The 286,914-nt window shown below is 42.2% G+C and overlaps 9 protein-coding genes across 51 annotated transcripts in view; 3 read left to right on the top strand and 6 right to left on the bottom strand.

Moving 5' to 3' along the window:
• Positions 1-4,966: 4,966 nt before the first annotated feature.
• Positions 4,967-23,928, bottom strand: ARL11 (ARF like GTPase 11). Of its 4 annotated transcripts, none has more exons than XR_013925956.1 (2): positions 11,728-23,928; positions 4,967-6,042 (listed from the first exon to the last, which is right to left on the bottom strand). XR_013925956.1 is itself a non-coding variant. In XM_080375134.1 (2 exons), the coding sequence occupies exon 2, from the start codon at positions 13,251-13,253 to the stop codon at positions 12,648-12,650; it is 606 nt and encodes a 201-aa protein (XP_080231260.1). In that variant the 5' UTR covers positions 13,254-23,475; positions 23,588-23,928; the 3' UTR covers positions 7,303-12,647. The 4 variants fall into 4 exon arrangements, 2 of the variants coding, with proteins under 2 accessions (XP_080231260.1, XP_080231261.1); XR_013925957.1 differs by lacking the exon at positions 4,967-6,042 and adding an exon at positions 7,303-8,832; XM_080375134.1 differs by lacking the exon at positions 4,967-6,042 and having other exon boundaries at positions 7,303-23,475; positions 23,588-23,928.
• Positions 23,929-24,281: 353 nt separating this feature from the next.
• RCBTB1 (RCC1 and BTB domain containing protein 1) lies at positions 24,282-49,982 on the top strand. Of its 7 annotated transcripts, none has more exons than XM_080375069.1 (13): positions 24,282-24,561; positions 30,704-30,874; positions 31,730-31,880; positions 32,360-32,526; positions 35,705-35,863; positions 36,957-37,064; positions 38,006-38,148; positions 41,153-41,343; positions 44,403-44,529; positions 45,020-45,171; positions 45,851-45,981; positions 49,023-49,172; positions 49,265-49,982. In XM_080375069.1, exons 2-12 carry the CDS (start codon positions 30,731-30,733, stop codon positions 49,161-49,163), a joined length of 1,614 nt encoding a protein of 537 aa, XP_080231195.1. In that variant the 5' UTR covers positions 24,282-24,561; positions 30,704-30,730; the 3' UTR covers positions 49,164-49,172; positions 49,265-49,982. The 7 variants fall into 7 exon arrangements, 6 of the variants coding, with proteins under 6 accessions (XP_080231195.1, XP_080231196.1, XP_080231194.1 ...); XM_080375070.1 differs by having other exon boundaries at positions 30,724-30,874; XM_080375068.1 differs by lacking the exon at positions 24,282-24,561 and adding an exon at positions 28,135-28,857 and having other exon boundaries at positions 30,724-30,874.
• Positions 49,983-51,253: 1,271 nt separating this feature from the next.
• Positions 51,254-76,951, bottom strand: PHF11 (PHD finger protein 11). 12 transcript variants are annotated; one of them, XM_080375114.1, is made up of 13 exons: positions 75,156-75,272; positions 71,460-71,596; positions 70,453-70,588; positions 68,786-68,893; positions 67,877-68,010; positions 64,709-64,755; positions 63,580-63,636; positions 61,354-61,412; positions 59,206-59,272; positions 57,574-57,696; positions 56,170-56,241; positions 53,104-53,158; positions 51,254-52,144 (listed from the first exon to the last, which is right to left on the bottom strand). In XM_080375114.1, exons 3-13 carry the CDS (start codon positions 70,558-70,560, stop codon positions 52,093-52,095), a joined length of 882 nt encoding a protein of 293 aa, XP_080231240.1. In that variant the 5' UTR covers positions 70,561-70,588; positions 71,460-71,596; positions 75,156-75,272; the 3' UTR covers positions 51,254-52,092. The 12 variants fall into 12 exon arrangements, 7 of the variants coding, with proteins under 7 accessions (XP_080231240.1, XP_080231239.1, XP_080231245.1 ...); XM_080375113.1 differs by lacking the exon at positions 53,104-53,158 and having other exon boundaries at positions 70,453-70,563; positions 71,478-71,596; positions 75,156-75,270; XM_080375119.1 differs by lacking the exon at positions 53,104-53,158 and having other exon boundaries at positions 71,478-71,596; positions 75,156-75,270.
• Positions 76,952-81,436: 4,485 nt separating this feature from the next.
• SETDB2 (SET domain bifurcated histone lysine methyltransferase 2) lies at positions 81,437-100,726 on the bottom strand. Of its 8 annotated transcripts, none has more exons than XM_080375045.1 (14): positions 100,538-100,726; positions 99,891-100,196; positions 96,554-96,676; positions 95,102-95,167; positions 94,190-94,292; positions 92,897-93,463; positions 91,250-91,360; positions 89,846-90,015; positions 89,205-89,433; positions 87,069-87,153; positions 85,998-86,100; positions 84,865-85,208; positions 83,582-83,665; positions 81,437-81,681 (listed from the first exon to the last, which is right to left on the bottom strand). In XM_080375045.1, the coding sequence occupies exons 2-14, from the start codon at positions 99,904-99,906 to the stop codon at positions 81,637-81,639; spliced, it is 2,046 nt and encodes a 681-aa protein (XP_080231171.1). In that variant the 5' UTR covers positions 99,907-100,196; positions 100,538-100,726; the 3' UTR covers positions 81,437-81,636. The 8 variants fall into 8 exon arrangements, with proteins under 8 accessions (XP_080231171.1, XP_080231169.1, XP_080231166.1 ...); XM_080375043.1 differs by having other exon boundaries at positions 83,582-83,670; positions 89,846-89,988; positions 100,538-100,724; XM_080375040.1 differs by having other exon boundaries at positions 83,582-83,670; positions 100,538-100,724.
• Positions 100,727-100,926: 200 nt separating this feature from the next.
• On the top strand, positions 100,927-168,959 carry CAB39L (calcium binding protein 39 like). 10 transcript variants are annotated; one of them, XM_080375105.1, is made up of 10 exons: positions 103,463-103,589; positions 121,538-121,760; positions 130,490-130,638; positions 142,344-142,508; positions 147,109-147,227; positions 153,298-153,466; positions 156,998-157,057; positions 158,619-158,684; positions 159,363-159,506; positions 167,064-168,959. In XM_080375105.1, exons 3-10 carry the CDS (start codon positions 130,537-130,539, stop codon positions 167,241-167,243), a joined length of 1,005 nt encoding a protein of 334 aa, XP_080231231.1. In that variant the 5' UTR covers positions 103,463-103,589; positions 121,538-121,760; positions 130,490-130,536; the 3' UTR covers positions 167,244-168,959. The 10 variants fall into 10 exon arrangements, with proteins under 10 accessions (XP_080231236.1, XP_080231231.1, XP_080231235.1 ...); XM_080375106.1 differs by lacking the exon at positions 103,463-103,589 and adding an exon at positions 129,360-129,398 and having other exon boundaries at positions 121,123-121,760; XM_080375107.1 differs by lacking the exon at positions 103,463-103,589 and adding an exon at positions 129,360-129,398 and having other exon boundaries at positions 121,123-121,760; positions 130,494-130,638.
• Positions 168,960-175,147: 6,188 nt separating this feature from the next.
• Positions 175,148-180,942, top strand: LOC308058763 (uncharacterized protein). Its single transcript, XM_080375100.1, has 2 exons — positions 175,148-175,860; positions 176,147-180,942. Exon 2 carries the CDS (start codon positions 176,148-176,150, stop codon positions 177,198-177,200), a length of 1,053 nt encoding a protein of 350 aa, XP_080231226.1. The 5' UTR covers positions 175,148-175,860; position 176,147; the 3' UTR covers positions 177,201-180,942.
• A 146-nt stretch (positions 180,943-181,088) lies between these two features.
• On the bottom strand, positions 181,089-194,443 carry CDADC1 (cytidine and dCMP deaminase domain containing 1; the record flags this gene model as incomplete). Of its 2 annotated transcripts, XM_080375077.1 has the most annotated exons (9): positions 181,089-181,469; positions 182,711-182,771; positions 183,426-183,615; positions 184,142-184,311; positions 185,382-185,431; positions 187,502-188,080; positions 188,895-189,072; positions 190,598-190,692; positions 194,148-194,443. In XM_080375077.1, the coding sequence occupies 9 exons, from the start codon at positions 194,344-194,346 to the stop codon at positions 181,396-181,398; spliced, it is 1,596 nt and encodes a 531-aa protein (XP_080231203.1). In that variant the 3' UTR covers positions 181,089-181,395. The 2 variants fall into 2 exon arrangements, with proteins under 2 accessions (XP_080231203.1, XP_080231204.1); XM_080375078.1 differs by lacking the exon at positions 194,148-194,443 and having other exon boundaries at positions 190,598-190,699.
• A 14,182-nt stretch (positions 194,444-208,625) lies between these two features.
• MLNR (motilin receptor) lies at positions 208,626-209,479 on the bottom strand (the record flags this gene model as incomplete). Its single annotated transcript, XM_080375133.1, is given in 5 exon segments — positions 208,626-208,774; positions 208,777-209,030; positions 209,032-209,220; positions 209,222-209,273; positions 209,323-209,479. Coding segments are annotated over 5 exon segments (672 nt in total). The 5' UTR covers positions 209,351-209,479.
• A 138-nt stretch (positions 209,480-209,617) lies between these two features.
• Positions 209,618-286,914, bottom strand: part of FNDC3A (fibronectin type III domain containing 3A) — a 126,787-nt gene continuing 49,490 nt past the window's right edge. For 5 of the 6 annotated variants that reach the window (XM_080375024.1, XM_080375023.1, XM_080375022.1 and 2 more), the window contains 23 exons: positions 266,063-266,139; positions 261,204-261,441; positions 258,388-258,660; positions 256,260-256,318; positions 245,308-245,465; positions 244,074-244,133; positions 241,869-242,007; positions 241,200-241,253; positions 240,461-240,585; positions 236,145-236,319; positions 235,448-235,534; positions 229,648-229,786; positions 228,070-228,138; positions 226,621-226,739; positions 224,568-224,673; positions 224,289-224,464; positions 223,092-223,205; positions 220,109-220,258; positions 219,742-220,025; positions 217,616-217,825; positions 216,053-216,219; positions 215,281-215,408; positions 209,618-212,102 (listed from right to left, as the gene is read on the bottom strand). In XM_080375024.1, the coding sequence (XP_080231150.1) occupies positions 211,788-212,102; positions 215,281-215,408; positions 216,053-216,219; positions 217,616-217,825; positions 219,742-220,025; positions 220,109-220,258; positions 223,092-223,205; positions 224,289-224,464; positions 224,568-224,673; positions 226,621-226,739; positions 228,070-228,138; positions 229,648-229,786; positions 235,448-235,534; positions 236,145-236,319; positions 240,461-240,585; positions 241,200-241,253; positions 241,869-242,007; positions 244,074-244,133; positions 245,308-245,465; positions 256,260-256,318; positions 258,388-258,660; positions 261,204-261,441; positions 266,063-266,139 (3,422 nt within the window). In that variant the 3' untranslated portion in view covers positions 209,618-211,787. Of the gene's footprint in view, positions 212,103-215,280; positions 215,409-216,052; positions 216,220-217,615; positions 217,826-219,741; positions 220,026-220,108; positions 220,259-223,091; positions 223,206-224,288; positions 224,465-224,567; positions 224,674-226,620; positions 226,740-228,069; positions 228,139-229,647; positions 229,787-235,447; positions 235,535-236,144; positions 236,320-240,460; positions 240,586-241,199; positions 241,254-241,868; positions 242,008-244,073; positions 244,134-245,307; positions 245,466-256,259; positions 256,319-258,387; positions 258,661-261,203; positions 261,442-266,062; positions 266,140-270,994; positions 271,072-286,914 lie in introns of those variants that run through there. The other variant, XM_080375026.1, reaches the window with a different exon arrangement.

Genomic DNA, 286,914 nt, shown 5'->3' on the forward strand with positions numbered 1-286,914 from the left:
GGATTTAGATACCCCACAGGAATTCAGTTTGCTCAATGTGCATTAAGTAGGGCCCAGGGATGCACAAAGATGTGAAAGATGAATTAACCTTTCTCTTTACTAAATGTGGAAAACTCTGGTGGTTGGATTTTTCTAATGTGCTGTAAATGAAGCATAAGGGAGCTCATTCATGTCTGCATCTTGGTTATTTGCAAGCTGTTAATTTTAGTGGCTCTTTTTTTTTTTTTTTAACCCTGCCTCATGGAGCCAGATGATCCCCCGTATAAATTCTCTGTCCATGCAAAAGGAGGATGAAATGGAAATATTTTGCCAGTGGCTTCAGCAAGTTCAGTGCTTGGTTTGTGCAGGGAGATCCTTCTTGCCCTGGGATTACACCCATCACTGTTTCTTTCTGTTTGATGCAGTTAACAGCTGGTTTCCCCCGCATTTTATACTTCTGCATCCTGGTAGGGCTCCCTGAAATCTAGATGCAGCCTGTATTTTGTAACATTGAAAATAAGGGATAAAGTCCGTCTGTTCCCCTTGCTGTGGTGCCCCCAGCTTAAAGGAGAAATGACACCAGTGAGGTCTGGCCCTACTGTAACAGAATATTTGACATTAGTTCTCCGGGAACGGTTTCTGTGGTCTTGGGTTTTGTCATTTTAAGCACAGCATCAGCACATAGGACATCTCAGGGGATGAAATGTGTGTAGGGGGAGTCTTTGGACTTGTCAAATTCTCATGTTTAAATCTAATACATACAAAATTTCAAAAAGTGTAGCTTTGTCAAAAAAGGCAGTCTTCCAGTTTTTGCATCCCTCAATCTCTTGTCAACGTTTCACATCTCTGAGCCGTTGCCTTTACTAGTTTTGAACAAATATTAAAATTTTTAAAAATAAGTACTTAAACCCCCCTCTCTTCGTGTTTGGAAGGAAAAAAAAAAGAATTGCTGCTAAAACGCTTGCTGATGCTTGCATCTCACATGGAAAAATTTCCATCCAAAGGGCTTGTTTGTGAACTCACAGAAGGAGCTGGATGTTCCAACGCTGTGTCAGACACTTATCGATAACACTCACTTCCAGCTCTGTAATCTCAGCATTTCGGGGTTCTGTGCTGAAATGTTTAACCCTTTTGTGAGAAAAGGGCGCAGTCCAAGGGGAGTGTTTGGCAAGGTGGCATCTTGCTTCTGCAGTGGGAGCATGTTCCTACTTCCCCTGTTATCAAAGCGCTGGGGTTTTAAACCTGACCTCAGGTCAGCAGCACAGCGCCAGGTGTCTGCACTGAGCTTTGCCTGGCTGTCCAGAGCCAGGGAGGTGTTTCTGGGGAGCTGAGCCAGAGGTCTGTGCTTGAAATACTGTAAACTGATGGAAAGGGAGGAAATCGCTGCTTGTAGTGGTCACAATTTTCTCTGTATTTGGTACTTTAGTCAACATTTGAGCTCTTAAAACACTCCAGGAGTTTTATTGGCCTAAGGAGTTGCCTATTACCCTAAATTTAATAGAAGAAAGATTTGGCCCTTAACGATGGGAGAGAGAATTTGAAAATGTGAATCCTACAGGTTTAGATAATGGAAGTTCATTAAACTCAGTGTTTCTTCTTGATGTAACCTGGGGACAGCTTCTCGTGTACCAGTTGCAGGAATACTGCTGTAAGTATTCCTCAGGGCCCCTGAGCGCATCGGGTTTTTTCTTCTACCCCAACTCCCATTGCCTACTCAAAAAGAAACACCGCAAGCATTAAAGTGTTGATACTGAGAACTTGGGGGCTCTTTTCTTCTCCCCTCTCGGAGACCATGAGAAGGTTGCTGAACTGCATCAGTATTTCTCCCAAGCTAAGTTCGTGTGAGAGCTAGAAGCGTCAGAGAGGTAAAAGCTCCTCGCTGGGCAGGTTTTGCTGCCAGCTTCAGGCTCCGTGCCCAGGGACTGACCTCCCAACTCGGGCTGCTCCTCTCTGTTACACCTGAGAAACTCACTGTGTGAATAACTCACTCCTGACCGACTTGGTTTGGAGTTGCTCGGGGTTGCGCGGTGGGTGGCTGCCTCGAGGCAGGCTCGTCCCTGGGAACCAAACAACGGATTTGAGGTGGTTTGCTGCTTAAGAGGCCGTTGGTGGTATTTGCACTTTGGAGAAGGTGACTGATAATTTATAAGTGGTTAAAAACTGTCCCTTTGTGACATCTTATGTGGGTGTATCACTGCATTAGGCACTTAGGTTACTGTCACCAGATTTAGTCTGGTGATAAAAGTGGAGCTGGGAGTTTAGCTGGCCTCAGCTCATGCAGGACTGCTACAGTTAGAGCTCCCGTGTGCACTTCTGCTTCATTTCACAGATGAAAAACCACCTGGGAGAAGTAGCTCAGTGACCAGCTGTGTGCTATTGGGACAGGAGCTCTGGCTGGCAGCTGCCTTCCTCCTCCGTGACCTGGCTCCTTGGTTTCTGCTAAAAACCCAGGAATAAACTATTTGACCTATTTTGCCTTTGCCAGGGGTAAAGGTGGCTACTTGGCAGCAGTGGACTGTAAGTTGAAATCTAGCTTCCCTTTTTGTAACCTGCTGCCTGCTTGTTGGCAGGTATTGGGGCAGGACACCTCACCCCCAATGTGTCCTGGAAATCGTCGTCTCCATGTGGCAGCCTGAGCAGGTCAGGGAAAATCTGCTCCTTGGTGTACTTTCAGTAGGTTTCATTTTGTTTCTCGTGTTCCCGGCAGAAGGGAGGTGAAGAAAGCATTTTGCGAAGCTTTGTACAGTTGCTTCGTACAGTTGAGCTTTGGGTTTGAGGGTCACAGGTGAGGTCTGGAGCTTCTCATGGGGCTCCTCACCAGGGGAAGCCTCCTAGTGGCATCTCCATACATGTTTGAGACACTGCCTGTTCTGTTAGCTTGCGGCTTCGTAATAGGCACTTCCCTGCGGGACAACAGCATCTTGGGACACTTACCAATGAAGTCCTTGGCCTCGAACGCTGTACGGTGCAGTGCATCGCCCCAGCACCAAAGACCTGCCACCTTCTAAAGAGTCCAGAGGTCTACCTCAGGGTGCAACAGCTTCCCTCCAGCTCTGTAGGGATCACTGTGATTATCAATGCTGCTTCTGGAGTGTATCTCCAGCTTTCCAGCACCACCAGCTCTGCTGGAAAACATTTTTCCCATCAGCTGGGTGAAGAGGTTGGAGCAAACTCCAACAAGAACCATGTCCTAGCCTATACCTCACGTTCTACATAAACTCAGAGTTTAAAGCCTTTGTAATGCATATGGATATGAATGTATAATATCTATGTGTGTATAATGTGTATATGTATGTAATAAGTGTGCATAATATGTAAATATTTATCTATATGTAATGTATAATGTCAGAAGAAAATGCTGAGTGTAGGCTTAACATTTTAAACATACGAAAGGCAGCTGCAAAGCTGAAAAGAATAGATCGGTCCCCATGCCCACCAGGAATGAGACAAGAAATGCTGTCAGCAAAGGAGTCTAGATGGGATGCTAGAAAATCTGCTATGGATAGGGTGAGAGTCACCAGAGAAATACACCACCTTTGTCTTCCCCCGTTTAAGGACAAGTTGGTGAAGTCCCAGGGGAGGGAGCAGGGGAGCGACTAGCAGACCTGGGCATGGCCATAGCTTCTTGGTGTCCCCTCTTGCCTGGTGGGTACCAGGAGTTGTGTTTCCTTGGTGTGATGGGAGAGGAGGCCAGTGACTCCTCCAGTCTGTGGCCTGACTGTACGAGCTGGGCAGAGAACCGGCAGTTGTGGCCTGGCTGCAGTACAGAAAGATGGTGTAATTTGGGAGGGATCTCTCCCCTGTTTATCATTGACCTGTCACACGTATTACAGTCATGCCTTTGGCCCACAGAGCAATGCCCGAATTTGCTAAAATGGCTTGGAGTGCTCAGGGGAACGTCAGGCTGCAGGCTGAAACCCACCTCCCAGGCAGGAGCTTTGCACGGTTGCAGCAGAGCCCAGCCCCTGCTTCCCCCTACCTCCCGGCCACCCTGGCGGGCATAATCCCAGCCGCTCATTCCCCAGCCCTCAGTGGAGGGCAGTTTTGTGCGGCCTTGTAGGAAGCAGGGGGACATGGGACGGACACGTCTGGCCTGTAGCACAGCAGCCAGGCAGGCCAGCTGCTTCAGAGGCTTGCAGGGTGGTTGCCTGGAGGCTCGACCCCTCCAAACACGCAGGGCATGTTGGATGGAGAGGTCCCCTTTTTTCGGCTCCTGCATTTCATATCTCTCCTGCAAAAGCAGCTTGAATTTTTCCCCTCTTGAAGCAGGTGCTTCCCAGTGCTGCTCCTCTCTTGCAGGCTCCCACAAGTCCCACTCAGGTGTGGTGTCAGTGCAGGCGGTGGCACAGCAAGGTAGCAGGAGGGGGGTCTGCGCCCACCAGGGCAGCTGTTAGGGCAGGAAGGGTTTGCCAACTGCTGCAGCACCCACCCGCACCCCTCCCTGCCACCCGCGATCAGGACACCCCTGTGCTGCCCACTTGCTTTTTTCATTCCTTTCATCTGACTCCCTCTGCCAGGCTTCACGAGATCTCCTTTAGCTCCGTCGCAGATTAAATGCATTGCATCCTGAGCAGCAGCAGTTGTTGGGCACGGTGTTTTGGCTAGGGCTGTGGACAGGCCAACGCACGCTTCTGCAACAATTGCTGCAGTGTGGGAGTCTCGGTGTCATCAAGGTTTTCTGGAAGTTTGCTCCTCAAAGGGGTCCCTTGGCTCAAGAGCACCTTGTACCCAGTCCCTCCTGTTTGCTGAGGGCATTTGCCCAGCTGAGAGCAGGTGTTGGGCAGGATGCTGCCACTGAGCAGCTTGGACAGGACAGCAGGGGAAAACCACGTTCTTTTGCTTTCCAGCTCATACAGAACAAAAAAGGGGTTCTCCTTACACAGAGCCGGCCGGGGCTGTACTCCACCAAGTGCTAAACCAGCGTGAAGGCATGGCGAGATTCCCACCAGCCATTCCTGCAACTGACTCAGGTGAGCATCACCCTGCACATCACCAAAGCTAGAATGACAAAGTCTCCTAGAAAAATTGCTGTAGCTTTTAAAAATTAGTTTTATTTCGCCGCTTCTAAACAGTTAAAAATTAAAATGAAATTTTTTATGGAGCACTGATAGTTTCTGCTTCTGGGAGGATCTTTGTCCTGAAGCCACAGTGCGGAGTGTGTACTGAGGTATCGGCTGCGGCTTATTCCCTGGGACTGAACGTGCTGGGTTCAGTCACTGAATACAGAGATGCGCAGTGCTGGGAATACACAATGCTGTGGCCCAATCTAGGTATAAATAAGCCAAAATCCAGGCAGGGCATGACAAAAACAGTCTGACTCCAATTTCTTAATTTTTTTGATTCTATAGTTGATAACTTTAATGAGGCAGCCTGGTTTGGATGTAGCTTTTGTTTTGCAGCTGAGATTTCCTGCACTGTCCCTGTTTTTCAGGGTTTGGGGGTTTATTTTGAATTTTTTTTTTTTTTTTTAACAGATGTGTTATTTACATTGCTACTTTATCTTTCTTCCTTTTTAAAAGGTTGACGTGACTTTTAGTGCAGTACTTGTACTAGCATCAGGGGTATAACATGCAGCCTCAAAATTCACTGCATGTTCTCAAAAGCTCTTTCCTTGTGCCTATTTTCTTTCGTGGGGCACCTCACCTTCAAGAAAATGGCATGAAGCTCGGTTAAGTTCCAGCATCAAGATGAGACTAAAATAATTTAATTAGGATGCATCTCCCATGGGAAGGATGGCAGAGACCGTGAGATGCTCCTGCGTGGATGGCGCGTCAGTGGCCACGAACCGGGCAGCTGGGGCACCGCTGCTGCCTGCTGGTGACAAGATCAAAGTGACAGGCAAAAGCAGGGTGAGCCAGGGCCAGCCCTAAGGACACAGTAAGGCACAGCCTTCCCCAAGCCAGTCTGTGGCATTTTCAGCTTCTCCCTCTGGCTGAGGCCCTGATCTTTCCCGTAAGTTAACACTCTACGGAACCGTTCTCCTGCGGTTTTCTTGCGTTAGTGCTGTCAGCAGTGGCAGGCGCGCTCCCATGCAGCGGTGGAGGTGGCTAATGGGGTCTTCAGCTGTGCAAAGGGGAAGGAACAACACGGTTATTTGTTACCTGTGCTGGTGGTGCTGGGGGGACAGATAGCAACGTGAGCAATTTTCTTATATGGGATGAAGACAGGGTGCAGAAAAGAACAACAGGAATATTGAGGCCGTTTTCCTTATTGACGACAGAGTGGCATCTGATTGAAGTAAGTCACAAGTGCTTCTTCCCAGGGAGAAAAGAGGGGAGAATAAAGGTCTCTCTAAGGGAGAAAGCCCAGGGGAAACCAAGGGGCTGAACCAATGCCTTCCTGCCAGGCCACGGTGCCCACATCATCTGAAGCCCTGGGGCTGCCTGCAGCCACCTCCACCAGAACATGTCACCCACCCTCCTGATCGTTCCTGCCCACTGCCTTTGAAGAGCTGCTTTTTCTCAGGGGCACAGTAGATTTTGTCCTTATCCCTCCCAGGACAGCTCTGGAGGCTTGGGACCACTTTCCCGTGATTGCAGCCCAAAATCTGCTCCTCCTTGCTGAGCTTGCCTTGCTTTGCTGGTGACAGGTCCATCCCATCTTGCAGAAATGGGTCATCCTCAGGAATGGTCTCTTATATTTTGCCTCCGTATTGACCTTCCCCCCAGGAACAGGGGGAAGCTACTTCTCCATCCTTGTGGAAGCTCAACCCTGAGGCATGCTGAGCAGGTACCTTACAGCTGGTGTGGTGCCGGCCTCCTGCTCCAGCTCTGACCCAAACCTCATGTCTTTGGAAATACTGCCTGCGTTGGGGGATGGACTTTTAGCATTGGTCTTCATTTATGCTATTATCAAAGAAAATGGCTACTGTTAAGTGCTGTCAAAAGCCAGAAAATAATGAGGCCTAATTGTGTGTCTTTATGAGCAGAACAAGCCCTGGCCTGAATGTATGCCCCTGGGAAATGACAGCCCCACATCTGCTCTCAGCTGGCAGTTTTCTTCCCAAGGAAATCTTCTGTTTGGTTTTTCCAAAGTCCTTCCCCTCCATTATCAAACTTCACGTGGGCCCGTGCTGAGTTTGTCCTTGCACTGAAGAAACCAGCGGCTTCCCAGCCACGCCGTGGTGTGGTTAAAAAGCAAATACTGCTCCTACACCCCAGGCAAAGCCGAGCATCACTGCAGAGCCGCCCATCGCCAAGCAGGTTTTTTGTTTGTGTGAGTGGTTGTGGTCTGTTGAAAAAACCCAAAAACCTCATTGCCACATCCGAATGTGGTTAGCCAGCACAGGCCAAAAAAAAATTAATAAAAATCTGAGACCTAAGGGAGAATTTAAGAACACTTTATTAGCTTCAGGGAGATTGTTTCTCATGGCACTTAGCAGACAAGATGTTGATGGTGCCGGATTGATGTAAAGCACTAGAGCTTTGGAGGTGACGGGTGTCGGACTGGGTTGGAGCAGAGGTTTATGCTTCTGGTCCGGCCGCAGAGAGGCAGGCAGGGGCGTGGGCAGAGGGGGACGTGCTTGCCGCGTCCAGGTTGGTATTGCCTTTCATAGCAGTTGGCTAATTTATCGTTGGTTTTATTTTTCCCCCCCTCTCTGCATGAATTTTATACAAATCCCATTCTGTGCAGTATGAGGTGGGGGGGTGTGACATGTTCCCGGCCATGGGTGCATCACTGAGATCCTAACCCGAACACCAGCCTTCACCTGGTATTTTTAATGATACCCAGATGGCAAGCTCAGGGCTGTGGCTCAAGCAAATGCATCACGAAACAGTCAAGTATTGGAACGTTTAGATGAAGGCCAGTTAATTAACCCTTTGAAGGCTGCAACGCCTTGAACTGTAGTTTATCATTTGTCTCAGTCATAATTGCATGCCTGGTGTTTAATACAATTTGGCAACAGTATTAGTTTTTTTGAGAGGCGGTGTCACACGTGGTTTTGCTCCTTGTTTTTTTCTTGGCGAGTTACATGTGATGAATCTTTATAGGTGGTATTTCAGAGTTTCTTTAAGAGGAGGAAAGTAATTTACAGCTGTTAGGTGTATTAAAGCACCGATTAAGACATTCCACTGCATTATACAGCCCGTTTCCTAACAAAAGGGTTTTTTTGCAACTTTTTCTTTTTCATGTTGTATTTAAAAAGAAAGCTCTTCTTGGATTTTAAAAAATTCTTATTGACCTTTCTTCCTCCAGGTGTTTCCCAGGTCTCTGGCTACTGCCCTAACACTCCTCTCCCTGTGCCACAGCCGGTCTCACAGCTCCCTCTCATGCACCCCGTGGTTGCCCGTTCCCTCTTTAAATAGTTCATTGGCAACCGTTCCTGCCCTCGCCTGCAGCCCTGGGACCATGTGGTTCCCCTCTGATCTCCGGCCCTTCAGCAAGACCATGGTGAAATTCGTCAGAGAAGCCCCATCAGTAACTGCAGCATGTAGGTCCATCTGAAAACAAAGAAATGGTGCCTAGAGCAGAAATCAGCTAATGCACGAGTAGAAACCATTTTGTGTCGTGGACTGAGCTATGGAAGTTGTGAAGAGACTGGTGGAAAGGTGAATCATCCTTCCTGCAATGGTTTTACCATTGCTTGTGTTTTCTACCAGCTCGCTGCTTTCTTTCTCTCTGCAGGTGGGTGAAACCCTTCTTTTCAGGAATTAAAAAATAAATCTGTGCTGCGTTCATAGTAATGAAAAGGGTTTGTTGAAGCTGCTTTAAAAATCATTCCCACAGAAAGGTTAATAAATCAATGAGTAATTAGCTATGTTCTCTCATAAATGGTGTGAAAGATAACTGAAGTGTCTTGGTGCCCTCGAAAGAGTCAGCAGGACCTGGAGGCAGCTCCCACTGCAGTGATCCCTGCCAAGGAGAGAAGGGATGGGAGGTCACAGGGCTGGAGGAGTTGATGGCCCTGGCCAAGAAGGCTGCTCTGACAGCTCCAAGCAAGGGCAGATTCTTACCAGTATGGCTCTTCTCAGTGGAGTGGTGACTGGGAAGAATAATGCACAATTATGGATTCCAGTTACATTGCTGTAAATGTTAGTATATACCAGAGTGCCTCTAAAGGCGTTGGGCTGTTGAACCTCCATCCTTGGAAACATTCAAAACTACTGCACAAGGCTTTGAGCAACCTGATTTCAGCAGGGTTTTGGACTAGATGTCCTTTCCAAACCTTGCTGTCCTCTGAGTCGGCCACTTTTGCCAATACATTTAGCTCACAGATTCAGATGCAAGACCATGGAAAAGCAGACCACAACTAAATACTGACCAGGCCAGTTAAAAAGAGCTGATAAAGCTGTAGGAAGCTACTAGCAGAGTCTAGAGGTAGGACTCAAGCTGTAAGAAGAAGGGTGGCAGTGGGGAAAAACAGCAGCAAAACTATTCCCAAGCAATCCTTTTCCTTTCTAAAGAGAGCCAAGTAAATGCTTCTTACTGGGTGTGTGTGTGTGGGGGTGGGGGGGGGTGGGGGGGGGGGGGTGGGGGGACACGGGACACAAAACCAAAAAGGAAATAAAAGAGAAACATCCTGCTGTTCCAAACTTCTCCTTTTGGATTTGAGACAGCCAGCACCAGGGATAGCAAGTGGATGGGCTCAGCATGCAGAAAAGCTGCTAAAAAGGGATCTTGAGCAACCAGCGTGGGCTCTGAGGCCAATAACTCAAAGGCTACTTTAAATTTCTGAGGAACCTGAAACAAGGAAGTGTCCTAAGGATTTTTCTTTTGCCTGCAACTAAGAGAGAAGCAGTGTTATTTTAGAAATCAGCACAGAGGCTGTGACATCTATCACACACCCAGGAAGATGGAAACTGCTAAGTTTGAGGGTGCCGTCCTGGCTGGAGTCCATAAGCACAGATGTTTAAGGCCTCAATACCACTCTGTGTGGCCGAGGCTTTTCTGCAGAATTACCAAGAAAAAGAGGTAACAAACTTCCCCGCCTTGAGCTGGCTTCTTCCTGCAACCCTCCATGTTGCTCCCTCTGAACCAGGCAGGAGTTTTGACACTGGAGCATTTAAGTGCTGTTGGGTGAGCATCCTGCAGGCATTAGATAAGAGCAGTGCAGGGCTCATTAGATTGACTTGTTTATCACCCTTTCCAATGCAGGAGAGAAGAGAAAATAATTAGAAGTAAACTCTCTGTTGCTGTTTCAAATTTTATGACCCATCATTGTTTTGACAGTCTCTAACAATGGCATAAATGAGCTGAGCAATGTGACCAAGTGTCTAGCAAAGCCTTGTTCCAGAAAACAAGGATGGTAAATCACATGATGCCCTGGGAGACTGGGGTATTTTGCCAAATTACTGCTTCAAGGGAAGTGAGAACACTTGCAGCAACTGGGATGTTGCTTCATCAGTTTCAGGAATCCAGGGTTCCCGCTGCCACAAACGACCCTTTCTTCCCGCCCTCTTACCTTGCTATTTTAATTTTTAATTGGTGGTATCTACCGAAGTCTGGCAGTTGCCTCTATTTGCTGCCAGAGGAGCCTATTTTTTTCTCTTTAAAGGGCTTAAAAACTACTCACAGGGGAATGGGAAGGCTTCAGTGCCTTTTTTAACCACCAGCAGACAACCATGTAGAGCCAAATGCATGCATCAAGAGCCAATTATGAGTAAAACATCATCAGGACAACCCTTCAGTCTGTGTTGAGTTTAAACTATTCCTGATCCCCCACCTTAATGTACAATACTCTGCTTCGTACCATGTGAGACACAAGACTGAAACACCAGAAGACTCAATAAGGAGAGTTTTTTTGGCCTGGCAACGCAACACAGAGCCTTTTGCATTGTGCCTCTAGGACAGCTGTTCAAAATGGCCAGATGGGTCCCTGAGAGGTGCCTCTTTCATGTACTGGCGACTGGGTTGTACAGATGACCCGAGTTCGTTCCTGTCTGTCTAGGCATTAGCACTTGTGTTGTCTCACAAGAAATGCTTGGCCCAGCTCTGGCAGTCAGATACCTGAAACATGCATCACAGACTTGTGTGTTGTAAGCAAATGATGACCACTCACAACAAGTCAAAGGCAGATCAGTCTGCTTATGTTAACTGCAAAGATTTAAAGACAGGATTTTTGTCCTCCTTACCATGCACATAAATTTGTCGTGCCATTAATTATATGATTCAGCGCTGTTTAAGTATACTCATAACCATGATCACTTAGACTGGATCAACACTGGAGCACTATTTTATAGCAGTAATAGTTCTTCCACATTAACACAGCTAAAAAAAAATGTGACTTTTTCCATGGGGAAGGATTTCTTTTATTAAGACCTTCCTCAAATGTCAGATTCTGTTTCTTCATGATCATTTAAGCTCTCTATTCCAGCTGCTGCCTTCTATGAAATGAGTCTAATAACAGCACCAGTAACAGCTGGATGATTTATTCCTTAACAACTGTAAAATGCTCTGGTATGAACAGAAAAGGATTTTGCCATGTATTTCTCCTTGGTGTTTCTTCTTCCTTGAAAGCAACTGACTTCTGCTGCCTGAAAAACTTGTGTCCTTTCTCTCCTGTTAGCCCACCACTTTCATTCATTTCATAATAAAGTAGAAACCACTATGAAATGTCTTAATTTTAACCCTGAATAACAGAATTTTGGGTTCAGGGAGCCCTCATGCAAACACAGGTCTAATGGTAGGTTGAGCAGGATTGGGCAAAGACCGTCAGTGCCACAAGGGACACGGCCCCGTTGTGAGCTGCCAGGGGCATTTCAGCTGCTCCAGATGCAGCTGAGCATGGAAAGCCCTTTGATTACCAACCTGCCTGTGCCCATAGGCGCCCATAGGTACCAAACATTGCCTGTAGAGTCGTCTCATCCAGTTTCAAAAAGTCTGAGAGTCGGGGCTTTGTCTTGGCTGTTCAGGCCAACATGAGGATATTCAGAGGTTGACTGGCCATGCAGATGCATTTCCAAGCTTCCTGGAAATTAGGTTTGTTTTCTTTATATTTAAATATATTCCAAGGAAAATGAGGTACCATTTTCATGAAATCAGTATTTGATAAAAATAACAAATGGAAAGGAAAGACCCAAAACCAGAAATGTGGGAATTAATACATACACATCCTCAAACCGCATTATGCCATCGAATCCTGGCTTGTTTCCATGACTTGAAGTTTATACCCATAGATGCTGCAATAAAACCAATTAGCTGTTGGCCATTTCGAGCCCTGCGCTTACGCTGCTCCTGTTCAGCCATTCCTTTTAGCGGCTGCCTGCTTTTCCAGTGGATGAATGTATGATTCGAGCTGAGAGAAAAGCGGCAGGAGGCACATTCAAACATCCCCCTGGGGACCACGCCATCAGGAAAGCTGCATCTGGGCTGGGAGCTGCAGAAAGAAAACCTCTTCTGTCCCTTGGGCACATCTCTCTTATAATTTATATTGCCCTGGCAAAAAGCATCCCTGCTGAAGCACTGAACATGCACAAAATGGATGAGCAGAGCTGGTGACAGCAGGACAAGCTGCAGCTGGTGATGAGAGTCCAAGAGATGGGGCCAAAAAACGCTCCACGATGGGAGTTTTGCTTGGAGGTCTTTGTGGTGGGTTTCAGTGGTGAGCAGCTGAGTGTTTCGCAGCACATGCCAGCTGCAGGTCTGCTCATTTTAGGGGGAACCTGGAGGCTGGGATCCTCTGTGACAAACCTGTTGGCAGCGATGAGTGGGAAGGGTCCACTTGAGGTTCAGGTTTGCTCTGGACCTTGCCTCCTCCCTGCCGGCCCTGCAAGGGGCTGCTCTTGGGATGGGGAGCTCTGCTTCAGACCGCGTAGCAGCTCTCCCAAGATGGCCAGGGCTTCCTGCAGGCCTTGGCCAGTGTAGGCGCTGCAGCCCTGGAGCACCCAGCGGCGCCCTGCCAGCCGCCCCTGCCGCAGCCTCTCCCCCAGCTCGGCAGGAGCCAGCGCTCCTGGCACCTCCTGCTTGTTGGCCAGGAGGAGGACGGGGATGCCAGCCATGCTGGGGTGGCTCAGGGCTTCCTCCAGTGCTGCCATTGCTTCGGGCAGCCGGGCTGTGTCTGTGCTGTCGAGCACGAAGATGAGGGTACTGGTGTCCTCCAGGTAGTGAGGCCAGCTTGCCCGCAGGCTGCCTTGTCCACCAACGTCCCAGAGCGTGAAGGATACATGACAGGGTGTTTGCAGGGACTCCACGTTGAAGCCCACCGTCGGGCAGGTCTCCACAGCCCGGCCACTCTTGAGTTTGTACAGAAGGGTTGATTTGCCAGCAAAGTCAAGCCCCAGCATGACAACTCGAGCATCTCTTTTGCGCTGGCCTTTGGAGATCAGCTTCCCCATTCAAGACGCTGCTGCAACTGTGGCAAAAAAATCGCAGCCCAAAGGAAAGAAAACGTATCGCCTCAATAAAGTCAGCTAATAACATTCCAGTCCTGCTTCTCCGAGAGAGAATCTTAGGTTTGGTGAAGAAAGACACAGGCAGCTGGCTTTTGCTTCACTTCGTAGCTAAAATGAGGTGAGAGCTATTATTTATGAGATGTGGAGCAGAGCCAGGGAGCGCCGTTCAAAACAATTTCTATACTCCATCTCTGCTGCTGCTGCTCAGTTCTGTTTTCATTTGTGACCCGAAGTGATCAGTGCAAAAGAGAGCACAATGTTTCACAGGAAGAGGTGGGGAGATGGTGGACCAAGTTTCCTTCTCACCATGTACAGAAATAAATGAGCTTTTGTTCATTGGCTTCTCTAGGGGAAATCCACCCCCGGCAGGGCAGGACAAGGAGGAACCCGGGTTTCAGACCAGGGTTTACTCTGGGAATTTGCTGAATCACAGCTCAAGGGTGTGGATTTAAACATGAGCAACAAGACAACTGACATTTTTTCTGCCAGTCTTATGTTAAAAAGCTCAAACCCAATCTCTGTAGCATCAGCTTTTGCTACCTGTTGCACAGACGGTAATGACAGCAATTTAAAAAATGCACACGAGCATGCTTTCTTAATTTCTCTGAAATATGACTAGTTGTATTTCACCTTCCCTGGGGGTGAAAATCTACAAAATTCTTTACATCAAGGTGTTTGCTACATTTTTACTTTCATAAGTAAGCAAAGCCAGTCATCTGTGGCTGAGGGGGTAAAAAAGTCCCTTGAAAGAAGGGAAAAATGTTTAACAGGACAGCACCGCTTGAACTTTACATGCCGGAGGCAAAAATGTGCTGTTGAAACAGCTCCCAGAGTCACTTGTGCAAGAGCAGATGATGGCAGCCAGGCAGAGCTCCAGCAAAGCCGGTATGTACCTTTTTGTTTGGTTGGGTTTCACTCCTAAAAGGCTGCTCAGAGGTGTGCAGAACTGAAAGTGGCTGTAGATCTCACATCGTGGCATTAACACAGAGCTGCTCTCCAGCCACATTTATTTGAGAAGGAAATGTGATTCATCTGCGCTTCCCTGGGATCGCAGGGGACTTCCACACATCTGCGGGAGATGTGTTTTTTCCAGCAATGATCTCCACATGACAGCTCTGTGTCACAAGCCACCATTGTTGGGAAAGGAGTTCAGCACAGCACATGGAATGGACTGTCTGATTGGCAACCAGGTCGCTGGTGGCCGACAAGAGGCATATTTCTTTCTCTGGGGGCAAGATGTGTCAGTTTTCCATCTTTTAAAGAAAGATGAATGAGAAACAAAACAAAACAAAACAAAACAAGTAGTCCAGCCCAGACAGGTGGCATGGAATTGCAAAGTGTCCTACCAACCATGTTTTGCAAGATATTTCTGTGATACATGTCTCTCTTATAGTGAACTCAGAGAGCTGGTTGCCATCAAAAGCCTCCATGAGCTTTGTGCAGCTTGTGGATGTGTAAGACATGTTCACAGAATCACAGAACACCAGGTTGCAAGGGACCTGAAAGATCATCTGCTCCAACCTTTCCTGGCAAAAGCACAGACTAGACAATATGGCCCAGCACCCTGTGCGGCTGAATCTTAAGTGTTCAGTGTTGAGGAATCCACCGCTTCCCTGGGGAGATTATTCCAATGGCTGATTGTCCTCATTGTGAAAAAATTTCCTCTTGTGCCCAATCGGAATCTCCCCTGGAGTAACTTGTACCCATTACCCCTCGTCTTTTCCATGTGACTCCGTGTAAAAAGGGAGCCTCCATCTTCTGTGTAGCCACCCTTCAAATACTGGAACACGGTGATAAACCTTCTTTTCTCAAGGCTGAACAAACCCAGTCCTCTCAGCCTTTCTTCATATGGCAGGCTTCCCAGTCCTTTGATCATCCTTGTGGCCCTTCTCTGGACCCTCCTCAGCCTGTCCACAACTTTTTTGTATAGTGGGGACCAAAACTGAAACGCAGTATTCCAGGTTTGGCCTGACAAGCGCCGAGTAGAGTGGGATAATGACTTTTTTTATCTCTGCTGGTGATGCCCTTGTTGATGAAACCCAGCATCCTCTTGGCTTTCTTTGGTGCAGCAGCACACCGTTCACACATATTAAGCTCGTCCACCAGGATCCGCAGGTTCCTTTCTACAGAGCTGCTCCACAGCCAGGTAGATCCCAGCCTGTGCTGCACTCCTGGGTTGTTTTCCCAGAAGCAAGACCTAACATTTGACTTTGTTGAACTTCGTAATGTTCTTTTCATCCCATTCTTTCTGCCTATCCAGGTCTTCCTGCAGGGTGGCTCTCCCTTCCAAAGTGTCCACTTCCCCACTCAGTTTGGTATCATTGGTAAGCTTGATAGGTGGTTGTGGTACATATCTGTTTTATCTGACCAGACATTCATAGAACTGTAATTTATTTTAAGTAAACTAAAATATAGATACAGGAAGCAGGGGTGGAGATTCTACAATCTGATGAATAATTGAGTATTTGAAATATGATGTGATGGAGTCTTTATCGCATTGATCTCTAACATGCTACAGAAGTAGGCTGCTTCTGTAAAAACAGAAAAGAAAAAGAAAAAGAAGAAATAATGCCAAAATAAAGAATATAACTAGGGTACAGTTTTATTGAAGATTGCTTTCAGGTTTTCTATGGCACAGAACAGAGTAATTCATGGGCAAACAGAGGCAACTCTGTATTTTCTTCTTTGTACATTCTCATACTCATAGCTGCAGCCTATTTTCTTTCTTTCTGCCAATTATTCCAAATATGGGGTGCAAACTGCCTACATAGAGTCTGTTCCGCTCACAGCTGTGTTATAAAAGAATAGTATTTCCAATAAATAATACATAGGAGCAATTGCAAGTCTGTTTAAGAAAGAATGAAAGAAAAGAAAGTAAAAGCAGATGAGATGAGCTCTGAGTGAGTCTATTGCTGGAACAGAAAGGCCAATACACTAAATAATTCATAAATCATGTTCAGAGACCAGGACAGCTCCTACCCCAGCTACATCTTACATGGGCAGAACAAATTTTCTTGCCTTGTGCTTCATGTCTCTGAATTCACAGGAGCAAAGCCAATGGTCACAAATTCTGTTTATAATTTCATAAATTTCAGTCAATTTATTTGTCTGCTGTTTGTTAGGCATGCATTTCCCTATTTCTTAGATATTCATCACAAAAAGCAATATCAAGACCAGTACTATAGGAGAGAACCCTCCCTCCTCCCCATGCCCTAAAAATTCCAGTAACTGGAATTTTGTCCCAGTAACTATATCCACTGTCAAAGCGCTCTGCCCTCACTTCATGGGGTGCAGACAGGAGGGGTAAAGAGACTTTAAAACTGTAAGAAGTTTGTATTGGGCATAAGGAAGGCATTTTTTATGATGAGAGTGGTGAGACCCTGGCACAGGTTGCCCAGAGTAGTTGTGGATGCCCCATCATTGGAAATGTTCAGGGTCAGGTTAGACAGGGCTTTGAGCAGCCTGATCTAGTGAAAAATGTCCTTGTACATGGCAGGGGGGTTGAACTAGATGATCTTGAAAGGTCTCTTCCAACCCAAATCATTCTATGATCCTGTGATTCTATGACCTGCAGTATGACATGAGACACAGGCTTTGGAGAACAAGCCAATAGTTGATAGTTCCCTAAGGAGACCACCTCATTTCAGGGTTAGACCACAATGCTCTTAGCATGGCTGTCAAGGTAGTCTTCATGCCTGTGATGCCATATGGCAAAAGAGGGTGAGCTCTGAAGTAGGTAGGTCTAATTCTAACCAATTCACTGGAAATCGGTGTTAATTATGCAGCAAAGGTGGAGCTGAGTCCATCAGAAGCGCTTCTCAAGAAGGCAATGCCCCTTATCACACAGTACCAAACCACCAGAAGTAACTCTAATGCAAGGCAGAAACTTCCAAGAAAACTGTGCACTGATCTTTCCCTTTTGTAAGTGCAAAATTCCCATCAGTGGCCTCACAGGCACTGCGCGGCCACTGCTGCTCTGTCTCTTCCATTAGACATGCAGTAACCTTTGCAATCAAAGAGGTACTTAGAGGCATGTGAAAGCTTAGCTCCCCTTGTCACAGAAACCAAAGGATTATCTTCATGAAGACTATAAGCAATGTTTCATCCTATATAGTTTTCATCTAAAACTGAATTTCTTTGTAAATAGTAAGAGTATAATAAGGGTCATTTCTAAATGACCTCACAAATATCACCCCAAAAATATTCACAATATCTGCATGAATGTCAAGGCACTAAAGGGCCTCACCGGCTCTAACCAGCCTCCCTGGGGGGTTCTTACTGCGTCCTCAGGCAGTGTCCTCAGAAGTGATGCTGTGGAGCTCAGGAGATAGGTGCTTTCCCCCCAGCACACTCCTCCAACAGGCATGCCCCATGCCCCAGAGGGCACAGCCCTGTCCAGTGGTGGGAAGAGCTGAGGTGGGGGTCTGATCCAGCCCATGTCACCTTTTTGGAAGGCAGCTCCAGGGAAGACAACCCTCAGCAGAGCCAGGAAATAACAGGAGTAGATCTTAGTCCTTACCACGTGTGTTTGTCCTAATCGCATTTGCTTGGAGCAACAAGCAGATCTCAGTCCAGCAAAGGCAGAGCAGGCCTCACCACTCAGACTTGCTTGTGTCTCTGAGGAAAGACACCAAAGCCACCGCTCACCCAGCCCTGCCATTGTTTCCTGCAGGATCTCCTCACTATATCACACACTATATCCACACACGTGGAAGGACCACTGACAGAGGGGATGTGCAGACTAGCAGCTGGTGAGAAAGCTTGCTGGGAGAAGGAGGCCCTGGACACAGGTGGATGTTGACCTGGAGAGCCTACCTGTCTACCTGCTGCCAGTCATCTTGCAGGGGACTTCTTCCAAGTCTGAACTGTGAGAGCTTCTTGTACACCTGCAGAGGACCACTGGATCTGACCTAGCCAGGATCCCAAACTAAAGCCACAACTAAGCCAAATGCGATGGTTCAGGCTTAGAGAAATTTGGCCTTTCCCTTTTCTGCATCCTGGCCCATTCCTCTTGTTCTGCCCTGCACTGATTCCCATGCCCACAGAAAACTCACCCAGTGCTCTCCTGCTAACGGACCAATGCTGGTTTGCTTGGCACATGCCTGGGGAGCTACCTGTCCCATCAGGGTCAATGGGTAGCTGTGAAAGCCTGCAGCTGAAGGCAAGCTGCTTCCTTCTGAGACAAAGCCCTGGAGGCTTGAAAGCTGGCTTAGCCTACTCTGAAAGCTACACAAGAACAGCCACAGCCTTTGACACGCCTTAGAAAAGCCTGCCTGTGGTGACATCTCTTGGCAACATATGATTGCTCAAAGTTGTTGACCAACTCCCAGAAGTTCAGCGTGACAAAATTCACACAACAAAACGCACAGCAGATGCTGCCCTTCAGGTGCCCAGCAAGCACTCTGGTGCCTGCAGGGCATTCCTGGTGGGGTTGGAAATAGGACATTGTTGCCACAGTTCAGCTCAACCTGTGGTCTCCATTTTGCCCCTGCTTCTTGGGGCAAACATTTGACGAAGGAAAATGCTTTTTGGTAGCATAACTGGCAGTGGATTTGCTATTATGCTATTGGCTTTGTGCTTGCCTTATCACAGCTAACTCTGCCCAGGAGTGTGTTACTCTAGTTGGACAGCCCAAAAAGTCACCTGCTATGCCCTCACTGATGCCATGTCACAGTTTTCAAAGGTGAAAGCTTGGTCCTCGTTTCTGCTTAGTCCCCGCCTGCCTGGCCTGCTACGACCCCTGTGTTGAAGGCTGACAACCACTAGGTCCCTGCTCAACACGTTTGGATACCATGAAAGGGGCTGGGTGTTTGCTTTCCATTTCAGAGCACCCTGTTGTCAGCGAGGCAGACTAGCTGTTGCCTACCTGTTGCCCAAAGGTGTTTGGCCAGGAGCACTGAACTGGCCGTGGCTAAGGTCTGAGCTTGCTTCTGAGCTCTGCCTTGTAGAACAAACACGTTTCCCCCCATGTCACAGGTTTGGATTTGAAGAATACAGAATGGGAAATCTCAGTCAAACTTTCCCTACATGTGGCTATGGTCTCCAACAGCCTCCTGCTGGTGTTAAATTCAGTGGCACAACAGCTCAGCTTCTTCTGTGGTTGTGCTCCATGTTCACAGCAGGTTGAATGGATACAATAAGCTGGTCCTCATACCTGAAAATGTCAGAGTGCCCGGAACAGGTCCAAACAGAGTCTCCATTTGAACTTCTGTGAGCAGTGTTCTCCTCATCGTGACCCACCAGCACTGCCTGAAAGTCAACCATGGCATAGTGTTGATTGTCCTCAGCCCTCCTGAAAAGACATGGTATACACTCCAGGGTATCTGGAAAAGGTTTGATGCTTTTTTTTTTTTGTGGTGTTTAGTGAACGTTTCCCTGTTGTTCAATTCCTGTATGCCTCATACAGCTGAAACAGAAAGTTGTTGAGAAGATGTCAGAACCCTGAGGGTCTCAGCCTGTCCCCTTTCTCAGGGAGGTGCCTGATGCCCAGGGCTGGGGCTGTCCCTGCATGCCCCCCATCCTGCTTGCTCCCTGGCTGGGGACAGTGGAACAGGTCCTGGCTGCTAGACCCTACACTGACGCCCTGTTGGGAGCCCTCGTTGCACCCTGACAATGAGGTAGATGTGGAGAAATATGGCACAGAGCAAAGACTTTTCTTTTATGTTCTCAGCTATTACCTGGCAGGTGTTGCAAGAGCTGATGAGGAAAGGAAAAGTACTTACCTTGCTTTGATTTCTATTTGAACTACCATGTATTTTTGTATACAATTATGGAATATTTCTTATAAATATTGTTACTCCAATCTCTGCATTCATAATTTCCAAAGCTGTTTAGAATTTTACCAGGATGCAGGTCCTCTCTGTAGACTCCTTTATTCAAGTGCCCCCCAAATTGTTTTAGTTTTTCCCACATCAGTTGGCAATGCTCTTTACTCTTCCATCTATACCACTGAAATTCTCATTCCAGGATCTTCTTATGTCTTAAATGCACAGATCTTTTCCTCCTCGACTCCTAACATGTCAGCTTTGTCTCCTCAGAGCAATTCAAAACCGAGCTTCTTTGGTTTCCCTATCTATCCCAACACCATTGCTCCCTTTTCTGAGATTATTCATTAGTTCTTCCTCTTACAGTTGGTCTCTAGCCCAGTTTAGGTCATATATTCATCTACCCTACATATTGCATACATTCTATTTTCACCTTAGAAACTAGTTAAAATACAGCTCTGACTATCTTGAAATGCTTTAATCTCAGTTCTTGTTATTCTTAGTGTTTCCAGTTGAAAAGAAAAAAAAGAGGAAAAAATGGGTACACTTACAAAAATATCCGTGCTACCTGTGCCAAAAAAGGCTTTTACTCATCCTCTCATGTATCCTAGTATTTGTTCCTCCATCTGTTGAATGTAAAAGGTATGAAGCAAGGAGTGGTTTGGATTTATTTTTTATACTGTTCCTTCAGTTGCTCAAAAAGAAGCCCTACAGAGGCTAATGCTGTTTAACCATACTGCCTACCTGCACTATATGTAATATAAGTAATATATATAATTATATATATATACATAATATAGGAAATACCCGTTACTTCTATGGGAAGCAAAAATCACAGCTTGGAAGTATGCTGACAAAGCTCAACCCTCCATATCAGTCTGGAGGAAATCCTGCTTTGCAATATACCAATCCAGTCCCCCTTAAGGGGACTCATTCCCTCATTCCAGACCCACAGGAAGAAACGTGATTAAAATGACAGTGTAAGCACAGACCTGAAAATGCATTTTGTACTACTTGCCAAGTTCCAGAGCAACAGTGGAGCCTCGTTCTCAGTGTTCCTCAGATTCAGGGGTTTTGGATGCAAGGTTTTATTATTTGTTTTTAGTTTTTGCCTTAGCTTACATGTTTAGGACATTTTTATGATAATAAAGGAAATGTATTGAAAAGATACTGGAGATTATTAACAAGAATGAAAGCTACAAACTGGTCTTTACTACCTTTCTGTCTGGTAAAACAGATGAAAGCAAAGAAAATCTGTGCAAATTCAGAAGTTGCATTTTATCTGGCTGGCCACAGAGTGTCAATGTTACCCTACACATTTCTCAACGCAGAGGCTATCTCCAGCAGAAACTGAAGATGTCGGAACTCCTGTTTTGACTTCGGGAGGACTCAGGGCCCTCAGGCCTTTGGCACACTTTCGAAGCAGGATCACTTTGAAACGGGTTTTGCTGAACAACAGCTGTACGTATATTTTGTGTACCTGTTCTTTCACATCCATAGAAAGCTGATTGTGAGGACTCCAGAAGAGCTGGAATAAGATGCCAGCTCCAAGCAGGTGACATTTAGCTCCAGATTGTTTTCATATCAGATTTAGCTGGCATCGTACCCTACAGCTCTGCAGTTTCAATGAAAACAGTTAACCAACTGATGGAAAAAAATAATGCTGCATGAGGAGGAGAGAAACACTTTGAAGAATACCCTTCAACAAGTCACTGACAGTTGCCATCAGGATTCTTCACTGTTCGTGGTCACTTACAGAGCTATAGACACTGAACACACTTTTCAATCTACAACTGACAGAATTACAAATTCTCCTAAAATTGGATTTATTTATGACTACACGCACCTTTGTGATCTCTAGTTTCAACAATGTATACCTAGGAATGAAACTGCTGATTCAGGTTGCATTAGAGTTGGGGGTGTAATTCCATGCCAAGCTATTGTCCTTTTCAAATCTCAAATGTTCCCAGTTTGATCATTTGAGAAAAGCACTTCATAGTCACCTGCTACTGTTATTGAAAGAGATGTAAACTGAAACTATGAGTGTAAGAGAGAGGAATTAGCATCTAAGCTAATCCACCAAAGTCAGCAACGTTACACACATTACCTATACTGTCTTAAGTAATAATTCCTTTTTTTCTATAAAACTTGTCTCTGAATATCATTGTTTTGCCTCGTTGGCCTTTGTAATGCTTTCATAACATTTTCAGTCTGTCATAACTTTTAAGATGGATATAAGGTTTCATATCCCTTTTCCTTCTAGAAAAAATAATGGGGGAAAGTTGTTTTTCTGTTATTGTTGGCTTTTACAAAAAGCCAAACTGAAAGCAAAAGAACTGAAACTAGTTATTTTCAAGATTATAAAATTACTTCTCCTCCATACAGAGCACTTTTAGCTGTTTCAGCTAATTGTAAAGCTCAGACACAGTACAAACTGCCTGCAAATACTATGTAAGGACTTACTGCATACAGTAAAAACTACCTGGTGAAACTAACAACAAGAAACTTAAGTCTATGTGAATAAAAATCCTGACTGGGGGCTTGTGTTCCAGTACTTGTTAAAACAACTGCGTTTCTGTATATTGTAACTAAAGCAGCTCAGTTCTACAGCACTCAATAGGATCAAAGTTCTGTTTACACAGCTCCACCTTTGCACCATTTTCTAGCAACGTCAGGAAAGGCAGTTGCTCTTGACAATTCCTCTGCAGAGCCATAAACACGAGCTGAAAATAAGTGTTGTATATGTTCCCTTTCTGGCTCTTTTAAGGCTTTCCATGGAGGCTCTGATTGACACTTTTCCACCTATCTTCTTATTTATGCTTCTCTTTTGGTTGCTCCAGAATTTGCACAACCTATTCAGCAGTGTCTTCCTTATGCCAGCTAAAGTCACTCAACAGTGCAGTAAGCAGGAACTTGGCAGGGGAACAAAAAAAAAAGTATCTTTTTATCCTGGACCTACTGCTGTGCTTTCCTTGCCACATATTCCAGGGCAGAACTACTTCAGCATTACTGATTCCCTCCCAGAGCAACCAATCCACACTTGATTCCTGGGTACTGACAATTAATTGTTTTTTTCCCTTTAATTATAATTTCTTCTTTAAACAGCTTTCCCCTAAACTGACCACCCCCAAAACAGATGGATGCTTCTAGTGGGCTCTACGCTACTTGTTTTATGTTTCAGCTCCATCGGCTCCCTACTCACTGCAGACTCCAGCTGCTTTCTGACCCCCTGCACAGTCAGGAAAATAAATAAATGTTAAGAAAAGCAGATGCCATTTCCTGGTAATAACGTCGTGTAACAAAAGAGCTCTCTTGGGAGGGCTGGTCTCCAATCTTCCTTTTCCTGGATCCTCCCCCACAGGTCTGTCTCCTACTTGATCTGAAGGTACAGACACGGGCAACTGTAAAGAGACAAGATTGTGTCAATGCTAAATTCTAACAGGTACTTACATACTGGCTAAAAACCTTTAAATGGAGATAAGTCTTCTGACACAAGAAGACCGTTAACACTACCCCTAGGATCCAACCGGTTGCAGATGTTACAGGCGCTAGCCTGAAGCATAACAAGCACAGATCTTGCCGCAGCCCAGCGAGATCCTGCTTGATCGCGCCCAGGACAAGACGGGAAGCCCGGGCTGGCCGCAGCCCCACCTCATTCTCCCCTCGCCTTCACGCTCATGAAGATACGGGAGCAGAAAGGCGCCATCCGGCGGTGCCGCCGCGGGGAGCGCTGCCCGTGCCCTGCGGCCCGGCCCTGCTGCGATCCCACCGAGCAGAAGCAGCCCGCGGGGCCGCCGGCCGGGCCCAACCAGCCACGGAGCACCGCCCCGAGGCCTCACACGGACCCGCGGCGCGATGGGACGGGGCAGCCCGCCGGGCACCACCGAGCGCACCCAAGGCGATGCCTGCGGGGGGGCCAGCCGGGGCTGCGCCGCAAAAGCAGCCGCAGCTGAAGGGCCAGGAGGTGCGGGCGAGCCCTGCGGACAGGCCCCCGGCACCACCCGCTCCCCCCTCACGGCGGTGTCAAAGGCCACCCCGGTGGCGGCTCCACGCGTGAGGAGAGAAGCCCGGCGGGCGGGGTGTCACGTGCCCACGTACCCCCCAATCGACGGGGAGGAAAGGCTGGCAGGCCCGCCTACCGCCGGCCACGTGACGCCCGGGCGCGAACGGTCAAGCGGGCGGGGGCCTTCCCGCCGCTCGGCGTCACGTGACGCCCGGCTTTGCCCTCCCCCTCCCCGCCGCCGTCACGTGCGCGGCTGCCGGCGCGCGCTGCGCACCCCTTCGGCGCCCTTGAGGTGCGGCGCGCACCGGCGGGGCTAGGTGCCCGGCGGCCGTAACGGTCCTAACGGCCATAACGGCTGTAACGGCAGCGGGCGTGCCGGCGGTCGCTCGCCCCGGCGCGGGGGCACCTCGGAGGCGGCGGGCGCGGCCGACCCGCCGGGCGGAGGGGCGGCGGGGAGCCAGCCGGGGCATGGCGCAGGGGCCGGGTGAGCAGCGCTCGGCGCGGCACGGGCTGGGCGGCCCCGGCGTGCGGCTGCGGGCTGCTCCCGCCCCGCGCGGCCCCGTCAGGGCGCCCTGAGGGCTGCGGTGTGGCGGGGGTGGGGGGCGGCGGCGACGGCGACGGCGGCGGGGCGAAGGCCGCCGCGAGGACCCCGGTCAGGGTCTGTGGCGCTGGTGGCCTCGTCCGGGGGAGGAGGGGGGCGGTCTGACAGAAAGGGCGCTTGGCTGGGGGTCCTCGTCCGAGCGGCTTGGCGAGGCTTTCGCTTGGTCTGAATGTCTCCCACACAGCTCCCTCAAAGTCTCTTCCTGCCTGGCGCAGCTCGCAGTATGTTCTTACAGTTTTTGTTGTTTTTTCTTCTGATTCACGGTGTTACAGTTCATCCTTCCCTTTGTTGTCTGCTTCCTGAAGGCTGAGATCTAGCTTACCGAAAAAGCAGGGCTCTCAACAGTTTTTTGGGTTTTGTTTTTTTCTCATTGAGCTTTATTTGAATAACTAGACTAGCGTTTCTTTAGGTTTTAATACAGTTCTTCTACATTAAATGTTAAAGGAATATCTACTTTTTAAAAACAACTTTCAGAGTTCTAATTTAGACAGCTTAAGTGATCCCTTTCGGAAAGCATGTCACCTTCTGAGGAGAGGTAACATGGACTTTAATCACTTAAACCAGGAGTGGAATTATGAGGAAAAGATACTAAGCATTATAAGTGCAAGTGTGTTTACAGCACAAAGATTTTTAGGAGAAACTGTTTGGAAGATGTAGTAATTCTTTAGAGCCTTAATATGAATGTTTTCCTTTGAATGCTTATCTCTGTATGCATCAGACTGAAATATAGGTATTGCTTTAGAATATGTCCTGTGTGCATGGCTTCTTCAATAAGCTGCAGTAGTGCTCAGCTTAAAAAAAAAAAAAAGCATATTGTAATTATAGTTTTGTTATGGTGGTTGGATGACTGTCATGCTATTAAGGGATTTTTCCTATGGCTGAAACAGTCTTATGTTCAATAGTATTCATGTGCATGGCATTTTTTGCTTGCTTGTATCTCTTTCAGCTGGTTACTCAAAGCAAATAGGAGGCCTGGTTGTCAGTTCTTAGATCAGCAGGTTTTTCTTTCTCTGTATTGCTCATAAAAGGCATCCAGAAATAAATCATGCAGACGTTTGAGCACACAGATTTTGTCACAGAAATCTTGCCTTATGTAAGGTCTAAGGAAAGTAAGTTAAGGCATGTGATTTCAGGGAGTGCAATATCTTTTTGCTGCCAGGAAGAAAGCCACAATAACCTCACTTGATTCACACATCTGATTAACGTTAATAGTATGTATTATTTCCACGTTCTTTCTCAATACTGAAATATGAGATTAAAAAACCAAACATAAACTAGAAAAAACATGGGCAAGATTAGCGTTACATCTAGGATTTCACTCTTTCTTGGTTGAAGTGTATGTAAAATTAAAAAAGGATCAAGTATGCCAGTCGGTTCATGTTGTTCTAAAGCCAGATATCCCAGCTTTTGTGTTCTCACTGCTGTTTATAATTCCTGTAGACAATTAGGATAAATGAAGCCCTGAGCCTGCAGTTTCTTTCTGTGCAGACTAAGTCTGCCCAGCTAGAATAAACGGCAACATTGGAGCCTGAGGAAGGAGTGAAACACACGCAATTTCGTTCAAATAGCCTTTATAAATAAGGGGATAATATTTGAGGAGTTAACTATAGCTTTTTTGTTGAGATGACAATTGGTACTGTTTTCCTGGTAGGATGTTGTGTTAGGCTATTGTTCTCTCCAGCATGGATTTGTTTAGCTGAACTATAAACTCTGTAAAACTTTTATCTAAAATCATTTAACAAAACATTTTGTAAACACTGTTGTGTTTGTTTTTGTTTGTTTTTTTTAAGGCATGGATTCATGTTTCCCTACATGTATCACTGAGAATCAATCTGCACACCTTTTCTTTAGAAAGCAAACTAGTGAGAAGTTGAACTCATAGGCAACAGTCTAGCACAGAATTTTTGAAGGACTTGTGTCTCTGAAAGCATGTGACATTTTTTAATTGTGAGCAGATCTAGATTTTTTTCCCCCTAATGTTGATGACTGCTCAGAGTTCAATTTCTTCTTATCACAATATGTGGCTGGTTCAGTTTCCTTCTTTACAAGTCATCCTTTCTTGCTTATTTTTAGCCTCACTGAAATTCAAACAATCATCTTTGTTTCTGTTCCTGTTAGTATTGTATACTGAGATTGTCGGACGATTTCAAAGATGTCAAAGCAGTTAGAAGAGGTATTGTTGATATAAGCTCCCTCTGCTGGTTAGTTCTGCAGTAGAAATAAAGCTGTACGGTGTATAGTTGTTTATCACTGAATCACGCAGCAGAAATGAAGACAGTTAAAAGTAGTGACATACAGTGTTTCTAAAAGCAAGTATCTACTGGAGCACCAAGTTTAAGTTTATGGCTTTTAATTGCAATTTACCTAAAATCTAGATGTTGATATGTAAGTGACAGATCCTCCTTCAAACCGTTGCTTGCCATGTTGCATGCAGAATCTAAATAGCTTGAGAGCTAATATACTGAGACAGCTATTTGCAAACAGATTAAAGTAACTTCATTACTTTGGACTCCGTCTGCTGCTATGTTATGCTTACAAACTTTCAGTTAAGGTGCACTCATAGCATGTCATGTAGTGGAGTCCAGGCCTGTAGGTGAGTATCAGAAGTAAGCAATAGCCTTAGATAACTTATTGATACAGTACAGGAAGGGTGAGTGAAGGACACTGTTTCTTTGTGCCACTGTTGGCAATGACATGACTGAAGTCTTCTAGGTCAGCCTTCTGTAGCAAGGATTTGCCCATAAGAAACTCTGCACACACCTTCCCCGCTCCATGTTCTGACAAATGTGCAAAGATGAAGTTTGAGTGATTGGTGTGAGAGATCAATCACTATATTGCAGTGGCTACCCTTTCAGAAAGTGTGCAGTGTGTCTTAGAGGATGCTAAAATTAATTGGATTTCTGTTTTGATAACACTGAGTTACTTTACTGACATCTCCATTTACAGTACTATATATAAATAAATACTCCTCAAATACTTCTTCCCCAATGTAGACCTCCCCCCTCTTCCCCCCCTTCTTGTGGCAAATAGAACTTTATTGGAAAACTAGGAAATTGGTTAAGGTTGTTAACGAATCCATCTTTAGAGATGAAAAAGGTGGTGCTTATGCCTAGGTTGGGCATTTCTTTTCTGTGGGAAATGGAGAATAAGTAATCAGAACAACTTTCTATGCACAGTTAAAGCTAAGAAACAGGAATCCATGTATAAGCCCCAGAACTTTCAAGTTTGTATGTTATTTCACTCATTTAGACATAAGTATAAACAAAAATAGCTGTTGCTACTGTAAAAATGTTGCCACTGAATGATGATAGGTACTCCAGCGAATGGCAGCATCTAAGGACAATAGTTAATATTTGTAAAGGGGAGGGGAAAAGGACTTGTATTTGGGGGGAAACAGTATGTATTATATAAAACAAAAAAAACTCAAACAAGGAACCAAGAGGAAACATCTCCTGCCTTTTAAGGATTTTTGTGAACCTTCATTGGCTGCTAAACCTGGAGAGGGTTTAGGATTGAGATTTATTAAAGAAACCTGCCAGTGGCAGATGAGTTGTCATTAAAAACCTTTTAGGGAAAACTCTTGAAATAATTTGTAGGATTGTGGTAACAGTTGAAATTGGAAATATACTGAATTGTTTTAGATAAAGCAGTGTTAGACCCGTCAAAAATTGTAAGAATCTGCATCTGTGGGTGGAGTTCATTGCTTATGCCTTCAGCGTGGAAAGTCTTGTGTGCTTGAAAGCTTTTCTTTTACCTACTGCTATTAGTTTGTCTGACAAGAGACCCAGTTGAGCTTTGAGGTATGGAAATGCAGTGTAACTCACATAGATTTTGGAAGTACTTGGAAAGGTTTTGTCGAAGTGGAGTGGAGTGGTCATACAGTAATGGAAAATAAGCCAAGTGGATTAAAGACATAGTGCAAAGATCAGAAAGGGAGAGAGAAAGTAGCGTATTTAAAACTGATTACCTTTAGAGTAGAATAGGTTGTCGGGGTGTGGTAAGAATTGTTAATGTTAATTTCCTAGGACATTCTCCATCAAAATAACATTTTTCTTCATGTTTTAAATTGACAGGATGCATTGGAAAGAACTTCAGTAAAGAAAATATTTTTCTTGATGTCTGGTTTATGACACATTTGTTGTGTGGCCAATTTTATGTTATATGAAGCATGTTAAATAGGTAAAGGCAGAAGCGACGGTTACTTGGTCTGCTCAAAAGAACAAGTCATTGCTGTCTTCTTTTAATTGATAGTGTCATATGTTAAAAGATTTGCCAAAGTGAAGTAATAAATCTTAGCAGCTAACTAGTTGGAGTTTGTAACTGGACTAGAAATTAAGAAATGCATTCACATCTGTTTAGCTGTGTAGAATGTGCTGTGGTCTTGGCATCAGGTAGACTTTCAAAAATTATTCTACAAATAAATTTATTATGAATGTGCCATCTGGAGACTTCAGGTGTTTTCAAGACCTGCTTCAGATGTGAAATGTAGAGTGAAGTCAGGCTTGTAGTGAGAGAGGTACTTGTAGAGCAGACCTGGGTTTGTTGGAGCAAAGTTACAAAATTTGATAAGGAGACAAGTCTGGGTTTTGTTTGTTGGCTTTTTTTGTATACCTACTTCCTGTGTGACCTCAGTGTTTCTCAAACTTTTAAAAAATAATAAACCCCCTCCTTCCAAAACACATGTGCACTGAACAACCTGTATTTTAGGATTGATTGTGGGTCTTAAATAGCTTTCTGAAGCTGTGGCTTGGTTGTCAGCACATTTTTCAGAAGCCAGCATCAGAAGCAAAGGAAAGAGGCTCTCTTGTGTTCTCACTGTCATCCATATCAGATACCCAGGCATCAAGAAGAAGCCTGACTTGAAAACAACAGCACAAAGAATAGTGGAATGGGATAGGACTGCAGCAAACAAATTAAAAGGAAAGAATTAAATGTTGGTGAGAGTGTGGTGTCTGCATTTCTTACCCATTGAATGATACCTTAGCCTGCTTTTTTAAAATCCTTTATTGTCATTTATATCATGTCACTGACACTCCGTGGAATTCTCCATCTAGTGCTTTTCACATCTCACAAAACTTGCTGATATCCTTGAGAATGGGTCATCAGTTGTCAGTGGCAGACTCCCTTCAGGGTATAAGTGATGTTACAATTTTTATGTGCAGGACTGAAGGCCTTGATAAGCTCTGTATGTTTGTGTTGACTGTCAGCTTTTTTCCTGAGCTGATGCAATCATCCTGAGGAAACTGGGAAGAAGGAGCATTGTGGAAGGATGTATACATCTGGGTTCGTTGATAGATAATATCTATACCCAGTCATGTTTCCAGCTTTTAATGTGGTCCAGCTTGTTTCTAAGTAATGGATTATGACAATTTTACTTAGTCGCTTTTCTCTGATGTGTTTCACTGCTTAATTGTATGAACTCACGCTTTTGTGCTCTCACAAATAGCTTTTGACTATAATAGCAGCTTTTGATTACACAAGAGGTGGCAGATTTGTGTCATGTGCTTAACAGCCCCAGCTTTGTTTTTATGTGCACGTTTTACATATGCACCAACAGCTTGCTTACATGGCATATATAAGTTGTAAGACTACAATAAAATTCTCACTTGTGAAATTTTTTAAATAGGAATTCCAACTGAAATTCCCTCAGGAATCCACTCTGCCACCAGTGGATATTTGCTAGATCAAAAGCTTTTAGTAAGTTTGCTGGTAGAACTTTTTTGTTAAAAGTTCTGAACATTACTGAACATATGAAGCAGATGTTCAGTTGTACTGAAGTCGAACCAAATATGGTTTACTTAAATATCCTGCTAAGAATAGGTCTGCTTTTCCGTTGTCTTACCAGTGACTTGCTATTTGTTCACCTTAAAACACAGAAACAATGATTACATATTGCATATAAAATAGAATGCTATGCTTTCAAGCCACAACACATGCCTTTTCTGTCATTTAAAGGAAATTACCTTATTGCCTGTTGATGAAAGTGCAAAATACACTTTTTAATAAGCTTTTGGTTTTATTACAGCAATGTCTTCTTACTTGTAGAAACATCATGACACACAGCAGCATCATGGTGGATGTAGGCAAGTGGCCAATATTTACCTTACTGTCACCTCAAGAAATAGCGTCTATTCGGAAAGCGTGTGTGTTCGGTACATCAGCTAATGAAGCTATATACATAACACACAATGATGAGGTAAGGCTGTAATAAAGTGGAACGTTACAATTGGTTGTTTTCAGAGTCCACTGAATAGCTGTAAATTAATAGCTTCTCAGAAGCATTGTGTGAAATTTGTCAATTTCAAAATGTGTTGGATATAACTTGTAATATTTTTTTTTTTTTTTAGTCTTGTATGGGGAAAATATAGATGGAGTATGTAGAAAACTTGCAAATGGCAAAGGCCAGGATGGATTACATGCACTTTTGAAGGCAGTCAGAATTCAAAAGAAGTTGTAGTAGCTTGAAATTAAGTGCAAGCGCTCCAGGTATGAAGATATAAAATGAGGTTATGGCTTGCTAAGTGACAATACAGTAGAAGATTATCTGTGGATTTTAATGATTCAGTAACTCAACACGAGTTAGCATTGTGCTGCTAAAAGAAAACAAGCCATGTGTTCTGGGATGTATTAATGGGAGTGTTTCTGGTAAGACTGGGTAGAGTAGGATTATCTTTTTTTTTTTTGCCCCCTAAGACCTATGAAAGCTGCCTGTAGGATGAACCTCTCACAGTACAGCTGTGGCTGCTCTTTACAAAGGCCTTTTAAAAGAAGGTGGTGTCTTTCACTTTGACAGTTTAATAGTTTTTATCATACTTTTTCTGCAAATAACAAGTCTAGCTTTCAGGCCTGCACAGATGTGGAGAATTCTGAATCATCAGTTAACACAGTGTCTCTGTGCTGACTCTTGAGCTTGTTAAACTCCATGAGGGAAGTCTCTGGCTGTTGAGAGCCCATGGCAAAACTGTCCTGGATTTACGAAGACCTGAATATTACCACAACTGTGCATACCTGAGTATACATCACTTGAAATGAGTATGCCTTTGTTTTTCAGGTATTTGTTTTTGGACTGAATTGCAGTAATTGCTTGGGAACTGGAGATAATCAGAGCACAATAGTACCAAAGAAATTAGAAGCCTTATGTGGAAAGAAGATTTCCAGCCTCAGTTATGGAAGTGGACCCCATGTTGTACTTTGCACTGAAGGTAGAAGATCAACATTTAGTATAGAAACATAAGTCACAGATTTTAAGTTCTGCTTGCATTTAACAAGAATGGATTAAAGTGTAATTTTATTAACTTGTTAATTAGGTAATATACACTAAAGGGTTCTCATTGCTTTTAAGTGGAACTAAATGCATTTGTAATAGGTACGGTGAGTTTCCATTTCCTGTGTTGCAACTGTAGGGTTTTACTCTGTCATTTTTGACCTGCTCAGTCTTATCTGTGCACTTTCATGTATTTCCACAATTAATCTAGAGGTTATATTGTGATATATGTATATAAAATAGTTTGTATACAAAGTATATAATTTTTTAATATACAGATGATTCTTGTAATAGATTTGTTGTTTGTTAATGTCCTTCTACTTTCATGCTGGCATTTGCTAATTTCTTAGAATTCTGCCTGTCTAACTTCCTTGGAATTTTTGGTGGGCTTTATCACAAACTTAAATATTTTTGCAGATGGTGAAGTATATGCCTGGGGTCATAATGGTTACAGCCAACTTGGGAATGGCACAACCAATCAGGGCATTACTCCTGTTCAAGTTTGCACAAACCTGTTAATAAAGAAGGTGGTGGAAGTAGCCTGTGGCTCTCATCATTCCATGGCACTGTCTTTTGATGGGGATGTAAGTTCAAACCTATTCAAATCTCTTAATCTCCTTCTTGAAGTGAATAGTGCAAGTGGTCTTGCAGTCTGAAGTTCTCTCTTTCTCTACAGTTTAGTTATGATATGACTTTTCTCCTGTTGCCTCAAACTAGGATGTCCTTTTCTTCAGAGCAGATTTGAAAACAACTAAATAAATCCCCTACCCACAGACCCCATCAAAAAAGCCACCCCAACCCAACCACAAAAACAAGGGAATAAAAGCTTAGTAAACTTTTATCTTTCACGTGTTGTATGTCTCGCAGGGATGACACCGGAAGACTTTGCCACTTAACAGGTGAAAGAATGGTTTGTAAGGTGCACAATGCAACATTGTTATTTGCTTGAAATTCTGTTATTTAAGAGGTAGATAGTTATTTGTATTCACTGGTTCACGTTTGATTCATTTCTCTTGGTCTTCATGATTGCCACACTGGTACTGTGAAAGAATGTTGCTCTGCACACCTCTGCATACCTTGTGTGTAGCTAATGAAAGAGCACTTGGTTTATAGCCAGGTCTGCTTTATTCTATTTGTTTATATGGCTTAAGGCTATGTATTATGGGAAACACATACAATTAGTTTCCAGTTAGTCAGATTTGACCAATGTGTGTGTATCTGATTTGAGTTGCATGTTACTGCATGGAGGAAGGCCTGGTTTCAGCTCTACTTTAACAAAAGAAGAGTTCTAATTTTAAAACCTTCCTAACAATGAAAATGGAAACTACAATTCTTTCCATCCTGGTAATTGGAGCGTGTCAGTGTTAGGGTTCACTATAGAGTCATAGTGCAGATGTAATACAAAGTAGCAAATTGGTATTTTGAGGGTAGGAAGGAGACCTTGGGTAAGTTTAAGTGGTTTGTGTTGTATCTAAAAGGAGAGCCTGCACTTAGGAAAGTTCTTCATGCTGTCACATTTGACTTGGTTAAACTATAAAATGTAGTGTGCTGGCAGGAAGTAGTGGATGTTCATGTGTTAAACTAGTGGTGCCAGCTGCTGTGTAGTAGCTGCCTGTGATGGCCGTGCTGTCTCTTGTAATAAATGTCACACGCTTGAAATCTCAATGGAAGTGGGGAAGTTTCTTTGTATTTACCGTGGAGTTGATATTTGCAGCTTGCTTGCCATTGTGGCTAGTTAATGTACTATAAATCTATCCCTAGCGTACCTTGCAGGAGCTTAGCCTATTTGTATCCTGAGATTTTATCTGTACCAGAGCAGATTATACTGAAAGCAGCTAAATGTGTTCAGTAGAGTTTTATTTGCAGAAAGATTTGGCTGCAAAAACCCTTGTAACTTGATATAGCTGGAGTTTAAGAGAGGCATTGAAGTTGGAAGTATTTGTGGAAATACTTGGCATAATTGATTTGTACAGTTGGTTCAGTCCAATTTTAATGCAGAGCGAATTAGGAAAAAAAAATAGGACCTTAATGATAGACTTAAAGGACAGCAGATGTCTGTACTTCTCTGAGAGAGGAAACTGATCAGCTCTTCGGCATTTTGATCTACTTCCTGAGATTCTCTACCTCGGTTGTTTGTGTGTGTGTTATTGAAATGAAGATATTTTATAAAGCATCTTCAAATATTCGGTAGGAATCAAATATCCAGTGAATGCAAGTAACAAAAGCAAAGGACTGCTTTCTTTTATTTGTTTTGTTTAATGTAAACATGGCAAATGAGTTGTTTTGGTGGGAGGGTTGTTTGTTCTTTTGTGGGATTTTTATTTGGGTTGTTTTTCTTTTCTTTTGGTGGCAGTGGAGGTGTTAGTTTCTAATAACTGACTTTTGGTTTGGTGTTGCAGTAAACAGGTGGCCTCTGGCACCAAAGGATGTGCAGACTTCATGTTAGGGTATCTGTCAGTGTGCTTTTATTGGCCAATGACTGGATATTTTCAAGAGGACAAACTTTTTAATTGGGTGACAGAAAATGAACTGTCAGAACTAGTTTTATGCCAAACTATGCATATGTGTGTGTCACGGTTTAGCCCCAGCTGGCAACTAAGCACCACAAAGCCACTCCCTCCCTCCCTGCTGTCACCCCCCAATGGGATAGGGATGAGAATCAGGAAAAGGTAAACCTTGTGGGTTGAGGTAGGAACAGTTTAATAATTGAAATAAAGTAAAATATAATAGTGACATCAAATGTAATGAAAAGGAGAGAATGAAGGATAAACCCCAAGGAAAAACATGTGATGCACAATGTAATTGCTCACCACCCACTGACTGGTGCCCAGCTAGTCCCTGAGCAGTGATCAGCAACTCCCAGCCGACTCCCCCCCAGTTTATACACTGAGCATGATATTTTATGGTATAGAATATCCCTTTGGCTAGTTTGAGTTCTAAATATATATAATATAGGAATAATATTCTAATATTCTGTAATATTCTAAATATTACACTAAATCCAAAGCATGGCACTGTACCAGCTACTAGGAAGAAAATTACCTCTGTCCCAAGCATGCATATAATAAAAATTGAAGGAACTGAAAATACAGAGATATAAATTTTTTTTATACCAAACTACTTCCCCGTCTTCTGGAATTTTAGATAAAAGGAAGCAATATTTTTTGGTTTCATTATCGTTAGTTTGCTACTGACAAACTTTGAACTGTCAGAGATGGTACTTTTTTGCTAATGCTGTTGTGTAAGACAGTTTTGCTACTGTGAAACGTGGGCTGATCTCCTTTCACAGCTTTTGAAAGATACAGAAGAGGTATGAGTGTCCAGCAGCAACCTGGTTTAGAGTTCTGTGAAGAAAACTAAATAGCTGTAAATTGGGGGGTTCAGCTTGTCTGGGAAACAAATTACATTCTGTTTTGCATTCCTTTTTCCAGTGTCGTGAAAGTATAAAGATAGTCCACTTACTAGGCTCTTATAGTCTGACATATTTAATACGGAAATATGTTCCTTTTGTTTCCTGTTATAGTCAGATGCTCTGATTCTGTAGCAAGACACTGAAAAAAGTACCATGTTCGTATTTGCTAGATCAGTCCTCTTGCTGTTTATAATTTTTAGCTGTTGAAAATGAATTTTAAGTATTTTAGCTTGTTAAATGGAATAGTTTACCCAATCTGATGCTGACGACACTGAGATAAATTTGTTATTATCGTTACTATTATTAAGGCTTAAACTGGAGGTTTTTTGTTTGTCTGTTTTTATGGACAGCTGTATGCTTGGGGCTATAATAACTGTGGTCAAGTGGGATCTGGATCTACAGCAAACCAGCCGACTCCTCGTAGGGTTTCGAACTGTTTACAGGGTAAAATGGTAGTTGGCATTGCTTGTGGTCAGACCTCCTCCATGGCTGTAGTGAACAATGGTGAGGTAAGCATTGCTACATTCTCATGTTTTCTCTCTGTTACCCAGACTTGAAAGGTTAATGTCTGAACATGGGGAAATGCTGATAAGGAGTCCTCAAATTACGGAGTTGTATTGATAGAGTTATATTACTGTTATATTGATAACTTCTGTGAGACCACTTCAAGGAAAATTCTGCAATTAACTGGAGATGCTGTCTTTACACTGAACATTCCTTCTTGTGGCAAAGACTGTATTGTAACATAATTCTTATTCATGCCTGCAACTGCAAGAATTTGAACAGTTGTATTAAGCATGTCTGTCTTCATATTTCAATAGGTTGTTTAACATATGTCTTCATTACATTTTTTTGAAAGCGTGCACAATTAAATAGTTAGTCTTTCTGCAAGAATACACTGACTGATCCTGGTTCTTAAACACGCTGCTTAATTGCCAGCAACAAAACCAAACCGATCTTTTGAACATTGCACTAGTATTGTGCAACTGTTTGTTTCACGTACATTTATGGTGCTATCTTGCTTCTAGGTGTGAACTGTAACCTCAATTTTACTACATTTCACCAAACTTGGAGTGTAGGATTTCTTTGAGACTGGAAGGACTGTAAAAGTCACTGAGGTTGAGATGAGCTTTCATTGTGCATACTTTTGTCTTAATGTGCCCACTGTAACAAAACTAAAGTAAAAATTAGAGCTAAACTGGGGACTTCAGTTTAAACTAATCCAATAGCTAATCAGCTGATCAGAATAATTCATTGTCTTTAATGAAAGAAAAAATAATAAACAGAAAGGAAGGTGTAGAGGTCAACTAAATGTTGACACGATGGGAGAGATTTTGCTGTATTGTTTATTGCAAAATTCCTACTGCTTCAAAGACAAATGTATTTTAACCTTCTTTAAAAGGTAAATGCAGGATTGGAAAGTTGAATACAGTTAGTCATTACAGTATATTTAATATTTTTCACCCTTCCCTGTATTGCTCTTGAAATAGCATACAGTTTTTTAATAAGATGTACTTTTCTGACTTGTGCTGGATACTAAGACTTAAATGTTCTGTACCTCTACAGAGGAGTGGCTTAATTTTGTTTTCCTTTTACAATCAGGTTTATGGCTGGGGTTACAATGGTAATGGTCAGCTAGGTCTTGGAAACAATGGCAATCAACTAACACCATGCAGAGTGGGAGCGTTACATGGTGTGTGTATACTCCAGGTATGTCTAACGTGGAGATGAAAGTGTGGCTAGCATCTGTTTAAACTTTATCTTTGGAGTCTTATACCTGCTTCTGGATTTCACAGTTCAAATACTGATTTTTGTCAGTTCCTATAAATTACATTAGGCTTATAAAAAGTGCAAGTAAGCTGTAAAATACTTGCTTTTGTAAATGTTCTGAGTGATTTAAAGTTAGCTACTGTAAGTATAAGTAAATTATACTACTGATGCAAATTGCATCTTTGTTACAAAGCTGAATGAATGAAATGCACTAGGCAAAGACAAGAAATGAAGGGGAACAAGATGTTCAAACTAGATTCTACATCAATATTCCTGTTAGCCCTTCAGAAGTGAGGGGAGAGGGAAAATGAGTCATGGGTGTGGATTTGGTTGTTTGGTGGTGGGGGTTTGTTTGGGGGGTTTGGGAGGGCTTTTTTGCTGCTTTTTTTTTTTTTTCCTGCTAAAGAATAAAACTAAAATTTAGGATTTCCTGGGGTTTTAGTAAGGTTCTGTGGAGTTTCATGTGATAACTTGGGTTGAATGATTGTTGGTTGTTAAACTGCAGCTCTTGTAGTTTGTATAGTATTCAAAATAGCTAATTCTGAAAGTATTTCAGAGTTGCAAGATGTGATCAAGTTCACTGTTCTTTGTGTGAAGAATCTGCAACTGAAAGCAAGTAAAAGCTAAGGGAGAGTTCACAAAAGTGCAGTAAATATTTAGGAGTAATGAATGAACACTAAATTAATGAAATTGGAACTTTTCCAGTACCTACAGTTAATGTATTTTGTGATAGCTTTAGGTACTGAGAAACAACACATTTGTAGTGCTAAATGAAGAATACCTGAGATATTTAACATCAGCTAGACAAAGGTAATGTGTGCGATAATTTTGTTTCTCATCTCTGTTTTGTTTAGTAGTAATGCTTGTACATTTACTTACAGATTGCCTGTGGCTATGCGCACACACTAGCACTAACAGATGAGGGTTTGCTCTATGCCTGGGGAGCTAACACTTATGGGCAGCTGGGAACTGGCAATAAAAGTAACCAGCTAAGCCCGATGCAGATCATGATGGAAAAAGAAAGGTAATCTTGCTGAAGCTGTTTCTGGATTGATAAGTCTGAGCATGTGTTATGCAGTTTCTAGCACTGGAAGCATGCGTGTGTAGGGCTTGGTGGATTGTTTTTGTATTGCTAATGTTAAAAGCATAGGAAAGGATGATAACTTACAGTTTACTGTAGGCTTGAGTGCTTTCTGCTATCTGTAATGATTATTGAAAGTAAACATTCTTTGTTTTTACCTTATACTGAAAGGTAACGAATGACTAAGTGTTAGGTTATTCTAAATATGGTTCCTTTGGTTAAAAATTTGGAGCTATGAAATTGATAAGCCAAGCTTTTAAGCTGCACTGAGGCCTACATTTTGGGCGGGAGGGGAGGGAGAAGGGGAAGGAAGCACCACCTTTATAAGGAGTGGCATGTGAGGAAAAACAGATTTTCTGAAAGGCTGACAATAGCCAACCGCATAAACAGAACTTGATTTGCAAGGTTGCTAGAGCTAAGGGCAGATAATACCACTTTTATTAGTGGTACCAGTTAGTAGTTTCTTAGTTTCCTAGACTCATAAAAGAATAACCCTAACCCTTCTCCACCCTTTTTCAGCACCCTTGTCATCCTCATATTTGGGATGGCTCTTCTGATATTTACCTACAAACTTGGACCTCAGTCTCATTCTCTGGGCCCATGTGTATGATTAACATACCTCAGTTTGGAAACCTCTTAGTCTATAAATCCCTTAACCTGTAAATCTCTTAACTTGTAATCTCCTCTTAACTAGGAAACAGTTTTGGTTGGTTTTTCTCCTCCATTTCTGAAATTTCTTTTTGGGAAGTCGTTCCTATTTTTTTCCTGTTTCTCACACTAAACAATAAATTAAAAGCTGCACAGTGCTGAGATTATTTAAGAGCTTAAAAAATGAGTGGAGGGAAAGAAGAAAGGAACCACCACAACAGAAACCACTGAGGTGAGGCTGGCTTGTCTGTGAAGGAAGTGACATTAGCAAAGCAAAAGAAAATATTCTTTAAAAAAGCACTGGAAGAGAAATGTGCGTGTTTGCAAATAAATCAACTTTGTTTTCTTAGTGTTCTATTTCTTGAGTAAACTAAGGGGAGCTGTTGCATTTAGAACTGTATGTGAACTCAAGCATGGGATTATAATAAAACTGGCATTTGTTCAGTGGCTAAAGGAGGGAGATGTTGTAGAACTTCTGCTTGGAATCTAAGGGAGAGAGAAGTCACTTGAACTTATTAATATTGCTTCACTTGGCTCCCTTGGAAACAGTGCTGTAAGTGGGTGAACTGTCATTTCCCGTGAGGCATATTACTGCTGCTTCTTCTGGTCTTTTAATTTATATAACTCTTTTGTCATTTATATGTAATGCTGGTGACAGTTCCTTAGGAGGTGGCGTTTGATGCTATCTTGGAGAATATTGTACATATAGCTTGTAAGGAACTTCTAGACATGTGTTAGTTTGGAGGAACAGCTACGAAGGCCAGCTTCCTGAATTTTAGTGTTAAGTGTCTGCTTAACACGTTACTCTGTATGTGTACTGTAAGTATACTGTACATATACATGTATTATAGTACATGTTCTTAAGTATACACTTCTATAGTATAGTTACTCTAAAAATAGGAATCTGTTCTGCTAAGGAAAGGAAGTTTGGGGAAGGAAGTAGTTTAGGTGCATAGCTATGATGGAAAGCAAGTTGTCTCTAAAATAATTACTTTATGATGTCTCTTGCAGAGATGCTGAAAAATCTCAATGTTGCATAGAGGTTCATAAATTGATCATGGTGTAAACCAACTCATTAGTTTTTTATCTGCCAGAAATTACTGATACATACTGAAAGTGATTGTAGGTTCTTTCTGTGTTTGATCTTGAAAACAATTTTTGCACTTAAAATGTAGGCTTTATGTAAAAAAAACTTTTTTCCTAAAAAGCTAACTCTTCATGGATATTGTTGGGTAAAGGAACAAACATTTTTACATGTATATTTTTAGACTGCTTGGAAAGACATTTATCCCAGCTGATCTGTTTCTGGCACAAAGGTATGAAATCCTCTGATGTATATTTTTAGTGTGGAGAAAAAACAGGAAAGCGTAGCTTTTGTTTTGAACTGACACTGGCACTTCCCCTGGTTTTTGCTTATCATGTGAACAGAGACACTGGAAATGTCCTTGCGGTCCTTTTAATGGAAGTGTGATTCTTCTCAGTTATTGTAATGTTTCAGATAGCAAGATAGGGATTGTCTGAGCAATGGGAAAACAGAAGAGATTGTCTATCAGCAGCTCTAATATTTTAAGGAACTATGTGAGGTGGGTGAAAATAATATATAGACTTTATTTAAAGAACAACCATAACTTTCCAAGAACGTGGAGTTAAGTGTGTGTATTCACCTCTTCTTAAATGAAGCACTGTCCATGTACTGTCCTGAATTTCAGTGTTGAGGCTTTCAACAGCAAAAGAAAGAGTTTCCTACAGGTAGTAGGTCAGATCTCTGTCTACATACAAAAAAAACACATTAAAAGAGGGGTAGAAAGGAGGGTATATTGAAAAATACATAGGAACTTAATCTCAAAATGAGATAATTTTTGTAATATCCATTTGAAAGAAGTTCTGAAAAATGCTTTGCAAAACCCTTAGTAGTATAACTTTCTTGCCTGTTCCCTAACTGGAGGTTTCATAAGCTCCATAAGCATTTTTTCTTGAGAGTAAGTCTCATGTGCATTGGTTTTAAAGGGGAAAAACAAAACTTTGTTTTTCTTCATTCCTTTCCCATGGTTATGGAAGAAAAAGAAGGAATGTCAACTGATGAGAATGACAGAATGCAGTATCTGATTACAATAAAATCTACAAGCAATCTGAAAATGCCATTTCAGTTTTTAAATACCAACTCAAACAGTATCTCATTTGCGCAGGACAAAGAAAGAAGTACAGGAGTGTAGATGCATAGTTTGGTTGGCTGTTACTTTGGTGAGACATTTGGAAAGTCACTTGGTTCTGTACCTTACAAGGTTTCTTCTGTTTGCAGGGTTGTGGAGATTGCAGCCTGCCACTCTGCTCACACGTCAGCTGCCAAGACCCAGAGCGGCCAGGTGTACATGTGGGGCCAATGCCGTGGGCAGTCAGTGATCCTTCCCCACCTCACTCACTTTGCCTGCACCGACGACGTGTTTGCTTGCTTTGCTACTCCTGCCGTTATGTGGCGTCTGCTGTCAGTAGGTAAGAACAAGCTCCGGTATGGCAGCCAATGCTATAACCTCTGTGTACATATGTAGTAATTAGTACAGGATACCACTTCTGTGTCAGGATGGTTCCTGCTTTAAGCAGAAGCAGTAATTAAAACTAGCTCTTTCAGCTAAGTTTTTTTGCTTCTGAAGAAAACAGTCTACTTCAGCAGCTAAGGGTTCAGCATAGGGTTAACAAGATTGTTTGTTTGCCAGTATACATCTGGAGAGAATCCTTGTTTACCATCGCACTGTGAATATTGTCTGTTTCCAACCTTTGTATTGTTTGAGCTCCAGCTGAGGACTGGGAAGGACTTTTGGATCATTAAACATAACTTTTTTTTCTCTTGATACTATTCCTACTTGGAAGAGTGCTCCTGATGCCTGTTACTTTGCTATCTAGCAACTTTGAATTGTAAGGGTTATTGCTAGCTTTTCCTCCTTAGTATTTACCCTTCCAATATGAATATGAAGGAGAAAATCTCACTCATATGCTTCTAGGAAAGTAAAGAATTCCAAGTTTTCATTTTTGAGGTTATTTCTCTCATCTCAGTTTAGTTTGACTTTCCCCAAAGACAGGCAGGCTTGTCAATAGTAGTCCCTGTAAAACAAGACTCTAATAGAATTGTTTTCTATGTTGGAACTCTCTTCTTATATTGCCTTGGATTACATTTTGGGATGCTGTCTCTGTGACCACCAACTTAAGCCCAAGCTTTTCTTCTTGATTATCTTTGATTCACATGCTGCTAATTCTTATTTAACCCCAAATATAAACAAATATTAATACAGCTATAAAATGCTTAGCTTGCACTAAGCAAACACTAAGGTGTTTTCATGTTCAAAACATGAAGATGTTTTCATCTTACATCTGTTGCTTCAGTTCTTGAGATCATTTAGGAGATCTAACCTGTTTTCACACTGACAACAGATCCTAATTTTGTTAGTCCCCGTACAAAACTGGTTTCATGGAGGCATCACATCCTAAGTAACCTTTCTGCAGACTCGGACTTCATCTTTGTATGTGGCTTGTCCTAACCCAGCTTCTCCATCTTAACCTGTTATTTAGCGTGTTGTCACATTTCTAGAGGGCCTCTCATCTATAGAGGAAAACTGGATAGTTTTACTAAAGACAGAGAAGACTAGCTTGGAGTGATCTGCTTCTGGGTAAAATCCATCGTGTTTTATCCCACCTCACTTTCTTCATTCTCTAATCCTCTGCGATATGTGTTAGTCTTGCCCTCTGTAGAGGTCTGACGGTTGTCCAGTCTGTTGCCTTTTGCTAATAGTGAAAGTGTTTTAAATGACATCTCCCCAGTTCAGTACCTTTCAAGTTCTTGATTTTTATGAGGTATTCCCAGACTGAGTATAACAAGGTATTTGACCTTTGTACTTGCATTTTAATTCCTCTTAGCCTTTGGGGTTTTTTTCCTCTTCTTATTTTGATAATCCTACTTACTGAATATTTAAATCAAAAGCATTAATTCTGGGGACACTTTTAATCTTCATTTTCCATATAATTTTTTTCCTTCACTTTTTTTATTCATATAGGTTAAAAACTTTTTTTTCTTAGTGAGAGCTAACTCTGCATAAAAGTTATTGTTCTAATTCCAATTTTGATGGCTTTGCCAAAAAAATTAATCAGTCACTCAGGATTGGCTGTGGTGAAGTACAAATATTCAGCTGTTTTTAAGGAATGAACCTAAGGTATTTGGAGTGAAAGTTGATCTACTGCATAGCTTAAGCTAAGCTGATGACCTAGAAAAAAAATCACATGAGCAAATGGGGGGGGATTGGAACGTGGTTTAGTCAGCCCTGATGAGATGCAGGTTCTGTGGATGATCCGTGTAAATTGGAGGAGTGTACGGTCTTTTGTGGCACAAACATGATTTGTCTGTTACAGAAGTATTTCATTTTAAATACCAGCTAATTTAGCTGTCCCTAATGGTGAAGAGGGATTTGTGGTTTGTATATGGATGAACAATATGCAGTTCTGTGGGACACAAGAGACAGACCACATCCTGTTACAGTAAAATTCTACTTATTTATCCTTTCCATGCTGTACTTCTGAGAAACCATGTGTTTTGAAACACACTTTTAAGATGTATGAACAGAAGCCTCAAGTAGTGGGGTTAAATTAGACTTTTCTAAAACTTCAGATTTCTCAACTTACCGCAAACCTTGGCCAACTTGTGCTGCAACTCTTGTATGATTTCTAGAGGTACATAATGGGACCTCTGTGGGACCAGTGCCATAGACCTTAATATACAGAACTGTCAAAAAGCTGTAATATCTCAGATCTAAGCCACTTCCAAAATTGCTGAAGTCCTGTGTCCTTGGTTATACCAAGGACACGGTGTCTACTGTCTCTCTTCTTCAACAACACTGCTGTTGGGTTTTGTGTTGTCATAACTGACTAATAAACTGAGTGTAATGGTGTCAGTGATAGTTCTTGTTAGCGAGACCTGGCAAAGACCTTAACAGACAACCTGCAGGCTATCTCTAATCCGCCAGCACAAAAAAGTGGCCAGCTGGTGACATGTTTTCTTGCCCTTCAGTCTCAGTTCACACCCTGTCAGTGGGGCTGAAGTACTGTACACCATGTTTCAAGTGAGTTGCAGGTGATGCTGCAGGCTCCCGTTACCAGTAGCCTGCAGGTTATCCACAGGTTCTAGTTTGCAGGTTGCAGAGCTGAGCTGACCCAGCACTAGCACTGAGCTGCCAGCAGGCTGGCAATTTCCCGGGTGGTGCCCAGGTAGAGAATGACAAAGTTCTCCAGGTACCTTCCTTGGTGCTGTGCTACCTCTGTGCCATGAGCTGGAATGGGAAATGCCGACCACTGCTGCCTGTAGCTGTTGCGGAGCAGCCCTTGCCAACAGGAAATGGTATTGGATTAATTCATTGTTACCATTTCACCGCTTAAGCCAATGGAGCCCTGATAACTGACCTATTTTCCTTGGTATGCTCTTAGTTGAGCTGCTGGCTTTACCTAGTGGTGTTGTGTTCTATTTAAGATGTTTAATGGTTTTTTTGTTTGTTTTAAAAATGTTTCTCTAGAGCATGAAGACTTTTTAACAGTAGCAGAGTCTCTGAAGAAAGAATTTGACAGCCCAGAAACCTCAGACCTTAAGTTCCGTGTGGATGGAAAGTACATCCATGTCCATAAAGCTGTTCTGAAAATCAGGTAGTGGTCATGTTTCACAGCTGCTGTTCATGCAGAATAACCTCTCAGTATTGCACCTAAAGGGGGAAAAAATGTAAGGGGTAGGGAGGGACCCCTAAACCTGTAATATATAGCATCTATGTATCCATAATCACTTTAAATGAAGCGATTGTGAAAAAAAGTTGAATCAGAACTCTGTCTTAAAATGGTCCGTATTAAATTTTCACTAAGCCTGTTTGTTGTTCCCAGGTTAATAAATTCTGTTAAGTTGGCCTGAATGCAATGGACACACAGGTTGTTTCTGTAGCATAGATCAAATAAGAGTTTTATCTTGATGCATAACAATGCCCACAGCATTAGGAACCAAAATGTGGACCACTGGCTGTGATGGAGTATGGTAAAATATTAGTGAATATTGCAGACTGCCCCAAATACGTATTTCAGGGGGACTGTAATGTAACATTCCATGTGTTCATAAAATAGTGTTCCAGATGATGTCTTTGTCTCTTAGGTGTGAACACTTCAGAACCATGTTCCAGTCGTACTGGAATGAGGATATGAAGGAAGTGATAGAAATAGACCAGTTTTCTTATCCTGTGTATCGTGCCTTTCTTGAGTACTTGTATACAGACAGTGTTGACCTTCCGCCTGAAGATGCAATAGGTATTGCTTACGGTCCAGTTATATTAGAAAGCAGCATCCAGAAAAACTGACACGGGATACAGAATAAATGTATTAATATTGGCTTCTGGTCTAGCCTATAATGCATTTTACTGCTGATTAATTAAGCTGTCTTTAAAATACTGTTGCAGCAAACTTACATATTTAGAAATAAACTATGAGCTGTTTTTTTCAAGCTTGGGTGAGAGACTATTTATCTGGGTTAAAATACTTGCATGTTTTACTAAATTGAGTCGATGTTTGTTTAGGATAAGGTCAAAGAATCTCAGCAGATCTAATAGGGAAACTTGGACAGCAGAGCAAAGAGCAAGCTGTAATTCAGGCATAGATTTTTATAATGGTAGGGGTTTTTTTCTCATGTTGCAGTGCCTGTTTTGTGATAGTTCCACTCTCGCAAGCAGTTAGGTATGCAAATCAGTGGAACAGCTTGCGTATTTACAGAGATTAATAGGATTTGCGTCATGAGGTAGTAAAAGGCCTTTCTTCCTGTCTAATGGTAAAATGCATTTTTCTGAGAAGTAACCTACTTGGAAAAAGCATGTTATAGAGCTATAGAACACTGCATACAGAATACAGGTGCAGTCTATACACCAGGAGCATAAACTCTTGTTGAAAGAAGAGATCATTACAGCTGACTAATACGGTGGCATTTTCATTGCAGGGCTTTTGGATTTGGCTACTTCGTACTGTGAAAATAGACTGAAAAAACTGTGTCAACACATTATCAAGAGAGGAATTACTGTGGAAAATGCATTTTCATTGCTCTCTGCTGCTGTCAGATACGATGCAGAGGTAAACTTCTAAACTTCAATCTTTTAAATAGGTGGCTGCTTTCTGACAAACTATGGAGAAAAACAGCCAGTTATATTTTTATATAAGCTCTCTCTTGCTATCAGATAATACTACTTGCCATTTTCAGAATTTAAGAATGCTGGACTTACAAAAACTGTATTTGCTGTAAGAGATGTATCTTATTTTTTTTTCTATAAACCAGTACTGGGAAGGTGAACTAGTACAGATATCTAAAGATGCCTTAAGTCCCAGGCTGAGACTCAGTGTCTGTAAATGTTTGCATTGCCTTATTTAATGGTAAAAGGTTAGGATGCTGTGCCAAGCTTCATGAATTACTGTTTCTGGGGTGAAAAACAACACTAAGAAAAATCTCTGAGGAGGAAAACACTAGCTCTGAAACAAGGGAAGGGTTTAAACACAAAGGAAAACTGTAACAATAGGAAGAGCAGTCTTGTAAGCTTTAAGTTACTTATTTGTTGTGTGATGTCATATGGTAGTAGGTTTGGGGATTGAGTGCATTGGAGATTTTTTTTGGTTGGCAGGGTGTTTTTTGTTGGTTTTTGTTTGGCTTGTTTAGCTACAGTCAAATACACTTTCGTCTTCACAGTATGCTAACTAATGACATAGCAGGATAAGAACTGTTCTATGGACCTAATAAATGTTGAAGACAGAGAAAGAGTGTGTGAAAGGTGGGAGGAAGGCTAGCAAAGCTTCCCTGTTGCATAATGGCTGACTTCACTACTAGATCACTAACACGCTGCTTCATGAACTAATTAGGAAGTATTCCTGGGCTTGCCTCGGCTATTTATGTTCAGCATAGTATCTGTGCATAATGTTTGCAACTTTGCAATTGGCTAGTTTTTAACTTGCTACTTATGCTCTTAAAGCAGTTTTGGTACTTGGTAAATCAGCTCATTGCTTTGCCTTTTACATAATATTCAGCAATTAGCATGCAGGTGCCCTAACTTATTTCGGAGCCTCGTGGTGCATTGCTTGTTTGGTATACCTTACCCAAAGGGTTGTGCTAGTGTCTGAATTGTGGCTTCAGCTCTACTGTGAATAATGATTTCTTTAGTGGGAGTTCATGGAAAATAGGAAGATTTCCATATTTTAGCCTCAAAAGACTGTTAGCAGGATGTGTCTTCAGTGTGTGATTGATTCCACTTGTAAAGGGTAGAAAAAATCTAGTTACTATGCCTTGGGTTTACCTCACTAGCTAAATGAAGTTAGAAATGACAATAGAACTGTAGGCTGAAAGGCTACATCAAGGAGATAGAATGGGTGACACAGAGGGGTGGCTTTTTTACTAAAAATTTTAGTAAAAATTGGTTTTTACAGGCTGTAATGCTAGATGGGGGCTTGAAATTGTTTGGGTGATGTTCATTCAAAGGACTGTGCATCTGGAAGACAACAGTTAAAGGAAGCTGCTTTCCTAATTTAAAATAACTCTGTGACTTGAAACTTTCCTATGCTTGCTTTGGGGGACTGACAGACATGGCTAGAATTAGGTCAGGTCTGGCTTCTTATTGCAGCTTTTAATTATCATTGGATATATCTTGTGCTTTTATTCACTTCAGTCTGTATTAAGTAGTTAGCTGGGAGTGCATCCATCTGCAAATGAAATTCAGTCTTTTTTTTTATGCAGAACTTTAATTTTTCCGAAGTTACTTACTAATAGTACAGTATTTCTGTTTATTGTATGCTTTTGTTGGATTGACTTGGAATATGAATTTTTTAATAAAGCAGTGCAAAATATTGTAATGTGTATGATGTAATTTTGTTTAAAATGCTAGCTCATGCTGTTACTTAGAAAAGAAAACCATCAGTGTTCAGTTCTAATAAGCTTGTCTTTTTTTGTTGCACAGATGCCACCCAAGTCAAGATCTGCAGCTTCAGAATGCCTGGTTTTAGGCCAGGATATATTTTTATATTATTGTTTTGTCAAGAACTCTCACTGGCACACAGTTGCTCTAGCTTCCTTAAGTGAAAACATGAATATTAATCAGTCTTTCGTACCTCATGGCTTAAAGAGCTCTGCAAATTTGTTATGCCTTACTGCAGCACCCAGTCTGCTGAGCAACTAAGGAAGGGTGTGTTCTCACATATGAAGTATTAGTTCTACAAACTTAAAAATTAGAACAGGGTGGGCAGTTGCTATTTTGCAAGGGCTGCAGCCTCCTCCTTATAGCAGCTTAGATCTGCAATGCAAAGAGTAGACTTTCTCCTCAAAAGAGGAGTTGGAAACAATCTGAGTGGGAAGTGTTCTGTGATCAACTTTACATTGACAACAACTGTGTCTTGTTTTTTTTTTTTTTAGACATCCTTTCTCTCTGACATCATGCGGGTGCAATGATGGTTGTGAGGCTTTTCTAATCGTTAAATGGAAGGCACTTCCAAGTAGACTCAAATATCCAGAGCCTACTTTCTGCAAGAATTGCTATGCTGTATTGTACTACAGTACTTCCTTTGAATAATTTTTGGGACATCTGTGAAATACTTTGTAATGTGGGTCTGTTTCTAATGCACAGAAAGGCTGCCTGCCTAAACCTTGCTTTAAAACTCTCCAGTCAGTATATGCTTGGACCGAGCCTGACATGCAACTTTAAGGTTTCAGTGAAGCCCTTAATTAAGCAGGAAGTCAATCAACCTTATGTATAGATTTGAGTTTATATTATGGAACAAAAGAGCTGAATTTTCTTAATCCACAGTCTCAGTTATGTATCATTACCCCAAGTTCTCCTGTTTATATTGGGGTTTAATAGCTGTTAGTGAATGCAGGTGAAACTCTTAAAGCGGGAAAACTTTTAACAAATTATGGTTACTTTTCCCCTTGTAACCATGTTACGTGGGCAGAATTATCGTTTTCTGTTGCATTTACAAAGTGACTGTGTGTGGGAAAACCATTGAGAGCCACTGGTTAGCCATGTATTTGTCTAATTCTCTGCTAAAATAAAGCATATACAGGCGTTTGTACCTGAATGTAATTTAAAGATATAAAGATAATAAGTTTGTTTGTTTTTTGTGTTTTTTTCTCTGTTTAGGACTTAGAGGAATTCTGCTTTAAGTTTTGTGTCAATCATTTGACAGAAGTGACACAAACCACAGCGTTTTGGCAAATGGACGGTCGCCTGCTAAAGGAATTCATTGCTAAAGCCAGTAAATGCGGAGCCTTTAAGAACTGAAATGAGGCTGTAAGTTATGGGTGTTTGTAGGGGTCTTTTGCAGTTACAACAGTATGTCATAACTGTATGGGTAAAAGTGAGTCTTACCTGGTTCCTTGCAGGAGAAGATGTGAAGGGCCAGAGTGAAAACATGTTTTCTGTGCTCGAGTGAACTGTTGCAAAAATGTCAAGTCAAGTGAAATATTCACTTGCATTTAGCAAGCCTGGATGGTGGAACTTGCTCAAGATTTCAGACAGAGTGAGTAACTGCTGCAGTGTGCAAAGGACACCAGCTGTGTTAAGGACTCACCTTTTTAGCCTAGGAGAGCTCCATTCTAGCACCACCTGTTCGTATTTTCAATTTACTTTTTGGTGTTGGAGAATAGTCTGACCTGAGCCACTGAATGATGTCACTTAAATCATTAACTCCCCGGGGTTATAGAGAAACAAATGGCATGGATATCTCTTACTGCATTTGCATGATCATGGATGAATTTGCCATTTGTTGTGTGTAATTAACCAACTGTATCTGGTGCTTAGAAAAGTGTGCAAAACTATCATATGCTCAAAGCCTATGCAAGTGACTTTGAAGAAAGGCATAACTAGCAAATTTAATTGGAAGTAAATCTCTTATATTTGAGTATACCTTAATATAAGTTGTAATGTGTACTTTGTGTAATCTGTTCAAGCAATATTTATAATGGTTAATGGAAAAAAAATCCCTCTTCAGTGATTACATTGGTTCCCTTGGAGAGGAAGAGATACACTGTTCTGAAAGCGGTGGTTTTGCATTTGTGTTGTCTAAATCTAAACTATGTGTAATAAAATCCACTTTTTTTTTTACCTGTTCACTAGCAAACTTCTTTGGACTATGGAGAAAATGGCAAGCTTTTTGTGTTACATACCATATATATGCTGCTTGATTTTAAAAAACAAAAAAGCAAAGAAAAAAGCACCAAAAATACCACCCCCCCCCGCCCCGTATTCCTGCACCTTACCGATCTCACTGCTTGACAAACACCTGTGATCTGTTTCAGAAACAGGGAATTTATTTGTAGGCGCTAATTCAAACCTCAATGACTACAATCAATGGATCTGATTTTTTTTTCCACTAAGTTGATATGTGACTGTAACCGTATAGCAGGTATGTACAGACATACACACCTACTAATGCTATTGTGTGCTTTTAAGTTGTTACATCCACATCAAATGTGAGGTAGAGCAGAGAACTTGGGAATTTTAGATTTGTAGTTTGTTAACTACAGGTCTAATTTTGGGGTTCTGACTCAGCAGAGTTTTGCAAAGCTGAGGATGTTGTGTTGTTTGTAGAGGCCAGGGAGCTTCTGCAGCACGTTGGGCATTCAGTCCAGGGTAGTCTGAGATGAAATGCTTCCAGCTGTGTCGTAACTGTTTCTACACCTTGTTTTGGATTGTGAACTCCAGCCTGAAGATCTCAGCTTGGCAGGGGGTGGAACAGAAGAGTACAGGACTTGTCCTTTAAGCTGTTCTGAAGCTTGTCAGTAATTTGAATTGCTGCTATAGGAAAAAAGGGCCCACATGAGCTTTTATGTCTTTGTGATGACAGTGGATTTGCATCTTCCTTTGTTCCCTAAGAACAGAGAAATCCCCACTTCATGTTAATACACTGTCAGTTTAAGTGGGGGTTTTCTAGGCAGAATAGCGGTGAGTGGTGCTCGGGTCCTTGGCTTAGGCAGGAAATCGGTTTTATTTCTAGTCCTGGACACCCAGCAGGCCTGAACTGTATCAGCAAGTAAACCACTCTAGTTTTGTTCTATGGGGCACAGCTAATAGTTCTACCCTAAAAGCTTATGTTTTGGAACTTGTTACTTTGTGCTTATTTATTTCCACCTCCATGCAGAACAAGCTCAAGTTACAAACTTTTACTAGTCAGGGAGAGAGTAATGGCTCTTTCAACAGGATGGTGCTGCAGCCTCGCATGACAAGTGGTGTTTGATATCATCATTAGAGCACTGGATCACTCGTGTCCTGCTCTACTTGCTACTGTAGTTAAACTAGCCCCTGGTTTAGCATAGCTCCTCCTCAGCCATGTCCCACGCCCAGTGGGGCAAGTGAGCATGACAAGACACAGCTTTCTTAAAAACATTTTATTTCATTAACTTACCCTTTTGTAGCTAAACAAAGCTTTTCTGTATTCATACAAATTTGTAAGACTAAGCACATGGAAGCCATATCCTTTCTTAATGGAGAAAGGAAAACAGGCCATTGTTTGATCACATTGTTGAAACACATTGTTTAGAGTATGATGCCCAACTATCTCTGTTCTGCCTGCAAACACTGTTTCACCACTGCCATTACAGCAGAACTAGTTACACATTAAGCAATCAGGAACCACTTAATTAAAAAACCCACAAAATCCTGTTTATAATTCAGAAGGCTTCATTGAGTGCAAGTTCTGCTAATTCATCTTCTTTGGAAAGCCAAAGCAGCAATGTGATCCTTAAAACATCACTGTCTGCGTGTGGCTACCGCACACAGTCAGAAGAAGGCTCCCACAGTTAAAGTGACTTTAACAAGTGTTCTGTGGCAGATGATGCTCCTTTGTCTTTGAGGAAAAAAAAGTCTTCATCAGAGGGTTTTGTTGAGCTTTAAAAAAAGCTAAATTTGGTGTATAACACTTACTGATCCATAGTAAAATTTAAAGAAAGGGACAACTTAAAATTATTGCAACAGTGAGGTATAAAAATGAGTAAAACACTCACTTCTTGCTTGTGTCCCTGTCTTGGGGGGGGGGGATTACTTAGACACTGACCAGACGTACTCTATGGTTTCTATCATTAGAAAATCCTAAGTACTGACACCATTAACAGACAGACTTGGGGGTTATTCAGACATCGTACTAGATGTACTAGCGGTGTTCTCTGGGGTAGGAAGGACAACTTCTTTTAAGTCCTGCAGTAGCTCAATCTTGTTATCCAGTCTTTTTCTGCTTTCCAGAAGTTCCTGGATTTTCTCCTCTGTTCCTATTATGAAAAGGAAAGGGATAAAAGCTTTTATTCATATGTAACTGTTATTAATTCATGTGCAATTATATTAATATGTGCATATATATATTAATGTTGTATGTGCATTAACACTGCAGGGGCTACCAGTGCTTAGTTTCACCTACAGTGAAACCTCTGCCTTTCCAAAGCAAAGCCTTTAGCCTAACAGCCTGCACGCTTGGTCTCTTCATAAAGAGCCAGACTGTGTGTTGCATGAAATGAGACCAGCGGAAGCATCAAAAGAAAACACTTGGCTGTCCATATGCTGTCCTCTCAAGACTAGCCACATTATACGTTTAATTTAAACTGTCACAGCAAATATAAAAATTAGTACTTTAGTTACTAATCGAATGTTGCTTGGCCTGTGAGCTTTAACAGTTCCATTTTCAGAATCCATTTGTATAGGGGCTCTTCCAATAAAGGTGCATTTTAAATAAAGATAACATCTCTGAATTAAACACTTGGAGCAAATTTACAAGCCTAATGGATTCTAGCCAACAACAAGATTAAACATAAAAAGAGATGGTTTGGACAACTATATTCAACAGCTAGAGTCTCAAAAACACAACTCAAGAGCATTTAATGTTACTGCTTCTAGCAAAATAGTTACTGCCAGTGTGCTGATGGGATTTAATCAAGTTGTTGACCCTCTTTGCAAAACCTTGCCCGACTGTGTTTCTGCTCCTCCCTACCACTTCCATTTTTCTAATGTTAAAGACTGGTGAAATTAGCGAGAGCTCAGTACACAACTTGCTGGAATTCAGAAGCGTTACCATCACCTTACATTGTTAATTGCAAGTTTTAAATGAAGTGCTTGCTTAGTTCAGTAGCAAAACACACAGAAGCATCAGTGACCTCTGAGCAGCATTGTTAGCCAGTGACCAACAAAAAATCAGAATTAAAATTTTAGTAAGAAGCACAAGGTGTTTTGTACAAACCTGAAGAAAATTCTCTCTTTTTGTGGGGGGAAGACATTGAAGAAGGTCTCCAAAGCTGTAATAGGCAGGGTGGGGAAAGTAGCTCCAGACATTTACCTCCGTTTATTCTGAGTTACAGAGCCTGAACCATCCTCAATGGTTATACCTTTTTTTTTTTTCAAAAGCACCTTTGACCTTCTGCCTCCCTCTGCTTCTTCCCGTTTGTTCAGAAAGCCCATCACTGCTGCTCTTTGTGTGCGTCCTTGGATGATTATGTACATGCGCACTCTTTTGTAACACATTTAATACATTACCCAATGAGCTTCAGTGTGGATGTAGAAAAGGGGCAGCCAGAACAACGGTGGTGTCCGCTGCCTGTTGAAAATTTTGGGTAGCACTTCATTAAAAGAGGGGCTTGCTGCCTCACCCTAGCTCTGACAGAAAGCAGATGACCCCTCTGCTCTCTGCTTTCCTCTGCAGTCAGGCAGTGCATATATCTGACAGCACATCCCATCCCTGTCCCACCACGGTCTGTGCCCACTGTTTCACTGTCAGCGCAGCTGTTGACAAGACAACTGCAACGGAAACCGCTGTCTTCATTGCCTGCCCCAGGCAGCCTTCCTGGCGTTCCCATTTGGTATCAAATCTCTGTGGTTCAAAGAACTAGTACGCACATATTTCAAGAAAAAGCTGGACACATACAAGTGGGAGCCGAAGAAAGACCACTCTGAGGATATTTGGATACGAATCAATAAATAATCAGAAATAAACAGAACAAAGAGCAAACATGACAGCTGCGTTCGTGTATTCAGCACATGGGTGCCCTACAGGTGGAGGACATACGGCTCCATTCCCCCTCTGCTGAAAGGACATGGCAGAAATTGGAACAGCCCAGAGAAAGGTATCAGTGATCCCAGAGAAAGGTGTCAGTGATGGGAATGACTGGCCTGTGGGATCGATGCCACAGGAAGGCAGATAACAGATCAGGAACCTTCCACCTCATGCAGATGACCTAAAGGGACACAATAGGTATTTCTGTAAAACCAGGAATGGCCTCAGGAACGAGGACCTGGAATGATCACACGACAGTTTTAAAATGAAGCATCGCCGCCTTTGTCTGCACAACCGAATTGCAGAATTCACTGCTACAGACTCCCTGAAAAAAATGCTACCAAGGAGCTAAAAAGCTACTGCACAGGCTGCTGCCCAGCAAAGAGGAGATTAAAGGTGACTGAGGTATCGCTCCAAGTGGGACACACCACAACAGAACAGAAGACAAAACTAAAGGAAGTCACTTTTCTGTGAAGGAAAGAAATCTGAAACTGCTGTTGAGGCGACAGCAGGTCCAATACGAAAGTTTTAAATGCAGTCAAGTTTGCAGTAAAGCTGCATGCTGCTGCCAGATAACTGTTTATCCCTATATATAAAGGGGATTTCAAAAAGCCCTCTCAGCAATTACAGCTCAGAGTAACCTTGCTGTGCTGATGCCTGAGGCTTTAGAACACGTTTTGCGTGATGATCCAAGTAAAAAAAAAGATAAAATGAAAGAATGGATTTTATGTAAAGCAGGTCAGATGACCCAAAATCATTAGTTCCAGGAGAAAGATCAAAACCAACACAGTATTTATACTAGTTCTACTTTATCTAGTCCGAGATTTTATATGTCATCACAGAGACTTGCTACCTAGAGCATGGAAGACAGATTAGGACAAAAAAAAACCCCAACCAACCAACCAACCAAAAAGAACAAAAAAACCCACCACAAAACAAGAAAAAGCTGGTGATTTCCTTCCCTCCCTACAGTTTCACTCCAAACTAACATGGTTTTCACCCCTTTCTCACTGGTTCACTTCAAGAGCTCCTCTTGGCTCTGTTTTGGAACCAAGCTTGATGGATGTTTTTGGTATTGACCTTGAAATTAAAAGTAAGCTGATGGTATCAGAAAAAAAGAATGTGTGATACCAGAAGAACTGAGCTGCTCAAGTAGTGGGGAATTGGAGAGGGGACAACTTTTACACATGAGAATCACATGGTTGTGTGCCTGTAGGTGCAAATACCAAGAATTTCTCCTGTAAGCTGAGAACAGGATGAAGTAATTGATGCCGCTGTGAAGAAATGTGTGTGATCCAAGGCTGGCTGTGCCACACGAGGAGTTTTGAGCAGAGATGTTTTAATGCCCTCAGATGAGGCACTGGTGGAACCTTATGCCAGATAACTGCAACACCAGTCGCTCTCATTTCCAAAGGAGGAATTTAAATGTGAGAACAGGAGACTGAAGAGAGGAACCTGGCTTTTTCAAGTGAAGGGAAAACACCAAACATTAGCAAACATCACCTTCACATGCTGAACCTCAGTGTTACCTAATTAAAACCCATTTCCATTTTCACAGGGACAAATCTAAAGCAGAAATTAGAACAAGGCCACTAACTGTTAGAGGGAAATAGAAGCAAGAGACTTGCCTATCTGAAAAAGAATTTTAACCTTGTTGCTTCCAGCAGCTGAGGCTGGAGTCCAAGCCCCAGAGTTTCCTTCTGTACCGGTGGACCCAAGCAACTGCTCCTGCCCTTGTTTTCATTTCACTTGGAGCATTTGCAGCTTGTTTTTCAAAGCACACTACAGTTGCCATCAGGTCCAGGAAGTTCTGCTCATGGCACTGAATGCACCTAACTGAAACACAACAGCCAGTCTAGACAGAAGCAGAGCTGTAACGCAGGCAAGCTGCTAATGGGAGGCGCTGAGAGGGAAGGGAAATAAATAACCTGCAGAAACAGGATGGGAGCACACCCTGCGGGAGAGGGAAGTTCCTTGGGGGCAGAGACCCTCTGGTCTTCTAAAGCAGTGGAACTGTGACTCGCCTCCCCCTTCAGGTCAGCCAGCCAGATCTAAGGTACTGTCATACTGACATACTATAGAAATATCTAAAGATTCAGGTAGCAATGCCTTTTACTCAATTGCTTATGTAATATTGAGAAAACAGTTCCTTGGAATTTTTATTTTAAATGGTCATTGTATCAAAATGCTCAAAAGAATAACCTCAATGCGAAAACCACACCAACTGCTAGTGTTCTAACAGCTTTTTTCACGTACCTGAATGAATATTTGTCAGTATATTTTCAAACAGTCCACAGTCAAAGAGTGACATTACTGTCTCTTCATACTCTATGGAAAGAGATAATCTGATGTAATATAACTGAGTAAAAGTTTACAGAACCCTCACACTAATGCAGAGCCCCACATTAGAAGTAGCGCAAAACAGTAATTATTTTATATCACACTGATTGCTTGAAGTTTTAAGATGCCTTCCTTCCCATAATTTATACTGAGAAAGAAGGACCGATTTTTCAGTTCTGCCTTGGTTTTAGTTTCATACAGAAAATAGGAAAGGGGACCTGCCTGTAATTCCCTTTTTGGGTCTGCACCACATGAACAGTCCATTTTAAAAAATGAGCAATATACTTAAGTCATATTTCATTCCACCATGTCAGGACTGTTGATGGCAGGGCTGACCGTACCAATTCCTCTTGACAGATCATGTGACATGTGGAACAGAGCTATCCCTGTTTGATGTTAAAAACCAGCCCAGAATTACGCCTCAATTTCATAACTGAGGCTTCCATTAAAACAAAATACAAAACACCTACAGAGAGTTTGCACGACTGTTAAGAGGTATGCTTAATGGTGAAGCCTTTGAACCTCCAACATATCCCCGACTTGGTTACTGCCTCCAGCAGCTGCTGTCATGTCACACACAAGCTGCTCGTGAGGAAGATTTAGCTAGGTAGGACATTTCACCTTGCATGCATCTGCTTCAGTTACTTTGCATAAATTAGCAGTCTTTATCCAAAGGTATTGTAAAGGCTTTTTAAAGCCGGGAGGACAACAGGAGAGGAATGCTTGAAATTTTCTTTAACTGTGTTGTGGGCAAAACAACAATGGTCTTGGAGGATTCTAATCCAAAGTGCTTCATACAAGCTGATACTTAAACCAATAAAACCCCCAAATACACACTAACAGTTGACAATGAAGGTCTAACTCATCATCCAAAGACCTAACATGTTCATACTCAGGGATTTTTCCCTCAAAAGAGAGTGCTGATATTAACGGATAGTTGGTCCCTCTTGTGAAGCTGTAAGAACAGCACAGACCAAATAAAACCTTCTGTTTCTCTTCAGGAACTCTCTCTTCTTTAGTGCCCAGGAGAAGAGGCCTGGCCAAACCTACCTATGTTTATGCCAACAGGTAAAAGGTGGCTTCAGAAATTCAAGTTAGAAGGCCTTACTAGAGCATGCTGAGTTGGCAGCTCTTCCCCTCTACTGACACAGGTATACCAAAAAGTACTCACTCTCCACCTGCTGTGCAGCTGCAGACATAAGACAGGACCCAGTCATTTAGCATGACAGAAGTATCCTCAGGAAGGTGACCCAGGCCCGAGCGCCTGGCACTCAGATCAGTGTTTCTGCTGAGAGCAGAGTCCTCCGTGGGTCTCCATACCTGTTTCTGAAGTGTTGTCATCCATCAGTTTTTCCTGTGCCAGGTGAAGCGTGTCCAGCATTTCTTCAAATATGTCATCCAGAAGCCCCGCTTGCTTGCATTTCCTAAGGAAGTCTATTCGGACTGTTAAAACACAAAACCACACTCTTACATAGAGGTAATCTGCAAAGTGGGCTTTACTTGCTCACTTCAGAAACTAAAACTTTGGATGAAGTCCTCTTTGCAGTAACAAATACGTATGCAAATCTCTGGCTGCTCCAGCTACCCACTCAGTCCTTTCCAGTGGGAATAAAAACGTGGTCAGGCAAACATAAGCATTTACTGGGCGTAAAATTACCTAAGCTCTAAATTTGGCTTTAGTCATCAAAAGCAAATAAAATACAACCCTAAACGCACCACTCCTAAATCCTCCTTATGCCCCCTAGTATAGGAAAGCGTTTCTTATTGGTAAGAAAATTAAGGCTCCAAGTGATTTCACTCCAAGTGATCCAGGCATTAAACTTGTTTATTACAGCCCATTTCATATGCCTACTTTGTCAGATTTGGATTGCTAGAGAAGTAACTACCTATTTTTTCCTCATCTCGGAGCAGCAGGTCAGTGACAGGGTTCAGTTCAATGGGCTGTTCAAAAGGAAAGCTATCAGACAGCTCACAAAAGTCCGCCGGTCTCCATTAAAAACAATGCTACTTTTTACTGGAGACACTGTGAGAAAAGAAATGCCATTTCACTTTCGCTCAACACCCTACAAGTATTGCAGAATTCCATATAGGTTCCCTGTTCTTTAGAGTGGTAGTAAAAAATCAGAAAAAACCCATCAGGCAGCTACCTACTGTTACACCACCATGCCCATATACTACGCATAGCCATGGGAAGGTGAATAATCACACCTTCCAAACTTCCAAGCAACAGCGTAATCCGGACAAACATTTGCAGCAGGACTCTTGGGGCAACATGAAAACTGCAGAGCTGAAGGATGGGTCCAGCGGCTGATCTCGCTGTTGTAATAGCATCTTTATGCAGTAAAATACTATATTGTGTCAAGCGCCCAATTCAAAAGGTAAGATAAGCATGCGGTGGCCGCAGTAACAGTAGCAGCAGCGTTTAGCCAGCCCCATTCCTACCCAGCAAGCTACAGAGCTCCTCTCTCAGTGCTGGGCTATCCTTTGGCCCCCTCTCCTCACAGCACCCCCTCCGCTGAGCCATCCAGGGCGCTGCCTGGCAGAAATGCACCTCTGCCCTTCAAGAGGGGCTCAGTGCAAGGAGACCGAGGTGAAGGAGGACCGATTCCCTTTTAAATTCCACTGTACTGACATAGAGGAGGTGGGGGGCAGGCAGAGGCACCCACTGGCACCACCAGAGAGCAGGGGCAGGCCCAGGTGAATTCACCGGCTCGCATCACACAGCAAGTCTCAGCCACAGCACAGATTTGTTTGCTGCACAGTTGTTAAAACCTGCACAGTCATTCCGCAGATCAGACTTCTGCTCCCTTGCCAGAGCTTGGAGAGTCAGTCACTCGTCTCAGGAGAGTAATACACGTTTGCAGCATTGCTGCTATCAACCAGCTCCAAGCTCTGAACTTCAACGTAACAGACCACAGTTATCTCCTAGCTGTTCTATAAAGTGAGGCGCACCTTTATGCCTGTTGTTTTTCCTTTTTAGTATTTGTAAACTGTTTTCTTCTGCTGTCTCTTCTGTGCTCTGTAAGAAAATCAAAACAATGTATTTTTACACCATACTGACATTCACAGCTTTGTTTTCATTATCTTACCCCTGTATTAGCAGAAAGTTAAAAAGCAGCCCATATTTCTGTGAATACAGTCAGCTTCTCTGCACAGCTCACGATATTCTTTTCCAGACATTTCATTTTTAAAAAGGGAAGCAAAAACTGCTTCAAAGCAAAAACTCTTTAGGAAAAGCCCAACACCTGGGACACCACCCTCCTTAATTACTGCATTTGCAAACAGCACAGATGTTAACAAATGCCTGCTGCTAACTCCCAGTGTAAAATACGTTTAGTTCCCTAGACCTGATGATGTCATACTAGAAAGGATTTGAGAAGAGAGGGGGAATATTTTTCTTTTCCTTTGGACAGGACACAGTTATTTGCTGCTGTTCCATGTCATACCAGAGTACTGCAATTCTTAAGCTCTGTCACAAAACTCCAGCAGTGTAAAAATGCATTGCTTACACAACTGTAAACAATTTATGCTGCATCGAAAAACACTGGAGTCCTCTCAGCTTCTTATTTGCAGTGTCTGCATTGATTTCCAAGATAGGGACCACTGGAGAGCAGCTGAAACAGCACATCAATAGCATGGGTAACAGATCAAATGAATCTCGGTTACAATACCAGGAACGTAAGTGGATTTACTGCTGAGAAACTCTTGGAGACAAATAACCTACCCTTATGAGAGTACGCCATGGTTTAACCCTGGCCAGCAACTAAGCACTACATAGCTGCTCGCTCATTGCCCCGCAGCGGGATTGGGGAGAGAATCAGAAGGGAAAAGTGAGAAAACTCATGGGTTGAGATAAAGACAGTTTAATAGGTAAAGCAAAAGCCGTGCATGCAAGCAAAGCAAAGCAAGGAACTCATTCACCACTTCCCATGGGCAGGCAGGTGTTCAGCCAGCCCCAGGAAAGCTGGGCTCCAGCATGTGTAACGGTTACTTGGGAAAAGAAACCATCACTCTGAACGTCCCCCCCTTTCCTCCTCCTTCCCTTCAATTTCTACACTAAGCATGACTTTCTGTGGTATGGAATATCCCTTTGGCTAGTTCGGGTCAGCTGTCCTGGCTGTGTCCCCTCACAGTTTCTTGTGCCGCTCCAGAACGCTCGGCAGGGCCCAAGAAACTGAAAAGTCCTTGACTTAGTACAAGCATTACTTAGCAACAAGTAAGAACATCAGTGTGCTATCAGCATTTTTCTCACACCAAATCCAAAACACAGCACTGCACACTAAGAAGCTAAAACTAAACAGCTAAAACTGTTTCAGCTGAAACCAGGACACAGTACTACACAAAAGCTGCAAAAGATCATCCACGTCCCCTCACATGACCTGTGAAGGACTAAGTTTTCCCCAAGGAAAGCTGTATGCTAATTCCTCTAGAAAGGGGAAATCCTGACCCCCCCAAGAGTCAATGGGAGTTCCCATGCATACTTCTGTGGAGCCAAGAGAATCGCCTCAAAACTTAAAATAAGCTGTATTTACAGGCTAACAGCCTCTAAACCAACACCCCCTGCAACCAGAGGGATGCTCTGCTTGATAGCTCCTGAACCCTTGGTAAGGCCGCTTTCACCAGCAGAACTGAGAACTGCCTGACCTGCCAATGAAAATCTGCCACGTTTCCCACAAGCACAGGCTCACAAAACAAGTAAGTGCCCGTTTAAAAGGCCAAGTGACTCATCAAAAGCTGTTTTTCATGGAAACCGTGTCAAGCCCTAAGCAAATCTGAGAGAAGTAGCACTTCCAAAGAAAAGGAGCCCCCAAAGGGAAGCTCTTGCTGATCATGTCAAGATCACAGCCACCGAGTCAGTCTGGTTCAGAGGTTCCTATCATATTTGTGTCACATTACCCAAGGGCAGCATTGCTCTGCCCTAAGCAGCTCCAAACCCAAACAGTTCTGTTTTGACAGAATGACAAGATCAAAACAAGGCAGCTGTAAAGGAAAAGTTATGCTTCTGTGAGGAAGTCTCTTGCTGAATACACTGCCAAAATACTTCACTTTATTGTAGCAGATGCAGGTTTCTGTTTTGGAACTACTTAAATTCAGAATTACCATTTGTTCCGTGATGGTGGAAGATTTCGATAGGTGTCTTCTCCTCTTAGTAGCTGCATCTAGGAATCAAGAAACAACAAAGTAACCAATGCTTCAATCTCAGACTGATGATTTCACATCATTCAACTTATCTTTTTTTCCCCAAAGAGCTATAAAAGTGAGGCACTTTGGGTGGCAAAGTAAGAGTATGTTTTGGCTTTCCCAAACACCTGACATTTCAGTGGAATTCACATTATTTCCATGTAAGAAAAATTACAAGCTTGAACCATTAGGAAGAATCACTGTGGTATTAGAACTTTGCCTTTAAACCAAGTATAAAGTGACCCTAGTTTTTAACGTAAGATTTTTGATTGTGGCAGAGAGAATCAGAAAGGAAAAGTGAGAAAACTCATATATTATCAACAGATAATACAATCAAACAGATTGATTATTCTCCCCAGCAGTAGCAGTACCTCTAGGTGGTAAAAACTTCAGGCAAATTTATGAAAGATGACCACTTTTTCCCCCAGTAAATTCTTGTTTGTGTTAGTACACCCTCAAAACTAAGCCTACATAAAGAATTATTTTAAGTGTCCCAAAAGACATACAAATTGCATTCGGTTTTTCATCAATATAATGACCCTCCTAGAAAGCCTCCAGAAACAATTTGACTTGTAAGTTGGCCATCATATTATGCTACAAAGTGGTTTTAGTGACGTGGTATGAGATCTCCACAAAACCATCTGCTTTCACTCTGTCCTCTCTAGCAGCCATGCACCAGCCTCTCTCCAACACCCTAACTGGCAGCTGCTGAAAACAGCTACATCACAAGCAGAGAACAATAACTCTGGCGAGGAAGACATGGCAGGAGCAGAGAAAGCTAGTGAAGAGCACATCCTCCCACCCAAACCTGAGGGTTTTAAATGCAGTGGGGTTATATGCCCCCTTCCCGTTTAACTCTACATCCTTTGGGCAGCACTGAGGTTCTTCCTGTTAGAAATCACCCTATTAAGAGGAACAAGGAGTTACTGTTGGTACAGGAAGGCTGTTGAAAGAAGTTGGGGTTTTGTGTACCGGTGCTGTACATTTGCATTTTTCATGGCCTGAAAGGAAATCATAACCTCTCACTTCGTGTGTTATAAAGCTGGATGGCCTAATTTGGGGCAGCCTAGGAGATGCTGCTGTAGGCACAGTGCTCCTTGCTGTCTAGCATGACATCTTTGACCTGTGGTAGGATTTTCTCAGCTCTTCCTGGTATTTGCTGTAGGTATGCCTTACAAAACATGAGGAACAGTCCAAAGGCCAGCTCAGCTCTTACTGCTCCCCACAGTGTTCCCCACTCTCTTGCATTTGTCAGCCTTCACTCTGGGCACATCCAACATTTCCAGTTAAGTGGAGGTTAGAGCCTGTTTCCAAGTCCAAACTGCCCTTCCGTTTGTGCTGCACAGAGCTGCAAGGAGAGCTTCTTGCCCCTTAAGGCACCCTATCTCCTTCCAATCACACAGCAAAGCCCTGACATTTCAGCACAGGAATGTTGTCTGGACCAAGAACAAGGGAATGTTCCTTAACCCCATTTTCTCCAAGCTACTGGGGAAAACAAGCCTGGAGAGGCAGCCCTTTTGTGTCAGCTCCTGCTCCCACACAGCCCAGCACTGGCTCAGACTGCCCCAGAGAAACAGCTGAGCTACTTCACCCGAGTTGGATCCTGAAAGCCAAAACTCTACCATGGAGCCACAGCGCTCCCATCCCAGCCTCTCTCGCCCCCCACCCTGTGCAGACCCGCAAACACACTGGGCACAGGTGTCCCCTGCCTGCCCAGGTGGGCCAGGAGTGGGCCTGACAGAGTGCCTGCTGCTTCAGCCAACTCACCAGCAGATACCCACGGCTATTCTGAGCGTCACGCATACATCTGAGAGCTGCTCTCATGGGGCACGGGTAACCAAGTGTCATTGACCCAACTCAACCAAGTGTCATTGACCCGACTCTCACAGCTACTCTCTCAGAGGCGGGAGAAGCTCGTTCAGGAAGCGGGGCAGACACTGCCAGCAGAATCCATTTACCACTCATAAACAGAGTGTCTCCAAATGAAGTGCCTCTGGAAGATCTCCTCTAGGAAAGGACTCTCTTCTCAGCAAATGGACCATACATTGTATATGCAGCACTTGTTCAACCTCGTAAGATTTAAGCCATCCTCATGAAGGAGGTGGTCTATAGGGCTGGACCTAATACCTTAATCTCATCTCATACCGGGAATGAAGCAATCCTGGTCCGGTCTAGTACTTGGGCAGCAGACCACCTGGGACCCTGGATGAACCAAACAGACTGACAACTATTAGACCACAGAAATAAAATTAATTAATTTTCAAAAGGGAGGGGACGTCAGGTCTCAGAACTACAGATAAATAGAAAGCAAAACTACTACGTGAAATAAGAAGCTGCATTTGGTTAGTGAACCGCAGCAATATCAGATGTTAAACGGACCGTATGTCTGGCTAAGACAGACCCTATGACTGCAAGTTTAAATGATAATCACCTAACCCACCCCTTGAGGGGCATCAGGGTGGAGCCACACTTTGCCAAGAAGATTGGCCAAAGTTTGCTAGACTTCAGTGGGAGCACACCACTCTTGGCATTAGTGCTCACCATTCAACTGAGCTTAACTTCAAAGAAAAGGGCAGTGGAGGACCCACTCTGTTTTGAGCAGGACCGTATACATTAGGTTAATGAAGTCAAAGCTTTGGTTAACTCAGTGAGATTCCTGACTACCTCTGAACCAGCAAGGATCAGGACTGCCAAATTAAGCTGCACTTCTGTAGCAAAGGAAGCAATCCTTAAATGAGGGTTGTATAACCCTTCTGTTACACTTAAAAAGCTCTTTGGGATCCTTCAGAATGAAAGGCCCTATTTAAAAAACTACTGCAGTCAATACAGAAAATGCAAATGTGAATGTTTTAACATTAGGTAAAAATCCCAAGATGACCTCTCCTGTAACAGCCCTCTTTTCCTAATCAAGTGCAAGCTTGTGCATCAAGCCACCTTTAGCGTGGCTCTCCCCTCTCACATGGATCTTACAAGCTGTTTGGGCTTACCTGCCCACACTGAGTCAGAATAATTCCATGAAGGATCAGGTCCACAGTGTTTACATCAGTTTTGAGGGAGATTTGGGGAAGATTAAATAGAAACATTTCCTATTTCAAAAAACCTTCTCAATTTTTGTGCATATGCATGGATCTCAACCAAACCACTCCTGCAAGATTAGAAATCCACCGCTCAATATAAAGGCGGAGTAACATTTATTTTGTTCAAATGAGTTATTGACTATAGGATGCAAACTTTTAAAACAAACGAAATCAATGAAGCCATTAAAGAAACTCACCATAGTGATTGGTCCTATTGCCTGGGTCATGTTTTGGGCAGAACACTCTAAAATTTAAGTTCAATTTTAAGAAAAAGAGAAAAAGTATTAATAAATATATAAACAGAGTTATGCTGACTGATTTTAACAGATATTTTCCCATCTTTTCATTGAACGTAAACTGAAAAACGCTTAAAAAAATTATCAGGATTTTTGTTCAGCATTACCCACCTATGAAAGCGCCTGCTGTAAAGTCACATACATGCACAAGCTTGTATTTGTACTTTCAGAGCCTCAGTGAACTCTGAACACCAAAGCTCTGAATTATCAGTTCCATTACCCCACTCTGTTTCGACCTGCTCACTGTTCAAATCCTGAGTCAGACACATTTTATCTGATGTTGCAGTCACTGTGGCAGAGGTACTTTTATTGAAACTCCTTATTAGAATGAGATTAATGCCGTCAAGGTGAAATACCAGAGTACTAATACTGCTTGATCATAGCTACTGCAGTTCTGCCCCGTTGCCCTGTACCACTCAGGCCAGGTCCAGAACCTTTTCAGACGTATCTGCTTACCAGTCAGCTTGAATTTATAAGCCCTGCACGATGTGCTGGCCTAGCCACACAGCACTGCACCAGTTACTTGCTTGGAGATCTCTGTGCCCCTTCCTTTCCACTGCCCAGTGCTGATGAGGTGGTCCCCAAATCCTGAGGAAGCAGGGCACCTTGTTTGAGATCCAGTAGCTTAAAGATGCTCAATCCATTTGTTCCTTAAAGACTTTATTAGTATGTGAGATGGGAATATTCTCTCTGGTTCCAGAAGAGCAATGTGAATTCCATGGAAGAGGCAAAAGGTAACAAATACAGCTGGAAACATTCCTTATCTTCTGAATACAATAATGTGTAGAGAATGTGAACCAGCTTCTATAATATGCCTTTCTTACAGAAGGATCCCAAATCACTTTTTAAGCAAAATTGCCCTGTCAAGAGTGTGGTTTAGCTGATCTCTTCATTACAAACCTATTTGCCAAGACTAATGCTCAAGTGTTTGGAAGCAAATTTTAAAGGGAACTGCATTTATTAGGACATATTCTAATTATTGTCATTCTTTTATTTTAACAAAATAGAAGTACTGACCTTAGAAACACAGTCTGTTCCCTTGACGAGCCAGCTTTTTTTCAGGAAACTTCATTGTGATGCACAAAACCCCAGATTTACACATGCCTAAGAATCCAATCAGAAGGCTACATACTGGAGACACCTTATTTACATTCCTCGCTTTTTAATATTGCCCTTCGGAGGTTTGTTTTTTCCTCCTCTCCCTTTAAGTCTACTGTTTCCCAGTTAAACATAACCTTCCTAAGTACAAGAACATCATACGAAGAACAGATAATACTTTTTACTACTCAGGCCACTTTATTTGGAAGCACCTCTCTACTATCATTTTTTGCAAGATGGCAGTACAAATTACACTTATTTCCTCACCTCTGCTCTTATCAGCCACCTTCATAGCAATGTATACCTTCTCTTTTTGATCTGCTCTGCTTGTTTGGATAATCACTGCTCATCATCACAACGATGGCAACTCAGATTTTAAAAATGCCAGCTCTTTCTCTCTCGAAGGAATCCTCTCTTTTTGATATGCCTTTCAGTATATTGTATTTCACCACAAAAAAGTGCAGTGGGCCATCAATCCACGTCCGCTGTTTTTCAAATCTTGTTTGTCTTCTCTCTAATAATTTCAGGCTTGTTACAAATTTTGTGCTTTATTTATGCCACTGATACTGTGCATAAGTCTTTGGGTTCAAATCCCTGAAACCTGCGTCTCACCACCTTTCTCTAATCCGGTCCTTTTTCACCTCCTCCATGCAGGTTACTATAGCCTGGTTTCCTGCATTTCTATATATGATAAGCAACTAGTCTCACAACTAGTCTTCAAACAGTGACTCAATACGAGGCATTTTTAAGGCTCCCACTTCTAAACCTCCAAAGTTACCAGCTCAGAAAAACACCAAACCAAACTATATATTCAACCACTTCTTTACCACTTTGTATCTGGACTGTTATCGTTCCCGTTCATCTTTCAACATCTTGAGAGGCTGGTCTTCTTCAGCCTGAGGTATCCTTTCTAAAGCTATATAATGAGAGCCATTTATTCTGCCATCATAGAAAGTTTCCATCTTCCCAGTTACACTCTTTCATGAGCTTTGCAGACTCCCGAAGATTTTATAAGCATGAACTAAACGTATCATCTTTGCTATAAAGCTGGGCTTACAGCCTTGCAGGAAGACATACTTATTTTGGACCGAGAGCCCTAGTGAAGCAGCCAGGAGTGCCAGTGTTTTGACACAAAAGGACCCATCTTGCACTGCTACCAAGGACTGCACTAGCCCACTACTCCCTGGAGCAAGTAGCGATTGGTCCAACAGATTAATCTAAGACTAACATGGCCTGTGATCTCTTTGGCCTTGCGCAGAAACAGACATCAAGGGGTTTTTGCACCCCAGACTTTACTATAACTTCAGCACTTCAGTCCCTAAAGTCCCAGTTTCTCAACCCCTTCATCTGCATCCTCCAAACAACTCGTTTCATCTACTTACTAACAGCAACGCAGGCAGCCCGACGGCAGTGGACAGCAGGACTAGCATGACTGGGACAGAAAATTTTCTTCAAGTCTGTTTAATCATGTTAATGCTAGCAACGTACTTGAAACATAAGAAGGTCTTTGGTGACAAGGTTCTCTGCTAGCATATGGTGGAAAATTACCAGAATTTGCCTAATGTGAACAGATTTACAAGTGCTATAGCCTGCTCTGTGCTCAGACCACATTTACTGAAGCTTCTGAGCCAAGAGAAATGGAGAATTTGAGCGACATTAATAAAAATCTTGGTCCTTGAAGACTAGCTACATAGCCAGTAAGGACTGACTTCCACAGTTTTGGCCTAGTGATCTTTCAGGTGTGTTGCAGGCTGAAACACTTAATAGATTCTTTCCCACTACTGTGATGCTTTCCTGTGAAAGGAAAACATTTCCGCTATTGCTTGTAAACAGAGGATCAAGCATCACTTTAACAGAGAACATATCTCTTTTTAAAAGAAACCTTTTAAAACCACACAATTTTTAAGTCTCTCTTCGTGACAACACCACAAAAAACCTGACAACAATGTTAGAAAATATTAGGTTCAATACCGGTAGACTCCATTTACTTCATCCGTTTCTATGGCTGCGTCATCACAGAGTGCGCAGAAGTAGTGGTAACTTCTGCGGCAGGCTCTTTCCTCACATCCCACAGTGGCTCCTTTCTTGCGACAGAAGTTGCACACCTAGAACAGGATGAGGTTTAGCAGGTAAGCATTACAGACAGCTACTGAAAATCTTGCCATACAAGGCAAATACTATCCCCTGTGGGAAAACCAAATCTTTCATTGCAGGTCACCTCTGTATAACTCATCAGACAAATTCACTCCTGCAAACTCCTACCCTGCTCATTATTTCAGCCACCTTTTTGCTGTCTTACCTCTATTTCATACTGATGAACTTGTAAAATTATAGAAAGAGCCATGTGAGGGCACTGGGTGATGCTGCCCCAGCCCACCCCCTAAAATCTTGCCCAAGGTATTTCAATACCTATTGGTATTAGTGCTTGTATTTCTGTTTTCTAGGCTAACTTGGTAATGAACAGAGCTCCAACCCAGGATGTAAGGGAGGAGTGCAGCTGAAGACAAAACCAGTAAGAAAGTCTCACATAAATAACCTACCTTTTGCTAAAACCAGAAGGTGTTTCCCTCTACACTTATGGATTGCATAATTTTGTTTCAGGTACTAGCTTTACAAAGTCCTTTACCAAAGCCTCTTAGGAAACTTAAGGCCTTAAAAGGCCAGAAAAGCCAACACATTTTAATACAAAATGTACTAAATTTCACCAGATATAATGTCAAATCAATGTTTCCAACTCTAAATCTGTAAGTTACCTAATCTTAGTAGATCAGAAGGACCAAGCACTTTTCTCCACACTTTTTTTCCAAGCATAAAACAGGCCAGACAACCTTCAGTACTATGAAATAGGACTAAAAGCAGATTCAGAAACAAAATCCTTACCAGCCGCTTTCCTCTCTTGAGTTCTTTCAACACTGATGCCACATCAAACCTTATATCCAGGTTATCCGGGTTATACTCTTCAGATTCCACAAACCCTGAGGAAAACAACTGAAGACAAAAGAGATGATATTAAGAATTAATACAGAGACTGAGTCACCAGTGCAGAAAAAAGAAGGGTTCTTCTTGCGCTTGCCCTATCAAAGAAGGTTAATTTTTCTGTGTTTTTTTAAGAGGTTTCACCTACATTGAACAAGGAGCTGTGCTTAAGCCTTTTTCCAGTCAAAAGAAGTTCCTCTGTCTATATAGGAGATTTCACATGACCTGACGGTGAACTAAGAAAAGATAAAAAGGTGAGAAAGTGAACTTAGTAAGAAGTGTGAATGATGAAAGTCTGGAAGTCCAGGCTGCCCAAAGCAAGGAGGAAAAGCTCTTCAGCTGACACACTTCCCTTGTTATCTGCACAGTTATTCAGCCTTATAGCTGGATGCAATATTTCTCTGTAAGATGCTGACACCAGTTGACTGCATGATAAACCTTGTACAAAGCCTGGGAGAAACCCACAAAAAAAATGTATACATGCACATTCAGGCCACCTTAATTCCCACAGAAGTGCGGAGCCATCACAGTAAGCGAGGCAAGGGAAAGTTCTTAGTAACTTTTTTCGAATCATTATATATAAATTCAGCTGGCAGACACAGTCTGTGTGCTCAGAATGTCATAACAAACTGTGAAAAAACCCAAACAGCACAGAGAAGCTTAAGGCAGAGAAATTAGTAAAGTTGTTGCGGGGGGGTGGGGTGGGGGGGCAGGGCTCGGGAGCCGGGGAGGAGAGAAAGGAGAGTTTCCACATTGGAGCAGCATTGCAGCCCTAACAAAACCTGTTTCAAACAAAACATCCAAGTAACACTGTAAAAGAGATATCAGAGGTTTCTGAAACTGTCTGCTAAAAAAAAAATAATAAATAAAGATGTAAACCTAAAACCTACAAGAATAAGAAGGCTGAACAGCGAAAGCCAAAATACTGTTCCAGCAGTAGATGCATCTCCTGCACTAAGCAACCCTCACTGAAGGGAGAATATTGCATCTGTAATTGATTCTGCCACAGAGATCCCAGAATAAAGGGGAAGCATTCTGACAGCAAGAAGAGTAAATACATTCTACCATCACAGCATGCTTAAGGGCTTCACAGATATTTTTATATAATCAACTTCTGGTATTTTTATTCCTTATTTTATATAAGGCATAGACCGGGAAGTTTTTTACCTTGATATGTCAAGTGATGTGAATATTTTCCTGCAAAGGTTTAAGTAAGTACACAACTTTCTATAGTCTCAGAAACCTCATCCAATTTAGCATCGCAAGAACACCTATTCCTACTGCTAGACCCTATGTGTGTCTAGAACCACGGATCTGGAATATGAAACACATGAAAGCACCACAAATGAACATGTCCAGCTCTGCAGCCGTGTACTCCCCCTCTCCAAAATTCCGGCCAAGTCCTGCTGCCTTTTCATAGCTTTTCAATCTAATACAAGCTTGCTGGTTTGGTAACCAGCCTTTTAATTCAGACATCATTGTGCAGTCAAAAATAGACAAGCAGTGGAAACTTCCCCTTTAGCCCTTCTTCTTTATTCCTTTTAGGTACTGACCAACCAAAAGCCACTCACCAGACAATCCTGATGAGCTGCAACATTTTGCTCTTTGGCAATATACATTACAGAACCAGCCTCCCCTTCTGAACAAAATGCACACGTTCTTCTCACCATCTTCGCCATTATCTGGAAAACACCTAGAGTAGGAAAACTGGGACAAAACATAAAGCAATTGCTGCAACTATCATACACCAAGCAGGAAGAACAGGGGAAAGCAAAGCTTACTAGCACTTGTCCTCCAGCTGCTCCTTCACCTACATTCCCTGAACCTTGGAGCTTTGCTCCTCCCACAACAACTACTAGTTGACCGGGCAAAGCCTGCTCTTGGGACAGCAGTGGGATGGAAACCAGCTTGCAGGAGCTCCAGCAGTTAGAGCAGGAGGAAAACTGCTTTATTTCCTCTTGTAAAGTCAATAACAAGTCATAAGGGACAGGTAATACAAGAATTTTCAAGCTTGCTCGGCAATATCTGCTCCAATAGGCCCAAGGGCAGACCAGCAAGTCACGCCCTAGATATGAAACCCCTTTTATTTGGAGGAGGTCAATTATTCATAGCAGTGCTTTCCTAAAGCTAGTTCTGCCACATGTGGGTCTGCAAGTCAACAGAGGAATGAAAAATAGCTGTCCTCAAACCTCTCAGTGCCTTCCAGGAATTCACAGAAAAGAAGGAAGAAACGCTAATTCCATACTGTAAAAATGATGTAGCAAAGAAGCGTGGAGAGGTCTGCAAGTAAAAGGTGGCAGAAGCCAGAAACAGAAACAAGAGATTTGAATGTTCTCTTTTAACGAGGTGAAGGGCTAACATGCTACAAAATTTTCTCTGTACCCTGGGATTTACCCCATGGACAGCTCTTCTATTTTTCTGGCCATATCCACTCAAGTTCTTACTCACGCAGCCTCTCTTTCCCCCTCAGAAGCTGCAAAATTTTAAGGACTGCTACTTATCTCACAGAACAGTCTAAATGCTTCTGGAGAAGCCTTTACCCACATCCCCCACCAGTACAGAGCATCACACCACATACTAGTAGCAGAAGTTTTACTTTGCTTGTAGTTTCTGTGCAAATCCACTGCAGAAATCTTCAACAACTTCCTGCTTCTACTAGGTGTGGTACTCCAAACTGCCCTTTGCTGGAGACGTCACCTCTGACAGCACAAACTCCTGTAGGAAAAGGGTAAGAAAGGACTGCTTTTACTTTCAAAAAATAAGAAGATTTGAAGTTAAATTATTATAGTGAGAGAGAGGCAGTAAGGTCCAAGTACAAAACAGGCAGGAAATCTCACCATCCAGCAAATCTCACAACCTTTCTGTGGCTTTCAACAGCCAAACTCTGTTTTCATTAGTTCCCATCTCCTTCCCATAAAAGGGAGGGGGTAGTCTCAAGTGAGAACACCACCAGAATGGAAGGGGATTATTTTTTTTTCCCTCCTCCTCTGGCCCTGCCACTGAGAATTTACTTATTCACAGCAAGTCACTGTGCCTCCACACACATCTATTTTTTTTTTTTACCCCTATCCTTCTATCTCTTGTAAAGAAGGAAGGGTAGGGACTGATTTTCAATATCTATCTATGCAGTGGCCATCACATCAGTCTCATAACTTAAGCATTAAATAAATATAAAAGTATAGAAATAGAAAACAAAGACGGAAAGAAATTAAAAAGCAGATCAAGCTAGACTTTGAATGGTCTAGAACTCAGGAAAAGTTCTCTGCAGCAAGCTAATACCTGGAATCCATGCAAGATACATAGGCCCTGCCCAGGCCCAGTCAGAGGATTCAGCTCCAGGGGCTCTGGGAATTTTGGAGTAAGAGGCTAAAGGTGGAGTCTACAGTCCCTGGTGTTCTTGCAGGCTAAGGAGAAATCCTGGTGCTACAGGAGAACGGAGGACACTCAGTCAGTCAGCCTTGGGGTTACTCCAGCACCTTTGCAGGAACCTTGAAGCGGTGGAAGGACAGCTCTTGACTTAATTCTCACAGCAGAAGCAGCCAGCCTGCACCCACTGCCCCATTTAGCTCGGTATCCTGTCCCACACAGGAGCACTGCTTCGGCCCTGTGCTCTCCCCCAGCCTTCTGCTACAGATGACTGCCAGGTAGAAGATACTGAGCTAAACAGGGCAACGGATCTGGCGGGCTGCTCTCAAGCAAAAAGGGAGAGGCTAAGGGCATGGTTCCAGTTCCAGTTTAATTACATTTTGTCTAAACAATCCCTTAAGCTTGCTGCTCACGGATTCCATGTGACACCCCAGGATCTATCTGAAAAGGGAAGAAATCATTGCTCCTTACTCAGTTCCTTCAGTAACACTCATGACAGCATATTCTTTCTCCTACTGTCTCTTTTTAAAGTTGAAGAATCTGAAACTATTCAGTTGTTCCTTGTACAGAAGCTGCTCCACATCTTTGATCATCCCTGTCACCTCTCAATCCCTTCTCTACTCCTGCTATGTTTCAAGAGGAGCAAACGACATTCAAAAGGGCGGGCTATAACTTATAATATAAAGTCACAGTGGCACGCTGTATTTTTCTCTTATTTTCTTAATAATTCTTTATATTTCAATCACATTGAAGACCACTTCTGAGCATGGAGCTGACACCTTCATAGAACTACACATTACAGTCCCCCAGATCTCTTTCCTAAGTGGTATGGAGGGCATCAGCATTAGGATTATTGCTCAGACACATGCATAATTTTCCACTTATCTATGCTGGATTTTCCCCCACTATTTCATAGTCCAGTCACTTGCTGTCACAATGTCCTTCTGCAACTCTTCACAGTCAGCTTTCACTTTCACTGCCACAGAAGCAGACTATGGGAACCTAAGATGCCTAATTAGTCTATAAGAGTTGGAGGCCCTTACACTGTGGTGTTTTTTGGTTTTTTTGCAACAGTGACAAAACGGAAGAAGACAGGAAACGAAACAGAAAGTAAAAAGGGACAAAACAAAAAGTAAAAAAGGACAAACAGTTTTGGCAAGTGCACAAGGATTTCACCATTTCCAAAGAAATCTTGCTGAAATATTACCAGTTGTCTAATTCTTTCCTCTCCAGAATCAATTCTGAAAGCACCCTTGCACGTAAATACATGCATTTTACACGGGAAGAAACGTAAGGCACAGAATATCACTTGGCATATCTGTAGGAGAGTAAGGAAAAGAACCCAAGTCTCCTGACTTCCCAGTGTGCTACCACAACCCACTGCCCTAGCTCCTGCCCCACTCTCCTTTTCACCCCAGTACAGTGAAGGATTTGATCTATTAAAGTAGGGGGAAAGAATGAAATTACATGCCTGTTACCCCACGCTTACTGTGTCCTTTATTTACACTTTGTGGGGAAAGAAACACTGCCTGTCATACATTAGCTGGGTATGACCTACGCAAGCCCCCTCCCCACTCTCCCCCAAGTCATTAGCAGCATAAACACACCCAGCCTTTGCAAGGCTTTCACAACAAAAACAAAAATACCTGTATTTCTGATTACCTTTCACTTGCTACAGGGTAAATACTTTTGAGGATATATAAAAAATTTTTTTCTTCAGAAAGATATACTTTGACATACGAGAACCAAGTAATGGGGGTGACTGAAGTGTTCCTCATTAGATCTAAACATTGACCTGTTCAAAGGCTCACAGAATGACAGACCGGTTTGGGTTGGAAGGGATCTTTGAAGATCATCTAGTCCAAACCCCCTGCCATGGGCAGGGACACCTTCCACCACACCAGGTTGCTCAAAGCCCCATCCAGCCTGGCCTAGAACACTGCCAGGGATGGGGCATCCACAGCTTCTCTGGGCAACCTGTGCCAGTGCCTCACCACCCTCAATGTAAAAAATGTCTTCGTTGCGTCCAATCCTCTTTCAGTTTAAAACTGTTAGCCCTTGTCACAACAGGAGCTGAGAAAAACTCTCAGTCTTTTTTACAAGGCCCTTTTATATTGAAAGGGCATAATAAGGTCTCCTGGGAGCCTTCTCTTCTCCAGGCTGAACAACCCCAACTCTCTCTGCCTGTCTTCATAGGAGGGTGCTCTGACCATTCTCACAGCCCTCCCCTGGACCCACTCTAACATGTCCATGCCTGTCTTGTACTGGGGAGCCCAGAGATGGAGGCGGTATTCCAGGTGGGAGATGTTTGGACTTGTGTCCTTAGAAGTTCTCAATCACTCCCTGATGCACTTCACAGAGTAACACCTTACCCTCTACTAACACACTGCTTCCAGCATCCTAAACACAGCAGTGCCATGTTTTAAGGCTAATAGTTATTACCTTGCTACAACCCCACTATGTGCCACACGGCAGAACTTGAGGAAGAAGGATGCGGATGTACTCTCCACTGATCTGGACACCTGAGCGCTGAGGCGGGGCTGGGATTTGGCCTGCTGAGGTGATGTCTTCCCTCACGTCCCTGCGCTTTGAGGCCTAGCAGGGCGAGCTCTCACCTGCCTAGGCCTACCTAGACTCTGAGCCTCCCCGGGCGGCAGCCGCCCCGGGAGGCTCAGGGCCGAGGCAGGCCCAGTCATGGTGGGGAACCTTCAGGACAACGGCCTCCGGCACTGAGGGAAAATCGGGGTCGCCCTCACAGCCCCTCCCCCAGCCCCACTCTCCAGCAGGGACCATTTATCGTGACTTGGGGGGGGGGGGGGGGGGGGGAGGAGGGAGATGGCTCTGAGGGGGCGCTGAACACCGGGTGGCCCTTGTTTCCCCCCCGCCCCGTTCCCGCAGTGAGACTTACCGCGGGGCGGCGGGAACCATCCACTCCCGTTCCGCCCTCACCGCCCGGCCCGCACGGACACCGCAGCCACTTCCGCACTCGCTCGGGCCCACCCCCCCCCCCCGCGGCAAGTCTCCCGCGCGGAAGTGGGCGTGCCCAGCCGCCGCACAGCGCATGCTCAGTGCGCGCCTGCTGACCCCCGTGCGGAGCGCGTAAGGGAGCGGGGCGCCGCGTGATGCATTTCCCGGGCGTTGATTGGCTGCGGCTCCGGCGTGGAGGGCGGAGGGGTGGGTGCCGGTCACGTGGCGAGGGAGCGGCGCTCGGCCCATGCCCCGTGCCTTTGGGCGTGGCGATAGCGAGGACCCGGGTTCGATACCCGCGCCAGGCAATCCCAGCGGCAGCCGTCGGGCAGCCCTTTCTCGCGGGATTTCCCTACGAGGAAGGGAACATCCTCCATCCTCCCATTCGTTGTTGCAAGTCCCTTAACCACGGGACAGGACGCCAGGTGAGGGGCCTAGTAGGGGCTGGGGTGGTGATTAGCGCCCAGTGCTGGCAGGGTGATACCTTATCAAGCATCTGATCCAAGAGATAGGCAGGAAAGGCCAGGAAGTCGTGGTGGGCCTCCTGGTGCCTCTGTTCAGTCGGTCCCTCCGTGGGGAAGGAGGTGGTGGCTGCAGCGTGCTGGCTGCATGCCCAGCCACGGTGGTGCTCACCCAGAGCACAAAGGACAGGACGGTCCTGTCCCTGTGTCGCTGGGCAGCGCTTCCCCTGGTCAGGAGGGCGATGCCAGCCTTGGCCTCAGGCTGTTGGGGATACAAGACCTCCAACTGCTGAGTGGTTCTTCCTTGCTTGTAGGCCTCACTGTTCACATAGGTGATCCCCTCCAGCTGCCCCTGTAAAGAGATGGCCGGTGTGCACCAGCTATGCACTGGGCAGATGTGGTACAGGGAGAAGCTTGCTGCTTTGCAGCTCTTAACACGCACCATCGAGAGGTTTCCACACCCTGCTCCACAATGCTTCTGAAAGCTCTTTGAACAGCAGTGACCCAAGGCTTGAGGCAAAACCGTATCAGCAAGACCAAGCTTTAGGCCTACATGAAGTTCCTCTGCCATTGTGTGGGGTAATTAAATAAACCCGGATTTCCACCCCCATACAGCTCACCAGCCACAACAGGCGTGTTCTGGCCCGGCAGCAGGGTGCACCAAACACAACATGGAGGTTTTTAAGATTAGCTCCCCTTACCAGCTAGAGCAAGCTTTGGCTTTTCAGCACTGCTGGTGTTATTCCAGCTGGTTTCCCAAATCCCTTTGTGCCTGCCCAGATGTAGCATTTCAGAGCTAAGATCAGCCCCTGTGTGGAGGCTTGCGATTAGATTGTATCTATTAGCCAGATACTGCTATGCAACACCAATCCCACATCTGTTATATAGATGGCACTCAAACAAGTCAACTGAATTCAAGCACCCTTAAAGGTGCCAAAGTCTTAAACTATGGAAATTTTCCTAACACAAGTATGTTCTTCAACACAGGAAAATAATTCTCTGTGGAGAAAAAACCAACTGCAGATCCCTTGTGATCTCTTCTTCCAAGCCCTGCTCTACAGAGCTGTAGAGTTCTGCTGAAATAGGTGGAGCTGGAAGTTAGTGCTCAGTAATTTTCTGGCAAAACAAAAAAAATCACCACCACCACCACAAAAAAGTTATCAGTGTAACATGCTCCAGTCCAGTTTCTTTTATACCTATGCCATAGGTGATCTTCAGCTGTCTTTGCATTTGTATGTTCACCTCTGGCACTAATGTTTATTTCCCTGTAGGTCATGGAGACCTTACAAGTCCTCACATCCCTACTGTCCTTCTGTTGGTACTGTCCTGCTCACCACAAGAAAGTCAAAAACTTCCACACTGTGTGGCTGGATGACACCATTTCACAGGCACAAGGTACGACCCTGAAAAAGCCTAAATTGGTTTCAGAATTCCCCTCTGCTGATCATCCTTCAATGTTGTAAAACCTACACTCACGTCAATAGAAACTGATTTCAGGCACCTCCCAAGTTCTGCTTCATGTCTCAATGTCACTAATTCCTCATCAGGTACTCCTCTTTTGATACCCCTGGCAGGCTGACAAGAAGTCCCAAATGTGTCCTTCCCACAGGTGCTTTTGAGTGTTTCACTTGGCACATTTCCACCTATTCTTCCATCAGTGGTTGTGCTCGGTGCTTTCACATGATACTCGTTGTAGCATGGGTGGCACAAGGGATTATGATTAGAAATAACACCCATCTCTGAGCTATGTAAGCACAGGCAGAGGAACTGACAGCTGAGCAGAGAGTAAGTTCACATGAGCACCTTTGCAATGTCTGTTGAACTGGCACAGCCATTATCTGCAAAGGATACTCGCCAGGCACCTTCAGCAGAATCCCTTCTAATAATTACAAAACCAGACAGAAAACATACCTTGTAAGGCAAGTTTGCAAGAGGGTTGTTTATGATCTCTGGTCTGGTACATCAGATTCACAAACAGTGAAAGCATCAGACTATAAGGGGACTAGAAGCTGGGTCGCAACCACTCTATCTAGTGTATCCTCACATGGAAAAGGAGAATGAAGAAGCACCAGCCTGAAGACAGACCTGATAAACACAGCTAGCCAAAAAGCCCCCGTCTCATACACATACCTATTGTAAAATCCAAGTTGACAGCAGGCTCTTGATAGTTGCAGACCACACAAAGCAAGTAAGTGCTTTATCTTTTGAAACATCAAGTCTGTTTTCTGCAGGAAGAGAGAGCTTTTTCTTGTACCATAGATCCCAGTACCATAATTCCCATCACTGATCTGGGAAGTATAACCAACAGCAGTAAAATGTCCTTCCCTCCCCCCTGCCGCCTCCCTCCTTGATGCTTTAATGACATTCCCATCTGCTTTTCCACAATCAAATTGAGCTTAGACAGGTATTTTCTGCAACCTCACTTGTTTAAAAGGCTTACAGCAGTGCTGGGTTACCAGTGGGCTTGCCATGCGGTTCGGCATCTCTGGAGGTTTTTACACTGCACAATATTATCCTAAGGTGTAGTCCCTCTGAGTACAGATCTTCAATGAAGCAACAAGCAACTGAGCTGAATGCCGACTGCTGCTAACATGATGGTACTGCACTGACACTGGCAGTAACCCCACCCTTCCACATTTAGGCCCGAAGATGCATGATGAAACCACACGCAAACCCATAGTGCAACGACCGGGACAAAAGCCGAGGATGGCTTTGCTTGATGGGTATTGTCAAGCCCTCAAACAGGGCTGTGGGAAAGAAGAGCTGAGGTTTTGTTGTGAGCAGAATGGTTCACAGGCCTGTTATTCCATTAATGGTCCATTTGTAACAGGCTTAAACTCCTCACGCATCCTGAGACTGCCAAGAAATTAGACAGCATTGTGTGTTGCAGCACAAACCTGTGTTTTTTAAGCTTGAACCATCCAAAGCAAACTCAAAAAACAGCTCAGGGCCAGAGGTACCACGTTTGTCCACAGTTACACAGCACAGATGCCACCCAATTAAAAGAGGGGTAACCCCAAGCCGTGTGGACATAAATCATCCATTGCCCCTCGGCCTCAGGGCAGAGAACAGGTTCCTGCTTGTCTTTCATTTTGCAGTATAGCTGTAGGCTTGAAATCTTTACTCCCGTGGCCACGGCAGTCTCTCACAAGCATGTTTCATTCCCATATAAAATTGCCTAAATCATCACTAAATATTGCAAATACTACCTTCTCTCTGCTCTGTAAAACAGGAAAACTAGTGACAAAACCTACTAATGGCTGAGCAAATACCAACAGACAATCCTGCATGATCTGCCATGCACAGCTCCCCACAAATTCAGTAAGTAAAGATAAGGAGAACTGCAGGGCCAGCTTTCAATCTACCTGTGACAGATGCACCCTTGACCAAACTTGCAGTAGTTTGGTTCAGTCTCGAAAAGAAGCAATGGCCTTGGCCATAACTGGATCAAAACCTTCTCTAGTTCCAACCTGTTCTTTGAAAACCCGTACAGGAACAGGGTGACATGGTGAACATCAATGCATATGGGCTTGGAAACTGGAACATTGACCATGTGATTAACACATGAATAGCAGGTGATTCTTCCAAGACTCATTTATCAAGGAACAAAGAAAGCTGTGAGTACAAGGAGTCTCATATTTACCTTTTCCACCTCATGCAATTTGACTACAAGCCAAGCACTTTATTCCACAAACATGACAGCCTGAGGGAGCCACCTTTAAGCTGTTCCTGTTAAGCAGCTGACTGCACAGCAATGATCTCCCCTTGAGCACAGACACCTCTCAAGGTTATGATGTGAATAAGCTGTAAATAATATGGTCAAGTTTGTATTCATAAACCAATATTCATTTTAATGCATAAATAAGCTTGTAATTGTATAGCGACAAAGGGGTTATAATGTCTGAAAGATTATATAGACTGTTCTGACAAGGAAGTTGCAAATCTCTTCAAGGAGAGCTGTCCTCCTTATCTGCAAAGCAAGCTGCCCTACCAAGGAGATAATGGGACAGCTGGATGTCCCTGAGTAAAACTACAAGGGGTATTGTAAAAACCCTGGGAAAGGTTTCTACAAGTCTGCCAACTCATCACTTTTGAAACACAGCAAAGCATATGCTTCAAAGTGATGTAGTGTGAATGAACTTTAGAATAGAATTAAAGAATAAACATTATGTTTGTTAGCCACTGTAACAATTGTAGATATCATGTACCGCCACATGTTACTCATCTACCTGTGGTGTCTGTTCTGTTATCCTTTGTTAGATATCCGCCTATCTGCTGACCTTCTGTGTTAAAACTTTAGCGAAACACTTCAGCAGGAGAGGACAGATAAGGGTAAAAGAAATAATTAAGCAAGAAAAGCAGAGGGCCAGCAAGGGCATAAATTACCTCAGACTGATAAGGTGCAAGACCATCACATAATGGGCAAAAGGTGAAAAGTACACCATGAGGAAGACCTACAGCCTTCCTCCCATAGACCACTGCCCACATTCTAAAGACCCCGGCCCACAATTTTTGGAAGAATCTGCGCAAGCGTGAAAGACTGATAAGCTAATTAGCATACAAAGCGAGGGTAGGCGGGTTCAGGTAATGAATATGTATAGGCGTTAATGAAATATTCATTGTTTCATTATATAAATATAAGATAGTCTGCCCCTCTGAGTGTGTACGATTGGTGGAAAGATCCCCCGTACGCCCGGCGCCGACAATAAAGAATACTTAATCACTAAGAAATTCTGAAGACGTTCTTTGAAACAGTTACTCCTCAAGGCTGAGGCACCCCTTACCAACTGCAGATCATTGGTAAGTGACTGATACTGAACATAACTTTGTATTATAGTGTGCTAAGTTTTGTACTGGTAACTTTGAATCATTGCTATATCCTCTGCAGTAATACAGTGAACCTTCCCTTTGAACTTGTAAGTCTCCATAAGTCTCACTTTTACAACATCTTACTTCAATAAACCCACATTTGCCGATACCTTTGGCAGCAGTTCTTCAAGCAGTCTAAACTACCCATCTGCGACATCTTCTTTGCACAAGACTCCGACACATTCAAAAGCCACAAACCTGCACACTCGTCCCTTGCTCCATTTCAGAGCTGCCTCCTGCATCCGCACTCAGTGTCACCTAATATAGCTTGTTTCTCTTACCAACAAACCACATGGCAAGGACTTCTGCAGCCCTCCTGTCCCACACACACAATATGGCACTGGAATGAAGGGCACCAGATTTCTCAAGGATTTCTCTGTGTGTCACAAACATGGGAGAGGGATGCAACCCAGCAAAACCCAGTCATTTCTCTCCTGCAGCAGCAGGACTTGCCTAGCTAAATTTGTAGCACAAACACAGTTCTGCAAAACTGTTTTGATTAATCTCATCTCTGTTCAAGACTGTCTGTCCCACTGCATCCATTATGCTTAGGTATATTCTAATAATTCTTAGCCTCCAAACAGGCAAACTTGTATTCATAACGAGTTTCAGAAAACAGAGTTTTGCGAACTCAGCATTGTGGAAGGGCACAGAAAACATCAACTAAGCAATGCTCTGCATCAGTCATGTCTCTGCTGGAGATGGCACAGAAGCTTGAGTTCTTCCAGTGCACTGTGAACTTTGCTTGCAAATGAAAAGGGGTGGGGGAGGAGACTAGGAGCACAGATATTATCTAGGAGAAGTTTGTTGCCTGTTCTTATTGACAAACCTTTCTAATTCTGTAAACTACAAAAGTGACATTTAAATGTAAATTTACAAAAAAACAATCAGGTGAAAGGCATTTTAGTTGAATTTAATTAGACCACAGATGTAAGTGTGCTGTTTGTTCACTGTGTAGTAGTCCCTTCCAGCATATACATCCCCAGGTACATCATGTGTTGACAATAGGAAAGCCTTGGCTATAAGGTTTTTTTCCTGCACTTCTGAACTCCACACTGACAGGAAATCTCTACCTCTGGCATGCTTCCAGCTTCATAACCGTAATCCCATGTAAGTTCGGCTCCAGCTTTCACATGCCTAAGAAATAAAACACTCAGTCAATTTGTTTGAACTAAGTGAAACAGTACTGTGCTTACAATTTGTCATCAACGACTCAGAGGCAAACCCTGAAATTGTAGGGGGCAGGGAGCATCAAACATGCAGCTTGTTGAGAGAGAGCCAAGAGATAAAGGAGTTTCTGGCATGTGCATGCTGCTTTGCCTGCCAGAGCTATAGTGCACAAACACCCACAGCTGAGAGAAAATAATTTCTCAAGCAGTGTGATAAGGTTCGAAGTCTAAACAACCTGCTTTAACTTTGAGGCAAATTCTGGGAAACAAAAATCAAAGCAAAAAAAAGGAAAAAAAACACCTAAGTGAACACATTAAATTATAACACACACTTGTTATTTTTACTACATACAGTGCATCACTGAGGTTTGAACAGATCATCTTTGGTCTGACAAGTGATGTTCTAATGCAATTGCACTACCTGTATGCACAAAAAATTAAACATATGCTCCTCGTGAACCAGCCACTCTGACAGTACATGAAAGAGAAGAAATTTCTAAAGTAGGAAATTCATTGCCCAAAATAAATGCCAAATTAAATACCTGAGCTAAGACACTGAGGGGTAACTGAGGGAAAATACAATAAAATGTGAGTGTTACAAGCAAGAGACTGATTCTCTCGTATTTCTCACTGGATATGATATAAAGGACAACCAGTGAATTACCAGGCAGCAGGCTGAGAAGAAACAAGGAGGACTTTTCAAATAGCACATAATTGCAACCTGGGACTTGCTGCCTTATGATGTTCTGGAGGCCAGAAATGTAAAACAAATAAAAAGATGACTGGGCAAGTTCATGGAAGATACACAGTTGATCTTGATGATCTAGATGCAACTCTTAATGCAGAAATGTTGTAAAAGGGTGATTGCCAGAAAGCAGGAGGGGCAGCCAGGGAGACTTCCCTTCAACAGTCTTCTTCCCTAAGTGTTTTCTACTCATCACTATTACCTCTCTCCACTGGCCTCAGTCCCCACTACACACTTCTTTACCAAGTCCCTGAGCAATAAAGACTCTAGCGAAAACAAAATCTTTTTTCTGACACACTTTAAAATATTGTCTTCGCAGTTCTCGGAAGCCCTCCTTCACAGCACAGTCCACAGCATCTGTGTCAGTATGAACCAGGGTTGCAGGGCTCTGCAGAGGATCAGTGTTCCCTGAGGCCAGTTTGGAATGAATTCTCTATTGTAAGTTCTCACCTAGTACTCCCGCCGTCACTAGCTTCATTCATACAATTAATTTTTTTCCCTCCCAGCTTTAGTGGCTACCTTCTTGTGTCTCACTGGCACCAGCTCTCTGTACCTCCCTTTCTGTCATCCACTAAGGGAAGACACACATCTCTTGCTTTCACCTCTGTGTATCCTAGTGCTACCTCCCCAGGACATGCTGGGCTACACAGGCTCCTGCTTCTCTCGGTAGCTGCAAGGAGAAGGCCTGCAACCAGCTTGTTTGGCCCACAAAGTGTCTCAGCCTTAAGACCCTATAGAGTCCAATCTTGGTCTATGGGACCCAAATCTGCTGGCCATTCCTTGAGACAACAGTAGGATCAGTGAATCTTGGCTTTCAAAATGACCACAATGAGTTAAACTTATTTTTCCACTGAAGAAGATTATCACTGAAATGGACGCATCAAAATCAAGCTTCCCCACTTTACATTTCAGTGAAAAACTGAATAAAAACTCATTAGTGATAACCAACAGCTGTATTTCATCAGTCTTTAGTGCACAATAAGAAGTCAACAATAAGAAGGTACTTTTATGGTTTCATGATCTAAGCATCTGCCTCACTTAGCACAATTATTTCCTAATAACAAAGCACTGCTTTTTTCCCCTAGTGCGTTAAATGAACAACATTAAATTTGAAAAAATTCACCTGTTTGTGAAGAACGCCACCCATGGGAAATTTCTGTTGTGAGTCTCTACAAACACGCTCTGTGCAAAGAGATTTGGGCAGCAGCTGTGCTGTGAAACAGAATATTTTAATTAGAAACAGGGAAACACCTTATTGTTGGCCGAAGAACCTATTTTGTGTCAGGTATCTGTCACTAGTAAAGATAGCTTCTTCCTTCCATTCTCCAGCCCATACAGAATCTGTATTACTCAATGCCACTGCCACTTATTTTTTGCAGTAACTATGTCTCTTTAAAGTATTATTTCCATCATATTATGAAAGTAATTTTGCCTAAGCAAACCAAGTTCTTTTATCAAACTCCTCCAGAAATTTATGGTGAGAATTCATCTTAGATTCAGGATGCACCACAAATAATCAGTATGTGACAGATGTATCTCGCTGTCAGCCAGGGCAGCAGTGCCAGGGAGCAAGCAATAGAGTAAATGATTGTGTATGTTGGCAAAGAGATACGAGATGTGAAAGGTCATTCAGGTACATGTAGGAACATGTGTTCATGAGTTCATGCTCATGGATGCAGAAGAAAAGTTTCAGCAAGATGCAGTACTAGCCTTAACACCGTATTACCTCTGCAACAAAGAACAGCTTAAACATATGCATGGATTTGCTGTAAAACACATATGCCAATGTAAAGCAATGTTACTTGCAGAGCACACGCAGACGCGTCTGTGAACTATTTGTCTTAGTTGGAGGCACTTGGTAATTCATTACCCTTTCTTGGCAAGTCAGAATTGAGAGACTTATTTAGCAGATATGTACACAGTATGACAGACCACTTTCTGAACCTATAATTGAACAGTAAGAGAAACTTCCTACAGTATCACAACATTTATCCTAAATCAGCATGAGCTAGATTTTACAATGGTTGGGGAACAAAAAACAAGGCTGGGAGAAAGCTTGTGGTTCAACAAAATATGCCATTTGCTCTCTGGACCCCCAGAAAAGGCTGTTCAAAAGTTCAGGAGAAAGATGTCATTTATTACTGGGGAATATTTCGCTCAGTAACCTAGTGGTGCCAAAACCTGCAGCTAGTACATAGTGTGCATCATCTTATGGAGGCGCTGACAGCCAGTGTGACCCAACCTGGGGTTCTGTTGCTTCAGAGTGCAGGGAGCACCACGTAGCCTGCCTTGTCATGCACCTACCAATATATGGTTTATGCAAAAAAGCTTTCTAATTTACGTGAATATGTAATTTATTTATTTAAGCTAAGACAACTAAGAGAAGACATGAAACTTTTTACTTACATTAAGAAAACGACCCACATTTCCTTCTTTGCTGGCATCCAGTATATAAATATTTTCTTCATTAGCATTCTTCAGAAGCATCCTGTCGTCATCATCAGCCTTCTGACAAAATGTGTCGTGTTTTGACTGCCTGTGTTTTTCCTCTTTGCAGTGGTACGTTCCTCCTTTTAGGGGTACGCTTTTGGATGGCCTCGTAACAGATGTGTCATCCAGCACATCTGCCCTGTCACAATCAACACCCTGCAGAGACAGTCTCTTTCTTTTGCATTCTGCACTGTCCATGTCAGCAGACTCTGTCTGTCCAATTTCCATTGGATGTTCTTCCTTCTGCCGCTGAGTGGATTCTGTCAATGGACACGTAAGTTATTTTTCGATGCCAGTTTAAGGCCAAAGCCTTTCCCTTGTTTGGCCCAGAACTCTTATCCACCCACCCTTTGTTCTCCAAAATCTAAGCAGCTTCCTTGCTATTTACAAGTCTATAATACAACCACCCTTTTCCATCCCCCTCATCAGTCCTTCCACAAATGACTGTTTCCTGCTGTGGTGCCTAAAGCACTTGCTCAAGTCTCCTGTGAGTGACCTAGTCTCTTGTTCTTCTAAAATCCCACTCCAGACTGATTTCTTCCACATAGCATTTTATCATCATTCTCCACCTTAATTCCTGAATCACAAACTTCTGTAATTAAGACAGGAACAAGATGCACATGCAAATGGCATCACTTTCCCACTGCTTCTCCAGCTTGAGGTCCCCCCACCCCTGCATTAGATCCTGTTCAATTTTTGTTGACTGGAACATGTATTGGATGTGATACAATAAGATTTATAACAATGACTTTCACACAAGTGCACTGTATTTGAGAAGCTGCTGTCAGGACCATTCAACATGTCCCAAGATTAACTTATCAGGCAAAAGATTGCTTTGTACCAGTTAATGCACTGTCTTAATACAAGACAGCAATAATTTCTGTACTGCTCAGCTCTCTTAAGACAGCCTAAGCATTATGTGGACAACAGCATTCTACTCTGAGAACAGGCCTTCCCACATCCAAGGATCACTTTCTGCATTTTATGTCTGTCACCTGATGGGACACAATTGTACTAACAGTGCAGTATTTATAGCTCTCAAAACCTACTTTCTTTTCCTTTCTTCGTTCCACTGGTTAGTTTGCTTGACTGATGAGTCTGAGAACTATTATCTTCATCTGAGCTCACAATGTGCGCCAGTGTATCATTTTCCTTTAAACAGAATAAAAGATAATGAAAAGGCTGTGATGTATTGTTGCTGTATGCAAACCTGGGTCAACACAAGATAGCAAGTGGCTTTTAGGACTCTAGGACTGAAGTTTCAAACCTACTGTAATGCACAGCTATGGCTGAGTTTCAAAAGTTCATACATTTACTGCAATGCAAATTCTTCCTAATTTCAAATTATCCTTAAGAATAACCTGAAAGAAGCTCCCCACTCAATAAAACATTTAAGTGTGGAAGTCCCAACAGTTTCACCAGAACTGAAACATATTTGTGTAACTGGCTCAAACATGCCTTTTACACAGTTTCAATAAAATGAATAAATGTGGCAGGATTTCTTCGACTACAAAAAGGCAATTAGTTATGGGAGCTCCAGAACAGACAGCACTGCCAAATGTTAGCATGAAAATACCATGTGCATTTCTTAAGTGCAATGAAACCAACAAAACCTACAGAGTACATTTACCCCAGTGCCTCTCCTTTGCATCTATTTGCAGGCAAAACCTCACACCCAGATCAGATTAAATTATCCCGTGTCACTACATGAGAAGACTGTGTCCAACTCCTGCGTTTTCCTTCTGTCCCTGCTATTTCAATTCTCTGAGAAGACATCACAAAAATACCACTACGATCCCCTAACCCTGCAGTTAGCTACAACACTGTGTGGAGCGGGAGAATGTTTTCTTAAAGCTCTCAAGACTGGAGTGTAAGTGAAGGGTGGAGAAGGGAAGGCTGTGAGAGTAGTTAGTGCTGGTCTCAGGGAACATGTTGAAGGACCGATAATGGAAAAGGGATGGGGCACAGCTTCCAGCATGCCAGATTGTTTCACACTGTGAGCTAATCTCATGAAGAAAGATCATCAGAACTATTTAAATGTATAAGATGAAAGGTCAAAATTAACATACGTATTCAGCACAGTGAAAAATGAATCTATTAAGGCCACTTATTATTATTACCATTTTTAGCGGGTGATTATGAAAAACAACCCTTCTAGTTCCAGGCATTCTTGCGGTTGCATTACTTAAATTCCTGGGATGAACCCTGTACAGAAAGGTCAAAAGGAAATTATAAAATACAAAAACACCCATAAGTAACTCTCACAACACACATTTCTCTAACCAAGTCAGTAGTTCATAAGAACAGACTACACCAGAGCCTGTAGTAGTCTGGCCTTGCCTCAAGTTCTGTGACTATTTTGCCTTTAAGAACTGAGAACCAAGGTTCGGTTCTCAATAGTATTTGTAAAAAACCTGGTTGTTCATACTTTTTTTTGAGAGATCAGCAACTGCTTTCACATCCTTTCCCAGTTCTGCCAAGAACCAAAAAAAAAGTTGTTTTACTATTATTATATCTGATCATCTCAAAATAGAGGACCTATAGACAGAGGTTGGCCTTTTTCCTGCTACCAATTTCAATAGTTTTGACAGTGCAGCTTTCAAACACGATAGCAAAGATGCTGCAGGGACAAGGGATAGAAAGACAGGCAATATATGGCAGTACAGAAAATACTCTCCAACAAAAGAACATCACTCCATATCAAGAAAAGGCAGGGGAAGGATGGGAAGCAGTATCAGGCATATACATTTAAAACATCTAAATGATATTAATTTGGATTACATTTGAAGTGCAGTAAAAAACACCAGTTTCAAAACTACCCTTAACATCTGTACAATATCTAGCATTAAGTAACAGCTCTTATTCAAGAAAACTTTCAACATCAAATGTTTATATAACAGCAACAAAAGCTACTCTTCAAGGCTTTCTTAAGATTTAAATCCCTTTGTAAATTCAAAAGGTGAATTTACAACAAAAGAAGTTGTGACGTTATTACATGACTACTACATTGTTTGTCCTGTTAAAAGCAATCTGGGTGAATGACATGTCAAGCTTAGCACACCAGTTTCCTCTCAAAGGTTTCTCAGTTCAGCTGGATTGCAATTTCTTAAGAAGCAGAATAACAAAGAAGAGGCAGAACAACAGAGTCTTTTTGTCTGTGGTGGGTTTTTTTTTGTGTTTTCTTTTTGTTTTTGGGGGGGAGATTTTTTTGGGGGTCTTTTTGTTTGTTTTTTGTTGGGTTTTTTTTGGTTTTGTTTTTTTTTATTTTTTATTTTTTTTTTTTTTAAACACAGCCCATGCATGAAACATGTTTATTCTCAGGAAATGAAATTTATGAGATTTGAGGTAGCAGTGCAGTGAACACAACTTTAAAACTGTGCTTCCCTGCAATTTTTAGCAACAGCACTTAGTAGAAGTAAAATCTAGCTGATTGCTGATAATTATGTAATTTACAAAATCATGAATTCATTAGGCTTCCAAGACACTGAAATGAAAGTGAGAATATATGGCAGGTATTAGAGTTTCCATTTGTAATTTCATAGTGCTTCTCAAAGATCCACAATCATCTTCTACTAAGAAATGAGCAAGAATTTGCAATCACTTGTGACTAGTGCAAAGAAAGAGTTTACAGAGTAGTATGGCAGAGCAAGAATAGTTTAGGAAAACAATCTCCCAACTTCCTTCTGAAAAGACTACAGCATAAAGCCACATGGTTATTTTGCAGTAATTTTATTTTAGGAATACCGATAGGCTACAAGACCTTGACTGTAGAAAGAAAACAGGACCAGAACTTTTGCATATTTCACTGCAAAAGCGAGGTGTTGTCAGACTCCTAATGGGAAATGTTAAGAATCCTAGCAGGGAAGGTTATGTTACAAAGAACAAGACCAGGAGCAAAGGACAGGACAGTTAGTGGCTAATTTATTAAACCCTTCGGTGTCATCAATATATTTAAATCATTTATCTCAAGTACTTTATATTAATTATTTCACGTTAGCATAATGATTAATACTCTGAACAGATCACATACACCCAGGAAATTAATTGGATTTCTAGAAAATGCCAATTAGTACAGACAATAAATAAAATTAATATAGAGAAAAAACTCTGTCCTACGAGAAGAAATAATGAGGAATTAACAAAAAAGTTGAGAAAGGAAAAACACACCCTCAGCTGAGGACATTCTTAAGTTAAGGAATTTCTATAATAGCAGAATATTAGTTTTGTCATGCTTAAGTTTGCTTTAGTAAACTTACAGGGTTGATTTATTTTCATTATCTACAGTCTGAGACAAAGATTCCTCCTTCTCAAGAATGTGACTTCTGCCAGTCTGCACTTGTCCAATCACAGTCTCTGAACAATCAGTGTGAAGTTTTCTTTTTTTGGAAAAAAAGCCACAGACTCTGTCACTCACAGCACTCTCCTCTCTCAGCTCCTGATCATCATCTCCCAGTACTTGAACTTTAGCTCTGCTCATCAATCTGCCTGGAGGAAGAAGAAAAGTTGGGGTTTTTAAATTGTTTGCTAAGATGGGTCACACTCAGTACCACAGTTCAAACTTTTATTAAAAAAAAATACAAGAACATTATTTGGGAAAGAAAAATATGAATGCATTTATACTGAAGGAAAATTAGCCCTGGCACAGGATACACAGGCCTGTGAGGGAAAAATCAACAGTCTGAGACAGGCTTTGCTCCAGAATGTTTTGTTTGTTTGGCATCATTGCATTGCAGTTCTTCAAGGTTCTTCTGTCCATCTGATCATCTTGCAAGTTAAGATTATATTGACTCACTTTTCTTCCAACCCTGTATTTCCCTGTTTGGTTCTCCAAAAATTTCCAGGGCCACAGGCCAGGGAGAATTACGCTATAGATCTTCCACAGGTCATCTTCTGTTACCTGAGTAAGTACAAACAAATGTCCCCTTGTCGATATCATCTAGGCAGCGGACACCCCAGCCTTTCCTCTCCGTGTTGAACACTTGCAACCTGACTTGAATGCCATGCTGTACAACTCTGTTTTGACACATCATCTTGTCACACCTGCACAACACACTACACTCATAAATTCTGTCAAGAGGAAGCAAAACAAAACACAATATAAAAGAATGCATTGCCAAAACAAAGTTGCTATTATTCATTTCCCTCCTGCACATTAATAAGGCCATTGACTGAAAAGATAAAGACTCTGGCTAAAACTGATTGTGCAGCAGTACTCTGAAGCCCATGACTTTCTTGATTGCTGATTCATCAATTTTAAGAGCCTGTCAGCCAGATTTTGGTATAAGTAGACAATAAAAATAAATGAAATCTTTTTTATTTTACACAGAAGCAGAAATCCCTATATGAAGCACATCATTCTATGCTGGAACAGATTTTACAAAGACAACCTGTCTGCCTGGACCACGCTGTAGCTGTCATGAGTTTTAGGATTTAACAAAACATTTCTAGAAGAATTCACCATTGTGCTTTTTTTGTTCTGCATTTGTTTCTGGGTTCACTGGCAGCTTTAATTTTCCAGGCCAGCCATAAATTAACATCACACAGCAACAATGGACTGAAAGGAGCAACTTCAGCCTGTGGGTGCAGCCCTTGGCTATCGCAGAAAGCTACCTTGCACAATTCCTCTCCTACACACCTGAGGTTACTGGCACCTTCCCCAGGCCACATATTAATCCACAGGCCACAGGAGCTGAATAAGAGAAAGGGAAAGGGTGAACACTTGCAGCACTGGGACTGCTTTGGAGACTTGGAAGAGTCACACATAACCAAATCTGGCAATAGCAGCTGGCTGATACTTCTTTAGGACTCTGGTCCTACAGAGCAAACGGGTGGACAAGACAGAGGGCAAAACCCACGGGTGGCAACTGCTTCCCACTTCTTTGGCTGATACATGGTGTGATGTTCTTGTGATAGACCTCCTTCCCTTGTGGCAGGTTTCTTTCCCATCTCCCTTCTCTCCTTGGCATGCCTGAATGAACCAGCGCATGGGCCAGATATGGCCTGAGCTCCTGGACTGTGACTCTTAAGTGTTAACTGGACTGTTACTCTTAACACTCTTCTTGGACCTTGAACTAAGCTGTGAAAATTGTAGTATCTGCAGTACAAAAGTTGTTTTTCCTCCTATTACTCAAGTCACATTAATTATTTTTTAACATCCTGATCAGTCAGTAAAAATGTGACAAAAACTGAAGGTTTCAGCATCCAGAAACTGCAGTTATTTTAGTTCTGTAGCACTTACACTACAGGATAAAAATAAAGAGTATACAAATAAAATAACAAGCTCATGTTCAGTCTTTCTTACCCACTAGGAACAGGTCCCTCTAGTCTTTTGTAACTGTATCCATGGGATGTTGCACTACTAGAAGTTTTACTACAGCCTCTTGCAGTTAGCTGTAGACATGCACACTTTGACCTAAAAAATATCAGTAGAACATCTCAGAATGTATTTGGGGCAGCATAAATAAAACATACATCTAGACAATTTAAAAATGTACTTGACTATACACACCCCACCACCACCACCCCGCCTTTTTACTTCACAGGGCCATTTCAGGCACCCTGCCCTTCTCTGTCTCTTGGCTGGTTATGTGCGTTTCATAATAATCATGTTCTCTCCACCCCAACCCCATTCTTCTGCCAAGCTCCATAAAGGCACATGCAAACAGCTGAAGTACAACAGAAATTTATTATAAACAGAACACTGTCAAATGGATTGAATGTACGAATGCAAATCATCTGCTCTGGCATCCCAGCCTGTTAGACACTACTTCATTACCTTCCTCCCAACTCCAGCCCCTAGGAAGCAAAGAATTTCACATGTGGAGCAAAGGACTCAAGCAATAATGCTGGTCTTCACCATCTTATGTCACAATAACTCCAAAGACCCACAGCATATAGTCCAAAGACAAACAGCAATAGACCAAATCTTGAACCCCAAAACTGCACAGCAAAAGCATCTCAACCCTTGCGGGAACTCAGTGCAAAAGAAACAGCATGCTATGTGCTTGCTGTTCCCCACCACTCAGCTGAAACTAAGTAACTTTAATTAATGAAGCTTCATTAGATTGGGCTGTGATTTCAAGCTTCTGTTGGGTCATGGGCAATTATACTGCACACCAGCACATGCAACTGCCCTAGCTATTAATAATACAAAATGGATTCAATACCAAGTAACACCTACAGGCACAGATCAGGTCAAAGACAAAACACCCTTGAAGAAAGTGGACAAAATTATCACCAAAGTCACCTGTGTTAACTGTGACAGGTTCCCACAGAATAATATACAGCTCAGAGTTACTGTGTTTTAGAAAGACAGCAGTGAGCAACATCATTTGAACTGGTCAGAAAATAAATGTGTTCTGTGACCACAGGGTTTCATAGTTTCTGTTTAGAGAAGGGGAAGGATGGGATGTAGATGTTGTGAAGGGGGATGTTTCTTCCTCTGCCCTCTGTAACCTTCTAAGTTCCAAATGATCTGATCTCTCCATGCTGTCCCATGCCATCTCCAGGATAGCATCCCAACAGAAGAGCTGCAGCAGTTGTCATGCAGGATCCTTCCCTGCCTGCCAGGAAAACGAGCCTGCCTTTGCTGGCACAAGCCTCTCCCTTCCCCACTCCTTTTCCAAAGCCCAGAGATCTGCTTGCCAGCTCCACCTGGAGGAGAAGCACTGCCAATTCGGGAAGAAAGGAAAAGGAACACAACAATCCACCTGTTGATTGCTTCCTTCCCTACAACACAGGCTGGATGGGCAGAAGCACCCAAGTTCTGGGGAAGACAAAGACACAATGGTGTCAGTCAACACCACAGAGCATGGCACAAGACAACTCCAGTTGTGCTGGTCCTTCATTATCTGGTACTGTTTGGTACTGCACATCTTCACACTTCCACCACCACCCTGCTATTGAGGCATCATGCGCCACTTGTCTGGGATTAGGTTTTTCTACCTACCTATCAATGCAGCCATCTGTGCAGTCACATGAATCAACAAATACGCTAGAGAAATTGTTGAGATAATATCCATGCGGCCACGATGTCCTCCGATATTTGAAATAAGGTAATCTTGCGTGGTCAAGATCATTACAGAAGGAAATGGGCACAGACTCTGCTCCATTGCTGATATCAAAATCAAATACGAGGGGTTCAGGATTTACAGCACTCCTGCCTAACAGTACGTATGTGTTGAAGGAGAAGTAATCAACAAATAAGAAATTGCACTCCGTTTGAAACAAATAATTTTGCACATCTTGAAAGCTTCTCAGACTTCGACCACAAGGAGCTTTATAATTCACATCCAGGGATTTTGAAAGGCAGTCTGCTTTTGCATGGCATCTTTGAAAGTGAAACAAGATTGGTATCTTAAGAGGATTTTCACCCTTGTAGAAGCCTGCCACTCTGTTGGGAAGACATGCACTAGAGCACTTGTGGTTCTGATACTGAAGGTTTAAAGGTAAATCTTGAATTTTAAGAGATGCTTCTTTACTCCCTGAACCCGTTTTTGCCATCTCCTCCTTTTGGCTATTTGAAACAAAAAGAAAAAAAAAATAAGAAAAAAGAGCAGCATCTTAGATGAACCAGTAAGAAACGGAGCGTTTCACTGGTTCAATATTATTAGCACAGGAAAGAAACAGCCAATTGCTAGAAGACCAAGGGTTTCACTGAATCACTGTTTGCATTGTGTTACTGACCTAACATCATATGAAGACATACTCAGTGGCATTAAAAAAAAAAAAAAAAAAGCAAGCAACAGCTTCTTCCCAGGAAGCACTTACACTAAAACACAGAAAGGACATAAAAAAAAAAAACCACAAAGAAAGAGAGAGAGAAGAAAGGAACAACATCTTTACCCACATCTTCCAAATCAGTACCTGAGGCTAAATACAGAAAGACTAAATCATGTGCCTGACAATCTGCACAGTCTGTGAGAGCCTGAGAACTGAACTCAAAAATCGTTAAGCCCTAACCCTGATAATGCTGGTGATACTCCGGGAACTTTATTCATAACCTAATGCCCTATTTTATTCTGCGATGTTCTCGCATGGTAAATTAGACAAGGTTACTCAAAACCTCAGGTCTTCCATGTAGGTCAGGTTCAAAATATTTTCACTTTGAATACTGGCAGGATTCAAAACTGGGTTTAAAATGGTAAATTTAGAAATACAAAAAGAGATATTAAAATCTCTCTCAGATGCACTAAAGAGTATGCCAAATGAGAAACTGAAATAAACTATTAAATACCCTGACCTGTGAGAACCTTCTACAGAGTTTGCAGTGTTGTCATCTGTAAGAAGACGTTGCCATTTAGGTTTGGTTTCCTGTATGCCATCTCCATCAAATACAGCACCTGCTGAAAAAAATTTGAATGCAAGCAAAAACTCCAGCAATCCACATTTCAACCTACAATCAAACTTCAGTTGCTAACGAGGTAATTGCCAAAATACATTAAAAACAATGCATTGCTATGAGCTACAGCTAACAAAGAGCATGCTAGCAAGCACCCTACTAGAAAAGGAAGCTGCTTTTTGGAACTTAAACAAAAATCACATGCTTGCATATAGGTGTGCAAGTAAGCAACCAGCTGGCACACGCTCTCACACTTTCTCTCCTGCTCCTCCTCTCCCTCCCTCTCTCTCCCCTTCCCTTTCCCCAAGGGTGAAAAACTTTGGTGTGCATTGACAAACTTGAGGCAGAAACGCATCGTGAAGATTTACCCTTTTCACAGACCACCAGATGATTTGCACATTACAACTTCCACGTAGCTTTCAAAGTGTATGGAGACAACATGCATATGAAACACATATACAGATTTCTCTTAATTATTTGAGGTAAAAGGAAGCCAGGGTATCACAGCTAGTGAAGCCACACACAAAATGACTCTGCTTGCAGCCAGCTCAGGTTCATCAGGGCTTACTAGTTAAACTCTCTTCACCTGGTAAAGGCCATATACACATACATTCAAACCACAAATGTACAAACGCAGGTGAGAGTCCACACTCCAGTACCTAAGGAAACTAATAACTATGGCTTTTCCCTTGTAATGCTAAGAGGCTTCTCAGATCTATTTTATTGATTTTAATGAAGGGAAATAAGCTCCTAGTGAGTAAACCAAGACAAATTAAATCCACATGCCAATAAATACAATAGAGATGCACATACCATTTGTCAAGGTTAAGAGATCACCTAGATTAGCTTCATTCACCAGTACCGAAGCCTGACAGTATTCTAGGCAAAAAAACCAAAACAAAATGGATACGATGTCTAATTTAAGTAATGATAATAGGGAAAACAACTCCTCCAGAGACACCAGTTTCCTCACTATACTAATCTAGAGCATTGCAAGACTGATAATATTAGAAACCTTTTGCACCACAGACCTTAATAGACACATCTGCAAATTACAATAAAATTACAGCTCATATTAGTAGTTGTGAATCAGCACTGAATATCCTCCAGCTTTTGGAAAGCTGCTGGGATGGTTCCAAACACACAAAACCAGTAGCCTCCAGTGGCAGTAGTGCACATAAACACAATTTAGTTAAGTTTCTCTCTGTACTTTCTCATCAGACTAGTCATCTTCCGGCTAAGAAGGGCTGGATCTTGGCAGACCAAATTAATGCTACTCCTAAATTGGTGGAAATGGCCTTCAACTAGTAAGAACACAAAGAAGAGACCAGTTCTATCTCAACCTTTTACTCCACGCAATAAATATTACAGGTAGAGAAAAATATTAGGAAAATCCATGTTAATATTTTAGTTTGAAATCTTTACAGAACAAAGCATAGAAAAAAATCAAACTTAACTATGTCACAGATTCATTGTGTCATTTGGGGATTCAAGTTCAACATTTATTTACACACTGCTGTAATGTTTTGTCATAAAAATCAAGATGTGGGAGCTCAAGTATATAAAAAAATTGCACTACTAATTCTGAGCAAGCAGTAAAATGCAGAGTGTGTGGCTATACCTGTTTAAAAGCATCTGACACTACTGTACATTGTTTTGCACAAAAAAGCAGTAAGATCCACAGATTACATTTACATGCATGACAATTAAAAAAAAGTAGTTTTCCTGAACAAATTAATAAAAAGAAACCTGTGCACTGCTCCAGGCTTATCGGATTTCTGATTTTTATGTAGATAAAGGACACTGTTCCTGATTTTCATGGAAACAAAGCTTAAATGCATTGCTGTCACATTTTTCTACTCATGTTTTAAGTTATAATGGTGTCTCTGACATGAAATAATACTTACAAAATTATAATCCCACCCAAACCCATTCAGTTCACCAAGATCAGCTTGAAAGGCTAAAACTTCTGTCAATAAACAAAACACAAGGCACAGGAGGTATTTCATTACTTCTCAAGAATAAACATTTCAGTTCCACGTACTTAAGAGCCACACATTGTTTGAAAAAGTATACAGGCAAAGTGAGAAAATGGCAAAATGCACCTGAAACAGTTACTCTTTTTTTAAAAAGTGCTTAAAAACACCAACTACAAAGTAATTTAAACTCAGAGATATCTGATTTGTGGCAGATACCACATAGCCCTACACAAAGCAGACCACAGCTCCCCTGCAGTCCCACTTAACTGTAACAAGGATTTCAAACCTTGGTTTGTCGCAGTTCCATTCTTGATCTTTTGCTTCAGCAACAGCAGTACATTTTGCATCTGTTCAAATATGATGTCCACTCTTCTACCTCCCAATTGTGCCCAAATGGTCTTCAAATCAGCTGAAATGCAAATCTCAATTTACAAGTCTGTACAACTCCCAGGAAGTCTAAAATATCCAAGTAGTCTAAAATATCCAAGTAGTTCCTAGTGGAATTTTCAAAGGCTCCCACTCATTTCATTGTGAGGCACTTCTGAAAAAAGCCAGAACTGCTGTCTTCTTTTGCAAGCTTAAACCTTCAGAAATCTATTCCTAAACTTGATTATGAAAGTGAAACAGAAGCCAAGTGACAAACTGGAGTAGCTTTTGATGGCTCATGATGGGCCTTCAATTAACTTTTCATGCATGTCTACAAAGAGTGCTGTGGAATCCTTTCTCAAAACACCAGCAATTAGTCCCACTATAAATTAATCACCACTGAAACTCATAGAAGTGACACAGGAGAATACTTTCAACTGAATGAACTGAACATATTACTAAACAAAAGAACTTAAAAAAAATTTTTATAGCTGTAACCTCCCTTAGCTACCCAAGCTGACTATGCCAACTCATCGATATTTTTGTACATTTTCTAGGGAAAAGTGTTCAAAATATTCTCAGATAAAAGCATTTTGATAAATTTTGTTCACCAAATTTTATCAGTTGTAGTAATTAATACACTCCTTGTATCGTGTTTGAATAAATGTTTTTTAAACTGCAGGTTCAGAACTTCTCTTCCAAGAGTATGTACCTTTGAGGTACTAAGCCCATTCATGAAAGCTCTTGTTAAAACACTAGCAGTGCATCTCTGGCATGGACTCTGAAAAAGAACTATGGTTTAGTGTGTCAAGAGGCAATGCCAGAAAAAAGAACAGGCTCTCTCTCATGGTTAACGTTTTTCTTCAATGACCATGCACAAAAGAACAAGTAAATCTGTTTTCCTACTCTATTTCTAGAGGTAGAGTCCACTGTCACCATACTAGCTTTACATTTCACTTTCAGACAGCAAACCTGGGTTGGCAAACGAGCTGGAGTGATACCTCCTTGGCAGTCAATACAGCGTTCTTTTAAGGCTAGTAAAAAAATATTTACTTAATTTCTGACTTAGCAGAGAATGACTTCTGTTGCCCAAGACACCAGAAGCTAAGTGATGCTATGGCAGTACAGAGTCTATGGTTACTCTCAAAAGCATCACATCATGACAGCAGTGAAGAAAGTAATAATCTTTTGCCACCACAACTCCACTGCTTATGCCACCAGCAGCTAAGAGCATAACACTTAGTATCAACAGGCAATGCTGAAAGTACTTTATCTTGTAAAATGACTGATATAGCACTAGCTCTCATCATTTCATGAGCTTTTATACTCACAGAAATGTTTAAAAAAATGTGGAAAGGTCAAAGTCCTGTTACAAAAAATGCCCACAACACTTTCTGGAAACCTACACTACTGCTCTGAGAGACAACATGTGCCCTGTGCCTTTTCCATCCTTTGCTCTGTGTGACAGTATCACAAATTTAAAATATGGAGAAATAAGTGTATTTAACAACTGTGTTTAAAAATACACATTCAGAAATTCTAATAAGAAATTCCACCGCTGCAGATTAAAACTGCTGTGCTTATTTCTTATCCTATTTCAGGTATTTCAATATATTTACTGAGCCTGGATAGATTACTTCACAGAATGGGTGACAGAACACAGTTTTTCATTTCTGGGTCATCAGTTATAATCTCGTGCAGGCCAAAAGGCAGTAAAACATATAACACTCTTGTGCAGCGCTCAGACCACTCACTTGACTTGCAAATGCTTCCCCAATTCTCACGCTGCAGTGCCCCAAATATTCTAGCAGTAAAAACTTGGTTTTGCGTGGAGAAGCAAAGACTGCATATGAAAGTTCATATCCAATTTTCATTTCAAAAGAGACAGATGTCCACATCACTAATCCCTCCAGTGTTAATACTGTTATCATCAACCCTAGCCAGGAGAACAGGGAATGCATCTACCTTGTCAGCATTCATGTCAGCTGATGGACTGGCATTTTGCAGCAATAGCTTTAAACCTGGCCAAAGCCATTACCTCTGGAGGGATTTTCTTCTCCCTCTATAGAATCCTTGTGGCCATGTATCTCTTTTCTTTCAGCACTGCACAGGAGAATGATGCTAGAGCAAGAAACAGCAAGCAGCCAAGGCCAGGGCTACTTAGGCCAGCTGCTGGAAAAAAACCTTGGGTGCATGTTTCTTATAAAGGACCTGTAGAGCTGCTGACTAATATCTTACATATGTGCCATAAAAGGCAAAACTATTGTCTTCTGGTTATCATTTTGAGACCAGAAGTAGTGTCAAATATATACTACCTTCCCATTTCCCTCCATAAATCCGAACTATACTACCCTCAGTCCTCTCCTCCCTCAAACTGGCAAGGTTCTCCACTTCAAAGCAGTTGCACAGCACTGCAAGAGGTGCAGAATGGACAAGCAAGAGATGAGGTGAGAAATTAAAATGGTTGTAGCTACTTAGTTTTTTAAAAATTATACAAATAAACACTATAGCAGGTATTAGCAGGAGCACTGTAAGAAACCATTGCAGTGAAATAGTCATGCCACTTTCAAATAGTCAGCCCATGTCTTATCAAGACCTAACTGAAGAACACTCAAATGAAACAAGCTGTGTGAGGAAATTTTTTTACACAAGTAATTTCTTACTATTCCTCAAGCATGAAGCTGTCATGAGATGGCCCAGAATTTCCAGCATATTCAGCGGAGCCTACATAATCCCCACTTCCTATTAGCTCACATTTCTCTCTTATTTTTTAAATTAATGCCGTCACTACAGCAGTACTGCAGCTAAACTAATTTGTTTAGGAAAAAACCGAAGGCTTTTTTAGGTAAAAAAATGACTGATTCTGTTTCTCAACAGATGCAAGATAGCTCTACTTTAATAACACTAAGGAGAAGTAAGGCAGCAGCATTCTTTGACCACATTGAAGATACCAGCACTAACGACCCAGAGAACATAAAACATACCCGATTTGCAAGTCAGCTACTTAGCCTTTTCATGCTGTAACTGAAATTTTGAAACATTCCAGAACGGAAACTCCTTTTTACGTCGTGAGAATACATCAAGCTGTAGCCCTATATACAGTACCAAATTTACAAAACCCCAGAAATTTTTATTTGGTTGACTGGGAAAAGAGCTTAAGGGAAGACTGCTGAATCTTGGAAAAGTTTCTCACAAGATCGGACTAATTGCTGCTCGAAGCATATTTACTTACTTATTTAATTATTTTAAAGGCTTACTTCTATTCTCTTCCATCTTCCCGGGCGGCTGCGTGGAGGGCTGGTAGGCTGGTTGGGTCCGGCCAGCGCCAAGCTCAGCTCAGGTAGGGGAGCGGCGCGTCGGTCTCGCTGCCCTGTGACACGGCCGCGTTCAGCGCCCGGGGCCTGCGGGCAGGGGGCGAACCGGCGGTGGGGGCCACCCTGTGGCGGGGGAGACCCTCCCGCGGGGGGGGGGGGGGGGGCAGTCCCTGGTGGACCGGCCCTGCGACCCCGGGTGGCCTCGCTTCAGCACCCTTCACCCCCTCTGGCCAACGGCTCACAGCTCATCTGAGTACCGAGAGAAAAGGGTTAAGGCCGTGCGGCGCCGGCAGCGGGACGCGCCGCCGGGCTGAGGCGAGGCGCGGGGTGACCCGCACCCCTCCCGCCCTTCAGCCACGCGTTCCGCGCGGCGTGGCGAGCAGCGGGACTGCGGCCCAGGGAGGCCGGGCCCACCCCCGCGCCGGGTGACGGGTGCTCCTACGCGTTCCCGCCTGCAGCACCCGGCGCTATCTACCGCCGCAGGCTGGGGCTTTGCTGAGGGACGGCGCGACCCCTACCGAGCCACGACCCCGGCCTCGGTCCCGGGCAGCCGCCCTCACCTTCCTCCTCCTCCCCTGCTTAACTGTTACCTGCAGGCGGCGCTCGACGGCTGACGGCCGGGCGCAGCCGCCTTCCCCCGCACGCGGGTATGCCCTGCCCCTAGGAGCACGCGCGACCCCAGCGCCGCCCCCCGCCAGGAGGCACCGCCCCGCTAGGGAAGCCCGACAACCGCTTGACGGCGGCCGGAGGCGGGGACGCACCAGCCGGGCCTACGGCACCGCCCCCTCCCCTTCGGCGCAGAGCGGGGGGGGGGTGGGGTGTAAGTGTGTGGTGATTGGGCGTCGGCTTTTCCGGGTTATAGCTTTGCGGCGGCGTCTTCTCGCTCATACGCATGCGCGAGGCGGGGCCAGGTCCCAGGAGCGAATCGCCGTGCGCGGGAGGTGGGCCGCTCCCCTGGGGACGAGCGTCTTCCTTTGGCGCGATTGGCTGCGGCGGGGGCGTCCGTGCGCGCGGCGCTTTGGTGGGGGGGTGGGGGTGTGCGGAGCCGAGAGGCCTGCGCTGCGTCCGCCATCTTGGGCCGGGGCTGGCTCTAAACTCGTGGTGGTGGAGCGGGCTGGGTGCGGTGGGAGCGTCGCCATTTTGGCACAGTAGCGCTCGGGCGGCGAGGGCGAGGGGTAAAGGGCTGAGCCAGGCAACTGATCCGCTTGAATGAGCGGTAGGCTGCGGGGATGGCTCCGGCTGCTGTTTTGGGCCTGGTGGGGCCCGCCCGACCTGAGGGGTTGGGGGATGTGGGCCCGCTCTCAGCGTGTAGGGTGAGGCCGTGTGCCCCTCTGCTCGCGTCTGTGGGGCTTCCCACACCCCGTGTGGAGTCTAGGCGGTTGCTAGGCCCCTGGGGGAAGTTGCCTTGGTCAAAAGGGTTCTGGCAGCTGGCTGAGCTCAGTGAGGCTGCAGGCACACGGGTGGGGAGCATTGGAGAATGCAGGTGTTACTGAGGGATGTTTGGGCCTTTGATTCCAGTCCTCCACATCAAAATACTTGGTAGGTGAATGAGTTGCTTAACTTGACTGCTGGCCCTTGCAATTTGCCTTTGCTGATTGCAGCTGTATCCTATTAAGTGCTGAATTATTACTGTCATTTTGATTCAAAGTGTGAAAATAAAAGTTTACGTTGGCTTTAAAATTTTCAGCGGTATTACTTTCCAAGTGTTTGTGTTATGGCTAAGTAAAGGGATTTTTCAGAGGCAAAAATGTAATGTGCTTTTAAAAGATGGGGAGGGTGGTTTGTCATTGCTTTTTTATCACGTCTTTTTTTTTACCCTCCTGTTAAACTGTAGAGATAAACTTAACACACTCCAATAATTGTCAAAGCATTTCCAATATTGTGGCTGTTACTACAAGTATTTCTTTAGTTGGGCGAGGGATAGAAATTAAATTTAAGTCTGGGGAGGAATGCAGTGTTTACATAACTTGGAGCTCTGGTCAGACCCAGGATTCTGCAGCAGATTTTGATGCCCAGCATCTGATTTCTACTATAAAGCCTTTTAAATGTTTACATAGGGATCCCTACATCTGTGCCTGTGTTTGAAGTTCATTGATTAGTGTATGAGTACTGCCTAACTCTACAGCGAGAAATGAGACAACCAACAGTAACATTGTTGGGAACAGGTGGTTCAACATTACTGATGCGCTGACAAATCTCTCAATAAAAATAGTACTTTTCAAAAGTGAGATTTCTTTCCTGTAATTGTTTATTTAAAAATTAATTACAAGCTTTTCTTGCTCTGGGAATGTACTGCATTATGAGGTGATGATTGCAGGTTAAGTAATTTCATTTTACTGAATTACTAATACATGTCTGTGCAAATGAATATTGAGTGTTATGAAACACTTGTGTTACAAATTGTATATGAGGAATATAGATGAGAAAGATGGAGCCCAGCATCATCATAATTGTATTAATTGTAAGTTATTTTAAAAGTAGATTTCCTCATTAAGTTTTTTTTCCTTAAATGCCTGCTAAATGACCTCCTGGGTTTGTCTGCATGCTTTCAAATTGTGTGATAAGCATTAATCAGCAATATGGGGATGATACACTAATCTCATAAACAATGAGTATTGTTAAATAATTACGGTTTGGTAATGGGATTGTATATGTCTGCTTGCTCGACATGGCTAGGGTGATGGTGTGACTGGGTTTTTGTGATGATAAAGTTGACATATGCTTCATGGTCTTGAGCAGCAAATGGACTCGAGCCTTTTTCCGGCAATAATTCATTGAAATATAAGTATTGGGAATCTAACCACAATGACGGTTTTACTTGGAAGCAGTCGGTGGTGTTACCCGGCAGCACTGAGGAAAGCAACCCCTTTGCTCGGAGCAAGCCACTGGAGCTTACTCTATCTGCCATAGCAGGATCTTTTGCCTGGCACTTGTCAGTGAACACGCACTGCTGCGGTCTGTGGTGGTCGCTCATGGCGAGGCCTAGCTCTAGAAAAAAGATGAGGGAAGTGCCAAGACTGTCCTTGGAGGTTGATGCAAGGAATCTACTAAAATGAAATTTAGGACCGATTGGTATCAGGATTTTGCATTCACACATATGCAAATGAGCTATATGTCAGTGTGGTTGGAAGTGCGGTTTTCGGTGTTGTAGCAAGTGACTGCGGAGGACATGTACTGAAGAGGGTGACACTGGTGTAATCTGTGTTACTCCTTATGAAGTGCTGGTAGCGCTCCAGAGCTTTTATTAGCAGCTGGGAGGGATGGAAGAAGCTGGAAGCACATGACTGCACGCCTCTAAGACAAAAGAGAAATTAGTAATATATTCTGCTTGTTATTTGAAGCAAAAGGAATGGGAAATACATCCTTTTTAAAACAAATTTAATAAGGAGGCAGTTTTGAAACTTACTTCTTTCCCTGTTTTTGCTTTTATCTAGAAGTGTAAGATAGCCGTTCTGCAACATAGCAGCAAATTCTGCCAGTGAGCCAGTAAGCTCAGTTCTTCCCGAACTTGTTAGGTGGCAGAAGCTCACAAGCGATGCTGATGACACATCTGAACAACCTGCTGGCAGCACTCCTCTAGCAGCCGTATAAGCTTCTTGGGGCTCTGCAGTTTAGACGTGGACTGACTAACTGCATCTAGAGGTGAGGATAGCCCATTGCACACGCCTACCCATTTGCTAGGTGCACCTTTGTTAGGGTGACAATGAAAGGGCTGACTGTCCTGGTGAGCGATTGAGTTGCTGAATTGTGCTTTTGTGTTACATAGTTCTGGTTGTATTTAGAGACTTCAGATGAATGATTGCTTAGACAGGCAGACTGCAAATGGCTACTTTGAGTGGGAGGAGATGAAGCTGGCCCAAAGTTGTCTTCTCCATGGATGTTTTTATTATTTTGAATGTGGGGTGAGGATTTGGATGTTTGCTCATATGGCCAGATAGGCTTGGGTGAGCTACAGAGACTCCGGTCTGACTCCAGATAACAGCAAAGCAGTCAAAGCCATCAACTGTGGAAAGCCATGGGCATTTGGAGGATGTTTTATAATTCTCATTTAGCTTTTTGCCCTTTTCTGATGGGATTGGCTTATTGCGTTATTGACCCTTTTCTTCTTAAAGTATCATCATATCAACTGAGTATTTTTACCAGCTTCTTCCCTGTCACATCCTCCTTGTTATCCTTATTGATTTAACTTGCTCCTTTATAGGTAAGTGCCCATACCTCATTCTTTCAAAATGCAACTTTTATTTAATGTTCTGTTTTATTGCATGATCAGTTTAAGTATGGTTCCTTTTTCACATATCTAATCTATCTTGGGTAAGATAACAGATCAGAGAACTGGTAATTTTATACAGATCATAGATAATTGTTTCTTTACAAAATGTGTTCAGTGTGGCATCTTTTGGTTTATCTTAAAAAATTTTGATTCGTTATTTATGAAGACACAGGGTAATATTCCCTGTAGGTGCATTGCTTACTAATCAGGTTTGTCACAGACTGTTTACAGGCCCTCAGTATGTTTTGTGGTTCTGTTGCTATTGTAGATACGTCGTTTTAATTAGGTTATTTGGATATTATTTTTTTCCAGTTACTAAAGAAAGGGGAGATTTGGGATCTCTGAGAAGCCTGTAAAATGATTTTTGTTCTACCTGTAATGAAAAGCACATTTGTATTTTGGGCAACTAAAAGTCAAACAAATTGTCCATTTGAAAAGTGGAGCTTCTAAAATCATAGATTGTTATGGTCCTAAGGGAATCTTAAAACACAGGCAGAGACTGGCAATGAAAAGGAAAGGAAAAATTTGTGTCATTGTTTAAACAATACACTTCTTTCATGTGGAGGACCGAGATGTCTGTTAATTACCAACTGGCTTGAGAGTTTTGGAGTCTGGCCCAACAGGCTGAAACTGTTAACCATCCACTAGCTGGCATATCCTTCAAGGTCTGCATTTGGAGGCTGGTAATGTAACGGGTTTCATCTTTATAGATGTTTCTGTAGTAGAAACATTTTCAGTTTTAGCTATATTTCTGTCTTACAGTCCCAGTATTCATTGCCAACATAGATTCCAGACAGTTGAGTGAACACAGAAAGCAAGGACTGGTTTAAATGTTAGATAATGTCAGACCAAGTTGAACAGCATGCGTTGTCTTTGCTGTGCCACGGCCCCACCACAATACACTGTTCAAGACCTAGAACTGTGTCCTCTAATTTGGATGACTTGGATGAATTGACAAGTTCTGAAAGCCTGTGATTACAGTTGCACTTGAAAGGGCCTGAGGTCTCTGGAAACCAGGCAGCAGATGTCTGTGATGAAAGGAACCCAAAATAAATGGATGCCTAAAAACCTTTTTATCTTCGTTTCTCCATGGGAACATAACTATATGTTTATCTGAAATAAATGTTCAGGGGTATTTTCGGAAGTAAAGCTAGTGGTTGTAAAGTATTCTGACTCTTTTGATGGACTCTGTGCATTTGCATGCCAATTAAAGTATGTGTACCAAGTATTTTCATTAAATGAAGATGTAGCAGACAAAAATTTCTAAGCAATCTTTAAGAGTTAGTGAACTTGTGGTGTTCCCACTCATAGGACATGTTCTGTGGAGTGCTCCACAACTTCTTTTTGATTTGCCTTTTATTTTTTAAATCAAAGTGTAGAGGAAGCTGTCCTTGTGATGCCAGGTGATGTAAGGTTGATTGGTCAGTGCTGGTCTTGATAGCAGCTATACAAAGGCAAGGGAGTGAATGTGTGGCATAGAATTGGACCTGACCTAATAAAAGCCATCAAAAGGAGGCATATGGCAAAAACTTGAAGTCATTATTGTGTGTAGATGGAATAACTGCATTCAAATAAAACTGAAACCTGTAAGATTTCAAATATACCAGCCATAGAAAACAGGGTAAATATATGTCGTGATGTAGGGGCTCAACAATAGGGCTCTTGAAATGAATATTCTGGACTAAGTAGTCCTTAGTTGCAGCCTCCTGTGGGAAAACTAATTTAGCTGAAGAAAACCCCGAGGGTTTTTTTAGCTGATTGTTTTTCCTGATCCAGTTCACTATGCCACATTAGCAGCTGGTTTGGCTTAACTTTATAGAGATGTGGAAACTGGCAGTAATGTATGGAGAACAGGAGGAACAAGGATGTGAGGCAGTATTGTCCTATTAATGTTTATTGCATTTGGTTTTGTTAATAAGCATTATAAGGGGCCAGGGAAGCCACAGTCCCCTGAACATTTTAAATTGGCACTGGCAAAGAAAGAAACAGTTCTGTTCACCCTGTGCTGTTCAGCCTTCTCTTGTTCGTTTGTGTCATTGCTCAGGACACTGATTGAGGTTTGAAAAAAAAAAAGGTTACTTATTTGGCTCAGCTAATTTTATCTGAATAACTTTCCCCTTCTAATTTGCTGTGCAGCCACTTCAGTATTTCTTCTTCTTTCAGGGAACTGAGGGCGTACTAGGTGCAAAATGAGCATCTGGAGATAGATTGCTTTTTAATTTGATCGTTGGTGTCATTGATCCCAGTTTAAAGTGTGTGTGCAACTACTTCTTTAGTATAAGCGAAGTGGTGGCATGGGCAAAACACTTCCTGTGGATGGTCTTCATCGCCCAGCAGAGCTGTCCTAAGCCTGGACCTCTCTGCATCTTCAGTTGTGCTAGACCAAAAACCCCTCCTGCTTTTTACAGACAGTGGAGGTGAATGGGTTTCTTTTGGAGGTGACTCAATTTAACTTTGAGTTAATTTCTGTAAAATTCTTGAATGTCTGGAATCAAAGAAGCTATGTTGGAAATGTACAAGGCATCTGTTCAGCAGCACTGAATGAGAGAAGTGAACTGTGGGTCCAAACCTTTGCAACCCTTTTTCATAAGCAATGTTACTTAAGTGACTGTAATATATGAATTATGCACTCCTTTCACAGAAGTGGATACATATGCTCTTTGTTACAAAGTAATACCAAAACAAATTTATATTGCATGCAGATTGACATTTAAAGAAAACACAACAACAAACTTTAGTAAGATTGAGTGCAGCTAGACAAATACATTTCATGTGTATCTGCCAAAAAAAAAGAAAGAAAATGTCCACCAAATACAACTGGTTACCTTAGTTTAGTATGCTGATATGGTTTGTCAATGTGATGAACCAGTTATGTGAGTTGTAGTTTGGTAGCATGTTTTAAGTGCAGGATTATTTTTAAGATTATTTGATTTTGTTAATGAATTCATAGCAAAGTGCTATAACCCTTACATTAGCAGATCAAGAGGTATGGTTGCAGCTTGTGTGCAGGAGTGAGGATAATAGGATGGGATGGTGGTTTGTTTTTTTTTTTCAAACTGTTTTTGCCACCACATATTCTAGAAATATTTTAAAATTGCATCACCCATCCTCCAAAAAGGTATTCATGGATGGATGGATTGTTTCTTTTCTTTTGTTCTTTTAGTGTTGTAGCCTCGATTGTCCATGTTAGAAATGATTGATAAAGGTAGTTCCAAAGATTTAAAATCTTACATTTAGTAAGACCCTCCACAGTTCCTCTCACTTCTCCAAAAGCTGCATTTTTATCAAATACAAGAGGGTTTTGGTTTTTTTCAGCTGTTAAATTTTCAGGGTGTCTAGCAGGCTGTTCTGTCTCCCTCTTCAGTTGTGCTGTTCCTAGAACTGATTCAAGGGAGGTGATGGCAGTAAGGGCTAGACTTCCCCAGAGGTTCTTGGGGTGCATGGAAGATAACTTCCTGACACAGCTGGTCAGTGAACCAGCCAGGGGAGATGCCCTGCTGGACCTGCTGTTTGCAAACAGGGAAGGACTCGTGGGTGATGTGGTGGTTGGAGGATGTCTTGGGCACAGTGATTGTGAGATGATAGTTTTCAGTTCTCGGAGAAGTATGCAGGGGGGTCAGGAGAGCTGCTACCTTGGACATCTGGAGGGCCGACTGGCCTGTTTAGGAGCCTGGTTGACAGAGTCCCTGGAGAGGCAGTCCTGAAGGGCAGAGTCGTCCAGGAAGGCTGGGCATTCTTCAAGAAGGAAATCTTAAAGGCGCAGGAGCAGGCTGGCCCCATGTGCCAAAAGATGAGCTGGCTTAGAAGACCAGCCTGGCTGAACAGAGAGCTTTGGCTGGACCTCAGGGAAAAATGGAGAGTTTATGACCTTTGGAAGAAGGGGCAGGCAACTCAGGAGGACCATAAGGATGTTGTGAGGTTATGCAGGGCTAAGATTAGAGAGGCAAAAGCCTGGCTAGAACTCAGGCTGGCCACTGCTGTAAAAGATAACAAAAAAATGTTTTTACAAATACATTAGAAACAAAAGGAGGGCTGAGGACAATCCCCATCCTTTATTGGATATAGGGTGGAACGTTGCCGCAAAGGATGAGAAAGAGGCTGAGGTACCTAATGCTTTATTTGCCTCAGCCTTTAACAGCAAGACCAGGTACCCTCAGGGTACTCAGCCCCCTGAGCTGGAAGACGGGTATGAGATGCAGAATGAAGTCCTCACAGTTCAGGAGGAAACAGTCAGTGACCTGCTGCTCCCCTTAGACACGCATCATAAGTCTATGGGGTCAGATGAGACCCAACCAAGGGTGCTAAGGGAACTGGCAGTGTGCCCAGTTGGCCAAGAAGGTCAGTAGCATCCTGGCTTGTATCAGGAATGGTGTGGCCAGCAGGACAAGGGAAATGATTGTCCCCTGTACTGGGCACTGGTGAGGCTACATCCTGAACACTGTGTTCAGTTTTGGGCCCCTAAATTCAAGAGGGACTTTGAGGTGCTGGAGTGTGTCCAGAGACGGGCAACGGAGCTGGTGAAGGGTCTGGAGCACAAGTCTGGTGAGGAGCGGCTGAGGGAACTGGGGGTGTTCAGCCTGGAAAAAAGAGGCTCATTAGAGACCTTATCGCTCTCTACAACTACCTGAAAGGAGGGTGTAGGCAGGTGGGGGTTGGCCTCTTTTCCTGAGTAAGAAGTGATAGGATGAGAGGAAACAGCCTGAAGTTACACCAGGAGGGGTTTAGATGGGATATTAGGAAAAATTCCTTCACTGCAAGGGTGGTCGAGGATTGGAACTGGCTGCCCAGGGATGTGGTTGAGTCACCATCCCTGGAGGTATTTAAAAGACATGTAGATGTGGTGCTTAGGGACATGGTTTAGTGGTGGACTTGGCAGTGCTGGGTTAGTGGTTGAACTTGATCTTAAAGGTCTTTTCCAGCCCAAATGATTCTATGATTCTATTCTATTATTCCCTTTTTGGCAGCAATGTAAACTTAAAACAACTCAATTGTGAAACAACATCTTTAAATTTTTTTTACAGCATGAGTTAAAAAGAAAACTTACATCTCAGTAATGTTTGTGCCTTGTTTCCTGTTGCAAGAGACTCTACTTACAGTGAATAAAGTACTGCTCCATAACTGGACTTTGAAATGTGGGGACAACTGAGTGACAGCTATTGGATTGGATGGTCTTTAATAAAGACCCCATGTCAATCTAGCACAAAGGCACTAGTACAGATTTATACATACAGATTTATTGCAGCAAGGAATACAGTTCACTTGCTCTTAAGCGTGGGAAAGAAGTTGTGTGGGGCTTTTTAAGTAAGGTGACTGGAGATTCCTGAACACGGAGATATTAAAATTACGTGGAAAGAGAGTTAATTTCCAGCAGCCATAGCAATCCAAGCAACATGTAACATTCAGCTCTTTGTTGTGCAGGGAGGCACGACTGTATCAGCTTTCCCTCAAGCATACCTTTTAATTGTATACTCTCACTTTCTGCAGTGCATTGGCAGTCAGGCAGCTAACTTTCACTTCTGCAAATAAGGAAAAGATTGCCAGTTCATGGTGGTCATTCACTAGGTGTTGCTTTTGGATACAGGAGAAGCTGTCTGCAATATATGGTTTATTTGTTGTTAGAAATAAGACATCAAATTGAACTTCATAGGGTGAGGGCAGGATTGCAGGGTGGTTGTAGACCTCTGTTAAGGCAAATATTGTGTATATCACATAAACCCTGGGAAAAGTCTGTGGTTTTGGGGTGGGGTTTTTTAATTATTTTTGTTTGGTTTGTTTGGAGTTTGGGTTTTGGGGTTTTTTGACAAATTGGTTTAAGCAAATGAGCTGAGTAAGACTGAACCTTCTAAATGCAAGCTTATTACATAGGAATTGTGCTTACCTTTGGTCCTACTTCTCCTCATCTGCAGGTCATTAATAGGTCTTGTCTTGTACATTGCAATCCGTGTTTAAGTTTGTAACTGCCTGGGACATCTGTACTGCTCTATTGCAAGCATCGCACACAGCCTTGGGCAAAACAGGAGAGTAAAAGACAAAGTGCTTTGGTCAAAGGCAGTTTGAGTGAAGACAGGTTTGAATGAACTCTGAGGTCAAGTTGGCTTGGTAGTCTTTAGGTTGTGCGTTGTTTGGAGAAGGTTTTTCCCTTCAAAACCCCAACATTAATGTAAGGAGATAGATGCTGCTGCAATTCATCTGTGTTCCACCCTTTTGTCAGAGAAAGGAAGATGTTGCCAGAGGATTTCCCAAGATACCCTCATGCTATGCTAGTTTCTTGGGCAGGAGTTAAATGCTAAGAAAACATTCACAGAGATGTTGCCCATTGTTTTTCCTCTTTCACTGAACTCCCTGCCCTGTAAACTGAGTATCTCCTCATCATGGTTCATAAGGTCTCATTGCAGTTCATAAGGTCATGGGAGAAGATGGCTGCAAAACTATGTGACACTTACATCTTTGAAGGCAAAAACCGTAAGGGACTAAGCAAATTTTCTGTTCTGCATGATGTGATATGCTGTTACATCACTAATATACTTCTAACATTGCTTACAAGAGTGTCTCTCAAATTTGGAGAGGAAAAAATGTGAGAACACGTGTCTATCTAGAATGTGCAGAGCTGAATGTGAAAAGATAGTTTAAGCAACGGAGGGGTCCTGTCGATTTAGAAGTGGTTCAAGGGCAGCAGCCAATATATAGGAATAAGTACTTTTTTATAAAGACAATTAAAGAAAACCTTCCAGATTTTCTTTAGGATCTAGGGCTAATAAGGAAACATTCTAAAAATACTGGGAACAAAAAGAACAGCAACATATGTCTGATGGCTGTGCTGATCTTGTCAGCAACAATGCTGAAAAGACAGAACTGTTACGTACATCTGCCGTGAGAATGAAGCTGAATATTACAAATAATCATGTAACCATGAACAAATCCATCATATTACAGCAGGAAATAAAACCTGAACTTTTGTGTTAGAAATTTGTGGAGACTGAGGAATTGTTTTTTTAAAATGGCTAATGTAAAACTGTCCAAAATTTTAAGGATTGTCATGTAGCAAATGCTATTCAAGATGATGAATAGAAAACAGGTATTATGTCTAGTATATCAATTAGATTTGTATATCAGTATACAAATATATATTTGGCTCCTGAGAATGTTACACTCAGTGAAGAATCCTTGAATTAAGATGTATTTTTGTGATGTTCAGTCATTGGATGTTTGCAAAACAAACCCAACCCCAAATGAATGCACAGTTGGAAGTAAATGCAAAATCCTGACAGTTTTATTAAGGCCATGTAGAGTAGAAAAATGACATGATGGCAGAGCCTCGTGTATTTGATTGAATTAAAGAGCATGTTAGCTGACTCTTTTGAAAGATGGACTCCAAGCTTTGGAAGTTAATCGCCATGAAAAAAGACTGGGTGCACCTTAATGACGAGGAACAGTATCCAAAAAAATACTGCTGCAAGGTATTGAGACTGACAGGCAACAGGCAGTGGACAAGACACTCCCTGTAGAAAAGTGAGCCTGACAGTAATTGAATACAATGAATGCACAATAAGAGATTTCCTTTCCAATATTATTGACCCCACTTCTGGAATATAATCGTTTGATTCACCTCAAGATATATTTTTAAACTGAAGTCAGTACGTGTTGTAGGTGTTGGAGAAATGTATCTACACACTTGATAGCAATGAAGTAAACTCTGAGTTTGAAGTTATTTGATTATGTACCTATGCATGAACAAAATAGAGAGCCTTCAAAGAGCATCCATTTGCAAATACAAGAGTCATGATGGCAGGAAGCAGAAAGTAAAAATAATACAAACTTGTGTAAAAGCAAAAAATACTGGAAATGGTAACTGGTTAACTATTGTACTAGCTTATTGATGGACTATATAGGTGCCCCAGCACTTGAAATTAATGTCAAGATCCAAGATCTTTTAAAAAGCTGCTCTTGTTCAAGGAGATGTTGAGCTACATCAGACGATTCATTTTTTGTTTGAGAGCCGGAGTAGATCTTTCAATTTTTAAATACACTTGTTGGTAGTACCAACATTCATTTCTTGTTTTGAGAAGAGGCAAAAATCTTCCCATTTTTTTTCCAAATGAGGTCTTATTTCATAAGTCTATAGGAAGCATATAGAATCTGTCTTCAATTTTGAAGAAAAGCAAGTTCTATGTAAATTGTCACAGATTCTTATTACTTGCTACTTTTAAACTTCCTAACCATATTATCTGTATTTTATTTAAAATAAAATAGTAAAAACAGGTAGTGTGGGTTTTGGGTTAAATAACAAGGTATTAAACAGCTCTAGGTTTTATGTCTTTACTTGGCTCATACACAGCTGTTTGGATACAGGTCTTTGTGTGCAGAAATCTGTCAACTGAAGTTCTTATGCTTATGAAAGTAATTTCATCCCATGATGACAGCTAGTATAGACTGTCTTGCTGGACTGGCATGGGAAGTTGAACTGGCATGACTCTTGCTAGGTGACCTTCTCATGGGATTCGGCCTGCTTTCAGAAAACTGGCCCTTTCTTCTCACTGGTACTTGGGTAGAAAGTCCAAAATTGGCAATAGTTTGCTTCAAAAAGCACTGCTGTTTTTAAAAGAAACTATTTTGGGACTTTCTCTTTCAATTCTGTTATCAGGCCTACAGCTCTGACTCCTTGGATTTGGGAATCTCTGTTTGATTTAGTAGATAGGAAATTTTGTCTCCTTGTGAGGTTAGGCTTGGACATGACATTGAGGAATGTCATATGAGAGCTAGAGAATTGAGGTCCTGAATGCATATATAATTTTAGACAATGTGTTCTGCAGGTGTTCAGACTCAGAGAAGTTCTCACTATGATACAAGATTGTTTTTGTTTTGGTGGGGGGGTTTTGTTGGGGTTTTTTTCAAAGATACTAGATAACTTCTCAAGTCTGGGCTGATAACAGCTTGAGACTTTTTTTCGTTTGTGAGGGGCTACACCTTACTTTCAGTGCTAATCATGACTTTTTGTTTTTTATTGGACAGTAGCAGTCTTACTCTTCAGAAGTGTAGATTTTGATGGTAGATAAAGTTATTTTGTGAATGCATGCTGCAAAGACACACCAGAGAAAAGTTATCAGTTGTTCCCATAGGAAGAGAGGAGATATGTAAACGCCTATTAGTGTGAAAAAAATGTCATTTCTTGAGCTGTTTCTGGAGGGTGTGACAATGTAAGTGTAGATCTGTGTGCTGTGTAATAAAGGAGCTGTCAGGTTTCATTGAGAGATGTGTAGAGGAGTGATGTTTGTCAAGATTTTAATCAGTATTTTTGATCTAATAGAACCTATATATCGAGAGTTTGCCATTTATGTCATGTGGCGAGTTATTTTCTTCCAGGTATCCAGAGCCTGTCAGGGACCTTCAGTGTAGAGGCTAGCCAGGAACAGAGTTGAATTAAAGCACACCGATGTACCTCAGCTGCTCTCCCTCCAAAACAGAGACTGTCCTGAAGGCAGGCACACTGCTGCATGTTGGTCCTCCTTTAGGGCAGGCTTCCTGCACTAAAAAATGCCAGCCTGCAGCATGCCTGCTGCCATGTAAAGCATTCAAAGAATGACCCTGGTTTATTAATTAAAACAAAAAGAACTCAGCCTTTAATTGGACACTTTGTGGTTGTATGTGTCTGTAATTAATTTATAATGTTAGCTGTTGGGCAGCACAGATGAGGAGAACAGCGGATGGCTTTTTAATAGGGTGGGAATGTGCATGGTTAGGTTTTCCCCATCAGGAAGTAACAGTATTGGACTCCATAAAATACCATAATAATTGGCTCAATGTAGTCAACTTTTAGCCAGGATGGACTAACTAGCTCTTTAGGGAGGCACTGGAGGCCTCCCTAAATCTGTGATAGGGGATTTGTGACAGCAGGGACCATTTATAATCTAACAGGTTGGATGATCACATTACAATCATGTTATGATCCTTATTGTGGGACCAAAAGTGCAAGCATCCAGGTTTGCACTGACTGACCGTCTATCTGTCATGTGAAGGCAAATAGATTTGCAATCTGTCAAGTGATGAACATACTTAATTGTTTGTCAGGAGGAATGACTTTGGGGTACTTGTGAAGGCAACGTCTCCACGTGCAACTTGAGCTTGATCAATTCTCAAGGTTCCCTATCCTAATCCAGTGTGTTAAACTAATTGCAGGACAAAAACTGGCAAAGAGCAAAACTTGAGAAGACCTAGGTTCTCTTTCTCCAGGGGAGCAGTGTTGGCAGCCAGAGATTTTCTGGTGTGACTTTGGGCAAGTCAGTTTAGAGCAACACTTGCTTAAATGTAACAGCCATTTTTCATTAATTATAATAATGCTTAGGCTTCATTATTGGAGACTGGAAAAAATTGTAGTTCTTCATCTGAATTGAATGAACAATGAAATGAATGAAAGCACAATGAACAGTGCTTTGGACCCTCTTAGCCTAATATTCAGTTTTTGGTTCAACCATTCTGCTTTAGTAGGATTCTTAACTTGCATGAGAAGAGACTCAGAAGTTTGTTCTGTCTGTGGGAATGGTTTCTGGAGATGTACATCACACAAACTGCAAGATTGTCATGCCAGTCTGCAAGAAAAGGACACAGCAAACTGGGTGCTGCCTGGGGTGTTTGTTTCCATCGCTATAGTGTCAAAGCAGCTTACGGTTTTGAATGCATGCATTTTCCAACAGGAAGTTTTTCCAAGATCACATAGAAATGTATGACACAAATAGGAACTGACTCTTGGTTTCTTTGGTCTGAACTAATTTCTTCATTGGTACAACACCCTAGCTCTAGCTCTGTGTGGGACTTTCTGGTAGTAGTTGCTCTTTTGTCTGGGGTAATCACTTGAAAAATACAGTGGTTCTGTGGGTAAATCCTGGCCTTTGCTGCCCAGAACAGGAAGCTAACTGGATTGCAGTAAATCCTTGATGGCGTTTGATTTCTTGTTTGATACCCCATCTAGAGAAAATAGTCTCTGAGCTCTCTTGGCTGCTCAGTCTTGAGTGTCAGAAGCAATCTGTAGCAATCTGTTGTATCTTAAGTATTGCAGATAGAACTTCAAAGCCCCCCAAGAAGAAAAGTAGTTGGTCTTTTAAGATCTTTAAAGCAAATGGGTGTGGAGCCATTTGTAGCTATGTAGCATGGTGATTTTGGATGACACTTCTGGAAACCTCAAAGATGCTAATGGCCTGGAGCAGAAGAATAGAGCGGTCCTTCTTCTGGTACATATTTCTTCTTCTACTTCATACTTTGTGTCAGCTGCTCTTGGAGGTGGGATTTGATGGAGATTTGTCTGATCTGGAATTACAGTTCCTATTTACTATCATTCTTCAACTGTACATTTTAGGGTGCACACCTTTGGGTATTTGCTTGGTGCCATCTCAGTTTCCTCATATGAAAATGGGTGTTACGGTGAGTAGTGAGGAATGTTTAATTTGTGTTTCAAATCAAGCTTGATTTTTGTTCATTTGCAATTCGTCTTGAGAGCACCTGATGAAAGATGCTTTAGACTTCTATAGTAGTGGTCAGTAGAGGAAAAGTCTTAATCTCAAGCTGCCTTGCCCCTTGTCTGAAACAGAGACACACGTTATGTATAGAGAAATTACTGTCATCAAAAGGCAGTTGATCTGCCTGGTATTTTCATTGCACATCACCATTAGCGAGATGAATATGCACTAATACAGCTTTCGGCTTCAAGCACTATTGGGAAGTGTTAGGTTTTGGTTAGGGATGCTCCATTGTCTTTCACCACCAGGGAAGTTGTAGGGAACATAGGGGTTTTTTGCATACATGAGCATGTGGGAAGGGGATGTCTTAACAAGCAGTACCCCATGCTGTCTTGCTAATTCGTGCTTAATATTAAGAAAATTGCTTGCTGAAGTTACGTGGAAACCAACAGCTAAATTCAATATTTGTAAAAAGACTAAATGGTATTAATATTTTTTGAATATTTCAGAAATGGGAGATGGCAGATAAATACCTTACACACATGAAAGAATTGCGCAATCTAATGAGGAAAAGTGTTAGCAGTGATGCAAGGACTATCTTCCAGCATACTAGATAGTGAGGGCTTATTTGGCCCTACATAACTTTTGTTTGTTGCTACTGTAAATGACTTTTTTTCTTTTTAGTGTGCTGCAGCGCGAACTGTTAAGATTGGGCCTCCCATGGTACATTTGTGTTGAGAGGTTATATTTTAGATCTTCAGCAAAGCTCTTTTTGTTGTTCCTTCTGAAATGAGCGTTCCTTTTCACATTTTTAATTCTGTGAATGGACCTTAAGCAAACATGGCCACTGAAGTGGCTGATTGTACAGAGCTGTGATAGAAGCAGTTTGGAGAGATGAAGGCTTTAATTATATTAAAAAGCCTGTTCAGCTCTTCAGGGAGTTACTGATTTTGGAGGACTAGTTTCTGTTTGCATATGTCCACAGGTAAAAAGCATGATGTTGTCGTGAGTTCGCTGTTCCTCCACTCATAAAAATGGGAGTGTGGGTATGGTTCTTAATTGTGTTTTCTGTTGGGACATAGTAGATAAGGGATGTGATTAACGTTTCCTAAGTGACTTTTCAGAGCAGGCATAAAATTCTAATCTGTTTCATTTTTCAGCTGTTGGGCTTTAGTTACCTCCTGTTTAGATGTAATTCCTGTTCGGGGGTGGGAATGTGCAAGGAAAGGGATCCATTTTAGCAGACTTTCTCTAAGGATGAAAGTTGATGGATGCCTTTAAAATGAGTAAAATTTTAAATAGGCTGGCCTGAACATGAAGTATTTAATACATAAAGGTTTCTGGTAGAAATGCCAGTGTCAGTGTGTGATTGCTGGAGTGATGCACATGAGAATAATATGTTCAGTAAAATCTCAAGAGCAGTTTATAAGAGTTAATACGGTTCTTTAAAAGAAAAAAAAATCATCTTACCAACTGTTTATATTTGCTTTAAATAAAACATGAAGGAAAAGGCAGTATGTGCTTAAAAGCACTAGAGGGAGCCACGAGGAAGAAGAGGGGAAAAGCACTGAAGACATGTTTGCATTTTTAGGAACATCCATTTAAATCCTCCCCCTTGCTCCAGCTAAAATGCAGCCATAGGTCGGTCCCTGCCTGTGGCTGCTCCCTGCTCCCCCCCACTTCACTAAAGAAATTTCAATTTTCTAGTCTGGAGAGAAGCTAGAAGATTTGCTGCTTTTTAAATGGCTGTAGGGAAAACTACCTGCCCCTCCTTAGACTGTATCCCCTTTTTTGCCTTGTTTTGTATTTGGTTGAGCAGCCAAATTTTAATTTGCCTTTCAGTGCTAGTGGTGTTTAGGCTCCGTTCTGATCTTGTGACCCTCAGAGATTATATGGGGGAGAACGAAGAAAAAGTAGGTGTGTTGGTTCATGTCTGTATTGGGGATTGATTAGACGAAGAAGAGTTTTAATGGCATTAATTTGGAGTGGCCACGTTGCTCTTGCAGGGGATCAAAGGAAAGTGGGTATCTGCGAGCTTGTAGAATAAAATAGAAGCACAAAGTTACTGTAAAGTCTTTCTCATTTTATGAGGTTTTAGAACCTCAGGTTGTTGGGCACACTTCTTATATTGCTTTGTCATAAAGCTAAACCCTTGAGTTTAAGTCTTAACAGCTTTACGATGTAGATAAGTAATTTCTTTTTAGCTCCTCTCCACCTTGATAAATTACTGTTCATTTTGATATCTTGTGATCTGTAAGATTAGGATGAAATCCTGGGAGTGGGGGAAGAGGGTTCTTTAGTTTTCAGGTTTTGGAGGGTGAGGAAATCTTTTTGGTATTCTAAAGTTTCTCCTCTTGATATCCATCATTACACAACTAAACCTGTCGTGGTGGTGTAGTGAATTTTGATGGCCTGGGGCCTTGGCATTGAACGACTTTTGGGGAAGGAAGGATGGATGATGATGATATTATTATTATTGTTGTTGTTAGTAGGGCTTTGGAATGCTGGAAGTAATCTTGGAGGAGGTAGACAGACTGGAAATGGGTGATTAAAGGAGCAGAATTAATATGTATGTACTGTGTGTTTTATCATCCGCTGCTGTTGTTTATTGCTACCACACTCATTGTTCAAACTCCCTGATTTCTCTTTTCCACTTTAGAAAATAAATGGAAAGGGCAGAAATAATGGACTGGAGTTTTCTTCCTTTGGTCTTTATTAGACAGAATGATTTTAAGTTATGAAAGCGAGGACAAACATTTCTCAGAAGTACTTTAACCATGCTTTAGCCTGAGGAGTCTGCTCACTTTAAAGGAAACAAATATAATGGGATTTAATTATGTGAAGGCTGGAGTCCTTTAGCAGTGCACAGAGGTTTTTGTTTTCAGTATACTTTGAGACTATAAAGAATTGTCGACTATTTATAATTACCTCATCCCAGATTTGAGATGGCTACAAATTAAGAATTGAAGAAAACATCTCTTTTGAAATATTTAATAACCGCTTTGCAACAAAAAAACCCAACGCCAAACAGGTAAGAGCACTAAGTAATTACGGCGTACTTTCTGTTGGATGATTCAGGGCCTTTTCCTGTCATCTGAGAATTAACTGCAGTGAAGATGAAACAGAGTCTTGGAATAGCAGAGGGTTTTTTCTTTCCTGCCCCTTTAGCTACTCTGCTTTGGACTGTTTTTCCTGCTGCAATGCAGGGATGGGGGCAGGTGTGTTTCTGACTCTCCTGAGTAGTAGCAGGCTCCTATAAAGCCCAAAAGTTATTTCCTCAGGTAGAAGAGTGGCAGAGTTGAGCAGTAGATTGAGCAGATATTCAGTTTATTCCTTAGAACTGGGAAAACAGGTATGTTTACTTCGAAGCAGAGGATAGTGATTTTTCTAAATAAATTTCTTACGCTTCCAAAACTTGCTCAAAACGGTCCAGGAATACTTCAGGGAACTCAGTAATACACGGATTATCCAGTGGACCCCCTTAATGTGCAACTAAACCAGCTTTTTTTTGTGATTATTCAACTGCAGGGTAGCACCCCCCAATGTTGAACTCTACAGGGCAACAAAGGGGGGACTTTTTACCTGTTGAAGTGGTGGTGGATGCACTGATGCACTATGGAAAGGCTCTTTCCCTCAGGAGAAGGAAAAATGTTATTCTCTTAAAAACACACAGTGGGAATTAATGACATGGTGTACTTAGACTTCTGTGTTGCCTTAGGAAAAGCCGATACCTTCAGTAGTAGCCGAAGGGCAGTGTTTTTGTTGTTTGTATTTCACTATGACATTTACCCAAAGGCTGCAGTATCTGATAAAGGGAACGGGCCAACCCCTGAGCGGGTGTAAGGTGCTGCAGGGCACAGTGCCCCTTCCTTCTCCTCACTGAGCTGGAGCAGAGCAAGGTGCCCCTGAAGTGATGTCTAGCACCATTTTTTCCCCTCCAGGTCCTTCATATGGCAAAATGTCAGCCTGTGCTGGTTGTCCCCTTGCCTGCTAAGCTTTGTAGAGAAGGACGCCACTTCAGAAGGTGGCTTGTCCTGCTCTGGCTTGGCGTCCGCGGCATCCCTCACTGAGCTCTGGCTGGAAGTAGCCTAGGAAGGAAACCTGGCCCAGGGGTGTGTGATGTGAAGCTTTTCGTTCCACACTGCAGGAATATTTCACTACAGGTTTAAAGCAGAACTTGCCACTTGGTGTCACTTGTGGCAGGGCTTTTGGGTGCAGCGGGAGCAGCATTAGTGCCTATTCCCAGTACTGTTCAGGGCAGTCCAAAAGCATGGGGCTGAGGTATGATGATGATGATCTGTTAAGGTGAAGTGTAAGCACAGAGGGTGGTGCACCTCAAGCGAAGCTGAGAGCGCAGATCTGCTGATCTGAGGTTGGCTTGGCACCTCCCATGCAAGTGCAGGAAGGTGGAGGGAGCAGGGATGGCTTCTGCCTTTCTGAGGCCGAGAAGGATGGGCAAGGTACTGGGTTTTGGCTCTTCAGAATGAGGATTTGGATACTCCTGTTTGCCTCAGTTAGGCTCCGGGATTGCTAGCGAAGGGTGATAGCCCTTCAAAAAGCGGCCGTTTTGTTTGTATTCCTCAGAAATGAGGTTTCTCGTGCTTTTTTTGTTGCCTTTAATGTAGGGCTGTGAATTGCTGCTGCAGGTGAGCCCTAAATCAAAACCTGATGCAGCTGTAGTGCTGGTATGCGGTGGGGGCCAAGATTAGTTCCCCAAGCAAATGCAGCGTACAAAATTATTTTTAAGAACATAGGACTTCGGCTAGGCTTTGTCCTGAGGAAGAGAGGACAGGAGGTGAAATCCCCCCCGGCAGGTGAGTTCAGCAGAAATACATGCTGGGCTTTCAGTCAAGATGTGGGTGAAGATGAGATTTAAATCCCATCCTGCAGTGCCCATGGTGGCTGGTAAAGCATCCTCCTTTCCCTGCTCTCAATGCCTGTTAAGACACTTGGGGGCAGTGAGGGGGAGTGTGGGGGAGGGCACTTGCCATTCCCTTTAGGAACATGTGGCGCTTGCTGAGCGATAGCTGCTGAGAGACAAAAGCATTAAAAATTTAATTGCATTTTGCTGCGTTTGTGTGCTTGATGATAGCTGGTAGTACTTGTTTCAGAATACTTTAACTGTATGATTATTTTCCCCATCACATCAGCTTTTGGAAAAGTACTTTAGGCTAATGTTTTTCATCGGTGGAGTTTAAATTTTGCTTGGGGTATGCTGCAGGATTTTTTTCCCCTCCAGCATTGTAGGAAAGTATTCAGATCTTTATATTGTAATATATAGTCAGGCAGGAAGCAGCTTAACTTCAGCTTCTCTGGGCAGGACTCCACTGAAAGATGTGGTGCATGAGCATGTTGATTTTATTATTATCTTGTAACAACAGCCCGCCGTTGGGCTCCCTGATTTGCATTCTCAGCGGGATGGCAAGGTGAATAATTTAATTCCAGCAGCCTCCGCCACGTGATGGTGCGAGGAGCCATTGGTGATGCCTCCCCTGCACCAACAGACTTTAGACGGGAATGGAAACTTACAGAAGTGATGCGAAATCGTCGCATCTCCTCCCTTAACCCTGGAGGAATCTCTCGGCGGAGGGATCGCTTCTTCCTTTGCTTTTCCAGGCGTTCCTCTGACGTGGAGTTTGGGGGGGGGAGGGGGGGGTTAGTGTATGTGTGCGTGTGAGCCTGTGAGCAAGACGAGTGAGGGACTAGGAAGCAGGGAAAATGCACACCCAGCCACGGAGCTAGTGGGCTCAGGAACGGTGAGGAACCGGAGCAAAGCCGGGAGCTCGGTCACAGGCAGCGGGGAGTGGAAATTTACAGCAGCTTGTGAGCGCCTGTGCGTGTTCAAGCAACCCTTTCTGCTAACGCTTTTCCAGAGGTTGACAGTTGCTCGGCAGAAGAAGAGCAGGAGGCCAAATCGTGGGATCCCTTGTCACTGCCACGTGTCAGGAACTGGCAGGGGGGTAATAAAGTGGAATTAAATGGAAGATAACTGAAGGCGGCTGCTGGCGGCTGGGCTGCGGGGAGGCGGCAGAGCTGTCTTCAGCACCTGGCCATGGGGCTGCGCAGGGCTGCCTAGGAGCCCCCACCTTCTCCACAGTAAGTGTCAGCTGAGATGATGCCCTCCGAGTGACAGAAAGTTAAGTGATTTAATGAAACTTTTCTTTTTCCCCTTAGCACTGGCCTTTTTGTAATAAACTGCTTGCCTGCTTGTTCTCTCGGTAGTTCCGCTGTTTGCTTTTTATAGCTTTGTAAACTGTGTTACCAGAGTGGCTTTTTAAAGCAGGCAACCCTAAACAATGCTCCTCCTGTTACATAAGGCGCTGGCTCTGCAACCAAGCGCTCCGTGTCCGCGAAATATCTCTGGAAATGGCTTTATTTACAGTGTGGTTTCCAAAAATAAAATATCTGCAATATATCATTTCTCTCACTCCGCTCCGCTGACTGCCTGCAGTGGCTCTTGAGATGCAGAGGAATGAGAGAGCATGGCCACTTGCATAAGGCAGTGCAGAATGGTTAGGGATGAAGGGAAGATGAGTGTGTATGTGGTCTGTCACAAGAAATGGCGTATGTAAATTAACCATCTCATTATTTATAGTCAATAGGTCTTGTCAACCTGAAATGCTAATAGCAATGGGCTCTTCACAAGTCGTTATAAGGCAGTACTTTCATTGAGCTTAAGGGAAGTTGTTTTTCTGAGCAAAGAGTCTGTCTTGGACTAATGTTAGTAGTAAAGTGAAATTACTGCTGTAGGAAATTATTTTAATGTGTTATGAAGATACTGAAGGTAACACAGCAGGCTTGCTAAGAACATGGTCAAGTGAATGCTGTGTAGGGAGGTAACTTTCAGTAATATTGAACAAAAAGCAAAAGTAGTATTCACCTTCCTCCCTAATGGGTCCTATTATATAGGGAGAAGTCCTGTTCCCTCTTGGCTGCTGCCTATGTTCTTTAAATTTTATCACCAGTTTCCATTATTTCTACATGAAATGGAAATTTAACTTGGTTTCCCTTTTACTTAAGTAAATGGAAAGCTGTTAAGGGCTGTTCTGTTAGGACTGTGTGTACTTCAGAGATGTTAGTTAAGAGACCTCTTTCTGTATGACTGAGTTCGTGGGAGTTTTGCTGTAGACTACAGTTAGGCATGGAATCGAATTCTTAATCTTTTAGATTTGACAGACCTCCATGGTGCCAAATGGAAATACGGATCCCAAATATTCTTAACTCATCAATCCTGCGAATTTGGTGGCTGTAAAACTGCTCAGTTCTTATCTTTCTAGTTTTATTCAACATGAAGGAATAACCTACTACTTACAGCTAGTTCATTAGCGTGGGTGGGACAGCCTGTGTAATCCTGTGGTACAGAGGTGATTGGTGCCAGTGTGAATATGGTGCTGCAGGACGCCACTTCTGCATGGGTTTCAAATCTGAATGTTACCTGGCATTGCAGTTTGCAAATGCTGTTTTGTAATAAATATTTTCTAATAATAATAGTAGATGTGGTAGCAGAGGACTTGCTGCAATAAAAGGACATTAGGCAGCGAAGTCAAACATTCAAAGAGTTTCTGACTTGAATTCTGGCATTTATCTGTGTCAGTGTGGTGTGTTCTCTGTACTCAAGATACTTTCATTAAGTTTGTATCATCACACAATTTATACCCCCTTTCTCATCATCACTGCCTCATTCTGGGTTTGGTTGGTGAACACCTGAGATGTAGCATCAGCAGCCCCATGTCTCTGTCCTCCTGCCATCCCCTTCTTCCCCTCTTGTGCTGGTACAGCTTTTTGTAAGCCTGTGGGATTGGAAACCCCTGTGACCTTTTTTCTCCCCGACTGGGCTATTTTTTGTTAACCTGGGTCAGTTACCTGGCCTAGCTCACCACATAGCCCTGCAAACAGCTGTACCACTCCAACAGAGGCTGTAGGGATGTGAATAATGTGGAGCAGGGTGTCACTGTCACGGAACAAAACATTTATCAAACTGTTGCCTCAGTGACCAGATCGCTATTCGGTGTTTCATTTTATACCCTGTGTTTGCTGAGAGGCTGTGTAGGCTTTTTGTTTTTTACTGAATGGGCATTCAAGCACTCAGTTAAAAAGAGAATTATTAATTTCTTTTGAGTGCTTCCATAGAGTTACACCACAGCACTTGAGTGAACTATCACCGTAAATGCCTTCAGTTTCATGACAGTATTGAACAACTGTGTGATATTACTGTTCTCATTCTGTAGAGGTGATCAGATTAAGGGCAAAGCTGCCTCCTTATTTTCCATGTCTGATCTTCAGGATGGTTGCCATCTGTTAAAAAAAAATTATGTTTGTGGTGATAAGTAGGCATTACTGCAATATTTTATGTGTTCAGGTGAACTTTCAGCCATATCCACCTTCATTCCAGGTAATGCAACAAGTAGCCAACAGCAAGGCTTATGAGTAAATTCTTGATTTTTTTGAATAATTTTGTTGCCAAGCAGAGATGGCATTCATTCACCCTAACCATAATGCTGTGCTCTGTTCTGTTAGTCTTGTCTCATTTGCAATGTACCTTCCAAAATACGCAACTTGTGAATTTGCAGAAAAGTTACTTGTTGTGTAGCCCTGATTCCTTCTGCCTATCAAATGAAATGAGGGTTGTGAGGGGACTGCGTGGGAGAGGATGGATTGGGCTGCTCTGAGTAATCATCACACATGGGGGCTTCCATCCCCTCGTCTGAGTTCATGACTCTGTAATTGCAACAACTTTCCCAAGTATGGCAGGAGGGAGAATGGAGAGATAATAAAATGTCTCTTCTATTGTGTAGGGACTGAATTAGGTAAAATTATGAATAAAGTTTGCTAATTCAGGCCCCAGATATATGGGTCTTGGGCACACTGATTTGAATGAAGGTCTCTTCCGTTCAAGAGGCTCTCACCCAGTATGAGGTATTGAAATGTTTTGATTCCAATTAATAAGTCGATGAAGGTTTGGAACTAAGACAATACGGTTGTCTGATACTTGAAGGGAAGGCTTTTTTTCCGCTCATTTATTTTTGAAAACCAAATGACTTGTCCAGAGGAACTTCTGTGAAGAGCGCATGGGTGGGCTCAGGTGCTCTCTCCCATTCCTGCCTTCCTGGGCAGGGGGTGTTTGTTACCCAGCTGCTCAACTGAGTCACTTCATAGTGGGATGGGCCAGTGAGTGGAGTCGTGTTGCGGTCTGTGTTTTTCCTTCATCATGCTTACAAGCTCAGTCGTGCTGTAATCTTTTGAGAAAGTGTATGATTAAGAGCAAATGAACTGGGGAGAGTGCCTATAAACAGAACTAGATCTCTTACTGTACTTTGTAGCTGTATTAAAGAGCTCAAGTTGCACTGTTTCTTTTTATTGCATCCCCTTTATGAACAGATAAACTGGCAGAAGAGATACTTTGAAGACTGATAAAGCATAGGCTTTGGTGTCAAATGGTCTAGGTTTCATTCCTGACAGAGCCACTGATCCTTTTTTTTTTTTTTTTTTTTTTTTTTGTGGCCTTGGGTGAGTCTTCTAATCTTTCTGTGCTTTATTCTCCCTTTGCAGAGGGGGCAGAGTAATAGCAGGTATAAAGGTTTTTGGAAGTGTGTTTTCCATCTTGGTTAAATGTTTGCAGAGCTGGAGGCCCTTGAGGGAAGGCACATCCTGAGTATGAAGGGATGTTACATTAACTTTGACAGGCTACTGAATACCCTAAAACTCATGTCTTGTAAACATCATCCACCTCTGGATTCAACTCACTGCTGTAGTCTGTGTGATACATATTTTTTCTTTTTTTTCTGACTAAAAAAGAAACAGCCAAACGTTTAGAAAGTGATGCTTTAAAATTGCCTTTTTGTGTTTCTGTCACTTACCTAAAATAAAATCACTGCCATTTTTTTTATTCCTGATGAACACAGTATTATATTCCCTGAAAGTATTTTTGTAAAAGTAGGGCTCAGTAAATGTTCTGGACTCTCCAGCTCTGGCAGCTGACATGTCCTGTCTGTACTGATGGCAACAGCGGGCTTTGGAAACCACCATTGCTCCTGCAGCACTGTCGGGGCATTTTCCCCACAATGGGGGGAGGCAGCCTCCGAGGCCAGGAGAGTCAGTCCGGTGAGATACAGCTGTTTCTTTCCTTGGTCTCGTAAGCTCCTCACAAGAGCACTGCTGAAATCACCACAACTAAATGTTTTTCAGAACTTGGCTGGTCCCCCATTACGAATTCAGGAGTGTCCACAACACATTTCTGGTGTTATAAAAATGTATGTTAAATAACCATTAGGTGGAAAAAGTTGTCCTAAAAAGTAGGAAAGAAAGGGGCTCATTCAGCCCTGTTCCTTGCTGCCAGACAGCACTGTCAAAAATTTATGAACAGCTGCTTTGTAGTGCGTCTGGTAGAGTAGGTCATTTCAAAACCTCAGTGCTCCAATGGTTAGGAACCTTTACATTTTCAGCTTAAGTTTATTCATTGGCAGTTTATAGCCATTTGCTTCTGCATAAATAAAATGTTATTCTTATTTGATCTGAAATAACTTCTTCGGCTTCCCTGTATTTTTATTCTAAGCTTCCCAAGGCAAGCACCATTAGCCTCCTGGACATGCTGGTCTTCTGTTTTTCTGGCCAGCTGAGGGCCCTTCTTTGCACCCACTCTAATCTCTGTTGATTTTACTCGACTGCATGTGTTCAGGATTGTGTACCAAGTTCCATTTGAAGGTCCATCAAGACATTTTTGTACAAAGGCATGAATACTTTTGTAGTTCTACTGGCAATTACTTTCCTAATTCATCACAGATTTGTGTCTGTCTCTCCTGTCTGTAAAATATGGGTGTAGTCATCAGGTGTCTTGTCATTTCTCATGGTAAGTCATCAGCTTGAAGCAGGTATTCATAGAATCCTAGACTGGTTTGGGTTGGAAGGGACCTTTAAAGGTCATCTAGTCCAACCCCCCTGCCGTGGGCAAGGACATCTTGTACTAGATGAGGTTGCTCCGAGCCCCGTCCAACCTGACCTCGAATGTTTCCAGGGATGGGGCATCTACAAACTCTGTCTCTTCTGCCATTTAACATTATCTGATACTTTATACTTTTACATTTTATCCCATTTTTGTTATCTCAGTGCTTGAGGCAATCCAGTTGCTCAGGTAATGATTTTCCAGTCCTCTTCTGTGTTGATAATATCTTCCTATTTTGAGTCATCACAATTTTTGGGTAGACTCTTAATTCCTATGCCTCTGTAAATACAATCCTGTCCTCAGATTGCTCTTATCTTCTTAGGCAATCAATCTTCCTTTACATGATAATTTTCCTTCAACTGGTTTATTTTCTACTATATTCAGTTTAGTGTATTTCCATGCTAGATGCATGGGTTCTACTGTCTGAAAATAAAGGATTGTAGTAGGAGCTACCTTTGGTAAGCCTGTGTTGCTACCTTTTCAGCTGTCATTTATCTTTGTATTTCAGTTATTTTTAGACTGGTTTCTTAAGAAAACGAAGCTTAAGTGGTCACACTGTCCACCTGTCATCCTACTGTTCTTCTCATGTTAACTTTCGAACTTACTGGCCAATTTCAAGCAACCTTGACAGAGAGCTAGATGCCTGGAAAATACTGAGTTTAAAAAAAAAAAAAAAGACTGAAAATGAGTGATGAAAGGAATAGGGAATTTAAACCAAATGAGTACCTCTACTGAAGAGAAGACCTTCCAAGCAAAGCTGGGAGAGCAGGGAGCTGATACAAGGAGGAGGACAGGGCAGAAATGCCCAGCTGTAGCAAGCTTTCTTTGGTGCTGGAGAACCCAGTCATGAGGAGCAAAGCTGGAGGAGAGGAGTCCTTGTTTTGCTATGTGCTCTGTGGAATAGCCAGCCGTAAGATAAAGGAGTAGAACTCCCAAAGCTCAGTAAACTGACTTACCCGTTTGCTGAATAGCACATACTTCATAGAAGATTCTTGCATGAAGTAACCTGCAGCTAGCAGTATGTATTTTCTGGAGTTATGGATCTTGTTTTGCCAGATGCTGATGGGTTGAAAACTGTGTCCTGAAAAGGGGTAAATCCAAAAATGTGCTTTGATGCACATCTGAGGCTGTTCCCCTTTTTCTATCTCCCTCCTCTTTGCATGCAGCAGGTGCTTTGCTTTGTATGCAAGACTCATAAATGAAATGAAGCAGAGACTTTCTGTGTTCACTGGAGGGATGAACTAAACATTCTCTTGAGTCCCTTCCTGCCCTATTCTCTGTGATTCTCCTGTTGTGATTAGGGTACTGCCGGGATATGAAGTGAACAGAAATGTATTTTGTCACTGAGCAGTGCTGTGGTGACTTGTTGGTGAGACTGTAACTATACAGTGGAAAAGTGCTAGCCTGGTTGTTGGAGGTTTATGTGTTATTTAAATACAGACCCCATACTCTAGACAGCTATGTAACTTACTTTTTGGGAGGAGAATGTGTTTATAATTTATAGTCAACATTTCAGTTAGAAATGTGGGCTTCATTTTTTAAAAGTCTCAGAACCTCCAGCTCATGAGTACTTCCATTTAAAAATCAAATTCTCTCTCCCTTTGCTTTTCCTTGTGTGGAGACTTCTAAAAGGGGAAGATAAAGGCATGGCTTCAGCAATCTGAAAAAATCTACCCTGCCTTGGATAAAAATACTTCTTGTCTGAAATGCAACACGTCTGTTAAGCTCCTGCTCTCAGACTCTTTCTCTCTTGCATCTTCACATCCTCACGCCATGTCTTCACAGATAATAAAACCATGCAGAATCAGGTCCTTTTCAAAGTGTGTTATGAATTATTAATCTACTAATAGCAACATGTCCAAGCTTACAGGGTGCTTGGTGCTTCCTAGCAACATTTAAACAAATTTATTGTATAATACTGCCATCCCAGTCTTTTCTGGTGCTTGTATGTAGCTGAGTGTGCCCAAATGAGGGAGTTGTTAGTATACCCAATCTTCAGTCTTGCACATTGTCAGGTTGAGGTGTGAATCTGCTCCGTTGCTAGCTGGATGGTGCTGTCAAAGCTTGCAGTTGCGAGCTCCATGGGAGCAGGACTCTGCGGTTGAGAGCTCAGCCAAGGAGTGAAGGTTACGTAGCCAAAACTGCAGAAATAAAAATGAGTTTGAACTGAACCATGGGAAGCTTGAAAATGGAAGTCTGAAAGTGGTGAACTTTCAGACGCTGAACATGAAAATATTCCCATAGAACTGACATAGCGACAAATGAGAAGCTATATACAAATTCACCTATTCTGGACACAATAAAGGAACTTTTGATTTAAATAAGGCATTTAGAAATATTTTCTGTGTGTCATAGAAACTGTTCTTGTAAAGATAATCTGCAAAAATATTTTGAATTGTTTTTGATAGACATTAGGACAGAGTCTGTGTATATTTATGATTATTATTATTTTAAAGGATTCCTCTGTGGTTTGAATTTTGTACTTGGCTGTTTTATATGGTTGCTATTTAAAGTTGTAATAGAATGTATATCTAATCTGGGTATTAATTCCATAGGATATTTGGGGATTAGTAACACATTGATGTATGGCACAAATGCGGTCATACTTCCTGATGGATTCTGCAGCATGTCAGTAGTAATGACAATGCAGGAGAAGGACCACTGGATCTTCTTGTTTATACTGTGTGTATTGTGCTTGTTTAATTCTCTCCTTTAAAACCTCTTGTATAAAGCTATTTTTTTTTTTTTTTTTTTAGTTGTAATAGTTGAAGAAGAATAAGATTGGAGTGGTTTGTGTATGTATTTTTTTTCACAACTGATCTTGCAAATGTGTGGGGAGGGAATGGTGATGGTTCTCTTCTGTTGTGGAAAGGGATGAAAGTTTGAGATTATTTATGCCTTTTTTTTTCTTTTTTTTTTACCTCTTTTTTGTTATCATACAAACTGGAATGCCTTCCAGAATGGTGCTACGGTCCCCCTGGAAAGTGGTACTGCCTTAACCAGAGCATATTCCCATCTGTAGTCTGTCTGTTGACTTCAGTAGATCTTTGTATCAGATCCTCAGCAAAAACAATGGCAATTTTCAACTTAATACTATGTAGGATCAGAAACTAAGCTACTTGGTTTCTTTCATGTATAAATACAGTGATGGTGGTATTTGCCTTTCTGACCATACAGAGGAAGAATGTTTTAAATTAAACAAACAAATCCATTTTCATTAAAAAGTTCAGTCTTTCTTTTAAATGTCATGAAAACATTTGTGTCCCTATTTGGGCCTGATCCTCTGTTCCTTATTTAATTCAGGCAATGTTTTACACAAGTGAGATCTGACCCACAGATTCTTGAAGTCAGTCAGACTTAGGGGATAGCATGTACTGCTTCCTCTTGAGAAGCTTTAGTCTGAAAAGGAAAAGCAGCTGAAGAAGGAGCGATGGCAGAGAAGCTGGGGCCTTATCTTGCGATGCTCTAAACAAAGGACACTTCTGGTATGCTGGTGTCTACAGTTATGTGCATCATGATGAAGCCAGTGAAGTTTGGCAGAAACCCCTGTCAGAAATCCAGTGGAGCCTGCCAGATACACGGTGTCTGAAAATGTTGGACATAGGCGTAGACTTGCTGGAGTATTGACTTGTAGGTCAGGGGCTTTAGGAAGAATCCAGCTCCTGCGCAGGTGCTAGTAGTTGCTTTCCATGTGCTGATGGTGTCTTGTGAATCCTGGATGAACTTATAATAACTGTACATGAGAACTTTTACTGCTGTACGGAGCAGCTGAAGCAAAATATAATGCCTGAGGCATAACCTTTTCTTGTTCATAACATCTTTGTGTGTTTTTATTGCATTTTCATATAAACCTTAAAAGCTATTTTTGTTTCTTGTTTGATTTAAGGCAGTCGTCCTCTATCCTGAAGGAAGAAATCCAGGTGAAGAAAAACCATGCCTTTGTTTAGTAAATCGCACAAAAATCCTGCTGAGATTGTGAAAATTCTGAAAGAAAACATGGCCATATTGGAAAAACAAGAAAAAAAGACAGACAAGGTATGAGGTAATGTTGTAGAAGACCAGTAACGTTTTTATTCTGGGGAAAGAGTAGAATAAAGGGAATAAAATTGTATTTACTCACTGCTCTGATTCTGCAAGCGCTTGCACATGTAAGGAGCTTTGTGTTTGAATGGTTCTGCTGAAATAGGGGGGCTTTTGCAGGAGAACTGGGGGTCAAACAGAAAATGTTGAGAACCAGGAGCCTCAACCAAAACGAGGGGTGATCCACTCCTTCAAATAGTAATGCATCTAACGAAATGGCTTGGGAGGCTGTTTAAAAACTCTTATATAGTTAATTGTTTTAGCAGACTACCAAATGAGACTGACAATGTGTAGGTACATACAGAGCAAAACTTAACTTCTGATGAACATTGTTTGCACAAAACAGCAAACCTGTCTGTATTCAAATGTATATAAAAGAGATCTCAGTGTATCGATCCTTTACAGTTTTCTGGGTGCTAGTGCTTCCTAAATGAGCTGTGCTACTCGTGTTCCAATTATAGTGCTATGTTTTTGCTAATACTGTTGCTCTTCTCTAACTTTGTGACACAGACCTGAGTTACTTTTGCCACTTTTCCAGTGACCAGTGGAAGCGATGCACCCCAGCATACAAAATGCTCCCAATTAGAATTTGTGCTTATATAAAATTATTTTTTTTTTCATCTGAGACACTGGCCCCCTATATTATTACTGTAGTAGAAGTATATGATTTTAATTAACAAACTAATTTTAGGTTAAACCTGAGTGTCAGTGGAAACAGAAATAGCTGATAAGTCACATCAACACAGCTTTCAGGCAGCTGATGGTTTGCCTGTGCATGTTGGGCTTCCCCCACCTTGTACAGGAGCCTGTATTAAAACAAACCCAACCCAGAAGGTAGGCATGGAGCCATTGTGCCCTTAGTGAAATCCTCTTGAAACGTTTTGGTTCAAAGCAAGTAGGTCAGAGTGTGTTAATTATGTAAGATCAGTCACACGGATTTCACGGAGGCCTCTGGTATTTGATGTCTCATGCTGAAATACCTTCAGTTAACTGAAAAACACTGAGAGAATTTGACTCTGAACTAAAACTTAAAATAAGTAACAAAATAAACCAACAGAATCTGCCCTCCCCTGCTGAATTCATCCTTCAGAGTCTGATTAAAGAAGGCATTCAGAGCAGAAGTTCCAGGCTTGGGTTTCTTTGCAGTTTGCTTTGCAGCATGCTTCCTCTGGGTTGTGGTTTGGAGGATTTTGGCTTTGAGCTGATTTGTTTATTTGGGTGTCCGTAACAGAGGAGGAGAAATTCAGACTTCTTAGAAAATCAAGAACTTAATGTAAATTTTTTATAGAAGCCAGAACAGCTGGTGTTTGTTTTCCTCTCAAAGCAAAAGATACAGGAGCATTCCCCTAGCATGTTCGGATGGAAACAGCTCGCAATTTTAATGGTGACGCTTATTTTACAGGAGGCGGTTGGTTTTCAGTATTTTCTGCCATACTTTATTGCTATAGGATGGAGGCTGTTCCTGGGGTGAATGTGGGTGACTAGGGGAGAGGAGGGAGGTAGGACAAGGCGGTCACTTGAGCAGCAATGTGGAAAGTGAAGAAAGCAGCCTTTTTTTTGTCAGTATTTACACATACACTTTACGTGGTGTGTTGACTCAGGACTTTGCGCTGCAATGTAGGGGAAGCACATAGGGCCTTTGTCCCTTCAGAAGGGAAGATGTGAGGCTACTCAGTGATGCTGCCTTTCATCTAAAGGGTTGTACTGAGCTGTCCTGAAATAAATACCTATTAAAGAAATAGCTGGATTCATTCTCCTGAGTTTAGGGAAGTAGATGTAAGGAATATCTTCAATACTGTGACAACAATAAACTTTAAAAAATGGCAAGAAAAATAACTCTTGCAAAAATCTCATCCCATTTCTTACTATCCGTACTGGTTTGTGGGCTTAGTAAAAGCATTTTCAAGTGTTTGCATTTTGAATTGGAGAAGAAAAGACGATGGGGAGGCTTTCAGTGGCACACGGGTTTTTAAGAATTACTCAGTAATACTACTGAATAACGTCTTGGTTTTTTTCTGAGTATGATCAGAGAAATTTAACTGAAAACAGAAGCAAAGAAAAACAAAGCGCAGTGCTGTAAACCTGGTGAGGTTTTTAAATTTACCTCTGATTTAATTTCCAAAGTGCGGTGAAATGTGTCAGACTTTCATAAAAGGGCCCAGAGGTCTGGCTCCTGCAAGAGCCAGAGACCCTGGGTATCCCAGAGCTGGTTTTGGACCCTGTGGACTTGTGAACACAGACGTTTGGGAGTCAGGGCTCTCTGTTTTTTCAGGTTTCTGGCTTCTTGGCTGCTGCGAGAACTGGAGGGGCACGGTTGTGCCTCACCATAAACCTGAGGTTCCCAGCTCTTCTAGGATGTGACTCCTTACCATCCCTGATTTTGCTGCATGCAGAATAGCTTCCAACTAGGACTGGCCTCAGATTCTTAAACAAGATTTATCCTGTGACAATTGAACTGTTATTGTAGCACAGCCAATGTGGTATGTGGGCTGAGACAGCTAAAAGCTGCTAGTACAGCCAGAATTGGCAGAGAAGTGTGGCAAAACCTAAATTAACTGCAGGGCTAGCAGAGAACCTCCTTGTTTCCTTTCCCAGTTGAGAAATTTTAAGTATGAGATGAAGATGCCCTGGGCAGCTGCGGGGGTGTGAGGTCAGGCAGGGAGAGGCTTGACGCTTCTAGTACAACTTTGTGCAGCTTTCAACAGGAACCATCTGTGCCTCTGAGGGGCTGTTTTAAAATAATACAGAAATGATGGTTCCTACCAAGCTATGCAGTATACATGTAGAGGGAATTTTTCAGCAGATCAATTTAGACTTTATGAGTGATAGGAAGAGGGGAGAGGAAACAACTTGATAGATAAGATGCAGAGAAGCCACTTGTAGGTAAAGAGGCAATTGTACATCTTTTCTGAGTCACGTTTTCATATACACACATAATATATAGAAGTTTGCACCCTTTCTTAATATGCTTTTTGTTAGTCTTAGAATAGGACCTATTCAGACTTTGACTGAACTCAACTGACTGCACTAGCATCTGTCGTCTTAGATAAGGATTGAATTTGACCCAGTTCCTCCATGTGTCTTTTTTTCTTTAAACTATTAATGTGTGTAGTGTTGCCATAATGCTTTTTAAACACACTCAGTGGAAAAACAGGATAAGTTTGAATGTTTGGTTCTTATTTTATGGGTGGATTTTTTTGTTTGTTTGATTGTATGAATATATATGTGGGCTTAAAGTTTTGCCATTTTCTCAGCTACATTCTGATGGTTAATAGACCACAGAGAAGTGTCACCACTTGTGGCTCCTCTTCCTCTCAAGTGCTGTTCCTAATACCTTATTGTTATTTTTTTTAAAAAAAAAACTTCTGTTTTAAAGAAGGTATTTCAGCACTGACAAACCTAGTGTAGCAACTGGGAGATTAAGTAGGCTTAATCAGAGCTGGAGAAGTGGACTAAAGCCTTCTTTATCAACCATCCTCCTCTCTTCCAACATCTGAAATAAAAAAGGTGTGCTTGTGGCACATAAAATTGCTGACATCCTGTTTGGGCTCTGATATGGTGAAGAACAATTAATTACATTTTATTACAGAATTCTATAAATGCCACAAAAAGTTAATCTCAGTCATGTAGAACCAAACTGTGCTTGGATTTAATGAGAAATACCCATTCTGGCATTAACTAGAAAAGCAGGGGAGTATTTTAATACCTAGGAAATGAAGACTTTAGAGCTTAGACTCTCTTCCTTCTTTCCTGTAGCGTTTGGAGGATGCACATAAGTAGGGAGCAAGAGAGGAGAGATCCTTATATCAAGTGGACGTATCTGTTGAACCTGAGGAAGAACAGTCAGCATGTGACACACTGGTCATACTGCTCCATTTATTACTGATTCGCTGCCATGGCTTTTGCTGATGGGTGTTGTAAAAGAACATTAATAGAAAGGATACCAGACCCATCTCACAAAAAATGGGGGTGACATCCCAACTTCTCAAAGTCTCGTATTCGGCCGCTGAGTCTGGTTAGCACAAAACAGTGCAGGTGTCACTGAAGGGTGTCACTGAAGGATGTCCTTGAACACATCACCCTCTCGCTGCTAACTGAACACCTTTGCTTGCAGCACCAGTGACTCAGTGCCATCTGCAGTGCCTACAGGTTTGGTAACATTTTCTGAATCCACCCTGCAGCAAAAGCATTCAGACTGTCACAGGTTTTTAATTTAGTACAACAAACGGATCTGGGGATGTTTGAAACTTGGCCTCATCTTTGCACTTGACCTAGATGGGCTGAAAGATTTGCAGTTTCAGGTGTAGCTGGTCCAAGACTTGGGTTTGTTGCAGAAGATGAAGCCAAGTGAATTAGAGCAGGTTCAGGACACTGTGCTGTGTGTTTTCCTAGCAAGCAGAACTGTGGGTGCAGCACCTTTAGTCAGTGTTCAGAAACAGCGAAGCTAGACTTAAAATAACCTGAGTGTCTAGCTTCTGCCCTTTCACTTAAATATACCTAAGGAGATGGCTTGTTTGGGTAGGTCACTGTAATCTGTCCTCTGTTTCACTGCCAGGTACTGTAACAAATTTGGTACTGTTCAGAAGGATCAGGAGAGCAGCATTTTATCAAGGCTACAGTTAAAAGACTTTAAGATTTCTGGAACAAATATTAGTATCAATAGATCCTGCTTTTTTTTACATAGCAACGAGGCCGTTATCAGCTCCTGTCCACCTTGCTCACTCATAGCGGTGATAAAGCGGTGAACTGGTGTGTGAGGTGAGGTGCTTGCAGAGGATGTGATGTACATTTGCATGGAAGGATGGTTGCGTGATTACTGTGAATGTGAATACCCATGGGTGTGATTCTGCAGCTGCCAAAGTCAGTTGCAAAATTGCCTTTGACTTCGTTGCTACACACTGAAATGGAGGGAATGAGATAAGAAGGGCTTGGCACCCCTTCCTTCTACCTCTGCACGCCATGGGGTTTTGTGGAGTGTTTAATGTTTCGGCTTCCCCATTCTGCTAAGGCCTCTTATTGCCCTAGAGATGGGAGAAACTCCAGATGCTGTCAGGTGCTGGTGCCAAGAGTTTAAAACCTGTGTCTTCTGCTTGCTTTTTAATTATTATTTTTAAGGACCTTACAACTTTTAGTTCTGTCTTAAGTGCAGGATTAAGTGGGAAAGGAATTTATGTTCAGATGGGGCAAACTTGTCTCTTGCATTTAATCATCTGTCTATTTGAAAGGCGTTTCCCTGTTGTGTCTGCTTGACCAAATTGTCTTTGCCAGCTTGCTTGAGTACTAGGCCATAATATTTTGCTAAATGACAGAGTTCATGCCTCCTGATCCAAAACGTCCACAAATTGTTCCTATATATACATTCTTCATGAAATTGAATTGAGAATAAGTCAGCTGGGATGATCCTGAAGCTACACAGATGTTGAATTCGGATTCTGCTAATGGCTGTTCTTGGGACTCCTTGCAGTTGCATGTAGAGTGAGTTGCGTTGGTGCTGTTCTTTTAGGAGAAAAAATGGTTTGAATCACACAGAGTATTTTAAACAAGATAAAGCCAAAGCAAGGAGCTTTATGCTTTTGGTTGTGATATATAGTATGGAGTACTGGCAGTTCACTGACTCAGACGTCGGAGTATTTAACATCACGCTGGCAGGCATCTGTGTGTATTGCTGTCTGCTGCTGTGCAAGACAGCAACAGTTTAGAAAGAGATTTTTGCCCTGGAAATACGCTAGGTACACAAACAAAAGCTGTATGATCCAAATCACCATATTCTTAAGAACAATTGAGGATTTCCTGATTGCTATGCGGATGCCAGATGTCAGGCATCCTATATTTTTCTTAGGTATGTTTGGTATCTGAGTTTGGATAGGTGGAAAAAGTTCATGCAATCTGTTTTTTTCTTCACTGTTATGGTTGGTCATAAATGTTATATTAAGTCCCTGGATGAATAAAAGAAAGGATACACCCTTCTGACCCGTTATGTATGTACCTATGTATGAAACCTCTAACCTGTTGGTGAAACAGGTAAAATAGAGACAACCCACTGAAACCTTTGAAAAGCTGCAGTTCAGGTGTAGGAGCTCAGACTGTTGATGATTCAAGGCCTGATACTTTTCCCCTTATGGTTTTTGTAATCTCCCTTGGAGGCGAGTAAAAAGAGATGTGATGGATCTACATTGCATAACAGGACATCCCTCTTTCTCTCTCTCTTTGACAAGCGTAATAGGTCTGGATCACAAGCAGTTAATAGGCACTTTTAAGATAAGTGTGAAATTGCTGTAAGTAGCTAAGGAGAGGGGAACGCAGCATTAGTAAGTAGAGAGGTAGTTTTTATTAAGCCACTTGGAACAGCTAGAAATGTAATTTGCTGAAGCTGGGCAGTCTTGGTAAATTATCTCTGTGCTGTGCTATCAGTTTTTTTGAAAAAAACTGCCTGTATGAAGTTTTGATCTCTGAAGCAGCAGATCTGCTTTGTTTATTTTGCTATATCATGCACAGGCAGTGTTGCAAAAAAACCAACAGCTTTGAGTATGGAAAGTCCCAACCCATGTAATTATGGAAATAAACATTCAGCTTTCTGTGTGAACAACAGATAAGACCTTTGTTTTAGCCTTCTGTGCTACTCTTTAATATCTCCCTGGAAGATTTTAGAAGAACAGAAAAAAATTAAGACTTGGAAGATTTCTTTGTAATCCCTTAATGAAAAAACGAAGACATTCCTTATGGAACTCTCTTGCATAGTTGTGAAATATAGAGAAAATTTAACTGTTTTGCAGCATTTCTTAATGCTAAATTACTGCCCTAAGAACACTGTCATGCACTTTGGCCTTCCTTTAAATATCAGTCAAAAATAAAAATAGATAAAACTTAGAAATTGTCTTCTAGACCTGGCAAAGCAAGTTCTAAAGAACCCAATATTAGTGCTGTGGGAAAAGAATATCAACATTGCTGTATGGCGATATTTCAGTATAGGCATAGTAATGTTATTTGTTCTGTAATAAAGACTAGACCTTTGCATCAAAATCGGCTGGTCTCCATGTGTGTGTTGGACTGCGGAGAGGAGAGTCTTGAGGTCTTTCAGGGAAGATTTTTTTTCATCCAGACTTTCAAGGAAGAACTTCTTCGTAAGCTCCTTTGTGTTAAGATCCTGTTAAGTCAAGAATGACAAGACTTTGTTTGATCTACAAGGAAAATAAGCTTGAGACAAGTATCTTCAACTCAATCTGCTGGTAGGTTTGGAAAAGACACGTCTATGCTGAAAAAAAATCAACTTTATAAGCTGGAGAAGTTGAACACATTTATAATTTAACTTAGAGAAGTTATATTGTCTTATCTGCATTGTCAGTTTTCCAGCTCCGAGGCTATTGTTGATCATCTAGTCCAGTAGAGTTAGCAGAGTAATCCCAGGTTTGTTGGATTTCAACATCTACACAAAATACTGTATTTCAGAATGGACACAGCAACTCTTGTGGGTTGCTGGTCACTATAAACTATGCTCTGTGGATAAAGAGTTATTTCTTGTAGAGAAGAAATAGCCAACGTTGCACAAACTGCCTTTCATTGCGCAGGGGGGCGTGGCTGTGCTCACCTTCCCTCCCTTACACACCTATTGCACATCAACCTTCTAGCTCATTTGAGACTTACCCATGTACCCACCCTGAATTTTAGTGTTCTGTGGTGGAATTGGATCCTCCCAAGTTTGGATGTTTTGGAGGTCAAGATCCTGATTTCTGTGCGGTGACAGCAACACCAACACTACGTTAATGTGTGTGCTGGGGATCAGCTTGCATCTTGTGCTTTGTTGTCCCTGTCTGCAAACTTTAACTGTCCAAAATTCAACATATCCCACTTTTAACATTTGTATGCAATATGTGTAACACCCCCACACCCCCCCCAGCTTTTCCCCCTTCTTCTAAATATAATGGCTTAAATGCAGTCATGGTGTAAAGGACTCGAACTGTGAGAGTAAAAGGAAAATCTGCTGGAAATAAGATTGTGCTTAATTGCAAGAATGAGGTAGATGGCTTAAAGTGCTTAGATATTTCATAAAACCTTTTCTTTTGCTCTATAACTTCTGCTGAAGTGACAGTTGCAGCACTTTGCTATTGTTGCTGTTGCCAATGATGGAAAATACATAGATTTACAGAAGTCATAGTTTTTATTACAGAGCTCATAGACTTTGAGTTTCTAGCAAATCTCTCTCTCTCTCTTCTTCTTCTTTTTTTTTTCCCCCACTGAAATTCTGTTTGTGGCATCGTTGGGGGGAAGGGTGTCCTGCTGAGGTTTTGATTGGGTTTTTTGCTAGTTTTCCTAAAGAGTCTGGCTTCTGACAAGCTGTTCTGTAGCTATGTTTCTGTCATCTTGTATTTTCCATGTATTTGAGTGAATGTATTTGCTTTGTTGTTTGTTTTGGATGCATCTTAGGTCTTTGGATCTTGGAATGTCTTCCCCCCCCCTGCCGCCCTGTGTCTTGAGCAAGTTTCCATCCCAGAAACAGTGCTTATGTACTTAGGGTATTATTCTAAAAATGCTGTAAGATTAAGTGGAAATGTCAAAGTGGAGGCTAGAATTGGTGTTAATTTAAGAATATGTGTTCAGGATTATGGTTTTCCTCCAGATAGATTATGAGGGATAGGCACTGAAAAGCCGCCTTAGATTTGACTGGGAATAGCTTTTGGTGGCAGGTTGAATGTCAAACCACAGAGTATTCAGAGGATATGAAGGGGGGAGGAGGTTGAGCACGAAATGTAAATTGTGTGTAGAAAAGCAGAGATGATGAGCGGATGGGATGGCAGATGATTAGAGAAATACAGCTGTGGTCCCCAAGTGTGCCCATCAACACCGCGGTGTTCCGTAGTTTTATTTTCTCCTGCAGTGCTTTACTTTTTGGCCTCCTTTTGGAGAATTAAACCTAAAGCGGAGTCTTGCAGAGATTTTTCTACATATCAGAAAGGAGTATTTATACTTGAAAGGAAAGGTATTAATTATTTTTTAACCCACAGAATACCAGAGATATTCGCACCCTGCCCAGCAGAATGGGTGAAAAGCCAAAAATATATGGGTTTTTCCTTTGATATGAAAATATTTTCACAGCTCTTATAAAGATTTAGAGCTTTAGTTTCCAAGATAGCACCCCTGTTGTTAATCCCATCTGTACTCTGTGGGATATCTCTAGTGACATACCACTAACATTTGAGGTAAAAATAGGCTCTTCTGCTGGCGATGGTAAGAAACAAGACTTCTGCTGTGGTTAAAGTTATCACATAGTCATATTCATTTACATGCTGCTCATGCTGACCTAACTCAACCAGCAGAAAACTGGGAGTAGATACAGACAGACTGGGGGAGAACATTTCTTTGTCGTGCAAAATCAATGCTTGAATCTTCAAGGTAGATGCAATGTGAAAGTGGCCTTTTATTGGGTTTGTAGGATTTTAATGGCTTTTTAGGATTTCTAGGCTTTTTCTAGTTTTTTTTAATTCACTACTGTGAATAAAATCGGTGATGTAAATCAGTATTGGAAGTGTTGGGAGATCAGCAGCAATTGAGAGATACCTCTCTGAAGCAGTTATTTTATGCAGATTGATGGGTGGTATTTGAGAACATGACATTTTTTCTTTCGGTTTGTGAGAGAGAGAGATTGAAATTACTGATCGAGCTCTGAACATCCGTTAATGTCCAGTTAGCTTTTACAAAAGAATCTTGGGTTTTCTCTGCGTGTCGTGATTGCTCCCCTGCTCTGCTAAGCTAATGAAGGGCTGATTTCAAGTAAAGGTTTTGCAATATAGATGTGAAATGCTGTCCTATCTTCAACATCTTTAACCATCCTCAGCTTTGCTTTCAAACCTGTCCCTTATTTCCTTCCCACTCCCTGCCAAAAAATCAAACCAGACTTGCTGCGGGTCATGCATGTATTAAACGTACCCCGACCCAGAAGAAACCATTGCCTCCACAGCCCCATGGCTGGAGTAGATGGGGTTTAAAGCATGCACAAACATGGGAAAAAATATCACCTTTACTCCACGGAGTCTTCATTTATACAAAGTGGAGCAAACCTGGGAGGAGAGCGTGAGCCAGAGCTGCTATGCTGTGACCAGCGGTTGTTTCCCTTGGGAACTGGGACGTTATCGTTCACGTCTGATTTAAACCTGCTGAATGCCACAGACACTAGGCTGTTACGTGTTTATACATGTTTCTCTTTCATTTTCCTGTTGTAAGATTTCTGCTCAAGATACTTCATCAGGTAATTCCTGATTTGTCCTCTACATTAGGTATTTGAAGCATTGCACAGATGTGCATAAATATATACCTATACATGCACACACTAATGTATATGCTAGGTGGGAGCAAAAGCCGAAGGACTAATTTTAGTTTGCTTGGTGGCAGATGTGGAGCCTTACTATAGCAAATTGTTTAATTTAATTTCCCAACCTGAGACTGGAGTGCCTGTGTTCTCAGTAGGCAAATCCTTTGCGGAAGATGCTGGCTCAAACCGCACATGATGAGGAGACTTGGTGGTGGCAATGCAAAGCCAGCAGGGTGTCCTGGTTTTGGCAGGGATAAAGTTAATTTTCTTCCTAGTAGCTGGTATAGCGCTGCATTTTGGGTTTAGGATGAGAATAATGTTGGTAACACGCTGATGTTTCAGTTGTTGCTAAGCAGTGCTTGTACTAGGTCAGGGAACTTTCAGCTTCTCACCTCACCCCACCCCACCAGTGAGCATGCTGGGGGGCACAAGAAGCTGGGAGGGGACACAGCCAGGACAGCTGACCCCAGCTGACCCCAGGGCTATTCCGTACCATACGGTGCCATGCTCAGCATATAAACCAGGGGCAAAGCTGGCCGGGGGCTGCTGCTCGGGAACTGGCTGGGCATCGGTCAGCGGGTGGTGGGAAACTGCATTGCACATCACTTGTTTTGTCTATTCTAATTGTTTTATTTATTATTCTTTTGGTTTCCCCCTTTCCTTTTCTGTCCTATTAAACTGTCTTTAACTCAACCCACAAATTTTACTTCCCCCCTGCAATTCCCTCCCCCCATCCCACTGGGGGGTGTGGGGTGAGCGAGCAGCTGTGTGATGTTTAGCTGCCTGCCAGGTTAAACCATGGCGCAGGGGTGTAAGGATTTATCTGGGTTACCAGCAAAGGAGCTGGGACACTCTATCAAGAAGCAGTTGATGGGAAATCTGCACAGCGGCCACCTTGCAGGCAGGCAGAGCCAGACAGTTTGGTACCTCTATCTGGCACCTCTTGCCCCACGTGTGTCAACGGAACCCACTGGGGAGGTTGCGGGGAGCAATGGTGAAAGTGCTGCTGCTGCTGCAGGTCAGCATCTGTCTCCAAACCCAGAAAAGATCTTGCTGATGCCAGTTGGTAATTACGCTCCCGCCCTTATTTTATGCCTGTGGTCTGTAAGTGATGGCATGCTATGTTTAAATTGAATATGCTTGTGTACGACCTGCGAGATCCAGTGTGGATACTCCAGCCTTGGTGATTTACATAAAATTATTAAACCATTTTAACATAGATAATGATCACTTTAAGTATGGTTAGAAGCTTTTGTTTTGAACTGCTTGTCTTTAAAATAAATCACTTTTTCTTTCTTTTTTTCTTTTTTTTTTCTTTTCCTTTTTTTAAACAAAACCTGTATCTGCTGGCGAGCAGGCATCAGAGGAAGTGTCAAAATCTCTGCAAGCAATGAAGGAAATTCTGTGTGGGACCACAGACAAGGAGCCACCTACAGAGATTGTGGCTCAGCTGGCACAAGAGCTATACAACAGTGGCCTTCTAGTGACGCTTATTGCCAACCTGCAACTGATAGATTTTGAGGTAAGTCAGCATCTCCTTGCTCTCAGTGCTTTCAGTGAGTAAAGCTGTATTCTTCTGAAGTCTAAATAATTTTATTGCATTTAAAACTGTTTTTTACATGCTGAAGAATGCACCTGCTGTAGATTGGTCAGTGTCCTGATAGATGTGTTTATATACTGGAAGTAAATGCAGTGGATCTGATGACATTTTTTTAATTAAAATAAAACCAATAAAGAAATATTGCCATGTGTATCCAAACAAGATAGGAAATGATCCTGAGAATAACGTTTATGACCAACCTTGTAAGCTGCAGCGGTGAACCTCTTTGGGATAGTACAGCTAGAGCAGACCACTGTCTCTGAAGGGGTTGTCCAATTTAGAAGGGGTCCAGGGACATAGATTAAAAATACTTGGAAGCATGGGAAAACCTCATGCTACAAAGACTGAAAAACATTAGCATGGTTTAGTTGAGAGGAAAGGAGTTGAAGAAAGTGTTAAAAACTGGCAGCAGGTAGCAAGGTAAATTGGGTTGCCCCCACTTAATTCTTTGGATTAAAAGAAGAAAGGAATATAACTTTTTTTGCCAGCAGAAAGATTAATATGAATATATATGTGTATTTATTGTTTAATTTTGTATATTTGTGTATAAAATTATGTATTCTTTGGAACTCCTTGCCAGTTTTGTTGTTAAAGCCAAAAACTTAGTAGGCAACTACTAAGACAGCTGAACTTGCTTATAAATAAGGAGAAGAGTTATGGTAGAAAAGATTGCAGTAAGTCAGTATAAATATAAACCCTTTTAATTGACCTTTGACTGGTAGGAACTGGAAAGAAACTTTGTCACTGGCAGGTCATTATAGTATTCCTGTGGTCTACGGCCAGCCAGGATAGTGGTCCTCGGGGACTGCTGTTAGGAGTCCTGTGATTCCTATGGCTCCTGGGCACTGGTGGATCGTCACAAGTGTATGAGCATCTCCGAGCAGTGAGAAAACCCCAGTTCCCAGGAACCAAACCTCCACTGCTGAGGTCTGAAGCAGGAATGGTACCCAACATATAGGGCTGGGTGGCTGCTGAATTTAAAAATCAGTTCCCTAGAGAGATTGTCTGATGCTCTCAGAGCCACTTTTTGTGGGAGTTACTTTCTTGTAGAAGTTTTCTCCCTTATTGAAGTTATTGTTAATTTTCTTTTCTTTCCATATTGTAAATGAATGAAAGGGAGGAATGATGGGAGATTTATGTTTTCTCTTCCCCCTCTTCCCTCTCTCCCCTGACCTCAGTAATGCCAGGATTCAAGGGACCTATTTATTTATTTTATATTAATTTTTGAAAATGTTCTCTTCCTCTTCCTCAGGTCTGAAGTTCAGGAGATTTTTTTTTTTAATGCTCGAATTTATTGAGATCCTTTCATTTGTCTTCTCCCTGCCACCCCAGCTTACTGGTAAATGTTTGGGGTTTTTTTACAAGAAAACCCCAACCAACCAAGAAAAAAAAAAACAACCCCCCCCAAAAAACCCAAAACCCCCGAAAAAGCAAGCAACCAACCAAAAGAACACTAATTCAAACCCCTAAAAATCTGGTAATTTATTTGTTTTTAAGAAAAAAGGAGAGGAAGGAGGAGAAGATATTGTTAGCAAATACACCACAGAAGGGAAACTACTGCCTTTTTCTTTTGGTTACTGACAGCCTGTATTTCTTTTGTCAGACAAAAAATTCTGTGTGGACATATTGAACCCACAGTCTTCAAATGCAAGCACTGAATGAAATACCTAATCTGTTGCTGAATAACGGTTCTTGCAAACAATTCTAATAACTCGTATTGCAAAACAGATTTCTCCATGATAAAACCTTTTCAGTCTTGAGGAGAGCTGTTATACATACTCTTTTGGCAAAACAGTAGAAACAAAGTGTCATTGAACAAGAGGATAGTAAGAGCGCGTGCTGCTTTGCCTTCGTACTCTCATTGTCTTTTCCAGTTTATCAACTTTTCTGCTTCTATTTTGTTATATTGGTGGCCACAGTTGGCATTTAGGTTTCTTGTTGTATAAGCCATGTCATCACTTTATAACATGCAAGTTAATTTTTTGATCTGTATGTAATGGTAGAAAGTAAAATCACAAATTACTTAAAAATTTAATATCTGAAGGGAATAATGTTTATGTAGGTTACTTTGTTCTGTCCTGACTCCCTGTCTCCTCCTCACCAACCCTGCTGCCCACTTTGATCCCAATTTTGCACAGCTGTACTTCCCATTGAAGATGTATTTTCAAAGACTTCATGGAACTTGATGAGGAGCGAGGCCAGAGCTGATGTCCCCACTGAGAAAAAGGCAGAAGCACAGACTCAAGTCCTGTCTCATTTGTGCTCAATCTGCCAGCACACTTACAGCACGTGTGGCTGGGAGCGAGCGGATGTGTAGGGGAGACTTGCACGTATCCATCGCGCAGCGATACAAAACACAGGTTTATTGGTTCTGCCACTCAACAGACAAGATGTAATTTTGGTGATGATGTTGTTATGAAGCACTTAAGTTGAGTTTGGGCAGGAGCCCAGAATCAAGATCAGACTAGAATTTTGGAAATCTAAAATACGAAATTTATTGTTGAACTTTAAAGAACTGAGGAAAGTGTGCATACAGAAAAAGTCAACTAAAAAAATAGATGTTAATAACTGCACGTAAGCTTAAAGGTTCACAAGCTGTAAAGCCACTAAAAGAGGTAGTAAATAACCCACGAGCCCCGGACTGGTGACAACAGCAGCTTTCCCTTACTTTGTCTTGAAATGGGAGCAAAATTATGATATAGGTATCATGCAACTTGTTATTTACATAATGGCATTCTTTGCAGTTTTTTGTTCTTGTCTAGCCACTTTCTCTCCTTAAGTGCTGCTTTATCTTGTGCTTCAGTGGCCATATGTATTTCATTATAAGGCAAAACTGAATCATGGATCAAAATAAGAAGTGTTGCAAGAGTATTCCTACAATTTTTATAGATGTCAGGTGGTAAGGGAAGTCTGCTTTGGCTCCGTCCTATCTGGTTCCATTCCCTCCAGGAGAATCCAGAGAGACTAACTTCTCTGGCTTTCACTATTGCTGGTTTCTACAAAATTGAATATAATTGGATATATCCAATTATATTGGATATCTCCTCTCTGAGATAAATATAGATATATAAGTATCTCTTCTCTGCTAGTGGATGTAATGCTGCAATGCCACTAATATTAAGTAACGTAAGATTTGGCATAGCAGAGAGGATCACTTAATTTTTGGCCATTTTCACCTTGCCCTTTCAACAGCTCTTCTCTGTCTGGATTGTTTTTGTCTTGGAGCAACTGCTGCAGCCACTGGGGATCACAGGATTCCAGGCGTACATTATGAGTGTTGTAAAGACAGGGGAGAATGGGATGACTTTATAGTCAATTTAGCCTAATTAAGACAATGTCCAAGGGTCAAAAGTGTTGCAGACAGAGGCAGATGGACCGGCCTGCTCTGACATGATTCTCCTATTGAATTCCCCATGTCTCCAAACCAGCTGGATTGGAAAGAGTAGGAAAGCAGAATATTTTGTGTTTTTCAGCAGTGATTTATTTGTAGAGGTGAAACCAGGGAATTTCCCTCTGTGTGAAACTATCTGCTCCTTGGCTTCAGACATTCGATAAGTTCTCCACCAAGGAATGTTTGCCCTCTCGAGACAGATCAATGAGCACATACAGATTATGAGTAACCTTTAGCTTGCCCTGTGCATAGTGACCCGCTGTAGATTCAGTGCCTTGATTACTGCTCATTAGTGCAGCAGTCTCCCCTCCTCCATTAATTTCACACATCAATTTGTCTCCTGTGGCCAAGGCGGAAAGCGGTGGGGGAGGAAGAGGACTTCTAATTCAAGATGTATTGTCAGACCCTGTGGCTGAATAGAACATACTTTCAAAAGACCTTATGAAAAGCTACTTGCACAGGGAAGCATTCAAAGATAAAACACAATTGTGCAGATAGATACCTGTATACAGGAGAAAATTAGGACAAAGCGAAGGATCTTCTTGTGACTAAAGCAGAGATGTGATGCAGCCATTTTGTCAGTAGTAATTCGTTCTTCATGGTGAAGTATTGGCTGCAGTTTTAAATTGAATCCTGATTTTCAAAAATGCAGTCACACTGGCTTTGATTGCATTTGAATAATGAAAAGCTTTAGCTTTGTAAGTTTAGGCTGTGGGGCGATGTGCTTGGTGCTAGCTTGACAATGTCAAATTTGGAGGCTGTGGGAGCAATAATACACACTTCAAAAGCATGTTTGTCTCAGAGTAGTGGCTTGCTTTTTTTTGTGTTTGAATGTTGCTATTTAAGATAACCAGGGACGTGCTCGACAGAATAAAGGGGGATGCACATCTACATTTAGACAAAGAAAGGTGGAAATGGAGTGGGAGGATCATCAGTGGTCTTCAGAGCCACCCAACAGAAGAAGCCTTCTTGAAGAAACAGCAAGTACGAGGTGGTGGGACTGTAGAGAGTTCAAGAAAAGAGACCAACTTGTTTTGTTTTCAATTTCATTTCTGCTTTAAATAGAGCTTATAGTAAATGGTCATTTGGTCATGTTTTTCCAGTTGAAGATATATTTTGCTTCTTTAACAGGGCAAGAAGGACGTTTCCCAGATATTTAACAACATCTTGAGAAGACAAATTGGTACACGCAGCCCTACTGTGGAATACATTAGTGCCCATCCGCATATCCTATTCATGCTTCTAAAAGGGTGGGTGCTTTAATCTGATTTTTATTAAAGAGCGTTACCTGGCACATGCTGGCATTGTAGTTGATCTCTTCTCACTCTTAGTTTCAAAAACAACAACAAAAAAGGATTTTCAGATTGTGTTCCAGGTTAATTATTCTGTTTCTTTCATATTGACTTTCCACTTAACTCTATACTGGATTATTTTATTTGGCCATTATTTCTTCTTCAAACCCGGCGTTAGAATAACTATGTGCTGATTGTTTTTGACTGCTCCCCACATGGCGTGTACTTCAGTTCTTGCCCTAAACTCTTGGGTGGCATTGTTGATGACTGCTGAGTTTCATTTAGACCTTTTTGCATTGCAGGAGTGTCTTATAGTGGTGTCTGTAAATAGCTGGAGTCAAACTGCCCCCCTATGCGGTAGAACAGAGAAGCAAAAATGCATAAAAGAATAGTTGTGTCTGTGGGACAGACTTCTTCAATGCTTGTAGCCACATGTGAACTTCAACTTTAAATTAATTCTGTAATGAACTCCACAACTTCCAGCATTGTTTTTGGGGTCTTTTAACCTTTGAAGGAGTCAGTACTCAGCTGTTACCCCATGGTTTCCAAGGTAAGTTGGCCAAGGAGGGGGAATAGATCACTGTGTGGAGTGGACATCAACTACAGTTGCATTCAAGTGTGCACAAGTGTTGGCCTAAAACACTTGAGGTTTCTGTCCCCTTTACTTTTGACTGAAAGCACCGTCCATTCAGTGAAAAGCTTTGCTTTTCCAGCCCTTGAAGTCTACAGTTGTCTGCTCAGTTTTCTTCTGGCTTTAGGATTTTGTTTACTTTTCCCCTTGTTGTGGTTTAACCCCAGCCAGCAACCCAGCACCACGCAGCCACTTGCTCACTGCCCCCCACCCAGAGAGGTGGGGAGGAGGATCGGAAAGGAATGTAAAATTTGAGGGCTGAGATAAGAACAAATTAATAATTTAAACAGAATAAAGATATAAGAACAACAGTAATAACAATAAGGATGGAAAAGTGGGGGAAAAGTGTAAAATCCAAAGGAAAAGGGAAAAAAACCCCAAGTGATGCACAGTACAGCTGCTCACCCTCTGCTGACCGATGCCCAGCCAGTCCCTGAGCAATGATCCCCCCCAGCCAACCCTCCAAGTTTCTGTACCAGGCATGACGTCCCATGATATGGAAGACCTCTTTGGCTGGTTCAGGCCAGATGACCTGGCTGTGTCCCCTCCCAGTCTCTTGTGCCCCTCCAGCATTCTGGTGGGCAGGGCCCAAGAAACTGAAAAGTCCTTGACTTAGTATAAAAATTACCCAGCAACGACTAAAACCATCAGTGCGGTTATCAACATTGTTCTCACAGCATAGCTAAAACACAGCACTGTACTAGCTACTAAGAAGAAAATTAACTTGGTCCCAGCTGAAACCAGGACACCCCTAAGGAAAGGAGAATATTTGTGATTGGGATTAAATAACTGATGTAGAAGTAAGTGCATGTATTAGCCAGTTGGTATGAAACAAGTGGACTCTCATAGTAGTTTTGTGGTCACACTAGTAACAGCCATTCAAAAACATGATGTGAGCCTTTTAAACTAAAGACTCGTAAGAGAATGAAATGTTTTTTAAGTGTCTGTTTGGCTCTTGAGGTTGAAGAGCTGCATTTTTACCATTTGCTCCACAGCCAGGGTTAGGAAAGTACTTAAGCATCACCTAAGGTTTGTGCATGACAAGGCTGCAGCCCCAAGGGTAAAATTCCCTTCAGTCAGCGTCCCCCTTCTCCCAGGGGCAGACCCCTGCCAAGAGAGGGATGGCCATGTGAGTCCTCGAAAATAGTTATTTCCTTCAAAACTGGCCTCATTCCAACACAGCTGAGTAGGGAAAAAAGTGATCAAGAGAACTAGTCAGTCCCAGGGATTTCAAGAACTGTGAGCTTGTGGTTGAACGTGGTGGCAAGGCTCTTGGCTGCTGCGATAATGTGGACCTGCTGCCTTCCTTGCGGGCAGGGCAGTGGGGAGCCTGCGCAGGTGGATGGGCTGAGCTAGGTCTTGCTCTCGCAAGTTTAGTGATTTGTTGTGGTTTAGGTTTAATTTTGAAACTCTTGACTTGTTTAGTGTTACTAAACACCAGCTTCCTCAGAAAGGAAATCAGTAAGTTAGTTAAATGGACTTTGGTTTCATTTGTTCATTAAAATTCACCATTTATATAAGCCACAAACCAGCAGTTTCAGGATGGTGATGATAGTTCTCTCAGTCATTACGTTGTACAACTGTTTTCAATTTCATACGTAGATACAATATTTTTCTTCCCTTTTCTCTGTCTTTGCTTTTTTGATTTTTCACTCATTTTGTTTTTGCACATTGTGCATGTTATCGCTACCATATGTCTAGGCTTTATTTAAAGCTAAAAATTATTTTTGGATCATGTCCCAGGTATTCTTTGGCATCTGTAATAACCAAGAATATTAAGACAACGGTAAAGATTTTATTTTATGCATATGTACTGCTGACAGACATTTTACTATAGGTGACCTGAGCCAATGGATGTATTTAAATGTGTTTTTTTGGAGATTCCTGCTGCGTGCGGCAGCGTGTCCATGTAAGTTTGGTCCTCAGGCTCCCTGTTCTTGATTTCTTGATTTCTTGGCTATCTCTCCACAGCACTGCACTGTATCAGAATTGCCATTTCTGGAGTTTTTTGTTAGAAAGCGCTGTTGAATTCATCAGCAGTAGTCCAGAAGACAGCCCTGTTGGTTTCTGAGCAGCTGCTGCAGAACAGCATAATGATGTCAAATGCAATGCTGCCTTACCTGCCTGTGTCCTGCTGCTGACATTGTCTAAAAATGATACTTAAAATATGTGCCTACAGCAAAGGGAGGCACCTTTACTGAATACGTTACTGAAGCCCTGAATATTGCTTGCAGCGTGCAGCACTTGTCTGCAGTCAGCTGTGAGACTGTGGAACGTGTGCTTCATGTTAGACACCACCACTTCAAAACATGATTTAAGGACACATTTTCATAGTTATTTAATGCTAAATTAAATATGTGAAATCAAAATCTGCCTAAAGGAAAATGGATTTGGCTGGCTTGTACCATTCCGTGTTTGTTTTATGACATTATCTGGAGGGAAAATGAAAAAAAAAAAAAAAAAATCATCTGCCATGTATAAAAAGAAAGAGTCCAGGACTATTGTGAAGGCTTGTCATTGTTTCACTTGTATTGGATGCAAGATTTCCTCTGCCCCCTGACAGTCAGTTCCCAACAGCATCAACAAAAGGTTGCTTTTTCGTTGCATAACGTGAGCTCTCTTGAGTGGGAAGGATCCTGAATCAGGGCTCCCGCCCAGTGTTTCCTGCCTAATACTCCAGCGGCACTGCCAGCTTGAGATAACTGTTCTTAGCTTCTAGGCTTCGTTTTGCTTGTTGGCTACTTCCTTCCAGCTTCTCAGCTTCAGAAAAACATACAGCACATACTTCACTACTACTTTTTTTTTTTCTTTTTTTTTTTTTGGTAGGTTAATTGACCTTTGTGGTGCCTGAGGACTTGCTTTAATAGGATCTTATTTTGTGTGTGTGTGCAGGCTTTGTGTATGTGCGGGATTTCAGATGAATGCAATGTTTGGTATATATAGAGTGCTGGATATATTTGGGCCAATTTTTTTCTTTGGTGTCAGCATATTGCCTTAGTCCAGAAATAACTCTGGTTCTTTATAATTTAAATTCTTTTCCCTCTAGTACAGTGACTGTAGGGGACTTGAAGTTTGTGCCACTTGTTTCTCACAAGTGACAAATTTCTAAGGTCTTTTGTGAGTTTATATCATGCCACGTGCTGTCTCTGATGTACTTGGTCACTGCCCTGACCTGTTTTGTAATGACCTCCTCATATCGCAGTGCAGTTAAAGCTTTAATGGTATGTTGGCTGAAGTTGCAGAATTCCTTTTGAGTTTATCCTTGGATAAACTCAAGCTATGGAAGTTAGTGTAAAATCAGATCAGAATATAACTGTTTGCCAAGACTGTGTCTCCCAGGCTCGATGCCTTCCTAGTGTCCTGCCTGCTCTCCTTGTACCATCTTCTGCACTAGCCATGCAAGTATGATTCATTTTGCACTGAGATGCATCCCTGCCCTCAGCCTTCCCTCTTTCAGCCTTCACAATAAGCGTTTTGAAATATGTCAAGTCCATTATTTCATATTCTGGTTGCCCCCAGTAGTCAGTACGTGGGGGTTTCTTTAGGCTGTAAGCTTATCTAACAGAGAAGAACTCAGTATTTTTTTTTTTCTGCTGCGGGAATACGTCAGTGTAGAGCACTAATTGCTCATTAGAAGCGATTTTGAAAGACATTTCTGTCATTCCTGCCTGGTGGCTTTGCATTTAAGTGTGGGTGCAGAGAACATGCCGGTTATGACTGGGCAGCCTGTAAACTTCTTCCAGGCATATTCTAGGAGCCAGAACCAGCTTCCCTCACTGATGTGACCAGCCAGAGGTCCATAACCCACTTCCAAATAATGGAGCATTTGACTAAGAATGATTCTGTTGATACTAATGTTTTAAAAAGTTATTGTGCTGGAAACAATGTAATTTGCTTTTATTCCAACCAAAATACTCCTCAGCCAGCTAACTATTAAATATTTTCCTGGCTGCACTCCTATGAGCAATTCTGCCTCTTTTCCCCTGAAAATTAGTATTCCTGTTAATGGAGTTTAGGAGAGGTATGCCTCAGCGGGAAACATCAGTGAATTTCAGTTGTCTCAAGACTTACAAATTCACGCTTGCAAATGTTTCCCAAAAGGAAACAAATAGAGGCTTGAGTGCCTGCATTTCCTTGAGGGTGGGAAGTTTCATTTGCCTGTTTGGAATTGCAATTCATTTTTCATTAAGCCAACTATTGTTGACATCAGGTTGAAGTATGCGGCTCTGGTATGCTCACAAAACACTACCATTCTTTTAAATTGCAAGCTGGTGGTAAAATTGAGGGCCCACTCACAGCACAGATGGCATTTTGTAGTTTTCTTCTTTTTTTTTTTTTTTTCTTCTCTTTTGGCCTAGTGATAGGAATTAATTGTGCAAAGAAAAATGATGCTGATAAGCTCTGGGTGATAATACACATTTCTGATATAGTATAACCGGCTTATTGAAACAGAGCGTGCTTTCTGTTCCCTTGGATTTCGTCACTTCACATGACTGAAAATTGCTGGAAGAAGTTCATTTTAAGTCTTTCCTGACTGTTGGATTTCATCTTTTCTTTTTTTTTTTTTTTTCCCTCTCTAAATTGTGTTTCTACCAGTTTTGTTTCAGATTAATTTCAGCTTTAAAGAAATCAAGACTTTTTAGAAATAGAAAACGATCTGAATTGCCTCCCTTTTTCCTCCCTCTCCGAGATCGAGAAGTGTGCTGGCTTCTGGCTATTGCAATGCGTGTGCCATCACAGGATTGTAACTTGAGGAATGAATATTTGTCTCCTGATCAAAGTTGTGGCCTCTGCAGAGGAGGGATTGTGCAGAATTCCTCCTAAACTGCCAAAAAGATCTTCAGAGCTACAGAAAGCTTAATCCTGTGTAGGCTGCCTGGATAGACTTTTTCTACCATCCTCATTAGACATTAATATTCTAGAGCGACTTTCTCTAGAAGAGGAGTGGGAGGTGATGGATGGTCATGAGGTGTTAATATTTTTCTTGGATAAACTGAGGAGCTCAGAATTAAATCTGAAAAGGGAGATTGTTATATTGTATGGGCTTTGCTTTCTCCTAAATCTAAATGGGTAAAGGAGCTCTGTTAAACGTCAAGCCCTCCCCACAGTCTTTCCGCGGAGATGAGTGTAATGCACACTTAGACTGAGTGTTTTGGCTTGGGAAGACAGAGGATTGCAGTGGAAAACGCTGGCAGCCTTATTTGTGTATCTGCACCTTAGCTTTGGGCTGGGATCCTGAAGCTGGGTACAGTGCTGCGGCTAGGAGCTTTCTCCGTGTGTTATGTCCCCTCTAGCACACACATTCCCCATGTTAAAAAGTTCCCCGTTGCTAGAAAAGTGCCAGTTTATCTTTGTTCTTCTATGTTGTGATCTTTTCTGTTTCTTTTCACTCTTCAGATATGAAACCCCAAATATTGCCTTACGCTGTGGAATTATGCTGAGAGAGTGTATCCGGCATGAACCCTTGGCCAAAATCATACTTTTTTCAGAACAGTTCAGAGACTTTTTTAAATATGTGGAAATGTCAACATTTGATATAGCTTCTGATGCCTTTGCTACATTCAAGGTAAATTATTTATATAAAGTGTATCATAGTGTTGTGTCAAAAATGGTCCTTTATCAGTAGTCATCACTAAATGTTGTGTTGCCTTTGAACTAGGTGGCTTTTTTATTGTTCAGTAAAGGACATAATTAATCCTTGGTCTGATTGTAACAGGATTTACAACAGTGGTCAAGTCTGCAAAGAATCTTTAATTCAATACAGATTTACATTTCAGTAATGTTCTTCATCTTGATAACCCAAGGTCTTTTATGCAACCATTTAAAACTCAAATTAATCACATATTACATACAGTTCTTGTAAAATGCATACCCTTTTTCTCTCCCTGTTTTTCCCTGCAGAAAAACCACTACCCATCATGACCGCAACCAGAATAGAAGCAATCGTTTAAAACTCACTTTTGAAATCCTTGTAATTTTTGCTGTCCCTTCTGAATTCAGCAGTCAGATTTAGATTAATGTCATGCTCGCTGCTTATTTTACAATTTATTCATACGCTTACTTTTGTGACTCATGGTTCAGTGTAAGGACCACAATGCTACAAGCTAAGTAGGTGGAAGCACTGCGTAGACTCTGTACAGAGTCTGTGTTGTATTAAAAATGAAGTTGGGTGAAGCCTGCCAGATTTCTTGGAGTTTGTATGCGACTGTTCTCTTTACCACAAGGTGCTAGTATAGTCTTTGAGCAAAATTTGGTGCCTATGAGCTTAATGTACAGGGAAGGTAATTAATTTCTGAGAAATAATTTAAGAAAGCTGGGAAAAATTCCTTTCAGGTAAAGACTCTTCTAAATATAAACATAACTCCTTTTTTTTTTCTCTTTTTTTCCTCTCATTGTTTCTTGCTGTCATAGAAAGGCATTGTTTATTCTTTTGTCTCAAAGCTAATTAGAAACATTTAGATAGACCATAGGAATAGCTGTAAGGAATGTTAAGAATTCATCTCAGCGATTCAACACATACTGAAACCTGGCCTGGTTTTACTAACCTACTGAATGGGGTAAAGATTTGCACATTGGAGCAGTGCTGCATTCTTCAGTACTGAGTTGAGCAGGATTACCAATTCAAACTACCCATTAATCAATAGCAGCATCTTTCAATTGTTTTAAGTTGTGCTGTCATGGTGTTCATTCGGTAAATGTTATGAAAGTGGAAGTAGTACAGAAACACAGACAAGTACAGTGTGGGACTGTATAAAAATGCAACATAACAGATATTTAAATCTTCTGTCTCTGGCATTTTACCCTGTGCTCAGAAGAGTATTTGTCTCTGGTCAGAAAAAGTGCTCCTGGACTCTGTTCCTACTTTGACAGAAGAGATTAGCATCTTTTCCCCAGGTCCTGCTTTGAGCATGACAGCAGAATGTGTTGTTGGTGATAGACAGTCTTCACCCCAAACAGGAGGCAGGATGGGGACAAGGGTCAGTTAAGCTGTGGCAAGGACCACAGACTGCTGCAGCTCTCCCCCAAAGAAAAGAGATTGATGTTGTTTGTGGATCTACATCTGTGGAACTTAACTTCTGTCCCCTGTGAACCAAGTATATTTTTAGCAGGATTTAAAAATAGAATTCTACATCCTTACATGCACTGGAAAGAAAGGGGTATGAGGAGTTCATCCTCAGACATAGGTCAGAATTCACCTTTTAAAATGCAGGGGGAAAGTCCATAAACTGCATTTTTATTTTTATTTTTTAAATTGCCTCTTAGCATGGTCAGTTCTCAAAATAAACCGGCAGCTCATCTCATCTCCTATTATTTCTGTTACTCTGAATAGCTGGCATAGAAAGTAGTGACGTGGAAGCAATTGAATCATGAAATATGGAGCTACCTGATTTCTAATACGGTAAAAATAGTGCTGTGATTACTTGCTCTCTGGATTACTGAACTCACGTTTTCAGTTCTGTTCCCCCATGTTGGGTTTGTAGCGTTGCCACCAGGGTGTCTGGTTCAGAGCTGAAAGCCTTGAACAGTCTATGCACCACAGGAGGGCTTAATTAAATGTGCATTAAAGTCTGAGGATATTTATAGTACAGAAGTATTGGAATTTTTGATGATCTGGAGATGTACTACTTAATTAAATTCAGCCAGGTGCACTGAAGAGAGGAAACAGGGCTGTTAAAAATGCAGAGGAAAATGGCTTGTATTTGGAGATATAGTTGGCTATGGAGGGTACAGGCAGCAGATGGAAAGAGTCCTGATAATATTGCTGCTCCGTGCTCTCTTGTGATTTTCTGTGAAAAACTCATTTTGGATTATATTCCATTTGTGCCCCCTATTGAAAAATGTTGTACTTGCCTCCTAAGTGCCCTGCGTAAAAGCTTGTGAATCATGTTTGTTGCACTCAGCCTTTTAAACTGCTATCATTGCAATCCTGCTAAATAAAGGAATGTATTAAAAATATGTACTGGATTTTACGGCGCTCTGCTTTCCTCTTATAACTGATGGTAAAAATAAGTTAAAGGATTAGTATCTAAAGGATTTCTTTTCTTTGTGATGCTGTAGAGGATGTGTCTGTGCATCTGCTTCAGCTACTCATCAGCTTCAGTCTCTGACTGGGTAGGAAAACCAAGGAAAAGATAATGAAAAAGATAGCAGAATCTGATTCACCAAAAAAATACCAACATGAATGGACTTCATCGGGCTTTTATTGTGATCAATGTTATGTTTCAAAAGAGGCAGTAAGATAAAAATTAAACTTAAATGCCTCAAACTGCCCACTTCATTTCATAGCTATTCATCTAGTAAAGAGACTTGATTTTTTCTGGAACTGAACATTTGCATTTCTGTCACTGAGTTCTAGCATGCCCATTCGATGAGAGAGGTTGCTTTAATTTAACTTTGAATTAGTTGGCCTTTTAGCATAGGAGGCATCCCAGCTGGCATTCTAGAAGGTCTGCTACTGCTTGTGTCCCTGAGCCCACCTTGGGCAGAAAAAGAGCTGAGAAGGGATTCATCCCTCCTACCTGAGACCCCTTTCTGGGGAGGGAGTGGCTGTGGAGGGAGCCTGGATGGCTAGCTTAGATTGGTGCCTAACTGTCAAGCTTTAAATAAATAAATGTATATATACAGTGGTTGAATTTGAGTCTTCCTTGTTATATTCTTGGAGATGAGCCATAGCAGTTGATCGAGCTTAGCATCATTTCCAGCTGTGGGGTAGCAGGTAAACCACATTTGGCTTTGTGACCATAGTTGATTCCTCCATAAAGGGTTAATTTCCTTTCTTCCTTTCCCCTACCCCAGTTTATTGTAAGTACTGTGCGCTATGACCACTAACCATGAAAAAAAAGTGGGAGGGAAAAGGAATATAAGGAGTATTAGAATAGTTTTGTATCGATTCTGTTAGTGTTAACTGAGTTCTCCTTAAAATCCTACTAAACACACAATGAAGTATTGTTTTTAAATGCTTTCTATCTATAGAAATAATGTTGTAAATACCTTCTAAAAGATGGCCTGGTCAAAAAAATACTCAAATGCATTTGAGAATCATGGGACAATCAAATAAGCACACTTTCTCAGGTAACCTTTTTCTCTTCTTCTCCAGGACCTGTTAACACGACACAAATTGTTGGTAGCAGAATTTCTGGAACAAAATTATGATGTGGTAAGTATAAATGCTAGAATATTTTTTTTTTAATTTGTTTGTGCTTAGCTGGGAAAAGTGCACTTTCGATAGCAGAGGATTTCATCCTCCGCATAAAATGATCACACAGGACTGCACAACTAGGCATTGCTTTTACTAAAGTAGAATCTCCACAAGGCATTTGAAGTACAGGCACCTCCTCTGCACACACCTGGGGATACGTGCCAAGGTGTCAGGAGAACTCCTAGTTTAAAAGCAAGTTCTGTTCCTCTCTGTGTGCATTGTATCTCGTATGTGAGTGGAACTGCAGACTTTGTATGTAAATAGATTGTGGGGAAGCAGAGTGCACATTGTTTAAACAGTTTTATGGTATTCCAGCACTGATAGACCTGAAATGGCCCATGTATAATATTTTGGGACAGAGGGGAGGAGTTACTAGATGAAATTTTAGCATTACAGGAAATCTCATGTACCTGACTGGGGGACTGAGGTGTGAGTATACCTCTTACCACGCTAAGGCAATTAGATCCTTGGTTAGCTGCCATTTTTCACTTTGATTTTTTGGCTCAGTTTTGAACCAAATGTGGGTCAAAAAAATCCATTGGAATCAACTGAAATTGGACTGATAGGGATCATGGAATTAGACTACGGGTTATGTTCTCATGTCACCTGAGGTATTCTTTATTTCATTGCCAAAGTAAAAAGGCCAAAGACTATTTCTTTTATTGTAGTTACCAAGATGGTTAAATAAAGATCAGGCTTATTATTGCTGGGTCACAAATGCAGCTTAACTGGAGCAAAATTAGTGTCTCTGCTAATCTTTTCTTTTAATACTGAAGTACTGCACAGGAACAGTCCTCATGCTACATTTATTTAATATTTAAATTTTTGAAGTATAAATTCTGGAAGTGAGCATTTTTTTAGGTGATTCATAGATAGCAGTGTTGGGGTTTTTTGCTAGTTTGGTAGATGGTCTGCACATAGCCTTCTTGCTCAGTCTCCTTTAACTACAAGGTTCCCTTGGCCCGATCCTGCAAAAGCCGGCCTGTGTTTGGCTCCTAGTGACCCTCGCTGGGCAAACAACTTTAACAAGCGAGGGTGCTGAAGGCAGGTGAGGTGGCACCTCACAAAAGGAGCTTTTGATATATGCCAGTATGGGGTGCACCGTCACCAGTTTGGGGTATTGCATGAAATTGCACAGCGAGTCATGACCGTGAGATACGAGTGAGTCGATGTCACGTGCTGGACCCACGTGTCCTGGCGGCAGATCCACCCTCCCGTAAGAGAAGGCTGCACAGGCACGGGCTTACTTCTGTCCTAGTTGGCTCGCACCAGCTCCTGCTATGTCCCGTCCATATGTGGTATTCCCCTCTGCAGTCTTTTGAAGAGGAGTCTTCCTGGGCATTAATTCACTGCATGGTAACCAGCCAAGGAAAACGGGCCGTGAGCTGGGCCTGGCATTGCAGTGAAGGGTTAGGGGGTGGCACTGCTGCGGCCTCTGCTGCTCCTCTGGGGTGGTAAGGACCAGGACTTAGAAGGATGGACATGAATTGGATGCATTTTTGTTTTCTTGTTGCTCTAGATCTTTGAGGATTATGAAAAGCTCCTTCATTCTGAGAATTATGTAACAAAGAGACAGTCTCTGAAGGTAAAGTCTCTCAGCACTTCTCTTCTACATTTGAACTCCACATTGTGCAGAATATCAAGATGCATGTGTGGCAATGAAGCAGACACGTACTTTCTAACAAAAAAGAAATAAGTGCTTGGGATGCTCTTCTTACAACGCACAAGAGCTCACTGTGTCTTTTCTTTCCTGGATCTCTGGTGAAGCACTGGGCTGTCTCTATGAAACAAACACTATCATTTTCCTCTGACCGCAAATCTGTACTTTGGTTCAGAACGTAGATTAAAATGAACTTGAGAGTAACGTGATAGTCTCGGTTTGTCTGGTGCTGCTTGCCACTACAGCACCAAGTCTGACATGACCTGTAGATGGGACTGGATAGGTGTGTTAATGTGGCATCCAAATAAAATGAAGGTGTCTTTGTGGGACAGAAGAACTGCACTTGCTTCTGTCCTAAATGACTCACGCCAGCTCCTATTACACCCAGCCCATATGTGGGATCCCTCTCTGTATTATTTAGAAGATGAGCATTACTGGGCATAAAGTAACTGACCGCATGATAACAAGTCTAGTTACCTTTTTTTAAAGGTAGTGACACTGAAACCTCTTAGGCAAGCATTAAATTATGTTGCTGCTTTCTTTGCATTCAAAAATCTTGTGGTAAACTGAAAAAACTGGGTTTGTTTGTTATTGTGCCTGTAGCTGCTGGGTGAATTGATTCTGGACCGACACAACTTTGCCATCATGACAAAATACATAAGCAAACCAGAAAATCTGAAGCTGATGATGAACTTGCTGCGAGATAAAAGCCCCAACATTCAGTTTGAAGCATTCCACGTGTTCAAGGTGAGCTAGTATGAACTGTAGAGGTGGCAAACTCTCTTCTTCTCATAAAAATGTCTTTCAAGGTGGGCAAGAAAAAGCCCAGAAAATTAAGGCCAAGGTTGGGGTTTACTACAGTCACTTCCAGCATTAGAGGATGTCTTAATTGAAAACTTTTCTATCAATCAGCCTCTGAATTCTATTTGTCTTCCTTCAGGTGAGATCTAAAGCATCATCATTTTGGCTTGGGCTGAGGGTAGTCAGTCAAGTAGCGATGAGGCGGATGCTACAGGTAACAAAATACACAGCTTCTAGGCAGTATCCAGGGTACCTTCCCCAAACTCTTAGGTCATTTTACCATGTGATTCTGGGTAAAGAGATGAAAAAAAAAAAAGTCTTAAAACTCTACATTAAGACTAAAAGTAGATGGTGCTGGCACTGTGCATCAGTGCAAACACAATTTGCTTTTAAAAGCATTAAAAAGGTTTGGTGAATCTGATCTTGAAATAAACTTAATCCGTCCTTTTGCAGTGATCATTAATGCAGTCTTAAACAATTACCAGACCCAGCCAGTGTCCCATTTTTCATGATGACTAATGTTAATAAGTGAAAAGTTTACCATTTTCCTATCAAAAAAGTTCTTTGCTCTGGGACAGAGGGATTGTTATTATGTAAAACTGCCTTTAGTTGGGAATGAACACATTAGTTTCAAACTATGTAAATAGAGTTAATGGTTTTCAGAAGAGGAACATTGAGCCTGTAAGGATATCCTTCCCCAAGATGGTTAAGAAAGATACCAGATCACACCAAAAGGCATGCAACTGGAAAAAAGTTACATCACCCTCCACAAATTCAGGGTGACTTGTTGAGCTTTGTACTTCTGCCATTTCTAATTTGGAAAAAAGCTTTCAGATCTTCAGTGTGGAGGCTTAGAGGATGTGTAGTTTCTCCAAAAAGCTTTTTGTTTCAAAAAAACCCCAAACCTTCAAGAAGGATTAAAAAAAAAAAAAAATCCCTTCCTGAAATAAGTAGCTTGGTAAGCTGCTCTCTTGCTGACTTCCTCTGTAGTCAGCTGAACCACTGTAAGTAACTTGTACTCCTCCTCCTTATCAGGAGGCATGTGGCTACAAGATAAGCGAGCAGTCAAGCTCCCAACACTTGCAGCCTTTGAGATGTCTGTGGAGGGAAGGGATCAGAAGACTGGCTCTCTTAGCTGCTCTGAATAAATGCCAGATTTTTGTGTATGAAACACATGAGTTGCTGTTCCTGAATTAATGATAGGCATTGCCCAGGCCTTGGCAACAGCTGATTTTGTTTATTTTAAGGGACATTTGAAAGGATTTGGAATAACTTGAAAGGATTCCAGTGTGCAACCATGTCATGCATTGCTGTCGTTCCCATTCTGCCTTCCCATTCCTCCCTTCCTTTCCTTTTCCAGTACTTTGTGTCCCGTTCCCAGTTAAGAGTGGAGATATTGTAGGCTCAGCCTTGCTTGACCACTTGCAATTGCTACCACGTGGACATAATGTTGAGGCCTTGGGGTGCCCAGCAAAACAGGGTGTGGGGGTAACATTCTGTCTCTTCAGTTCAAAGGGCCAAACTCTGTCCTCAGGTACTAACTTGCATGGGACGCTGTTGTTTTTTTCCAGTGGTACCAGTCAGCAGCATTTAAGAGGTGCCATGGCATTCCTCATGCTACCTCATATGCATAGTGATCGTTTTGGGGAAATTGCAGACCCAGAGCAGAACCTGATCAGCTGGAAATTGCTCATTTATAACCACAGCAGCACACCAGAGTAACTCTAGAGGTGCAGCAGAGCTTCCCCTTTAGGTCCTCACTGAGGATCTGGGTTAGCTGGATGTAGAAGCATTTAGCTTCCCTGTGGGCAGAGACAATTGCATTGTGAGTTAGCTTTGTGGAGTGGGTCAGAGAAGATTGTTTTCCGATTTCACTTCTTAAATTGAATTCTAATTTCTTGAGAAATACCAAAGGAAATCCTTAAATATTTAAGAGAATGGGCGAAAATACTACTGGCTGGTTGTGCCTGGTTCTGCAGCGTCCCTGTCTCCTGTTTCTGGGTTGGTGTCCCTCAGCCTGGTTCTCTTGTCAGCTGTAATAATTCCATGCTAATGTAACTGGGAGAGGAATCTTGCCCGCCGCTTTTAATCTCATAAATTTCAAACTGTGACTGCATTTTTAAACTATGCTTGCAAAATACCTGTGCAGTCCCGGTTGAAATTACAGTAGACTAACCACAGTGATTTGAAATCAAAGGTCTGCTGAGAAGTGGATACATGGGGCTCTGTCTGAGCTGCCAAAAGATTTGGGTTTAAATTACCTGATTTAGATGTTTCACCAGTTAGACACAGTGGAAATGAAAAAGTGCTTGTTTTGCAAGCATTCAGATTCCAACACTCCCATGCCCCAGCTGACCCCCCAAAAAGCCTGTGACTTACTTCCCTGCGGCCATTTTTGATTATTGAAGATTCAACACTAGAATCTAGACTAGATAATTAGAATGATAGAGATGAAACACTAGAGATGAAAATGGTAAGCACCTCTAGTGCAAAAATATTTTGCAGGAGCACACCATGGCTGAAAACGACAGTACCCCTTAAAGCTCTGAGAACATTTCACTCATCCAGGATGCTTTGGGTGGGATATTGAAGACAGAGCACCCACATGGAGTGTTTCCTTCCATTCTCTATTTGAGGAGTCGCTTGATTTTTTCTCCTAGCTCCAGCTCCTTCTCTTCTTCTTGCCTGAGCGAAATGGAGCTTCTGCCTTGTGGCACCATCCTAAAGTCCTGTGGCTGCTTTGTAAAACTGGATGTCCCAGACAATGTGTGCATGAGAGTTAGCCAGTATTTAATCATGAGGAAAAGCTGACACAGGTCAGCGCTTTCCTCCTCCTCCTCCATAAATAATCCAACAGGGTCACCTAGATTTGTAGGTTCGCAGGTTGCTGGTTCTTCTCTGTGTGGATTTCAGTGGAGGTGTCTCAGTCCTGGGCATGCACACTTTGAGGACCAAATAGTGGGAAGGGGTCTCCAGCTCCTGTGACAGATTTGTGACACTTAGTAGCGGAGCTTGCTTTGAGTTCTCCTGTGGGGGAGACCAAATCTTTCAGATGTATGTGAACACAGTGCAGGTATTCCTTTGACCTTACACATTTACGTGTTATTGGCTAATAACAAGCTCTTTTGGTTTCCATATAAAAAATCAGATTTTTTTTGAGGAAAACACCCTGAATTGGTTAAATTTGGATTACGCAACTTTCTTGTTCTTAAGCAGAAATTTAGCAAGATACATTTTACTGTTTAAATCTAAAAATAGAATGAGTACACTGTGTTTGTGACCTTAGTTTCATTTTTCCATTCTCTTTCATGCACATTACAGAACTACCTCCTGCAGCTTGCTCTGCAAATGGTCTCATGTAATTTGACTGTACTGACAGTTTCCTCTTGGTACAAAGCTGAAACCGCATTTGTGGGGATGCATCCTCTCTGTCTGGAGATTTTAAAGGGCAAGTCTCCACTTGCCCTTTAAATTTTAACTTTTAACTTTTTTATTTTAGTAATTCCAAAATTAATTATTTAGTTAATCAATCTAATGAATTAAATTAATAAAATTTAATAATTCTTAATTTATAAATTATAAAATAAATTAACAATAAATAAATAGCTTTTTAATTAATTAAATTACTTTAGATTTTAAAGCTGGAGAGTTTAAAGGCCAAGAAGTGTTATGCAAAGCATTATGCTATAAGCAACATGGACCTATAAGGCGCTTATGTGTGCAGTTTCCTGACACGGTAAGATTGTGCGTGACACCAGAATAAATCTTAAAATATCCAATACAGAGTATCCAACCTCTGTAATCACTTTTGCTGTGCTGTAGTCCTAGCGGGTGGTGATGCCTGGTTATTTATTGTAAGGAAACAAGGTCAGATTCTCTAATCAAGTGATTTTGGTATTTGTTTGAAGAAATACAGTGTATGACTTTAATGGAGAAGAGAGCAACAGTTACGCTTTGGACAACTTCTGAAGCTTCAGAGTTGATTTTAATTCCAGGCCTTTTTCAAATATCCACAAAATGGAACTGAGCTGAAACAGCTATTTTTACAGTTGGAATTTTAATATGAGTACTCTCTTTATTTTGGGTCTCTCTCTCTCATCTGTCTGAATTAAGTGCTCTAGAACATGCAACCTTTCATAATAAAACCATACATGAAATAAAGCTCTCTGTGAAGTGTTTTAGCTTCAGTTAAGTTTAATTTTAGTAGAAATGTTCTAGATGGCATTTTGTCGGCTATGACAATACGGAGTTCTGAATGGGGGGGGGGGGGTGTCTTTTAAAAGTAAAGTCTCATGGTGGTCCTAATCCTGGGCTTTGTGAAGCTGATTAGTTGATACTGGCAGAATTGATGTTGTTTGCTTAGCCGAAGTATTGAATAACATTTCAGGAATTTTCTGGTCCTTTAACATTCTGTCTTTATGAGTCCCTGTTGACACTGAGCAAGACTGGCAGTCAGGATAATTTTTGTTTGAATGTCAATTTGACGGTTTTGCAAGGGGGAGATTATCATCTATAAATAATTGAGCAGGAAGATAAACAGGATGTGATGTCTTCTATTAAACCAAGTTCTTTAATTATTTGCTATGGTAATACGAGTTGTAGGCCAATACGAAATGTTAGTGTTTACTAGGTTTGCCACTAAAACCTTCCAGTTCTGTTTGATGACCAGATAGCTTTTACAAGAAGAATGATTTAGATTTCTTCATTTTGAGAGTCAGCCTTCACCTATCTTTATAAGGGTGCCTAATATTCATTGAAGGAAGGTGTTCAGCACTTCAAGGTCAGGCCTTCTTTAAAGGATTCCATTTGCATTTTAATCAGATTATTTCTGAAAATTTGGGTCCTGCCAGCGTACGTGATGGTTTTCTTCTGGTCACAAAGGGGGGACTGATCTCCAAAATCAAAAACCTTTAAAAAAGGTCTGTAGTGGTTACTTTGCTCATCCCTCTCCATAAGCTTGCATAATGCTTTTCTCAAAAGAAGCTTGTTCTGATGACTGGGGACTTATCACAGTCTAAATCCTGGAAGTATCTGGCCTCCACCAATGTGATGACATGCTGTAGGTCAGCATATGGGGAGCTGCATCGTGGGGCTGCTCGAGCTGAGAGCATAAACTGCCACAGCCTCAGCCAGAGCCAAACATTTGTACCCACAAGCTTTCAAGATTTGTGTTCCCTAGATAAGGCACAGACTAGAAAGCTGTAAAGTATGTTCATTAGTAATTTACATCCCCAAATCCTTTATTTCCTAGTCTAAGGGGAACCAATCCATCAATAGTAGCATATCGTTGTTTGCAAAGGAGGGGTTATTGCTTTCAGATGCCGCAGGCAGCAGCAGAACAATCAGCTATTGACAGTCCATCGTGTATAGTGAGAGCTGTGAGCTGGCTGTCCGACGCACTGATACATGCGTCCCTGGTAAGATGTTGCAATTCAAGTGCTTGAAACACTGTGCAGGAAAGCTGTTAATTTTAGAGTGGCTTCTCTGAAGGGTTCCTTGGGAGCTGGGGCTGTTGATGCTACTGTTGAGAAGTTTTATGTGGCAAGTAGGCATAAAAAAAAAATCATTTGAGATTATAGCTCAGGGTAATCAGAGAAAGGTGATGTGGAAGCCTGTGCAAAGACAGTGTTAATAACTGTAGATATTATACTGTCACAGGGACCATGGCCTGGCCATTAGATCAAGGAAAACTTTAAAAAGACTTGGGCCCTGGGAGTGTTCACCCAGCATGGCAGAGGCTGCAGCTCTTTCCCCAGAGCAGAAGGAAAAGTACCTTGAAGCAGGTACTCCTAGGAGCAGCTGGAGGGGGGAGGGATCCAGAGGAGACAAAAGCACAGGCAGGGATTAGGGCTCTTACGGCATCAGGATGCAAGGGTCTGAGTAGATGCTTTGCCTCACCTTTATGGAATAAAAAAATAGTATTACCTCCCTGTCTGGGCAGAAGTACTTAGTGTGGCACTGTTGGTGTGTGCTGAGCCCCATTCCTTCCATATATTCCCCACATGTGGCATTTTCCGCACCACTTGTAACATCCCCTGATTGGTGAGTGTGAAGCCTAATGGTGGGTCCAGTCTGAATCCTGTCCCAGGCTTTACCAGGTGTTGTTCCTGGGGGCAAGGGGCTGTAACGCAGCCCTCCAGGACTATGTGTGTGTGTGTGTTCCCATCATGTAACACAGTGCCTCCATGCACAGCTGGATGTGGCCCAGGTTTTCATGTGGGCAGATCTCAGCAGGGATAAATGAACCTGCAGAAGAGAGCCTCAGGTCTGGAGCCAGCAGCTCTGGGGCTGGGTGAGTGGTGGTGCTGCCTGTGCTCGGCTGGACAACATGCCATTCTGTACTGTCAGCAGATGTTTGTTTTCGTTCTGGTTTGGACAGGCTTGGAGGGAAACTGGATGTTTTCCAGTTCTGTCCATCCTTAATTTCTTCTCATTGGGTAGAGAATAACTCAAGTTATTTATGTCGTTGCACAAGCACTGGGGTGGTGTTTTGTTGACCAGCCATGGCAACCTCGGTTGGAGCCAGATGTGGGAGCTCCTCCTGGGCTGGCCAGGGTTGTGCTGTGCATCTGCTCCTACTGCCAGCCCCCGGTCCCATCTGCCCCTCCCGACTGACATCCACAGAGCCTACATTGGTTCCTGGGAAGAGCTTGTCACCAATGGCCTTTACAACCAGCCTTAATAAGTTTCCTGTCAGCCAGCACATAGGGTAGAGAAAATGTTAAAGAAACAGTGTTGCAGTGTCAGGGGTCATGTTCAGAGATGGAAAACTCTGCAGCTTTAGGCATCATAGGAGGAAAAACTGGAGCTTGGCTAGTTTTATCTTTAAAAAATACTATTTGAGACCAGTAAGCCCACAGTGCTGGGCTGGCTGTGCCAGATGAGTATCAGTTTCACGTCACCTCCCTGCGCTGCCACCCTCCTCTGCTTGGCAAAGGCAGCAAAGATGCTGGGCACACCATGGTGCTCCTGCTGCTGGAAATTTCCATACTCCCATGGATGGATTAGGCAGAGGGAAGTGGAGACTCTGACATATTTTTCCAAACCAGAACAAAGCTGGCAAGTCTAATTTTAGGCCTGGTTTAGTATGGAAATGATATCAGTACTGACACAAAGCTTTTCCATTCTCCTGATAATTTCTGTGTATTTAAGTCTTGCACATGGAAGAGGCTGAGAATGATAGCTTGCTCTCAACAGCTGGGTTTACAATCAAAGACTTTTATCAACAAAGAACAAAATTAAAGGGAAGTGATACCACACACATAGGCGTAGCTTTGCCTCAATTTGCTGTTGAACCAACATGTTTGTAACTCGTCTCTCTCTGCCTTGGGACAAGGTGTGTAGCAGCAGAGTATCAGCCTGCCAGACTGCAGCTGACTTGTCAGAAAATAACTTAAGGGGATGTTGTGACTGACGTTCCATTCTCTCTCTCTCTCTCTCTCTCCCTCTCTCTCTCTCTCTCTCTTCCCCCCCTCCCCATGTCTGGTTTTCTTTGCATGTTAGGTTTTTGTGGCCAGTCCAAACAAAACACAGCCTATTGTGGAGATCCTGTTGAAAAACCAACCCAAGCTAATTGAGTTTCTGAGCAATTTCCAGAAAGAGAGGACAGATGACGAACAATTCACTGATGAGAAGAACTACCTGATTAAGCAAATCCGAGACTTGAAAAAGCCAACGGCATGAAGAACTCCTCTCATTTTCCACTGTAGGCATTAATATAATTTGTTAAGTTCCTCTGTGTCCCTTAAACGCCACAGTAGTGCTTGAGAAGGCACAGCAAGTGCCTGGTTTTTATTTTTTTTCCTAGATGTCAAGAGTATAGGGGTTTTACATGAAAACTAAAAAACCAAAAATCTAGAATAATATATTATTTTTAAACAAGACTATAATTATTTATGTCAGTTTAGAATCTCTGTAATAGAAGCTGATTTGACAGGTTTTTGTTTGTGCTCAAGAAGAATGAACCTCTTTGCTTAACTTTATCAGCAAATTCAAGCTGTTGGTGAGTGCACAGAGTAGGTTTCTGAGGAGTGTAACGTTCCTTTGCACCTATAATTGTGACTTTGTTCTAGTGCTGCACACACACAAGACTGTGAAAGAGTACTTTTGTCTCTGGAGTTAGCTGCACTTATAGATCAGGTTCTGTAGTCAAAGCAGTGGGAGATGAAAAAGCAGTAAAGGTCACGTTTTTGCTTTATTTTTGTGTTCCTTCATCTTTAAGTTCTCTTTTCCCCTAGATCAGAGGTTTTTTGTTCAGTGCTAGGGAATGGATGAAGACATCAGCCAGATGAGCTGTTTTAGCCTGCCTCCCATTTTCCCATACGTGTAGCCCTACCTTGGGCTACAGCACAGGCTGCTCCCACCAGCTCCCAAGCAGCCTGATGAGGAACAGCCCCAGGTACGTGATGGCCATGTACCCCGTAATGGGAAGAAGGTAAAAGCAACTCCGCTCCATCAAGGCCCGTGCTGTATTCCTCGTTGAGTGGTCCTGCACCTACTAAGATCAGCAAGAATTCTGTCCCCAGTTTCAGTGGGAATAATATTAGGTGGTGGCCAGAGCTATGCGGCTGAACTGCGCCAAGCGCTGAGCCCCAGCACCAGTGTGAGAGGAGGGTCCTCAGCATCTTCCCATCCAGATTCAAATCCCAGCTGTGCAAGGCAGGGTTGAGCTGAGTTCAGCAAGGGGGTGCTGAAAAGGCCTCAGCCCAAACTTCTGAGCGGCCTGAGGTCCCCGAGTCTGCAGGTGCTCTCAAAGCTGAGAGCATTTATTGGGTAGCTTAACCAAGTGTGGGAGGGTATGTAGCAGCCCCAGGCACCAAAGGCTACTTGTAGCCTGGTGCTCTCTGTCCTTGTTCATCCCAATGTGAATTCAGGTTCTGCATTGAAGTTGTAGAAGGGGAAATCATTGCACTGTTAATGTTTTAAGTTTAATAAGCTCTGTGGTCCAAACAGTGTTTCCCAGGTGTGTTTGAAAAGTTTTTGGGGTCTTTAGTTTTCCAGCAGGAAATGAAAATGTTACTCTGATGCTTTATTAGGAAGTGGAGTTTGAAAGCAGGGAGTGGAAATTTCTTGAATTTTTCTGGACAGCCTATGTTCTGAGTTTTTCTATTTGTTGTAAGACAGTTATCTAGCTAAAACTCTAGCTAATGCTTCAGATGAAAAGATGACACTGAACTGTAAAAACAGAACAAGACCTTTTCCTTCATCAAACTGTTGTATATTGGGGTGACTGATACTTTAATTTATGTGCTTTAGAAAAAAGATTAAATGGAACAGATTGTGGACTCATAGGGTGGGTTGTTTTTTTCAGATGTCAGATATACACAACAAATGTACATCTTAGTTGCCTGGAATAAAAAAAAAATATTTACAAGTTATTAAAAGCATGATTACTGATGACCCTTTATTTATATCTGTTTTTTCCCTTCTTGCCTTTCTGGATAGCCAGACTCTGTGCAGTGCTAAATTCTTTCTCTCCTTTGCCAATTGGTTTTAGCAGATGGAAAGAGAGAGAGGAGCACTACCGTCACAGCTAACACGCTCTGCAAGCATCGCATCTGCAGCCCTGTCTGGCAGGAGGCCTGGCAACTCAGGTGGCAGTCCAGCTTAGCCTGGCTGCAATCTTCACCCCCCAGCTCCGGGGGCAGGTCTTAGTACCAGTGGTAGCTTGTGGGCTGATAAAGGACCCAGTCGATAAAGTCTCCAGCATCGCAGTCCTCAGAGCTAGTAATGCAAGGCTGATCCTCCCAGATCTGGAGCCTGAAACTGAAGGGTGCTTGGCTGTGCTCTGAGCTCCTGGGGTGGGGCTGGTCTCCAGGGCTGGATTAAGGAAAAGACACATGTCCATTGCCTCAGCCTCTAGAGTCACATGAGAACACTGGGCTTCCCGCCCATGCTCGGAAAAAAGTATCTAATGGTGTATCGCTGGGTAACGCCGTCCTTAACAGTGTGAGTGTAACCCATGTAGAGATGCCCAGCGCATCTGTGAGGGTGGTCAGCGCTGTGAGCTGCTCTTATCTGCGTGGTCTGGACACAGAAGGGCACTTGACATCAGAACCTGGCTATAATACGAGGAGCAAGGTTACAACAAACACCCCAAATGCTTGGGCAGAGATGTGGCAGGCCAACAGGGAGCAGGGCAATGGGCCCCATCCCTGCAAAGGCAGCCTTCTCCAGCGCAAGCAGTCGTCAGAGCACACAAGTAAGTAGTAAGGAAGGTTTGTAAAAAACAGGGTCTCTGTGCATGTGTGTCTGCGGGGGGGGGGGGGGGGGGGGGGGGGGGGGAGGGAGTGGTCTTACAATAAAGTGACATGTGCCAGGCCCCTTGCAGCTTATCATACAAGAAGCTGGTCTTGATACTGCCAACGCACATCAAAGTAACTGAGTCTTCCCCAAGCTCAACTTGTTCAGCAGTTTTAAAGATGAGACAGTAAAAGAAACAGTGAAGGTGAAATTAAGTGCCGTAATTTTTCACAGTGGGTGGGGACACCTCCCTGTTTACATGAAAATGAGGTCTGTTCTAGTACAACTTTGAACCAACTCAATAGAACTCCCCATTTCCTTTGGTGCATTCAGTCAAGGCGCTTCTTCTGCCTAAGTGACTGCTCCCACCAGGAACTCACAACTTCTCCAAAATTAGGATCAGGGGGAGCTGTGTGGCTGCAAGACACAGTTCATCAGAGTGAGGACAGGAAAGAAGATTGTAGTCTGGAGCAAGAAAGAAGCTGGAGGATGCTTGGGCTGCAGCCTCCCCATTCCAATCCCCACCCAGCATTCAGGGGGGTTTGGATCATACGACTAAATCTTTGCCAACATGCGATGTATGATCCTGCACATAAAACCTTATTTGATACAGCAGAGTGCCAGGGATCTTTGAACCATAAGCTTCTGTGCTGGGATTTGGGCAGCTTGTGCTGAAATCAGAAAAAAATGGTTGGAAGCAGCAACAGCCTCCCCTGTCTGTAACAGCATGCACGCCAGCAGGTGTGAACCCGGGGGGAGGATGCAAGACTGTGGCCTTCAAAAAATGTGGGTGTTGAGACCGCTTGAGCCTTTTAATCTGCGTGCTCCGGGGACAAGGTCAGATCAGAAGGCAAGAATGACTTGGACCTTATAATCTAATGGTAAAAGCATTCACATGAGGGAGAGGAGAACGGGATCTCATTTGCTCTCTAGGGCTTTGCTCCTGTCTATGAAATCGGAGCAGGGCTAAGAGAACCCAGGCCTCTTTCCAAAGGGCACAGTGATGTTTGGTCAGTAGAGAGGCTTTTTCTCTGGACGAACAAATGCTTCACTTCTCTGTTTGAAGTGGAAGCACTTCAGTGTTTTGGCCTTCTGCAGAACACCTTATGCCTGGCAGTGAAGTCTGTTACGAGGCAGAGGGAATGTGATACGGGTTTTGGTGTCTGTGACATGAAAGGGAACTGTACTTGGCTCTCCCCCCTTCTTGACTAAGCACTCTTGCATAAATATATAGGTTATCATGGCCTTCCACCAGTTTTGGACTTGCATTTTGGCACCTGCCACTTTACTTGTGTGGAGCTCACGCTGCACTTGCCTTGAGCATCACCCACTGGACCTGTACACACTGCCTGCAGCTGAACAGCATTGAGCTACTGAGGGATTATGTAGAACATAAAGATTTGTTGCATTTACTGCCAAGCAGTGAAAGTCTGTTTTATCGCTCCTGTGCTGATGGACTTGAAATGGCCAGTTGCTTTCCCATCAGAGCAGATAGGTAGCGGAAATTCTGCTGGGCTGCAGTGCTGCTGGGGCCTGAGTAGGAGACACCCAGCACTCACTGATGCCCAGTGATGAGTGCAGGCTCCTAAGGACCTTCACTGCTGGAGCCCAAGTCCCAGAGCTGCTGGTATATATCAGTTTTTGGTGTAAACGCAGGCCCAGCCTCATGAACAGACAAGTTCTTTCTTCCAGCCAGCACCTTAACAGAGAGCTCAGCCAGTCTTTCTACCTGTTCAGAGCAAATCCAGCACTCCTGTCCCACGGAGTGACAAACGCAGTGAGCTATGGAGTTACTTGATCAGGCCCGCTGCACATGCACTCCATACACATGCACCAAGTGGAGCAGCACAAGCTGTTAAGACCGGGCGTGAGGTGTCCCCCAGCCTCTAGTGGGACGTCCAGCCCCAGAGGGATAGAGGCAATCCTGCTGGTCAGAGCTGCTGTGGCCTGGGGAAGAGAAGAAGTTGAAGTCCCTGCCACCCCAGCCCACGCTGAAGAGGAGCCTTGCCTCCAGCAAAGGCTCCGGTCCCTCAGCCTGCGGTGTGTGGAGCCACAAGGTAGCAGCAGTCCAAGCCAGCTCTGAGCACGGTTGGTGCTGGGCAGGCAACATGGGACAAGGCTAAGGAAAAACCCAGGGCAAGGTTAGCAGTTTTGGCTGTGTGGTTCAGCTGTAAGCCAAGCATCTCACAAGGCTGTGACTTGGCCCAGCTCCCTCAAGAGCCCCAGGGAGAGGCAGGCAGCGAGCCCAGCCCTCTTGACTCATGGTTCTGTTCCACAGTGCCTGCCTTGAGCTGGCTCTTCTTTCCAGGAATGTGAAAGGAGGAAAAACAATCAACCAACCAATCCCTTTCCTATGACATCGGTTGTGAGTGGCTTTGCAAAGCCACAGTAAAAATAACCTTTTCCACCTCAGGCTGTGTCACAGTGAGTGGCAGCATGGGGAAAGCTTGTGGCGCCTAGAATGCATCACCAGCTTAGTTCTGGCCAAGCCATGATCGTGCCCAGCTGTGCCACAGTGGGGAGGCAGTTCCCCCTGTCCCCCAACACCTGCACTTATCTGGCTTAGTATGGACTGGTGTACTAGGGATGGGGACAGAGGGTGTCCCAGCACATCCTATGAGACAGTGGTCTGCCTTGCATCATGCAGCTGAGTACTGTAATTTGCCATTGCAACAAGAGACCCAGGTGTTTTTTGTCACCATATGGCACTGGCAACAGCTAGGAGGGCTGTGTGACTGAGCCTTAGCCCCAGGAAAGCACTGCACTGCCCTGGTCATCTGTGAGACTGCAGGTATCTGCTGCAGTGCAGCACGTAAGATATGGCCCTGTGTGTGTCCCGTGACCTCTCCCTTCACTGGTGTGCCTGTTTTGCTCCTTGCTAGTGATGCTCACAGGGCAGTGGGATGGTGTGTGCTTTTCTTCAGATCCTTCCTCCAAGTGCAGATTTGGGAATTGTCCCATGGCCAAACAGGTAACCTATGTGTTTTACCTGTCATGGCATGCCAGCAGGCACCTCCGACATGTTGAAGTTTTTCAAGTAGTTGGACACAACAAGCACCTGGCCACCAAGGTGACAGGTATGAACAAAGTCTTTTGGCTACATGACAGGTACCAGTGCAGTCATAGCACCATTGCCCAGCTCCTCGTAGTTAAAGAAACAAAACCCACCCAACTCCCCAGTGCAGCTCTTCTGGGGAGAGCTACCAGTCTGGTAATGAATGGAGCTACTTCTTCTGAGGGCACAGAGCAGACAGGACCATGTCTTTGGGGCCACGAAGTGTCTTGCTCAATTCTTATGAACAGAGGCCCTTTCTTTCTAAATTGCTGGGTACTTTACCTCTGCTAACACACAGCTTTGGCAGTGCCTTTCAAATCACTCGTAGAACAGCTGGCTTGACAAGGGTTTGGAGTGAATTTAAAAATACCCCTGTCAAAGCAGAGCTGGTTGCATCTGTTCAGAGGTTTATGCAAACACACAGTCAGGGTTAGCTTTTCAGCGGGCGGCACACCCAGGCGGCAGCTAGCAGGGAGCAAACAAACCTGTCATTTGCTCAGGCAGGTGGTCAGATACCCAACGGGCTCTGTGTGTGCAGGACAAGCAGGAGCCTGCAGGGAGCAAGTCGCTCAAACTCCATGGGGGAAGCAGAGAAAAGCACCTCCTCCCCATTTTAAAACTGGGTGTGGGGGAAAAATGATCTTCATAGATGGACTCGCCTTGTGCCCTAAGGATTGTCAAGGGCAGAGCCACAATTAGCTCATGGGACAGGGCAGGTTCTTGCTGTGGGCTGAGAGCAATGGCTCATGCTTCCTGTCAAAGGCTCAAAGGAAAGCAACACCGGGGACAGGCCTACTAGCAGCCAGGAAAGTGGTGTGTCCCAGGGGATGGCAGGCATTGCAAAGGGGGAGGAGAGACATATGTTCATTCCAACAAAAGATCCAGCTCTCCTGCTAATAAATACCACTTCTAGCCATGCAGCTAAACTCCTCTGTTTCGTTGTCTCTAGCTAAATCTGTCTTGCCCCACAATGGGAATGAAAGAATAACTGCAGGTGAATGTACTGGCATTCATACTGTCTTACATACATCTTTCAGGCATTTCTGAAAGGACATTGGGGAGGTGGGGAGGGGAAATGTGGCTATGCTGGTATTTGCATGACATGTCCCTAAGGCCTGGCTTTTGCTACAGTTATTGTTCAAATTCTTTATGGCTTCCTCGGGCTTCTTCAACCCCTTATTTTCCCTCCAAGTTAGAAATTTAGCTGCCCTGGGGGAAAATCCACTGGCAAAGCAGTGAGGTGACCTCACCAGGGCCAAAGTAAAGATAGCTGAGCAGTGAAGGCGAAAAAGAAGAAACACAGGCAGACTGTGAAGGCTTTGTGGTTGCTACTGCACCTCTCCGGTGCCAGTGGTTAACACCTTGCAGCCAGGCCAGCCCTTGAGAACTGCAAGGGGAAAAGCATACAGCGTTTAGCAGATATATCACTACACACAAATGTATTTCATTCCTTTCCCAATAAGGCCTTTTGAATTTGTTAAAAAGTATTTGCAGAGAAAATGGAAGGCGCCCCTGGCATCAGGAGTCCTTGGAGAGTGAGCTATGCACTGGCTAAAGGCTCTGCTGATCACAGTTGGAAGGACAGCCTGACTTTATCAGGAGGATCAAGGAGAAGAAGAGATGGAATAGGGAAATGGGAAAGGTTGGAGGAAGATAAAAAGGAGGATTTTAGCCATCAAGGTCAGTTAATTGGAAAGAAGTTTCTGCATTGGGGTGGCTGGAAGCAGTATTAATGCAAGCCAAAATTTTGCCCTTTGGAACCTTGTGCATTCCTCCTGTAAGGCTTTTACATTGCCATAGAAAAGAAGGGTCTATTTTGGTACTGAATCATTCTGGGGCAGGTTTTTTTCTCCATATGTTTGCATAAATCTACAGAGGGCAATGGAGTTACACCACCGCACTGGCACAGACCCACCGTGGCTGTGGGAAGGTGGGAAGGCGGGATGGCGGGAAGGTGGGAAGGCAACCAGTGGGAAGGCAGGAAGATGTGAAGGCAGGAACGTGGGAAGGCGGGAAGATGTGAAGGCAGGAAGGCGGGAAGATGTGAAGGCGAGAAGGCGGGAAGGTGGGAAGATGTGAAGGCGGGAAGATATGAAGGCGGGAAGGTAGGAAGATGTGAAGGCGGGAAGGCGGGAAGATGTGAAGGCGGGAAGATGTGAAGGCGGGAAGATGTGAAGGCGGGAAGATGTGAAGGCGGGAAGATGTGAAGGCGGGAAGATGTGAAGGCGGGAAGGCAGCCAGCGCTCAGGCAGGGCCTGACTCCTTGGAAATGTGAGGTGGAACGTTTCAGGTACAGACAGCTGATACACTGGGAGTGCAGAAGATAAATGTCACACTGCAAAAGCACCGCAGGGAAAACGCCACCTTTGGCCATGCTGGGCCTCGCCCGGGGCGAAGCCGCGCCCTGCGCCTGCACGGCGGCCGCGCCAGCCACAGCTTCCCCCCCGCCTGCCGGCGCGCTTCCAGCCCCGCGGGAGTTCTGGCATTTATAGCACGGCTCTGCCTTCTGCTGGCCGCGGCAGCAGGGGTCCCGGGGTGCTGGCTGCAGTACGGGCGGTACAACACAGGGCCGCCGCGGCAGGGGAGCGCCGCCGTGCCGTGCCGAGCCGTGCCGTGCCGTGCCGTGCCGTGCCGAGCCGGGCCGAGCCCTGCCGTGCCGAGCCGTGCCGTGCCGTGCCGGGCGCGCTGCCTCCCCGCGGCAGGGCTGGCCGCGGCATTCCCCTCACCACAGCGCCCCCTGGCGGCCGTGCCGCGCCCTGCCGCCGCCCAGAGGGAGGAGCTCCTCCTGCCGCGACTGAGGCGAGATGGCCCCGGTTCGGAGCCAAGGGACCGACCTGAGGAGCCATCTCCGGCTCGGGCTGGCCAAGCCAGCCCCGGGACCAGCACAGCAGCCCCTCCTCACCGCCTCACCCGGGGCTGCAGGGTGAGCCTGACAGCGGCCAGCCCTGCGCGCCACATCGGTCCGTCCCAGTCCCAAAGAGACACATTTGGCGTGTGGCAAAGGTAAGGACCCCTGCTCTTGGCCCCGCGTGTGTCCCTCTCATTGCCAGGAGGAGGTGGGCTCCGGTGGCAGATGTCCTCTGCTGGCAGCCCCTTTCCCCTTCAAAGAGGGAAGAAATTTGCAAAACAAATAGACAGCACATGTGGGAATGGTTAGGATCAGGTGTTGCCTGCGTTCGCGTGCCATGCCAGCAGGTGACACGGTGTGCAGGGCTGGGGGGAGGGGAGGATCTCGAGGAAGATGAGCAAGTGTTTGACAACAGCTCTCTGCAGTCGCCTTTCTGTGCAGGATGGAGTTCAGCTCTGCATGTGTGGCACTGTCACCGTCAACGACACAGCCGTGGTGGGTTGAGCCTGGCAGGACGCCAGGTGCTCGCCAAGTGCTCTGTCACTGCCCTCCTCAGCTGGGCAGGGGAGAACAGTGTGACAAAAGGCTCCTGGGTCCAGGTAAGGGCAGGGAGATCACTCAGAGTTACCATCACAGGCAAAACAGAGTCAACTTGAGGAAAATTAGTTTAATTTATTGCCAATCAAATTGGAGTAAGGTAATGAGAAATCAAATCTTAAAAACACCTTCTTCCCCCCACCCCTCCCTTGTCCCCGGGCCCAACTTCACCCCCGCTCTCTCTCCCCGCTCCCAGCAGCGCCGGGGCCGGGCATGTGGCTGGGGTCAGTCCCTCACACGCTGCCTCTACCGCTCCTTCCCCTCAGGGGCGGCTCCTCACAGCCCTCCCCTGCCCCAGCCGGGTCCCCCCACGGGTGCCGTCCTTCAGGCACAGCCGGCTCCAGCCCGGGTCCCCCCGGGGTCCCCAGCCCCGCCAGCAAACCTGCCCCAGCCCGGGCTCCTCTCCCCGCGGGGCCACAGGCCCTGCCAGGAGCTGCTCCGGCGTGGGCTGCCCACGGGTCACAGCCTCCCTCGGGCACCCACCTGCTCCGGCGTGGGGCCTCCAGGGGCTGCCGGTGGGGATCTGCTCCTCCGTGGGCCTCCCCGGGCTGAGGGGGACAGCCTGCCTCAGCGTGGGCTTCACCGCGGGCTGGGGGGAACCTCTGCTCCGGGCCTGGAGCCCCCTGCCCCTCCTGCGCTGCCGTGGCGGCTGCGGGGCGGTTGCTCTCACCTGCTCTCACTCCTCTCTCCAGCTGCAGGCTGTTGCACAGGTTTTTTCCCCCTTCTAAAATACGTTGTCCCAGAGGTGATACCACCATTGCTAACAGTCTCAGCCTGGGCCAGCAGTGGGTCCATCTCGGAGCCGGCTGGCACTGGCTCTGTTGAACAAGGGGGAAGCTTCTGGCATCTTCTCACAGAAGCCACCCCTGTAACCTCCTGCCACCAAAACCTTTGCTAGGCAAACCCAATGCAACAGTAATGCGTATCTATTAGAAAATGGCATGCACCTTTGCTTTGCTAGTCTCCAAGCAGTGTTGCTTACCGGAGCTAACAAAATAAAGCCAAACAGGTTTTTGAAGGTGGTTTGCAGGCAGAATGGCTGAAACAAAAAAAATCTATTTAGAGGACTGCAAAGCTTTTCAGAGTAGTCCCCACACGAAGCATGGCTCTGGGAAGCCTGTCCTATTGCCAGCCTGGCTGACTATATTCCACTTGTGTGACTACAATGACATTTCAGTTCAAGAGTGCTCTGAAATGCGTCTCCCATCTGTCCCCATTTACTGTGTGTGGCTCCGTGGCATGAGCTAGTCTTGGAGTGCATTGAGTGGATTCCTTTCAGATGAAGTTAAACGGTCCTGACGCACTCCTCTGGCTAACAGGCTTTCAGTCCCCATGCCCGGGGCTAGAGCTAGGCTAGAGCTGGACCATCAACACTCCTGATGGGTCAGGCCTTCAGCATCACCTGCTTCATGCTACAGACTCGCTCCCCTTCAGCCACACTGCTGACCAGGACAACCATGTGCCCCGATCACCACAACAAACCCCTCTCTGCAGTGACTACGGATCAGGATGCCTGCGTGTGCCCATGCAGGCAATGCAGGTCTGCAAGGCACGAGATGCAGAAGGGACCAATTTAACTGCTGGTGGTCAGAGCTTTGCCCACTTCTATCCTTTCCAGCCAAGAAACAGGCTGTGGAGGTGGTAGCTCATGCAATGTTCCCCAAGGCAGTGCTTACTCTCCAGAGGAAGAGGGAATTAATGCTCATTAATGCTGCCAGGGCTGAGGGAGGGGATCCCAGCCCTTCCCCCGGGCTGGCAGGAAGCAGTTTCATGTTGAGACAAATTCTTCAGGCACAGCAGAGGGAGGCGATGCAGCTCAGCAAACAGGAGACACTGCAGGAGCAAGGACAGCACTGGGCTGGTAAAGGGTGTGAGCATTTCAAAGCACTCTGTAATGTTTCTAATAACCCAGAGCACTTAAAAATACACTTCAGTACTTACTGTCAGATTAATTTATTAGCACAAAACATGTTTTGCTGTAAGGCAGACAATTAACAGAGAAATTCTGTAATTCTCAGTCAGGAGGCCAAATTATTATAGTTAATACCTGCAATTAAAATGACTGCTCTGAAACGAATGGGAGAGACATAAAATGCATGTGGAAATTTCATACAATATATAAAATATAGAACTTTTACATTTTTAAATTTTAAATACACTGTAGCTTTTATGTAGGAAACAAACATCCTAGAGTTCATTTGCAAAACAAGCGCTGCGGCAGATGTCCAGTCTTCCATGGCTCTCCCTGGTATGCAGGTGACACGCACAGCAGCACCTACAGAGTCCACGGGCTGAGAGAGAAACCCCATTCACATTGTTCCTGTTGGCCAGCATAAAGACCCTGCTTGGTAATCCCAGTAAGAATTAAAGAAGTAGGGTTATACTGATAATCACAGCCTACAGAAATTTGTGAGCCTCTGGAGGAATCTGTAGAAATATGACAAGACAGAAATAAAGCCAGACTTCCAAGCCTTCAGCCTTACAAGCAATTCCAGTTTTGATGGAAATTTTGTACAAAAATCCTCTTTTCAGAAAAGATAAAAGGTAAAGGTAGAGCCTTAACTCCTCATGAAGTACAGGCTACCAGCAGCATTCACTGCAGTGTTGTTATTTAATATGTGTGACATTTGATTTGTATCTTGATTTACTTCTCCATGTACCCAGGCCACCTATGATGTTTCAGGGACTTTTCAATTTCAGCTGTTCCTATAAATAAACAGGCTTCTTTACTGATTTTGATACCAGCTGACTGATCAGTATAAAACTTGAAGTGGCCTTAAACTTGCCCCTGTTTTTTTTCTCCTGCTTCTACCTCAAGTGAAAGAGCATTGCCTATGAATTATGGAAACAAGAAGGTTTCAGTGGGTGGAGTGGGGTGGACTTTTTACTGTAATCCAGTGTCCTTCTGATCAGTAAAAAAAGCCAAGAGTAATTACTCTAACACAAGATGCTTAAAAGAAGCGGGGGAGGAAATATGTCAAAGTAAAACATTTATGACTTAAAACCAGATTATAATCTTTCTTATGAAACACCAACTTTTGACGTTAACCTCATATGGAAGTTACAATGAAACCGTATCATCCTTGATGAGAGGAAAACACTGTCTTTCTGATGGTTGTTCACCATGCAGACAAGTAACTTAATCCCCAGGCCCTGGACTCTGAATCTGACAGGTGAGGCACAGAGCTCTTGCAGATGGATCTGCTGGTCCTAAATTCAGGATCCAGGTTCCTCCGCATGAGATTACAAGACCTGGTGAAGTGGCAGTTCAGCAATTTCCTCTTGAGCTACTGTGAAAAAACACTCTTTTAAGGTGTGATGCACAAATGGATTTCACCATCCTTCCTTTAGCTGACAAACAGGGTCAGATTTTTCTCCTTCGCTGGGTCCTGGTCCTGGGAAATGAGGCCGTATGCATCCTGCTTAGCAAGACAGCAGTGGTGCAGGAGGTCAGCCAGTTGCCTGATGAGATTTTTGCTGCTAACTGCACGCACTGCAACTCAACCAGTAGCCCTAGAGTAACCTTCAGTCTAACTAGGCTCAGAGAAACAGCAGCTTCTGCAGCTCCAGTGAGATTGAATCCTCATGGCAGTAAGAGGATATAAGCATTCCCCAGTTCTACAGGCCAGGTACTCAACAATGAAGTTAACACTATGAGCCATGGGGAATCACAGCTCCTCACTGCAGCTCCAAGCATCAAGAACACTACCTTAAGCCACAGTACCAGTAGCCAAATGGGGTGAGAACGGACTCCATATAATTAATGCCACATTACATATGCTTTGCGCACTATCCAATCACAGCTTTAAAAGAAACAAACAGAACCTACGGCAGCTTCTAACACGATTCCCCTTCCAGCACTTTAAAGAGGGCAGCAAAGACAAGGTGCATGAAAGAACTGGGAAGAGGCTGTTATATATCCTGCCAGCAGCAGCAGAAAAAGGTTTAAAGTGTTTGCACTTGACACTCAGCAGAGGAGTGAACAGAAAGTCTTGGATCGTCTGCTAAAACAAACAGCTAGAGGTCATATTCAAAGCAGCAAACAGATGGGAGTAAGGACAGTGATCTCTCAAAAGATTGCTGGGTGCAACTCTCTGTTCCGATTACCTATTATCTACCCAGCACCCCTCAAAACTAGCAAAAATATTAGACTGCCATTTCACTGGCTGTTTTAATGTCACCCTTATTCCACACGTAGTCATCCAAGAGACTGGCACCTGAAGAGACTCAGGCTATTGCACTGGTACAGATCATCCTATCAAAGAAACAACAGGATATCCAGCACTTTATTAGCTTCTGTAATCCTAGAAGCCTGTTAGCGAAGTATTAACAAAACCAGAACACTAGCAATCTTCACATACTGTGTGCCAGTGAGATGAATACAGCCAAATTCTTTCAGGCCTGCATCCAGAAGCTGAGAAAAAGCAAAGGTCGTCATCTACATTAATTCAGGTGGGCTGCACTTGAGGAAGCACACAGCAGCAATGCAAGTGCCACAAAACAGAAGAGCTCTGCTGCTATGGTGGTTGGAAGATGGTACGTATGAGAGACAAGCTTGATTTCCAAATCACTTACCTAGCAATGACTGCCATCCCAGTGTCTTTGTCTCCTTTATACAGACTGAGGAGCAGAAGCCACTTTCATCAAGAGGAATAATTGCTAGTGATTATTTATCTACCATTTCCTAGAAGATTCCCTTGACGATTGTACTTGAAGAACTAGGGCTTATTTCTGCATTCTGCTATCCCAGAATTTAGAAATCCATTCCCTCAATCCACACAACAAGCAAAAAAGATGTCGTTTTATTATCATTCTGATCTACCAGCAATAAACTCTCAGTATTTTTTTTTAATGTGTTAACAATGATTAACCACCCAGTTACTTTCACAGAAAATACAAGCAGCATTTTTTTTGCCAGGAACAACTAAATTAAAAAGACCTTCAGGTAATTCCATAAAACATTAAAGACATCATAAATAAACTTATTCTAAAAATTACTTTCCAAGCAATAAATAAAACTCTTCCTTATTTGAAAGTGCAAACAGGCTGCATTATAAAAAGTACAGAGCAAGACTGCAGAACTGCTCAATTATTCAGTAGTGACCAAGACACAGTTTCTTGTTTTGGTGCGGCTGGTCATCTAGTGATTTTGTTTTCTGGATCCCATCTAAAGAAAAAAATATGTGTGAAACATTAATACAATAGTAAGCATAGCTTAAATACTCAACACATACAGGCACACTGGAGTAACACTGGGGGCAGGGAGGGGGATGAAGATTGTCTTCTTACTTTTACAGAGGAACACACAATAATCATAGCAAGAGAAATACACTAAAGAAAGCAAGCACCTTAAAACAGTTCAGGGTTGAAAATGCAACAATGAAGAAAACATTGTTAGAAAAATAAGCCCTGTTAAAGGTTGTCAAACAAAGTACCCCAGGATCAATCTTTCTACAGCTCAGTCAAAAAAACATTAGCAGAGAGAAGGACAAACAAGCCCTAACATTCTGCAGTGACTGCTAACAGCAGAAACACAACTTTGAGCCCTTTCCTCCCTCCTTTCCCCTGGTCCGTAAGAAAATAGCTAACAAAGAGACTTCACTAATCTAGCTCAGTACATGTTAGGAATTAGCTTGTAGTATGTGGCTATTCATGGTACTCTATGCTTTGAGTAACTGCCAACTCCCTATCTTTATGCTTCGTATCTTCATGCTTGAGGCACAAAAATTATTTAGCTGCTTCTTCCACATTATCTTCCCCTGTGGATGAGAAACTTTTTAAGGACTGGTAGATGACAGTAGATGACAATGGTGGGTCACTTTTGTAGCACAAAAAGGCTTCGACATAAGACTCCTCTAAACTCTGCTTTCAGAAGATAACAGCTCCCTTGCTACGGGGGGCAGGCTGACAAGGAATTTGTGGCCTTTGTGTTAAGTATGTCTATATATACACACAAAGACAAATGTTGATTGAAAAGCATTGGCATAGATTCTACTTCACAAAAGCAGCACTGAAGTATTCTGCAGGACATATTTAAATGTTGGAGGCGTCCAATTTCTATTGAAAAAGAATGACACTATGGAACACAATATTAGAAGTCTTTATAGAAAAAATTTAAAACATGATAGTCTGAAATAATCTATGTGCAAAACAGGATATTGTTGACCTCGATAACAGCATTACTAAGTTTTGTAATGTATCTGCTAAAGCCAAGCATTTGTTAAAACAAGCTCATTTTCAACTTACCATTAGTTCATCTAAGCTCAGAGAAGTTTTCACAGCAAAATTTAACTAATTGAAACCAAGATTAATTAAGACTAATAAATCCCAGAGGGATTAAGGTTTGTTTAAAACACCATCTCACTTACTGACTTCATTCATAAAATGAAATGATGAAAAAATACTTACTTTCCCTGTCTGTGGGGTCATGGAATTCAAGGGCATTAGTGTGCAATGGATTTATTTGCCACTGGTAAAAGAAGAAAAAAAATGTTTACTTATTTCAGAAAACAGAAGAAAGCAAAAGGAGAAAGAAGAAGTACCCTACAGTCCTTCATCGTAAGGCATAACTAGGGGTGAGGTAGGAAATGAAGGGCCCTCCCTTCAACACACACTTGCTTTTAGGATGAAAAGCTGTTAAGAGATGCATGGCCATTTACTCCCTTGAGAATGAGAAAGGAATCTGCTCAAACCAACAGTGCTGCAGCTTCTCATGGTGAGCACCTTGAGTGCAGGTGCACTTGGCCACCTTCAAAACCTACCATAGCTCTTTCAGGAGCTGCTGAAAGGGCATACAAAATCACAGTAATCTCCCATGTCAGCTGCCATGCTGTGACAGGGAGGCTTGGAGAGAACTTCAGTGTGAAGAGACCACCTCAAACAAGAGCAATGACTTAAGAGAGAAATCTGCAAGGCAATTACACAAAACAGAAACACCTGGCCCCATCATATGGCATATGGCACAGCACTTCTCCCCAGTGTGGGGACAGAGCAACCTCTCAGTTCCACTTGACTAAACAGCACGAGAAAACACAGCCTCTAGGCTGGCTGCAGATGACTGCTCGCTCCACCCTCCCCAGACGCTGCCCAGAGTTTTTAGAATAGAATATGTTTAGACACTTACTGTAAATTTGCTTACACCCTCAAGTTCACCAAACTTCATATAGGAAATGTCTGCTTTCTTTTTTCCAGCATCAACATCTCCTGCATAGATCTGCTTGATACCAGCCCCTTTGATTAATGGGACACATTCATCACACGGACATTTTGTCACAAATATCATGCTTCTCTCATCTGGTTTTATTTCTCGACACCTACAAGCAGTCAGAAAACAGAATTATATCTTAATAGTTTTGAATGCCAACAAACTAGATAGCTCACAAGAGCAAGCAAAGTGTTACGTACTCTCAGAAGCAACTTATTCTTAACCAAGTGCACTAGTACACAACAATACCTGGTTTGATTTTACTATCTGTGAACAAAACACCCATCCCACCTCTCCGCACATATCATTATTGGAAGCCTCAACAATTTAACAAGTTACACTTCCATTTTTCAGGTTATAGCATGGTCCCAGCAGGAATCGGAGGCAGTGGCTTGTATCTGAAGGATAGCTGGTGTGCACTGGAGTGAGTAATTTTTAAAACCCAAGTTCACTCATGAAGTCTGAAGAAGCCCCGGAAGCTGACTGTGTCCATGTGCACATCCAGGTTATGCACCATAGGCATAAACAAGACCGTGACTGCATTCCACACTTCATCACAGTGACATCATGCATTTGTCATTGAACTGCTTCTGAACCATCTTACTCTTTTTCTGTAGTAAAAATAAACCCATTACCTGAATGTTAAGGCGTTCTGCTCCGCATGTATAATGTATCTGAACTTTCTGATTTCCCGATCTTTTTGTTTATCATCCATGTGTGGAAAATCAGCATATTCAGATCCAACAGGAAAGGCGTTATAACCACAGCCTACAAAATACATTGCTCCTGTTCCATCACAGCTTCTCTGCAACAGTAAGAAAGCATCAAATTTGGGGACATTTAAACTGAGTACTAAGTCAAAGTGTTGTGCAATGTATACTTTCACATTATCAGTTCGTGCCAGGTTACAGCAGTTAGAACTCAGCTCTTGCTAACCGTGCCACGTCTATATGGAGCTTTTCTACTAAGTTCCTCCATAGGAGCCGCATGGGCAAACTGTAACTCCACAGACAACATGCTCCACAAGACTTCAGAAGCTTTGCTTTTAGCAAGTAATACTGACAGCAAGAACAAAAAGTATTAAGGATTTAGTCCTTAAGCCTTTCTGCAATGTACAAAATTAAAGACATCTGGGGTTAGTCTCTGATGTGCCAGAGGCTGTGTTTCACCTGCCTCTCAACACAGCCAGTGACCAGTGGGCTGACCAAGTAGCAATCAGTAACTGAAATCAGAAGAAACCTAACAGCAATAAGCAGCTGCTGACTGAAGTGCTAAAAACAAATGAAGAGTACTTTGCAGCTGCATGAAGGATGAGGCTTCCTGGGATTGGTAACGTGCATAATAAGAGACATAAAGAAATAAAAACTTTATGTTTGGATGGGAAAAAGCACAGTAACAATATCTGTAGAAAAATATCACTTTGATCCAAAAAGGCATCTACTAAAGCCAGTATGGCATTTCAGCTGCAATAAAAATCATCAAGAGCTTGTGATTGCATGAAGACCTCTCCAAAAAATAGCTGCAAAGAGGGACCATACACAGTAGGCACACACTGCCTGATCAGCAGCTGTGGCAAAACTTTTTGGCCAGGACACCTGGAGTAACTGACAGTGACTAGGGAAGCAGGCACGCTGAAAAGCTAGACAGACACACTGTGGTAGTTACTAAATGCATTTATACTCCCCCTTCATCTTGACAGCCATAATAATGAACTCAGACATTAACATTGAACTAAAGAATAAGAAGTGCAAGCCTTCTACAGTGCTCTGTGTGCATATGAAAAATGCACGTGTATAAACATAAAGCAAACAAGCTCAAAGCAGACACAAATTATGAATTATGAGTCCAAGAAAAAGTAACTTTTTCAATACTTACTGATTTTTCTTCTGCCCAAATAATAGCTCCAACTCCTGTTTTATGATCCTCTGAAATACATAAAATTTTAGCAGTAAATAACAAATGAAGCACTTCTGAGTTACCTCTACATTAACATATGACATCCTAGAGTAATGAATAACATTAATTGTTGCTTCATGGACAGAAGAAAAGAAAAGCTGAAAGATTTAACAGCTTCAAAGTCGTATGAGTCCACTGCAAAAGCTGGGTATGCTTTAACTGCAAGGCCAGCCAGTCTAAGACTTTGCTACGTACATTTGTTCACAAATGCTAAGAAGCAACCAATAAGAAGCAATCAGATAAGAAAATGTGTGCCAGAATATATGTGGACAGGTTTGCTGAGGTGAGATGACAAACTGATAAAAACCTTCTCAGTTATCAACTGCTTAATTAATTACTTAATTTCTTCCATTCTTTAAGTGAATTGTTTAAGTTTATGGTTCTCTGATGTGAATTCCTATCAAAATTAGTTGTATTTTATACCTAGGTCAGAGACAAAATGTTAACAATTGGATTTTAGGGGGGCCACTGTTGCCAAGACCACAGGAAAACTGGAACAGAACTTTCACTATGTGACCTGGAAGATTTTTATGGAACTCGGAAATCTTCCCCAGTAGCTATTGATGGGAGTCTTGACCAGTTAGAGCATATCACAGAGAAAAAAATGTTTCAGGCTTCCAGCGATTAATATTATAGAAGGTGCTGTTTCAATTAACCATTTCCATCATCTCTGGTATCACTACCATATACAATCACTCAAAGAGGGTCTTTCCTGCCAAAGATATGTTTTATGAGGGCTGGCTTTATTTATGTTCTGCATATTTATCAGTCACTGATGTATATTAAGCCAGCACAGAAAACATCCTGTGATCTTGCTCCTCTTAGATCCACCCATATAATAAAGTAAAGCGTGTAAATATATGTGTGTGTGTGCTGTTATTTATTTTAATTTTATTAGAGGAATAAAGTGGAATAAGAGTTTGCTCAAAAGCCAGGCCTCAGTACAGGCTAAACAGCACAGATAAAGCTGAATTTTGCTGCCCCAAAAATAAGTACTCAAGTTTGGTCAGTCTATCTTGTTCTGTGAAACCGTAGTTGTACAAAAACCTCACAACTGGTTCCATGAAATTTCTGAACTACTTCTAAAAACACAATCTCCTCTGCAACTTTTGGTGACCAAATTTGTGGAAGGTACCTGACAAAGAAAAAAAAAAAGGGGGTGGGGTGAGGAGGAGGTTCTAAAATGTGACGACTGTTCACCTTTTCAAACAACAAAGTCAAAAGTAAGTCAAAAGGCCTATCGAGCTCCTGACTTGATAGGTTGGATTTGTGCGTTTGGGTTGAGGGATTAGTTTTGGTTTAAGCTTTAAATGTGTACTATTGATTTGTTTACAAGTGTTTTAAAAAAGCTACTATCCTATCTAGATGAAAAAAACATCCCTAAGAAGTACCACCAAGTTTTAAGTCTTCATAAGTCTGTTCTCTGGAACACTACTGCATTGATACACAGACAGAATAAAGCAGCTAACAGAAGTCATCTGCATCAAGACAGTCAGTAACTATCCTTCCATCCTGAACTCCCGTACATCAAAACTCCAGCATCTTTGCAAAGAAAACCCCATCAGATATATTAACACTTTGACTAATAAGATTAGTACTAGGAAACTGAATATAACTGTACTTAATGCCCTACTGAAAGGATATATTTCACTGCTTTTTTTCTGAAGAAGTGTACATAATCTGCTTGAAATATTGGCATTTATTTGATAAGAGCAGCATCTTGTGAAACCTCAGTAAAAAGAGCCTTAGAGCAGCTTGAAGAATTTAAATGTCATTGTATTCTGTGTTCAGGTAGGTGTTAGACATGTTGGCAGGACAGGCTTTGCTAGCACTGTATGTAAAATACCTGCACTAATTTTCTCTTGGCAAGCTTGCACACACAATACTATGTACCCCTGTGGAGTTTTTACTATTACTGCTGCTCCTGTTTCACAGATGTAGGAATGGAATTCAGCAGCATCCTCAAAGTATTTGGAAGAGTAAGACTGAAATCAGGAACTCATGAGACACATTCTTCCTCCACTACTGTAACAGCTCACCTGTCCGATACGCAAGTAGTCTGGCTTGTATCATACAGTGCCTTGCAATTTCTTGGGGCAAACCCTGATGGTCTGTTTCATTCGTTCGTTGCGATTCACTGTTGTAAAATCCAAAGCATCCAAAGACAGGGACACTGGCAGCCACTGTCGCCAAGACCAAGACAAGATCTTTCATATTTTGCCTAAGGTTGCTGAAGTATGGATTTTCACAGAGGTTCTCCAGTCCTATTGTCATCAGTATTTGCTTGTGCATTTCCTCATTTGAAATTAGAAATAAACTTTCATACTCTTTTATTCTCTCTTGTCTACACGCAGTATAAAAGTCAATATTACAGTCAGTCTGAGATTTTGCTATTTTTTGAATAAAATCAAACTTTGTGGAAGTTTCTTCAACAAATTGCACCATATAGCACACCAAGGGCTGAAGCAACACACACACATGAGCACGACTATTTGACTTCAGTCTTTCTACTGCTTTGGCATCTAGCTTTGCATCATCCGTAGTCATGGGATTGGATGCATCATTCTGCAAGCTGATTTCAGGATCTGCAGGCCAGTAAGAAATCCTGTTCACCCCAGCTGGAAGAGAAGACAGTGTAGCAAAAGGAACCATACGAGTGCAGTGGAACATAAACCTCATATTCAACCCACTATTGTTTAACCCTGGTTTTACTCCTTTAAGGCACCGAGTACTGCTTAAGGAGCACCTGGACAACAAAAATGCTAGCTGTTACGAGTACCAAGAGGTTATCTGATTTGATAATCAGACTACAGACAAACATTGGAGTTTTCCAAGTTCTAAAATCTTTGTCACAACCTAATGTTGTGTCTTACCTACAACAGATACATTAACACCACGTAGAAAATTCAGCACTAATAAAAGTTGCTGCTGAGATTAAAAATCAGTACTTGCATAAGGGCTGTACCAGCAGATGCCATGTCAGGAAAAGAATAATCTGACTTGTCTTCATTTTGCTTGGGAAAAGGAAACCCTAAAGTACACACACTTCCTCTGGTGCCACTAACTAGCAATGGTGGGGCAAGGAAAAATGTAGCAATCTACACCTCATCATCAGGCATAGGGCTGCTCTGGAAAGGTGCAACAGGCATGTCAGAATCTCAGCAGTGCATCCCAACCCAGAGACAAGTACCACCAATAAGAACAGTTGCACAGAGAGATAAGGTCTCAGTAGTAAACCCTAGTTTCTTGATCATCAGGTCCAGGAAATGTACATTCAGTATTATTTTCAGCCTTGTGGAAAGTATCAGTGCAGGCTACGCAAGTTAGGGATTGGCATTCACAACTGAGACAGCCCAAAGAGAAAACAGGCTTTCTGATACCCCCAATCACAAGCATAACACTTTTTCCTACTCTACTACAGTCATTGCTTACCGTTTACAATCATTTTTAAACAAGTTGAACATGGTTTTCTGGAAAAATAAAGGTCACAGTTTTTAAGTCTTGATCCATGTTTTATGAGTGCAATTTGGCCAGCATGTAAGTCTGTACTGGAACAATGAAGACCAATAATCTTCATGTTTTTCACCACAACTAGACCACTCTTCTTCACCTATAGAAAAATGTGTTACTATTATTATTATTTTACTTTTTTTCAACATCAAGTCCGTTGAGATGTTACGCCTCTTCCTTGGGTAACAGTAATCAACTAGGATCACAGCATATAGCTCTTCAATTGCAATATGAATCTTTAAACAATCTCTGTTATACTTCCCCTAAGCAGTTATTTCTTTTTTACATGGTTTCTACATGCCTGCTAATAACAGAGTGCTGTGCCCCGCCAAACTTCAAATAGGGACTTGTTGCAAATTCCTGATTTTTCTGGTCATTGCTTTGCCCATAACAAAATCGAGAAGCAGTGTAGAAAATTCTGTCAGTTACAGCTGAAAACGCCTCTGGATCATCCAGCATCTGGAAGTGCTTATGAGTTTAATTTCTCTCTCAAGCTTGACCATCCTGGCAGCCAATAGCTTCTCTAGCTTTATTTCTGTCTCTTTACTTATAGAAATGAATCCTGGTTCTAAAGAATCTTCCATGGAAGAAGTCTGCGTACCGCAGACGACCTCTTACATCTGGATTCCCATGTATTGTGAGGAAACTGGATACAAGCTAGTTTGATGAAGCCAGTGGAACAGATCTCATTATGTGATCCAGCTGCTACCAGAATACTGTTGCCTTAGATCTGTAAATTGCTCAATTTCTTTGCGGTTACAGAAATTAGGCTGTACTAAAGCCCTACATGTAACCCAAGTGCCATTTCTAACTGAATTCCTGAATTTGAAACTGCTTTTGAAGTTTATATGGTGTTGCTCATCTGTCCCTCTTTCAGATCTAGTCTGGGACATACCAAGCTCTGAAAATCAGGCCTAATTGTCACTCACACTATTTTCCTATCTTTTCTTGTCCTGGCTGATACATGTGCTATGGATCTTAGCAGATGGGTATGCTCTGCACGAAGTGTAATAACAATTTTAAAGAGCACAATAAGAACTCTGATCACAAAAAGAAACACCCTGTTCCAGGACACTCTGAAAATACCCCTCTACTTTGAAGTGTAACTGGCCACTATTTAGAAGACCCATTCTCAAGACCGGTTTCTTTTCATTGTCACTAAAGTTATCTACAAGTTCTTGATCAGCAAACATTTCAAGTAGTTCTGTGCACCTCCACGATAAAAAAGAACTTGTCTGCAATCATGACCATTGTAATTGTAAAAGAATATTGCTACACCATCAACCGCGCTAATTTTAAAGTTACAATTAGTATATACTAAGAAATGCATGGTATACACCATGCCTTCTTTGTTATGCTCTTCAAAATACCCACCATTTTTCAGTGTTTGCTTCACCTGTTGAGGGTGTACCTTGCCTTTCAAAGTTTTTCAGATCTATTTAACTATTTTTCTCTCACCAGCGGATTTTTTTTTCTACTTGTAAGAAATATTTGAAAAAGGTTTACCAGCTTTTTTCTTCCCCCCCACCTCCTCTGGACTATCTGTTGTGTAAAGAGCAGTTAGATTAAATTCACTGCAGGAGCTGTTCAGAAAGACCAATTAACAGTATGCATGGACATATTACCTGTGATTTTTTCTGTTGCTCAGCCGAGGGAAAGAGCTCCATCCAGAGACTGAACAAAGTAAAAAGATTGACCTTAGAAAGTCTTGGCATTTGTCCTGTCATCAGAAGAAAAAGAGAAGTATTTATTAAAGAATATTTATAAAGAAGCCCCACATTGTTGAACAATATTTTTGAAGTCTTCTACACCACAGCTGCTAAGAAGCTAATTCATCAACCACTTCTGCTATTATTGCAGCTAAATCCACACTATCCTCTTCAGGGCAGCAGTTGTCAACTCAGAATGCTTACATCTGGATGCAGAGATCAGATTTGTGCAATGAGAGAAAATGGTGCAACTTTCACTGAAATTCAGTGAGTAAATTCTACTCAGAGGTGAAGAGCAGAAATCACAGATTGGATCCCACATAACTTAATGTGCTTAAATGATTCACAGAAATTTGAAACACAGCTTCTGATTCAGCTTCAGGCTCACCACAGAAAATATCTAGGCACACATCATGATCACTGGATTGTGGCGTATGATAGCATGGACTTTGTAAGGATGGTGATATTAGCTAGCCACAGCTTCCATAAGTTTACACTCTGTATATGCGTGGTCAAAAGCTTTACCATTGGTCAAACTCTACTTGTCCATGCGACCAGCTACTGCCACCCCACAGGCTATTCTTCGCTGTGTCCATGTTCTCTCTTCATCCTGTGCTCTTCTTCCAGCCAGCCTCTCCTCCTTTTCTCTGCTTCATCTAAGTTTTTATCTGACCACTTTGCTGCAGGATCACAGCTGCACATCGTCAAAGCAAGGCCACAGCTGCACACCAACATCAAACTGTCTTCGTCCCCCTACACTGGATCACTGACAACAACAGCAAGAGTGGATGAGCTGTTGTGAAACCTTCCAGTTACATCATTTCCAGAGAAACCTACTTCTGGATTTTTAGTTTGCTTAACTTTTGGTTAGATTTTTACAAAAGTGTAAGCCTATTGCTCAGGCTGTCACTTCTGAGGTAGCAAGGAATCGCTTCTCGGATCACCACCTTGTGCTGGTGGTTCTACTCAAAATCTGAACATTGTCCTGTGAGGGCCAGCGCTCCGCATGCATGAGTGCCCCACAAATGAAAAAGGAGGAAGTACTGCATTGCTCACTAATGCTTGCACCATTCCAGATGTAAGGCTGGCGCGCTTCACACTTGGCATGAAGTTAATTAAGTCTTCGAAGAAGCTCCAGTCCCTATTTCAGGGGTGCTTACAGAGAGCTGCAATGAAGATACACTCCTCTGCAGGTCTCCTGTGCCACCTGACAATAGTATTTCTGTTTTTATCCCCTCCCGCAAATGCCAAAGTTTTTGCAAAGGAGGAAAAGGCAAAGGCAAGAATAGAATAGAGGAAGGCATTTCTTGAAGTAGTTCCAGCAGTTTGGAAGAGATACAATCAGATTATTAAGATTGCTTCGGTGCGAGAGAGGGTTAGTTTAATGACATGTCTGTGAACCCATACAATTAGGACAGCAGATAAACATATGCAATCCATGACTGGAATACCATTTTCAGACAGCATTTTAACAGCTTTTTTTCACACAGATGTGTGATCTTGGAAAGCAACTATAGACATCTCAGCAGCACCATCTGATGCTACACTGTCTACTACTCCTTAGGCTACCCAGCTACGCTAATTCCACAGTGCACAAGCACTGCAAGGGATACATGGTTAGCACAGATATGTGTGCTATGCTTGCAGCACCTATGAATCTGTTATCACTTGTACTAAAAACAAACTGTAAAAGAAGTCTACAAGTCACATCTAAACAAGTAGAATTTGTTTTCTTAAATGGGCATTTGAGTTCACTCTCATTACAGCCCCTGTTCACTCCTGTTGTAGCACACACGTGTACAGTTCCCAAGTGGCAAGCTGAAATAAACAGTGCAATTTATATCAACGCACACATACACCGTCATGTTTTCTAAAATAGATTACAATTTGGCAAACAAAGTATACTTAAAACAGAATACGCCAAAACCAAGTTTTAATTACTGTTTGTTTTCTTTGACCTAATCTGAATGTGACCTGTCAAACACATGGGAAACAAACTGAAGAATGTACCGGTCACAATGCTGTTGTGACTTGACTTGAATTTATAATGAGAAGCAGGAGAATATCATGATGAAAAAGGAGAGACCTGTGGTCACTATTATCTATGTATCCACATCTTCATTGACTCAGTACTTAAATGTTCCCTTAAGTTCAACAGAGTTAAGAGAATACTGATTAAAGTGGCCTGGCAAAAAGGTAGAAGACATCTTACAGAATTTAAAGCAACTACAGAAGATCGGGGAAGAAAAGGAATCAGGCTCTTAAGCTACTGAGAGCAAAACTGCACATGAAAGGCGCGCTCTTTTCAGGTGCACCAAGTCCTCACACAGAGGTATGATTTTATTCCTCCAGGTTAGGGATCTCACTCTGGTGAGGCAAGTCATGCTCCAGGGAAGCACACTCTGAAGGCCAGTGTCAGAAACTCTGCTACTCCTACACCTGCAAGCACAAAGGAGCAGGACGCTCCGGACATGGCTCAGATACAGGATTATGCCATGGCTGCAGCATAGGAGTCCCTAGTTCAAAGTCTGAAAGGCTTGTAAGAAGTTGTCTTGACAGTATGAAACAAACACTTGTGCTTTGTTTTCACACCATCAGGAGGAGGAAATCAGTGATGTCACTCTCCTGTCTGGGAAACAGAAACTAGAAACCACTTTCAGAGCTCATCTTGGCTCACTTGGAAGCAGGATTTTCAAAAAACTGGGATGAAACAAAACCCATTTACCCATCAAAGGGGACCTGGCAGCCCTGGCATGGTCCTCAGTGTGAGAGCTGTAAATATACGTCCATGGGCAATGAGTACCACTCCCCACTCCCCTGGGACAGCAGCGACGGGGTATGTGAAATCCATCAAAATCAGCTTCATCTGGGCATCCCCAGCCCTGAGAGAAAGTTGCTGTCTACAAAATTCATACATGGGCCCTGCTATAGGGGTTAACAAGAACACCCCTCAGAAGGCAGGCATTTTTACGCACATTACATTTTACACACGTGAAATATACATGGTGTAGAACTGGATAAAAAAAATTTTGAGGGTGGGGGGAATGCAAAATACAAGCGTATGTTATCAAAAGGCCTTATGAATAAGAGCACAGGCGAGCGAGGGAGGGGGGCCGGGACACGCACACACCGTACCGCGTTATCTGTGCCGGGCAGCACCCTGGCGCAGCAGCCGAGGGGAAGGCTGGGGCTGCCGGCACAGCCCGCGGAGGGCACAGCCCCGCCAGCGCCCTGCGGGCAGCGCAGACCGGACGGTTCCGGGCATTTCCTTAAACGCCCCCAAGCACCCGGTGGGCGAGAAGAGACCCGCGAAACGCCGTCAGCGTACCAGACCCCTCCCCCCCCCCGCCGCCTCAGCGCCCGCTCCCCAGGGCGGCGGGGTCGCGGCTCCCTCACAGCCGGGGCAGGCCCCGGCCCGGCCCCCCCGCAGCCAGGCCCCCCGCGGCGGGCACGGGGCGGCGCTCACCGGCCATGCTGTCGGTCTGCGTGCTCGCCGCGCTCACCCGCGGCCCCCCCGCCGCCGCCGCCGCTTCCTCTGCGCCGTGCATCCGTGCCGGTGCGGGTGCGGGTGCCGGTACCGCCCGGTGCCCCCGGCCTCCCCCGACCCGCCCCCATGGCGGCCCCGCTCCTCCCTCAGGGCGGTGCCGCGGTGGAGGCGTCCGCATGGCAACTGCCGCTGATGGGCGGGCACCTCGGCCAATAGGCAGCGGGAGCGGAAGGGGGGGTGGGGCTTGTCGTGACGGGGCGGGCGGTGGCTCCTGGCGAGAGGCGGGGCCTGTGCTCCGTAGCGGGATTTTAACGGTGCCACAGAGCTCGCCGCTCCCTTCTCCCCAGCGGGGGGGCACCGGTCCGCGGAGCCTCTGTACCGGCCGCCCGGCCGCTGCCGTGTGGCTGAGGGGGAAAGCCGCCGCCACGCGCCCCCCCGCAGCCGCCCCTTGGTGGCCTCCCGGGGAAAGTACAAGCTCGCGGGCAAGAAGGGACCCGAGGAGCACCGTGGTGGGGACGCCGCGGCTGGGCCCCTCGGCGCAGGGGCAGCCTCTCCCTGCGGCTTGCTGAGCGGGTGGCTCGTAGCGGGGGATTTCCTGCCGGCTGCCATCATCTCCCGCGCCCGCTGCGTGTTTTGGCAGCTCAGTGCCTCCGTCGCGCGTGTGGAAAGCCGTGTTCCTGCGGGCCCCGGCTGCGGCGCGGCAGCCCTTCGGGAGAGCTGTCCCACCCGCACAGCCCAGCCTCCCACCCGCGTGCTCGGAGCAAGAGCGGCCTCGCCCGGGGCCGCGCCGTCGGTACCAGCTGTGTCTTTCCAGGGCAGAGCCGTTACACGGCGGTTACACCCGTGTGGGAAAACGAGCAAGGCCTTGGCAGCGTACAGGTGAAAAACGGTCTGGTTTTCATCTTGTACTGTATGCGTTGTGGCTGCTGCGACTGGGCCAAAACTCTTCATCGTGTACGGAGTGACGCTCGGACCCGGGAAGACCGGCTCTGGGATTGCTGCCCTGACTGCCCATGGCAAGGGAAAGGCTGGATGAAAGCAGAAAAGGTTTGGGGCCTTTTTTTGTTCGTTGGTTGTCTCTGTGTCCTTTGTTGTCTTGGGTGGGTTTTTTTAAAACAATCTCTTGTCTTGATTTGAGCCTGTAATTCAGGGTATGTTTCTCTCCTGGACACCAAGGCATTGGGCTCCTGAAAGATGAGCCAGGCTGAGGGGATTTGGTGGCCTCTGTTCACAGGCTAACAGGTTCATGGATGTTAAATTAGAATACACCCTGACTTCATATTTAATATCTTTTCTTCTGTGAAGAGAATGACTTGTAGTTAACTGGATAAATCTTATTGATTACAAAAGGGGCTGTAGTATGCAGTAACCTCCAGACTGGAAACTTACTACAAGGGGAGGTACTTGATCCCAAAACTGTGTACGTTTATAAAGAAACCACTAATAGTTTGTGGAAGATATGTGATGCATTTACGTAAAAGTTTCTCTGTGGTTAAATTTTTGGAGATAAATCTATAAACTGCTGTCATGTGTTTAAAAAAACCCACCAAAATAATTATTTGGAGCCAGTGACTATAAAATCACATCTTGTGGAGTTTCAGAAGCGAGTCCGAGACAATCTAGACTAAAAGGACTAGTGACTAAAAGGATTCCTGAGGATGTGACATAAAGCAATACAGAATCTTTCATGAGTCTTGAATAAGGTCAATATAAGCCTAGAAACTGAATGAGAGCATGAATTAGCTTATGAATTGTTTCTTTTTGAGGAGTCTTTCATTTCCTATATGGATGCAAATGGATTCCTTTGCTGTGCAAGTTACCGTTATCTAAGATGAACTTTTTCACTATTTAGAAAAATTCCTTTCTAGACCATGTCTTTATGAAATACTACAAAATGATGTGTGTATTTGCACTTACCAATCTTGCAAATGTGTCTGGACTATTGCTGAAAGCAGAGGAGAGACCTTTTATGTTAAAATAGACCTGCAGCAAGTGAAAGGGTAACACCTTTCGGTATGATCATCCCCCGGTATCCCAAAACCAAACCAACACTTGCAAGAAGTCTCTCTGCTCTGTTGAACTTTGTGGTGTTTTTTCCACTGTGTTGGAAAATCAGCTTCTCTCACCAGTAGCTTGTTGATTCATGCCACAGTATTTGACTTGCATGCCCTAGTGTTTCCATGTGCAGCTGGGCATGGAGGTGGGGTTTTCAGGGGTCAGCAAGCCCCAAGTAAGTGGAAATCAAGTTCACAGCAACAGTCACCAGTGAGTTGCAGTTACCTCATTGTGCAGGAGTCTCCTTTGTAAGAGGGAAGGCAGCACAATTTATAGGCAAGTCCCACCCTATGCTGGCTTTTCATCTAATTTTAGTCTTGAACTTGAAAGCTCTCAGTGGACTGGGACTAAAGGACTTTATAATCCTCCTTGCCTTCTGCTAAGAGCTGGAGGGCAGTGGATGACAGCATCTGAGGAGAGCGTTCGTTCACTCCAGGACCAAGAGAGGCAACGTAATTCCCTAAAATCTGTTCAAAAGGAGAATGGCACCAACCCTCATCCAGAAAGCATCCTTGCTGAGGGAGTAAGTGTGCTGCTTTTGGCAAGATGACAGTGAAGAGGAGGATGGTAGAGGAACGTAATGAGGAAAGGGGGCTCTTGGCCTCGCTGTCCTTCTTATGCACAATTCAAGGCAATTGAGCCTTTCCAGTTAACCAGTGTGTTAGCCTCTGAGCTGCCATTTTGAGTATGTCACCAGCAAGACTTTCTGGATGGGCCTCTTCTGCTTGAATCAGGCCTGCTGGAAAAAACTACTACTTTCCTCAACAGCTGCAGTTTGTTCCTGCAGTTGTCTTACAAACCCAATTCATTCAAGTGACTGATTGCTTAACACCCCTTTCCTCCCTCCCCTGGCCTCCTTTTTCTTTATTTAGCAGACCCATTTGCTAGTATTTCTCATTCTAAGCACACCAGAAGGCTGTAGTCTCTGATATGTTATTTTGATCTGGTAGATGACAGAAAGCTCATTCCTAAAGCTCGCTCTGCCAAAATGTCCTTTGGAAGTTGTTACATCAAATTGTCATGTCACCTGCATTCTCAGATTTCTGATATGTTTCTCTTTGTGAAGATACCCTGTGATACCTGCAGTGCTGTGAAGCTGCGTGATTGTCTTTGATGATGAGCTTAATAATTGAATAGCCATTCAATATAAGAGTGTTTACTGAGAAATTACTGAGCTGCCTTGCTGGGCTTTTCTGGTGCTTCTTGTATCACCATCAGTATATTTCTACACCCTCCATTTGATGGTGTCTGTGGACTGAGACTCTCATTCCTCATCATCACCTCTTCCATGATTTGATAAGATGACTTATTCCTGTGTCGCAGTGACTGGCTTCGCAGTGTCTTTCTGCAGCTGAGCTCTACAGGTTTTAGATCCTGAAACATGGTTTCCTACACTACCATCACTCTCTTAATGCAGATGACTTTACACCTTACCCCAAAGTCTTAGCTGGAGTGTATTGATATACAGTGAAGCTTGATCATCTGTTTCAAAAGTAGTAAGAAGAGCTTGCTGTGCTTAATTCCTGGGGTTTGAGATCTTTATTCAGCACTAGTAGTCTCAGTCTGACCCTTGCTTCGCCTTCTGGATTTTAAAAAAACAACCCACCTGTTAGAAAGTTTCAGCGGAGAACTATTAAGTGTCACCGTAACAGCTAGGCCCATCAGTTCATACAGGAGATATCTGCTCATTGTTTGTACTGTGCGATTACAATGAGCTTCTCTCACTATCTCTGCAAGCCATGTTGAAGGAGTTTCTGCTGGTGATGAGTTGTTTTTTACAGCTCACTGGAAGAAAGCTTTTGTGCTGCTGTCAGGCAAAAGCAGATACATCCTTCAGCCTCATCAGTCTGTTAAATATGAAAAAGTATGTGCTAATCTAGTAAATGAAATGACATCAAGCAAGTAAACAATCAGGAATTACATTTATTTTCATCTCAAATATTTTAATTAATCAATTTGTAAGTACGATGGCAATTTCTTCCTTCCAGTGCATTGCATTAAGGAGGGGTTGCATGTACTGTCCCACTGTTGGAGGACAGGCTGTCACTGAGGGACAGAGGCATCTGCTGCACATCAGCTCAGCTGCAGCTTGGTGCTCCAATGGGATGTAAACCTGGGAGCTCTGACTCTCTGGACTTTGCATTGAGTCTGCTGGTGTTCTGTTCTCTGCAGCTGCTGTGCTTCACCTCTGTGAGAGAGGCATTCAACTCCTTGACCCAACTTCTGGTAGTTTGGTTCAGTCTCCAAAGGAAGCAGAGGCCTCAGCCATAACTGGGCCAAAAAATTATCCAGATTCAACCTGTTCTCTGAAAACCTGTGCAGGAACAGGGTGACATGGTGAACATCGATGCATATGGGCTTGGAAACTGAAACACCAACCGTATGATTAACGCATGAATAGCAGGTGATTCTTCCAAGACTCATTTATCAAGGAACAAAGAAAGCTGTGAGTACAAGGAGTCTCATATTTACCTTTTCCATTAGATGCAATTTGACTGCAAGCCAAGCACTTTATTCCATAAATATGACAGCCCAGGTAACCCTTCTCTGAGCTCTCCCTGCTTAGCAGCTATGATCTCCCCTTGAGCACAGACACCTCTCAAGGTTACTCCTCAAGGCTGAGACCCCTTACCAACTGCAGATCATTGGTAAGTGACTGATACCACACGTAACCTTGTATTATAGTGCACTAGGCTTTGTACTGGTAACTTTGAATCGTTGCTATATCCTCTACAGTAAGTAATACAGTGAACCTTGACGTTGAACTTGCAGGTCTCGCTTTTATAACATCTTAGTTCAATAAAAACACTTCCGCTGATACCTTTGGCAGCGGTAATTTAAGCGATCTAATTCCCCCCTCCATGGCAACCTCAGACATGTCTACTTCCCTGTGAATCTGTCCATGTGCATAGTTTGTATCTCTGTTGAAGACAGTAGAAGGTAGACATTGCTATATAGTGAGGATGTCTTTATTTAGACACAGTAAGGACCTGGTGTTGCTCTGGCATCAGAAAGGCAGTCAGGTTTGGGTCACACTAAGGTTGTGAAAGACTGTGGGGAGAGAGGCTAATCCTGCATTCATGCCCATGCAGTGGTCATCTGGAGTAGCTGCTGCCTTAGATGTCCAGAATTTATATATTCAGCAGCTAGTAGCGATCCATTGTTTCACCGAGCCATATTAACTGGCTGCATTTTATACCCATGTTATGCATTTAACCTGCAGTGCTGTCTAATGTTCCTTCAGATACTTGCATGTGCGTACACATGCCTTTACATATATGACAGGAACACAAGAATTTATTGAGGCATTGCTACTGTGCATTGAATCTATGACGTTAATTAAATCAAATCAACTTTTTAATTGCAAACAAACACTCAGTGGTGTCCTAGACATCAAAATGTCAAGACAGGGGTTTACGTTACAAGCTAGGGCTTGGGAAGAGATAAAAATACACCTTTTAGAAGTTGCTGGCATAGATAGCAAACATTTTCTATGTGTTTAAAATCTTTAAGAAACTTTGTATAACTGATACAGGCAACAACCTGGGTATCACACAAACAAAACCTGTATAAATGAACTTGTAACAGACAGCAGAGTGCTTGCTTTATAAAGCAGTGTACTGAAGTACACGCAGTGGAAACGTAAGCATTTAGGGCACGTGGTGGCAAGAGTGATTTGTGGCAGCTGAGATGCTGTGCAGGGAAACCTGCCCTGAGCAGGAGCCCCTCTGAGACCCCAGCCCTGAAGATGTTACTGTGGGAAGGTGATGGGGTTTCAGCCGATCTCACAGGGGACAAGTCAGGGCCTGTAGGCTATGCCTAGATTGCAGCATAAAAGCAGCCTTTCAGGTGGCTGTAAGAAGAGTGTTTTACTGTTTTTGCAGCTTCCATCTATATAGCTGGGCTATGGCCTTTGCAGGTAGCTGTGGTGAGGGTACTGGCATGGTGGTTGTTGCTAGACACGTGGGATCCCAGGTCCTGTGTAAGCCATGCCTGCTATAGGCTTTTAATATAGTGTCTGGTGTTAAGCGCGGCTGTCTGTAATGCATCACAGGGCTTGGACATATTCCTGGCTGCTCCTCTACCAGATGTCACCCAGCCTGGTTTCCATGTTTTCACCTGGCTGCAAGTGGAGACTGAGGATGGTAACACTGAGGTTGAGGTGAGAGTTTCAGGTCCAAGGGCTCAGCTCCTGAAGGCGCTTCTTGGCCTGTGGTATTTCAGCTTCTGAAATAGTTGCTTCACCAGGAGAAGGTGAGGCACTTCTCTTGGGGCTTGTCCCGCTGGGCAAGCTTCAGGGAGGGTAAAAAGGAGGGAGATGAATCAGAGACCTCCTCCAAAAGCTTGGGCTGTAAGTCTCTATCAGACTCTCTTTAGTGCTTGCTCCCTTTTTCATTGCTTTGAAAAGCAGCCAGATTAGGAACCATGTAAAAGTCAGTTTGACAGCCACAAGGACAGTATCTGTCAACTCCACAACATGGAGCCAGCAGAAATGGCTGTGCAAACCCTCCACCTCTCTCCTGCTGTAGAAACCATAGGCCCTTGTCCTCCCTCCCTTGTGAGGGGAGAGTTCAGCATCCTGCCGTGCTGGTGGCACGCGGCACTGTGGATATCTGGGTTATGAACAGCTCTTTCCACACCGGTCACAGAAGGCAGTTAGTGGTGCCTCTTCCTCCTAACAGGGCCAGGTTTGTGCTGACAGCCTGGAAGTGATTGCTTCTGCAGTTACGTACAGATACTTGGGGCACTTGCCTGGTTATACTTTCTAGTAAACAACAAGCACTAAGGCACAGCAGACACGTTTTGTGAGGTGGTGAGCATCCCTTGGCAGTGTTAGGGTTCCTGCCAAATGGTGCCGAGCACTAGCGGGGTCCTTTGGGTGCTCAGCAACCCCTCCAAATTTGCTCTGCTGGCTTCAACTTGAGTGTAAGTCTTGGGCACACCCATACCACCATGCCCTGTGGGTCTGACGCAAATTCATTCACAGTCTAACTCACTTGAGCTCAGGCATGAGATTTTGTTCCTGTCATTCGTGTGATAAAGCTCACAATTCTGTTGTGCAAATATCCCAGAGCCTGCCCAGCACAAAACCAGCACCCTGTCTGCAAGCCAACAGAGAAAATTTCTTCTAAGGTTGTCTTTTTGGACTTCAGTTGTAATGCAGTGATGTGTACTGTCAAACAGTCAGACTTGGATTTTTCTCCCATTCTGTAACAGAGATAACCCGTCAATTTTTCTTGTTGTTATGTGTTTCCTTTGACAGGCCTTTGGGTTTCAGTGACGGGAGGCAAGAATTCAATTTTGTTTCGCTATCTGGGAATAAATGCAGTATTTCCTAGATCCCAGACCAAAATGAAATACATTTGACACTTCCACGTGGAAAGGTGTCCTGGAGACAGATTGCTCCTTGCACACACATGCACTTTACAAAGCAAGAAGTGCCTGAAAAGAAGGAAACAAAATGAAAATGAAGACTAGCTATCACAAATTCCTGACAAGAGCCGTTGTTTCTCACCAGCAGCTGTGAAACGGACTCTGGGGACCAAATCAGTAAACGGAGAGAAAGTATGTAAGTGGGGAACAGAGCATATAAGAAAGAAATGGGGCTGGGCGGGTCTGTTCTGTGTGGTAGCGGGGGTTCTGCTCTGTGGGATCACCTCCTGCTGCTCTTCTGCGTTTTCCTGTACCATTCCCAGGCTTGTCTCAGCCAGGGTTGTTTTCAGGCAGTTCCGTCCATCCCTGCCTCCTTCCTGTTCCCAAGCTCTGCAGGAGGGATCTCCCTTCACAACAAGCAGCATGGGAAGGAGCAAACATTACTGTGTTTTGTCTGTCCCTTCTGCGCCTTTATGGTAGCTTCCTGAAGGCGGGGAAGATGGGTCACCACTCTGCATGGGAGCAGCTTGTCTTATCGCAACTCCCTTAGCCCAGCTTCTCGGTGCGAGGACTGGGTCTGAGGGCGTGGATCCTGCCGACCTGCCCTACTGCAATAACTGTTGGACAGGGGTCGCTCATTTCTGTCTAGGTGTGTGTTTTGTGATGGTCTCGCTGAAAGAAAGACCCCGTGTAAGGCAAGGTGTGAAGGCTCCCTGCCTTCCCTGCTCTCCCTCAGCTGCCCCTCCATCCTCCTCAGCGGCTGAACGCACCAAGCCTGCCCTCCTGCCCTGCCCTGGCCGGGTCGGTCCCTCGGGCTAGGGTCAGCACACAGGCTTGCTCCCCGGGAGCGGGGGGTAGCTGGGTGAGACGATTCCCTTGCACAGGTACAGCTGGTTCAGGTCAGTCCAGCAGGTTCTGCTGAAGCCTGTTGAAATGAAGCACTGTGAAAAGGTAATGACTACAAGCCTTCAAATAACTTCCAGGGCTTGGAATGCTGCCTGGCTTGGTGTCAGCAGAATTGAACCCCTGGATTAAGAAAATGTTCCCTATGCAGTGCTCAGCTGCTGCAGGAGATGGGGAAACTCAGCTTCTCTCCAGATTCCTCTTCTGGGGTTGCGGACAGCCTCTACTTCCACAGGGTCAAAACACAGCTTGCCTTTGGGGTGTGTTTGCACAGCACAGACAAAGAGCAGACCTAAATTTAAATTAGGGAACAGATTTCCTTATTAAGATGGGCAAAATTTGTCGCATAGGAGCTACACGTTTGTTGGACCCTATGCTTCTCTTCACGATCAGTTTAGCTGCAGGCTGGTCCCTGCTGGTATCCTTGATTTGTAGCAGCAGTGGAAGCCAGGCTGATTTTTTTGCTGCTTCCAGAGACTTCCTGGGGTTGTATTGCCACCTCTGCAGAGCACAGAAATGTTGCTGTGTCCTGGAGTGTATGAGTACCCCTGATACAACAGCAGGCAGCTACTGAGTCTTGTAGGGCTGTCATGGGCTCCATGACACTCGCTGAACAGGAACGTAAGTGTTTGTATTCATCTGATATCGTAGCAGAGTTTGAGACTGCTGACATGGAGGTCACTTAGGACTTGCATCTGCTTTGGTGACTATAAGACCCCTTAGTGGCTGCTGCCTGGGAGGGCAGGGTGTGAGGGTGCCTGGATCCCACCATCCTTTGTGTTCTGCCTTGTTGCTTCTTGTCACATAGAATACCTTAAATGAGGCGGGGGAAAGTTACTTTTATTCTTTTGTGGCTTTTAATCTTCTACTCTGGCCAGGGTAGCTGTCTTCTCTGATCCGGCAACTGCACCACACTCCAGAGGGATCAGAGTGCCTTGCGCAGCATCTGTACACCGGCGGTGGCTCTCCTTCCATTCCAGGTAAATACACAGTCTCATCTGGCTTGTATTTCTGCCACTCCATACTGCTTTTGGTGACTGGCAGATGATGCCTTTCAGACTGGTTCCCTGTGCTGAAGTTGGGCCCTTTGTTGCTAGTGACAGTGGTATTCGGTGAAGCCCCAGGTTTAGGAGACTGTCACGTTACATTATATCCGATTTGTACCCAGCTCTGCCTTTGGTTTAGAGATTTTTCAGTAAGCATCATGAGTAAGGTGAGTTCTTAAGGAGAGGTTTGAAGGATGACTAGCTTCGAGGGCATTTAGGGGGAGACGTCTTCCCAACCATGCAAGCAGGCTGGGGTGCCCACACCCTAATCTGGGAACTCCTTCTGGCCCCCAGCAAATATGGATATGGACATTGTGGGATGCTTGGCAGCAGCATCAGCTTCTGAAGAGCAAAGAGATGACTGGCAAGGATGGAGTGAAAAAAATTTGCATCTGGGAGAAGGAATCCAGTGGAAGAGGGCAGACAGGAGGGTGAAATGATCTTAGGAAGGTGCTGGTAAAACGGTCTTTGTAAAACTTTCTGCATGGACTGGATTCGTGCAAGAAGCATCCAGATGAAAGGAGACATCAAGAAGGAAGACAGCCTGAAAGAGCCTTGAACAAGTTTAAAGTTTGAGCTTTTCATGCCTTGTGCTTTTGCGTTTTTTAATTTTTTTATTTTTTTTAACTTAGCATTTGCATTTTCAGTCCTCAGTCCACATCGGTTTCGTTGTGGATTAAGCATGACTTACGCCTCCACATCTGCCAGGGTGACCAGATTTCTTGGTTTAAATTTTCTTCACCAGCACTTTAGGGGCTCAGTTCTTGCCCACTTAATTGAGGTGTATCTATTACCTTTTGACTCTCTCACAATCATATAAATAACCTATTGCATTTAAACTTGTCTGAGAAATTGGCTGAGAGCTTCTCACATTTTTGCTGTGCTCGGGCGATGTTTCATCGCTCTCCAAGGATTCCCCAGAGGGTCCATGGAGTCTCAGAGCATCTTTCCTAAAACTATGTTCTGCCCGGTTATTTCTTGATGTATCTCAAAGTACAATCATTGAAGAAGTGGTAACCCAGAGTTACAGGGTGTCCTATAGTCAAGGACAACTTTCCCCGTGAGGCCAGACAGCCCTTCTTTGAGGAAGTGAGGGAAGCCATGAGACCCTTGTCTGTCATTTGGGCTGGTGAGTTCAGCTGTGCTGGCTGGGAGGGAAAGGAGACTGAGGGCCTCTGAGCCTTGGGTACCTCAGGATGCTCCAGCTGGCTTCTCACAGCCTGAGAGCACGAGGTGAGACCTCCCCATGCAGCAGCCGGCAGCTGGGATGCTAAGATTCAGCCTCTGCTGGACATTAACCTTGTGGGTATGTCCCTCGCTGCACCCAGGGGATGTGCTGGGGCTTGAGGGTGGCTGTGGGGTGGGGCAAGGAGACCCACAGCTGGTTGTCCACTGGGGAGATCCTAGAGTGAGATCTGTTTAATTTTTTTTTCAGAAAGAAAAACAGGTCCAGCGAGTCAAAGTGAGTGACACCGAGAGTTAAACCCAACAGGTAATATTGAGGGAGGCAAATCTGCTCCCAAGGAGGAGTCCTGAGTCTGTGCTCCTTAGTGCTCTGTGCTGAGACCTTCTGGTGACAGAAAAGGTGGAAACCCTTGCTTGAGACCATCTGAGTTGAAGGGACTTTGCATGCTGGCTCAGAGTTTGCTTTGAAGTGTTGTGGGGAAAGGGAAGACACTGAATTTCATCTCCTGGTGACAGCCAGTGTGGCTTCACTAAGGGCAAGTTGTGCCTGACAGATCTGGTGGTTTTCTGTGATGGGGTTGCAGGGTTGATGGTTACCAAAGACAGGTGCAGACATACCACCAGTGATGCTCCTGTGAGTCACAGTCCCACTTCATTGATTCTGGTCCAGATTTATATCGCTATAGCCAGGAAGGTAACAGGTAAAATGCACAGGTGAAATGGCCCTCTGGAGAAACCGGTACTGCAGCTCCTTCTAGCTCTTTCTCACAACAAGGCTCCTTCCTAAATCATATAGTTTAAGTTTGTATTTAAAGTCCTTGGAGCGAAGGTAGTGAACTGGTTTTTGACTCTCAGTGCAGTAAGTCCTGGGTGCAGTCCAGCATGTTCAGTGATGGGGCTCATTTGTGGTGAGATCGTTAACTTGGTGTGTTATTTGTAAGTGCAGTACATAACGTAACGCAGTGGAGACATACCGCTAACATTTACCAGACGCTGTGGGTCTATCACGAGGAAGTGATCAGGATTATCTAAACTCTTACAGATACAGGGGATTGGTTGCTAGTATATAAATAAGAGAACTTACTTGATTGTGTGGGTCAGACCAAAAGGATGCTGCACAGAGGATGCCCTTTCCCAAGGGAAGAGTCAGTGCCACTACCTGGGAAACTTCCCCTTCGTGATGACAAGACCAGGTACTAAAAACATATGCTCCCTTCTTACAAGGATGTTCCAGGTTGTGGGTGAGTTCTTTTGCATCCATCTCCTTACAAGGCTGTATTTTGTAAAATCTTGTTTATAAGAAAACCATTTTAAAAGGCAAGGGCTGTCTGAGAGTTTTACCCATTACTGCACCTAAGAAGAGCAGCTACCTCAAACTCCCTCCTCTTTTGGGGTCCTTGATGTTATGATTTGTGGAAAATACCAGAAACTGCACAGAACACATGCGATCAATGACATGTAATAAACTGAAACGACAGTTTTACCGGCAATTTAATCCAGCTTTTCCTGCTGAGTTATCTTTCATGAGTTGCGCATCATTCTCACTGCTTTATGGTCCCTGCTTGCTCTGTTAACAAAAATACAAGTATTTCAAAATACAAGTGGTTACAAAATACCACATGCTCTGACAAATTGTCTATCCTTTTGTGACTCTCCTGTGAAAAGGAAGTTCCCTTCCCTTGCAGAGAATGCTGGAGAAGTGTGGGGCGCAGTCTCAGAAGCTGGTTGCGTACTCATTTCTTGTGCTAGTGCTACTCTCTGTGCAGCCGCCAGTGTCTTTTGTTACCGTGAAAGCCCTTTCCACAGCTTGGTGTGGCAATGGCAGCTTGTGGGCTGCTGCCCTGTACTTCTTTGAAATGAGGTCGTAGAGGATAGGGTTGATGGATGCGCTCAGGTGGAAAAGCTGCAAGGCAAATATATTAAAGTACTGGAAGAACAGCATCATCCTGGTGCCCTGGGTATTTATAAATATGATCCTGCCACTGTGGAAAGGCAACCAGCGAATTACAAAGGCCAGAACCACCACCACAGCTATAAGACAAAATAACACATGCGATAGTTAAGGAGTGAGTTAACTTTTCAACCATCCAGTAAACTAAATTTTACATGGCTGATTTTGCAGGTTCTTCTAACTGGTACAAATGTTACATAGAAATAATGGCACTAAATTGTTGGAAAACCATGAAAACGGGAATAGCATGAAGTCTGATCGTTAGTCTTTGAATTAAAAGATAACTGCTAAAATCTTCAGCCAAACTGTGAGATGAGTTTTCTGAGAAAAATGTAAACAACTGACAGTGGTATCACATCCGTGGAATAGCATCAGGCACAACAAAGATTCCCCTCAGCAATGTCTGTAATGCTGTGCATGTGGTATGAAAATGAAAGAAGAAAAAGATGTGTTTTTATGGGAGCACACAGCAGCTCCATTCGCTACAGAGTTGTTCTTTAGCATACCTATGTTAATGAAAAAGACTGGTCTAAATGCTGAACGTGTCACCTGAGCTCCCACTGAATTAGCACTGCTGTAATGGGGTGGTTGCTAACGTAAAGCATTGCAGTGCTGTTGGTCTATTAATTTTTTTCCACTGAAGGTCTTACATGTATGCCCAGTCACTGCTGGAGACAGATATTTGACTGGGCAATCTCCAGCCTGAGTCACTCCAGCTGTTCTTGTAGTCTGGTGCATTTTAGCACATACAAACAAATGCAAATACAAACACTCTTGCAATGGCAACATAGCAGAGGCAGATGAGAAACAATAAAATAAGCATATTACTGTATCCATCTTTTAATTATTTTTATTTATAAATGCACATAAGTAAAACAAATGATCATTTATGGAGCATCCCTTAAAGTTTAAACAAAAGGGATATAGCCAAAGCAAGTTTATGCCTGAAATACATCACGTGCATAGAGCTGCTGGCTCTGTTAGGGGGAACTGGGCTGGTTCAGTGGATTCTGAGGGGATCGTAGATGGGTGTTTCTGTTGGAAACCCTCCTGCCTACTCCAATGTAAATACCCTCCTCAAATAAGTTAGCAAAATGTACTCTCCCAGGCTTATTAGTTTCTTCTCTTTGTGCTAGGCTATTTCCATTCAGCTGATTACATCCTTGGTAAAAGAAGTAGGAAAAACCCCAAATGACCAGGGCATTTTGTTTTATGCTTATTAATCAATAGTTGGATTTCTTTTTTCTTTCCTTTTTTTTTTTTCTTTTTTTTTTTTTTTTTTTTCTTCAGATCAGTGACTACAAACTTCAGTGCCCTGGGGCAGATGTAATCTCTAACTTTCCAGAGCCTGACGCTAGGCTAGTGAACATCGGAGTCAGAAAAATGAACTGAAACCGAACAGCATCCTACCTCAGCCAGAAGCACTTTGGTGTTACAGGATTTGTCTGCAAATGGCTCGGAAGGGTTGAGCTGCCGTTCCTCAGCCTGCTTGGGCAACCGGGGGGTTTAGCCCTAGGAGAGCTACATAAGACTGCTAAGGAAATCAAACTTATTTTTCAGAAGCACAAATTTACTACCCAGAGGTGTTGCTGCCCACTGGAAGAGACCACTGATATTACCCTGCTTTTTCTGAAGTTGCAGACTCCCTTGTACTCAGTTCTGCCCGGCAAAATTCAGGAAAAGGGCATTTCTACAGAAGGCAGTCGTGCTGCTGGCTGCGCAGTGCTGCACCAGGGGACGTCTCAGCTGTGAGAGTGAAATCCCGGCCACAGCAGCGCCAGGGAGCACCGGAGGGCTCGGTGGTGTGGCTGCGATAGTCCCCTTGTGCTACCCCTACCCCAGCCGGGAGCTGCGGGCACTTCAGTGCCGGTCCTGGCCCCAGCCGTGGCTCCCCAGCCCTGCTCCTCGCCCCAGCCACGGCTTGAGGGGGGATGGAGGAGGGACTCACCCACGACCTTGACCATCTGGCGGTGCCCCTTCTTCCGGAGGACGCTGCAGGTGGGTGTTCCTCTGCCACAGTTCCAGGCTGATGAAGCTGTACATGTTGAGACAGATCATGGCCAGGATGAAGTAGGAGGTGGTGACCCAAACGTGGTGGCCAGCAGGCCTGACTCCAGGGCCTGCAGGGTGGGCTTGCACTCGCGGCTGAAGTTGTTGTCAGGCTGCTCCATGCTGACCGGGAAGGGTCTGGCGGAGAGAAGGTGGAAGGCCCAGAGGGTGCTGATGGCAGCCTTCACCTGGCGCTTGGTGACAACCACACTGGCCTTGAGGGGGAGGCAGGGAGCTGTCCCCGGTGAGGTGACGTGGAGGGCGGTGCAGCAGGTGCAGCCCTCGCTGAGGCAGTGGGAGGCGGCACAGCAGATGCCCCAAGAGCCAGGGCCGGGAGCACCAGGGGTGGCACAGGTCAAAGGGCAGCGGCAGGAGGATGAGGAGGTCTGAGGCAGCCACGCTGCCCAGGCACAGGTTGGTGGTGGCCTTCATGTAGCAGTAGCTGCAGCTGCCCAGCACCGTCAGGACGCTGCCCACCACGCTGACTGCACAGCGCCAGGCAGGCGGCTGTGACAGGGACAAGTGCCCACAGTGGCACAGCCGCTCACTGCAGGGCGGCAGTGGCCACAGCTCGCCCCCGCTGCCACCCCACTGCCACCCCGGGTGGTGCCAGGGGACATGGCCGCCTCAGCCCCTGCAGCTGCCAGGCGGGACACACCCCACCGGGCAGTGCTGCTGCCCCATCCCCATCCTCCCCCGAGGGGACAGCAGGGGTGGCTGTGCCCCACCTGGGCCACCAAGCCCACCCTGTGCCCCACAGGGTCCCCGCCACCAGCACCGCCGTGGCAAGGGAAGAGCTGTTTTGTCTGAGGCTCGTTACTTACAAACTTGGCTGCTGTTGATGAAGTGTTGGTGCGGCACGCAGACAGGACGGACTGACCACCACAAAAAAGAATGATACTTTTATTTTCCACAGATTTTTAAAGATACTTTGCTACATAGTTTACGTATTTTCTATCAGACTATACAGGTTCGTCTTCATGGAGTCCGACGTTGTACAATTGTAAAGTGATATGTTTGGTAGTGTATCTATAACGTTTTAAAAAGTTTAGAGTTTTTCTTTTTTTAATTTGTTTTTGGAATGTACAGTATATGAGGTAAAATTAAGATTACATTAAAAACTGTCTTCAATGCAGTAATATGCACTGAGGCTCAAATGGCAAATACACTATTAAATGACTATCAAAAATAGGAGCTCATTTGAATTTTACTATGAAAAACATAAGTCACTGCAGATTAACTGTAGTAACAAATCTTACCGTTTTAGACATTCAACCGTAAGAAATCTCTGGGCTGTTACACGCAACCTCATTTGCACTGCCAAACATGGCACTTTTAAGAAGGTTCTAGAAAACATCAGTTATCGCGGTATCCTGCGGGAAGGTATCAGCCTATACGTACAAATGACAAATTCAAAATAAAATGTAAACATACAGTACATTTTAAAGACAGATCGTTCTCACCACGTGGAGGCCAAGTTCTTTGCCATTTCTTTTTTTTTTAAAAAAAACCCAAACAAAACTCGGCAACGTTATTCTACAGCACAGATCATTGGACGTATAAACAAGTACGATACATGCCCGTTCTAATATAAGAGAAATTCTTCAGAGATCTTCAAAGCACAAGACAGAGGTTCCTTTTTTTATTATTATTAAGACTGACAGAAGTGTTTAATACCATTAAAAATGCTAAACTGAACACAACTAGAAGTCATTAATGATCCACTATCTTGTAACTCAAATAAATTAAAAATAGCTAATTACAAAGTGTATAACAAATAACATAAGTGTGATGAGACAAGGATTTTTTTTTTTTTTTTTTTAAAGATAGTTTCACTACAAGCTTTGTGTCACTGGCAATCGTTGACATCCAGCAAGATGTTCAATGGGATACTTGAAAAATTCAGTCTGGTCATTCAATAACTCACAAATGCAAGCTCACAAAACATTGATGAGTTATGCAATTGCAAAGTGCTCTAATGCAACATTAACCACATGCAATCAACAATTTGGTACAGTATCCAAAGAGACATTACATTAAACATTAGGATCTCAAGAAAAAAGCAGCTTTAAGTTTTCTGGTGCAAATTACTACACTTCGTCTTTGATTTGGTGCCCCAAAGAAAGAAAGACAGAAATACGAAAAAAGGCAGTGCTTGATTCTGGTGGATATGGCAAGTGAATGTTGGGGAAACAACAAAAATTCAGTCATGAATTTTATCTCAAAAACCTATTAACTAGCCGAAATCAGGGGGCACAGACATCTGTATAAACTGCATCCAATGAAAGGTCAAGTTCGGAAATGTGTTTTTTCAATTTAAATAGTAAGTCTAAGAAGTTCTGTCATACTCTCTCCTTCTATGTTCGTTAAGAAGTGAAAGAGGCCATTTTTCTAAGTAAACATCAAATCCTGGGGGTAAGATAAACCACTTGTGCCATCCCCTTGCAGTCTTTCAAAAACATCTACTTGCAGTGAAGAACTCCACATTTATCAGATAAGAAGCTTCCTTCATGCATACTCTTCCATCCAGTTTATTATTTGCTGCCTGAGAAAAGCCCCTTCTGTTTTTCAGCATAGATCCTGCTTCCCAAATAATTAAGACAAATGAGGAGGTAGAAATACAGCGCTAAATTGCTTTCACAGCATCAGATTAATATTGTATACAGCACAAGTTTGTTAGTGTAAGTTTTAAATGCGATCTACACATTCTTCCCTGTTATGGTAGCAACCCTTAAAAGCATGGGCCAGGAAACCATTTTTACACTCGTATTTACTGGTCAAACCCTTTTCAGGAAACATTGCTTGCCTGCCCCATATAGAGTTTGTACTGCAAGAAGGCATATTAAAGAAAAGATTGTATCTCTGTGGCTTGCGTTCTAGTAACACGTGCCAGCCTATACCTACCAGTAAGCATTTTCAAGTGGCTGAAAAGGTCTGCATCAGTCCCAATGCCGGTGCTAAATGCCTGTTTTTCGTAAAAGCAAGAGAACAGAATTACTTTTAGATTATGGGAAAGTAAAATGTAATGGGCAGCATTCTAAAATAAATCTCTTTTCTTCACTTTATTACAAAGTACTGAATGATAACAGCAATCAGAATGGAAAAGATAGCAAAAAGTGCAAGGATGACAGCAGCACACACTTGGTCGCTCTGCGACCACTGTGTCCTTGTGGTTTGCACAGTGTCCTTGTTGGTGCTTGCCGGCGGTTCAGTCCTCTGAGAGATGAATAGCACTGGTGCACTGTAGGGGCCTACCAGGTCCTGATGGCCGACTGGCTCTTGGCACTGTCGAATGGCACATGCGCGGAAACGGTATTCACAGTTCAGCTGGAGGCCTGTGTAGCGGAACGACCAGTCCGGACCCTTATAAATCTGGCAATAAAGGTGAGGCATGGGAGGAGAAGGAAAAAAAAAAAAAAAAAAAAAGGAGAGAGACATTCAGTACAAAGGTCCTACATACACATATGTATCTCAGTACGGTTCTGTTTATGGTGAAGGTAACTGTAAAAAGGATGACTCCTCACCAGTGTTCTCACTCACGCAATGAGAAGTGGACAAAGAGCTCACAAACTCAATTTAAATGCCAGATAAAATCTCCAGTTCTTTTGGTGAAACACAGGAAAGAACTACTGCAGGAGTGGGCTGGAAACTAGGACCCTGCGTGGCAGTCAGTTAGCTGAGGGGAATGTGCTCGAGCTTGTCTAGACAACAATTAACATGATGAGGCATGTGTACAGAGCACAGGGGAGTGGGAGACGGATGGCGCCAAGCCAAGGAAAGGTAACACCTTGCTGTTAATTGATGGTAATTAACCACCAATCAGGGATTGCCTAGTATGCAGCGCTTAGCTTCAAGAACCAATCTGTTTAAAACGCACAGCTTCTGAAAGTGTATATAAACTCGTGCTTCTGTACAATAAATTGACATTTGCTTGCATCAAGCTGCGTCCCGTCTCTTCATTCGCCGCAAACTACAAGTGCTTTTATGGCATAACGAGTACACACCAAATAACCTCTGTCAGAAGCCCCAGTGTTGAGGTGTTTTAGTGACCACTTAACGATGTGACTACTACACCATGGGATGTAACGTACAATATCGTTATCACAGAATTTTAGGTAATCAGCTCTGTATCGAGCTACTCCATTAAGTCTAATCCATTCCAACACACTCTGTTGTAGTTAAGATACTGTGTGTTTTAAATACTATAATTTATCCCAATAAACACTGTATCAGGAAAGCCAAAAGTCCTCTCTGTGAGTCTTAATTTCATCAGATCCGAAGACACAGATGACTTCTTAGGGTGCTCTTCAAGGGTCTCTCTGCTGGCTGGTTGAGTTCAAAACTCTTCAGCATGGAGTGCCGAATTCAGTGAAATCTAAATGCTGGTTTCTCAAATTAACTAATTTGCAGCTACATAAAGGTCCTGTAAGAGCCAACAAAATCCCATGCAGGTGCAATTTCCTGTTTATAGGTATACCAATAGGTACTGAGCTATTAGGTGGGTAGCAAAATACAATTTGATTTCTCTCTTTAAACCACTTCACCTATTCTCCTGACACCCCATTATCTGGATTCGCTTTATTTGATTGGTAGCAGGATACAGAAATCCCACATCGTGCAGAAGTGTTCCCTATGGTTATCATACTGTTAAGAGTGCATTTCACAAATGCAAGCTACCAACTGCTACAATGAAAGAGGCAGGAAATCGCTTCCAGTTCTGTTGTTTGACGAGCTCTTGCTGTGCTTGTGGCTACTCGTAAGACCTAGAAAGTCCTCTGGCAGCCAGGCAGCTGAGCTTTGCTGGAATCTACAACTCGGAGACTTTTCTTTCTCTCAAGAAAGTTTTCCCACACTGACACAGGGCAAATCCTCACAAGCGTAGCCTCCTCAAAATTCTGCTAATTTGTATCATGCATTTGGTCGCCATCAAACAGGCCACAGACAAACATCCTACGGTAGCTACAGCTACTCCAGCTGGCATGGGTTGCTGCCCTCAGCTGCTTGTCCCCAGTGCCTTGCTGGAAGTTGCCTTCCCCTCAAATCTGTTTGCTGGGGTATTTATATGGTTGCTTACTAACATCTTCGAGAATGTATATAGCTGATGTATATAGCTCAACAGCAGGTTACTAACTTACTTTGTCTGAAGCATGAAGGGACCAATGACATGAGCAACTTGGCTGACTGATCAGGGAGAAGGAGGAGAGTGAAGTTTTGCAACGGAAATGGTAGTAAACAGCTTCGAGTGGACTTCCAGGCAGTTTACCTTTTGTCCACATCAGAGAAAATTGTCACCATTATGTCTAAGTATCTTAGACCGTTCCCATGGTGTTTACTTCTTGACTGTTACAATTTTAATTTTTGCAAACTACTCTTCTCATTTTATTTCAATTTACTGTGCTGAACTGCTCTGGAGACGCAAAAGGAATCACACACCTCAGCCTACTTTGTTTTTTCCAGGCTTAAAGCGTAACCTTTATTTTCTTGTCCAGCTCATTTAGCAATGCACATTGGTAATCAAAGTGTGATTTGACTCCATATCTAGAAGCAATGCTTGACCATGCCCTACTTATATATTTAATGTTGCATTTACAATTTTCAAGTTACAATTAAAGAATGTTCACATAGCAAGGTAATGAACACCTTGGATTATGGTTCACCTTTCACTGAAAAATTTAGCAAATGGACATAATAAACACAGCACTACACTGAAAGTTTGAATTATGAAACTATTAAGGCCTATAATCTACCAAAGCATAGGCAAAACTTATTTAATATTGACCTACAATAAAATTATAATATACCAGAATTAATTGTGTTTCCTTTCTGGAAGGAAACCTGCTTACTTAATAGTGTGAAACAGAGCTTCCAAGGGGCTAATTTCATGTCAATTACCAGACTGTTTATAGGGAAGCAAAATTAGCACTGCACATCCTCTTATAAATGCACACTAATTTGTAGCTTGGCGTTTAGATAATCAAACCTGAAATTAAAACACACTCTCAACTGCTCACCTCTTGTTGTTAAACTGAAATGGTCCTATGGTAAAAAACTAATTGCTGAATTACATTTATAAAGTTTCTCTACACCTGGATGTCCACCTTGCATAAGTAGGAGGTCCTTCCTATCTGCAGTTCTCTGTGCAGGAGTATGACTTTGATAAAATCAAAGCTTTTACAATATTGTTCACTGCCATCAACCAGCTGAGTGCAAAGAGAATCCTTTGTTCTTTTCCTTGCAAGTCTCAATTCTGTACCATTGGGTGGATGTTTCCTTTTTGCCAGTTCTTCCCATTAGTGGACAATTTCCTCACCACTTGAGGGATCAAGCTGTATCTAGTAAAGGTCACTGTAAGCCAGAGAGGCTACAACTTGCTGCAGTAAGTATTTATATTAAATAAATCTCTTTTCTCTATGACAATGATTTTAGGAGATAATACCTTATATTATTTAGTAAAAAAAGTTAGCATACTGAAACACAATAATCTTTAATCTAAACTAGTTACCACAAATAACTAATCAAAGAAAAATACAGTAACTTAAACACATCATACCTGTTTGAATTCTGAGTCTTTTCCCACCATGACCTGAAGACAGTAGATAACCGGATCACCCTTCATGGGCTGCAGAACCTCCCATGTGATTTCACAAGTGTGATCGTTTATTCTCTCTATCCTTGGTGCTGAAGGCAGAAAACACAGAAGTGACAGCTAGCTCAGCCTTCCCCATCACTTCATGCCATATTCTAACAACTTGTAAAATTCCGTACTCTTTCTGCTATTTTGTCTCAGAGAAACAAAAGATTCAGATTCAAATGTGTTCTTCCTACAAAATTTTCTGGAACAACAACAAATTCACATAGGTCTCTATTGCTAGTTTAGTCATCCAAGAGAAAGCAAGTAAAATTTGGTGACTGCAAGTGTATACTGCATGCCCGCCCGCCCCCACCCCCCAAAAAACCCCAAACCCAAAACCACCAACCACAAAACAAACCAACAACAAAAAGCTGCTATGTTTAAGATTATTCTAAACATGCTAGGGAGAATTTTCACCTCAAATTACCGTAATAGCCTGGTCACTCTCTCCTGGTAAGCAAGGATTCAAAGTACAAACCTTCTTACAACAAAGAATGAATCAACTCCAAGTCTCTCAGTTTTGGAGCGAATATTTTAGGCTTTAGGCAATTACATGAAAGGAGCATTCCCTTACTATCCCTACCTGCACTTGGAAAAGGGGTTAGCATTCTAAATACCCCAAGTACAACACAATACCAAAACCAACCAGGCATCCCCCCCACCCTCCAAAAGAAAGAAGCAGCACCTTTACCTTTCAGGGCAGCTGGAACAGATTTGGGAGTAGTGAAAACATATTCTTGAGAAAGGGGACCTTCACCAGCTTCATTACATGCCTGAATACAAAATTTGTATGACGTAGATTCACTCAGCCTTTGTACTTTGTACGTGTGACACGGTCCTCTGTATAAGGATACAAACCTGAAAATGGAAAGAGTAGCTTATTTTAAACACAGAAAAGGACTTCCAAAGTAGCTACAGAATTGTCTTGCAATCTATTCCCATAATTTCCCAGAATCTAAGGAGAAGTCCAGAAATACTTATTTCAGAGTTAAAACAATGTTCTGGCATTATTATAAAACAATAAACTCACTTTCCAGCACCGAATTTTTATTTCCTATGTCATCTCCTTTACACAGAGTGCTACGGATTGTGTCTTGGCAAAAATGATCCTAAACATTTTCAGAAACCCTTCAGTGCTTGGAACAGAAATGGGAAAGGACAGCAGCCCTGTCTCTCAATGAGCTGCGTACACTGCTTTTTTGTGTGTGCTATGTACTCCTCCAACACCTTTAGCTTTTCAAAATCAGGTAACTAGGTTTTAGCTTTTTGCTCTTTGCAACACTACACCTAAGAAAGGGTCATGATCCAACTGCTCTTGTTCATCCTTGTCAGAGATGGGTGACTGATGAAGCTCATTCAGATCTGCACAGGAGGCCAGAGTCACAGTTGTAGCACAATCCAAGTCCCATTCTGAGAGCTTTGTAGACTGGCCACTTTCCTTCATGTTACAACTCTTACGAAGACTGATCTTGGCAGCTCTCATTTCATTTTCAGTTTTGGTATCCCCAGGACACAGCACAAGTTTTATCTCTTTCTGCAGGGGTTATCATCTACTTCAGCTTTTTCTTTTCTTTTAAATTTAATACAGGTACCTGCACATGTCCTAGTCTTTGGTAATGGCAATTAATTTCTTTCCAGTTAAGAGCCTAATTTCTTTTTCTCCTTACAGCAGAGCAATTTCACCTAGCAGATCTATTTTGTCTCACTGTCAAGCTAAAGCTAGTCAAGAGATTTAGAAATGAGACACAGTGTAGCAGTACTGTTCGTTTTACCATTTAGGCAAAGGTATTTGCTGTACCATCTCAACTTACATTCTGATTTAACATGAGAGAAGGGATCCCTTAAAATAATAAAGTATACTATGTGAGTTTTGTTTTCCACTAAAAATAATTGCGTATAAAGACAACAGAGAGTAAAGAATTCACCCCTTCCAATATTAAGTATGTAAAATCCACGAGACCGATTAGACGAGACTTGGACAAAATACTTAACCAAATGCAGAACAGAGAAAAGTGTGCTGGTACAGAACAATTCATTGAACTCTTCATATTGAACTATAAATAAAAAATTATGAAGTTTTTAATCTTGTACTTCCCAGCACAGATCTCTAGAGCTCTTCTTGCCTTGCTAGACGAGATGACCTCCTGTATCTGTTGCAAATTCAGCAAAACATATGGAATTTTGCCCTTTGCTGCCATCTCCCAAGCATCAGACCAGAGCGATACAGGGCAGATTAAAGCGATGCCAAACCAACCTTCCGTTCTTATCCTCCATTTGAAGGTGGTACTGAATGGAGTCAGTTAACGCTTTTGCAGTTCCCTCTCCCCACTTCAGCTTGAGAGTCTGAGAACTGTATGCAGCACATTCCAGGCGAGGTGGATCCGGGGGGAGAGGCTTTGTTTTCAGTTTTATGGTGTGGCTGAAAGGACCCGCTCCGAGACTGTTTAGGGCTTGAATTCGTACTCTAGTTGGGGGCGGCAGCAATAGAGAGGGAGAGAAAATTAACTTGAAATTATTCATTCTAAAAAACAACTGATCATTTCCACCATTTACATGCAAGAGATTAATGGTACCAAATAGACGGTACTTTCTACAATGAAGGTTTTTATCAGCATTATGCTTTGATAGACTGTCATGAATATGCAGGAGTATCATTTTCCGTGCCACGTTTTAAGGAGCTGGATCAATTCAAAATAAAAATATGTTAGCGATTTGCATCATTCACATTAGTGAAAAGATGCAAAAACTCTATCAGCTACTTCAAGAGTGGACCGTTTTCCTGACCCTGCAGGCCTTGTACCAAAATTTTTGATAAGACACATTGGAGAGATGAGGGAAGGTAGCCCCCCTCCCCCCCCATCCAAAAGAGGTGAATCGGTATCTTTGGCTATCACAGCAGGTGAGTTCAAGGATGACTACAGGAAAGTTTTACAGGCTTTTTGGAAAAGATCCAATTCATGTGAAAATAAAGTGATGGTGCCCAGCCACCTCTCCTGCTGTTTTCACTGGTAACACATCTCTGGGTGCCTGCAAACACAAGCCATCTTGGGTCTGTTTGGAAAGGGAGAGGGGGAAACTAGAAGAAGTCAAAGGGCAAATGGCTTAGGGTCTGTAGAACTTGAAATTCAGGGATAATTTTTTTTTTATACTCCATGGAAAAGAATGCTGGAATTAGGTTTACAAATAAGAATTAAAAGAAGTAGCCAAGAAATCTATTTCTAAAAAGAAAAAAAGCAGAAACGAGAGAAATCTGAGACTCTTCACGTATCTCACATGTAGCCATAGGACGCCAAATGTGCCAAATCTCACTTTGCAGACTAACATTTTGTCTAAAGTAGTGTGTGCAGGCTTATGAATAAATATTTCTCCTTCACTACTGTAATACTGAATGTTACGTTACCTTATTATAGAACAGAACTAAGGTTAATAATTGCATATTTGCATGAAGAGTTGTCAGTGTATCCTATAAAAGCACTTTTGTGGGTAGAAATACTGAAGTATCTGCAATAGCAGCTTCTCTTTTCAGTTTGTTGACACAGAGAGCAATGGCTTTTCAAACTGCTGGCATTATTGTTAAATACTTGTAAGACACAGAAACACTGTAGTCTTACATACAGCATTAAAAAAGTAAAAATGCATCTTTAAGGATTCAGAAAAGTTCATAGCCAGATGATATCCTAACTATACTGAAATAAGTGTGGGCTTAAATTCTGACTTCAGTGGGACTGGCATTCTCCTCTAAGTTTTAAAACTGAGGACATGTTTTGGTAACAGGAATGTAGAGTACCCTCCAGTAGAATGATTGATTTTTACACTCATATTTTCCAATAACCATTAGGCCAAACTAAAGGGATGATTTCAGCAAATAAAATTCTTCAAAAAATGTAATAATGATTGATAGATTTTCAAACCACCACTCTTCATGCTGACTGTCATGCAAATACTTGGTACTTCTGCAGAAAAGGCATTGCAAGTTGTGATGAGCTGCCATTACATCAGACAATCCAGTCAAAGACTGGACATGGTCCTTCCTTGGATGGATTTTATCTTGTCAAACAGATTAGAGGTCATCTATCTATGAAGCAACCAGTCCAAAAAAGTTATGAATCTGAATCTGTAATCTGAATTCATTTAAACCGACACATTAATAAGACAGGCGCAACAATACAAAACTAACACAAACTGTTCTTGAAAGCAAATAAAACCAGCACAGCTCATCTATTTATGATGATCATCATTACAAAACTTCCTTTTGCTCCATGCCCATGTACTAATGCTTCTCAGAGAGTAATGCAGAGAACAAAAAATACAAGGAAACAAACAAAGACTCTGCTCTGGAGGAAGAAACAGTAGGCTGTCAAGTAGCTGTGCATGGCATACCTGTAGGTAGTATCCGGCTGTAAGCCATCTATAACATAGGTCAGAACCTTCCCAACAGTTATTGGCTGCTTATCTCCAAAATCTATGCTGTAGCCAAGGATTTCAGATCCATGGTCACAAGGTTTTTCCCAGCTTATAGCAAGGCATGTGGAAGGAGAATAGTGTGGACTTTCAACTTCATCTTCACTCAGTCCCCGAAGACAAGTCACAACTGCAGGTACAGAGGCTGGAGTCATACACGCCACTACTTCACTGAAAGGGCCCGCGCCTGCAACATTCACTGCCTGCAAACGCAAAGGAGACCATGTTTCCACAGCAGGGTCAATTCCCATTTCCCAATGTCACTAACAATAGTTTTACGCCGTACCTGAACCCTGCAATAGTATATAGTGGCAGGCGAAAGCCCTTTCATTTCACAGCTGAGCCCAGGCCCACAGTAAGAGATCTGCATGCATCCTTCCACACCACCCCACTCCAGTCGATACTCCGTGATGTCAGCTCCATTACTTACTGGAACCTTTAAAATGGATATAAACAGTTAGAAGTTAAATTCACTGACTGAAAAAACAAACAAACAAACTGAACTCTCCACATATTTATTGTTTTTTTTTCCCCACAGGAATGTTACTCTCCCACTTCTTTGCAGATTTTTGATTTAGTACAATACAAATAAATCAGAATGCACTACTGGCCTTGGGTCACCTATACTTTAAAAACACTATTTACTGTTGCAGAGACTACTCTATACAAAGTTAATTGTGATTTCAGTTGTTAAATACAGGAATCATTTAGCATATGGCATTTGGCTTAAGAGCCTGAACAGTCAATGGCAAGAGATGGTCTTCTTGACAGGGTGATTTAGGGTACTGGAGTTTTCACCTACTGGGTCTATTGGGTCTATAGCGCAGGGATGACAATATGCAAAAGCACACTGCAAAAACACACAATATGCAAAATCCTTACAAGATTAAAGGACTCTTCCTTTGGAGCGTGTCATGGCTCTAGTGCATAGAAACTAGGCTGCGAGCACAGTGGGAAGCATTGTGCACTCTGCCTTCTCCCAAGATAGAGCTGTGAAGCAACTGGGAGAGACACCTAAGCAACACCACAGACCTGGACTGAAACACCTGCTCCAGTAGCCTGTTTTTCCTCACTACCTGCCCCAGGAATCCAAACTTAGCCTCCCAATTTTGGGAGTTGAATAGTTTTAATACTCCCTATAAATAATTAACTGAAGTACAGTTAAAATCACATGTACCAGTGCCAGACTAAGATACAAGACTACAGAAATGTATCAGCAGTCAATGAAATCATAAAGAAAAAGCCAACCAAAAAGCCAAACATTGCCCTGCACCCCCCCCACCCCCACCAAAAAATTTCTTAGATCATGAAGGAAACAGAAAAAAAATGGTGCTGCTGTTTTGGATTAAATATTCCAAGATGGCAATCACACCCAGGTGCAGATAATAATTGTTCCAAAACATGTTTTTTTTTTCTTTACCCTTCTCTTAAAAGAAAAGTATTTGCTATTTCCAGCCTTAGGCTTTGTAAAGATAAGTGATGGAATACAAACAGCATTTCAAAAGATAACGGTTGATGCTCTTGAGCTGTGGCTGGTAAGGACTCCCTTCCCCTTCTCTCATTTACAACGAGATGTGTTTGGCGCGAGAACTAATGCAGCTGTGGATGGCTGTGCAACTGTCAGTGAAGACAGAGTAATTTCTCTATGTTACCGCTGTTCCTGCTGTAGATCCAAAGGAGTTTATCTTAACAGAAGCAGGGCAATCCAAGCCAACAAGTGCAGAAATGACAACAAACTGGGGGAAAGCATTTGAAATGCTGAAGGGTATGGCTACCAGAGGAATTTCAACAAGCAGCATTTGATACAAACTTCAGGAAGTTCAACTAAGACAAAGGCAACACAAAGTCCTGGATCTGGCGTAGAACAGTACAGGCTGAAGAGCAACTTCACCAAAAAAGAACCTCTGTGTCCTGGTAAGAAAGCTGATTGTGAGTCAGCAATATATATCTGATGAAGGTGAACTACATACTGGCTGCATTAGCAAAAGAGCAGCAGGAAGGCTAAAAGGACTAATGATTCCCCTTTGCACAGCACTTGTGAGGATGCATCTCCAGTACTGTGTCCCATCTTGGGCTCCCCTACACGAGACAGACAGTGACGTAACGGAGTAAGTCCAGTGAAGGGCCACAAAGGTGGAGTGCAACACACAACAAAAAGGTAAGGCTTATTTGATATTAAGATGATAGGGCTAAGGGGAGATCTTACTATTGCCTTAAATGACTTACTGGAAAGGTACAAAGAAAATGATGTCAAATTCTTCTCGGAGATGGCACAGTGACAAGACAAGAGGCAAGAGTCATGACCTGCACTAAAGGATACTTTGAGTAGACATAAAGGAAAAAAAAATGCTACAGCATGAGAGGGTTTGCCCAGAGATAGCTTTACCAAGCTGCAGAATCTTCACCCTTGGAGATAAGTAAAACTTGATAAGGCCCTGAGAAATCTGACCTAAATTGGAAGTTAGCTCTGCTCTTAGAAAAAGGTTGAACTAAATGACATCTAGAGGTCCACCTCAATTACTCCATGATCTATAAAGCAGGCACCTAAAATCAGTCAAATTAATCCTACTTGAACATTGTAAGAAACTTCTTCAAAAACCTTTGCCTTATAGACATTTAAGGAGAGCTCCTCTGACATACCCAGTAGAAAGCATGAACTCTATCTTCCCGGTAAAACAGTTTAATCTTCTTTTTCTGTATAGTTCTGTAACTCAGATACTTCACTCTGTCTCAAGCCACTGAAAAGCTGTGTTTAAACAGTATTCCCAGGCAGAATCTTCCTTTTTACAAGCTTAATTTTTATGTATTGCATTTTTTTAATCAGGTATCTAAATACTATGGGATTATAGGAAGTCTGTGAGGCTTTTGCTACAGTATCACTGATGTAATTATATAGAATCAGATCATATTATAAAAACAGCAAATGCACAATAATCTATTGTATTATGTGGATATATTTGCCCTGAGGAAAGATAACTACATTAAGAAAAATTTTAAGAAGAGCCTGCATCAATCAGAAATGCAGCAGTTGTAGCAAATCTCTTACAACAAAAGAGCAAAGTAACATCTCAAGTACCTGCAGACTGCCAGCTTACAGCTGTCATATAATTGTGTGATGACTTACGTTAAGACTTTACCTACTGAGAATTGGATAATCAGGTAGGTATGTTTAAGAATGTGATCAAAATACAGCCTTATGCTTTTAAAGTTGAACTTAATAATATGTAGAAGACAATTGTGTTATGACAGGTGTAACGTGGCATTCTTACCTCCCACAACACCTGAGCACAGGCAGCAGATCTGCATGCCACTTGAGGGGGCCGGCACTGATCTGGTGGTCCAGGTGCCGTAGTTATTTCACATTTTTCCGAGTAAGGTCCAAACTATTAAAAAGGGAGTTGATACAACTAAATTGTAAAAATAAAATTACTACTTTTTAAATAACAGTTTACCATAGTAGGGACATATAACAGCAACCTGAAAATTTATATTACTTGCTTATAAAATAAATATTTGCAGACTGTGGATTCAGGATTTTTCTCAGTATCTGACTACTCTCCAGAATAGCCGCAACACTCTTTCTTCTCTACAGCAATATAAAATAAATGAATAAGTTTAACACTTCAAACTCTCGGGCAAAACAGGGAACTGCCGTCCAAATCCTTATTTTGAAGTTACATGATGGCTGCACTGTAACATAACACACTTCGTAACTGCCTATTTATACCTATCTAGAAGAAATAAAGGATTCAAACAATGCTTGAGCTATAAATCACTCTTTGCAGGGGGCAGATAAAAAGTTAGGTCAGTGCTTCAAAGCCTTAAGCTGCAGACCTCTCCACAGCGTCAACTGGTCCTGATAGTTTTTATGAAGAGAATGTTATTGAACAAATGCAAGCAGACGTGCCTCTCTGTCTTTGAATTAGGACTTTGGATACATAATTAAATAGCTTGTTCTACAGCAACAATTTATTGAAACACATTTAAGACTCCAAATAGAGAAAGCAGTCTTGTATCTGACAGAACATGTACTCAGAACTTAAACAAAATTTAAAAAGCAGTCAGGAAACGCCAATTATTATGTTCTAGAATACCAACAGCCGTAAAAATGAATGTCAATCAATTTACAAAGCTGTATACAGAAAGCAATTTACTGTTTTACTTCACATAAGAATACTAAAGTTGCAACAATGCTTTGATAAATTACTTGGCATTTCCTAACCACTTCCCAATGCTATTATCCAGATACGACATAATTAGCTATTTTCTTTTCCCTTCATTTAAACCCCCTCTTATTATAAACTGTTTAACTAACTGTTCTGACACACAATAAGCTACATGAATCAAATGAATACAATGGGAAATCCCAATTTTAGAATTACTGTTAAATGCTTCTTTTAAAAGAGAAGATCCTTAATAGTAATTGCAGTCTCTGGAACTAATTTCGTTTCAGACTGCCTCCTTACCCCAGCCTTGTTAGCTGCTCGCAGTCTGAAGTTGTACATCCTCCCTGGAAGAAGGCTGCCTACTGTGCATTCAACATCAGAGCCTTGGTAAACTTCCCTGTGTTCGTTGGTTTCTGTCTGAAACATTTCCAGACCGTAACAAGTAATGGGTGAACCACCATCTACCTGAGGTGGTCCTAAAAATAAGAAAGAAAGAAAGAAAGAATGAAAAGCTTGTTTAATTTTAACACATAACACATTTGGATCCCTTACACTCATTAACAGTTGTAATAGAATTACCCCAGCGCAGCTGAATTTCTCGTGCTCTTGGTCTACCCTGTAGCCTTGGAGGCTGGCATGGACCAGGAACCACTGCTGGTGTCTGCACCAATAAAGAATCAGATGCCTACAAAGGAAAGATAGATTAATGAAGTCATCTAGACCAAAACAAACACTATCAAATTACGTCACAAGTAAAGGCAAATACTTGAGTAAGAAACAGAATCTTCCATTATTTGAACTACATCTTCAAAATACATGAAGATGCTTAAGTGATCTGGTATGTATTTCTCATGATACTTACATAAAACATGCTACAATAATCAGAGAATATACAGAATTCACTTTTGCTTTTGCCTTTTGGCACACAGACAGGGGGCAGAATTAAAAACAGTGGTTAATTATTGGTGCAAACGTAGTATAGATGCTTGAAATATGACTTGTTCAATGTAAACTCTTCTCTTTTCCATCAAACTGCAGTTTAATGATTTCTAAAACTTTAATCTAAGGGCTGTATATTTTCCATGCAATAACTCTCAGAAAGCAGAAGTGGGCAGAAATGTCAATCAGAAGAGATTAAAAAATGAGATTTCAACTTTTTCATTGCTTAGTAATACTTAATGTGCAACAAACTTCCACCTCTGATTTGAAACGTGTGCAAAAATAAATAGCGTAACAACAAGCAGCAGATGGCACTGACTGCTTTGGATGCAGACAGAAATGAGTCAGAGACAGTGCGGGGTTATTAGCTTCAGTGTGATACAGAAGAAATGTGAAGTTAGTAAGCCTTTTAGTTTACAAAAGAGATGCATCGTAGAGTCTCATTTCACAACTTTCTACATATGCTTCAGAAAGAGTGGATCGGAAGCTCTGCTGCTTTTCAGTTCCTTTGAAATGTACTGTTGCACTGAACAACTCATTCTACTTAAAAAGCAGAATGTTTCTCTGGAGGCCTATGTCCATGACAAGCTACAGAAAAGTTTAATTACATCTTTATTATTCTTCTGTTGATTTCTGACACTTTCAGAAAGTATCAGGACTTTCTGAGAGTTATTTTCTCTTGGGTACTCAGTAATGTTTATTCTAAATTAATGGGGTTGGGCTGCGGGGAGGGAGGTTGGCAGAGCGAAAGTCTCCAACAGCATACACGCACTTGTGGTTAGGTGGCTGGGAAGTATACTGCCTCCTCCCTTCCCCAACAACAGCGAGCTGAGCTATGGTGAGGGGAAAGCATCGCAGCTGAGCCAGCACTGATGGAGCCCAGATTTACTCTTAAGACAAGGTGGCTGTGGGCAAGGCTATCTTTGCAGGAGACTTCTATGCGGAGGAAGATACTAAAGGGGGCTGGGAAAGAAATGGCAAACACCAAGATTTTCAGATCAGCTTGACAGTGAAGCCCTGCTGGAATTCTGTAGAGAGCCAAGGCTAGCTTTGTTATACTTGCTGCTGGGGAGAAGAGCGAGAAGAATACAGCATGAGATTTTGGCACCGGAGGCTGAACTACACCACAGAAGTGCCAGCGCAAGTTTGTGTGTGTATGTAATGTGTATATATGAGGGAGGATAGTATGACACGTCAAATTGCCTGGAAACAGTGAGAAGTAGGGCAATGTAAACATTTTGACGGTGGCTAAGGCAGCACGGGAAATGCCCACGGAGCACAACCTGTGAAGCCTAAGGAAACACTGCCCTCCCCTGCCTGCTGGGCTGGCTTGGCTGCTCAGACAGGATACTCCACTGATCACATGGAAAATACTAAATTTCCATTGTTGTCTTGGGTTAGGTGTTAGGAAATGACATTCTATCAATGTATCACATAGTAAAAGACATAGCATCTGTTTCTGTAAATAAGAAAAATCACTTTAAACAAACTAGAGTATCAGAGAACATTCACATTTAATTCTTCAAGAAGCGGGCAAAAACTTGAAACACTGTGCATCAGTACTGGAACTTTTTTTAGGTACTAATTATGGCTATTTTTCGAGGCACTTCTGTACAGTTTTTGCTTATTAACTAGTGGGCCAGATTTTCTTAAAGAGAGAAATTTATTTAATGAAGATATTAGCTCATGTTACCGTGCTTTGTCCTCCTTCCCCAATGCAATATACACGTAACCGATAGGAACAGCCAGGATTTAGTCGGTCACACACATGTTCCCTCGCAGCTCCGCTGTAGACTGTATCCCATTTGTTTCCTGAAAGGTACAGGAGTAAGTTTGCCATGAACCAAGGTGTAATTTGCCACGCTTCAGTACCAGACACAGCAGGTATCCTTGCTTCATTAAGTAAGTGTGTGCCTGATGTTTATAATAAAAATTAAGGCTTGCTTTGAGTTTCCTGTCAAAAGAATCCAATCATTTAATAAAGACAGTTTCCTAGGTAAATTTATGCAGATATTCTGAAGTGAAATTTCTTCATTATTTGTTTTCACATTAACTAGGAGAGAATGTACTTTTAATGATGTAGTTATTACTGGGCCAGTAAGCACATTCAAACATCATAACCAAACAGATAGGAGATACGAAAGCAAAATCTTCCACGGAAAAGAAGCTTTTAATTACAACATTCATTTTGCAGACTGTAACTACAGTTTACAATTGATAAAATTTGTTTTATTCCTAAATGGCCTAGCACCATCTGAAATACTGATTTCATTCTTTCTTACTCAGCCAGACTCTTATATGAGAAACTTTTGAGCATTCTCTCTCTTATTAAATAGATTAAGCAGGGAACCTGCGGACTTTTAATTAGATCTCCAGCAACTCAATACGTCACAGAATTTGGAGCACTGGGAATGAAATGTAATGCACAGCTCACTAAACCTGCACAAAAGGCTCAATTAAGTAATTCCAAAAGTGACTTTATGTGGACACATGATGGAGTAAGGAAAGTGATAGACTAATTATCCGAAGAACCACACAGGCTGCCATTACAATTTGGGGACAGTGCGCTGTCTTAACCAGAAACAGCACTGGAGAAGCATAAACTTGCATTCTCAATGTGACTGTGTTTCTGAAATCAATGAGGCTACTGAAGAGGCCTGGATTTTTAAATAATTTAGCTGGACAGCTTTATGTCCAGTTCAGAAATATCGTTAATTTCCCTTCCGTAAGAAAGGACAGAAAAGAAAACAGCAGAAACAGTTATCCCAACTGCATCACTGTTCTCCTTTAAAAGTGACAAATGAAGCACTAGTTTTTCTTTCATCTGCCATACAACCAACAAAGCTACATGGCCCTGTCATCTTGCCCTAAAATGTCTGTAATGTTTCATTTCATTTCTAAAACAGAATACATCTAATTAATGTCAGACATGGAGCATCTCTTTTGATGCAGACTTCTGTGGCATCCTCTTTCTAAGCCAGAGAAAAAGAACCTCATGTATATGAGCATCATCATTCCTATTTTTTTGATGGCACTTCCTTGCAATAACTTTCCCTATCATAATACACATTTTACTCTTCCCACAAGCACACACATGCAGAAAAAAACACAGCTGATTGCAACAGACGCTCCCAATGCTTACCATTTAAGCCTTCAGACATTTCCACAACATACATATTTATTGCTGCTCCTCCATTGTCTTTTGGCGGATCTATAAACAACAGCAACATTCCAACTAAGTGATGTAAATTAAATGGTTTTGTAGCTTTTGGAAAGAAATTTACCAAAGGAAAAATCAACAGCTGGCTGGTGTTTAGACAGATAGCATCCTAGCTAGCCCTAGCATCCCAGTTCAGGACAGCCACAAATCACTTTATTCTCCACTACGTGAAGCTGCCAGCTCACAACCTTACTGCATACTCCACAGTGAAGAGTGACAAGTTAATCAGGCACCTGGGAGATGCCACAGCAAACATTTCCATTAGTCTGAAGTGCCATGGAAGGCCGCCTGATTAAGGTTTCAGCGGCATAGATCTTAATGGTCCTGTAATATGGATTACAGACAGGAGACTATTATCATACTGATTTGCATAGAAGAATATTTCAAAATTATTTAAGGACAGGATTTCAAAAACTTCAGTATTTTGGGAGAGAACAGAAGCCAGGAATTCTACACTGATAATCTCTTAAATTTTTAATGCATCACTAGAAATTGAGTGCAATATCCTCCCTGGTACAATATTCATGTACAAGATACGAACTTACAGACCTATCTTTGACATATAATCCTACTACTCTTTCTCAGAGCTGACTTAGAGAGCAGCAGAATTAAAATGATGTTGAAGAAAAACATTCTAAACAAACATGAAGACAGTATGATACTTCAACACAGAAAGGTACTGCTGCCATGACGTCACATTATGTATGTGCTGGATGAAACGGTGTTGGCTCTTAGACAAGGGTTACATATCATATCACACCTGCTAAATAAAATGAGACTTATTATATGGCACACAGCCTCTTCTGGTTGGAAGGTAACAAATTACTTGAAATTAAAAATAAAATTCTAACATTATCTCACAAAAAAAAGTGTTACTGTTCAAAACTTATACTCTGCAAGTAGCTTTCTTATTATTAATGCAAAATAATTAAACACACTATTAAACAGAAATGGGTAAGCAGTTTAATTATCTGTGACAATAAATAAAACCTTTAACCATTTGATCTTCTGCTCGAGTACTGAATCACAGAGTACTGTTTCACCTTCTCCTATTTCACAGCGTAACACTAAAAAGCCCTGAGCCTAAGGAAAAGTTTCTCAAGATCCTTAGCAAATAAAAATATTGATCTATCAAAACCAAACACTTTGAAGAGACAGGTTTAACTTGGATCTTCTCTTTTAATAAAAACCCAGAATGTTGTGGCACCTACTTTTTGTGCAGGAGAAACAGAACTTCTTAGCACACAAATTAACACCCCTGCAATAACAGTCTCTATTAAAAATTGTGTATTATTCTTCCCACACAATTACACTATTATACTGCCACCCTAAGTATTGTGAATTTATATTCTCCTCTTAGTTCTATAAGTGAATCACAATGGCTCAGCTGACTGAAGTGTTACTGAAGTAAAACCTGGCCTTCTGTATAGATCTATATATATATAATATTTTTTTATATATGAAGTACATATTCTAAACAGAGCTGGGCAACAACCTTACCCCAGGTTATTTTGAAACTCTGTGCATGAATTTTTCCTTTCACTGCAGGTTTTGAAGGTACTCCAGGCTTGTCTGGACAAGTAATGTATTCTACTGTCTCACTTGGACTGCTTTTCCCTTCTGAGTTGTAGGCAATGACCTGCAAATACATTTTAAAAAAATTACAAACAGAAGAAACACACTGGCTAGTGATATGCTATTCACTGTTAATGGTAAGATCAAACTAATTTATATTTATACTTAGACAGATAGCTACATATTAAATTATCACAAGAACTAAAGCTATTTTATGCCTTCTTTTTCATTTTCATTAGTCCCATAGTTAGACAACCACTATACCATAATTAAAAATTCCTGCAAATTTCCAGCAAAATAAAAAATCTTTAAAGAAAACAACCCTGGTAACTGTGAAGTTGAAAAAAAAGGTATTTCACAAATCAAATAACCTTCTCTATCCCCCGAGTTTCAAATGTTGGTGCAGAAAGTTACACTTCTACTTAGGACACTTAAGAGCTGCCTGGCCATAGAAGGTAATCAGGACATGCAAATCTCAGTGATGTTAATGGAATCTGTGGGTGCTCAGTATAGCATGAGCCACTTTATTTCAAGTCAAGGATCTGAAAACTTCGTTTTTTTAAAACCCTTTAAGATACTCAGAAATTAGATAGGTCCAAGAACAACTCTTTCATCGGAGCTGTGCAATTTATTGATAATGAAATACATGCGTGAGGAAAAAACCTTTATAAAAGCATGGAAACAAAAGATGACGAGACAGACATACTGTGAAGAGGCCACTTTTAAACTTTCACTGGAGGAACCTGGAAGTATTAAAACTTCAACTGCAATTCCCTTCCCACTGAGATAAAAATATTTTCAAGTAATTGAGAGCAAAAAGTGACGCTTTACTAGCTGCTAAAGAAACCTGAATAATCAGAGGTCTCATACTACTGTACACCTTCTTTTAAGGAAAAACATTCAGAGATAAAGTGTTTACATGAGTAAGTAACAGCAAAGGTGATATAAACTCTTCAGCCCCAGGGAAAATTATGGCAAATGTTGTCATGGAAGTTATATACAGGCACATAAAGCACAAGAAGGTAATTACATTTATCAAGGGTAAATCATGTTGGAAAGCACTCAACGTTGTTCAATGATGAAACAACTTGCTCTATAGAGGAGGGGAGAGCTGTGGACACCATCTGCCCTGATTTTAGTTTGACATGGTCTCCCACAACATACATGTAGGAAAACTCATAGGATATAGCCAGGACGGATGGACCACAAGAAGGATGTGGAAAGCCTGACAGAATGTCAGGCTTAGGTGGTTAATGGTTTGGAGGCAAACTGGCAGCTGCTCATGAGTGGATTTCCTCAGCAGTCAATACAATGTCAGATAATATTCAGTATCTTTAGCAGTGATCTGGATGACAGGAGTGACTGCACCCTCTTCCCCAGGTTTGCATAAGGCACCAAACTAGGAGCAGAGAGAGATCTGCTGGAAGGAAGAGCTGCCACACAGACTTCGACAGGCTGGAAAATTGCATCAACAAGAACTGTATGAGCTTTGACAAAGATCAATATAAAGTCTTGCACATGGGACAGAATAATCCCAGCAGCAGTAGTCTGGAGTCTGACTGGCTAGATATCTTTTCTTTTTTCAGCTTTGCTGAGAAGGACCTTGGGTCTCCAGTGGAGAGCAAGCCGAATGAATCGGCAAAGCATCCTGGCAGCAGCAAAGCCAAACTGTTTCACCTGGGGTGCATCAGCAAGAATTTTGCCAGTAGAACAAGGGATGTGATTATGTCACTCTATTCAGCACTTTTTAAGCCATGCCTGGAATACTGTGTCCAGTTTTGGTCCTCCCAGTTCAAGACAGATACTTGGAAACTGCAGAGAGTCCAGAAGAGGGCCAGCACGATGATTAGAAGGTTAGAGAACCTGACACAGGAAAACAGTTGAAGAACTTGGGTTTATTCTGCCTACGAAAAAAGAAGTTTCACTGCAGGGAGATCTAATCACAGCCTTCCAATACCTAAAAGATAGTTACAGAAGAGATGAAGATTCTGCCTTCACAGGGATCTGTGATGATGAGACAGACACAGTACGCACAAAGTGTGTTAGTGAAAAGTCTAGCTGGATGTAAGAAAAAAAATGAATCACCAGGAGAACAGGCTGCCTAGAGAAGTGGTCAAATCTCCCTTGCTGAAAACACTGAAGTCTCAGCTCAACAGGGCTAAGAGTGCTGAATTGCCTAACCTAAGGCCCTGCTTTCTACACGTTTGGCCCAGATGATCCCCCAAACCCCCTTTCACTCTAGACTCTTCTGTGACGCTAGGAAAGCAAATTGCTGCTATTCTTTACTTTCTAGTTGTGTCTGCATTTAACTACATATTCCTATTTGTTCCTAGAGAAAAGCTGAACGACCTAAAAAAGGGTTTTTAACTTTTACATTTCTGTTAAAAATGAGCAGAATCAAAATGGCAGCAGTAATGTTAGTACAGACTGAGAAAAGGGAATGTGAGCTAACATGTCTCTCAGATACTAAGTCACCTGATACAGTTTACAAGATTAACAATCATCTGGTTGTCATTGTGCCCTTATAAATGAAGTTAAACAGGCACAGTTAGAGTTTATGTATTACAACAAGGTTTCCAATGGTTATAAAGCTTCTTTCAAAAGCCTTAAGGAATATTACTACTAATTAAGTCTCTCCCCTGTACAATAAAAATTAAAGACCTGATTAACACAACATTTGTTTCTTCTTTATGCCTTGTGAATGAGTGAAGAGAGACTTCTGTTTACTGTTTTGTTAAGAAAAATAGGGTAGAAACATTGATTTTTTTTATTTTAATGAGAAACCTAGGATGTTTAAGTTAACTATGTATTTACTAGAAATGTGTGTGATTAACATACAGGATTACTTTAATCAAGTCCTGTAAAAGCCAGTTTCAAGTTAATCAGCTGTTCTTTAGTTTAAGCTCAAGTATGGCCATAACAGTCCTAGCTTGGTACAGTTCTTGGAATACACTATATATTTAAAATTATTTAAATATTAAGTTCTGTTAAAAATCCCCAAGTACTCTAAGATTAATTCCCACCATAACCTATTCTGCTTAAGAAAGTAATCACATTCATAAGTGCAAACTATCTCCTATCATTTGAAAAGGAGTACTTACATGTTTTAGTGTTAACTCAAAACAAACTGATCAACCCTTAAACTTTCATATTGCGAAGAGATGCTGTTCTTGAGCAGTTCCCACCTTCCTTATGAAATAGTATTTTTGGTGTATACAAGCAACAGCTATCAACATTTTTTCCCCTTGTAGACACAGATGAGATTATTCTGACTCTGCTTCATACTGTGGGACATGCCTTTAGCTTTGTTCCAAAACCCAAGCAACTGTTCAAGAGTGACTCTGAACACAGAACAGCCCAGGTTGGAAGGGACCTGAAAGATCATCTGGTCCAACCTTTCAGGGAAAAGTGAGCCTAGAGAAGATTATCTAGCATCCTGTCCAGTTGTGTCTGGGGACTGGACCATGTCCCTGGGGAGGCTGTTCCACTGACTGGTTGTTCTCACTGTGAAAGATTTCTTTCTTATACCAAGATGAAACCTCTCCCAATGCAACTTGCACCTATTGCCCCTTGCCATCTCCATGTGGCACCTGGTGAAGACAGCGTCTCCCTCCTAACTGTCCCTTAAGTACTGGAAAACTGTGACAAGGTCTCCATGAGCCTTCTTTTCTCCAGGGAGAAAAGATCTCATTCCTTTAGTTTTTCCTTACAGGGCTGGTTCTCCAGCCCTTTGAACATCTTCGTGGCCCTCCTGTGAACCCTTTCCAATATGTTTGGTGGTTTTTTTTGAATTGTGAGGATCAGAACTGGACACAGCACTCCAGCTGTGGCCTGGCAAGAGCTGAATACAGTGGGTGATCACCTCTCTTATCTGTGCTAGTAGTGCCCCTGCAGATGCAGCCCAGGACCCAGTCTGCCTTTTTTGCTGCAGTGTTGCACTGCTCACAGTCAGTTTGTCCACCAGGACCCCCAGGTCTCTTTCAGCAAGGCTTCTCCTAGCCTACACTGCGCTGCTTGGTTACTCTGACCCAGGTGCAGGACTGGCACTCATCTCTGTTAAACTTCATACTGTTCTTGCTAGCCTACTCTTCTAGCCTGTCCAGGTCTCTCTGCAAGATGTCACCTTACACAGATGAAGTCATCTCATCTTCTGGTATGTTCATCTCACCACTCAGTCTGGTGTCACGAGCAAACTTGGTAAGGATGCTTTCAGTATCATTGTTTAGATCGTTTGTGAAGATGAACAGCGTGGGGCCCCATATTGATCCCTAGGGAATCCTACTTCTGCCAGGCTGCCAGCCTGAGTAAAAAACATTGAACTTCACCCTCAGTGTGGCCTGTTGGCCAGTTTTCTACCTATCTCTCGAACCACCTATCCAGTTTGTATCTTGACAGTTTGTCCAGGAGAAGGCTGTGGGAAACAGCATCGAATGCCTTGCTGAAGTTGAGGTAAACAACACCCACTACTCTTCTCAGGCCAACTGAGTGTTACTTTGATGTAGAAGGCAATCAGGCTGTTCAAGCATGATTTGCCTTTGGTGCAGGCTCTTCCCAATCACCTGCTTCATTTGGCTTGTAATAGTTTCTAGCAGGACTCTTCCATTACTTTCCCAGGGACTGAAGTAAGACCAATTGGCCTGTAGTTCCCTGGGGTCTCTTTTGGGCCCTTTTTGTAGATGTGTATGACATTTGCCCTCTTCCAGTCATCAGGGATATCCCCTGATCTCCATCACTTTTCAAATATTATAGATAGTGTCCTTGCAACAATGTCAGCCACTTTGATGTGGGTTGAGCCCTTGCAAGAGGCTACATCTCATCCCTTCTTCCACCACTGGTGGGTTGACACAAGCCTTGTCGTAGCTACTTGATCCTGTGACCTGGGGTCCAGCTATGATGGTAAAGGCAGAGGCAAAGGAGGTATTGAGAACCTCTGCCTTACTGGCATTACTAGTAACTTGCTTCCCTGCCCTATTTAGCAATGGGCTCATGTATGTCTTCCCTGTGTTTCTGCTTACTGCTCACATACCTAGAGAACCCCTTCTTGTTCTTGACATTTCTGGCAGATTTCAGTTCTAGCTGATCCTCAGCCTTCCTGCCTACATCTCTGTATGTCCTAGCAAGGTTCTTGTAGTCCTTGATGGCTATTTGGCTGCCTTTCCACAGCTGGTATGCTTTGGGTTTTTTTTTGCTTTTAACCACACCCAAAACCTCACTGTTAAGCCAGACTTCACCCTGAGCTAACAAGTTTATCACTCAGGACTTAGAAGTATGGGCTCAGCACCATGGTAATATGAATGAATTACTAACTTGAGCTCAGTGCTCATTGACATGATTTTTTGATCAAGGTTGCTCTTTACCCCAATACTTGCGGACATGTTTAGAGTCTATCAAAGAACCCCATAGCTGGACTAAGTAATATTACCTGTGTATAAGCAACACTGAAGCCAAATAAAAGAAAAAACAACTCCAAACAAAAAACCTGCTAAGAACATTTACTTATGACCTGGAATTTCAAGATACCTGCAACTGTCATACCCTTGCAGCGGTTCTTACTCCTGCAGAGATGATTAATGAAGCAGGTGTTTTGAGATTGAAATTTTAAGAAACTGGCATCAAATTTGGCTTTCCTTGAAAAAAGGCCCTCCCCACTTCTAAGTCAATCTCAAGTTACTCTGGTGCAAAACCCCAAACCAATCCCAAAAGCAAATATATGAAAAAATCTTACCCTAAATTTGTATTTTGTACTACGCCTCAAATTCTTCACCGTATAGGTAAGATCGTCACCATCATATTTTGGCTTGAAACCGTATCCCTGCAGAATTATATAGGATTACTTGAAACATTATATTTGCAGACCAGACCACGTAACATACTTCATACAAATAAGTTTCTGTTTCAGACCATAATTATTATGCTCCCCTGACAAGTGCACCTTCAATTACTTACAAAAACACAAGGTTTTTTTTGGAGAGGGGGAAACTAACCATCTTCCCATCAGAAAAGGAGAAAAAAACACTAAGAAAAATATACACAGTGTAAACAGGAACTATTCAAAACATTTTCATAGGTAGAAGAGGACTCATTTTAAAACAAAGGTGGTTAGGCTGAAATGACACCTACAGGGACCACACTTCATGATGCAATTACTTTGATCTTACAAGCTTAACTTTCAACATGCAAACTCTAAAAGTCTTTTGCAGGATTGGAGCTTAATAACACTGAACAATTACTGTCACAATAAAAAGGAGAAAGCTATGTGGCTTGGTCACAGCAACTGCAAGTCATTAGCTTAATTTCAGAAAATACAGTTCCTTGCAGAACATTCTAGCAAAAGTAATCACTGTTACACCTAATACAATAATAAATCAAACAAGACACATTATAGTCTCTTTTCTTATTGAAAATAAGTATTCTAAACTTACTGAATTCTCATCCTCCATCTCTAATATATATGAGATTCCTTCATCTGATGGTGTTCCTGAGGGTTTTGTCCACTGTAGGGATAACCAAGTAACTCCAGCATTAATCAGCAAAGGACTTGCTGGTGTGGTTGGGGCAGTGCCTGAGGTATGATACAGGACTTCTTCACTAAAACCACTGTTTAAAACAGACAGTATGTAAACTAAATAGACACAACAATATCTAGAAAAACACAATTCTTACTAAACACAACTAAGACAGTTTCTTGGACATGCGCACAACTGGAAATCGCAGGCTGGTACATGAAGACTAAGCATGCCTATGAGTCTGTCAGTTACAAAAGGTCTGAACAAGGTTAACATGTTCATAATCAAAAGTTTCCTTTATATGATATAGTTACAATGTTTTTCTAACAAAAATATTTTGCTTTTTCATGTTGTCATTCTTCTGAAACAATGGAGTTTTATATGCAGTAATGTACTAATACCACAGTGTCCACCCTATTCAAAATGAAAACATAAAAACCTAAAAGCATATATGGGAAGACCTGAAAAAAAATTTTGCTTCCAAGGCAACAACTATATGCTTCAAGTATACTGTGAAGTACTAGTTTCTCTAGTGATTCAGAAAACAACAGAATAACAGCCTCATTCAATGTTATTTTAAGAGTTGCCAATATGAAAGTCTTATTGCAGAACAAATTAAGTAGTGTACACCAGTGAATTTCCTAATACAACTGTCAACCTTATCTGATGATGCTTAGATACGTGTTGAAATGAAAACACATAAAAAGACCTACTGTGGAACAGAAGGACGCAGAAGTCAGTATACAGGTACTGTGTTTTCACAGATGGTCTGATATGTATCCAGCTAGACTAAAAAAAACCCACCTGTTCTCAGCTGGCATTTGCTGCTTCTACATCAGGTCTGAAGAAACATTTACAGTCTTATGAGCCAGTCTAATTTTTTTTAACTACATGAAATTTAATGTCAAAGATGTAATTTTAATCTAAAAGCTAGGTATTACCTAAGTGAGCATCAGGAAGCCCTGAAAACAAAATTCTCCGTATGGCTTAAACAACAGCACCAGTTAAACACCTTGTGTGCCAGAACCTGACCTTTCTGAAATAATCTCAATATAAAGATAACTCAACTTCACGTTCTTTCCTACCCAACCTACATTATAATAATGCACAAGCTGTAAATTTTGGTCTGCACTAAAGTCTTTTTGTCATTAAAAAAATAATATTTTAAAAAAAATCTTACAGACAACACATTATCAAGTGTCAATAGCACCCAAAGCAGATATGCAGTCCGTGAGGACATCCGGACTGTGGAATAGATTTGTGAAGCAAGAAGAGAAGAAGCGCAAAACAAGAAAAACTTTTTAAATCTGAGGGGAATACTAATTTTTTTTCTTGCAAAAAAGTCACAAGCAAGAAAATCTCCGAAATGAAGATTAAGTGATGCATACTTATGCATCTACACAATGTATCTATTAATTTCAGCATTATACAGGTAGGTCAGAGAAAGCATGAAGAGATGCTATACAAATACTAAGCCTATCTCTTCACGACAAACAATTGAAGGAGTGTCATCTTACAAGCAGATACAAGGTGAAAAACCCCACACCTTAAAAAGATTTATTATCTTTACTTGATTGAACCACTCCAAATTACACTGAAATCAACTAAGACTTCCAGTGACACCCACATTGGAATGACTCTTAATGCATTTAGAAGCACAATAATGCTATCTATCTTTTAAATAATTTTATTTTTCCAGTTTTCTTTAGCCACTGTTTCATGTGTGGTTAGAATTAAATGTAAAAATATGACTAACTCAAACATAAAATATCTGTTCTTGTCAGTAAAATAATTTAGACAAAATTCTGCCTCCAGATGCCTAAGGTTCTCAACATTCTTCATAAGGAATGATCTGGCACTCTACCCTAGGAAGTATTATTTCAAGAGACTTCTTAATTAAATAATACCATAAAGGCAATAAAAATGCATCTTTACAAGGCTATGAATATTGATTTAAAAAATGTATTTGGCATGATTAGTTTAAGAAGGGTACTTAACTAACCAGTGTCTTCTACCAGCTTATGCTGTAGGAATCTATAGTACATGTAGGTATTCCTAGAGGGTATATTTACACTCAGATGTAAAAGGGGAGCGGGAAGAGAGCCCAGGCACTGAACCCTGCTTAACTGCCAGCGGACTCAGGTTTTATTTTTTTTTTAACAGTTCCAACTAAATCACATCGTCAAGACAAAGCAACTCAGAGAATAATTCATTTCAGAAACATCATCCAGAAGGCAGTAACATAATAAAGACTGTGTCTGAGCACATCAAAAGTCAGTCTAGCCCACTACAAGTGTCCTCTGACAGTAGCCCAAAGCAGGTGCCTAAGGAAAGACACAGGAACAAGCACTACAGGCAACACATTCCTCAAGTACTCTCCAAAACCTCCCAACACACACCTCATCTCCTGAGCCAGCTGTGGTTTTCACATACGTAATAGCCTGCCAAAGATTTCTTCCACCCAGCATGAGCTACAACCCCAGGTCTGGCTCCTTATTCTTTACACTGTCCTTCAACACCGTCCAAGCAGACATTGTTCCCGCAAACACCTCCTTGTACATGCAACACACATCCTCTATTTCATGCTATAAAACCACCACTGGTGAGCTGCATCATAATGCTCATAATATTTCAAACACTAAATTAAAAAAAATGCAAACCAGCAAATTTAGGCTGATGCCTAGAGAAGCCCTGTTTTTATGCCACATAGGACCTCAAGGTCCAAGTGCTTCTAGGAAGCGTCGACACTGGCAGTCTGCTCTAGAGATGATGAGCCCTGGCAGTATGACTATTAGCCAGGTTTATCTGCTTTAACTGAAGACCAAGAAGCATTCCCAACAACTAAGGCACCCACTAGTACAAGTGTAACTTGAGAAACCAGTGATGATTTGTTTTTTTTTCCTCCAAGTTCTTACATATATTCTCCACTGAAGTCAACTGTCATACATTCAAAAGTTCAAAATAAAGTTTGGTACTCTGTAACTTCTGAAAAGTAGCAATTTAAAGAACGAACCACATGCCCTAAGCATTCACAGTAAGCTCTAGAATGTCGAAAGAATTCAGTGTTATGGTAATGTCATAGTCTGTCCATTTCCCAGGGTAACAGGAGACTGACACCTTAGATAAAGGGACGTATCCAAGTCACAGGACATGTCAAAGAGCACAATACAGATACACCTAACAGGTCACAGCGGGGTTCCGTCTGACTTACTTCCTGATCCAGCAGAGTTACTGACACCTTTTCATACTGTCACCATTACAACTCTAAATTAAGGAGGGACAATAAGCCCTAGAAAATTGCCATGGCAGCTTCAGGTGCTAACCTTAGATCTAGCACCATGTCAAACCTCCCTGGAACCAAAAGCAGCAGAGAGCAAGGTACGAGGTACCCTCTGGTCAGCACAGCAGCAGCACAAGCACTGCAGCATTTAAACTATTCATTTCTGGTCCTCTGGCTGAGTTGCTTGTCTTTTAGCACTATCCCCAGAATTTTAGTAGAAGTGCTTATTACATCAGACACAAAAGCCACAACTGCAATGAATGTGTGAGTCTCTACAACATAGTGCTTAGCCAATAATTCTATTACGAGAACAAGCAGCAGGAAACATGTCCAAGGTAGCAACTTCAGTGATCAATGTAGGTCTACAAAGACTGAAGCTAAAAACAAGCACAGCCTGAGCTGACTTCACATGAGAGCAGCCGGGTTGTCTGTGCCATGCTTGTGCTCCCCATTCCAGGAGCATCGCGTACAAATGTCTGAGGAGCTCTTCAGGAAATGAGGCCAAGTCTGGCAGAAGTAGCTGTATTATCTGCTTCTAAGAGGGGCTGAGATTCGCAGCATTTCTACAGTATGTATGGATATACGTAGTGGTTTTAGTATGTAGCTATTCCATGCCTGGACAAAATGCATTATGCTGGGGATCACAGAAGAGCTGAAGTTGGAAGGGATCTCTGGAGGTCATCTTGTCCAACCTCCCCTGCTCAAGCAGGGTAAAGTGGTTCATTGTATGCAGCTAATCTGCAAACCAAATAATCCAATCACATACTGTGAATTAATTATGTAGTTGGACTAGATGATCACTGTCAGTCCCTTCCAACAAAATTATTCTATATTCCACTTCATTCCAGTTAGACAAAAGACCTTTTTCTTTAAATGCCATAATATGTTTCTCCTAAACAAGCACACGCATGCACATGCATTCCATATTTATATATATAATAGTAGTATTTACCTCATTCCCATGTCATTTTTGGCTGCTAGCCTAAAGGTGTACCCCATTGCTGGTGATAGTTTAGTAATCCTATACTGCTTCTGTTGGCCATAATAACACTGGCAAAACTCTCCATTTCCTTTTCCCTAAAAAGGAATAAGTTAATCACATTATTCACTCTATTATGCACCCATCAACTAAAGTAACATACAAATGTGAAGTAAATTCATTTTTTGAAATTAAACATAACTCATGGCTCTCCCACATAGTGAGGTAGTAGCGTATGAAAATTTGCGTATATATTGAATTAGAGGTTTTTTTCCTTCCTTTCCATTTCCCAGCTCCACAGGGCTGGAAGGAAAAAGCCACGAAGCTTCTGCAGCTCTGCTATTTCAGGATAGCAGGTAGGGACTGGAAGATGCTCAAACAGGCATAGCAGATCCACTCCCTTTGTACAAAAGAAAGACTGTTAAAGGAAAATGATCCTTTGGTGTCAGCTCTTGAAAGAAGTATTGGACTACAAGTGAAAAAGCCACTATTAAGAGCAGCAGAATCATGTCATTAAGATCCTACTATTTTATATTCCCCAGGAAAGAAATTAGGCAATAATCATATTTTGATAATTGCTTCAGGAATTACGTATTTTTCACATGCCTCCAGACAGAAGTCATAATCTTCACACAACTTCACGTGCACAGTCACATACAAGTACTTCTAAAAAACCCTACAAAATAAAAATAAAATAGAGTAACTTGCTTACTTCATCCCATTCTAAAAGGTAACTGTGGATTTTAGAACCATTATCACAAGATGCCTGCAACAGGAAAAGAAGAAAGTTAGAGCTCTAACTAGATACAAGACCACTTAAGGAAAAAATGCATGTATGGGGCAAATCATGACAAGACCAGCAGACGGCAAATGACGCTCCCCTTATATGACTGTTTCTCTTCCCAAGACAGTCCTAGTACATTCTCTAGCCAATGAATGCTTGTACCATGTTTATGGTTTTGGTTTTTTAGACTTAGAAAAAGTATTCTGGCAGCAATGTAAAATGCTGTCGTATTTTTCTGAGCAGCTAGATTGCAGGCAGGTCAGCCCAAATCTCAGCCTCTCCAGACCACTCCATTTGGTTTGCACAAACAAGCCTATGTTCAATGACAGGGAAAGGAATTGATTCCACAGTACAGCAGGCAACTGGAACTCATCAACTTAATCTACAAAGGTCCCTTGCTTTTCTGGGAACGCTTCTCTTTTTGTTAAAGTCCCCATTTAATCCAGCACATCTATTTCCACTCATGGAACTGTGACTGAAATAGGTATGGTTGACAAAAATGTTCCATTTCAATGAACTGGCATTTTATTGACAGATCTGAAACAATTCTGAAGAGTTTAAAGTATTTATTTTAAAGGCTGTTAAGCAAATTCTTACCTTCCACTGAAGAGTAAGAGAATTTTTGGTCCGATTAGTTATCCTGGGCAGATTTGGAGTCTCAGGTTCACAACTTGTTGTGGTAAAACTCTCTGCTTCTGAAGGGCTCCCCTTTACACAGTTGCATTCTACTTGGATTCTACAGTGGCAAAGAGCCAATTAACATTTTGCTTCAAAATCTGTGTATACAGTTTCCAAAGAAAACTGAGTGTTCAGAATTAAGTTACTTGTCTTGCTACCTCGTTATTAAAATACCACCGTTGTAAACAAATAACTGGCAGAAGCACCTTGGTCACCACAAGTAACACAAAAGAAAAGAGTCCTTTACTTTGGACGTACATCGTTACCGTCAGTCAGCTTTAGTTTCACAATGACATTTAAATTATGTCTGTTACTTGCTGTACTTTGGGAAATAATGGTAACATCTTGCAGGCTCATTATCTGTTATAGACATATTAATCGATATTATGAATAATTCTTCTCCTGCAAGTGCTTTTGTCATGTGAGCACAGTGAAGCTGTTGATACACTTACAGAGTATCCTCTGCACTCCTTCAAGACCTTGCTGAGTCTGTTCACCCTGTCCTTTCTTTTAGGAAGGCTAACTCTCCATGTACTTCAGCAGAGTGTTCTTGCTTCTGTCTCAAAAAGAAGTGGTTTGTTTTTCTAACAGTTTGTCTCCAAAAGGAAATACAGGATTATCTTCCAGGCTCACCCTGCTCCCCTAGCTGTGTAGCTATGCCTTGTCTCTTCCTTGGGTGAACAAGCACATTAATTTCTTCCGATTTATCTGTTCTTTTGAAAGAAAAAACATAAAAGCTAAAAAACCACTTTCCTGTGATCACTGGTGTGAGACCTAGGTTGCCTGCTTGTGAAGATGCAAAAGTCCTTATATGTTCTTGTTGCATGAACAGCAAGTCACAGGAAATTTGGCTTTGTAGATTTTGTGAACAGGGAGACAAACATTTGAACAGTGACTAATGACGCACACAAAGCTGTGCTTGCATACAGTTGCAAGTATGTAATTTATCAGTTATCTTCAAAGTTTAGACTTCCTGATCTTCACTATTTCGGGCAGTGTTCACAACTGGCATAATTCTGCTTAGGAAGAGCTTACATGGCTAATCCGCCTATTCCCATATATGACCTACAAAACCCAGAACTAAACAAGAAAGAATCTGAACGTAGCCTGATAAAAAAGGACTTACATAGGAAAAAGCAAGTCTTAGGCTCTGACCCTTATGGTCCGTGCATTTGTTGGGTAAAGTGCATTAAAACTACTAAAAATAGGAACAAAACCACAGGGGAACAGTTGCATATGAAAGAGCTTTGAGTCAATTTACCATTCATCCTTCTCCTTAACCTGTGCTGCAGACCATACAGGAGCCCAAATCAAATGAGGGCTGTGATAATAACAGATCTTTTTCCTTCTGGTTCGGCGACCAGGGCAATATTCCGGAAAACAGCACTAGGAAGTGTAGAAACCTTCACACCAAGGACCATGAATGTAGCTCTCCCATACTTCAGCCTTCTCCTTGTCTGATGTTACCAGTTTGCCAGTTATGTTCATTGGGGGGTACATGTTCTTTGCCCTTCATTTTCTTGCTGACATACCTATAGAAGCTCTTATTATTCTTTGCGTCCCTTGCCAAGTTCAGCTCCAGATGACCCTCCAATATTTGAAAATGGAGGGAAGAACACCAGCTAACAACATCTTTCCAATTCTATGTTATTTCTTCAGTATGACGTATCGAATTCTGCTAGAAGGGTAGAATTACATTGAGCTAGGCACATATTTTGTAGTGCATATGAGGTCAGATTCACTGGTCTACTGGAGTAAAGCAAAACCAGCATAAGGTGACCTTCAGGTGGCCAACAATGAGCATCTTCCTATGCAAGGTACTTTGCTGCTTGTGGAAAATTGAGAGAAAGCACGTAGTATCTGTACCTGGCTCAAAGGACAGTAAAAAGTCACTATGCTGGCATGAAGGAAAGAGCATGGATGTTGGATGGTGGCACAACAATCTTCTCTTGTGTTTCCCAAAATGGACTGCGTGGTCAGCTAAGCCAAAAATGTTGATTTGTGACTCAAAGGAGGGCGGGAAGTGGTAAAGACAATCTCTGAAGACTTATGCAAATACACAGATACAATGAAACTTTTAAAACATTTCCACTGAACATAATGAGTAGAAAAAGAGATACTCACTTTGCATGGTAATCAGTTGCTGGCCTGAGATCATTTACAGTAACTTTATTTTCTTCTCCACTGGAGAGAGATACAGTTTTGTTTAAGAGACTTTCAGAATCCCGTATGATTATAAAAAGACACATCATCTAACCCATTCGCCTAACACTCCTAAGAAATGTATTCGCTAACAGTTTGTCTCTGTTGTTAAATATAGTGAAATGTAAATGTATTTATCTTTGAACTTTAGGGGTTTCTTGTGTTTGATTGCTGGTTTTTTGCCTTGGTGGTTTTCTGCCTTTTTTGTTATTTTGTTTGTTTGGTGGTTGTTTTTTAATGAAGAATCCTTACTTTCCTCTTTATGCAGTAAGACCAGCTTCATGTGTACACATATACGTTATTACACAAAACCCACTGAAGTACCAGGGCCTATAGAAACTCGGTTCAGCTTTGCAAGAACGATTATCTAAAACTGTACGTGACTGCATATGGATACTTGTTAGCACCTAGTAAACAGAAAAGGTGCCTAAGTAACATCTATTAGACATCAACTTAAGTTAGCAAAGCTCGTTTCTTTTGCTCTAATTTCTAGGACAGGAACATCCAACTTGCAATTCAGGTACTGCTCCTAAGAAATCCATGGAAGGTGACTAAGATAACTAGCTAGATACAAAGACTTACAATAATTAGAGAGCTCTACAAGCTCTACACCCTTAGTGGTAAATTTTACTGTTGTATTTCTCCAAGTTGCAAAAAACTGATGGAAAAATGTTGTGTTAGGAATTAAACAATTGAATTGTTTTATTTGTTTTGCTGTTGGAGTTTGTTCTGTGTGAATCCAGATTTTCATATCGTAAGACTGTCTCTTACTAAGAACATTTTCAGGGAAGGGAGGTATAACTTTACTGGGAGTAGAAGCGTGTGCTCAAGTACATAACTACAAAACCAACTGCTATTTCTCACTAGTCTATCTCACTACTTCAGAACTGATAGCTTCGAGTGCAGCTGGTTGAAATACATCTAAGTGATATTAAAACACACCAACATCTAAGAACAAGGTCTTTACATTCTAATTGATGGTACAGACTTTAGTAATAAACCAACAAATTCTACTAAAAAGGTTGTTAATTCCAAAATAGAAGTTAAACAAAACTGCTGATTATTTAAATCTCCAGACATGAGACAGATTTTTAATGAGGTTTTAAGCCACATAATTCAATGCAACAGCAATTAAATAAAAATAACGAACACCTACATGTATACAGTTTTGTACTTCCCATCTTTTCCGGTATTTGAAATCATCACTTCGTAAGTGTAAACCTCTGGTACGTCGTTTTTGTCAGCATCTTCTCTGGTATCGCTGGATGGAGGGGACCATGTAAGTAGTGCTGTTCTTGCCTGTATGTCTGATACCTGTAGAAACAGAACTTTTGAGATCTCTGCCATTTAAATGCTATTGTATATAAATGCTGCTTTGCCACACAGGACCAGATAAAAGAGAACAAAATCATATACCAGTACCATATCAGATTATTTATACTGATATAATAGCTACTAAATAGTTTTTAGAGGTGAAATCAAGCCAGAAATACAAGAAATTTCATGACAAAACTAATCCTAGGGCACAAGGCTGAGTGCAAAGAAACTTCTAAGTAATGAATGCCACCTAGTGGGCTATATAAAACCGAACGGTATCATTCGTGAAGCAGAAGAGATGGCAAGCATATATCATTAAATCAGTCATTTCATTAAATAACGTTTCAGGCATTTTTTCCTTTGATATCACTGGCACTAAGACTTTTTTTTAGTACTCTCTTGGTGATTCGGTTTTCTTATGAAATACATAGAAACTCAGGAACTTCTCCAGAATGGCTGGCACTACTCTAACAGGTGCGTGAAGAAACTCTGCTTTGGGAATTTAATTGTGACTGTGAAAAGTAGATTCTCCCATTAGATTAGAACCTATTTGGTTAACTACTCCAGCACATTTGGGTTTTTTTATCAGGATATTAATAGGGATACAACTATGTGAGGTTCTAATCTAGTACGATAGGAAACAGAATATTCTAACGTATCTCAATGTACTTTGAGCTCAGGCACTTGTGCTGAAGGCATGCTTACAAGGTCCGTGTGCATTTACACATATATATATAACAGGCAGCATCCTAAATAATTCCTGTGGTGGTGCTTGCCTGCACAGCCCACCCTTTGTAGAAAGGCCTGAGTAACAACAGTTGGTGTGACAGAAATATGAGTATAAACAGTGTGTTGCAAACACAACACCTCCAACTGTCTGAGAAGTGTCTGCCCCAGCAGACTCATTAGGCTAAAAGCCAGCAGCACTCTGGTGGATTAAATGGTAACCAGGGAATCACAAAGAGACTTCCAAAATGAAGAAGTAATCAGCTTTGGAAGTATGAAAGCATCACAAAAAATCCTAACAAGAATAAAAGATGCTGGGGTGGAAGAAAGCAATGATCAAAACCTGGCCTGACAGTACGAGGAATTGCCCTGCCACCATCGCCACCTTCATCCAAGTCTGATGGATACCACAAGTAGCTGCACCCCAGCTGGTACAACAGGATTTCAGGGTGCAGCAGGCAGGAACTCACAACCTGGGGGGGGGGGGGGGGGGCACATGTGACCTGGTAGAGAGCTTTCTCAATGGCTTGTGGATTAAAAGATTGCAGGGAACAACAGATTTTAAGGAATAGCACAGTTACATGCAAAGCTAAAGTACCACCATCTCTCAGAGGAAACATGCACTTAGGGGCACCCATGCTCCCAGAAGAGTGGGTGCTGCTCCAAACCCATACATGCTGCAAGGGGTTGCAGATGCTCATATTTCTGTAGGTGAGTGCACAGGTGCATGCATGTGATTACAAATTTTTAGGATCCATTATAGAAGGAAGTTTAGAAATTTGTGTTTATTAATATTGCATGTCTGTTGTTGTCGTTTACATGTTGTACCCACCTATTATTTCCAATCATTTCATAAGAGAACAGAAAACTTTTCACTATATGAAATTACTAGTTTTACAATATGACTGTAATATATATCTATTTTGGGAATAATTGCTTTTGGGAATCTACTACCAGAGTATCAGAATCAAAATGCTATCTTCACAGCTGGTGCTCAAATTGCTATCATCTACTGAACTAAAGCCTGAATGGGGCAACTTCAAGAATGCAGCAGAGAGGAGATGACTTACTGAAAGCAGACAAGTAGAAAGGAGGAGGAAAATCAAAACCGATGAGCCTCAATGTCTTGGAAATAATATCACTAAGCCCTTATATGCTAACAGGACAATAAATCACACCCTGAAAGGGATCAAATGCTAGTAAGATTACCCATTGAACTTCTTGGAAACACAATTCAAAGTTCAGTAACAGAAATTCCACTATAACCCTGATGTGGTCACAAACAAACACTCAAATCACCACAGTAGAATTCTAGCATTTTTGGAAGTCTTTGGAGTTACAGGAAGCATCTGGGGTGGTAAAAACTCACTCTCAGATACTCTTAATCCCTCCCTCCTGGATTGCAGAAGGCAGCACGGGATACTGATGGAACTGTAGGTTTCTGGAAGACCAGCTGTGCTCCGGAATCAGTAGGTCCACTGTAAGATGATCTATCTATTCCTATGTTTAGCTATCTTAGCAGTTGATATTTTTTTTCCTAAAGTCGAGGGAGTACCTCTCTCACTATCAACTAAGATGACTAGTCCTAGCCACCACAGAGCTGAACATCAGATCTTCCCTTCCTTTCTGCAGTATGTGTTTGAAGACTGATAGGATTTGTGTCTCCCCTCACTTATCTAAACCTCTGATCATTCTCACTGTTCTCTTTATTTCCTACAGTTTTATTACCTTTAGTGCTTTGCCCAGAACTGCACATAACATGTTATCTGTCACTTTGCTAATACCAAACTGCCTTATACACTTCACAGATTACATTTCTCTTCATATACCTTAGTCTGTCTATCTTCTTTTACACCAGAGAAGTAATGTGATTGGTATGAGTGAAAGGTGGCTTGGTACATAATTGTACTGGGTTTGCATGGCGTGGCAAGGTTTTGGTAGTGGGGCTACAGGAGTGGCTTCTGTGAGAATATGTCAGAAGCTTCCCCCTATGTCTGACAGAGCTGATGATGGCTGGCTCCAAGACAAACCCACGACTGGCAAAGGCCGAGACTGTCAGTGACGGTGGTAGCACCTCTGAGACAGTGTATTTAAGAAGGGGAAACACACCCCCAACAACAAAAAAAACCCCAGTGGAAGACCAACAGCAGCCAGAGAAGAATGAGAACGCAGGAGAGGCCCATCCCCGCAGCCGCCACGGCAGCGCAGGAGGGGCAGGGGGCTCCAGGCCCGGAGCAGAGGTTCCCCCCAGCCCGCGGTGAAGCCCACGCTGAGGCAGGCTGTCCCCCTCAGCCCGGGGAGGCCCACGGAGGAGCAGATCCCCACCGGCAGCCCCTGGAGGCCCCACGCCGGAGCAGGTGGGTGCCCGAGGGAGGCTGTGACCCGTGGGCAGCCCACGCCGGAGCAGCTCCTGGCAGGGCCTGTGGCCCCGCGGGGAGAGGAGCCCGGGCTGGGGCAGGTTTGCTGGCGGGGCTGGGGACCCCGGGGGGACCCGGGCTGGAGCCGGCTGTGCCTGAAGGACGGCACCCGTGGGGGGACCCGGCTGGGGCAGGGGAGGGCTGTGAGGAGCCGCCCTGAGGGGAAGGAGCGGCAGAGGCAGCGTGTGAGGGACTGACCCCAGCCACATGCCCGGCCCCGGCGCTGCTGGGAGCGGGGAGAGAGAGCGGGGGTGAAGTTGGGCCCGGGGACAAGGGAGGGGTGGGGGGAAGGTGGTTTAAGGTTTGGGTTTATTTCTCATTATCCTGCTCTGATGTGGTTGCTAACAAATTAGGCTAATGCCGCCAAGCGGAGCCTGCCCTGCCCGTGAGGGTCACTGCCGAGCGATCTCTCCCTGCCCTCACCTCGACCCACCGGCCTTGCGTTACATTTTCTCTCCCTGCCCAGCCGAGGAGGGCAGCGGTAGAGCCGCTTTGGTGGGCACCTGCGTCCTGCCAGGGTCAGCCCGACACACATCTTATTGGAACATTAAAATATTAGAGGTTTCAACTGTTCACTACAGAGAAAGCAGGAAGAGTGGGAGCAAGATCAAAGACAGCATTACAGACTATTGAGTAACAGACAACTCACAGGACTTTGACTAGTAAAATTAAACCCAGAGTATTAGTGGAAATCATTAGATTATCAACAAGCATTAACTGAGAACAGGGTGAAATGCTCTTTAATCTCTAACTAGAAGAAAAATTGTTATCCTGAGTTACTAGCCCAGGGCAATATTTGTTGGTCAACTCATGTAAACCTTCCATAAGGCTTCTAAAATAATCGATGAAAACTGTTACCACAGTAACTATATCACAATGAAGTAGTATTATGTACCCACCCAACAATCAGCAACTAAGTAGGTTGTTCTGGTTGTTTCACTTTGTGTAAACTGAGTATGTGACTAAAGATTAGTATGAAAAAGCTTTGCTTTGGCAAATTTGTCAAAACTTTAAAGCAACAGTGAGTGGAACTGAACATGATCAGAAATGCAAAGTGAAAACTATTCACAGAAGCTGAGAATTAATGACATCCTCATGGTGCATAAAAAGCTGCAGTGTATAAAGACCTATATAAATTCTCTATGCATACACACGGCACACATATGCATAGGGGAAAGAGGAGAAATATGTTAGCCAATAAGCTATTATTTAACAGAATTTATAAGAAGTTAAAAGATTCAATGAAATAAAAACATCTAACAGGTTTAAAGATAAAACCCTTTTTTTTGTTGTTTTTTAAAAAGGAAAATTATCATGGAAGGCTTCAAGTCAGGCACTGATCTGCTATTGGGAAATGTAGAAATTGAAACTGTAAAATGTTATTTTCATCCTGCATTTGCAGTATGGCAGAAAGCCCTATCCATCTTATGTAACTCTCTTGCTGGACTAGAAAATTTACAACCCACACCCAAGTCACTCAGCCCTGTAGATGGTGCCCAGTGAGACTCATGGGTCTGCAATAAACCAGGTCAAGTTAAACCACTGGTTCCCCATCAGTGATGTACACTCACATTAAACAAAGGAGTTGCAAGAAGCCAAGCCTAAACTAGTAAGCCCTGCTGAGGAGCACTGGGGAGTGAACTACTCATGGAACAGCAGATATAAGAGGCAGATACTGGAGGGACTGGAGGGCCTAGGAGAACAGGCTCATGGGCAGAAGAACGTAACAATAGGTTCAACACTTAACTCTTTAGCAGGGATAAACACTGGAAATGATTTTCAGACCTGTTCCTCATATACCTGAATCCCACTGAAGTTGCTACCTTCTTTTCTGCAACCTCAGATAACGGCAGTGGGGGAGTGTGAGGACCTTGTGTGAGGGGTCAGTAATCAGACAAAAAGAAGAGGGGCAATAGGAGTGGGACTGGTTAATATCAAGGTTTTCCTGCTGGACCTACACTTTATATATTGTTACGTATTTTGTAACTTCTGGAGCTTTTCAAGAAATTCACATACAGGTGAATGAGTATATTCAATCACTCTCAGTTGCTAAAAAAAAGTCACAGCTGCAAGCACTGACAAGAGAGAATCAGAGAATATAATTTAAGTCCTTGTTAACTTGTTTATAAAACATTTGATACTGCTTTTCAGATTCAACTTCCAGCTAAAAAAGTAATTCTTAAAAGACAGTTCTAGGTTCAGTTATATTCTTCCTCACAAGACTATTAATAAGGGATAAAAGCAAAATATTACAAGATTAAGTATTGCTAAAATTAAGATTTCCTATTAAAACCCAACTTTCCCCTATTGTGTATATGCACAATGGCAGTCTTACTATTACATTAGCATGTACTATCTTAACACAAAACTCCAGCTTCACATAACGCAAGCATATGACAGTAATTTCTAATTTCTTCACTGTCCTTTATCCTTGATGTTCCATAAAATCCCAATATTTGACTTTTTGAACACTAGGCAGAGCTCTATTATAGAAAAGAGTTACTCAAGTTTCAGAAACTCCTGTCAGTTCTCAAGCACAAAACACTAGCATATTTTCAAATAATCTCTGCAATACAAAGATGAAAAAAGCCTTTCTGAAGAACAAATACTAAGATCAGAAGAATCCACTACACGTAGGTGCCCTGAGACACTCAGGAGTAGCTTTTTCAGAAGACCTGGCATTATTTGTTACTTTGTATGTTTATTCAAGCAGCTGTAATTGGTTTTAGTTGCACTCAACTCTGAACACTGTGTGCTTCTCCGAAGCACAGTACAATACTTGAGTCAGGCCCCAGCACCGAGGAAACTAAGAAGTGGGCATGTTTTCATTAGCAGTCCAGCTTGTGAAAGTGAATCTCCTTATTAAGTATATTGCACATGCCATTTAGGTCAAACAAAAGAGCAGTTCTAGCACGTGCAAACTGGATTGTGTTCAGTGACACAGGGTGCACTGAAACAGTGAGGTCCATCACAACCTAAAAGCCTGCAAGCATACACGGAACATGCATGAACCACAAAACAGGATTTACACACTACATAACCAGCCCTCAAATTCTGAGTTCCTTTTGCCTCTCATTAAATACACAGCCTCGCACTTCATTCTTAATTTTGCTTTTGCCTTTTCAGGTCCCCTTGTCTTTTCTTCTATTTGCTTTGTTACTTAGTTAATGGACATGACAGCTGGTGAGGACTCTGCTCAAATGCTGAGGACTCAGCATGGTGCAATCTGCAGAACCACTCCAGCTTACATATGGATATAAAAAGTTCAAGACCACTGTTAAGTAGAAGGGTCATCTGGTGGCAGTACCATGTTATAATCTTAACGCTGCCATGTATGAAAAGAATGGGGGATCCATAAAGGGGGAAGTTTAAGAAAATGAGAACACTCATAAAAGCACTTAATAGGGGTCTGGAAGCAGCAAAGCTGATGTTCCCCATACTGCACAGAATTCATCAAAGAGATGCGTGAACGAATGAACACCTTAAAGAGTCCACCACCTGCTTCAGATGTGCATGCTCTTGGCCTGAGCATTAAGAAATGGGACAGCCCAGGACAGGTCACAGCCTTCAGCATTACTCCCAATTTTCTGGAACAGGATATCGTGCAACGGAATGTGACCACCACAGCCAGTATCCAGTATCGCCTGCACCAGTGCAAAGTTCGACCAGGGAACAATGTACTGACGATCCATCAAGAGCAGCACTGTGGCACAATCCCCACAAGGAGTGCTTCAAGCAAAACATTAATCAAAAACCTACAGGAGTATTTCTGACGAGAACTATAAACGGAAGGTGTGAAAAAACACAATCTCCTGGTTCACTTGTGGGAGGGTGAGGAAAACGTTTCCTTGGAGAACCTGTGGGAGGGTTGCTTCTGATCCTCCAAGGCCTAAGTAGGTAATGCTGCCTCCCTTTCTCTTATCACTTCACACTCCCACAAGCTGCAACATCAGCTAGTCTTCCATCCACCCACAGCCCTGACAATCCCTTGCCTTTGCAAAGTGTAAGCCTCTCCAAGTGCTGGGAAGTTTGGCTTTTTGCCTTCTGTACACTAGTCTGTAGCAGACTACTACTGCCTAAGCCTGTGATGTCTTCTGAGGTCTGCAAAGAGATCACTTGTAGGCACACAGCTATGTGCAATGATGTTCAAGTAAGGACATGGTGGGGAGGGAAAATAATGTGCTTGCCTAAAAGGCATGGACGATTGAGTGTTGAGGGTGGAAGGAAGTGAAAGAAAACAAGGCAGTACTGTCACGCTATTGCTGCTTCTTATGTCATTAGCAACATAGCAGAACACACGACTTGTTGATCATACTTCTCACAGTCTCACTCTAACCACCCCAGGAAGCTCACAGTTATCACTCCCACTGGTGGTGCAGCCACTGATGACATCTGGACTTGAATGGCATCCTGTATGCCCTGACCACTGGCAGAAGACTGTGCATTCTTCTAGAGAACTGGTTCCTGTACTTTCAGTCAGGACAGAAAGGATCATCCACATTTTCATGAAGTTAAGAAAGGGACAGCAGGCACTCATGATTTGAGGGCTGCTGAGAAAGCTGTCATCCAGCACACCCCAGTGACAGCACGATCTTGCAGTAAGCAAACCTTGCAGCAAAATTGTTTTCTGCATCCATTCTGGTACAGTATGTGGCTAAACTAGGCACACATTCCCTTGTTGGGACACACTCTCATTACTCTGAGCCAAAAGGGGTCAAAGACACCAGTCCCCTTAGCTACACAACCCTGATCCATTCCCAGAGCAGGTATGTTTTGTACGGTGAACAGCAGGGACCATACAGAAAGAACAGCACGTTGCTGTGTTAAAAGAAAACAAAACCAAAAGGTAATTGTAATCCTCAACACAATGGGCCAGCAGTAGTACAGAATCTTTCCTGCTTCACTTTGAGAATGGAATAGAATTCTTCTAAAAGTATTTTGATGCGTAGTTTCCTAGGAAATGTGTGTGTGCATAACTATTATTCATATTTTTATGTATGTAATTTTTAACAGCAAATAGCTCCCTTAAATTCTTTCTAGCACCATCCTAAGTTCAGATTGTCTCTGCTGCTTGATCTAACAGAGTAAAAGCAATAAGTGTTTCCCAACATCTGTGGAGATGAGCTGCATAGCTGGACAGTGAAACAACAGGCAGCAAAACAAAACCTCTGCTGGTAGGACTTTACAAGTACTTGCTGTCAGAAGAAAGATGAGATGTGGGAAATCCGGATTAAATTCCAGGTCCTGGATAAAGATCAGTGCTGTCAGATGTAGACTAAATTTCTTATAGCCGTAAGCCCTTTTCACCTTTTTTCTCCAGCTTCTTGAAGTCTGGTCCTAATCACCAGTTCTTCATTCCAGTCTGTACTCCTCGTTTACCCCACCCAACTTCAGCCCTTTAGTCTCTCAGTAAAGTTATGGTATCCTTGTCTCACCAGTCTTCATCTTTCTTGGGTCGTTTCAGTCAGTCTCTTACTACTACTGCCCACTATCCCCACTACTCTCAGTCTTATTAGTAAGACGTTCAGCCTCCCATCACCCTTTCATGATCAGTTTGCTTGTAAAACTAAAACAGAAAAGCTACTTGCTCTCCATCTTGTTCTTCCAATAGTTCACACCTAAAATTCTGTTTGTTCCTGGTCTCATTTTCTTATCTTAAGACACCTCATGTATTTTAGGATCTCTCAAGTCTTGATTGTCCTTCAGACCGGTGCTCCTTGTCAGAGCTGTCTCTTCTTCACTCACTCCCTTCCTTCCTCACACTTTTATCTCCCTAAGCTTTCTTTTCAGTCCCAGTTCCTCCTCCAAAAATTCTTTTTATTGCCCCTCCACTAGCTCCCATCACCAAGGTCATCCTGTTAAACGCTGCTGAACTTGACTGTCCCAGCTACTATCTACACTACAGCAACAGCTAGATCAGCCAGCTTCCACCTCCATGCTGCTTAGCCACCAAAGACACTGGGGCACTGAAGACATGTTAACCCATTCTGATGCTTGGACACAGCAGGACAACAAGCATTCAGGACTTCCTCTATCATTACAATCCCTGCTCACCCCTTGAAACACACAGAATCACAGAATGGTTCATGCTGGAAGGGACTGCTGGAGGTCATCTAGTCCAAACCCCTTGTTCAACCAGGGTCATCTAAAGCCAGCCAGCCAGAACCACGCCCAGACAGATTTTCAGTATCTCCAAAGAATGGGTCTCCACAAACTCTCTCGACAACCTGTGCCAGTACTCAGTCATCCTCACAGTAAAAAATTTTTCCTGATGTTCAGAGGGAACCCCCTGTATTTCAGTTTCTGCCCTTTGTCTCTGGTCTTGATGCTGGGCACACTCAGAAGAGCCTGGCTCTGTCCTCTTTGCACCCTGCAGGTATCTATACATACATTGATAAGATCCCCCCCTGAGCCTTCTCTTCTCCGGGCTAAATAGTTCCAGCTCTCTCAGCCTCTCCCAGCCAGGCTGTAAAGCAACATATGAAAGAAGAATCAAGACTGGAGCTCTAAAATCAGGGCCAGCCTGTCTGGGAGGTGGAAGGGAGAAGGTATGTAGCTGATGAATGGCAGTGCTGGAAGTCCAATGATCATTCAATCTGATCCTTTTTCCTTATCTTTTCTCTGTATGTTCTTTCTTCCATAAAAGTTTACTTTATTAGTTACGTGAAGCATGTGTGCTGTGGTAAGCTTAGGACTGACAAAGGATGAAAAGCAGGGCGCCTGATTATGGAGGAAGTAGCTGGCTGACTGGACAAACCCATGGCAAACTCTTCCTGGAGTTTCAGTTGCATAGACTTTTTGTAGTTTACAATAGGGAACGCAAACTGTTTTTACTCAGGCAAACTGGTGGCCTCAGGATCGAGATGCAGATTTTTGGAAAAGCTGTGTAAATCCTCACAGAAAGGTTAGGACCAGGGAAGGCCCAGATGATGAAAGAAAAGGACACAGGCCTGCTGTCAAATGCAAGAAACTACTGAATTTACCAACAATGCTTTAAAGAGTACCTATGCAGAATTACGGATTACAGTTTTACAAACTGCAAAAAAAGTGGTAGATTTTTCAAGCAGGTAGGTCAAAAGCCCACTGCTGACAGTCACCTTCCTTAGCAAATTTTGTGTCTCTTACCTGAAGGCACCAGAGACACTTAAAGAGAAATCTGTCATAATTTTTCTTTACTTTTCAAATAAGTTTTCCAAAACTTCTCCCATGTCTAGAGATATCCTGGTGTGTGAAATCGCCTCCCGGAGTTAAAACTAAACAATGTTACAGGTCATGGAGAACAGATTTTACAGTAAAAGATGGTGTTAAGCATCATTTTATGTTAAGCATCAGCATTGTGTTACCAGCAATGTTGCAAGCTCTTTCTCTATTTATCTTTTATAATTCTGTTAATGCTGAGATTTCAGAGTGGCCAAGAAGAATTCCACATAGCTATCAAGACAATTTGAGCTTCATAAATGTTAAAATACTAAAAAATTACTTTGGTCATTTACATTTCAGTGACTGGAAGTAAGCAAGTTTTCTGCAAGTTTAACTTGCAAGTTAAGCAAGTTAAAGATCCTTTAAACTTGGAGAGAGAAAAGGATGTATCACCGTGTAAAACAGCAAAAGATACATTCTAATTTTATAGAAAGCTTTATTTACTTACCACTGGTTTGGCTATATTAGAAAGAAGTGCTTCAAGTGCTTTTGTTTCTTCATCCTTTTCTTAAAAAACAAAATCAAAGCAAACAAAAGGTATCCATGAATATTGTTCAGCAACTTTACAGTGAAATAGCTCTTCAAATTCAACAACACACGGACTGAAGTATGTATAAAATAGAACACCTTGCCAACTTGCATTCATCTAGGGCAACATAAAACCAAAAAAGCTCCCAAAGAAGCTGTTCATACAAAACTACTTCTAAATCTGTTCTGTGATTTATGGAATACAGAAAGCTTGGTTATCTTTTATTAACATATAACTTTAAACAAACTACTGCTATGAAGAAATTAAGCTTTTGGCTGAGGTATTTCCTATAGATTTCACTTTGGATGTAGACACAGTCAAGTTCCAGTAGCTAAAATATGTTACTGCACATCCGCTGGAAGACTATTGGTAACACTATTGGCCTCCTTCAATTGCAAGGGCAAACCTTAGCTTAGCCTTCAGTTACATCTCCGGGAAAGAATCTAAGGTGTTTTGTTTCAGCTGAAGGTATAGCTGAGCTTTACGACTCAACATTTATAGAAGGTGGTTTATGTGCTTTCTCCCACACAATATTAAAATTTTATTATCTCAATAGTGTAAGTGAACAGACTACTTAGTTTTTAAGATGTGGCCATACATTTTTATTTAACCTGCCTTAAACTACAATGAAAAGAAAAACAAAGCCTGATAACATTGTTTAAAAAAACCCAATGGGTCAAATCAATTTACAACGTTATATTTCTAAGATTATTTATGCTGTTGAAACTAAATGCATTTTCTGACTTCTGTTTGTTGTTACAAGTCTAAGTCACAGTACATAGTCTTCCCAAGCGTCTTTTGAATTAACTAGTTTTGAAAAATGGACTTTTCAATTTTTCATATAAAATACTTCTAAGGAACCATTAACATAATTTTCGTAAAATATACTGTTGCTTACATATGTTATGACCTGTGCTTTGGTAAAGTTAGCTTACAGATAAGTAACATCCAACAAAGCAAACTGAAGCCAAGACAAATGCCACTCTGGAACTATAGTGACAAGTATTCATTGAAGTCTGGAGCACCAGTTCTCAACTTCTGAATTCAGGTTGTATCTCAAAGGTATCCCTTGGTACTAAGATTTCACAGGGTATCATCTACACAAGTTTTGAAACAGCTCTTGTAGGTTGCAATTTTCTGTATTTTCTTCACATTCCTTTATGTTTACAGCAGTCTAATACATGTTGGCACAAAATCATCACCTCAAAGTAAACTTCACTGAGTTAAGAAAATGTAGTTTCCCTCAGCATCACTAGTTACAGATCTCTATTCCGAGAAAACTGTACTTGACTGATGACCAGTCTTCCACATTGTGCTCTGAATATGAAGTGCTATGCCAGTGACCTGAAAGTTGCACAGTGACACATCATCAGATTCAAAAATTACTGTATGACCAAGACCGAGTGAATTCAGTCCATTTATGAGATCACAAGCTTTCCAGTGAAATAAAGGTATTAATAATAAACACACTCCCTATGGTAGTGTCTTAGAAACCATGAACTCACATGGACTAGTGCAAGGACCAGCCTTTTTCTACAAAGGCTTTTCAATAATGAGTTGATAGGGATGGACATTACATGAGTTTTATGTAACAACAGATCTCTTTTACAAAATATTTATTTTCAACAAGTTGATTATATATTTCCTGTGTCGGACACTTGGTTCTTTTCATGCTTTCTTCAATATCAAACAGGCCATCAATACCCAGCAATTCCTTAAAATATCAGCACCACTAACTCTGGACAAAACAGAATTTTCTTTAAACAGTTTTATGAAGTATGATTAGTAAGATTTGCTCCAGTCTACATGAAGACTTGCACATCACTAGTTTTGTTCTCTTAGGCCCATTGTTCTGATGTGACTAGCATGTTGATTGCCCTTAACTCCATTCTATGTAAGTCAGGGCAGTTACAGGCTGCCATTTAACTTCAAGGTTGTCAGTGTGGTGTTCTATCTATAAATGCTGTGCTCAGCCTGACTCTGGACTTGCACATGTTTTTTTAATTATACACACACATATATATTTATAGTTTTTGTTAATACTTACCTTCTACTTCTGTATCTGTCTGAGAATTGCTTTTTCCTTTACCCAAAGACTTGCTTTTGGTGGAACCTGTGCTTATACCAGCCGCATCCTGTCCTTTTGCAAGTCCATTATGTTCGCTTGTGGGAGAAGGACATTTCTGAGGAGATGATGGAGGACTGTTTAACTTATCCTTCTGAGTTCCATGTCGATCTTTCAATTTCTTTTGTAACCTTTCGTATGTTTTACTAGACCTTTCATCTCTAAAGTTGGATCTTCCATGAGCAGACAGAGTATCTAAATGAAAGTAAAGAAGAAAAAAATTAAAAATCAGAACAGAATGTAATTAAAAATATATTTAAAAACGCTCTGTGTGTTAAGTGCAAATTTTTGTGTAAAATTACATCTCTGCTTCTACTGGAAAACTGAAGTTGACCAGCAGACGAACTAATACACGCTAACTGGATATGAACAGTGCTAGGGAAGAAAATGTAGTCTTTCCTTCCCACACCTTTTTTCTACTTAAAAATTATTCTTAAAATGTTTCTATAATCTTCCTTGAGCTGTAAGCTACATGGTAAAGTCAGCACACTACTGTATTACATGGGAAGAGGTTTGCTCTAATGCTGAATAAAAAATACAGTTTTAAGTTTTGGAATGCAACTAGAGCCCAATTACTCGACTGGTGCTTCAGCAGAAATCAACAGGGAAAAACCCCACAAAAGCACAGTGCAACTGAAAGACATGAGAAGACTGAAGATAGTATGGCTAGGTCTTCTAGTACACTGTATCTGTACACAGCAACCAGAGGTATTGCTGCAGTATCACCAGAGTCCCATCTCTAAGTCTGAACATGGTTTTGGTAAAAAGTCAGTAGCAGACTAATAAAACTTAAACTGCAGATTTGTGAACTTTTCTATCCCATTCTAAGGTTTTTATCCATTTCACCTTTATGCTGCTCGTAACAGCTTACTGACTCAAGACTTTAAAACAGTGTACCACATGGAACCAGCTCCTTCCTCAGTGTAACCCTATCAATGACAAATGAGGAAAGCTTTCAAAAAAATACATCCTTCAAAATCAGCATAGAATTTGTGTATTTTGAGGTAAGTTGGATTACTTGGTCTGAAGAATGAAGTGCATTACTTGTTACTTCTTATGTGCTAGGAAGTATAGAAAACAAGATCAAATAAAAACATCCTTGCAAGAAGGATAGAAGTCACAGAACTAAAGAGCTTTCCAGTTTCTGTTTTTTTTGTGTGTCAGCTTAGTTCCCAGAAAATTTGGCAAAGGACTACTAGATAAGCTGTGACCATTTAGAAATCTGATTTTCACTACCATTAGAAATTTAGGAGCTCTTGTAGAGAACTACCATGCTCTAGAGTGCTTCTGGGTTTGTTTTTTTCCCTTCAATTCAGATTCCTCATACAGGAGCGTAACTGTGGGCTTTACTTCTGAAGGCCATAGCCAGCGTCAATGGTCCAGAATTAAATACAAAATCTGTTACAAATATGTAACAAATTATAGCATCCCTAATCCTCTCCCTAAATCCAAGGACATCTTACACATATATTTAAAACAAAGCAAAACCAAAAAATCCCATTTTATCAACATTTTTTTGCATTAGCAGTTTAGCAAATTACCACTGAATTCATATTTAAAGGGATATAACCTAGCAGCAGAAATCTAAAAAAATCTTATTCCATTAAGAACTACCCTTTATCTTTTATGCATTTAATTATCATACTCCAACGTCTCAATTTAGCAAACTAGAAGCAAACAACTGCCGGCTACAGGAAACCAAGAAATTAGTAGAACTATAAATAAGCACTCGAAGAATATCTAATTATGTACTGTTACAAAAGTAGTGTGAGAAAGAAATGAAGTACAACTTAAGAATACAGAAACACTAAGAATTCCATGAAGATCAAGACATCAGTACATCCTTATCTGACAGCTTTGTAAATCACAAGTATTTAAGCACAGTAACTAGCTGGCAGATAATTTTAGATGATTTTAGTAGTATCATAGAATGCTGAAATCTACACATATGCAGTGACATGACAAAGCTGTGTTTAATCTACTCCTCCACAGCTTCCAAATTCTTCCTCTAAAAACAGCAACCTGGTGTTGCTCTCTGGAAGTTTTTCAAGGTCAGCATCCACCTTATAACATAAGTTTATCTAAAAAAAATCAAGTCTACCAGAAATGTAAATATTATCTAACAACATAACCAGAGTTAGTACACACATACACTTTGGCACTAAAATGTATTAAAGGCAGATGTCAATAGCACTACCAAAGACAGCTTCAACTACAGTTTGAGTTTAGGTTGGTGGCACCTGATTATTCAAACTGCACTTCAATATGGACACTGGACTAAATGCATACAGTTTTATAAAAAATAGAACACTTTTTTTTTCAGAATCAATACTAAGACCTCTTGTTTCATGCTTCAAACAGGATACTTGCAAGATATGAGATCTCAGAACAGTACTCGGGTATGGATTTAAACACTGAAACTCAGGGGAAGGCATCAGCATCACTACAAACACTTCGTGCACTGCTTTCCTGGGCAAATCTATAACTGATACACATAAAAAATAATATGCATGTTTAATGGATCACTGAACTGACAAGTCTAATTTATTAAAATAACTTTTTGTGGGATAATAAGCTTCAGTAAACAAAAATGGTATCCTCATAAAACTTTTTGTATAGCTCTCATTCAAGCTGTAAGTCTTGCTGGATAAAGCCTGTATATCAGCATAACAGATGATGGAAATGAGTACAGCATTATTTCCTTTCATAGAACTTGCAATATTCAATAAGCTACTTACCCAGCTCCCCATATACTTGTGAGGTGTGATACTGTGGAATGTACTGCGTTGCCATGTCACTAGCTCCGGTCACAGGTGAGTATATATGACGTGGTGGAGGGGGTATCATGGCTGGAAGTGGAAGGAAGCCAGGCAGTGGGGGATGCGGAGGCCTGTGTATCACTGCGTGACCACCAGGATGAAATTCTGGAGCCTGAGGAACCACCACAACCCTTCGAACTCCGTTATCCTCAATAACCTGTACAATGAGAGAAACCACACAACAGAAGAGAAATGACAGTCTGAAAGGTATGTTTCTACAGATACTTAAACAATACCAGGAATAGTAACACCCTTCACTTTGAGAAAAGGAAAACAGGAGAGCATAAGAAAAAGAAGACAGGACAATGAAAGGGCTACCTCATTAAGTGTATTAACTGCAACAATGGCATTAACTTCTCAGTGTGAAAGGGAAAAATACTGTTAAAAAAATCTGACTGTAACATCTTACAAGCAACCAGTTATACTTACAGCATAAGCCCAGCTTCTTCCCAGGGTCCTGTTTCCACCCTTAGTCACACTGCTTGTATGCTACACTATGTATGTTCTGTATGTTCTACAGTGCAACGACTAGCTTGGTCCCTAAAAGTGATGTGGTGGGTGGACAGACCTCACTCCGCATAAATGGTGAGAGGAAAGGCACAAGAGTCAGGTCTTTGCTCTGTGCCCAAGGCAGTCCACCAACACTAACCCAGGAGGCACTTGCCATACTGCACCTGCAGGCATGCAGCAGCCATTGTCTGCATCAAACTGTTAAAGCAAAAACCTAGCAGGATGGTGGTCAGCCCTCTCAAGACTCCTTCACAACTCAAGGTAGTTTTTGTAAGGAATTTTTTCTTCCTTTTCTTCCCTCACCTGTTAAAACGTCTTGCACCCTGAAGGAAGCCACATGCTACTTGGAAAACAGGGCAGGGGCCTTTGCAGCTGCCTTTGCCAGACTCTAGTGTGCAAAGAGGCTTGTGCAAAGATGGCAAGTGGGAGATGTGACAAGACAGCGTTCGTCCGAGGGACCCGAGCGCAGCCCTTAGCAATGTTACCAGAAGTTCAAAGAAACAAATGCAGCATATGCAATCCCATGATGAGAGTAACTGTGATCACGTAAGATGTATGGAGCTGAGGCATGCTGTGCACAGTACATGCAGCATGTCTGGGGTCTGTAGCATGTAGGGGCAGGCACGAAGGCATGTACTGTAGAAAGTGCTGAAGCAGATAATGCTCTTTCACTAAATGAGGGCCATCATCAACTGGACCAGAACCAGGGGTCTCTCTCTCCCTGAAGCACATCACAGACAGGGAAGACTGCCATCATTATCCTCTCTAGATGTTTGTATCATTAGTGGCAAATTCACAAAAATACATGACTGCTGGGAATATCCAGAGATGATCTTGGCATAATTTGACTATTACGCATCATGCTGTCACTAACTTTAGTGTCTGGGATGCCAATTAATAAATTGTTTTCCACTTCCTAGCAAAATGCTGTAAAGTAGTGCCACAGCAGGGACTGTAATACAAGGTTTTGGATGAAACGTTTACCTAGAAAACAGGGAAAAGAACAGAATCTGGAATGTCATGGCTACATTCAGAAGCAGAGGGCAAGGCAACTCTATGACATTAAGTTTTCACTGACATTTGAAACGAGGTAGGGACATATACATGTACACCAATGAGTAACCCAGTACAACAGGAGCAAATCAATAGATCAAAGCACTTAGTGCCAAGCTGCTTTCAACACAATCTGGAATGGAGTTTCTGCTTTTGTTTTCTCTGACAGCAATCTAATTTGTACACCCCAAAATTATCCTGCTAGCTTAACGAATGCAAGGTAAGGGAGGCTGGTCTAGGAAATTGTTCCAAAACATCACTGCTGTAGTGAGAAAGACAGTATGTGGACACAGCTGTATGCTCCTGGTGTAACAGCAGAATGAAGATTCTAGGCATATGAATAACATTCAGAAGCCATAGAAGTATGTGCACAATGGAGCTGATCCCCCCTTACTTACCTAATAGAGAGCCAGAAATTAATATAAATAATCCAAGTGAACACAGCTTTAACACACCTACATACCGTGTGACTTTAAAAAATGAGTTGACTATTTTCAGTGTACAGAAACTGTCCCTTGTTGGGACAGAACAACCACTCTTATAGTCTGTGCAACCATAGCTGTGTGGTGTCCTAAAGGGAGGATATATTAACAGCAGTAAATATAATTAAAACTTCTGCTGTCCAATGAAATTCTCTAAACACTGAAATGTAGTTTTAATCAAGTCCTTTTTGCTTACAAAAAAAAAAAACAACAACCTGAAACTTATCATGATTTTATAAGCAGATTCAGATTATGTAGGAAGCAGCTTTTATTAAAAAAACCAGACTACTTAGTTTACAATGTATTTGTTTTCTTGGGTCTGCTAGTAGCCTAAGTAACTCAAAAATATTCATAGCAGCAGGGACATTAATAGTGTAAAATGAAGAGTCTGACACTGTAACTGTGCCTCTAAATCAAACATCAATTCAATGTTAGGCCTCTACCAGGCAGCTACACAGCTAAAAACCCTCCAAAAAGCAGTAAGAGATCATGACAATCATAAAATTTTAAGTTCAAAAAGTAAACAAGCTATCTATTATCCTAATTATGCTAGCAAAACATGCAGTTCTGGCATAGGCCTGTTTGGTTGAGTGAGCCAAACAAACATCACTGGAAAACTCACTACAGACAGGGAATATAGACAGCTTAGAGGATGAATGAAGATGTGCTTTCTTTCAGAGATTTACAACTAGAGTTCCAAAAGAAGAGGAAGGGAAAAGGAAATCAACTTATGAATTGCTTTTTATTTATGTGATATAAGAAGAATAAATATGCTTTATTCTGTAGTTATCCCCTACTTCTAATAGAGGACAGTACGCTGTATCACTGCCAAACAGGAACTGAAGCAAGCAGATGCGTAACAGAACTAAATGAAAATGGATAGACAAAAGATGGTTATGCTGAAGGTGTTCTTTCAGATGGCTTTAGACATTTAGCTGGTTTCTAATTTCTCTCAAGATACATCTGCAGTTGCTGTCATTTAAAAATTTACTATGGCTGAAGAAACCACAGAAGTTCCTTGGCTGGGATTGCATTAAATCTGGGATAACTCTTAGCTCAATAGTGTTAAGAGCTTCCTGTTTGCAAGACTACTATCAAATCTCGCTTGTAACAGGAGCTTCCACCATAAACCTCAATGCCTGGTATGTTTTGTCAACAGTAAATACTTCCAAAGTCTTATAAACTACAGGTTTCCCTGGACTATGATACTTTTTCTCAGATGAAAACAGCAGACATGAGCTCATTCCACCTGTACTCTGAGCTGGAGAGATGTGAGGCACCTTCAGTTCAAAAGTCAGAGAGGTGTGTTAGCACACCACCTGCTTGCACTAGCAAGCTCCAAGGAAAGGCTAACAAGCCTGCCTCAGCAAGGCCCAGTCCTTCAGCCTGTCTGCTGCAAGCTGTCCTTGAAGGATAAATTCATTTTATAAATATTATTCAGATTGGCACAGGTTACCCAACTTTTTAACCATTAAGTATTTCATCAACTGAGATTAAGTACTCAAGAAATATGGTAAAATTCAGATTCTCGCTTATGTCAAAAATTCTTTTGGTTCTTTAAAAATGAATTCTAATAGGAATCAAGACTTTTTACTACGACCTAAAGCTAAATGGACTTTTATGATTATTTTTAATTAATTTTTCTTCTGCTTGTTTGGGAATTCAACTATGGAGGATACACGAATCAACTTATCAGCCAACTTTCAACAGATGAAACTTAGAACCACATAGTATTAGACTGCCCAAGCTAGTAGTTTTTTTCTTTTGCTAGAGGACAATTTTTTAATGCCATTCAGATAATTAGTCCAACATCTGCTAGACACTGTGGGTTTTCTGGTTGCATTTTAAGTGTTGTAGTCTCTTCTCAGTATACACCATGGGATGCATGCCGAGTCAGAGGTAGGCTGGTCACAGTAACAGAATTTAATGAGATGTTCTTTTAAGTTCTTTCTCAAGATGTACATCATGGAGACAGGTATTCATCTGCTCTAACTTCCAGGTTGACCTACTAACCCTTAGACTTGTTCTATAGTTGAGGGAAAGAGATACCACCTAGAAGGTCACATCCTCTCATTGTAATACAAATGTCAAAAACAGCCAAGAGGAATCACCCTTTTAATCTATTTTAAATGCTGGCCAGGTTATCTAGCTCACATTTAATTTTCAGACATCTAAATTAGGAATCACACAGCAGTGAGAAAACGAGAGGCCCATTTTCAGATAAGCTGTGGAAACATGTATTATATGGTAATTTATTCCCAATGGACAGCTGACATTTTTTCCATCCTGTTTGCTACACTTTTTCTAATGGACCTGTTTTTACTCCTTACCTGCAGGGAACTTCCCAGACACGAACTATGTACATATATAAAATTATATCAGCAGAAAGAGAGAACATCTGCCAACACAGAAATCAGCACAGGTCCTGCACAATGAGCTATCTGGGTCATGATTGTATTTTATATTCAAAGGACATCTAGTACATTGGCATCCTGAACTCAGCAAGGAACTGGGCTTGTATTGTCAGGTAAGTAGTAAACACATAACTAAACAGACACATACACAGCATTAGAAGTCTCCCATCACAGAAACACTATGGGACATCTCTCCTTACTTGCTTGCTTGACCACAGTGACTCCGAAACTTGACACATAAATTTCCTGAATTAGCTATTATGGTTCTACTCCCATCATCTGCATCAAAATAAAGTAAAAATGAAATGAAGGGACATACCTGTGGGGCATATCCAGGAGGCACATAAATAGTAGGCACTGAACCATTTGGGGACATCATTGGAACCTGAGCAGGACCTAAATGGGTTACAGAAATACTCAGTACAGCACCATATAATCATTTGACAAAGTTGAAAGAACATACTGAACTGCAATATCTCTGTGAAAAATATTCAAAATAACATGGATAAACAAAGGCAACAAACTGTACAGATAAAATTATAGCAAAGGGCACTCTTGGAAAAAACACCAGAAATGAAACTACAATAATCCACCAGCTGATATTTCTCCCTTCTCTGTCAGTAAGCTCACAGAAGAGCTTATGTAAAAACTTAAGAGGTAACAATTCAAAAGAAGTATCCCAAGATGGAAAGACAACAAAAGAGACTTTAAAACATAAACAAAACAAAAAAATATTTGAAACAAATTGCTGAAACCAGATAGTATTTAGTTAAGAGTTGTAAAGAAAATTACAGAATTGCTGCTCTATTATTATAGTCTTATCACCTGAAGTAGTCTCAGCCCCACAGGAGTGGCAAACACAAGACTGACTTAAGGTCCCAGGGGAAAACCAGTGTATTACAAACCAGTAAGTCTACTCCTACTAATGGGAAAAGCTGTGATACCCTGATGATCCTTCCAGCATGCAAACCAGAAAGAACAGAGTTCGTAGACACTTAGGTAAGTATGACACAATGGGAATGTGTTAAGATGGCATTTGTGGATGAAGTAATGCCTGGAAAATCTGATACCTTCAAAAAACAAAGGGATGCTGTCACATACCTGGATTTTCCAAAAGCTTTTGACAATCTCTCTCAAAGACTGTTAAAGAAGTAATGTTGTCTTCAGTTAAAAAGGGAAAAGGGCTTTTAGTGAATAACTAACTAACTGGCTTGAGAACAGGAAACAAAGAGAAGTAAATGATCAGCTTTCTAAGTGCCTAGAGTGACCATCGGAGTCCCATGGGCACACAAAGAACCTGTTCAATGTATTAGCAAACTGGAAAAGGAGATGGACAGCGAGGTAACAAATTTTTGGTATGCTCTCAGAAAGCTAGTAGAAAAATCTCACAGTACTCAATGACCAACTGATAAAAAAGCAGCAGAAATACTGCTGGTAAGTACCAAGTAATGTACCTGGACAAAACTAGTATTTATTTACAGTGATAAGCCATAAATTAGCTATAAACAAACACACTATGAAGTTACTAATATATTTCTAAGGAAGCAGCAGCCAAGCGTTGGTCAGTGGCATTTGCAGAAAGAAAAAGAACATTAAAAATCATTACTAACAGAACAGAGAACAAGCAGAAAACATTATGCTATGGTATAAATCCACGCTGTACCTCAATACTTTTGAGTGCTATGTTTGTCTCCACCTTTCAAAAAGAACACACAGACCTAGAAAATGACCCAAAAAAAAAGTTTACAGGCTTTTCTCCTGTTTATCAGAAAAAAATCAAAGACACCAGGATACTTCCACCTGAAGATAGTTAAAAAACAAAAGGGCTGGCAGCAGAGGAATAGTAAAAGACCTATTAAAAAAACCAAACTGCCTAAAAATGGAAAGATAGATCATTTTCAGTTTCTCATGCGCAAGGACCAGAGATATTAAATCACCAGGTCAAAGATCTGAAGCGGACCAAGGAATTTCTCATTCCTCTTCAAACACACAGCTAAACTGTGTAACACGCTGCTTTAAGAACATTGTGGAAACCAAAGGTTAGTTTCAGGAGAAATTAAACACACTGCGAGAGGTAATCCATTAAGAGCTGTAAAAAAACACAAGTATTACTTTTGGTTCAGAAAGCTAGAAACAAGAAAGCTATTTCTGTGTGCCTGCCCTATTCTTATGCTCTCCCCCTTAGTATTTGATACCAGCCTCTATCAGAGCAAGCATGCTGGCACAGGCTTCAAGAGGGACAGCCTACAGATATTCTTACATTCCTGTATTCAAAAATACATAAGGCAATATTTGCTGAAGTTTAATTATCAAAGAAAAACTGAAACACAATATAATCTGACCAGGCTTTGTGGCAAGTGCATAAGGTTGGGATTCAGATACTCCAAGCTGCATCCTCTACATTTCCAATTCAGTGTAGTGAGGCTAACCAAAGCACCAATCCAACTCTTAGTGAAATTTCTGTAATACTTCTGAAAAGGGAATTCACAGTTACATGTTAATGTTTTATAAACTCAGTTAAGATCTGCAAATGGAAAGTACTAAGTAAATGCGAAGTGCGGCATATAAGATTAGCATACATCATTTTGATAAGTATTACCTTGACAGAAAAGGAAAGACAACTGTCCAAATGCCAAGAGCGGAGAACCAGAACAAAAAGCATTCTTTAAAAAAGTAGCATGTAATCCAACTTGATTACACATACTATAGGGACTTACCTAGAATTAAGATATGGAAGTTTTGAAATCTACTACCTAAAAAAATCACATCTTTATTATTGACATTTTAACCTACAACTGGGGGAGAGGCTGAAGAGACTTTTAAAATAATAAGGCCTTAATTAAAAGATTAACTGAACTGTGTAACAGCAAAAAATATTACGACTACAGTAAGCTATAAATTGAGAACCAAACGTTCTTCAGGTCTTTTTGCTCAGCTGAAACTCAAAAATATTTCAGTGAAAGTTTCTCCCCGAGTATGAAGTACTAAAAAGAAATGGAAGTAAAAAAGATGTGAATGAGAAGCTGAAAAAGTGCTTCAAAGCATTAGCTTATAACAAATTCAAAAATGTCAACAGTAATGGGAGCATATTTATTGTAAGCTACCATTCAACCAAATCTCAGTTTACATTCTTACATAAGAACACAGCTTGTATCTTGTATTGCTTACATGTAGTTTTTCCATAATGAATACAAAACATTGTGACTTTTAGTAAACTCACAATTTTAAACTATATAAGGTTCAGGTAAATTGAGAACTAAGACTTGAGTTACTTGAACTTTTTACAGCAAACTCAATGTCCTTGGGGGATGAAGGAACTCTAATATGAACAGCCTGTTTCTTTGTGGACTGGTGGATATTTCTGTTTGGCTTTTTTTTGTTTTGCTTTAAATGTCTAAAGAACAATCTTTTTCAAGTTTACTTATTTAGTGCTTTTAATCTAACAAACAAAAAAATCCCTACCCCAGTTATCTATGATCCAGTACAAAGGTTGATCCACAAAGCCATTATCAGTATACCCATAATGTGGCAGTCACAAAAATAAAAGACATAAAGGCAATGTATGAACCTAAAAAACTACTGCAATGTTAGAACAGAGTCAAATTAGTAGTCTAAAAACTCACATTCCATCTTTAGCACTTTGAAGTTCCAGAATTAATGAAAATATATTAAAGATCTAAGGGTGAACTCCAATTTACTTCTGATTAGATTTTCAAGTGGCTGCGGAGTGAAGTTAGATTGCAGAGGAACAATCAAGAAAACAGAAAGCACGGGAAAAAAGTTGGCAGACTTTATGTATTTTAATGAAAGCACCATTTTTACAGTGAAATTATCGATTTCTTGGCAGAAAGCATATTACTACCTGCAAAAATTTTTTAAAAAAGCAAGCTTTCCTGTAAAGGTAAAATGCTGTAAAACACTGTAAAAGCAGGTATTTTTTTTTTCCTTTTAGAAACAACTACTGTGAAGATCTTGTTCTATTTCAGTGAAATACACTGCAAGAGGAATTTTCATGCTTTTAGGTATCGCTACACAGGTCCATGACAAAGCCGGTGTGTTTCACCCTGAAGTGAGACCGATTGTAAAGAAGCGGCCAACAGCAGCATCAGGAATTTGTGTTAAGCAAACAACTAGTTGTCTATATTGCACACAAATGGAAGTGACTTAATCCAAAGCACTGTATTATGGATGTTGATGACCTTTGTAAGAGAAGGCCTCAAACCTTTTATATACGTTCAGGTATACAAGTTCTCTTATGTAAGAAGTGGAAAAGCAGCATTGTGGGAGAGAAAACAAACATTGCAACATTTTGTTTTATTCTTCAAAAATGACTCATCAAACACAGGAGAGGTTTACTAAACTCAACTGAACCCAAGAAACCGCTGTTTCACCACACTTTGTTTATTATTGTCCTGAAATCTGCTATTTCGCTGCTATGAAAGGGAAAACTTGCCTTTAGGTAAGCACTGTGTCCTAAGTTAAAAAAAAAAATAATATAACAACTCAAGGTGCCTATCAAAGATCACACGAAACGTAGAACACGTGTCCTGAAAGAGGAAATACGTTAAAAAAATTTCCCAGCAACGGAGGAATACCTCCCCCTCAGCAGCAGCAGCTTAAGTTCTCCAACACGTTTATTTGAGCAGCCTGTAAAAACCTCGTCATGCTTCATTACGGGCACCATACACGTGCAGCATAATCAACAGCACTGCACGCTCGCTAGAACCGTGACAAACCGATCTAAACATAGCAACACCTGAACATTTGAGGATGCCGCCACCGCCTGCCCGGCAGATACAGGATCTTATTTTTTATTATTTTAACCATCCAGCATGGCTCCATTTTCAGTCGCTCATAAAAGGGCCTGGACGGCGGTGACCACCCCGCGCTCCCGGCGCAGAGCAGCGCTCGCCGGCCGCCTGCGTGAGCCCATGCTCTTCCGGGGCAGTCACCGCCCACAGCCCGCTCCCGTAACGCCCCGGCTGGCCACGGCCTGCCAGCGCGGGGCTGCCCGCTCCCGGCGCGGCTCCGGGCCCGCCCGGCCCCCGGCACGGCCGGCCCCCCTCCGGGCCCGCGCACCGCCCACGGCGGGGTCGGCAGCGGTCGGGTTCCCCACGTCTTTCTCCAGCCACCTCAGCTCTCCCCCATCCGCCGCCGCGGCACGAGCGCCAGCCGCGGGGGCCGCCTGCAGCGCCGCGCCCTGCTTTTGTGTTCCACCGCGGCGGCCCGCCGGGCAGCCGGGAGACCTTACCGCTCATTTCGGGCTGCGCTGCGCCCGGGCCGGGCCGGGCCGAGCGGGCGGGCGGCTGCTCCCGGCGCGCCGCGGCAGGCGGGGCGGGGCTGGGCGGCTCGCTCAGGTGCGCGGCTGCCCGCTCCGCCCCGCCCCGCCCGCTCCGCACCGCCGCTCCGCCCTGCCCGCGCCGGGCCGCGGCCGGCAGCCAGACCAGCGGCCAGCCCGGCGGTCAGCCCGGCAGCCTGGGCTTCGGGCAGCGGGCGCGGCGGCTTTGAGGAGCACGGCGTCCCCGGCGAGGAAGGCTCCCGTTAGCCGTCCCGCAGGACTCCTGTGCTCTCTCTTTTTTACTGTAGCCTACCGATTGGCGTTGGCTGGTGCGATGCGAGTTTTTCAGTTGAAAGCTTTTACGTTAATTAGCATAATTAAGCTATAAAGGATTACTTCAGCCTGATCCTACTGTAGGATTTACCTGTGTAGCTGAACTGCTAATCAGTTTACACCTAAGAAAAGAGGTGCACAGACAGACCTGGCTGCAAACACACACTTTCTGGCATCCATCACATTTGGAGAGCTGCAATGACTTTGATACTAATCCGCGTGGATACTGCGGCTCATGAACGCTGCTATACTTAGCATTAGTCTAATGTGAACAGCGATGAATCACTGTTATCCCCAGGAGGAAACAGCATTCAGGATTTACTGCAGCGCATTAGGTTAACTATGGCTCTATAACCGAACACCCACACTTTGACATCACACAAGCGATGATATGCATCACCGACGCAAGCACTGACAGGATCAAACACAAAGGCCACGGCAGCTGAAACAATAGAGTGCACAGCTGACGTAGCAGCATGGCCCTCCAACACCACCAGGCTGCAGCAAATCAATAGCCCCAGATGCCACAAATAGTTGCACCACTCTGTCTTTTACATAATGGCTAAGACTTCAAAGTTTTATTTTGGGCTCCCAGCAGCTACAATTAATTACAAAGCCCAGTAACAACAGTCATAATTGGTCTACATTTGGTTTGTAAGCCGTGCCTGGGAAATACTTCCAAACTAGTACTTTAGGTTAAAGGGCGCTAAAAAATTGTCACAAAGTATCAGCAGCTTTAATTGACTAGGTGCAATGTAATCAAAGCAAGTACTAACAAAGAAAAGCAAACGCAAGACTTACTGTTAGGCCTGAGCTGGGGCAGTGGCACAAGAAGGAACAGTGAACACTGCAGGGACACAGGCCATCAGAAGAATTCAGTTTTCAGTACTGTCAGTTTAACATATTCCTTCCGCTCTAAATTAACCTTGACAAACAATTCCTTCCCCCATCCATGCACTTTTGCCACAAAGGCTGGGAAATGGCAACTGACAATGCAGCAACATCAATTTACAGGTATTAATTGGCTACAAAAATCTATCAGTAGACTGCAAGCTGGCAAACGCAAGCAAAAGCTGAAGGTAAAATGTTCACATAGTTCCTTTCAAAAGCAGGGGGAAAAAAGTATCAGTTTCATCCATAGAGGCTTTGGAATAATGGATAAAAGAGCAGAAAGCTATGAAGCCTAACTACAGTTATTTCTAAAGATTACATCCTGAGGAGATCCTGATCTTTCCCATGAAACCATACATACACTTTTGAGGGGTGGGGGGCGGGGGGAAGGACATGAAATCCCTTCTCATAGGCAAAGTGCTGAGATGACAGGTTCCTGTAACACTTTATCGTTAATACAGCTATCAGTTTTCTTTTATAATGGCCTCACATACTTTCAAAGGAAAAAGGTGACAATGGTTTCTATGTTCAGATGTTAAATGTACTTACATTTCACCTGTTTCTAAACAAAGACCACAGTGCAATTTTGTGATTAAAAAAAAAGACTGCAAGTCCATGCCTTTGCACGGTGCAAACCACAACACAAAGTTACACTTTGGAGCTTGCAGAAGGATTTTAGTTCTTTTGAGATACTCCAACAATAAAGTTTTCATACATTCTTTCTGAAGCAACTGTGTCGCACAGGAATTGACTCCATCCTACTTCGTTAAAAAAAGTACCAATGAATCAAAGATATTAATGTGGAAATACAACACAGACTTTGTACTGTGCAGCCTAGATTGTTAAATTGTTCTGTTTCGTTTGCTGTTTTAGGTTTAGACTTAGGGCAATTGTTTAGTAACTATGTGGAAGAGTTATGTCAAAAAATTGTTCTCTCTCCCTCATAGTCTTCCAATTTAAATATCAGGTGAACCATAAATCATTGCAATTCAAAGGGAGTCAAATATGATACACTATTCTTAACAGAGATACCTTGACGAAAATGTTTTTATTCTTAGCAGGAAAAATAATCTGCACTCATTCTAATCTAACTGCACTGCATATTTGCTTTGCTTTTTCCTCAAGGAGAGCCTAAATACCTAGCACTTAAGCTGAGCAGTACTGATCCGCAACTTTTTCAGACTAATATTAATTATTTGTATATACTGGTTAATCATGCTCCACTTGATTGACAACATTCAGGATAAACTGCAATTTAATCATCCAACAGTTGTTACCACTAGAATTCTTAGTTTTTCCGAAATGTATTTTTTATTCATAACAGTTGTTACCACCCCTCCACCCCTCACCCCCATATAACACTGTAACACTGCAGCAGACCGGGAAGTTAAAAAGTTAAGCACTTCTACTGATAGCTACTCTACTTGTGGTTAAGCGTCAAACAGCCTAAGTGAGTCTCCACAGCTGGCAGTTCTTGGTGCGTAGACAGTGGCTTCTACAAAAGAGCATGTTGATTCAGAGAAGTGAGATCTTGGAAGGAACAAGCATTAACCTCAACTCTCTGCCCACCCCCACCCCCCACCCCCCCCAGCTGTGCTAAAAAATGAAATTACGTAGTATAATTACTTGTAAAGGCCTTTTCAGTATCATTATCTTCAACTTACTACACTAATGAAGTTGGTTTTTCTGTGCATGCTTACCTGGCTACATTGATTTGAAACCAGAGTGCAAAATTATCTGGCATGTTCTGCTGTCTCAGAACTGGCATTCAGAGAAGCTCCCCCCCCCCCCCCCCTTGTGAAAATTTCTTAATATTTTGCCCCAAATTATTATACACAGACATATGGGCGTGCATATATACCTATGTACAGATTATGACTTGAATATGACATGTTGAATATTACTTATATAAATGTATTTATATACATTTATAATGTATATAAATACATATATGTAAAATGATGTATTGATTAAGAAAATCAATAGCATACATATAAATGCTGAAACAATTTTACCAAATTCTAGGGTAAGTATTTTAAAACTATGGATGAAAATACATAGAAGACTGTGGATATAATAAAATCCTGTTTGTGCAAACTGTGACTGAGTATTATGACACATAGTGTCAGAAAGTCAAGCAAGAAACTAATACCAGAAAAAACTGCCAAAAAAAATTTCAGTGCCCAACTCAGACTCTTATTTCTATCCAAGGCAGATACCTCTAAAGATGTACTGCTCTGAGTCCCTAGAATCTACTAGTATCGTGTACTCTAATGTGAAAACCTCTGAGTTGTCTAGGCTTCAAGCTAATTATATAAACAAATACAATGCAGATTCAGATGTCCATTTAAAATAAAACCAAAGTAGAACAAAAATTATTATTATCATAAGCAGCTGAAGTCCTTCTAGTATCTAAAATAAATACCACACATATTCTTCTTCAAAGGGACCAATTTGGGAGTGGTCATTTCTAACTGGAAGACATAAGACTAAATTAGGAAGACATGGGGTGTCTCAGCTTTCCAGGAACCCCATAATCCAGGATTCTACATGATTCAGAAGAAAGAGAGGAAACTAGGTAAATCTAGAATGACATTGGCTCCACAACTAGAGTACTTCCAGGGTGCAAAACCAGGGCTAAATATTGTTCTTAAAGGTAAAAGGTTAATGAAAACTGCTGATTTATTAAAAAAAAACCCCAACAAACAACCCCAAACCCTCACACGGAACAGATCTGTCCCACAGAAGTTTTACTCTCTTAGATGCAGTTCTTGCATTAGGTGAGTGAGTTTGCTGTTCTGGTCAGATGAAAAGGTCTTCTGTAACAACGCAAAGAAATGGAAAGAGAATACAGTCCTACAGGACTTCCTTTCTTCACACTCACCACATAAAATTATTTTTATGTCTGTATTAGAGGTGTTCATTTGAATCTACCAACACCGACATGCAGTTTCACAAACAAAACGTTCAAATGTAGGTTTCTAAGCTATGAAATACATTTTCAAGTAACACTATTACACAGTTATCATGAGTGAAGAAAACACTCCTCAAAGCTGACAATTCAAAAGGTGACATTTGATAATGCAACATCCTTCTGTTATGACACAAACTGTAGGGAACAAGCCTCAAGCAAATTACACAATCACTGCACAACAAAAATGAGACATAAGGCCAAACTGAAAACTGATGTTACACACCTTACACTTTGCAGCATCTAAGGCAAACACTTGGCTTCAGCGGGGTGATTCACTGGCTACCTCCAGAGTACAACACTGTGCTTCTGCACTTTTATCAGGGAGCCACCTCATACCAAATGACACAAACCATTAAGCACACACAGCATGCCCTCAAGTGGGTACCTGGTTCGGGCTTGCTCTAGTCACTCTTCTGTCCAATTTCAGTAGAGTACATGAAGTTTTCTGAGAGTAGATTCCTACTGTCGGGAAAAGGTCTTCTGTTCAATTAGCAGGTAGGCTAAATTCTTGCTATGCTCAAGCAGATTAACCCCACAGCTTGCTCCTGTCTAGGAGAGTGCTATGAACACCACACTATGGAATAATCTGGGTCAACTCTGCTGAAGAGAGGCCACTAGAAACCAGAAAGCAACACACTAAGCTCCTGTCCCTGCTAGAGTCATTTAACTCCTTTAATTCATGAGTTTCTAAATGGAAAATACAGAGCTAGCCTTTAAAACAGGAACCAGAACCCAGGAGTTCACCTAAATCATACAGCAGTCCCCAATACATCAACAGAAGATGGCAGATTGCCTTCCTGTGTAGTTTCCGCTCTAGAATATTTTCTTTTTTTGGGGTGAAAACACCCATCTCCCAAAAATGACACTGAGAAAAGCCTAAACTCCAATACCCTGAAGCCTCATGGCTAGGGGACTCTGCTGGAAACGGGGAGGTACAGGTTCAGATTATGTGGTACACTCAAAGAGCTAAAAACCTCAGATGTCAATTCTGGGCAAGTGCGTTAACCTATTTCCTGCTGCTGTTACCGTTTGCATTTGGGGATAAACAATATAACCCAAGTAAACAAACAGCCTTTCTTTTTGAAGAGAGAGAAACGTAACATTTATATACTGTCTCTATAGTGTCTCTGCTCTGGCACGTCTTTGATGTCTGGCTTCTGGCTGTCCCACTGCAGCCTCATGTTCTGTTCAATTACAGGTATGTAGAGGATTCCATGGTCAAAACAGGAGAAGCAATGATTGAGTCAATGTGCTTGCTCGGATTATGTCATAATTCAGTGGGTGACCTGGGCTGCATCTGAGACTTCTGCAGCTAAAAGCTTCTGAAGCTAGAACGAAGGTGGAATTCAAACCCCCTGAGCATGATGCCTTGCGATTATAGTTCATTTCACAGATGTACTTTTCTTCTGTCTTTTCACCAGTAACAAGACAAGCCTATGAATCCAGCTACAATAGGAGATGCTCTGAAGACAGTGAAAATGGAAGTTTGACTGAAAAATTATAGCTCTTGAAAATTCTTAACATTGCAACTAACATGATAAATATTTAAACATTTAGATTAAGACTTCTGATTTTACTAATGAGTTAAGGTCAACACACAAGAATTTTCATGTTCAAAAAGCTTTGCAGAAAGTTTGGTCCCAAAATCATTAGCCTACAATCAGGGTACATATAAAAAAGAACATTCTCAGTCAGACAACATAGAAAGGCACCACGCTTAATACCAACACTGGCAGCCTCTTCTGTAGTGAAATGTTTCTACTATCATACAGATCACTAAACACCCTCAACCAACTCCCACTGCAAACCTCACGTTTTACCATTGAAAACAATTCAAAAGGGTTTTTCAGGATCTGTGTTAGCTTAAAAAAATTGTCACAGGCTAACTAATAAAGACTTTTAAGAATGTTATTTAAATCTTTCAAACTTGTTTTAGCTTTTAAAATTTAAAACACCCAAAAGACCAAATTTTATGTGACAAGGGTTCCTTGATTCTCCACAATAAACTCTACAGATCACTTCAACAAGGAATCGTTTTCTCTAAATCTCAAGTAAATTACCACACAGGGAAAGTATGTAAGCTCAAACATTAAGAGCATCTATGACAAAGGTTGTTGTTGATAAAAAGCTTTCAACAATGTTAATAAATGTGTATTATCAGAAAGAAAGTATCTGATAAAGCAGTAAGCAGGGACCAGACACGAAGATAAGCCTATGCCATTGCAGTGCTGTCTTCAAATTCAATTTGCTCTGTAACCAAATACATTTTAGAAAGTAACATACCCACTGCTTCAGCAGCCAAAACGTACTCAGAGCCAGAAAGAACTATGAAAGGAATCTACTTACCTGTGCCAAATAAAGAGGCCAGGAATGAAATGACTAACCTGGCTCAGACATACAAAAGTTGTCATTCCAAACCAGAACAAGGAAAAAACACAGGCATATGGTGGAGCTCCTTACCATACATTATGTATGGATCAATATATCCCTCTACTAAGGAGCTGAGACAAGAAAATTGCTTAATGGCTGGAAAGTAAACATGTCCTTTGTGCAGAAACCTTTTTATTACTTCACTACTGTCTGGAGGCAGGAGATCTAAATTTTCTGCTGCTGGACTGTCAGGGCTCAAGGACTGGAACAGACCTCATGAATCAAGTCTACTTGCCTGCATTTGCAGCTTCATTCCTCTCCTCCATTATCATACATCAAGATCCATCATAAATGGATTCTACATAAAAGCATCAAGACCAATTTTAGTTGGTTCTTTTACCCATACATTTCCCACTGGAGTGCTGTTCTAGATGTAGCCAGGAGGTTTCTTGTAATTAGATAAAAATTATTCAAAACCATTTGACATCCAACTGGGCTCTAAACCAGCTCTGGCATTAACTATTACATTTTTTTTTACATTATTTCTTTTTTTTTTTAAGTCCCTGTTGTTTACTTACCTAACAAAAGTCATTTTTAGCCAAACCAACAAAGCTCTTCTACTCTCCTTTTATAAAATAGGCTCCTTATTCTCTTGACTTTCCTAATAGCTCTTTTCTACAACACCTGAAATTAGTTTCATTTCATCTTTTGTAAACATGAATTAGCAAATTACAGAATCCTGTAAAATGCTACTAAACAACCCAAGCTGTACTAGCAACAACTGCCCTGATGCATTTTATGATCACGGTAACCTTTACAGATACATTATATTGGAGATACTACTTATCTTGTGAGTCAAATATCTTGCCTGCTTCCTCCTCCTCCTTATCAAGTTTCAAGTGAAGAGATCCCCGTTTATTATTTATTAATCTTATGCACAGCCTTGCATTGTGTATAATTGCATCTCACTCAGTTCAGGGGTACCATTCAAACAACACTCCTTTAGACAGTTAATGCATATTCTCGTTGATTTTTACCACTTCTGGAATACAGATTTCCCATTGGTTGTTTCGATGATTAGCTTTGCTGAAATGCCGAGTATTTCTGGAATATGTTGATAGCTGAAAGATACCTGAGTGCATTGCTTACTGAGTGATTAAGAAGGGATATATTTACATTCAAAGCTAGGCATGCATCATGCTTTAGCATTCAGCCCCTTCCTAGTTCATCCACAACTTAGAACCTTAAAAAAAAGAAAATTAGTAAGGTTATATTGATTCTGCTGAAACTCTTTAGAGATGGAGATCAAAAAACATTCTGTACCATGCTTTGAATTTTGCAGCATAGAGACAACATGCAGGTATCTGGCCTCAAGACTCCACTGCATACCTGCAATTCTTGACATCTGCATTCTCCAGTCCTTCTATTTATTTCCCACTGGCTTTCATATCCTCCAAAGCTATATCCTATATAGATACACCCTTGTGTGACAGTCAGCCTCTTTTTCTGTGTGGCATGTTCCCAGAAACTTCAGACCTCTGTTCAGCTCTCTGAAGCTGCTCAGAAACGTTTACCTGCGAACACACTACTTGTCCAGACCCAGCAACACAATGCCACCATACAACATGATCCAGGAACATACATTTACATGCTTCTGAAAAGAACCCAAATCCCAACACCCTTCTATTTAACTGTTGTCACCAACATGAGACTAGATTCTTTCCCATCAAAAATAATGGATCTGTTTTTCAGATGAGAGGACAAGGCTCAGTAACTGGGGGGAAAAAAAAAGTGACACCACACTGAAATTCTATGAACATAGCAAACAGTTGGAATGCTATTATTGGCAAATCTGTGCTCTGGGTGATATTTTAAAGACCTGTCAGAGGATGAACTGGGGAAACAACCTACAGATAAAGCTGTGGGGGCATAAGAATAAAATTCCTAGTCTAGTATGTGTCATACCTCTGCTGGAAAGGAACATAATGAAACTTGAGAGTGTATATATAGCTGCAATTAACAGAAAAGATAGGGTATTTCCAAGGTACATTTTCCTGCTTTTTATGCAGTCTTTCTTTGTATACAAATTAGAAGGGTGCAGTAAGCATAAAACCACACCTTTTACAAATCTTTTATTGAAAAGGCTACATACACATCATGTCAGATTTAGAACCTGTGTAGAAAAGCACCGTTCTAACACACATGGGCCAGAAGTCCACAGTAAAAAGTCATCAAAACATCAATAATCAATCTCAAAAACCTCATGCTTGCCAGTCCTCTTGTATCCAGCAGTACAAAGTCAGGGAAGTGAATGGAAGTCAGGCTTACACTAGCCAACCCCTCTGTGTCACTGTTGAGTATTTGCTGATACCCATTTTCATTTTTCAGCTCTCTTAGGAAGTGATTTTTAAAACTCATTCATGCTGGAAGAACGCTAACTGGTTCCAGTTGCTCAGACTGCCCTTGTAACTTTCTAAATACTTTCACTTATTGGTGCATTGCTTAGTCACCAGATACTCCTCAAAATTGCACTGCCAGTAGTGTCGCACTAAATTAGAAGTAGTCACTCTGCTTTTGACCACTTACAATCCAATTCAGAAAAAAAATTGTTTAAGGAAAACCAAAAAGTTTAGCCTCCTGAATTCCCAAACTCATCTTGGCCTTTAGGCACTTCAAGGATCTGCCGCCTGCAAGGCAGCTTTATTTGTATGTACTCTCTTTTGAAAAATAAGAGTAGGAAGTCAGATAAGATTTCAGATTTAATTGAATTTAAAAGCTAGATAAGATTCAACTTACTTTTTAAAAAATCTAACAAAACAATTTTGTCCCTGGTCACAAAATATATGGAAAGCATAACAAAAAGTAAGAATAAATGCTAACTTTTGTATGTTTCATACAATTTTCTAAACCTGCCTGCTTCTTAAGAGTTTCACTGAGATGTCTCTTGGCTGCATAAACCATAACAGCTAGCGCTGTCAAGAATGGTGCCTTTCAGAGCTCAACCTCTTCAAGGCTAAAGCAGCTGACGATGTGATGTAACACAGTAACACACCACTTACACGCTGTCTTTCGAGAGACTATCTTAAACACAACTTACGGGGAAAACAGAGAAAGGCTGACAACTCCCTGTAGACACATCTTTCTCCTTCTATTTGTCATCTTCAGCTTACTTTCTGATTCTTGGAAGAGAAGGCTGCAGTATCATTAAGTTACAGCTCCTGGACCTAACGGTTCTTTCCATGCCCTCTTCCTGGGAATTTGTTTTCACCTGCTATAGTTGTTTGGTTTGGTTTTTTGGTTTTTGGAATTGGCTTGCTAAAGCTGTGTTTTACAAGTAGGTAGGGCTTTCCCTATTTTAGGACTTTGACTCAGCCCCATGGTCCTGTTGTGGTCTTTGTTCAGCACAGTCCTCCTATTTTAAATGCCCTGTCTGTATTTCATAAGATTTTTCTAGGGTTGTTGCAATACTTCATAACAAAGAGGTCATCATGAGGAATACTCACTGTTCTACTCACAGTAATTTACTCACATCTTGTTGAAACTTGAATTCCATATTAAGTCCTTTTAAGAATTATTAATGAAGCAATAATAAAGACTATTGGTTTTGCATTTATAGTCCTTGTTGCAGCTCACTTTTTGGTTGTCACGGAAGGCACATCCATTCTACCTTTGAATACAACTGTCAAGATCATCCGAGGGAAACCCAATATACACGGTGTTCATGAAGATGGCCCATATGTAGAACACCAAAGGGAAAGGATAAGTGAAACTGCTGGTGAATGGCCTACTGAAAAAAAAATTGACAACAGGCACAGGAGATGAACCATATGCTCACAGAATAGCTGATTAATCAAAAGGGAAGGAAGGTGCAGTCAGCTCCTCTAGCAGCGCTAATACTCAGGACCCATCTACAAGTTACAGGGTGCTGTACAGCCATTTGAAAAAAATCTGAGGCTCTTTGGATGGTGGTGTCCTGGGGCACCTGCTCCAGACAACTGCATTTTCTAGAAGAACTGGAAAGCCCTTTGCACTGTGAAGCTTCTCTTTCTCAAAAAGAAAATAAGAACAGCACTGTGGATAGCTGTATTTAAGACCAGTGAATCTGGCTCTTCCAACCTTGAAACCCCATGTAAATTACACTGTTTCTTAATGGCTTTAAGTGGCTGAACTTAGTTTGTAATTGGTCTTTAACTCACATTACACAGTAGCCGTTTATATTGCTGCACAGCTAGTCTATGTGTTTGTAATGACCTTGCTAGCTTTCTCCTCTTCTTCCTTTCCCTCATTTGGATAATGAACTGCTTTAGATGTAAAACAGATTGCTGCATGTCTGCAAAAGGAAGAAGGGGAGGGGAAGTTATATTACCGTGGTTTTAATGAAGTTGAAGAGTGTCATGATCATGTAAGTCATGCAAGCTGACAAAATCTCAGCCATTTAACAGACAGTCAAAAAAAGACAACTGTAATCATTTACTATTAATAACACATACACAGCCATATCTATCAAGCCATGCGCTGCTGAATCATCCATTAGAAAAAAAACAACAAACTAAGAACAGGATAAAAAAAATCCCTGTATTCAAAGTGGCAACATTCAGTTAGATATTATATTCTGGCAAGAAAAGTGTACCTGGACCCACGTGTACAACACAGTAGCCTTGCACAGATGAAAATGAAGGAAAGGAAGACTAATATCCTGGTCTCTTCCTGTCGCTACCTTGGTGCTCTGTCTGCACCACAGCCGCGGAGGCACAGCAATGTCAGGCCCTGTAAGCTGCTGGCATGGCTGTGGCAGCCTGGGTGTGCATGGGGAGCTTGCTCCATCTTGAGAAACTTGTGGAAAAACAATGGCTGGGAACGCTGCTCCACAGCCGCGAAGACAAAGACTTCGGTTTCCTTCCCTGTTCATCTGCCACCCTTCACATGCCTGACAGTAATCCACGAGATAAGGCAGCCACGGCTACTTTTTGGAGTACAACTAGAACAAGAGTAATTAATTCAAAGCTATTAATTCCTTAACAGTAATTTTTTATAGAAGCCTGAATACTTTCACAGCTACAGCTATACATCAAGGTTGTAGTAATACAACTTGAATCTCACAAGGTAGAACTAAAAGAAATTTCCTGGGGTCTCATTTAACAATCTGCAGCATTTTCCAACAGATGACACACCGGCATGTATTCATCCTGTACATGTGGTGAAAAAGGATCTAACAAAAGAAGTACTTTATGCACAAAGTTCTAGCCTTTCCATTTTTTTGAAACCCAGTTCCAATTCTACTTAAGAATAGGTTTCTATAAAACAAAAGCACTATTTGTTTTAAAGAATCAGATAATTAAATTTCAAACCTTCTATTTAATAAAGTAAGTTAGCATGTTTTCATAGCATGAAACTTCATTATTTCAATCAACCAGATTGCATCCAATACAGAAAACGTTACCAGCATAAGTTATTCTAAATTTTAGGATATTAAGTGAAAATTCTAAGTAGAATCTTTTTTAAAACTCCTCTTCCTGCATCTCTGATTTAGCTCAAACTAATTACTTACACTAGAAACCAAGAAGAGATCTTACACAAGTTCCCCCCCCACCCCTGTAAAGCAAGTAATACAGGGCTATTTCTTTCCCGTCAACAGCATAGTCAGGGACAAAATCTGATGAACTTGACTGCAGTGCCAGGGGATACCAGACACAAACCTGTAAAGCTTAACATGCTTCATACAAGACTCATCCAACTGATTCCAGACTCAGTCCACAGCAGCACCTGAATCTCAGCATCTTGAGTTAATACTTCACAGGCTTGTGGGCTAGACATGACTGACAACAGTCATGGAAACCAAGATTTAGGGGCATTCACTAGCTGCAACTTAGGGCTGTAACTCCATTCCCAACACGCACCTCCAAGTACTGGTGCCATCCTTGTGAAATGTGAGATGTTAGATGCTCATAGAAATGGATGAGTTCAAAGAGTTCAAATGCCTGAGGACAAAGGCATTCACTGTAGGTAGGACTGTGAAACACCACACTCAAATGAGGTGTTTTCAGGATGCAGCCTTACTTATTTCAGCTTATAATAGCCAGGCTTTAGCTCCAGAACGGAGACATCTCATTTAGGTATCTAAAATTACGTGTCTGCATGCAAGTTAGGACTTCAAATTCCCATTACAGCAAGTGGAGATCTAGTCAGTACAGACAGTGGAGCCCGGAGAGCTATTCGGTGCAAACTGATGTCAGCTGAAAAGCACTGTCTGTACTATAGCTAGTGACTAAATCTTCACCAGTTATAATGGCAGCTTAGATCCAAGGCCACATATAGAAACACACATTTAAACACCTAAAATTAGATGTCTTCAGTATGCAGCTGAAGCACTGGTATTTCAAACAAATGTCTCCAGAATCTTCCTACAGTCAGGCTGGGTTTGCAGTGTGGAGCTTGCAGTGCAGTCCAAAGAGGGAATAGAGGAGGACATTGCAGAAGATACAAGGGAAGATTAAATGATCAGAACATATAGGAAAATGAGGAAAAGGAGAACCTGAGTGAACACTTTGTAATGCATACAGTAAGTTATGAACTCATTCACATCTCAAAATGTATGAAAGACAGAATAAAAGTTAGAAAAATATCTAACAGAAGAATGAGAAAAATAACACGGCAAAAATGTTATAGACATGTTTTGTCCACATAAAGATAATAGATCTATCTAACACATTCTAAACAGAAATCAGTAACAGAAAATGAAGTTTTCCCTAAAATGCACTACAACCAACATAACAAAAGGGATCTGAATTAATGCATTTCCCTTTTAATGTTGTTGGGTGGTTGTTGTTTTTTTCAATTTGCTGCTGCAAAGGCATTAAAACAGGTCTAGTTTGCTTTTTAGTAAAACTTTTGCCAGGTTGAGTTTATGCTGGGAATAGCATGTTTTAGAAATCTAGTATTTATAATTCTAACAGAGTGGGCACAACAGTAATGCAAGCTGCTCTGGCAGAAAAGCAGCGTGATAAAGCAAGCTTTTCCAGCAACAGCTTCTTGTATCATTGCTGACTGCCTCTAGGGGCTGGAGGAGATTGGGACCACCAAGATCTAGTCAGTTATCAGACTTAACAGAGGAAAAGTTGTCAGTTCCCAGAGAAGGCTGAGGGAGCTTCGTTATGAGGCTAATTATCATGGCCACTCACAGAGCAGAAAAAAGTTGGACCTAACCGACAGACTTCTGGATTGCTGTTTTATTCCAGTCAGAGGAGTGATCTTGTTTTGCACTACTTTGCAAGTTTTGTTGAGTTACTAAAACAAATTTGAGAGATGGTCCTGAAGAGTGAAGAATGCCTCTGCCCTATTGCAAAAGGAACTACAGAATCAAGTAGACATATCTGTGGCAGCTTTAATTCAGCACAGTACTAGCAGTAGTACTAGAAAAGCTCCGGCAGCAGGGCTTACAGGCAAGTTTTACCTGCCAATAGCACTTGAATTATGGACTAGATTTCTCCTACGTGTCAAAGCCAATACATGAGCATTCTACATGCACTCCAGCAAGGGCTTAAATCCATCATTATTTCTTTACCTTATCAGAAAGGTATTTGCCATATCTCCATCCAACTTTTCTGCTAACCTACGTGTAAATGCAGAATGGTAAGTCTGACAAAATTTGCAAGGGCATTCATGCACCCTGTTTATCACTCTAAGCTATAAAAAGAGCAGCTCCTACTTAAAATTATTTTGAAATAAGATAGCTCCAAATCAAGCTGCTACAACCACGCTTCATGGCCACTTCCTCTCGTCATCATCCTGTTGCAATCAGAAGAGAATCAAGTCTCCTCTGCAGCCATACTCCTATATATGACCAATACCAATGCTTTTATTTAGTTTGATTGTAACTACCTACAAATACAAAAATCTATAAAACAATTTCTAAAATGTGTATATTGAAGGCCACTTCCAAACAGAAGTGCTTTAAAGTTAAGCTACTCCTAGACTCAGCTCTGAAATTCTACAAGGACAACCTCAACCAAGAGTTAAGTGGCTTGAAGTCACTGTGGCTTGCTGTGACCTCAGCTGACATGCCTTCGCTTTCCTGAATGCCTTTTATGAAGGTCCTCTAAATACTTCCAATGGAGATCCTAAGATCCTAAAATTAATGTGGAGGAGGAGGAGGTTAACTTAAGTATCCATATGCAGCTTCAGCCTTGCATATCATGTTCAGCTTTCTACAGCACTCACACAGAAGGAATGAGCAAGACAAATGAAATGATTTACCATTTAGGGTGGGGGTTGGTTTTTTATTTTAGCTTTTTTTTTTTTAAATGAACTGATGTATAAAAACATGTATCTTTGTCTTCAGAAGGCTACAGTGGAGAAAAACTGTAAAGCGCCTTTGAATACCAAAAGGAAAGTAAACTTACACATCATCATGTAACATTTTAGTACTCAGAAATGAGAAACAGGTAAATGGAAACAAGGATGAAGACCTATTTTCTTCTTGGGCTACGGAAAGAAAATATCATCTTCCCTGGGTGGCTCCAGTAAGCTGTTCTTAATGGGAGCAGGAAAACTAGAACACTAAAAACTTTATAATACCCATCTGTGTTTACATGTAAGGTTCATTACCCAGGCTCTTAAGCTACCTAAAAGACTAGATGCGCTCAAGAAGAGAATTATTGTTAATAGTGTCTTATTGGTTTTGCTAGCTTGTTCCATTACTACAGACCTCTCTATTTAAATAAATGTTTTTATTCCTAAACTTTGCCCAGTGCTAAGAAGGATAACAAGTTACTTAATAAACAAGATGCAGTATTTCTAGAGGTGATGTGATACCATAAATTGACTTCAAGGGTGACGACTGCAGTGCCAGGTATCCTAGTACATTCTAAAATCACTACAGAATGACAGCACACACTTCCCCCACTTAACACAATGGCTTCAGGATTTGATAATAAGCTGTGGTCTTCTTGTGAAAGAAGCACCTTCTAATGACCTTTGCAACTATCCATCTGCAAAGCAACCCCATGCAGCCTGAAAGAACTCGGAAAGTTCCAGGCATTGTAGGATTCCAGAAAATAACCAAAACTCAAAAGGCTCTCAAAAACAAAAAATGGCAAAGCGCTCCAGAAAGCTCTCCAGGGTGGAGAGCATCCAAAAAAGCACCAGAATGAAATGCCCAAAATATCCAAATGTTGAAACGGTTTGAAAAAGCCTGGGGTGGAGAGCTCCCCAAAGGCCCACGGCAGGGACCTTCTGAGGGGTTTGCAGCAACTTGTACAGAATTTATGACTGGTCCTTAAACCATCTCCAATATTAACAAATCAGTTTTAAATAAAACTCAACACCG

Source organism: Falco punctatus (assembly GCF_963210335.1).
Source record: "Falco punctatus genome assembly, chromosome: 2".
NCBI classification, from domain to species: Eukaryota; Metazoa; Chordata; class Aves; order Falconiformes; family Falconidae; genus Falco; species Falco punctatus.

What these genes read in the sequence shown, in the direction of transcription:
- CAB39L (XM_080375110.1), top strand. Translation starts at nt 130,537, where the DNA reads ATGCCTTTGTTTAGTAAATCGCACAAAAATCCTGCTGAGATTGTGAAA. An exon ending in TGCAACTGATAGATTTTGAG is followed by an intron (nt 142,509 to 147,108) that starts GTAAGTCAGCAT and finishes CTTCTTTAACAG; the next exon opens with GGCAAGAAGGACGTTTCCCA. An exon ending in CAAAGAGACAGTCTCTGAAG is followed by an intron (nt 158,685 to 159,362) that starts GTAAAGTCTCTC and finishes TTGTGCCTGTAG; the next exon opens with CTGCTGGGTGAATTGATTCT.
- PHF11 (XM_080375113.1), bottom strand. Translation starts at nt 70,560, where the DNA reads ATGGCGAAGATGGTGAGAAGAACGTGTGCATTTTGTTCAGAAGGGGAG. An exon ending in CCACCATCACGGAACAAATG is followed by an intron (nt 59,273 to 61,353) that starts GTAATTCTGAAT and finishes ATTTTCTTACAG; the next exon opens with AGCACAGAAGAGACAGCAGA. An exon ending in GAAAAACAACAGGCATAAAG is followed by an intron (nt 57,697 to 59,205) that starts GTGCGCCTCACT and finishes GTGTTTTAACAG; the next exon opens with TCCGAATAGACTTCCTTAGG.
- SETDB2 (XM_080375040.1), bottom strand. An exon ending in ACAGATGGCTGCATTGATAG is followed by an intron (nt 91,361 to 92,896) that starts GTAGGTAGAAAA and finishes GATATTTTTTAG; the next exon opens with GTCAAAGTGTGCATGTCTAC. An exon ending in AATGAAAATAAATCAACCCT is followed by an intron (nt 87,154 to 89,204) that starts GTAAGTTTACTA and finishes CTTTCTGTACAG; the next exon opens with GGTTCATCCCAGGAATTTAA.
- ARL11 (XM_080375134.1), bottom strand. Translation starts at nt 13,253, where the DNA reads ATGGGGAAGCTGATCTCCAAAGGCCAGCGCAAAAGAGATGCTCGAGTT.
- LOC308058763 (XM_080375100.1), top strand. Translation starts at nt 176,148, where the DNA reads ATGGAGTTCAGCTCTGCATGTGTGGCACTGTCACCGTCAACGACACAG.
- RCBTB1 (XM_080375067.1), top strand. Translation starts at nt 30,656, where the DNA reads ATGAAAGTGCAAAATACACTTTTTAATAAGCTTTTGGTTTTATTACAG. An exon ending in CACTGTCTTTTGATGGGGAT is followed by an intron (nt 32,527 to 35,704) that starts GTAAGTTCAAAC and finishes TTTTATGGACAG; the next exon opens with CTGTATGCTTGGGGCTATAA. An exon ending in CTGTCAGATACGATGCAGAG is followed by an intron (nt 45,982 to 49,022) that starts GTAAACTTCTAA and finishes TTCTCTGTTTAG; the next exon opens with GACTTAGAGGAATTCTGCTT.